Source organism: Grus americana, chromosome 1 (assembly GCF_028858705.1).
Source record: "Grus americana isolate bGruAme1 chromosome 1, bGruAme1.mat, whole genome shotgun sequence".
In the NCBI taxonomy this organism is placed as follows: Eukaryota; Metazoa; Chordata; class Aves; order Gruiformes; family Gruidae; genus Grus; species Grus americana.
The window spans coordinates 151,299,292-151,543,084 of record NC_072852.1 but is presented as its reverse complement, the minus strand read 5'-3'; the positions used below and the strand labels follow the sequence as shown (position 1 = coordinate 151,543,084).

Below are 243,793 nucleotides of genomic sequence, written 5' to 3'. Positions count from 1 at the left end.
GATGATATAGAGACCTTGATGCTAAGTAAACAAATGCTCCAAAAATTCAATGAACAAAATAAGTAAGAAAAAGGAGGGATTGTGATGAATTACAGAGGATTTGTTCATTGTCTGTAAAATAAATAATCAGCTAAGGAGATAAGGTTTTGCAATTTATGGCCTTGTCATGGAGGGAGGATTAAGCAAGTAGATAGTGGGGAAGGGGGTGTCGGGTAAACATCCTTGTTAAAACAAAAGACCCTTGTGAAATACCCCACCACAAGACATCCTGTTTCACGCTTCACTCCCCCCACCTGAACACGAGCACAACGCATGATCGCCAGAGGAAGTAACGACCCCCTCCTCAGCAACGGACTGCGCAGCCTCAGACGACTCGGCAAGTCCCAACAAGCCGGAACTTGAATGCTGTAAAACAGAGACTCTGGAAAGGGGAGATGCGGGCTGTGGTGGAGCGGAGACTCCCCAGCCGTCCAGCGCTGTTTTGCTTGTGCCTGCTTACTTGATTAATAAAATATTTTGCTAGACCAAGATATTTGTATGGTCTCGCTTATAACATTTTTTACTAAACTAAGTAATTTAGAAATATTCTACATATGTAAAAAAAACTTGGTGCACTTCTCTGGGAAAACATCACTCAAAAGATTTAAGAACTATTCTCTGTCTTTCAAATGCTGAAGTGCTATTCAGAGACTTCGGGCAGTGCAAACCAGCATCTACCTGCTAGCTCCCTCAGCTTGCTTCCTGCACACTCCAAAAGAGGAAGTTCCAAAGGCCTTCCAGTTTACTGACCAGCATTTAGCATCTACAATTTCCATATTCCAAATAGATGTATGACAGCAGGAAAACAAGGTATGCAAGTTTGGTTTTGGTTTTTTTTAAACAAATCACAGTGAGGGCAAGATATTTATTTTAACAAGACTAAGATTTAATATTTAAAATTTGACATTTAATACAAATATGTCAGGATAACACAAATACACCTTGAAATATGCCAGTGTCTGAACTTTTTAACATGCAAAAAATCAATTAGAACACATAAAAACCCAACTATAAGCTGTAATTTTACATTTATACATCAGAAGTGTCCATTTTAAGAAGTTGAAATAATTAGTCAACATCTAAATACTGATTTATACTGCTAGAACATCTGTATACTCAAAGCAATAATTCTATATTTGCCCACAGTCTGTAATGACAATTCTTCCATTTACTACCCCTTTAGGAGAACCGAAGGATTCAATCTTTTTCACAACATCCATTCCATCTTTTACAAACCCAAATACCACATGCTTGAAGTCCAAGTGTTCTGCCTTTTTAAGTGTTATGAAGAACTGAGAATTATTTGTATCCCTGCCCTTATTTGCCATTGACAACAATCCAGGACCAGTGTGTTTCACTTCAAAATTCTCGTCTTCAAATGCTGTTCCATAAATTGACTGTCCACCTGTTCCATCATGGTTAGTTATATCACCTCCCTTAAAAAAAAAAAAAAAAAGCACAGCATTAACTTACAAGTCCCAAAACATAAGCCGACAGCACAATTATATTCCCTTTCAATAATGAAAATTATGCTTTGGAAGAACTCAGTTTTCACAAGTAACATATTTACTTAGATAAAAGGCATCCCAGCTTCATTCATGGTAATGGAAGCAGTAGTGGAAAGTTTATCCTGTATTTATTCTGAACATGGCATTTTATCTTCCTGCTCCATATGGTGATCATTCCTCTAGGCCTGTCTTTCCCATGGTGTGCTTCCTGCACCACTTGGCCCCAATTACTGGGACCTCCCATTGAAGGCCTGTCCTTGCTTAGTCCCTGCAGACACAGAACTAATCACCTCAAAAAGCTTAAGGTACCAATGATCAGTAATTTCTCACTTCTGTGTGGGCAGCAGCTTCTGCCACGTCACTGTTTGTTTAGGAGAGCAGCTACTGCTAGCAAGCAGTGACTTTCTGTCTTTCTGCAAGGCAGCAAGCTTCTGGTTCCTGATTATTTGACTATACACATAAAGGTGACAGCATAGGTTCTCGTATCTTTAAAGGAAAGCCTTAATTCTTATTGAAAAGCTTCTCACTGTACCTGGAGAAAGTTTAGGCCAAGCAGAGCAGACTTAGAATATGCTAATTTCACATAGAATGGTTTGGGTTGGAAGGGACCTTGAAGATCATCTAGCTCCAACCCCCCTGCCATGGGCAGGGGCACCCTCCACTAGACCAGGTTACCCAAAGCCCCATCCAACCTGGCCTTGAACACTTCCAGGGAGGGGGCATCCACAGCTTCTCTGGGCAACCTGTTCCAGTGCCTCACCACCCTCATCCTCAAGTACTTCTTTATATCCAATCTAAACCTACCCTCCTTCAGTTTAAAATCATTTCCCCTTGTCCTATCACTACAGGCCCTGGTAAAAAGTCTTCCTCCATCTTTTCTGTAAGCCTCTTTTGTGTATTGAAAGGCAACAATTAGGTCTCCCCAGAGCCTTCTCTTCTCCAGGCTGAACAACCCCAACACATGCTAAAAGCTCACTTTTTGTCAGAGTATGCACGGTGCATGTTTTAAGAAAGTCTGCTCCTTACAGGATGCAGAATACCCTCAAACAAGCTTAAACCCTAAATGAACAATGCTGCTTTCCTTATTGGAAAGGCACGAAGTTTTAACACAAGAGCCATAAAGGGCATACTTCAGACACAGGCAATACCTAATCAAGAGACTGGATAATTTTTTATTCTGGTGACAAGTTGTTCATATAATACTGAGTTTGTAGTAAGTTATGCCTCATCTTCAGGGACATTAGTGACATGCAGGAGCATTAGTGTAGCGTAAGGAAGTTGGTTCACTCTGCCTGTTACGAGTCACTATGACTCACTGAATTATTGATGAGAATTTCAGGAAAGGAAAAGAATCTAAGCTATGATCAATCTTCTAAACCTTCAGCATTTATGAAGAACTTGCTAGTGTTACCGAACACACTCAGAGGTTTGAGACCAACACTGTCTACATGGGGGTCCAGATGGACTGCGGGCTGATGATACTCTTGGTGAAAAATTTTGTATTTTAAGGAACAGGACACTGCATGATAAGGAGACCTAGAAGATTTCTTTTAGTTGGAAACTTGAGCATCAAAAATACTTGGAATATCAGTTTTAAAGTGCACATTATCCAAAATACAAAGTGTACTTTAAAATGTAAAAGAAGCCTGGAAAGTGTTCTGCCTGGAAAGCAGGTGAGCATACGCAAGTTCCTCCCTGTAGAGAGAGAAGGCTTAAATGGTAGTTTTGGGAACCCCTACTTTCCTTGGCGTTCCTGTTCAGCAGCAGGCCCCTTGTCCATTGTAAGAGGAGATAGAGATCTCCATTTTTTTCTTTCACACTAACAACATGGCAGCACTAGGTAACAAGAAAGCATCAGGCAGCTGGCAAACAGGTAAAAAGCATTTGGCTTGGGGCAGCACATGCTGCTTGCATTTCTCATCTCCTTGTAGGGAAAGGGCACATGAGAGTATTTTGCATGTTGGATTCATGCTGCCAACAAGAACATGCTATCCTGTGTAAGTGGTTTTTTCAATATGCATCTCATTCTCTCAGTGAAGAGTCTTTCTGTTATGCTTACCTGACACACAAAGTCAGTGACTATTCTGTGAAAGCTGGAGTTCTTGAATCCAAATCCTTTCTCTCCTGTGCACAGGGCCCTGAAATTTTCAGCAGTTCGAGGGACAATATTTGAAAACAGCTCCATGGTTATGTGTCCTAGAGGTTCGTCATCAGCAGAAACCTCAAAATACACAACGGGGTTGGTGTCCTTTGACAGTCCTGCTGCCAGAGATAAGTGTCCCTTCTGTAGTTCTGACAGGCTTAGCTGGCATTCTTCAAACCTCTTCTTGAAAGAATTAGCCAATTCTTGGCTTTTAAATCTGACTGCAAGTTGTTCTACTTTTACTTCACCATCTGAAAATAAATCCGAGAACAGGTTTCTTTAGCTGTATTCAGTATGGTCAAAAATGAATAGCTTTTGTCTTATATAATCTCCAGGGAAAAACCATGCCACATAAGCTACAGATGACCTAGAAAAAAACACCTGAAAAAACCAAACTCACCAGCATAATCTGTGGCTGTCCAAATTAAAGCATTGTTTGATGCATCAGAGGGCACTAAGTTCATTTCTTTGGTGATGACATGGTTTGCACAGACTTTCAGAACTTGGTCCCTTCTCATGAGGACTCTATAGTATTTCTTCTGTGTATGGAAGAGGATCTTTATCTCTCCAACACCACGCTCCTTCCACTGAGTAGCACCTCTGTCCCATCTGTAAAGTTTTGCCCTCTCTTTGAAGAGAATTTCTTCATCTTCTTCTCCAGATTTTACTTCCACCTAAAAAACCAGTACAGTAGAGTACCTGTGATTTCCCAGAGAGGTACTATCACCAACAATATTAAATATTACATACAATTATGATGATCCTGACATATTACAATGGAAAATTATTCAGTACGTTTTTCTCCAGCATCATATTCTTCACACACCAAAATGAGTAAAACATCTAGCCTTTTCAGAATTTGAGAGCCCAAATTCCACTGTTCGAGATTAATTATAGAACTGCAGTACTACTCTGCCATGCTGAATATGGGTTTTGGTGGGTGGGTGTGGGTTTTTGCTTTGGGGGGTGTTTTTTGTTTGTTTGGTGAGGTTTTTCTGTTTGGGTTGGTTTTTTTTATTCTGTTCTGGCAAGTTTCCCAGTAAGGTTTCAGATTTGCTGAATGATGTGCAGACTGAGAAGTGAAGATCTAGTACTATAACCATTGCAGGTGTTACCTTTTCAACATTGTTAAAGAACTTGGTATGTGCATTTGAACCAAATAAACACCAAGTATAACAATTTGAGGCCTGACAGCTGTATCTCCTCCTTGCTTTATGTATGCATATTACTGGCCTCTAACCTCCTTTAGTAAACACATCTTCCCAAGATAAGAAACATTTGATAGAACTGGAAAAATACACAACAACTATTTGTAGAGGGAGAAATAAAACTGAAGAGAATAGAAGAAAGCAAGCCATAGATGTCATAATATGACACACAGATGAGCAAAGGCATACAAAATTTTGAAGGTGGCTGAAGGCACATTATGATCTACATAGATTTGCTGTTCAAATTAAAGGACACTGCATACTGTTTATTTGCCGTCTATATGCCTTGCTTAATTATACTAAGCAATAATTGTATTATTTATACGAAAGCCAGACAATACGACTATAACATCAGAAAAGTTTGAAATGGTTATTAGGCACACTAAGGCTAAATACCAAATCAAGACATGAACAACTATGTGAAGCCTCACTCAGTAAGGTTCTCCTACTTCTTGCAAAACAATTTATTTTCAAACTAACAAAATTAGTTCCCTTTGCCTTCAGGTGAGATTAATTGTACATCTTTATTGCTTAGTGATTCTAGAAATCTCTTGCCTAGCACTGCATGTTGCCTAGCATGTTGGCATGGCTTTCACAGAACTGAATCTACAAGTTATTGATACAAAGCCACAGCCGAGTTGTACCAGCACTCTTAGTTATTCAGTTCCCCCCCTTGTTTTTCAACTGTACTATGATGTTTTAGATTTTACAGGTTATGTGTACAAATTTGCATACCGATCAACACTCAGTCAAGGTATAATGAAATTAACTTTGAAGATTTTAACTGATGCACCAGACACTTCCCTAGTGTTAAGCTGTACTAGGATTTAAAACAGCAGGTGTTTCTACATAGGCAGTGCAAGAAATACAGAACAAAGCACACAACACAGAAAGCAAAGTTAGTTAAGCAAAGCGTTTTTTAAAAACTTGCTGTGTTAACAGACATGTTTATCTTAATGTTGGTTTAGATTCCAGAAGTCCCCTTACCTCTGGTAAGGACACAATTGGCTCAAAGTGGATATCATCACTATGTACCACCTCATCATCACTACCACCTTCATCTTCATCTGCTTTATGGGCTGTCTCTCCAAACACAGCTGCTCCAGTATTTGCCCATTTGAAGTTTTTATCTACAAATAAGAGTGTTACATTTTGAACTTTGTCAGGAAGAAAAAAGCTACACAAAACCTTGCAAAAAATCTGTTGTTAACTGATCAACGAATAGAAATGTTGCGCACGAAAGTTGCATTGTATGAAGCAGAAGTCCAGCGGAGTGTCTGCCTCAGACTAGTTTAACTCACCTTTTGAGCCAAAAGCAAAGTCTCCAGAGTTTTTGGAAGCCAGATCTGCAAACGACAAGCCTGCAGTATTGCCGAAACCAAAGGAGATGATTCTGTTTTCTATCAGATAGAAGGGGAAAGTGAAAGTTTTTTCTCTGCCTTTCTTAAAGAAAAGGCCTTTAAAGTTACATAGTCACAAGAATAAACTGGAGAAGTCTCTACAGTATTTTTACCTTCCAATAAATTTGAAGTTTGCATAACACTTGTCATAATGACGGTGGTTAAAAAAAGGGCTCAAGACTGTTAGTTTCAGCATGCTACTTCTGTGCAGATCCACAGAGCTCTAGTAAGTGTTCATGCAGTATTTAACAGTAAACTAATGAGAAAAAGTACATCGTATATAAATTATACGGACACTAGCATTGCTCTGTAGTAGTGCCATTTGAACATACCAGAATTTGATGTATATAATTATTTTAATGCCCCATCACATTTTTATTAGATTGGTATTCATGCTTCTAATTCAGTATTGGTAGTACTTCTCTCCAAGGCAACTACATTAGATAAACTAATCTACAGAAAAGCAGACTTACTTTCCTACAAAAAAAACCCAGAACATACCCCTGACCTTACCTTGTGTTGATTCTGTACAGTCCAAATCACTTTTTTTAGTTGACAAGTCTACAGGTTTGTCATCAGCTCCTGATAAAGGCTGAGATACATGCACAGTTTCCGTGGTGGAATCTGGTTCTTCATTTTCGGTAGCTGACTGGACAAATACTGTCGCCTCACTGGTTGATGGAGTAGGTACTTCTTCCTTACTGGTACAGACTAAGTCAGTAGAACTTGTAACCTCATTTTCCTGAGATTAATAAAAAAAGTAAAGTAATAAGCAAATAAGCTAGAAGAGCCTAGTATCCAAACCACCTCCCTCAGGAAACTAGTAGTCATTGGGGGGGGGGGGGGGGAACAGAGAAAAATTGTTGTTGTAAGCTTTCTTAAGTTTTTTATTACACTTAACACGCATAGGATAGGACATTAACTTGACAAGGGACTGAAGTATCTTTAATATAGTATGCTTTCAAGAATACTATTACTTTCTGAAATCAATTAGTCCTTTATATATACATACACATTAGGAGTGATATTACTAGCCAAAGCAATTTATGAGAACAGCTGTACCTCCTTTCTCTTCCCAAGGAATTAAGCTTCCATTTCAGTGTTGACAAAGACTTGAGGCACAGCCACAAAAGAGTCAAATAGTTTTTCTCCACTGGATGTTTTAGTTCTCACAAGGTGAAAACAATGTAAAGTCTCACATGTATAGGAAGTAATTGTACAAGTTTAATGACAAAAAGTTTACTAAAGATTTAGTTCTTACTTTAGTTTCTTGAATTTTAACTTCTGTCTGAAGGTCTTCTGGACTGTCATCCTCAGTATCACTGCTGCCACCACAGACAGATGTAGAAGGAACCTGCGGAATTTCTGCTTTAGCCTTCTCAGGAGTTGTTTTCTTTTCCCAAGCAGTAACACATTCTCTTTCATTGTTGCATTGACTTTTTCCTGTGGTGCCTACTGCAAAGAAAAAAAAAAATGAGTTATGCCACACTGTGGTCCGAGGCACAGCCAAAGTAGACCTAAACATAAGCAGCAAATTCAATCTTTTACACCTGTATTTTTAGTATACAGATCAAATATCTTTTTTAATTGAACAATATTAACTCGTAAGCTTAATTTAAATTGATTATCTGCAGAAGTAACAAGTATTCACAAATACAGATAACTTTTGTCTTGTACAGTATCATGCCAAGCTGAATTCTTCGTATTCAGAAGAAGGGGCTCAAGGTAGGAAGACACTTTGATGTTCTTTTTTTAAAAGCTACCTGAAATGCACATTTCTCATTCAGGTACCACTTCACTGCTAACTAACATTTCAACATACTGAGCTTAAAACTGTATTTTGAGATGCAGCTTTTCTACTCACAGCATCAGTGCTTCTAAAAACTCTCTCAGGAAACAAAGTTAATCTCAGTGCCCAAGTGTCCTTCAGATTTAGAGCTTATGTTTCATTATATAAGAAAGTTTAAGTATTGTGTTTTAAGACATACCTTTTACAGGATCTTGCAATTTCTTTTTCTCTTCTGAATCACTGGGATACAGTCTTCCATTAAGTTTCTTAACAGCTGTTTCATAGTCTTCATCTTAAATACAGGAAACAAGCATAAGTTCTCAGGCATCCTCTAAGAACAGAGGAGTCTGCTAAGCCTTTCAGACTCATGAGCCTGACAAGCGTGCATAGTTTTTGCTTCTGTTTTAAGAGTTCCACTGGTCAGCGAGTAAGCTCTCAATTCCTATTTTGCATACAGTGGGCTATTGACACTTTTCTCAGCCTAGATTGTTACAGACTTATGGCACAGGCTTTGTTTTCAGAAAACGCATTGCTTATTGAATGATTTTATTAAAAATACCACTAAACAGAATTGGAAAGGGAGACTGAAGATCTTTTATAAAAAAACCTAGCAAGCTCAGATATTTGTAGGAGGGGGCTTGTCTCATTTTCTGCTGAATACAATGCTTCAGAATTTCCATTTAACATATTTGCTGATGAATAAGTTAAGAGTAATTTAGTTGCATGCAATAAGGTTTGATATCAAATATTTCCAGGTTTAGTGTTCGGAATTTGCTTTAGAAAGAAAAATAAGCCATTAGTCCAGCATTTAGAGAACCTAAGCATGTTCCCTTTTGATAAAGGCTGCCTTGTATTTGTCTCTAAAAATAGTTTGAGCAAGAAATAAGACTAAGCTCAAATATCCAATTATTTAGTCTTACCTAACCAACTGCATCAGTAATAATGGGTGTCAACACCCATAAGACACCAACACAAATTCCCTTTAGTCATTCTTGGGCTTTCATTGCACTATTCTGTTTTGAAGATCTGAGTGTACCTCTTTGTCCATAAGGAAGATGATAGGATTATTTCCCATCAGTCCAAACAAAAACATTCAAGTGTCTAATGGTTCTGATAGTACCTGTAGTATACCTTGAGTTGGAAGGGACCCATAAGGATCATCGAGTCCAACTCCCTGGTCCTCACAGGACTGCCTAAAACTGAACCATATGACCAAGAGCATTGCCCAGATGCTCCTTGAACTCTGACAGGCTTGGTGCCATGACCGCTGCCCTGGGGAGCCTGTTCCAGTGACCGACCACTCTCTCTGTGAGGAACCTTTTCCTAAGTGTCCAACCTGAACTTCCCCTGATGCAGATTCACTCCATTTCATTGTGTCCTATTGCTGTTCACCAGAGAGAGGAGATGAGCACCCCTCTCCGCTGCCCACCTTGAGGAGGGCGTAGACTGTGATGAGGTCACCCCTCAGCTTTCTCTTCTCCAAGCTGAACAAACCAAGTGACCTCAGCAGCTCCTCATAAGTCTGGCCCTCGAGGCTTTTCACCATATCTTAGTCACCCTCCACTGGACACACTCTAACAGTTTGATGTCCTTCTTATACTGAGGTGCCCAAAACTGCACACAGTGCTCCAGGTGGGGCCACACCAGTACGGTGTATTACACCCCTTCCCCACAGAAAGTGAACACAAAGATCAACTTTGGCACTCCTTACCATCATCCTCGTCACTCACATATCCAGGCTTATTCTTGTAACAGAAGAATGTTGAAGGTAGCTTCAGAAATCCAGCGAGAGCTCTCTGTTCAGGGGTAGGTGTTAACTCATAAACTATTATAACATCATCAGATTGAAGATCTTCTGACGTTGTCTTCTCAGCTTTTTGAGCAGAAATTGAACAAACAATTAAAATAATTTCAGAACAGGGAACAACATTAAGCCCTCACTGCCATTATTACAGAACTGAATTAATTCTAAGGCAGTTAGAAAATGAGTAGACTTCAGATGTATTTCTATTGATCCCCAGGAAACAACAAATCAAAGTTAGCGTATACTAGGACAGAGCATCCAGTTAAAATTCAAGAAATTTTAACCTGCATGTCCAACTACATCCTGTTGTATTGGCTTTGGAATTCAAGTATCAGAACAGAAACAAGCCTGCATCTTTATATTGTTATAAAGATTATTTAAGTCCTCATGTCTAACAAAATACTACTATGGAGAAGAGGGATATAGGTGTTATCTAGAGGTAGAAGGGCAAACTTCAGGCCTGAAGAAAGTGAAGTTGTCTACAGCAACATGTCCTATTGCATTGCTTAAAAGTGCTTTAAGTTCTAGAAAATATTGGAAATAATTTCTATTCAGTTGCTGTTAGATTACCTATGGTAAATCTGAGCTTTTTATTACCTAATCTCAATTTACCATAATAGCTGTTCCTGCAACTTTTATTGTTATGAAAGTAAAGTAATTTTTAGTTCCATCTTGTTGAACAATAAAAAAATATTGCTGTCAGCCTGTTTAACGAAGGACAAATGCCACTATCAGTTTTATTATATAGTTTTTTCTCCTCTCTCCTTCAACATTAAGTTGTCCATTCCACTTGTATTAAAAAAAAACAGTGCATAATTAAAGGTTAAAGCTGAAAGCACAGCCTAGAGCAAACTGCAGAAAAACATACAACAAGCAGACAGATTTGGAAACAAAGATTTGAGTTGATTATGAGAGAATGGAAGTAAAGAGGGAGGATGTACCAGTTTAAGTATCATGTATTGCTTGTTTGGGGTTTTGTTTGTTTGTGTTGTGCTTTAGTGTTGTTTCGAGAGAAGGAATTTGGGGGTAAAGGTGTGAGAAACAAATTTCTTAACTATTTGTAAGAATTGCCCCATGAGCACATCAATATCCATACACTCTCTTTTTCTAAGAACAGTTTGATTGCTTTAGTAAGTCAACCTATTTGTTAACATTCTCCAGGTTTGAGTTAAACTAGTCAGCAGAATTTGAAGGGTGCTCTCAAAAGCTCACTGTTCTTTTCATTAGAAATTATTTGGTAAGTTTGTAGCACAGCGTAGTCAGTGGGAACATAAATCTTTAGCTAGGAACCAGACTACTACTCAGTTCCTGAGGAACACTGATTTTCCTACTCATGCTTTAGTCTTAGAGCCATTAAAGGTTACAGCAAAAACCAGCTTTCCTTAGGATTAGAGAATTTTCAAAAACGTATCTTAAAAAATTCTTCCAAAGTCAGTCAGGTAGATGGTAAAAGTGAGAGCTTCCTTTAATCTGAGCAGTATAAAGCCAGCACAGAAGACCCTGGTCACAGATTATATAGTCCATCATATTCGACAGACGGCATTCCCAAAGAACTATCATGCAATCTCTTTCAGCAGCCTTTGCGCAAAGTAGCTCAGTAAGAGAAATACATTAAAAAGTCATTTTGGATTGATCCATAGGTGAAGTTCTCCATTAAGCTGATCTATCAAACACTGGATTAAGATTCTAGTGTTTCAAACATCCACTCAAAGTAACAAAAGGGTTCAACAACAAAGATTAAGATTACAATGTGTATTTGCGCTCAGAATATTAAGACTGAGAAAGATGTTCACTGGTTTAGTTAAGTCAGTTTCTACTCACCCTCCCCACTTATTCAGCTTAAATATATCTTCACAGGCAGCTATGAAAACCAAGAGCCATGCATACATACAATATATTCTTAAAAGACTGCTGTTTTTTTGATAATAGAACTTTCTACTGGGGGGGAGGGAAATCCACACAGAACATTGTTAGTATATGGAAAGAAGAAAATAAAGAACAATTCCATGCACAAGAGTTCTTTTCACTGGTGCGTTACATTTTTGCTTTTGTTTCAACTGACATTAAGACCAGGTATGCCTAAATATCTAGCTAGTCACAATACTGATTTTTTTTTCCTCATGCATATGTCAGTGACTATCTTCCAGATAAGAGAAAAGCACCAGAGTTTAAACCTTAATGCACATAACTGATGCAGTAACATGCAATTGACATAACTGATTCAGACTTGTAAAGCACTAATAAAAAGCTCACGACCTAACCTGAGAAAAACTTAAGTACGTTTGCATGGAGGTGCAGAACTACTATGAGGTTAAATTGCTTTTAGAATGTCGCTCTAGCACAACTCAGAAGCTGCTCCCCAAAAGATGTTCCCCATGAGAAAGCCTCAAATTATATTTTCATTGGGTAGGCTTGAAAATGTAATTTAAAAAGGACTTCTCAAAGTCATTTGCTGTTAAGTCAGAGCTCAAAACAAAGCCACCAAAAAGCTACACTAAGGACAATTATAAACTGTAAATAAATCATTAAGTATATAATCATATCCTAGTTATCAGAAAAGTAGAAGTGAAGAACAGTCTGAAGTACTAGAAAGGCATAGTTTGGTTGGTTGGTTTTTTTTTTAAACCACATTCACACCCTCACACACCCCCAATATAAGAACAAGATCAATTTGAGGTAGTAAAAATTCTTGCATGTATGCATTGGCACAGAATGCTTAATCACTTCACATTATGGACATCAAATGATGAAAATAAAACTGAATTGTTAATAAAGTCCATGCACAGGGATGCCTAAAAACACAGAACAGTTGACTTTAGATTATATATACAAAATGTGAGTTCAGCATTTAAATAAGAGCAGCTTCTCTAGAAATGTAATTTTGGGGAAATGGTGTTTGTTTAAAAATGTCAAAATATCATTCCAATGTAAGACACTGACATTAGAAGACTGTCTTGTGCAGACTAGAATAAAAAATTGCTTTTTAAAATTAAAACACTGTCAAACTGTGTAAGTTGAGTATGCTTACAGCAAGCATACTTGCAAAGAAGCACTGTTAGTAACATCATATAATGACATATAATCAAACTATAAGCTGTAAGTTTTGGTTACAGGTTCTGAATGTAAACAAACTGGTTACTCAGCAAAAGTCTTCTGACCAGCCAAAGTGGACTTCATATTATATATGAAATATATACACATAAGCAATAGCTAAGGAGTTGGTGCTCTCATTTCTGTGTGCTCCTTGTTTTTAGAAGTGTAATAGTTAACAAGTTTAATTCAGTTTCCTCATTATCAATATTTCCAACGGAGAGGCTAAATACATTCGAGCATTTTACTGGATAACCTGTCTTGAGATATTCAAGCATATTTCATTAAAGTGGAAGACCTCAGGTACTAAAAGATGTATTCCCTAAAAACAACAGAACAACTGAATTTCTTCAGAAAAGGGGAATTTTAGAGATCCAGTGTGCATGTTCAGTAAAACTGACAGAGGAGTGCAAGGCAGATGCCCTCAGAAAACAAGGCAAACAGAAGCCAAAAGCTTAGAGAGGGCCATCCATTGTGCTAGCTTATATTAACATACTAAGGGCTAGAGACATTCTCCAATAGGACAAATACAGTAGTCAGACACGCAATTTTAAGTACTGTTCTTCAGCATGCATGTTAATCATAAGGATTATTGAGCCAACTGCTTTGCTGCAGTTGAGTTACTGTTCATGCCTCCTAAAGTGTTTTTATCACACATTCAGTGCAGTATGTAAATACCTTTACTATCAGGTTGCAAGGAAGATGTGCTTGTCCAAAAGGCCATTGGATTAGATTTAAAAAGGCTAAAATTAAATCCTAAAAAAATAAATTGTTTGGATATAAGTGTTTACCTGGAATTTTAAAAGGGTAAAACAGACTTATCTATGTCGTGGAAGCATTTCATAGTCATATTTCACAGTAGGAAATTTCATCTGTTAATTCTACACAAGCTTATTCAACCCATGTGAATAGACTGCAGCTATCATCATCTGCCACGCCACTTTATATACTTTAGTTAATAAACAGACAGTATGTCTTCATAATTCTGAGACTAGTATGTAAATTAAAAAACTATTATCTGATTAAACAGTCTTGCACTGATGGGAAGCAGCACATGAAGCCTTCAAAGAGAAGTACTCTACCATTAAAATACTAGTAAATCCCATTCTTCTCACAAAGACACTCCAGCACATTATAGTGGTCATGTCGCAGCCACAACTTTTGCAAGCACATCTTTTTCAGTGTCAGAAACTGTGAAACTGAGGATGTAATCACATGAACTCTTTTCAGGCTAACATCTGGTGTTATTTAAGCTACACATCTGAAATTGCAGAGGCAAATAATTAAGACTTCAAACAAACATACAGAGAGTAGTTTTAGAATACCCATCCGTTCAGTCATGGGGATAATTTGAATTTTAGCTGAAGCATACATTTGCTGTTCTCACGCTTCACCACTCAGAGCAAAGGTCCAGGTGTATACACTACCAATCCAGCCACCTATTTAAGTCTCAAAAAATGCATCCACAGCTCCTTGGCTTAAGTGTTTAAAGAAGATTCAGGTACAGCATTTCAGAGTTACAGCTCCTACCTGAAATCCCTTTTCTCACTAATCAACAAAACTCCATCCTGCATCACACACTTTCATTTTTATGTGAAAATAATTATGACTTAAAATTCACTCCTTTAGTTGAAACTCTCAAGAACTTGTGAAGATGTGGGTATCCCCATTAGAACTGGAAGAAACTACATACTATTGAGACAACACAGAGTAATGAAGAGCATAGAGATGACTGCTTAATAAGTTGCCTAGTTGAATAAATTACTAGTTCAATTGACACTCACCTTTTTCCAGAATTCTAAATGAGAAGTTAGAGGGTCCATCTTGTGTTGAAGTAGGCAAGTTGTCTACTTTGCTGTCTAGAGGCTTCTGAGGAGCACTAGAGCTTTTTGGTGGTTCAGAGACTTCCAGATCTTTCTGTGCTGTGTTCTGAGACATTGGAATATGGTCTTCACTCTTTCTTGGAGGATTAAAGCTGAAGCCAAAGAGAGAACTAGTGGCTGAAGTATTTCCAAATGCGAAGGTCTTTGACTTTCCATTGCTGAAAATGCTCTTGACAGATTCAGATCCAAATACAAACTTTGGAGGAGAAACCACCGTTTTTGTTGGTGTTTCAGAAGTGTTTGACACCTCCGTGACTTCTACAGTTACATCAGAAGTATCATCACCATGGCTGAGGTCAGTTCTTTCTCTGGTAGTTTCTTCTAGTACAGCTACAGCGTTTTTACCACATGGAGATTCCTTCGGCGTATTGGCCCGAGAAGAAAGAGGTGTTATCAGTGTGTTTCTCTCTTGAGCATGCTTTGCTTCATCAAAAATCTGCTTAAATGAGTCTGCAACATCCTGCAGCTTGAATCGCACAGCTAGAAGTTCTACTTTTCTTTCCCCATCTGCAAAGTCACATGCAGTCCATACCCACGCTCTATCGGATCCTTTCATTTGTTGTATATTCATATCTGGTGTTATTCTATGATTGGCACAGAGTTTTAGTACCTGATCCCTTCTCATTACTATACGCACTTGTTTGTTGTCGTAGTTCTGCAATATCTTGATATCCCCAATACCTCTCTCCTTCCACTGATTAGCATCTTTGTCATATCTGTACAGCTTAGCTCTGTGACTGAAGACAACTTGCTCATTTTCCTCACCACTGGTCACTTCCACAAGGTCAGGCAGAGGCACCACAGGTTCAAAGTACTGCCCATCTCTCTCTTCTTCCTGAGTAATGTCAGAGTCTTCATCTGTGCCTACTGATGTTCTACTCTGGTTCTGTTTGGAAGGAGATTTGGATGGGCTCAAGGCAGATTTAAAGCTGAAACTAAAGCCTGTGGTAGACTCTCCAAACCTAAACAGATTTTTTCTTACAGGACTACTTGCAAGAGGTGATGCATACACAGAACTACTTACACTATCATCCAATGCTTCTTCACGCAAGTCATAGTTATCCCACTCCAGAGTAGGCCCAGTACTTTCAGCATGTGGCTTTATAACCAGATCAGAAGTACTGCTGGCACAAACAGAGTTTACATTTTCCTCTTCTGAGAGTTTAGTTTTGTCATCTGTCAGAAATGTTTTGAGATCTTTTAAGCCACACTTCATTTCTTCTGCTTTCTGTATAAGTTGAGCAGTCCTACCTGTATCAACAAGCTTATGAGGTGTCTGCAGTGGTATATCTAGTAGTAGTCTCTGACATTCTTCAAACTTCTGTTTGAACTCCTCAGCCTGCTCTGGTGTCTTGAATTTTGCTGCCAGTTGTTCCAACTTTGCCTCATCATCAGAGAAGTCATTGGCCATCCACATCCATGCTTTGTCTGAGCCAGACAGCGGTTTCAAGTTCATCGTTGTTGTTATCCAGTGATTCGCACACACCTTCAGTACCTGCTCACGCCGCATTAATATTCTTACTTTGCCATTAACTTCATTTTTAAGAATCTTCAGGTTGCCCACTCCACGTTCTTTCCACTGGCTTGTTTCTGGATCAAACCTGAACAGCTTTACTCTTTGGGAGTATAACACTTTCTCATCTTCCTCTCCTGTAAATGGTTCTACTTTTTCAGGCATCTGAACTATAGGTTCAAAATGGATATCATCACTATCCTCTGTCTTATACACATCATCATCCTTCTCACCAAGGTCAGCAGAAGTGTTTGCTTTGTGATCCATTTTAGAAGCCTGCGAAGAAAACAGCTTTTTATCTGCATCTGAAAAGCCTTTGAAGTTAGGGTCTTTTTTGCCAAACTGAAAGCTTTCCCTCTGAGCATTTTTTGCAAGCTCAGCAAAAGTAAAAGTGCTGCTATTTTGTCCAAAAACAAAGTCACCTTTCTCCTTGTTTGCTGTTTCTTGAAATTGGAATGTAATTCCACTATCTGAAGGAAGTTCCTTTTTGTCTTTTTCATCAATGCTTTTTAAGAAGCCAGTTGTACACTCTTTGGATGGCTCATCTTTCTTTGTGGTATTTTTACTAGACTCCTGTATCCCAAATTTAAATCCATCTGGAGGCACTGGCATTGAAAAGCTAAATCCTTCCTTTGCAGGCTTAGCTTCAGTATCAAAAGGAATCTGAAACGTAAATGATCGTGTCTTGCTTTGCTCACCATGACCAAACTCACACTTAAAGCCTGTTCTTAACTGTCCTCCATCACGTTCAGATAATTGACTTTTCAAGCCAAAAGCAGGAGTTGATGAAGCATCACCAGCAGCCTTACTAGATGGATTTGGTGTTTGGCAGGCTACGCAGGCTGGTGAAGAACCTTCATTCCTCACAAAACAAGTATTACAATCCCACTGCCCTTCCTTTTTAGTAAAAAGCCCTTCAAATCCATTTTTCTGTGGCTTATTTGCGTCAGCAGTGGAACCAAACCTGGGAGCAGGGGATGTCTGAACAGTAGGTACAGGCACACTTGGTTGACTTTGCGAGTTAGGATTCTGACAAGAACGACAGTTCGCATCTTTTGCTTCATTTTGGATTAGGTGTACAGAGCAGTCCCACTGACCTTCTTTTTTAGAAAAAGCAGTTCCCAAGTCATTTTGACTAGCCTTTGGAGCAATCGCTTGGCCAGTTTTCAAGGAAGTTTGTTGACCAGATACCTCTGTATTAGTTTTGTTTGGTTGCTGGCAGGCACCGCACTTGGAGGCAGAGGGTTCGTTTCTTACTAAACAGACGCTGCAGTCCCATTGACCTTCCTTTTTAGCAAAAGCAGATCCAAAGTCGTCCTGCACAGTGTTACCAATGGCTTTGCAACTTGCAGCAGACTCAGTTAATGGGGTGCCATGTGTTTCCCACATATCTGGATTTGGACTTTGACACGATACACAGTTCTTTGCAGTTGCTTCATTTGGAACTAAACATACTTTACACTCCCATTTATCCTTCTTCAAGAGATGCTGCCCAAACCCATCAGAAGAATAGGTTTGCGGGGCCTGCTTTCCAAATGAAAAAGATGTAGGCTCAGATGCAGTTGATTGAGCTGTAAGGCTGCCTTTACTATCAGGTTCACTGCTCACCCCATCTTTTGGAAACTGAAATCCAAAGTTCAGGGTCCCAGAACTGGATCTGCTAGGCTCCTTGATGTCCTGATTTGTTGTTTCTCTTGCAGTCCCACTATTCTGAGTCACAGATGTGTCAACATTTGATCCCAAGGTTTTCAAAATATTCTGACACTCCTCAAATTTACTTTTGAAAAGCATTGCTTCCTCAGGTGTTTTAAATCTAATTGCAAGCTGTTCTGGTTTTGGCAACTCGTCTGCATAATCTAAAGCATGCCATACAAATGACTTATCTGATCCAGCATTTGGAGTTAATTTCATATCAGTATTTATGTAGTGATTTGCACAGATTTTCAGCACTTGGTCTCGTCTCATCAAAAGACGAAATTTGCCAGATACTTTATGTTTCAGTATTTTCACATTTCCAACACCCCTTTCTTTCCATTCTTTAGATTCTGCATCAAAACGAAAGAGCTTGGCTCTGTTGCAGAAGAATTCTTCCTCATCTTCCTCACCAGTCTTTACTTCAATCTTGTCAGGGAGCGGCACCACAGGATCAAAATGAGGACCGTCATCGTCCTCATCTCCACCATGGGTGCTTCCTCCCTCTGTTTCATGACTTTTATTGGCCAAATCCGAATTTGAAGTCATAAAAACAGACTTGCTTGGTTCTTGGACACTAAACATATCGCTCTTCTCAAAACCCAGGTTTTTGTGTGCATTTTGTTCCATGGTTTCTCTAAAAGAGATGCCTGGAAGATGTTTATTGCTAAAATTTAAGACATTTTTTTGACTATTTGTGTGATCATTAACTGTTCTTTGTTCGACGTATCTATCATCCTGTAAAGATTTATCAGATGTCAGAAGACCCAAGAGGCTTTCGCTACTATTAAAAGCTGCATTAGCTGGCTGCGTTGCAACTTGAAGAGAAGAAAAGGTGAAGTCTCCATCATTAGACTTGAAGTTAGTGTTGAATTTAAAAGTTGTTGGCTGACTTGACTGTGCTGGTGTTGGCAGAGATGGTTTTGATCCTTCTACTGTTCCTGACTGTCCGAATTTAGATTTCGAAGATTCTATTGCTTTTGATTCTGCTACGAAATAGCCTGGTCCAGGCAATGGTGGATTTGTGCTTGCCTGTGGAACACTGTAATTGCAGTAATCATCACCCCTATGAGGAGAAATGAGTCTAGTAGCAGGAGAATCAAAACGCAGAGATGTGCTATATATTTCTTGGGAAAACATACAAGCGGAAGTGTTTTGCAGAGGTGGTGTATGCATTGGTTGTTGATAAGCATATATATGTTGCTGAGGTGTAAGTCGGTTCATGCCATAGAGAGGAGCCTAAAGCAAAAGCAGAAAACAATTGCTTTGCTTATTATAGTAACTGACAACAAAGTCTCACTGTGCTGAAGCCCACATAACAGGTACTCTTAAAAGCAGGGCATGCTTTCATACGAGTTTAAATCTATACTAATTTTAACTTAAACTGATTACTTTAAATCTTGAAGGGCATCTGAAAACAAGGATTGAAAAGGGGCCACAAGATAAGTGGGCTGGATGTTTTTTAATGAAAAAAGCCTTGAAAGCCCCATTCTCTTTTGGGATACTACTTTGGGGGAAAAAAAGTGCTATCACACATACACTGTAGCAGCCATATACTAACTATTACAGACATATTATGGAATCATAGAATGGTTTGGGTTGGAAGGGACCTCAAAGACCATCTAGTTCCAACCCCCCTGCCATGGGCAGGGACACCCTCCACTAGACCACGTTGCCCAAAGCCCCATCCAACCTGGCCTTGAACACTTCCAGGGAGGGGGCATCCACAGCTTCTCTGGGCAACCTGTGCCAGTGCCTCACCACCCTCACAGTAAAGAATTTCTTCTTAACATCTAATCTAAATCGACCCTCCTTCAGCTTAAAACCATTACCCCTTCTCCTATCACTACATGCCCTTGTAAAGATTTCTGGACTGCGAGTGTGTATTGCCAGCTCATGTTGAGCTTATCAACCAACAATTATGGTGGCTTTTCCTCCCAAACCCCGCATCCCAAAAGTTAGGCAGAAAGATAAATTATCAGTTTATCCCTAGCAGTCTAAATTTACCAAATACTATATAAGGAACTGCAGTTACATCCAACTACATATAGAATCAAAAGCACTGATTCATTTTCAGCAGATCATTGGAAGTAGCTTACGTGGATAGATTTGTTCTCACCTTCGTTGGTGTTACATTGGTTGCAGCAGTTCTGAGAAGATACTGAGAGTTATAGGCAGGTGACTGGCTGTAGTAAACAGACGGGCCAGTGGTAGCAACTAAAAACGAACATCAGAAAAAACAGTTTATACTCGAATTTTTTTGTTGTTTTGAACGGACTCTCCCCAGCAATCGGGTTTTAATTGTGAATCATTAAAACATTTCTGCAGCATTTTCAAAAGTCTTACTTGGTTTAGCAAAGCATTTAGATAAAAATTCTGCAACTTACCTGTTAACGGAGCTTCATGAAGATTTTGTGCTCTCTGATAACCTTCTGACATTGTATTTGTTCCATAGCTTTCAGTAGGCCATCGATGAGATGATGCATTTGAGTTGGAATTATTAAGTTTCATTTCTTGCATTTCATTCTGTCAAGACAGCGTGCCAATCAAGAGCATAAGTATGTATTACGTAGGTGTTTGTAGAAGAATAATGCCTACCCTTCTTCTATTTAAAAGCACGTTCAACCTCATTAAAAACAAAAAGTTAAATAAAGCAAGAGGTCCCTGCCAGAATCATCCAAGATCTGCCCAGTCAGTACAAAGTACTAAGATAGTGTTTTAAATCCAGAAGTAAAAGAAAACAACCAAACAAAAAAACACCACAGAGCCAAGTGGATAAGAACCAAGCTGACAAAAGCAGAACTCTTCCTGCATACAGTCCATAGACGGGTTGACTCTGTACCCCTGCTCAAGTCCCAAATAAGAGTTGAGCAAAAAGATTTACTCTTGCAATCAGTTTAGACAAATGCTTACAGAAGGTCATTCCACTGATTTAAATAGTAGTATAGGAAGTGTAAGTTAGCCCATGCTACTATCACTAAGTCCTTCCCATAAATAAAAGGCCAACTGTTTTTCACTGAATATGGTGACAAAATTGTTTACCTTTAAAGCTTCCACTTGCTGACAGATCATTTGAAGTATAGATCTGTGATCTTCTGCCCACTGAGGAGGAGTTTTAGGAGAAAACTAGAAAAAGAGAAGTTATTTGGATCTTGTGAATTTTTATTCAAGCATAACAATTCCCTGAAATAACAACTGGCTAACATACCTTGTAGCTCTTCGTTGGTGAAAGAGAGAACTTAGGTGGTGATGGAGTGGAATGTTTCATCTCTGAATCTACAGCTTGTGATAGACCATTCCTGAAGGCAGGACTTCCCTCTTCACCATTCTCGCCAAGTTCCTGGATCACTGTATCTAGCATTTCCCTCACAGTTTCAATAGACACTGGCAGCTGGAAAGTTATTTGAAGCAGGAGTCATGATTGCAATTCTCCCTCAGAGCAAGACAGACTACATTCAGAATTCTGGCTGAACAATTCACAAGGCTTTCGTTACACAAATACTGTTTTTTCAGCAAAGCTCTAAGTCTGTTAAGGTTAATGTAAGAAAACAATTCACACAAATATTTTTATTTTTTCAAACTATCGACCTCTACAAAAAGATAAGTGACAAAACCTGTTTGTTTACATTTTTCATCCACAGAGTACTCAATATTGCGTGATCTAGTAGGTTACAGAAGTTACCCAGACCTTATCAACCCATTAGCGTTAAGCACGTTATTTGGCTTGAGTGAAGAAATAAGTTTAACTTGCCTTAATGCAATGCCTGGTCTAACAAAAGCTAACAAGTGCAAACTGTTTCATTTTGAAACCGTAGCCAAAAGGCACTGCATCTCTTGAAACAAGTTTTTAAAGCAATTACTTACTTTCTCACTTACTGACATATCCGAGGAGCTTTCCTCAATGATCTTCATTAGATAATGCTTGCTTTTAAGAAGATAGGTTTTGTGTTCTTCTTGTTCTTCTGGCAGCATGGCATCATTTTCAATCTCTTCTGCCTTTCTTTGGAAGATCTAAAGAACAGGACGCAGATTAATTAGGATCAGACAGAATAAAGCAAAGCATTTTGGGATAATGCAATTTATAAACTTACCACAGCAAGATTCCAGTATGAAACCACATTCTTAATAGCTTCAAATGCTAACAAAGCATCATCAGTTTTGCCATCAACTGCATCCAACATTGCAAATGCTATACGCGCCTCTTCTTCATATGCTGCAACCTGAAAGACCTACAAAGAAAGTGAAAGACAACTCATATCTAACAATGAAATGACACATCCATTATCATCTTTCTTCCTATAATACAGGGAATATAAAGCTTTACAGAAAGTGGGTACTAAGGGCGTTCAATGCCTTCCAATCATACACACAGTTTTAAAGGTAAGAAAGTTGTAAGGAGAGATTTTCTTCCCCCTTTATTGGGCACTAATACTACAAAATCTCAGCATTAACAGTTTTATAGTAATAACGTTAAGTCATACAATGCAGAGAAAAAAAAAAACAACTATGTAAGTTTCTGACATAGACCCTCTCTTACTTCAACCTTGCCTTATCAAGCTGTACCTGAATGTCTACACTATGGAAGTGTCTGAAGAGAGGATCAGTAGGTTCAGGAATATTCCTCTTCTTTTTGATAGTTTCCAGCATAGGCAAAACTTTCTTCCAGTAATAGACACTTCGTCCAATGTATTCCTTCTGGTCATAGAAGGAGTTAAGGCTAGTGCCCTGGTGAAGAAAAGGGGATAGAAACACATGTCAACAGATTCAAGTCAAGATGTTATTCATACATATCCTTCTCCTGTTTTACTGAAAAGTTCCAAAAGTGCTTCTCTGACACTTGAGATAAACCTCAGGGGGTTTATCTCAAGAGCTAAAGTAACACACATGTAGCAAACACCACTACAGTTTAAGACAAAATACTTTATGGGGTGACTAGAGCAACTAATTTGCCTGACAATAAACAACAGTTCTCAGTAATATATTCTCATCTGATTTATCCCCCCCGCCCCGCGCCATCTGTTCATAGTTTGGAAAATAAGAAAGAAAAACACCTCGGGTTCTACATATTTAAAAAAATAATCTCAGCTTACTGTTTTTTGCAGGCTTTTTGCCCAGTGTATAATTAAGGCAGGTTGAAGGCCATGCTTCTCCAGTGTTCGCAAAGTACTTATTCCATGCTGTACAATAAGCCTCAGTTTTGCTGCTGTTCCTGGTCTGAATATCAGAAGAAAGAAACATTCCTTGATTAGCGTTCTCTATTTTTCATCTGTTCACATGTCATTTGCTTGATGAATATAGCTCACAGTTTTAGTCCTAACCTGCCTCTAGTTTAGAAATGCATTGTTAGAAGTGAAAACTCCATTTTTAGAATTTTTTCAAGCATATCAAGTCCCTACTACAACAAAAGTTTCAACATCCAAAATATGCGAAAAAAGAAGTTTACTTTTACAAGAACCTATTGGGACCAATCCAAGCTGCTGTAGCAGAGGCTGCCTAAAGGCTTGGTCAAACATTTCCAAACTGAAAAAACCTTACATTGTTTTTCTCTGAATAAGAGTACGAACGGCATCCCACCAGCATCTTTGCTTTTCAGTATAGAGCTGTTTGCACACTGGCAACGGTAAGAATTGAGGCTGATGTGCGCCGTAGTGAGAATTAAACTTCTCTTGCAATTGTAAGTTGCTAGTGAATACCACCCCGAGTAGAAACACCTGGTTTTGTAAAAAGAAAGAAAAAATAAAAGGTATTAAATACCAAAAAACTTAAATTGTATAGTACATTTAAGAACCTGGCAAGTTTACTTACTTCAAGGTCCAATAGGCAAATGGATTCAGGAGCATCTGTCTCAATTCTCGATGTTTCTTGGGGCAAGTGAAAAAGCTGTTTTAGCCATTTGCGCATTGGGGGTAAGACTGACATGGAGTTCCACTGCAAGCCAAGCCACACAAGGTGCTGGAGACTGCCATTGTGCATTCGAACAGCACCTATGCAAGAACAGAGTTGGATGCAGACGTCAAATTCCTACAGGCGAGCAAGACTTGTACCTGATCAAAGCTGTGTTTCACATTTCACTCTGTCAGAGCAGCCAAGGATACTTTGCAGACCAACGAGCATCAAGATTCCAACTTTCACTTATGAAAGATTATGAACTTCAAAAAGCCAAACACATCAAGTAGACAGTTCATCTGAGTCTTTAAGCCATCAACCCCTTAAGCTTCTGAGGGGGTGACTCTCAGATTTCCTTTCACTTCCATCCTCACCATATTCAGTCCAACAGGTGACTATTTTTAGCAAACCTATTTACTACTTCAAAATCTTTAAGGAATTATTTAAGAAACACTTCTTTACTTTGCAATGAAGTTTAAGTCTTGCCTAGGACATTAGGGTAACTTTGGACAGCTATTCCAGGTATCTCTTCTGTTGCAATATGAAGTATTTGTAGAACAGTTCTGGTACAGGAAGCTGTGTCGTGTTTGAGAAAATAACACCTCTTACCAATGTCATATTTATTAAGTTCCACTTGCACTGGTGCTTGTGTACTGACATTTCCAATATCATCCGTGCCAATAAAAGATCTCTCTCTAGAAGCTCCACTCTCAAACAGGCTATCAAACAATGTAAATGAACCACTCTTGTTTGCAAAAGATTCCACAATCTCTTTAAAGAAGTCTTGCTTGCCGTGGCTTAAGTTCAGCAACATATGACCTAGGAAACAGAAATACCACTCCACATAAATCAGTGAACATAAGGAAAGTAATACTTGATGTATTGGACTGTTCTTGCTACCGAAGGCTGGGTGGGAATCAGGATTTCTCCTTATGAAACCTACAGATTGTTATGTTCTCCCTGTAATTAAGGCCACTGTTTCAGCACATAGGCTTCCCAAGCTTTTAGTGACAACAGTCCCGAGGTATTTGTAAATCCAGTTCTTTGGTAAAACAAAGACATCTTATTATTACTGTTCTAGGGGCACTGCAACTGTCTTTAAAATAAGTAACTAATACAAGAGTAGTCTGTCTTATCAAAATCTATTCTGAAACAATTGAACCCAGTGCCTAGTGGGTTGGTTTGTTTTCATCTAGGCCTTGCAAGAGTTTGTAGACTGCAAAACTGTCTATACTTAGCAGCAAAACCAACAAAGCTGATTAACAAGAAAGAGAATGTAAAGGACAGGGTAACAGTAATATTTTCCTTTCCTCTTGGGTTTAACAATACTTGCAAAATAGCATCAGCAAGCAGAAGCCATTTCCAGTAGATAAGAGACCATGTAAGTTAAATTCTAGCTTAGTGTGCTGGAGAGGCAAAAAGGAGGAAGACACACACACTTGGAAGAAAAAAACAAATCAGAATGCACTCTACTAGCACACTAAAGAGGAGGAAAAAAACTTCAGGTGTCAGGATCAAACTACTGTTTTATTTTACATATGTAGTCAGAATCTAGAAAGTTTTATTGCATATTGAAGTGTTAACATTACATTTCAAGATAACGAATGTGTTCTTTAACAAACTACTTAGTTACTTTAAGAGCCATCTGCAACAATAAAATGGAACTATGTAGCTATTTTTATTACCAGACTGGCTTTTCCGATCACAGGCCAACACTTCTAGCACATCTTGTCCAGTTTGATCCCCCTTTATTAATTTTGACTTTGGTTTAGGAACCTGGTGAAGTAAGCAGAAAAACGTTACAGATTTTCACACGAGTGGATCTTTTAGTCTTAAGAATGCTTCTTTTTAGCATTAGAAAACTGTAGAAAAAAATACATAATTCGTTCTGAAGGTACTATGTCACACATCCCCAGGGAGGGGTGAGGAACCCACCCAAAACACAAAACCCCAGGGTGGGCAATTATAGCTATTGCAAGTAACATTAAGCACACACAAGAGCAAGTAATACCTGGAATGCAAGCAGTGGTATGAAAAGGACAATCAATTTTACTTTTAAGCTTAGTTTTAGTTCTGCTGTCCATGCAACAAGTATATGGGAACCATTCAGTTCATCCCCTTCCCTCCCTATAGGAGGGAAGCCTAACACTTAACATATGTGTTCAGCTGTATTATAGAAAAGGGAATATACTGTAGGGAAAACTTGCTGGCCTTTAAGAATCAGGTTACTCTAACACAGGAAACAGCTGAAGTTGCACTTATACCTTATTCATGTTATTTGAAACCTTTCAAAGAATCGTGAAAGAGTAGGGTTTGGTGAACAAGGAGGAAGTCTTTCCTTAGGCACACAAACACTAGTTCATCTCAGGAATACGGGAGTCCAATGCATGTACAGCAAGAACATTTCAAGAACTGCATCAACTGAAAAATAACTTACCTGGAAACTTATCAGATAACACAACGCTGCTAGTTCACACACAGCTCTCCACTGTGCCTCATTGTGTTGGGCCATTTTCAGTAGCAACGTTCCAGCATGCATGTATAGCTGTCCTTTCATTTCCACGTAGGTACGAGACAACTCATCAACCCCACTCACATATGGTTTCACTGACTGAAGCACACGATCAAAACTAAAATGTAGAGAAGACTCATTCTAAACAGAGTCCTGGTAAAAGCTATAGCAGGTGGTTTCAGTTGATGTTATTTAACTGTGAATCAAGTAACTTCATGAGTCAATGGTTAGTACCGTCTCTGTTAAACTCAGGTTTAAGTACAGTGATGATCTCAAACTCCCAAAACTCTCAACTTAGTTTACTGAAGTAAAACATATTTAATATTACCTAGGTATTTACAGTCTTTTTCAGCACATCTTTGCACAGCTGGTTTCAAAACTACTCTCCTAAACCAGGTGGTTAAACTTCTTCACTACTGCAGATTTAGAGACATGCAGGAGATGCTAGTCACTCTGCTCTTCCCTGTCCTTCATTTATCAGAAAGGCCCAAGATACAGCTAGACAGGGTCTTCAAAACTAGAAGGTACTGTACAAATCTGAGTAGCTGTAGGCTAGTGCACAGCCCCCACTCAGGAGAGGCTTTCCAGAAAACAGTTAAAACACTCTTTCAATTACCTGACAAAATTATAATGACTGTTAGCATTGTCATGATCTGGAAGTGCTCCAGATATAATCACCTTGAAAGGCTCTAATAAAATGGCAGCAGAAAACCCAAGATAGTTTTGGTCAGTGTTAGAAGAGAAAAAAGAAGATAAAACAGTACAAGAAAGACATGGAGCTGTTGGAGAGAGTCCAAAGGAGGGCCACGAAGCTGATCAGAGGGCTGGAGCACCTCTCCTGTGAGGACAGGCTGAGAGAGTTGGGGTTGTTCAGCCTAGAGAAGAGAAGGCTCCAGGGAGACCTTATAGCAGCCTTCCAGTACCTGAGGGGGCCTACAGGAAAGCTGGAGAGGGACTGTTTATGAGGGAGTGCAGTGACAGGACAAGGGGTAATGGGTTCAAGCTGAAGGAGGGTCGATTTAGATTAGATGTTAGAAAGAAATTCTTCACTGTGAGGGTGGTGAGGCACTGGCACAGGTTGCCCAGAGAAGCTGTGGAGGCCCCATCCCTGGAAGTGGTCAAGGCCAGGTTGGATGGGACTCTGGGCAACGTGGTCTGGTGGAGGGTGTCCCTGCCCATGGCAGGGGGGTTGGAACTAGATGATCTTTAAGGTCCCTTCCAACCCACACTGTTCTATGATTCTATGAAATATGCTTGGGCATTAAGTATTCCTCATCCATTGCCTGTATTACTTCAAATACGCATTCAAGATTAACAGACGGAAGAACATTGTTTTACAAAAGACAATGTAATAGCCTGTCATGTTAATTAGTTAATTTTTTGTGTTTCTCTCACCTGAAACAGGACACAGACATTGCATAATTGAGGAACAAAGGTAAGTCAATAATAATCATTAAGAAAGGGAAGATAACGGAAAGAAAGAAACGCAGATCTTAATCTATTGACTACAAACATTGTTTTGTACTACTCTAGGTGTGCCACAGGTGATATGCCTTGAAGTCAGCTGGCTCTGTAACACCACCAGTTTTCCCTGACGGAGACTGTTCTTACTGCAAGTGGCTTCCTCCCTCCCAGTTATACTACATATCTAAAGCTCCTAATTATTCTAGTATGTGTAGCATTAATTTAGAACAAAATGAGCAGGACAAAGCTGAAACACAAGAGGTGGGTTTAGTTTTCTTTGGTTTTGTTGTTATTTTTGGGTGGGTTTTCTCTAACTGTCTGGGAAAACTGGATTAGTCAATTGCTGAAGTACAGAACAACATTCTCTTACTGAAGGGAAAGTACAAAGTTAATTGACCCAGGATATCAATATGCCTTCTCCATGGCTCTGTGCTGCCTATTCAAACAAGGCTTGCATCTCATTCAATCTTGGGGTTCAAACTCAAGTAAGAGCCATTCTTAGTGGCTAGTACAGAGAATCTCCTTGCCCATCCACAAACAAGTTAAGCAGTGAAATCAAAGCTTGATAGATGTTGTGTGACCCAGGGGGAAAAAAAAAAGCTTAGAGATTTTTTTTTACTACAGGAAAGTTAAAGCAGTACCTTTCAAGTGCCTCTCTGCATTCCTGAACATCTCTAGAAGAAAGTGTCATTTTGACAAAGCTAGAGTAGGCCAGCAGATGATCTTTCTTGATAGCTCTCCAGTTATTTTTATCAGACTCCAAGTCTTGTAAAGATTCCAGATATTCCTAAAGAAGAAAGTTCATCACAGGATAAGGAACAGTCATCCTTCTATGAAGGCAAGGGCAGTATTTGTCCAAAACATATTAGTAGCATTTACTGCATAATCCAGTTTCACAGGTGAGACCTTAACATATTCTTCAGCAGCAAAGTTCCAGGGAACTATTTGCCTGAGCAATTTTATCCCTAATGGAACTGCTGTTATCTAACTCAGCTTTTGAAGTTAGAAACTCAATAGCTCTATAAGGCTTAATTTTAGGGAGAAAACTCCAATTAAAAAAAACCCCACTAATTCCACTGGTTTCAGCAGATTTGCATTTGAAGGAGTTAAATCACTTGAGAAACAGCTGTCAGAGCAATGACACTATGAAAAATAGACCAGTGAAAAAGACATGGAAGACTATCACAGGATCGAAATATGATTAAACACCTCAAATGTCTCTACAACACAGGAACACCATTCCAAGCTTGACTGCAAAGGGATTTTCTTCTCTGCCTCCTGACAATGGAGCACAGCATCTCTTAGTCTATTATTTGAACGGTAGAGTGCAACTAGTCTGATGTTTATGTAGACATCATCTGGTCTTGCATAAAGTTCTGCTTGAATCAAGTCAAAAAGCTGATTCCATCCATCTTCACCTTTACAATCCAATAACTGCTCCTATTAAACACGAAGGCAACATGTTAACATTTCATTTCCCACACGAGTCTTTTCAGCAACTACAATACAGACAGTTTTCTCTCCTCCACTATGTAGACCACGCTACTCAAACTACACTACTCTTTATAGCTTTCAGGTATTACACAAAGTTTGATGAAATACTCAAATATTTTAAAAAATTGAGATAACTATCTAGAAAAAATTCCTCAGAATTTGCCTCTTACCAATGGTAAGTAATGCTTGTCAAACCATTTGGTTCAATGACAGCATACCCTGCCATAGACTATCTTGCTTAAAAACCTACATCTTAAGTCTTCAATGTGGTTGCTGCCTAGCTACATAAAATTAATATATCTGTGCAAAAGTGAGATCGCACAACTGAAAGCATTTACACAGTATTTGAGAATTATGGCATTTGCCACATTCTGCAGAGTTGATCATAATATAGATTTAAAAACAAAGAAGTAGCATAGAATAAGAAAGCCTGAGTTCACAGGCCTGCTACCTTTCTGTCAGTCACACAACAGAAAGATCAAGTAATGCCTAGCTAGTCTTAACTTCTCAGATGTGACAACTTAACAGTTTCTCAGCATTTCTGAAGACGATTAACCTTGAAACATTAAAAAAGGGTATGAATGCCTGTAGCTGCAGATTTCTTGAAAGCTAGACAAAAACATCAGACTGCAAAGAAAGTAATGTCTAATAGATTTAATATTAAAGATTCTAAAATAGTTTAGCCAGGAAGAGTTTTGTGTGAGATGACATGCAAAAAGCACTCCAGTCAGATGCTGAAAGTTTTTTTTAAGCCACAGAACAGAGGTAATTTGGAATTTACCTTCAACCTGTAAACAGCAGGACTCCCAGGGAAAAGCTTAGCAGCTCGCTCAACCCAGTATTTTGCTCTTCCATCAGTAATGTCATTGTTGCATAGTAACTCTGCAATCTTCAAGACAAGATCTTTCTGTGTTGGGTTCAACTCCACAGAACGCTAGTTTTTCCGATGCACGCACAGGAAGGAAAAAAAAACAAACAAAACAAACCAACTTGATCTTACGATCCATATAGCACAGGAAAGAAAGTTATCTCCCCCCAGACTCAGCTATTCAGATTAGTTAGATCTATCAATACAGAATACGTTAAAAAAAGCCTTTCTAAATGCCACTACTAGTTCACAGCACCCAGGCACAACTGCTGGAATTCAGAAGAGCATAAGAGAAACAATACAAAAGCCAGCTCCTCTGCATCTGCCACTAGTTACTGCTATACACAGGCAGTAGGACTGTAAGGACATCTAGCCAGATGCAGGCATTTAAAATAAAAAAAAAAAATTAGTTAAGACACACAGTTTAATAAGTGTGATAGCACTTCACGGAGTTGTGTTGGCAACCAGGCTTCTGAGCACATCATCTCCCTCCCCAAAACCAGAACAAACGCATTCCGATTCAGAATTTGACATTTACATACTTGCCTAATCAAAATTAGATTTGGCCACCCCTTCTGCCCCCGCTCCCTCCAAAAGCAACCAAACAAAAAACACACTAGGCCTACAGTTTTCTAGTAGCAACTAGATTCCTCTTGTCATCACGGTCCACATTAAGGAATTCTATAACAGTCACAGATCCTTAGTCCAAAAGCCAATGTATGACATGGGAAGAATTTAACAGCAGGTAGCACAAAGATCAAGTCCAGAACAAAAAACCCAAACAATGAATTTAAAAATATACTACTGAAGCAAGTGATATCAAGTGAAGAATCTCCTGTGTGGCGCTTCATATGCTTTCCATCGTCAAATGTGTATAAATAATACGGTATTTCCAGGAACAAGTTTTCTTCTATGGGTTTGAGAATGTCCAGTACAGAAGGATTTTAAAAGTCCATTTACAAAGGAATAAAGCAAGACATTAGGAGTCAGTGCAGTACTTACCTTGTAACACCCAAAAGCTTTTTCTATGTTATCCTCAGCTTCGTAAATTTGTCCAAGAAATCTGTGTGCTTTGGGATCTCTCTCTTGTACATTGAGGTAAGTAGATATATACCTATGGAGGGGAAAAAAAGTCAGTTACTTGACCAATATTTTTCAATAATACTCCTCCCTCCCGAGCTATAACAACTTAAACTGCCATACAGGAAGTATAGACATATTTTGTTCTAGATAACTTGTCTGAACCTTACAGTAAGAAGCAACATTGTTTTACATATACAGATGTCACTTACTTGCCAGCAATTATTTGTTTATTAAAAACAAACAAAACCAGAAACCAACAGCAGTTTGCAGAAACAGTAAGAGGAAAAAAAAGCCATTTCAACCAGTTAAGTTTTTTGGTACCACATAACTAATCTTTTAAGTTGTTATTTTATAAAGATTTAAATGGCACTCAATATCCACATTTACTGCTATCTTAAAACAGCACGATATTGATCTTGGCTTCTCTGGTCTACCTCATATTCATGTAGCTTTTCTCTTATACTTTAGAAAAACATACATTAATGCATGTTACCTTTTAGCAAGTTCATATTCTTTTATTTCAAAATACAGCTTAGCAAAGAGGAATCCTTTCATCGATTTCTGAAGGAGAAAAAAAAAACATGACAGACACTTTAGATGTACAGTACTTTTAAAGTAATTCAATAGGGTAACTCTTCAGCAATGCATAATACTTTTAAATGACTGAATTTGACAACTAGTTAACAGCTCAAATCCACTCCTCATATTTAAGGCTTTGTTTTTTCATTCTTAAACCTACATGTTTCAAAGAGTTAAGAGTTTTTCCTATAATTGGCAAAGGCTACTAGGCAAAATAGAGATTACAAGTGAACCAAGCAACAAGCTCTTACACATGTAGCATTTCATAAACACTTGTGGTTAAAGAGAGAAGAAGAATGGGTCAGCTACATTTAATCTCGTGTTGCAATGTAGCAAAGAAAAAAAAATCCTACAAACCAAGAGAGATCTGTCATTCAGCCTTGCTGTAAGTATGCTGTTATCAGACACTACTGTTTAAATATAATTGAGGAAAAAACAATTTCTACCTAAGTTATTCTCAGTTTGGGTAAGAAATGTATTTATGCAGTAGTTTATTTCTGATGTTGTCAGCCTAAGATCACTTGAACATACACACTCTATAGGCAAAAAGTGAAACATCTACCCCCTGCCAAAAATACCTTTGGAGAACAAGGAAGCAACAAAGGCAAAACAAGATGAAATGCACAGAGGCAGGCAGAGAGCAAGATGGCAGAAGCATGGACAGGAGGAAAGGAGTGAAAAGACTGAGCTAAAAAACAAGCGAAGACCTCGAGGTAGAAGTAAACCAGACAAAAATTTAAAGCTTGAGCTCCAGGTAAAAAGCAGATTTTGCTTGTGAACAAAAAGATACTAGAACTACGACTCCGAACAAGCACATACATTTTGAATACACTTGAATTACCAGTCTCCCTCCTTCTCCCACCTCCGCTACTTGTGCAAAATTTTAAAGAATGGTTTAGAATGAAAGCAGGCCTCTAAGATACTTCAAGTTTTCAGTCTGTACTTTTGAAGTATGTTATAAAAAGGAAACAATACGTCAGAGTAGAGTCACACTTGGCATCTTTTAAACACAGATGAAATGAAACCTCAAAATAAGTGCTTAGTAGCCTTATAAACATCCCCTCTTAAAATCAACACAAGAACACCAGCAACTATTTCTACCATTAACTGCGCTATACAATTAGTTGTAAGCATTACTTCAACCAACCAACCTCTAAATATGCACCAGTTGGCCTTAAGCAGAACAGAAAGAGTTCAATAGGAATATCAAAACAATTAAAGAGCATCTCTGATTCTGGCAGTGATGTACTTGACACTGTCTGGTCTAAATAGCTCCCAAGTCAATTAAACAAAGTCACAAGACAACTTTGATGTCATTGGGAAAGGTACAAATGATGATGACGATGTACACAGGCCCTGCATAAAGACCCTACTGCATAATGGTGAACATGGATGCATTCACACTATACAACGCACTGAATATTCTACCTCTGCAATAAAATCAATTCCGAGCAGCAGAACAGGATCTTTCGAGATTAAGTAGCTCCCATAAATTGTATCAGACTGCTCACTGTGACCTGTATACCATTTTCCAGATATAATGGAAAATGGTAACCAATCTTGCAGAGTTCCTCATCCTTCTGTCCAGTTACTAAAACACAGTAGGAAAATTATTTTCTCCCCATTCCCATCCTCTCTTAATACTGTTATTTCACAAAGCAGTCATGCAGACAAGAACATTAATCACAGGGCACATAAAAGAAAACTGAAAGCGTCTCACATGTTCCTTATTCAGGTTCTTTACTCTTCTAAGAAAACGAAACTCTGGAAACTTAGGAACTACACTCACAAAACCAAAAAACTCTGTACTTAGAGAGCCAGCGGGCTCTTTAAAGCTACCCTAGGGCTTACCAGACATAAAAGGCAGGTGCACAGCTTTGGTAAGCCACTGCTCCTGGTTAGGAAAAGCACCTCCAGTAAGCAAAGCCCCCACACCCTTCATCACAGCAGCTCCCCTACCTCACTCTGCTTAAATAAACCCTGAGTAAACACGGACTCCAGAAAGACTCCTAGAGACACCATAACCGGCTTCTCCTCTTACCGCCAGGGATGAGGAAGGGCAAAGCAGACCAAGCCCTAGCACCGCTGCGCCCGACACGGCGCGGAGAGCCGCAGCACACGCAGAAAGCAGCCGCTCCCCTCCCCCCAAGGCCTTTTCCCTGTGGGCAGGAGGGAGCACACAGGCCTCCCGGCTGCGCGGGAGGCGGCCGCCCCTCGGAAAGCGACAGGGGGTACGCCGCTGCCGCCCCACGCGAGCCGCCCCTCAGGCCTGGCGCCACGCGAGGCGGGAAGGGGCCCCACCACGGGCCGCAGCGAGCCTAACCGGGACAGGCGGCCGCCAACAGCCGCAGCGCCCCCCGGTACCGACGCAGGGGGGAAACGAAAGGCCGCGGAAGATCAGCTGGCGGGCCCCGGCCGGGGCCCACCGCTGGCAGCACTCACCTCTCTGGGGGAAGGGGCGGCGGCCTGCACAGAGGCGACATACCGCTCCACTTCGGGCTTCGTACGCCTCATCATGGCGCCGCGGCAGGGGCCGCGCCCGGCTTCGCTCCAGGCGGAACACCTTCTCCACCGGCCTTCCGTGCGGCGCCTTCAGAGGGGAAAGGAAAGAGGAAACGACGGAGGGACGCGGCGGCGGCGGCACGTTACGCAAGTTCCCGCGCAACCGTACAGGGCGGTCGGCTCCAGCGAGTGCGCAAGAGCCGCCCCACACCCTCCCCCTTCGCTCGGCGCTTCCCATCATCAACGGCCGCAGGCGAGGGCGGGGCATCGGCGGGTACCGCTCTCTGCGCGTGCGCCGGTTCTGCGCACGCGCCCCTGGGGATGAGGGAAGGAGCGCGCAGCCGCAGCGGGGTGGGGGTGTAGGTGCTCACGTTGCTGCGGGGTAATCCCGGCGCTGGGGGGTGGTGGTGGTGGTGCAGGCTTCTCTCCTCCCCTCCCCCGGCTGAAGGGGCCGGCCCGGTGAGGCGATGGTAGATCCTCTCCTCGCCCCCCGCGAGGCCGTTGGCCGGAGCCAGCCTCGGGTGAGGGCTGCGGGGCTCCCGAGCGGCCTGGCATGGCCGAGCGAGGCCGGAGTAAGGGCACGGCTTAACGGCTGCCAGGCCCCTTGGAAGCCAGGCTGCCTCGTATCCCGCTAAATTTTAACAGGCAACTGATCTTTACTCCGTTGTTACTAGACCAGCTTCCATTCGTGCATGGGCCTTAGCTGTCAGAGCAAGTCTTCGTGTGTGTGGAGCCATGCTTTAGTAATTTCTTACCTAAAACTGTATCTTGTGGCTCACAACAACTATAGATTTAATCCATGAGCATGGGCCTTGTTGCTGAGACCCAGTGCTCTAGAAAATGAGTTTCCAAATATTGTAGCAGCTTTGTTGAGAAACCTTATTTTACAGGTACTGTGAATAGTATAATTAAACTCTTTGTTATCATCCTAAAGTACAGCTGGGAACATGGATCAGAAGATTATGAGATCAGCAGCCTTCAAGACAGGAGAAATTTGTAAGTTGCAGCTCTAAGACTTTGGTGATGCTGAGCACCGGCAGGTGTGTCCCATGGTGTAATTCCCAGCTGGCAGCCTCTGATTCTGCTCACTGGAATTGCCCATCTCGTGTCTCTTCTGCCAGTTCAGGCACCGTGGTCAAAATGAGGTCACTGGGCTCTGTCTCTAGAGCAGTGTCATTAAAAATTTGTCCCATTCTCATCTGAAGCAACCCATTGACAGCCATACGATTCCTGCTACACCCGACATCCCTAAAGCTCTTCCCATCTTTGCCAGAAAAATAAAACATAACCTGACTTGTTCCTGTAAGGAGACTGGCACCATCCATGTAACACCCTGGCTGAAAGAATTAACCCTCTTCTATTATTTGCTCTGTCCATGGTGATTATTATTTAGATGTTGGGTTTAATTCCCTAAGAAAGAGGATTCTTTTTTCTCTGTACTTTTTTGAATGGCGTGTCTACAACTCGAGTTACCAAATAATTTGTCAGCACCTGCCAGACTCAGTAATGTGTTTGTGCTAGTGCAGAGGAGAACACTAAGAGTTGGCTCAGTTGGGTCACAGGAGGAAATTTCTTCAGCTGATGAGGAGGCATGGGAAATTGCCTTCATACAGACAAGGTCCAGTGCCTTGACACTGGTCACCGTCTCTTGTCCATCCCTGTGGAAGAGGCACCCACCAGTGGTCACAGCACCAGGAAGGCAGCTCACCCGGCAGGACAATCCCTGCAACCTGACTGCGCAGCTTGGCTCACTACCTATCCATTGGAACAGAGCACAGGGCTTGCCACTGCCAGCGGCAGAAACGCTCTAGGCTCATCTTCTTTTCCCTACAGCTATGGCTGTTGGGATTTCTGAAGTGTTCCCTGCTGTTAGTCTAAGGAGGGGCTTCACAGGGAATCTCTTGCCTACACGTGGTTGATCCCACGCAGCAGAAAGGGGCAAAGCTTCCGAGTCATCCATTCCCACATCCCAGGCTCACAGCCTTCTTGGAGAGACCTAGTAGGGGTCATGGGTAGAAAAACAATAATAAACTCTGCCTCTTTCAGGAAAGTATGTCCAGCTATGAAAAATATTTGTAATACTGGCAAGCCAGGAAGTGAGCCTCAACACCAGACCTGTAATTGTCTGGGCTGTCTAATTGCTAGCTTGCTCCCTGGCTCTGTTTTGCAACTGCTTTTAATTAGTCTTCATAACAATGTCCAGGGGTATTAGTTCAATGACGGTTCACTCCAAAGACAGGTCCCCAAAGAGCAGTGTGGATTTGAGGATCCTGGCACTTGAGATAGGACTGCAATAATAATAATAAAAAAATCACCATGAGGGTGACTAAGTACTGGAACATAGTGCCCACAAAAGTCTGTGAAATGTCCTTCCGTGGAGATACAGCTTGGCTGAGCAAGACCCTCGGTACTGATCCAACTTTGAAGTTAGACCTGCTTTGAGCAGATGGTTGGGCTAGCTGACCTCTAGCAGTCCCTTCTAATGAACATTATTCCATGATTCATCAGGCTTTGAACCCTCAAGTACCCTCAGATGCTCTAGGCGCTACATCGCGGTGTCTCAGATACGCACGCTCGTGTTCATGAAATAGAAACCTGAACTGTAGCATGGCGTTCCCCATCAGGAACTTGGAAACAGAAAAAACTAAACAGCCCGTGTTAGGGTCACTGGGTTACAGCAGAGTCAAGAGGAGACCCGTGGCCACACAGTGCAAACAAGGCCACTGTGTCGTGGATGGATGTAACCCCAAGCAATGTGGATGTGAGCCAGCTCTTGCCGTTTAGCCTCAGGGTTAGGGACCCTTCCCGACTCCTCAGGCGGTAAGGCTGTGCATATATAGGCTGAAGGAACAGGTCAGTGTAATGTGAAAAACCTAGAACCAGAAGTGAGTCACAATTTAAAGGAAGCATTGCTGAGTATGGTCTACTGAATCCATGGCACAGTCTAAAATCCCAACAGGGCTACCATGCTAGTTATGTAAATGGTTCTTGGGGACATTTTAAGCTTTTCTAGTCTTGAACACAGGACTGCATTCAGTTACTGAACTGTTATGGCATTCAATAACTAGCATAAAACAGTCAAAAATACCCTACTAAACTGGAAGTTTGGGGTGACAGTTTCATTACAGTGAAAGGAGGAGAGAAAAGATTGATCAGAAGGTGTACATTTTCAACTCAAACAAGCTATTTTCTTTAGGAAAACCCAGTGACTGTGCCAATTCAGAAAATATCCAAACTGTGGTTTCTTTCATGAACCTAAGAGCTACAGTGGGATATTTAGGAAAGGCATATCTCCTTCAAATCAGGATAATACGGAAGTATTGACATACAGCCACAGGTAAAAGCACAGGGATCCAAGAGAGCGTACTTGCTTTCCCGCACTTCTCAAGCAGTCATTTAAGAGAGGTGATACAAGGTTTAATAACATAGCCTTTATTGATGACACCGTAAAGCAGATGTTTTAAAGCAACTAATTTTTCATAAACAGGAAAGAAAATTTTACTTCCTATGATGTAATTACCTAAAATCTGTTTAAGTCACTAATATAAAAAAAAGTTAAAAAATGTTTGCATACTTCATAATGTAGTACCATCAAGAAGTCCTAAGTAACTGTATTTTCTATAAGAAAGGGAAAAATAAAACAGATTTGCATTGTCAGAAGTATAAACCATATAAGGAATTATGGTGATATAACAAATTGTGATGATTTGTTAGCTCAGTTCTTGAGGATGGCTAAAGAAATAGATCCTAGCAGGATCAAACCTTGTGTATTTACACTCATAGGTGTAAAAGTAATATTGCCAGTTAATTGAAATACACATTTTCAGTATTGTTCTGAAAATTAACAAAGTCTAGAAGCTAAATTTTCTCAGGTGTTCACATCTGAAATAAAATACTTCTCACATCCTGTATAATTAAGGCAAAGTATGTTATCTTTTGAAAATACCTTGTATATAGTTTCTGCATAAAAATATGAAATAAAAAATAAAACTATATCTATTTAATGGAACACTGTTATGTATGGTCCAGCAGAATAAGGCACAAAAAGTAAATAGAATGCAAAAGCATATATAAAAGTTAATGTGTTATTTTGAGTGGAATATAGCAAAATTCAAGTAGTTTTGAGTATGCTCATTTCTTGCAATAGGAATATATATTTTAGATAGGTATTTCATGCTAAGCCCAATGTACAAAGATTCATCATGTAAGCATAATCTATCAGAAGTAGGTCATTTGTACAGTGACTGTATTTCAAAACAAGATACTTTTCAAACCATCTGAAACAAGGCTCCTTTAATGAGAGGACTTCGCTTGAAATCCAAGCGTGTATTTTTCCATGAGGTGAAGTATGGTGGTTTCTTGCTCAAGTCACTTGACTTGGGCAAGTTTTGTGTGCATGCTTTATTTGAAGGTTAATACTTTCATTAATATAAATGATAATACATGCCCCTAAAGTTGGACACATTTGCACAGTTGTTTTTGCAGGTATTCACAAGCAAATTTCCGCAGAGATCGCTGTGCAGAATGGGCCATTTGCATCAGTTCAACTCATTATCAGGATTGGAAACCTTTCAGGTGAGCTGGTATTTAATTTAGTCTGTAATTATGGTCTGTTTATCAATAAATAAGCATACATGTACATGTATAAAGACCAGAGAATCTTAAGATATTTCAATTTGATAGAAGGCATACATCATAATTTGTCTGACTGCAGCCTCAAAGCAGCCCTCCCCCCCCGCCCCCAAGTAATACATAGAAGATTTTCACAAAGGAAGGGCAGATGAAATCTTTACTTCCTTCCCAAAGTTTCAGCTAGTTTCTTCAGTCTTTTCTTCAACTCTAGAGGAAACTTTTCGTAACATTTTTTGCAGACAGGCTTCATATCAAACTCAACAAATTTATTCCTAAAACGACAAAGCAAAAACCAGACAAAGTTTTAGCAGCAGGGATAGTGAAAAAAACAAATTTAAAAAGTATACTAATAAACATGCACAGGCAAAAAATTAGAGCTGCAATTTATTTATATATATATGAAGTTACTTTCACAAGGTTATACACTGTAGGCAGTAATTACAGTACTCCGTTGAGTGAGTTATGCAGTTTTTACCCCAATGTCCATATTTGTTAACCATATCATTTAAAAAGCCTTTCAAACCTAACTGCAGAGCTAGAGAGACTAAACATAAGATAACAGAATAAGAAATTAATATTTCAAGTTGCAGTTCTGTGAAAAATATTTTGGTTTTGATTGCCATAAATTCATGCAAAAACTTAAAATACAAGCATCCTTAGCACTGACCAAAGAAGAAAGGAGCAGAGGTGGTGGTGAGAAGGAAAAAAAAGTTTACAAACAGATTGGCTTTTTCTTTTTCTGCTTCTCTTTATCCTTTGCTTCACGTTCCCGTTTGGCAAGTCGTCGCTTAAATTCATCTGGCATTTTCTCATAACAGTGTTTGCAGACAGGTTTTAGATCAATTTCAACAAACTTATCCCTTTAGAGTTAAACACAGAAAAAATAAAGGACAGAAAAGGAGAAGAGTTAAGAAGACTAACCGAAGGAAGACCTGAACAGACAGCTGGAACAGATGTAAATTAGTAAGTGGAGCAAAAGGAAGAAAGATGCACAGATTTTCTCAATGCTGCTTATATGTTTTTCATACTGTAACAGTTACACGACAGCAACATCTACACTTTGAAGATAACTGCTGATAGGTTTTGAAGGCATCAGACTTATCGATAAACTTACTTGAGTGTTAACTTCGTGTTGCAAGTTGAACAAGCGAAACAGTTCACGCACCATGCCTTATTCAATGCAGACACAACTAAGGCGATGGGAAAAAAAAAAAGAAATCATTAGCATTATAGGGGAAAAAAAAGTATTAGGAAAATTTGAAGCTCACACGTTCACGAGGCATGAAGAACAGTCATTTGATTCTTGTATCAAGCATTAAGGACAGTAACAATAACGTGGCAAGACTAGGAAGGCACATGTGAGTGTAGTGTAGCAGGACTGTGAAGCATCGATAGAGCTGTCTGTGAGGGTACGTACAAATGTCTTCATCAGTTTAACCTATTTCTGCCTCCTGTTGCCTGCTTCCACCTCATCTCATAGCATGCTGAGCTCAGGCAACTGTTTTATGAGGCTGTGTTTCCAACTTTATCATGAGACTTTTTCTGCTGAAAAGCAATCCAGCAAGAAGTTTATGTTTTCATTCGGTTTCATTTCTCAGCTCCTGCTCAGGCTGCAATGCCATCAACAGTAGCGCTTGCCCGGCCAAAGAAAGTAACGTGAAGCCAGCAGTCAGGACACTGCTAGTAAATCAGCACTACCAAGGTGAAAAAACTGATGGACTCATGGGATACATTACTTGATCAAGACAAACTTGGATATATTTTTATTCTTTGCTTTGGAGAGAAAGTAACTATTTTCTCTTTGTTCTGTATCTCAATCTGTTTTCTGTTCTTCCTCTCTTTCAATATACTTTCCTTTTTCGCTTTGCCAAAATTCGCTTCTCTTCTTAATCTAAGTTGGAGGATGCAGGGCAATGGTTTTCTCATAAAACAGCATTTTGTCAGCAACAAACAGGACCAGAGCATTGTTATGCAGAACTTTTTTTCCTGTACTGTGGGGCAAGCACATCCACAGAAGCATAGTTATTCCACCGTTTGCCAAAATAATACAAGTCAGATGAAAGTCTTCACTCCCAAGCAACCTCTGGAATACAGTCATAGACACTCTTGTGAAAAACTGCTGCCACAGATGTTTGCTTTGCCAGAGAGACAGACAGAGAGAGAACAATATTGGATACTCAATCTGTCACAGCAGCATCAAATTTGTGTGCAGAAATGAAAGGAGAAATGTAATTGAAGACGCACACTGAAAATAAAGAAATTACTGTATTACGCTATATTCCGTTCAGTTCAGAGACCAAAATATGGGTGTCAGATTCTATGGTGAAAGGTTAGAAACGTGCGGAGATGTAGTTATCAGACAAGGCTGAATTTATTCATTCACCTCAAGTTCTAGTTCTGCTCATTCTAGTACGATTTTACTGAAGGACACTGTTTACTCCAAAGTGTTTTGGATTGTTGTTCTGCAGGTATAGTCCAGTCCTGAAAACACGGGGAAAGCACCCCTCTGGAATGTAGGTCTCACCCTATAGTTACATGACTATAAACTAATTTATGTATCTTTTTACATACTAGAGGCTTCCTCCCACTTTGCTAATGGCTTTGGCTTAGGTGAGGCTAACACTGGTATTATAGAATTTACTTCAGGCAGGGGTAAATAGGCACATAATAATGTTGCATTATTTCAAGTAGAATAATTTGCTTTTTGGCATATTATCATAGCTGGTTGTCCAAAACATTTCCCCCCCCCCCCAAAAAAAAACCCCAAACTTAAAACATTTGCTTCCAGTTCTGCCTTTATAGGACACATTTTTCCAAATACTATCTTTCCTGGCTTTGTGACATTATCATCAGCCTAGATTTTCAAAAGACAGGTGCCTGTGATAGATAGGCAAGTATCTCTAGGAACCAACTGAAATAATGGAAACTAGGCACTTAAAAAAATCCCTTAGAGTACCCACCCACATCTTTCAATATCTAAATACTTTTTCAAATTTGGCTCATGATCCCTAAATGTGTTTGAGGAGATGCCTGTGTGGTCATCCTCGCCCTTGCATGTGTTCTTTGCATGTTACTAAAGGGTATCCGCTTGATCACAGTTCTCTTCAGTCACTGGGGGATCTTCCACACCATCATGAAATACTTGCTGTAAGGTTTTCTTACCATTTATTCTCTGACTAATCAGCTCTAACCTAATTTCTGGCTGGTTTTGTTTTAATGAGAACAATCAAAGATTCAACGGGGGGCTGCTTTCCCCTTACTTCCACTTTTAAAGAGAACTTCCATCAGAAAGGAACATTAAGGAAACAGAAAAGCGCTTACCGTCTCCTTCAATCACACGGTTGCAATGGAAACAAACATCACCGAATAGCTGAAGAGGAAAGAGAAGTAACGAATTTTTAATGTAATGATTTTATTGAGGGTAACTTCTCAAACTAACAAAATAACTATATTTCAGCTGATGGGCACAATAGCTTTCCTATTTATTTCAGTAAAATAAAGAGAATGCTAGCAAGTCTGGTCTGGTTTTCCAAGTATGTTTTGCATCATGTCATCACAAAAAGTCTATTATTATAAAAATATAATTAAATCTATAAATATAAAAGTTAATATTATAACTTAAAAATATATAATTTATAATAAATTATTTAGAATATTTTTATATAAATATATAAATATAAAAGTCTAATATTATAAAGATGAAAACATTTGTTTACATCTGTTTGATCCTCTGTAAATAAGATTTTGTCTTGTTTTAACATTTCTCTAATCCTGAACATTTGAAATACAGCAGTTGGTGTCATATACACGTAGTTACTAATCAGCCAATTTAACATTTGGACTTACATGCATCACTAGAACAACATATGGCTGTTTCTGGCAAAAACTGTAAGGAAATGTTATTTTTATTAAAAAAAAAAAAAACAGGAAAAATTTAGGCCAAAAATTCTTCATGCTATTTCCAGGCTTAACATTTGTCCATAATATAACAATCAAGAAATGCCCCCAAATAAACATATTTTTTCCAACTGTAGTTAACCTAGTAAAAGACATCCACGCTACATACAGCTCCTGTCTGGTGGATGTACGTGCCCATCATGGCTGCAACACTATTACTACTAATGTCATGGCATTTATTGTCCTCAAGTACGCCAGCAACATTTCCATCATCTGCCCTTCATTGCTGACAAATTAAGAATCAATCTGTAATTAGCAGATGCCTTACAACTCCCAAACGTAACCCCTACTCTTGTACTTATACAAGCGAAGAGGTGGACGTGACATAACGCAGATGGCTGCCAAATAAAAAAGGTCCGTCTATACATTGTGGTGCTGGACTACACAATCAAGGGAGTGTGGAGACAGATGGTACCATGGTATATAACTCCTATATAAATGCAAATGGTCACTAGGTGGTGTCCTCTAACAAATTTAGTCTTCGCAGTCTTCAGCAACCTCATGAATGAGCTGAGTGATGCGGTGTATGTTAACACAGTCATCTTAGAGTAGCAGCTGTAGGGAAAACCACGCTACTCACTAAGGCCTTGTCTTAAACCGCAGCTACCGAGTGGCAAATCTTCTTTAACTTCTTGGAAAAGATTGGGTGTCATTAGGTGCTCTGATCTCACAGACATATAAAAACTTATAACAGCTCTACCTAAGTACCACTAAGCTTGAAGAACAACTGGATACTCATTGCCCCAGCTAGACTTTGTGAAATACCTGCAGTTTTCTTTCTCAATACAAGACCGATGTATAGAGAAACCCGTATAAATGAACTGCAACAAAACATCTGCTACTTGGCATTACACCCACAGGTGCCAAAAAGAAACCAGAAGAATGTCCATGCTTTTCCATCTCTAGCTAATAAAACTGATTTGTGAGTTTACCAATTAACACCATTGTTAAATATATGCAGCCTTACCTGGTTGTAGTGGGTTTCACAATATGCTAAGCCTTTTCTCTCGTAATGACGATGACCCAGGAATGGCTTTTCACATTTTGCACAAACAAAATGCTACAAAGAAAAAGACATTTTTATTTTTATTTTTTTTTATTACTTGGAAGTAATGGTATTTTTTCTGGAAAGCAAACCAACTAAGCTCAGTACTGAACATAACTTAAGTCTACTGAGCTAGCTGTGCCATCTTGAAAAGGAGAGTTAAAACTTTTTTGTTTCTACATTTAGACCACTAAAATAAAGTTCCTTTCAATATCTTCAACATTTCGATCCAAAAGTTTAAAAAAAAAATGAAGCAAAGAGATTCTGATATGTTATCAATGAACAGAATGAAGAGATATTAAATAATGTGCACCATCATTACACTTTTGCGAAGAAAGCATTTGCTTGGGATTTTGAAAACAACAAAAGGAATAAACTGTTTATCTTCCTAACTTAAATGGAAAATGTGGAACTAAATCTTGTACATGACCTTGAAATATGAACTCTACGTGGAAGGTAACTATGGGAGACATAAGGGTATTGTGATGCTCAGTAATATTATGGATGCCACAGAATTTTACTGCCTTTCCACATGTACCACTTTGCACTCTGACATTTTCTTTTGTAAGGACCTCACAGTGCTTCCTTTGATTACTGATTTTAGTTTCACAGTCATAGCTCTCTATAAGGTAGGAAGTAACTCCTATTTCACAGTGGAAGACCAGCCACAAGAAGGTTGAAGATGGGATTAGGAGAATGCATTTACTAATCATTGCTGCATACTTTGCTAATCCTTTCATTGAAATTGATCAGCAAAATCCCAGATAAGTATGTTAATGTTTACATTTGTAAAAGACAATGTGTCATCTGATGTTTACCTCCACATGCCATTGTTTGCCCATAGCATTCACCACACGGCCTTCAATTGGTCTTCTACATGCCCCACAGATGGGGACACCCATTTTGTCATGGCAGGGTAAGCAGTATAATTCTCCCTTCAACTCACGAGCATCAGCTGTAAGTTCCTTCCTGTTCAAAAGTGAATGAATTGAGAGCATGAATAAAGGCACTGAACAATGTCAACTCGTGAGAGTTTCTGAAAAGAAAAAAATAATTTTTAGCATTTGTTTTAGAACTTGTTTTCGTACTACTGTAATGCAGCAGTATCAAATACGACATAGTTTAACATAGTTCAAGACTAATCACAGTAAACTGAGAACAAGCTGCTAAGCGAGATGATATACTAAGTCCCTCTGAAAGCAGCCACTGAGCTATTGTCTTTCTGCTTTCTGGCTATGTAGCACAAATGTGTGTGTGCAAGCTGTACACAGGTTTGGTTTATATTCTGGCATTCTTATCACCAGTTTATTTTAGATTTGCGTAACTGAAAGTAAAATGTGGTCTCCTGTTGTATCAAACTTCGGAGAAAGAAAACTACGGACCCACAGGAGCTAGCGAAGTTTATTCATTGCCAACTGCAGAATCTCATATACTCTACTTTTTAGTAATTTGCATGGTTAGAGTACCGACAACAGCTAAACTTTAAATGTGACTGTACTCACTAATGCTCTCAACTGGTTGCCACTGACACAATACTACATGTTGTTATTCAAATCAGCCTTTGCTATGGCACTGAAACGATAGTTTCCTTTGCACCAGAAATAAACAACAAATAATCCATGCTCTATCCTGCAATGCCCTCTAATCTCTGCATCAGTGCAGGATGTAGAAGTGTGCAGCTACGGGTACTACAATCACAAAAGCTGGTAAGATGAGGTGGGAGAAAGCTTCTAAGAAAAAGATAGTCTTTGGAAGGAGTGAACAAAGTTTGCATGCCACTCAACCAAAAAGAAATAACATAGGCCAGATGGTAATACAAGCAGCCAACACGACCACTTTTCTTCCTCTCGGTAGCAGAATAACAAGCTATCATATCACTGCTACAGGAACCGTTATCTGTGTCCACACGTCATATTTTGTAAGGTACCACCTTGTCCCGCAGAGTCCAACCTTTCTTTACTCCCCGACACGTCAGCTGTTGTTTGAACTCAAGGTCCAACTCCACCATCCCAGAAGCAGTAACACACATCTGGCCGCAAGGTGCCCAAACCCCACCCCTCTTGCCAGTTGTACAGGACAGGTTTTCACTTTAAGATATAAATCGATGAAGCAAATAAAGCCAGCATTTTCCAGTTGTCCTTTACAGAACTCAAGTTACCCGCAGTTTGCACAGTTGAAATGATCAGGGTGATAAGGATCATTTTTGAATATGAGCGGTTGTTCATCGATAATGGCATGACACTTCTGGCAGACGTATTTTCCCAGGCCTCTGGCTTTTTCCCTGTTATGGCAAGGACGGCAGAGATGTCTGAAACCGTTAAAAAAAGAAGTAAGTACTGGTACCAGGTACTACAGTGCAAAATATAAACCAAAAGTGTATTAGAACCTCATTTCAATCAGCCTTTTTTGGAGAGAAGGCAGTCTTTAAAACAATTCCCTGGTTAGGCAAACCAAGTTCAGAAGAGGGAGGGCTATCATTTTTTTCTGTCACCACAGGGATATAATTTCTTCAGCTCATTTGAGTTTAAGCTGTCTTGAAATACAGAAAACAACGTTTGTGATAGATTCTCATTGCTGAATGCGTTACTCTCAAAATCTTAAAAATTTAGATTGGAAGCTGCATGACCACACAGGTCCTAATTCTGTAAATAACTGTGTATATCATATTATACATATGAAGCCAATGGCCCTCGTATCCACTTGTAAAACATTCTTCTGATCACAGCTGGTAAAAATATCTTACTCTGTGAAGTGTCCCACTGAACTTAAAGCAATTAATAAATAAGGTGCTAAACTAGACCAAAATTGGAAACCCAAGTTGGAAAAAGAAAGTAAAAACTGGTATTAAAAAAAAATAAAGAAAATGCTTCTGTATCTGCATGTTTTCTCTTATTATGTATCACAATGGCCCCAAAAGGTTACCAGGTAGAGAACATGTTTGCTGAGAAATCTGGTGTTGAATAAGGTAAACTGTTAATATTTTAAGTGTATATTTTAAGATACCCATTGTGATGCACTCCTAGGCCTTTTCCCCCCAAAGATGCTTCAGTTACTCCACCTCAGCTGGAAAGTTTCAGGAACCAAAACCTCTCAGTTCATTTTATTCATGATCAGTAACAGAAGGAAGGGTGAAGATCTACCTGCCAGCATTCTTGACAAATCCAATATCAGCCAATACTTGTTGGCAGATATCACAGCAGAAGCACTCTGGATGCCAGCTATTGTTCATAGCTTTAATAACACGACCAATAATGAACTCACCTGTAAGAAACACAACACCAGGATGTAAAATACCATGCTAGACAAAGTTAAAAGCAACCCACCACCGAATTGCTACAATGTCATCATCCTCTTCCTCCCTCCCCCCATCTGGTAGGACACATTGCTTTCAGTATCACAGTTTCGATTCTAAACTCTGGAATTTTGGGTTGTTTGGAGTTCTTTGCTATGGGTCAAAAGAAAACATCCTTGCTGATGGAGGACCTTCTGTTCTTTACATACAAGCCTTTATACATGCACGCTTCACCTCTCTGCAATCATTCATTTTCAGTCCCTTCCTTGTTTTTACTTATCTGTTCTCAAGCTGTTAAGAAATATATGGAGTTCTTTATATAATAAAGCTTTCTTGTGTCCTAATCATCTTTCTCCTTCTTTTCTTTTAGAAGATGACAGTTTTAACTTGCCATGTACATAGTAGTGATTTCTACTCCACTAGAACCAAGCCTCGAAGGGGCTCTATACTCAAAGCACAACAGAACTGAGCTTGGGTGGCTGCGGACCTCCTGCAAAAAAACCCCCATGGAGTCAAAAAGCAAAGCCGCAGTGATGCTGCAGAACAGTCAATCCAACACACAAAACCTTTGACCCACCATGAGGAGTCCTGTCCTGCGAGGCATTAAAAAATTAGTGTAAGAACTACTGTTCTGCATGCACAGTGTGACTGTACTGCATGGGCAGCAGAGCCATGTCCACCACACACGTGATTTAGTTGTTCTCTACGCGGATGTTGTAGCCAAGGCCCCTGAACAGTGCAAAGGCTCTGCCTAAAATGCGTTGAGCGCTCAGCTTCCCAGTGCTGCAGGAGACCGAGCCTTTTGCTTTGGAGGATGCACAACTCAAACGTATGCCAAAGGGGAGTGATCGGGCAGGTGACTGATGTGGATGACAACATCCAGCATGCGATTCTGTGGTGTTCCCATGAAGTCATAGCTTTTCAAGAACAAAACCTGATGGACTCTAGAAGTGTCAGGAATGCTTGAGGCCTCATCTCTGACAACAGCCCCATCGATTTTGGCTATGCTTACTAAATCCAAGCAGTGGCAAAGCCCAGCTCTGCGCAGGACCTTGATGAGGTTTTAAGGGAGCCAGCGCAGGAGCAGTGGGAGCTGTGCCAGCTGGGCAGGAGAAATCATAGAGATAGGCAGCATAGCTCCTCAGAAATCACCACCAACCCATTTCTTCCTCTTCCCCTGCTTGTTCACATCTGCAGCTTTAAATTCAAAGGTCCATAACATCTGCTTCCCTCTCCCTCAGTGTTCAACCCCTCCCTCCGCATGGGGAAAGGCCTCACTGAGATAAGTGAAAGCCATAGTGCCTTGCCAAGGTGCCGCAAAAACACAACAGCTCCCAGACCAGTTTAAGCAACACTCAAATAATGACTTCCCAGCCCTGCCCCAGCACGATGTGTCACACATGGGGAAAAAACCAAACATGCAAATGATTACAGCGCAGCAGACACGCAAGCTTTACATCAACAATGGCAAATAAAAAGCAGCCCTCGGTGTTAGGTAGAGTGGACATTAGAGTCTGAAACCTTAAAGGTATTTGTTGCAAAAATATGAGGGATCAGCTGACGATCATTTGATTATAACACTAGATGATGATGATTGTCCCCGCTTCTGTGGAGTAGGACAACATGGGTGGGTTACAGTAATCAAAGCAGATGACAAAGACTTGTTGCAGGGTTTCAGCTGCATGAGAAGGGCCAATTATGAGCACATGCAGATGTATAGATATACATCATCAGGAGTCATGAACGGTATATATAATCAAGAGTTCATGAATGGTCTGTTCATTGGATCACTGGATCAACACCTAAACTACTCAAAAAATGCAAACTTTTTTTTTAATCCTACTGTTTGAGGCCCTTTAGGAAAAGCAGCTCCCCAAAATCTCTGAAGTCTAGTTCACTCTGGAAGTTCAGATGCTCAGCCGCATGGGGCCACCTCCCAGAGAAGATATACAAGGGTTGCACATCTTCCCCCAACAACGTATGTTGACTTCCCATTTATGATCGGTGTGCAGTGTTTCACCTCAATGTAAAACTTACCGCATTGATGGCAGCAAGGGGCAAAAAGCATTTGAAAATCATGTTCACAGTACTTCCTCCCTTCAAACTGCAAATGGAAAACAAGCCGAGCGTTAGAGGGATGAGGAGCATGCCCTTAACATAAATTCTGTAACACACCAGTTTGTTACCAGATGCAACTGGGTAGTAAAAGATGAGGGGCTGCACAAAAACAGTCAGACCATGTGCTAGGCATTAAATCTACCCACCTTAATTCAGCTACTTGTTAGCATGTAGTGTTAATAGCACAACATTCCTCTAACACTGCTGAGAATGTAAGGCATTTTCCATCAGCCATTTACATCGTGAGAGACGTCTGAATTTTGACAGACTGCTGAAACTGATGCAACTGAGTGAATTCTGGGCAGGAAATTAGCTAACAAAAACCTTTCCTGGGAGGAAGCATTTTCCCTGAACTCATTTGATCTCTTCCCCACTCTACATTTCCTGCAAGAATGACCCAGGAAGCTGGAGGAAGTAAGTACGGAGGAGAAGGAACACCCAGGGCCAGAATTCTTTGCCGTTTATGGAGCAGTACAGCCAAAACATGAAGGGAAATAAGATTTTTCCTTCATGATGCTTATTTCGCAAAATCATAGACTCATTTAGGTTGGAAAAGACCCTTAAGCTCATTGAGTCCAAATTTTAAGTTCACTTAAAAGTTCAGTACATCGACCAGATGAAATAGAGAACTGATCTTAAGGGATCTGGATTTGGATCTGAATTTTCTCACAGCTTAGAGAAGTTCAGCTGCAGTTCAAGCTTGCATAGAAAAAAAAATATGAAAAAAAAAAAGTTCTGCAGCACTGCATTAGCAACTTAGCTGGGGAATATGTAAAAACATGTAGGCAAGTATGTCCTGAAATGAAGGGAAATGTTTAGATACCTTCGGGCACATCATTACTAGACACGCATGCCAACTAGCATGTCAAAACCAGACAGACAGTATTAGGTATGCTATGAAATGTTTGGATTTGAATGTCTCAGTTTAAAACACTGGAAAAAGGGGGATAGAGGGAAACCCCACTCCTTTCTTTTTACTGGGTCTCACACAAAACATAGTGAAATAGCGTAAAATATTATCCACAAGTTAACTTCTGGTGCATAGACAGAAAATATGGCAATGTGCTTCAGGATTACCTGTTTTATACTATGAAATTCCAAGGATCAAATACAATATAAGTAGTAAGTAATAGTAATTACTTGTGCAATACACAGAGCCACTGGCCGGATGGGGATCTAATGAAACACTCTAGAAGTCACTGGATACTTCAGATTAGAAACTTATTTCCTGTGCCCAACCTGAATTGCACCTACTAGGAACAGAAAGACACGTGCTCGATATAGGCTCTTTCAGAAGTCTCTGCTAGCAATTTATCAAGTGTTTTTCCAGTGTAATACTCTAAAACAGATGACCTTTTTAATTGCAGCTTTTTTTAAAAAAATTGAGAGACAGAAGGCTATTACTGTCTCAAAGAGTAATAGAAATCATTGGTTCATTGAGAATTCTGCTTGTTTTCTGCTGGCTAAAATCCTTTCTAAACTGAAAAAATCTGAAAGCTCCCTGTTCTGTGTAAGAAGGTGGTGCAATGAGAGATGCACAGGTTTGCTTGGATTTCAGAGCCATAACGTGTTGGTCTGGGTGGACCAAACAGGTTTTCTTCCCCTCTGGTTTGTGTCAGGCACGTTGGTTACCATTCAGTCTTGTTTGTGTTTTCAACCTTCTCGGCTCATTTGTGCTGCCTTTTGTGGATGACCCAGCAGTTCACCCATCAGATAATGCCTTGAGCTTCTACAACAAATCATCATAGACTCATAGAATCATAGAATGGTTTGGGTTGGAAGGGACCTCAAAGATCATCTGGTTCCAACCCCCCTGCCATGGGCAGGGACACCCTCCACTAGACCACGTTGCCCAGAGTCCCATCCAGCCTGGTCTTAAACACTTCCAGGGATGGGGCCTCCACAGCTTCTCTGGGCAACCTGTGCCAGTGCCTCACCACTCTCACAGTAAAGAATTTCTTTCTAACATCTAATCTAAATCGACCCTCCTTCAGCTTGAACCCATTACCCCTTGTCCTGTCACTACACTCCCTGATAAACAGTCCCTCCCCAGCTTTCCTGTAGGCCCCTTCAGGTACTGGAAGGCTGCAATTAGATCTCCCCGGAGCCGCCTTTCCTCCAGGCTGAACAACCCCAACTCTCTCAGCCTGTCCTCACAGGAGAGGTGCTCCAGCCCTCTGATCAGCTTCATGGCCTCCTCTGGACTCACTCCAACAGCTCCATGTCTGTCTTGTACTGGGGCCCCCAGAGCTGGACACAGTACTCCAGGTGGGGTCTCACAAGAGCGGAGTAGAGGGGCAGGATCACCTCCCTCGACCTGCTGGTCACACCTCTTTTGATGCAGCCCAGGACACGGTTGGCTTTCTGGGCTGCAAGCGCACACTGCCGGCTCATGTTGAGCTTCTTATCAATCAATACCCCCAAGTCCTTCTCCTCGGGGCTGCTTTCAATCCATTCCTCGCCCAGCCTATAGTCGTGCTTGGGATTGCGCCGACCCACGTGCAGGACCTTGCACTTGGCCTTGTTGAACTTCATGCGGTTCGCACGGGCCCACCTCTCCAGCCTGTCAAGGTCCCTCTGGATGGCATCCCTTCCCTCCAGTGTGTCGACCGCACCACACAGCTTGGTGTCGTCGGCAAACTTGCTGAGGGTGCACTCGATCCCACTGTCCATGTTGCTGACAAAGGTGTTAAACAGTGCCCGTCCCAGTACCGACCCCTGAGGAACACCACTCGTCACTGTTCTCCACTTGGACATTGAGCCGTTGACCACAACTCTTTGAGTGCGACCATCCAGCCAATTCCTTATCCACCGAGTGGTCCATCCATCGAATCCGTGTCTCTCCAATGTAGAGACAAGGATGTCATGTGGGACAGTGTCAAATGCCTTGCACAAGTCCAGGTAGATGACATCAGTTGCCCTTCCCTTATCCACCAACACTGTAACTCCATCATAGAATGCCACCAAATTTGTCAGGCACGATTTGCCCTCAGTGAAGCCGTGTTGGCTGTCACCAATCACCTCCTTATTTTCCATGTGCCTGAGCACAGTCTCCAGGAGGGTCTGCTCCATAATCTTGCCAGGCACGGAGGTGAGACTGACCGGCCTGTAGTTCCCTGGGTCTTCCTTTTTACCCTTCTTAAAAATGGGGGTTATGTTTCCCCTTTTCCAGTCGGTGGGAACTTCGCCAGACTGCCAGGACTTCTCAAATATGACGGAGAGTGGCCTGGCCACTTCATCCGCCAGTTCCCTCAAGACCCGTGGATGCATCTCATCAGGTCCCATGGACTTGTGCACCTTCAGGTTCCTTAGATATTCTCGAACCTGATCTTCTCCTAGAGTGGGCGGTTCTGCATTCTCCCAGTCCCTGCCTTCTGTGACCTGGGCAGTGTGGCTCAATCCCACAACACATTATTTTAAAAGAAAGGTCATTTGATCATTGTATGCTGGAGGTCCATGCGTTAAATGGCTCTGCATAGAACATTTCGCCATGACATAACCTTCAGCTGATCGCAGCGGTTTTAGCTAACCTAGTGGGAAGACATACACAAAAACTGAGTCTTTGAAGACCCTTATTCTAAGACTCAGTTTCTGGTAAAGCCCATTTTAAGAAAACACTCCAGGTGCAACTGGAATAGAAACAAATCTGACAAGCGCATTGCAGCTGCACCTTCCTTTAATCTTCCTGTAGGTTACGGCAAACATCTTAGAAAAAACCCAAAACTGAAAGGAACTCCCTCTCATTTAGGAGACAAAAGTCATGTGCCATTCGATTTCATTTATTATTATTATTCTATAAAAGCAACAACAGTAATAGTAATAATAATAGTGATACAGATTCCCCAATTATAGCTCTTGTGAGTGCTCCATAAGGATTTTGCTGTATTTCTTCAGTTGTGGGAAGCCCTTCCATCTCCCCCACCTCAGCACAGTGCAGAGCAGGTTGGGAACCTAAAAGTACCCAGCAAGAGGCTCTTAACAAACAGCAGTGCCAGAGGTAGGATTCATCTCTCCTAATCTCCCCTGTCTGAAGGTGAGGTACCCACAGTCCCCAGTGGGAGAGACAGGCAACCTGTAGCAGGGAGGAGCCATTCTTGGACCTGAGGGTAATGTGGGTTGGAGGAAGGCTTTGGGCAACCTGGTCTAGTGGAGGGTGTCCCTGCCCATGGCAGGGGTGGTTGGAACTAGATGATCTTTAAGGTCCCTACCAACCCAAACCATTCTATGATTCTATGATTCTATGAAATGCCTGCTGACTGATTACAGTAGGGCCAACCTGTCCCTCTGGGCGCACCACCGCCAAAGCTCTCCGTTTAAGCCATCTGTTCTGCTATTTCTACAAGACTCTGCTGCTATTTGTACAAGACCTGTCGTAAGACTCTGCAACAGCAGCTCCACAGAATGCACGGCTTCTAGGCAGTGAAGTAAAAGCGGGCCAGAATTGCTACCACTTCATATCTGATGGCCAAGTGTGGTGAGTTTGGAAACTGCTGGCCTGTGCTCGTGCTAATTTCTGTTTATGTTGAGTGCATAAGAAAACATCAGAAAGATGTGGAAAATCTTAGAAAAAATACCCTGGAAGTCCTTCTCTTTCCAGAATTGCTTCTTTTTAGACCTGCACAGTTGATCCCTACTGTCTCCCATAACATCCTCACAGGCAAGCTTAGGAAGTGTGGGTTGAATGGGTGGACAGTGAGGTGGGCTGAGAACTGGCTGCATGGCAGGGCCCAGAGGGTTGTGATAAGCGGCACAGAGTCTAGTTGGAGTTAGTTGTGTAGCCTAAGGACGTTAGCTCTGGCGCAGGGAGGGGACTGCTAATAGGAGTGGTCTCTGGGTGCAGGGTTGGTTTCTGCCATGGCTTGAGAGAAGAGGAACAGCACTGGGTTTGTCCTTGGGAGCCGGAGGCATCAGGGACGCTCAGCAGCTGTGCCCAGTGCACTGCCACCAAGGGCAGGGACGGCCCCCCGGGCCTCCTGGGCACAGGGACTGCCTCAGGGCCAGCACCCCAAAGGCCTGCCTTCCTCTGACAGATGCTGGGGGGGGGGGGGGCCAGTGGGCAGGGCCACACATAAGGGGCCCCATCACCCCCACATCACAGTGCCACCACCCGGCAACGCAGCAGTCACAATGCCCTGGGGCAGGAGACAAGGGGACATTCTCCCGTCTCCCGCTGCCAGCCTGCCCGGCTTGGCCATTGGGACAGACCTGGCCTGGGGCCAGCACCAAGACATTTCAGAGCAACTCCTCGAGGAGCCTGTGGAGTGACTTGGAGGGGGCTGCAGGAGGAAGAGTGGAGGCTGGATGAGGCTGCTGGAGCTTCTCCACTGCAAGGCCAGCTTCCGCTGGGGCCACCATGTTCAGAGCTCATCGGATGGACGGAAATCCTTTTTTCAGCTGGCCAGAGCAAGGGAATGCCGCCTTGAGGAGTGCTGCAGAGCTCGCCATCCTCATCCCCTGCGGAGCCAGGGGCAGCAGCTGTAAGAAATGGGATGCACAGATGTGGCCAGGGGGCCAGTGCTTTGGAGCACCCACTGGTGTCCTGCCCGGCATGGGAAGGATTCTTGCCCCCACGGTGGATCAGGCCGGGGGCCTTTTGCCACTCTGGCAAGCCCCAGAGATGACGGCTCCACGCTAAGGGAGAACAGGGCTTGGGCATCTCCTGGGAGGTGTGAGCAGCCCGTGGGATGAGGAGGCCGGTCTTGCTCACATGCTCAGGGAACAGCTGATCGTCAGTTCTGGGGTCAGGAAGGAATTTTCCCCCAGGGCAGATTGGCACTGGTCCCTGGGGGTTTTTTGCCTTCCTCTGCAGCACTGAGCAGGACCATTTGTCAGTCAGGGCTCCTCTACTCCCTTTTGGCTCGGTTACTGCCTGCTGCTCATGTACCACGAGATGGCCTCTTGTGCCCTGGGGGGAGGAAGGCTTTTTTTTCCCACAGGGTGGGCTAGCAAGTGTCCCTGGGGGCTTTTTGCCTTCCTCTGCGGCTTTGAGCACAGCCCCTTGCCAGGGCTCCATTCTGGCCAGCTGCCTGCTGCTCATGCTCCACGAAGGCAGCCCTTGTGCCCCGCATCCCAGGGGGAGGAAGCCGTCGAGACTCCCAGTGTGGGCCTAAGGGTGGCCCCCAGGGGTTGCTGCCTGTCCTCTGGAGCATCAAGCACAGCCCCTTGTCAGGGCTCCTCTGGGCCCTTTCAGCGAGCTTCTTGCCTGCTGCTCTTGCACCTCCAAGGTGCCCCTTGTGCCCTGGCTCTCTCGGGCTCTCTTTCCCACTGCAAGTTTGTAGCGGGAGTGAGCTCTGCTCTTCCCTCAGCTCCATTTCCCCAGGGGTTCTTCCTTGAGCAAAACAGCTGGTGCTTGCAAGGGCTCCAGGCTTGCTGCACCATCCGGAGCTGCTGCTTCATTTTCAGCTCACCCTGCAGGCAAGACACGCGCAGGGCAGGCACGAGAGCGCTTGTCAGGCGTCCCTGGCCAAGCAGCACAGTACAGCAAGTTTTGGAAGGCAGAAAGTGTGCCTGTCATCGATAGGTCTCATACTTTGGGAAAGACCCCATGGTACTACACACCACATCATCATCTTCTTCCTCTTCTTTGTCTTTTTTTGCGTGTGGTTGGTCCTGACCCTCATTCTTCACGTTCTCCCTCTTCCGGAGACAGGGACTGCTTAGCCTGTATTCCTGTGGCTCCGTGGCTTTCCTTTGCCAGAGTGCAAGGGATCTTTTCTCAAGCTAAACTGCAGGACATGTCAGCCTCCTCCAGGCTACACATGTGCATTGTGTTCATGGTTGTGAGCACTGGCTCTGAAAATGATTCCAAAAAGTCAAATAAAAATAAAATCCTATTGCCACTTGTAACCTTTCTGATTTGTCTCCTTGAAAGTGTTTTTGGAGCTGACAACACCCCAGCTATTCAGGCATGTAACAGTCTCATCGTTACTTGCCACATGGTGAGCGCAGAGAAGAGTTGAGTTCTGCTACATCACGCCTAGAGTTGTGCATGACAAGGTATGACCTAGGCTTGAGGGCTCCACGCAGAAGAGCAGCTCTCTGCAGCACAGGTGCCAGGCCCATCCAGGAGAGAGGGGCAGAGATGGGCACAGCTACAAGATGGCTCAGGCAGGGCCTGAAGGCCCCAGGCTGAGCTGAGACACGTCCCCGGGGCCCTTGGCAGGAGACAGTGTGGGTGAGGGTCCTGGGGGAGGCTGGTGCCAGCCATTGAGGCCTATGAGCACCCCCAGGACCCTGACAGAAGGAGACCTGCCCTGCTCATATGCTCTCCTGTAGACATTGAGGGTTGGCCACTTTGGAGACTGCGCATTGGGCCAGATGGACCTTCACTCTGAGGGAGCGAGGGAGGGACGGAGTACTCTTCTTCTCAGGCTCTTTTGTTTTGTTCTGTTTTGGAAAGGGAAACAGCTCAGACATTTCTAAAAATGAGTATGAGGAGAAAAGAAAAGACCACAGGGAAATGAGCAGGTCTTGCTCACCTCAGCAAGATTTGAGACCATTTACTGAGGAGTACGGTTCCAATGGCAGGACCAGCTGGGTGGATGAAGAAGGAGCAGTGGATGTTGTCTCCCTTGACTTCAGCAAGGCTTCTGACACCGTCTCCCATAACATCCTCACAGGCAAGCTTAGGATGTGTGGGTTGGATGGGTGGACAGTGAGGTGGGCTGAGAACTGGCTGCATGGCAGGGCCCAGAGGGTTGTGATAAGCGGCGCAGAGTCCACTTGGAGGCCTGTAACTGGCAGGGTGCCCCAGGGGTCAGTGCTGGGTCTGGTCTTGTTCAACATATTCATCAGTGACCTGGACAAAGGGACAGAGCGTACCCCCAGCAAGTTTGCTGATGACACTAAACTGGGAGGAGTGGCCGACACAGCAGAAGGGCAAGTATAGGGTCCTGCACCTAGGGAGGACTAACCCCAAGCACCAGTACAGGTTAGGGGTTGACCCGCTGGGAAGCAACGCTGCGGAGAAGGACCTGGGAGTCCTGGTGGACAACAAGCTCTCCATGAGCCAGCAGTGTGCCCTCACGGACAAGAAGGCCAATGGTATCCTGGGGTGCATTCAGAAGAACGTGGCCAGCAGGTCGAGGGAGGTTATCCTCCCCCTCTGCTCTGCCCTGGTGAGGCCACACCTGGAGTCCTGTGTCCAGTTTTGGGCTCCCCAGTTCAAGAGAGACAGGGAACTACTGGAGAGAGACCAGCGGAGGGCTACAAAGGTGTTGAGAGGACTTGAACATCTCTTGTATGAGGAAAGGCTGAGAGAGCTGGGTCTGTTTAGCCTAGAGAAGAGAAGACTGAGAGGGGATCTGATCAACATTTATAAATATCTAAAGGGCAGGTGTCAAGAGGATGGGGCCAGACTCTTTCTCAGTGGTGCTCAGGGAGAGGACAAGGGGCAACAGACACAAACTGGGAGACAGGACGTTCCATCTCAACATGAGGAACAACCTCTTCACTCTGAGGATGACAGAGCACTGGAACAGGCTGCCCAGGTGGAGTCTCCTTCTCTGGAGATATTCAAAACTCGCCTGGATGCGATCCTGTACAACTTGCTCTGGGTGATCCTGCTCTAGCAGGGGGGTGGGACAAGATGATCTCCAGAGGTCCCTATGAACCCCTACCACTCTGTGATTCTGTGATTCTGTGATTGCTATGCTGTGCAAACTCCCAGCTGCAGAGGGGCACTGCTCTGCCATGGCACCGCTTGTGTCTGCAAGCAGCTCAGCTCCAGTGCCAGACCACGGTGAGCTGTGCTGACTGGGGTCCCTGCAGGCAGCCCAGAGACATGTGCCACAGTGCAGAGGAGCTGCATCAGCATTTCTTCCTGCATGGCCAAACCAGTTTAGCCCCACCCCCACCCAGTGGAGCAGAGCGTGAAAGCTTATCACAGCAGTGTTTGACAGCAAATGTGATAAGCAGTTTAATAACTAACTGGGGGAACTCAGCAAGGCTTGTGATAGGCAGGGAAAGAATATTTGACTTCCCGATTGCTAAGAGCTGGAAATCATTTCCAAGAAACACTAGCTTAGCAAACCAGGCACAGAATAAGCACAAACTCGTGCTGGGTGAACAACAATGCCTGTGTTTACGTACAGGGAACCTGCTCGGAAAAACACATTACATGGCCACACCTCCAAACGCATCCATCTTCTTAAAGAGTGCATTAAATGAGTCAGAGGAAGATATCCTTTCTGCCCGTCTTCTCTAGTCACTTTTTCTTGACAATGATACAGATCATTTCAAGTCATCAGAGCACTGTCAGCCATCTCCCGAGCACTGGCCAACCTAAGCCCATCCTCTACCTGCTTAGCGCTGTTCCCCCCTCTCCCCCCAAATGCTGTCACCCAGTACGTTCCCAACGCTTGTGCCAAGGTGCCTAATGAAAGAAGAGTAAGCTGTGCCCTTGTCCACCCTTCTTCCCGACCAGCACCACTAAGAAATGTGCGGAGGTTTCCACTGCAATCATCTCATTGACCACTTCAGTGCTAAGTGAGAGCCATTCTGGCAGCATGGGAAACACGTGGACACCCTAAAGGGTGCAGAGACAGAGGAGAAGGCCCTACCAAAGATTTCCCAGCTGAAACAGCCCCAAAGGTACAAGGGCTGGGACAGCATGGATATCTACTGACCTCTCCACTGTCTAGAAGATTCCCAGGACAGGACAGTATAGATGGGGGAAGAAGGCTGGGTAAGATTTATGAGCCATCACCTGAAGGCTGTCAGAGGCCTTAAACAGACCCCAAAGTACCTCTGTTCAACAGCAGCACACAGACTTGCGGGTGTGCAGAGAAACTGCAAGGACACTGTAATAGCTAGAGGCAGAAGGGTGACCTGAAGTTCAAACCACACACAAGTCTTCAGGTATTCCTTTAATCCTCATCACAATTATTTTGCCTCTATAGTAGCTGTGGCAAAAAAGCGTCTATTCTTAATTGAAACTTTCCATTTTCCATGTCATATTTCTCAAGAACAAAGCATCTACCCAGCCTGAAAAAAAACCCCTACCAACATTAACCAAAACATGTTTAGCACGTGGGGATAGTTTCATTCCCAGGACACTCTATTGACACTCACTTCTGACTCACTGTCTTTAACGGGGAGCATTGCTTTGCAGTAAGACAGTGCTCAAACACCAACCATAACTAATATGAATGAATGCTGGAGAGGGACTGTTTACAAGGGCGTGTAGTGACAGGACAAGGGGTAATGGATTCAAACTGAAGGAGGGTAGACTTAGATTTGATATTAGGAAGAAATTCTCTACTGTGAGGGTGGTGAGGCACTAGAACAGGTTGCCCAGAGAAGCTGTGGATACCCCCTCCCTGGAAGTGGTCAAGGCCAGGCTGGATGGGGCTTTGGGCAGCCTGGTCTAGTGGAGGGTGTCCCTGCCCATGGCAGGGGGGTTGGAACTAGATGGTCTTTGAGGTTCCTTCCAACCCAAACCATTCTGTGATTCTATGAATGTTATCAAGGTAGCAATAGGAAACAAAATGCCTACATCCAGTATATCTAAACACCACCAGGATACTTGCCCCTGTCAAGGACATTCAGATATGGCCATCCTGTGAGCAACAGAGATGTTGTAATATTCCTGAACTAGGTGCAAATGTAAGACTCCCTTTCCATTGGGCTCCTCCTCCATCCCCTAGGAGATGCAGCTGTCTAGAACAGGTTTTCTCAAACAAAGGACCATTCCACTTTCAGAAAGAGTCCCTGGATTGTCCCACTGTTTTTTGAGTCAGAAAAAGGATGAATAAAGTACTCATTAGTTAGAGAAAATACTTTATTATCACAATTACAAATATTTTAGTTTTGAAACATTCATATTACTTTACATTTGCCTCAGGTCTTAACACGTCACAATGGACTCCCTACCATGCCTGCAAGCAGGCAGCAGCTCAGTGTCTATTAAGAATTGCAACGTGTAAGTATCTAGGGGGTGTTTTGGTTTGGTTTTTCTAATTGCTACTGCCTTGCAGCTCACCTTTTGATGTCTTATGGAACACTATTGGCTCATTTACCACAATTTGTGCAACAGTATCCCTACAGCACTGAAAAGTCTTTTGATCCTGAAACAAGGTGAGAGAAAGCAAACCCCATGAATCCCCTTTGCCAGCCTCTTTTCCAATCCACGCTCCTCCCACAGCCTCTCCTCATCAACATGGTTCTGTAAAATTAGAAATACTACTGTGGAAGATAAACTGCTGTGCTCTTGCCACAAGGATGGCACACTGCATGTGAGAGCACAGCATTGTGCTTTTAACACACTGCTTACTTTCCTTTTCAGATCACAGTATGACATAAACCCTTTAACTGCTACAGTCAGTTGGACTACAAGCTACTTGAGCGGGATCTTATCTCTCAGACAATAATTCTCTGTCTCACATCATCTACCCTTCCTTATACCAGTCACTTCATATTTTATGAACTAGTCTAAAGGTTTTGCTAAAGCCACTTTGTACTTGAGATAGCTAAGCCACATCCTGAATCCCCATGATAGGGGAAGGCAAAAGAAAATGACACCGATATCAGAATACCCATCCAAGCTGAGGGCAATCTACCTGGGGCTGAGAAATATGACTGAGAGCAGGTTTTAACCCTTGAAAGCATATAAGAACTACTAATTTTGAACGCTCCAGTTCGTTACACCTAGAGTTGACCCTACATAGGCCCTGTCTGATTTGGGCTGCCAGCACACCCTGACCTCAGCATGCTGACTTACAGGTCATCTCTACAAGCAACTTTTTACATGCTGTGCTGGTCTCGCTCAACTCAGCAATAAACCTCCTACAGACTGCAGGATGCGGGGGTTCCCTTCTATTTGATTGTTCTCCTCTAAGAAGTATGCTTTCTCTGTATTCTGGTATGATATATAGACTGTCTTCACATATTTCAGGGAGAAAAGTCTGCACTCAGAGAGAAATCTCCAGCAGTTCTCTTCTCAGCTCTGAAAACGTGAGACTTTACATTTAAACAAGGTTGCACACACTGATGTCCTCCACATTGGCACAGAAACATTTCTTCTTTTTTCTCCCTCTATTGGGCATATCCTTTTGGAGCCCAGTTCTTGCCACGGAACTTTCTAAGGTACCGATCTGCCTGTAGTTACTTCTCGTATGAGAAGGAAGGCAAAAAGCAAAGGCTGGAGGTGAGATGGGGGCTTACCTCGTAAAAGAGCCCTTCGGGGAACTGCTGAAAGCACTGGGCGCAGACAAAGCACTGCTCGTGGTACAGCTCACCGTTGCTGTTAACTATTTTCTCAGCAGGGGCAAAGCCACCTCTGCAGCGCTCGCAGATGGCATTTGCAAGTGCATTCGCCATGTTGCTGTCATAAAAAACAAAAGAAACAGAAAGAAAATCAGCCCAAACAGGCAACACCACTGGTAGGGGTCTTTTTTTTTTCCCCCCAAGCCAACAGCATCAACCTAATGCTAGGCTGCTCAGCACAAGTTTTTCAATGGACTTAATGACCTGTGGCATCCCCTCAGACATAAAACTGCCATTTCCCCCTGCTCCCAAACTCTTTAGGAACAAAAACCCTGCAACGCATTCTAATAACTCTTAATTCAAAAAACCAAACAGAAATGTCGTTACTACAGATACATTTACAGGCTTTTTATCATGAGAAAAGGCAGGTAATTCAAAGAAGTACTATAAAAATGATGAAATACATTAGAATTACGGAAAACAAGGGCAAATATTAACAGTGATTGAGGACTGGCATCACAGAGGAAAACATAAATGATAATTTCAAAATAATTCCTCATTCTAAAATATATGTAACAGCATCGGTTCAAAAGCTCTAAATAAGCAATGTGAAAGAGTGTATGGTATCTAGTCTGGTAGATATAACTGAAAACCAGAGCAGGTAAATAATTATTCCTTATATAAGCTTCACATAGCTTGAAATAATTTTACAAATTTAGTTTGATGTCATGGGATTTTTGGTTGGTTTGTTACAGTTCATCTTGGGGAGATCAGCTCATGGTGTGCCGGTGTCGGTCCAGGGCCAAGGAGGAAGATGGGAATGCTCTGCCTGCCGACCCACACATAGGCCATTGCAAGCTTGCAAACCCATGCCAGGGATGAAAAAAAACCCAAACCAACAAAACAAAACAAAAAAACCCCTCAAACAGCAACCTTGGTTGCTTCTCAAAGGCACATGACCATAAAATGACAGTGTGGTAGCTGCAAAATATCAGTGGAATTACCTACTTCACTAGGATCATGTCCACACTGTACAGCTGTGTTTCAGTTAATTAAGGCCAGAGAAAAGTTCATTTGATTTTTCCTTTGCAAGCATTTTCTTACTCATATCTAGACTCTCAAAGCTATGCCTTTCAGGATCACCTCTCTAATACCATTTGATAGCAGAGAGCAAACACAGGGCAACGGTCTAGTTTCATTACAATCTGACCACAGCTGAAAAAACCACTGACTCAAACATCTATCTGGAAGCTTATCAAACAACTGACATTATTTTAAACACACGTGCAGGCATGCACACATTTTAATACAGCTATCATGCTGCGCCTCTAAGTGCAGAGCCCTTAGTCCTCTGCAAGATGCCAAGCCTTTCCCTCCAAGGGGTAAAACCCTTTGGCTCCCACCAGGTCCAACAGGAACTGAATTCATTCCTTGCACAGCATCCGAGGGAACAAGCAAACACCTAGCACGTGGTTCAAAAAGGAATGTGCTTTATCTATTTCTTACACTGTCTCACAGAAGAGCCCTACACAAGGTCACATCTGACCAGCTATTATTAGCTGGCTTTTATTTTTTTTCCCTCTCTAGAGATCTTTGCAGAAGAGGAAACCAGGAACTGCTACCCAAATATTCACCGCCCTCCCAGTGAAACAACGAGTGGGCAAACGTCACAAAGAGATCAGATGGAGAATGGTCTATCGTATACATCCCATACATAACAGACAAGCCTACAGATGAACTGCAGCGATTATAGGTATAAACTGTGGTGAACTATAAAACTTGCTGCTGGTCTCCATGGATTGTGTATGCTTTCTGTGTGGGAAAACCTCAGTCACTTCACCCATCCTCCTTATCAATCTAAATGAAGAATAATCACAACAGAAACCAGGATGTTCATCATCACCTCAACAGTTCTCGAGCATTAAGGATGTTAAACTTAAAAAATTATTTAAGTGCTGTCAGACACAAAGTATAATCCAAGCAAAAACATGAAACAAAGTTCAAAAACAACTGAAAGCATAAAGCTTTCATCCTTAGTATGCAAAACTACTTCACTTTGAAGCACATATATGTAAAACCAGAGATGTACGTAATACTTCTGCATTAGTGAAGCAGCTTATCCGTTTGCCCAAAATAACAGTCAAACAACCTAAAGTCAGAGAGACTACTTAACAAATTACAACCCCATTTCGAATGCTAATAGACCTTTCTCACACAGTTATTGATGAAGTTTAAAGCAACAGCTCAAATTTTAGTTGATGATTATAACTGGCAATGTATCAAGCAGAACAGTGGCAAAGGTTGCATTAGAGAATGGCTTGCACAGCCTGCCCGGAGCTCAAATAATAAAATACATATGTACAGTACGCCTATAATGTCACTGTAGTTACACCCCGAAGCCGAACAGAACAAACTTACAATTTTGCATAAAAGTCACAAAATTCTTTGTAGAGTTTTATGTCACTGTGTCTACGTTGCAATTTTGACACCGGTTTCTCGCCTTCGTTTCCTGCAGAGTTGTGAGCATCAGGAGCGACCTTGTGTGCAACCTCTTCATCCTCTGGGATGGGGTAAGGGTGAGCTCTGCGCTGGAAGTCCATCTCTCTCCAAGGGTTTTCCTGGGTGTATATATTCTACGCTTACACTGCAAAGAAGCTGTAGGCAAAGTCTGCGAAACAATATGCTGGACTTCCCCTCGTTCCCAGCAAAGTGATTTACTTTCACAGCTCCCTGTCATGTAGCCGGAGCTGCTCAGCGCCCTGCTAGAGCTTCAAGTTAAAAGTTCAGCGGTGGGGCGGCGAGCCCGTCACGCTGTGATTTACTGACGCTGGCTGCAAGTGGAGGAGTGCATTCCCCTGCCAGGCCCTTATGCAAACTTGGATGCTAGAAAGGGGCTTCGCTGTTGGCTGCTGATAGAAGCCACCCAAGAAAGCTGTGGTGTGAGTAACCTATGGGAGCAAATATGTTCACCACCAAACTTGTCTGCAGCTACTTTCTATTGGGGTGGGTGGGTGGGGGGTGGAGGTGGAGTCCGATAATATTTTATCATGGGCAAACCAGCAGTGGAAAGCACGAAGAGAAGACTTCTCTCATTAGGTAAATATTGCTTTAATGCTATGGAATATTAATTACATTGTAAAAATGGTCTTTAATGTTCCACTTGTTTCTTCTAAGTCTTATGTGCTGAATTTATCTATAGCATCTTTCTTGTTGTCAGTACTTCAGAGAAAGGGTAGGTACAGATGGATAGTTGGGTTTCTGTTGTGCTTCACAGGCCATTAACTGAACTGCCAGGTATGCCATAACAGGCAATATATGAAGGAAGAAAAATGAAGCTTCATTTCCAGTGATGTGCTGCGTTTAGAACAATTATCTAACATAAGAACACTTCATAGGTTTGAAAGCTGAAGTAATTTACTGGGGATATTAGGGAACTGAGAGAGCAAGACCAGGAAGAAAGAATAAAAATTAATTATTCCTTCACCACAGAATGCTCTCCTAATGTTGCAATTATTTCATGGTTACATTCTATTTTTAAAAAGTGTTGTGCACTGCTTTCTAGGGAAGGCAGGGTTGATTAGCTGCAGATCTGCAGCTAATAATTGCATCCCTGCAAGCTCTCCTTGCTTGAAGTGCAGCGGCAGACGTTGGATACTCGGCTTCCAGTCCTCATAACTGCAGACAAAACAGGGTTTTGGAAAGCTGTCCCAAATAACTCTCTCTTGCGTTGAACTGACTCAGCCTTGTTAGCAATCGATTGAACTGCAGAACTGCATGCACTTTGTGCTCGTGACACACGGCATCTTGGTATCCAAAGAATCTGCTGGTCTGCGCGGGGGCATGAGAAAGCAGAGGACAGGAAGAAGAACAGAGGGAACAAGCAGAGAAATTAGGACTAGAAGACGACAAAGGATATGACCAAAAGTCCAGTCAAGGCCATTACTTCATAATATGCCTTCACCTTCTTAGGATCTACTGCAGAGCGTCTGGTTTATGATGGTTTTGGGCCATATCTCTCACCACTCCCTTGCTTGATCAGCGTACAGCAGCGCACACGCCACTCTCCCCGCAGGCCTGGGCTTGCGCGTAGCCATCTTCCCACAACCTGGCCAATACAGCACTACGTTTCTGCTGCTGCCAAATTTGTGGGATTGTTTGGTCAGGCGTCTTCCCTTCACCTCCCCTTGGCAGGAAGCAACCTCTGGGCAAGCTATTCCCCTGCACCACAAAACATCATGGTAGATGGGACCCAGGCAGCAAGACCCTGCTCATTTACTTGTCCGTAGGTGTGATTATCCATCTTGCACCAGAGCTACTGGGAGTCACAAGCTGTAACAGGCTAAGGAGGCTGCACCCTCACCACTTACACAGCTTGGCTGGAGCTCAAGCCCTATTTTTATCTGTCATGGAGCAAGCTCCAGATCAAGCAATGCTCAGGTTGTAGCCCTAGGACATGATGAACTTGCCAGAGCACCGTTGCAGGAAACAGTGCTGGAAGAAAAGGTTTCTGCATCCGCTGGAACACTAGTGATGAAAACGAGCACTGCTTGCCAATGGAGATGCAGGCATAGTGATGCCAGCTCTTCTTCTACGTGCTGCTTCTCAACATTTCCCGCACAGATCAATGCTGAGTTTTTGTGGGTATCAAAAACTCCAGGGAGACTGACTGCAATGGACTAACCATACTGATTCATCCAGGATTAGTGCAGGTGCACCAAGTCACTAAGATAAGAAACAGCGAGTCAGTCTGTCTCCTCCCCTTATCACTGACCATCTCCTCAATTGTTTTCTTCTATTTTGTCCCAGACCACAGGCAATTCTCCTGGGAGGCTGCTGCTGTGATTCAGACAGCCCTGAAGAGTTTCCTTCTCCTGGTGAACTACTTCAGTCCTTGCAGTAACCTGAAATCCACTGCCTACTAAGGCGGCTGGAAGCCACTTCTGCTGGCTTGTGTCTTCTGTGGTCAACAGGAAAATAAATATTTGCTTGTGTTTTCAGCTTGCTACTGCACAGTCTTCTGCATGGCCGCAGCAAAGCAAGTAGTGCAGCAAGTCTGTGCAATAAGATATCCGTCCAAAAAGCCTGTTTTAATCTTCCTAGCTTTCTTCAAGAAACAGTCCTACAAGGCAACAGGACTTCATATGTGCAATAAGTAGAAGCTGCCTGGTTCTCAAGGCCTACTACCATTGCTGCTGGTGGAATTACTCCCAATTTGTTTCCCATTAAACAAGAAAGGAGCTTGCCAGAAGTTTAAAAAGGGCCTTTCTGTTAACTGAAACAAAACATAGTTTCTACTGTGAAGGTTTGGTAGTCCACAAATCCATAGCAGCTGACCATCCTTCTCTTTTCTGTCATTTCGCCGGAGGCATGCTGCCAAGATCTGAAATATGCTGTTAAAAATACACGGCATTTTCATTAGGGAATTCTAGGTTACTCTGAGGTGAAGCTGTCCATGGGGAGCAAGAAGCGTGTAGGGGGGTTGCTGGTTTGCAGCAGCACCTTCCCAAGGGCATTCCCTGGGATCTGGGACAAAACCTACCAGCCTGCTGTCAAGGAAGCAGTGATAAGGAGAGGAGTAAAGGGAGAAGTTCAGTATTTAATTGGAAAAGGTACGTAGGAAGGAAGAAGACAGGCTTCTCCTGGCACACTGAGGATCTTACCAGAAGCCAAAACTGACGACGGGGAAGGTGCTAAAGGAAAGGACAGAAGAGGGGAGGGGAACTGTCCCACTGTGGCTACGGAGAAGGGCTTCGGAAAACAACAGCAAAAATAGCCACGCTGCTTTATCATCGCTGATGGACAACTGCTGCCCCGCTCACACGCTGCTTTCTCTGGAGAGCTTTCAAACCCGGCCGCCCATGCCAGGGGCTGCCGGAGGCGGACGGGGACTCTTACAGAGAAGGCTCAGTGGCCGGCCTGCCCCGCTGAGCATTTCGCTCCATGCCACAAATAGACGTGCCGAGCAGTCACGGCTCCAAACAAGGTGCTTGGCAAAAGCAGCTGCTGCTTGGCAACCTACTCGTGCCACTGTGAAATATCACTGCGTCACCAGCGCCGTCGGGAGGCCACATGCCCCGTCGGGTTACGTGGGGAAGGGATAAGTAATCACAGTGCATCCCTCCCCTTCCCACATAGGTGTGGGTGATTTAATTTTAATTGTATTTAACACAAATGCTATGCAACGGCCCTCACACGCACAATACAGAACAACTAGAACAGAAGTTTTGCTGCAAAATGGGTGGACTTGCAGTGCACTGTGCTGGTTTCTGCACCAACTTTTTAAAGCACTAATTGACCTTTTGCATCTTTTTTTATTGAAATCAAATACACTCTTGGGTTCTGGTTGCTGCAATTGTTTATCCCTTAAGCAATAAAATACTTTCCATGTTAAGCTGGTCTCCTAAGGCAATTTGAAAGAAAGTATAAATCTTTTCTGTAATAAAAATGCACATTACAGGTAGGATTTTCACATGAGCCCAGCACTGCTCTTAACTTATTTTTCTATTAAAAAGGATGGCTAACCATCTTGAAACCACTGCAATAAAAAACAGGTGCATTCTCCTAAAAGTTTCATCCTTCAGTCTTCACCACAAAATCATGGTTAAGCTTATGTGGTCGGAGTTTAAACAGGGCAAACAAAAAGGCAACTCTAGCTGTTTCATATATTTCAATATAAATTTATTCTAGTATAAACATGTCCAAAAAATGCTTTGGTCTCCGCAAACAGAGAAGGTTCACATTCCATCTCTCCATAAGGAAATGAATATAACTGGAATAAACAGGTAAGCAGCACCTTCCCACACAACGTTTTATCAGCCATAGAAGCACAGTGAAAAATCAGTCTCTGACAGAATTCGTAGAAAGGGAGAACAATATTTAACTTGTAGCACTTTCCTGTTGTAAGTAATATTTCAAAAAACTATTGTATTTTCTTCTTGCTGGTTACAAACATTACCAAATGAAGCCATGCTTTGTGTAAAACAAGAATTACTTCTTCTGTGTATGGAGTTTTGATACTTTTTAAACCAGTCATCTCTTCCTCCCCCACTACTATTTTTTGAATCCTATGCATACAGGAAAAATAAAGCAACAAAAAGACGCAGTATCACATATGAGAAGCTCACGAGAGCTCTAATAAATCTGCGTTACTATTGGTTATTCTTAAAATCCGCACCCTGTGTAGCTGACTGCATGTATACTTCATTACAGTAAATATACTGTGTCCAAACTTCCAACTCAATACATTTTAAAGATGTATTTGCACTAATGCATTTCACATAACAACATTTATATCCCCATCTCAAATTTAACAATAATAAAAAAGTTAGCTACTCAGTACTAGGGGCTGCACATCAAATGTGTTTGAGACACTCGCTCTGAAAAGAACCATCTTTTCAAGACCAATGAGACAAGATCAGGCCCACCAAGCTCAAAAGTGTCCTTCTGTTTGGACATAGACACAGTGAACTTCACAACACCAAGGCCATTCAGTTCTAAAATCTGAAAGTGCTTGGGCAGAATAATATTTATACTGGTGGAAATCAAACCACTGGAAAGTCAAGGGATGCACAATAGAGTGTGATCCGGCAATTGTGCACAAATTACAACTCAGTGTACGTGTGCTCCTCCTCCATTGCAGATTTAAAGTTCAAATATGTAAAAATGTATGAGGTTGATCTTTGCATTTTATGACATTTCAGGAAAATAGCATCCTGGCTTGCGTCAGAAATAGCGTGGCCAGCAGGACTAGGGAAGTGATCATCCCCCTGTACTCAGCACTGGTGAGGCTGCACCTCGAGTGCTGTGTTCAGTTTTGGGCCCCTCACTACAAGAAGGACACTGAGGTGCTGGAGCGTGTCCAGAGAAGGGCAACAAAGCTGGGGAAGGGTCCAGAGCACAAGTCTTGTGAGGAGCAGCTGGGGGAGCTGGGGTTGTTTAGCCTGGGGAAAAGGAGGCTGAGGGGAGACCTTATTGCTCTCTACAACTGCCTGAAAGGAGGCTGTAGCCATGTGGGTGTTGGTCTCTTCTCCCAAGTAACAAGCCATAGGACAAAAGGAAATGGCCTCAAGTTGCGCCAGGGGAGGTTTAGATTGGATATTCGGAGAAATTTCTTCACCGAAAGGGTTGTCAAGCACTGGATGAGACTGCCCAGGGAAGTGACTGAGTCACCATCCCTGGAGCGGTTTAAAAGACGCGTAGATGTGGTGCTTAGGGACGTGGTTTAGTGCTGGACTTGGCAGTGATAGGTTAATGGTTGGACTCAATGATCTTAAAGGTCTTTTCCAATCTAAATGATTCTATGATTCTAAAATGCTGCGCTACTATATTTGTCTTCAGAGTTAACAGCTTCCTAGTGCCAATATTCAGTTCATGTCATCTGCCAGTGAAATCCACCAAAAATCCTTCACCAAATCCTTAGTGTAAAGGCAAACACCAGCCTTTGCTCCTGCCCCAGCCATCTGCCCACAGTAGCTGGAACTGACGCTGTCACAAGCCGAACACCATGACCTGAGCAGTTCACCCAGGAGCTATAATTAATACCATGACTCAACATAACAGCCCAGCTACCAGGAAAGACTTCCAGTACGTCCTCGCCATTCCTTGTAGGGCAGAGATAACAGCCTATGCCAGGCTCGCAGCAACATCCTTATTATAGTAACGTCTCCACTGGAGACACCACGCTGAGGACTGACCTTCAGCTTTACTAACCAGCACATCACTTCCACACATGTCTCCTCTTGAATATTACTATTAATCTACAGCTCCAGCAACACAGACTCTCTAAATACTTTTTACCTTCATTAAGTTTGTTTTTTCTATTCTATATGAGGAAGTGCAAACTTTTTCATTGCCTGAATTAATTTGTTTTGGGCAGAAGGTAGAATGTGGGAAAGAAAACATCGCCTCAGCTGTTGCTCCTCTCTCACTCACATATTAAATCGTAATTACTAGTCACTCTGAGTTTTAGTTTCCCATATTTTTCTTCCCACATTCACTGCAGCATCACTAAGCTTTAAAACCAGCAGAGGACAGCAGACAGCTCAGCCATCTGCAGTTAACACTGCGGAATTAAATAACAGCCCCAATATTCAACAGCCAAAAGAGAATAACCAGAAGCGATTTATGTTCCTAAGGGTCGAGCACAAGTAAAGTATGGACAAATAAAGATAATACAAAATAGCATTGCTTTCATACTTCACTATGATGGTCCATTAACATACTGGGTAACACAAACCTAAGATCTTTATCTTGTATTTTATATTTATTAGCTCTTCAATACTAGTAGCAGAACTTTCAAGTAAGCGTGAATGAATTTCAGTAGCAGTTACTGCAAAGCAAGATTCATGCATTTTCCAAACCAAAGGCTTAGCTAACTACGGCAAGATTTTTTTTAAAGTAACAGTTTCCACCCCAACAACCCACTACTCCTGCACGAGTAAAGCAGGACTGAATGGTTATAATATATATTGTAAGACTTGTGAGGGAAGATGTAGAAGTTACCCCTCGCAACAGCGTATCGCTGGGATTATCTGAAGGCGCAGCATGGGGCTTTGTGCTTTGGATCACAGGGGTTCAAGCCCTGCCTAAACTCCGTCCTGTTTGCTACGTACCACAGAGAAGTGGGTATAATTTGAGGATTAGCTTTAGAAATTAATGTAGGTTAAGCAATTATTTGTACACTTTGGGCAAAATTCATGACCTGCAACCTGGTCCTGACAGGATGTTACCATGTCCTTTAAAAAAAAAAAATAGAGAGAGAGCGAGCGTGCAGCTCTTTTAATATATCAGAAATATAGTGTATGCTTCAGTTTCTGAAGTCAGCAAGGATAAACGTACAAAACAATAACTGAAAAGCCCAACATCATGTAAGACAAACAGCCTTCAATGCAAACTTTCCATACCGGAACAAGAAGGGGACCAGCCAGGGCGGTTTTGACTCATGACTCCGAGTGGGTAACATTTTTCCAATAACTGCATAGAAACAGAGGTCAAAAGGTAGACTCAACTCAGGATCGAGAACTTTATGAAGAGTGCAGCATGCATGGATTTAACATGCTGGAAAAGACAAATACCATTTCATATCTGCTTCACCTTCATCTGTTCATTCCTTGTTGGGAACAGCTTCAATCTTTTGAATTTTTCATCTCAGGCACAGCTGAGAAATGCTGCCAGGTATTGCTAGCTGTGTCTGCCAATAGGTTACTTCCTTTGATGCTAGTAGCTAATAGTTTTTAATTAATTTTCTTCTAGCTCCATCATGGCCATTAGAGGAGATAGAAAAAGCAGAAAAGCTACAGTCACAAAAGTCATAAACCATATTTCTCTTGTTGGATAAAAGGCTCCAAAAGATCACAAAGCTTCATCTTCTTGATATATAAAGACACATCACAGGATGACTTACAATCTGCTGGCAAAGCTGAGCAGTGTCATCCAGAAACACTGCTCACAGAGCTCTATAGATATGAAACGATCATTTTGGAATGCTACCAGGAACTAGCTAAAATCAGAAAGTTTCTACAAAGCTGGCAGATACAAAGATGAAAACTGACCAATGTCTAAAGCTGCTACGACAAAACAAGCAAAGAAAAAATGAACACACAACCATGTGCACTACGGCATCAGATAATACACATGAAAACTCAGATCATCACTCATGTTTGGGAAATGCCCCGAGATTCCTGGGTGCGAGGTGAGACCGGAGGAGTTAACCGAAGGGAAAACCACTGAATGTCACAGACTCTGTAGGAAGTCCCTGAGCCGCAGCTGGCGGCAAACTGGGATTGCTACCAAGGGAAATCCCATAAAAGGCCCGCTCTTTCCTTACACGTCCCTCCACAGGCATCAGCTTTTGGTCACCCTCAGAGGCAACGTACTTGGCAAGCTGGAGCCCTTCCCAAGTCTGGAGAGCATCATGTAAAAGGCCCACGGTCCTCTCGAGGCTTTGCATTTCCTAGAACAGCTCAGAGACCACAGGAAAGCAAAATAAACAGAAAGGGAACCCAAATTTAACCACCTTTAGCTTGTTCTCCCCCATGCCTACAAGTTGGTAATATTTATGAAGTGGTAACATTGACATAACTTAGTTTTTCTCCCCTCTGCAGAATACCTCTGTGTGTAAATTCACTTCAGTGTGACAGACTGCATTCCAAGGCGAGCTTAATTATAACAAAGAATAATGAGCAATGACAGAATGTTTTCTGTAGAGAACACTTCTGATGAGGTGCTATCAAAACACATGAAAGCAAAAAAAAAAGAAAAAAAAAGAAAAAAAAGAAAGAAAAAAAAAAGAAACCTACAACTTATCTTTAGCCAGCTAATCCTGTAAGAAAGAGCAATGAAAATCCTAATTGCTATGATCATGAAGGCTTAACAATTTACTGAAATCATAGATTATTACAATGAGGCAAGCATAAGAGGAACAGTAGTAATTGCTTGGGTTTCTGTTATGCAAGCAGCTATCTCGGTCATTTGGAGTCACGGGAGGTGATAGTCAGGGTAAGCAAGTCCAATGAAATCGCTTAGGAGTTGTTATGCAATGCAGGAGACAAGGGGTGAGAGAGAAGGCAAGAAAAAAAGGGTGTGATCCTCAGTTATTTTAACCCCTGGAGCAGTGAAAAATATAGCATAAATGAAAAGTAAATCCTCTAGTCATTTGGATACCTCAGGCTAAGGCTCAACAGAAATATTAAGTATTGCAATATTAAAATACAACCATGAAGCATATTTTTGCTGGCTGGAAGTTACTATAATTAATAATAATAATTCAGTGTTACGTTTACACGAACAAATCCTCTCTTCAATTAGAGCAGCTAGCAGATGAGCCAAAGTGTGTTTTAATCAAGAGTTCCCAAGCATCTGATTCAAATGAGTATTTCTAGGTCTCAAGTCTCTACTATTCCAGCAGAGTTTCTAACCACAACAAATGAAGGAGTGTAATTTTTTTAGTGGCTTAACATTTATTTTCAAGCTCTTCCTGGTTTAATAAATTAGTCTCTTTGGGTTTTTACCAATGTATTGAGTAATTACTGCTTTACCTGCTGACACTGGCACTGTGAGCAAGTGAAACATCTGCTTACAGAAAGCAGCTATGTAAATATTAACATTTGTGATGCTATTAAAAAACGTTACCAGTGGAAATCAAATTTAAGAATGCTTCCCCGGACAGATCCTTTTTCTCTGCCTTCCCCTGCCCTCAGCACCCTAAGGCATCTGAAAGATGAACAAGGTGCCTGGTTCCCCAGACAGTCCCTGACCATCATCATCTTCTCTCTTCTCCTCCTAGGAAGAGCAGGAGGTCGTTAGGGGGAACGTGCAGCTGGAAACAGCTGCACACCTTGGCTGGCTGCTACACATGGGGTTTTTGATGGCAGGCTGAGGAGATTTGCGACCTCGCAGAACTCCCAAATGCCGTACCTCATAAAGAAAGGGAGGCATTCAGCCCTACCGCGTTGCCGATGTTTGGGGGATTTTATTCATTTGTTTCTTTTTATACTCACCTACGAGCTTGCTGTGCAGAGCCTATCCCCGCAAGGCTCAGTGGGACGTAAGAATGTGCTTATGTCTCCTATTTCATCTGCGAGGGAGTCTTTGTGCACGAAATTTTGGGGCACATCCACATGCCTTCCAGCCTGGAGTCAGTGTGCAGAGGCAGGCAGGAGCCTGAAGGGACCCAGCAGAAGATTGCCTGCACCTACTCACCCAGATGTACCCATCAGCTTCAGCAGCAGAGAGCAAAGGGAAGGCAGAGACTTCAAAGCTGTTAATGTGGAAAACATCTACGGTGCCTTCTGCACAAGAGAACAGAGCAGTGAACTAACTACCTGAGTAACTGAGAGCCACCAACAGAAGCTGCCCAATCATTATTTATTGCAAATGCTGAAATTTACTGTTTGGTAAAAACTTGAGACGAACCTATTCGAAAGTTGTTCACATTTTTAATTGCATTTGAACCAATATGAACTTAGAAAAAAGAGCTATGGACAACAATGATCAAATTCACTTTAAGTGTAATTGTCAAAAAAAGAGAGAATTGCCCTTGCTTTTCCCAGTACCTTGTATTGAGCTTTGGAAATTAATAGGATCAAATTTTGTAGGGGAATCATTCTATTTTTACAGAAGCCAGGGGATGAGATGGAGAAAGAGCAAAAATAGCAAGCATACTGCTACTGTTAAGTGACTCCTAATGATTAATCATAAATGTATGCGTACAATTTCCTTTGCATCCTGTTTGCTGAGAAAAGCAAGAAAGAATAGCTGAGCATAGAGTTGGAATTTTTAACATGCCATTTCTAAAGACAAGGCAAGACGAGATTTATCAGAGATGTCATTTTTTTTTCCCACCAAATCAATATAGCTGGAAAAGAGTAAGTCTTCCCCTCGGTTCTGAAAAGGGAATTTCTCAGGTTGCATTCAGTTCAATGACCATCGCATCTGTTGCGGACAGGGGAGAGATGAAGGTGCTGGGCAGCCCCCTGCACTTAGAGCTCTGCACCTGGGGAGCATCTTGTGTAGTTAAGGTCTATGCATTGGTGAGCCTAGCTCAAGCAGGGGAAGAGAGGACTGCATTCAGCATCCCTACCCCAGCACAGGTCTAAACCAAGCACATTTTTGTGCTGTGCAAGTTCAAGAAAAGGATGAGCTATCCAGACCACCTTTTATGTGAGGCAGGCAGGCTCCAGCTCCCTGTAAGGTCAGTAAAGCACCAGCAACATCTATAGCAGCAGATTAAAATGTTCCCAGAGAGGTTATGGGGTTTGTTAAGTGGAGTCTGCTGGGTTACTTACTGCTGCTTTGTGCCTTACCAGAGGAACACTCCAGCCTGGATCCCGGGAAACTACTACCAAAGGAGACACAGACCTCAAAAAGGGCAGAAGAGAGAAATCTCATACTGGGGTACGATGTAAAAGGCTGCAAAATGAAAACTGGTAGATACCATGTATGACTTTAAGAAAGGGTGATTTTCATTTTTATTTTTTCTAAATACAGAAATTCTCACAGGATACCCTAAGGACATTGGCATCTCAAGTACATTTTGGCCCAGAATTAGAAAAATACGGTATTTGAATGGAGAAAGCAGCTTTCAGTGAACTGTTCCTCCGGGGCTGATATTTTTTAACACATGTGGATTAATATGTAGGTAAAATGAAATACAAAGGCAATAGAACAAAGAACTGGAGAGAGAAATTATGGGAGGGCATTGCAAAGCCATGGAGGATGGCAGGCTATATTTAGCAGACATGAAAGAAACCTCTTGTCTTTCTTGGGGACTCTAGATACTCTGAAAGTATTTGCTAACGACAGGCATCTAAGTGTCACCAGGGAGAGCACATGAAAAAAGCTAGAGGTTTCCAGTTTTAGAAAACTAATTACTTTTTCTTTTCATTCCTGATTGCTCTTCGCCCTGTTGTTATATCATTATTTTGTATTTACAATGCTATAGCCTTTTAACATGGAGAATGCGGTGAAAGCGACAAATAAGGCTGCCTGGCAACACAACTGAAATATCACAAAATGGGTTAGGAAGGAGCAAGGTTTAGTTTGAATAAGAACCAGCTTAAGCTATTAGCAAATATAAGAAAAGCTCCATCTTTAGGTACGGGTTGTCCCTCCGCTCTAGGAGCAACATCTGACCATGCTCTACGCACCTTCTTGTGTCTCCAATACCCTGCTCTGAGCTGACTCATAAATCCTCTGATTTGGTATTTCCTCCACTTGGATTCTATTTCTCAAGACCTATCCCTGTCTCACATACTTCTCGTCTTTAACTGGAAGAGGCTCAGGAAAGGATCAAAACACCCAGACTCGTACTGGTACAGGCAACCCTTCCCCCCACCCAGCCCACAAAGGGCCTCATCCCCATCTTGGATGTGCACATAAATAAGAGAAACACCACCACAACCCTGGAGAGCTAGCACTCATTTTTATTCATATGCTTTAAAAAGCAGCTTTCTCTTCCCTAACAAGATCCATTCTTCCTCATTGCTAGTTTTACATAAAAGAAACTAAACACAAAAAAGTCAAGAATCTCTGCACATCTCTACTAAGTCTGATTATTCTTCCATCTATAGTCATATGAGTATAATATATACTGTAACGCTGTTAGAAGTCCATCTAGAAAATCAATTCAGAATTAATACTATAAATAGATACCAAGCACACATATCAGACCTGCAAGTTAACCCATTCCTAGAACTGATCTGATATTTCTGGTATCTCATGGCAAATAATCTCAGTAGGTTACAATCACACAATTTTCCACAATAATTTTTAATTAAGCTGCTTAGTTATAACAAAAAGGGTAAATCCCCCAAATCTGAATACCCATCTTTCTGAAATTGCTAACTCAGGTAATGAAAGTGCAGTAACAAAACCCCTTTAAATTATACAGCACTCCAATCTGATGCACAACCACCAACACTGAAAAATAATCTAAAAATACAACCAGAGAATAGGCATTAGGAGATAGGAAGTGCTTCCTCTCCACCGAGGCTTTTGTTAGCGTTTACACCAGGATCCTTTTCTGAGGAGCTTGAAGTGGGAACAGATTGCTTTCACACCGAGCACACTTGAAAAAAAAAACCAACTTTGCATTTTTACTTTTTTTTTTTTGATGTCTGCGCTTACTCGGGTTACAGACAATTCTTTAATCTCCCTGCTCCAAACAAAGGCTTTTTGAAAATTCACTGTTACTCTTTCAAAAGGCACGTAGTAGCATCAGGAAGATAACCCCGGACATTAAATGGCTTTCTGATTTCTGGTCACCCTTCCTGGGTAAGGTCAGGCTAAGCAATCCTGCTGCATTCTTTTGTCTAAAGCCCTTTCCACAACAAAGAACCCCCCCCCCCATGAAGAAAGCCAGAGCCTAGGAGCCACCCCAGCCCCTCTGCAACCAAACCAGCCCGGCAGAGGGGCTGCACCGAGACCCCCGAGAAGCAGCACAACCCACAGCACCTGGGTGACCCTAAACTGACTTCAAACCAGACGGAGCAAAGTTGTCAGGTTGCGGAAAGTTATTTACTTGCAAGTCCTGGCTGTCAGATGGGATCCAGAAGCAACCACGGGCTAACATTTGCCCTTCCCACAGCCAGGGAAGGGAGACACACCATCGCCAAAACCCACAAGGTCACCATATGGCTCCCGTTATCCCTCCTTTGGGGGTTTTTCCGTAGTGCTTCAGGACTGCTTCTTGATGCATGTGTTTTGCAGCGACTTTCCAAAGCTGTGTTTGCATTTTGTCTGCTGAAACCACCAAAGCAAGCAGGCTGCCGAGAAGGGCTCCGTGCCCCGCCGGTACCCGTTGATTCGCACTCACCTCAGCTTCTCTTCGTGTGACCCGGGCAGTCCCACGCTATCAGGGCGATCCCGTCTCCTCCTGTACAGACCTGAATGTGACAACTCTTTCAGCTGCAAGGCCGTCATATTTCTCTACCTGAAGGGTTGGTGTGGTTTTTTTTTTAAAGGTGTGGGGGGGATATTTTGGCTTTGGGTTGGGTTTCTCCCCCCACACACACCCCGCCTCTTCCAGATGTTGCTGCCGAGGAGCGTGCCTGCCAAGATGCCTGGAGAGAAGAGGCTCGGCGGCGTGTCGGCACACCTGCGCCCGCCCGAGCTACCAACCTCTGCAGGCAGGCAGGCAGGGCAGGCAGGGCAGGCAGGGCAGGCAGGGCAGGCAGGCGGCCGCTGCTCTCGGCTTCCTGTTTCTCACAGGTACACACCCTCCCGAAGGGCACCACATTTCCTTTTTATCACTTGATCACACCTAAGGGATGTCTGCGACAAGTTCACCGGCTTCCCTCCAGCTTTCTTCAAAGTCCAGCTGCCCCGACAGCAGCCACCCTGCCCCGTCTGCGCTCTCCCAGCGCCTGCTCCAAGGAGCTAAAAATCTCCGGGGCTGCAATGAGCTGTTAACTCTTTCTCGTTATAATTTATGACAAAAAAGAAAGTCATTGGCACTATGAAAATTCAGAGTTACTCAGGCACATAAGCAAACTGTGATAGGGAGATTAATGCAGCAAAGTAACTTCAGTTTGGGAGCGCAATAGCTCTGTGCTTGTCAGAAACTGCTCTTCTCCACGCATCTTGAAAATCAGAAGAAAACCACAACGTATTTTTCTTCCTACTCTCAGCTATCAAAACATAACCACCCCAACTATTTGTCACATTTTGTAGTGATGGAGTGTCCTGTGTAATTGTAAAACGGGAAAGAAAGCGCTTAAGGTTTCCTGTAAGACAGGAAGGTGACTAGCAGGGATTTGCAAGCTCTGCGTCTCATCTCACTTAGTAATTTTTTAGTAATGAAACTCTTCCTTTCAGCTTAAAAGGAGGCTTCAAAAAAAGCAATTTTTTGAAATATTTTTATGACTTCTTTGACACTATCCTTTGCACATATAAACAAAAACTTTGAATTCAGAGTTTTTACTTCTATGCTGAGAGTTGGAGAGGGTGTGTTTTTTAAATGAACTTGCATTTAATAAAAGCCAAGAAATCTAACAATTTGCAAGGACTGTTTTGACTAGGATAGGAAAAAAGTTCTATGAGGTATGAATTTCATAGTTCATTAGTAAAGTGTTTATTTTGTAGCAGAATGCACATTAGAGTATTTTTGAACTCTTGTAATGGACAAAAGCGTAACATATACAATACTGGCTATGTCACTCGACGCCAATTTTGTCAGGATTACCAGACTGAACACAAGCACAGTCATTTTATATAATACTAGCAATGTACTTCAGCCTGGAATGTCATCAACATATAATATAAAACATCACACAATGGAAAAATAACAGAAATTATTTTGGAAAAGGAATCACATAACATGCCAAATAGATTATGGTTGGAGAAATTCAAAGTGATTTATATGATGTTAGAAGGTTGCACACACTGAAACGTCAACAAGAGCTATACATCTAAGCTCCTGTCCTCAGAAAATAAAAGAGAGAACAGTCACGATATATGCCTAAACACGCTGCATTCCAGTTTCAAGCAAAGTATTTAAAATTGTTTCTCAATACGCAGTAGGATAATCTTAAACATAATTAAATGCCAATTCCCTGCAGTCAGTCACTCAGTGATTCAATGAAAAGTTAATGCTGTTACGAGTGGAGGTTAAGAGTGGCAGATGACAGATGCCTGTGGCACAGCAGCTTTTGTATGTTACCAACAGTTTTCACTGGGCTTTAAATATCACCTTACCAATGACTTATCTTGGTCCAAACAACCATTTTTAGATAATAATAATAATCTAAAAAGTAAAGACAGAGTATATTGTTTTGCCATGAAAAAGCTCTTTGTAAACCAATGAAATTGAACTATTACCTACAAAATTGTTCATGAGATTTCATTCACTACAGTAGCAGTCTCTTCAGTGTATACTGAATATTTTTGTATTAATCATGACACAAGTCTATTAAAAATTAAAGGACAACTCTTTGCCAATGTGTTGGTGTGAAGTCCATAGCATTAGAATTCATGTTTATCTGCATGAACAGCTGCTGTGCTTAGAACAGCTTTTACTAAAACGTATTTAGAAACCACAGCTGCACCAAAGTGGTATTATTAAAATTTAAAATCAACACCAGCAGACAGAGCATGTAAATTGAAAGAATAAAAATGAGTTGTTATAGAGAACAAATCCACCTCAGTATAAAGGAGGGCAAGATGGTTAGTTTTTTAAAGTAGACCTGGGACTCAGCTCCACAGCATCATTATTTCACAGGCTTCTTCAGCAAACTCCAACAGGGGCCTAAGCTGATTTAGGAAAGACTTTCTTGGAGCACTTGAGAACAAGCTAAAAGCTTTCTACAAGAAGAAATCCAAACCAGACTCTTTCCCTGCCCTGTGGGATCCTCCACCAATCCTCACAAGAGATGAGGTTTCAAATCTGAAATTACTCAAACAGCCAAACCTTAAGTTCTGAGTATCAAATACACCTTGTAAGGGTGGTTTGGGCAGAGATGCTGGAGAACGCAAATGATATTTCTCCACTAACTCACTTAAAGGTTGCCAGAAAGCAACCTGGATGGACCTAGCTCAGCAGGAAGAAGAACTTCCCCAGTGAGTGCCTCCTGCTGCCCACACCCTCTCCTACCTTCCAGCCCCTATCTGCTGTTTGTAATTCCTTTTTTTGAGAGATTACATTCTCCTCGCGTGGGACGGGACCACGTGGACCTTTCACTTTCTGTCAGAATTTCTGAGCACTGGCCAAGTTACCACGGCTTTTCTTGGTACCAGTAACATGCAGCCTCTGTTTATGTCCTGTACTTTGAAGGTTCGCTCTTCATTTTCCAGTGTGTGCCTCTTCACTCATGCAACCGACCTTCCTCTCCCCTCCAGAGAAAGCTAACATTGCTACTGCAATCTGATGGATAAGCATGGTATTATCAGTATTTTATGAGAGGAAAATATTCACCTATGTCTAAGCAGCAAAAGGTGGAACCTAGACAGAAACTATGCAGTCCATCTCAAGCAATAAATAACTTTCTATTATGTAGGACAAAGCTCATGCCTGAGTTTTCATTGCAGTCCTGCAAAACATTTATCTCGATATTGCAGGCCTGAAGTGCTCTCTCTTAAATTTCTGTTGTATTGTTGTTCTGGTGACTGTAGGTATTCAGCAGAATTTTGCAATTTAAAAATCTTTTAAGACAGGTTATGTCTGGTTACTTTTCACTATGCTCAAAGGAATGTGAACAGTAATCCATGATGCTGGAAACCATGTCATTGAATTTAGGAATAACAAAAAATGCCAAGTACTTCAAATTCAGTACATTTCTTCATGAGTCTGTATTTATGGAGAAGGTACATTAACTATAGAAACCAGAAAAGACGAAGTTTTAGCTCTCTCATTTCACACAGAGAAGCCTTTATCGATGTGATTGATCTTTTTTCCACTTCAGTGACACATTCTTGTTATGTTTGGTTTTTTTAAACTTTGAACAAACCACCAAATTTCAATTAAATCTAGTTGAAGATTTTCAAAGCAATAGAAGAACCTGTTTCTAGGGCAGCATAAGCAGTCAAAAAAAAAAAAAAATCAGAAGAGTGTTATAAGAACAGTATAGGAGTGCCGGTAGACCACACAGTTAAAAGGAGGCTGTGGTGGGGGGAGCATGTTTCTCCATCCCCCATCGCTCACCCAGCTTATCACTGGGATGAGTCTCCAGAGGAACGTGTCCAAGAACATTGGGTTTTTACTATTTCTCACAAAGTCTGGAAGAAAAAACACTCTTTAAAGCCAAGGAAAAGGCTTGTACATCAGCGGGAATGCATGGGACTTGCTGGAGCAAGCAAAGGAAGGTGGAAATAACCCTTCCAGCAGTTTTGCAAGAACCCCTGAAGCACCCGACTGATGTGCCAACCGCAAAAGAAGCTTTACGCCTCTCTCCATTAGGCTGCTGAGGCGAGTCCCCACAGATGGGTTTGGGTGTCAGGGAATAGAGTACCGTGCCTTGGGTCCCTGCTAGGGCAGGCAGTGATAAAAGGAAATGAGCAGAGAGAAATCAAGCCACAAATCTAAGGGCACGAACCTTGAAAAAAAAATTTTCAAAGCTTCAGGGGAGCCTGAACTGTTGACTCAATAATTTAAATAATTAATGAATTACACGTTTCCTTCCTTGTCTAAAGTGACTCCAACATGTGTTTTGATGTTTCTTTCCCTGTTCCACTTAGTGATCAATCAATCCCGAAGCATGAATATTTAATCTGTGGATTAGGCTAAGTACTGAGGCACTTGAACCATCTACGTGGACACTGCAAAGCTGCACTATGGATTTACGTCCACAGTCCAGCTGACCAAGCACGTATGCTGCAATTTAACAGTAGTTGCTGGGGTTTTTTTAAACCTCTTCTGTGGATGCATATCCCTGCCATACAATGTAAAGTAAAAAACCTACACAGAAGCATAGAATCTTTAAGGCTGGAAAAGACCTCTAGGATCATCAAGTCCAACCATCAACCCAACACCACCGTGTCTACCAGACCATGTCCCGAAGTGCCATGTCTACACACTTTTTGAACACCTCCAGGGATGGTGACTCCACCACCTCTCTGGGGAGCCTGTTCCAATGTCTGAGCACCCAATGATGGTGGGCTCAATACCCTTCAGAGGAGCGATGCGCTCACCTCACCAAAGTCCTCTGGGATTTGAGGGAGCAGAGGGAAGGCAGGGCTGCTGCGGTGAGCATGGGGGTCCCTCCTCGCCCTGGTGGTACCAAAGGCCTCTCCACCTCCACTGCAGGTGGTCCATGAGGTTTCAGTGAGGCAAGGCAGAGGTCCCTGCTCTCATTCCAACTATTTCATTCTAATAATAATTAAAAAAATATAAAAGCAAGCATGGAAGAAATCTTCTGTCTAACTGAATGTGGAGCAAGGTCTTGCGGCTGCCTCCTCCGAGCTCTCTGCACACGCTGCCCCATGAATTCCTAAAATTCAGTAAAAAAAGCCTGCAAAAGGCACATTTGTCTCCAGGAAGTGGCATTCTACTTTGGCTGAGCTTTACAATACCTCCCTCTAGTGGGAAAATGCTGCCTTATTTCTCAGCACCAGTATTTCTCTCTGCAGCCAGAGAGAGGTAATGGATTAACTCACATATGCTTTAGTAATTCAGACTGGGGCCAAGCTGAGAGCAGAGGGGAATGACAGACCAGCGGCTGAAGATGTAGGTTAGCATTAGAGATGGAAATTAACGCTGTTAATCAGTGGATGATGAATGCATGAGTAGGTGTGCAAAGAAGAAACCGTGTGACGACAGCATGATTCAGTTTTGTCCTGCTGTTTGTAAACAAGCCTTTTTTAAAAAAAAGAGTGATAAAGAAGCTGGCAAGCAATTGAAACTTTAAGATGGGTACAATTACTCATACGGACCCTGAACTCGATGTGACAAACATCTTAAAAAAAGAGAAAAGAAAAGAAAAAAAACCACACCAAAAAGATGGGGGAAGGGAGGGTTTAAAGCCAGGATATTCAGAGTTTAGATTAATGTTCATAGCCTAGAATACATGGAAAAACACAAATAAGGCACACAAACAATTCCTGACCTGCATTTCTAGATACAGGACCTTCCCTTTAGAATATTTTTTGCTGTCTTGGAATTAAAAGCCTCTTCCCAAAAGAGATTTTCAAACCCAGTCAGAAATATACTTGTTACATTTAAACACTTTGGTTTATGATGCATGAAGGTCCTAAGTCTGAAAAAGAAGACTGAAAAGTCTTATTTTTAAACAAGTTGATTTCTACCTGCACCCTACTACTGTAGATATATCCAGAATGTTTATTTTACTCTACTGTAATGGGATAAAATGCCTTTGGAAATGGGGGTAAAAAGCCCCTGGTGTCAGCTGGCTTACTGGGTGATTAGAAGTTCCCCAGTAGATGCCACAAAAGACTGAAGAAGCCTCCAAAAAAAAAAAAAAAAAAAAGACAAAAGCAGAACCTGAAAATCTGTGGCAAAAAAAGAAAACTGCCCGGAGAGCTGCTGCCCCAGACAGCCCCGGGAATTACCTGCTCTGACGGCCGGGTTTGTGCCCCGACAGCCAGCGAGCCCGCCAGGGCTGCAGAAAGGCTGACTGAGCCGGTCCAGACGGGCAACCGCTGAGACCTGGTTTTGCCGGAGAGCTGGTGGGAGATCCCAAAACAGGCCTCAGGCTGACTTTGCCCTTTCACTGAACGAATGGGAGTATTAGGAGGTCTCCATTTTTCTCCAAAACACCACTCATCGGGGTTAAATAAATATAAACAAAACCACAGCAGCCTATAAACTGCTTCCTCTGCTGACTGCCCAATAATTATTCTCCTGACCCCTTTGTTTTCCACATCACAAATAATTTTCAAATTACTAACTCCACATGACAAGTACAGAAAGAAAAGCCTCGCATCAAGGTTTTGTGTTCTTCACTTCTAAATGAAATTATACTGCCAAGGACAGAAGATGTCACGCTCCCCTTGCAAAGGATGGAAGAGGTGCCGGTGACCCTGACGACGTGCACATGCTTGAAGGCACCACCACCTCAGGGCACACAACCAAGTATGACCGCCAAAGCAGTAGGTGACACTACTTTACGCTTGCAAGTGCTGGGATTTTAGAAGGATAACCCACCTCTGAACTCTTGAGAGGGTACTGGAGCCTTTGAATGCCGCTGGCTGTAAGAAGAACAATGAGCCGAATGGCAAGGGACGGTCAATTGAGCAGCTCAGAAGAAGCAACGATCCTGGCTGTACGTCTGTGAACGTACCATACAGCCACCCCACACAGCCCCCACTTCCCAAAAAACAAGGCAGGGGAAACACATTAGAAAGGAAAGGGGGGGAGGCAGTGGGCACACAGAGAAAACACTTGAGAGAGCACAGGAGACTAGATAGACTGAAAAGTGGTCCTATACTCTGACCAGCATTTCCAGGAAAGGTAGAAATCAGTGGTTCCCTAGAGATTATCACCTTTAAAAGGTCAGAGACTCTAGCATGATGGTTTCTAGTGTAAGAACTAATGTACTCTCTAAAGCAGAATATACAAAGTAGCTCATGTGTTGAGAAAAATAAAGCTGAATACATGTAAACACTTAAGAAACACAGGCTAGGTGCAATTTTCAGTCACTCAAAAAAACCCTTAATTTTTAAGTATATAGATTTTGGTTTCAAAGTTATTAAAACTTGTAATCTGTATCCATGCAGAAAAATCCATACTGAGAAAGAAATTCATAGTGTAAAAGAAACTAATTCATTCTGAAAATTCAGAATAATGTAAAACAGAAACACCCACCCCTCCACCCCTCCTCTTAATGCCGCAAAAATTACTTTTGGATTCAGCACAAAATATAAAACTATAACCTCATATGGATTTTTCATAATATTTTAAAGCACATTAAAAACACACTTAAGATTCTTAAATGAGAGCAAAATCCTTAAACTGGAAAAGCACAGCTGCCCTACCGTAAAAGGTTTGCTTCGCTGGAAAAGTGGCTGACTCCTGAACATAAAGACTCCCTCAAATCATACCAGAAGCGATACAGTTTCTGTAACAGGTGGGACAAAAATATTCTTCCACTGGAATTACACTTTCGGGTTCAATTACTCCGTCGCAGTCTCCTCTTCCTCAGCCACTGCCAAGTATCCCATTGCTCAAAAAAACCCGTCAGCGACGGGGTATCTTCAAACAGACCACGAATCCTCTGTTCTGGGTGGGGACAAAATAGTGTCCCTAAAAACACCCCAGATGAGCAATGGATAAAAAAACTACTGGGAATACCAGGACACCTCTACACATTTCAAGAATGACGAAGGGCTTTGTTCAAAGCTCTATACCGGTGCCACTTGCTTTTAGTAGTAATAAAACCCAGCAAGCAAAACTATTATCCATCCTCTTCCTAACTCCATTTATCATTGTTCCCATGCGTGGCTCCCGCCCGTAAAAATTTCCCCGTGAACGACTCAAAGACGGTACAATTTGTTGCCAGGCTGTCGGCTTGGAAAGCAGCACGACACACTCCGGCAGACACGACAGGCAGACAGACAGACAGTCAGACCCTCAGCCCAAGCAGCCGGGTGGACACTTACTGGCAGGGTGTAGCTTTGCTGGCAGCAGGTTCGCAATGAGCAGCCTTTTCCATATATAGCTTTACATTGAATACTCACAGTTTGCATTTTTTTCCCTGTGGTTGTTACTGGTAGCTGCGATAAAATGTAAATTGAAAAAAAAAAAAAAAAAAAGACTCGGCAAACCACTTCCTTCTTTTAACCTGTAAAAATTTGATGCTGTAAAGAAGACGACAAAACCATCAAAGTCCGCAGTTTGGCTCCACAAATTGTGTGATGCCAGTTCTCCATCTCAAAACCACCAAGGAGAAGGAAGCAAATCCTCTACCCCACACGAAAGCGTATAGCTTTAGATATGCCATTGGTATTTTTAACACGACAAAAGTACAAAAACCTGGAGAGGGAACAGCCAACAGCTGTAGATCCACTTCTTGGGATCATTCGGGTGTTTTCATCTTACAAATTTTCTGATATTCCAGGGACTGAAGCTGACTGTGACAATTCCAGTCCCTCAGGAGCTGTACCTTAACTTGTGGCTTTTTACGCTGTTATTTTGGGGACAAAGAGAGAGGGAACAGGCAACAACTCTGTGTGCATAACCTCAGACATCTCAATGAGTGTGACAGGGTCCCAGGTCCCTACCTGGGAAGAGCAACCATCCCCTGGAGCCACCAGCGAGCAGTAAAGAGCCGTGCGGGGCCACCCTACCCCACCGCAAGTACCTCTGTCAATGCGATGGGGAGGGAGAAGACCCTCTCTCCCCACCCTCCCACCTGCTGAAAAAGGAGGAATACCCTCTGATTTTCTTCTTTTCTGAGATGAAGGCAGCCAGTTTCACTCCCCATCTCCTGGATGACTACTGCTGTCTCTGGCAACCTCAGCACAGGGCAAGGACTAACTGGGAAGAGAAAATCACACCACCTTCTAGAGCAGGTTAAGGTGACCACACAAGAGTTGAGCTGCATTTCTCTTGTGTGGACAGAGGCCCAAACTCAGTCTCCCTAAAGCAATCTGAATCCCTTGCACGCCTCTTCAAAGGCCCCAGGCAATCCTTTGCAGGTCAAGGCAGCAATATCCTCAAGACCAACAGTGTGTTCCCCTGACACTACACAATCAGAGCTGTATCAAGCGGAGCCTAAAACCTTGCTCACCGCCAGTGACAGGGACGAAGAAATGGTGCAAACCTACCCACCAGCATTTGCTATTGTACGCTCTCAATAACATGTCTTTTGGCCTGCTACTGGTTACAGAGAAAAAATTATGAAGATGTAGTTTTCAGATATTGTGCAATTCATTTAAAGGTAGCTTTCTTCCGCTGAAGACTGAGGCAAACAATTTTTAAAGGTTTAATATTTTCTAATCACAAATCAAACCTTCCTAACACTATTTTACCACTCACTGACAATAATGGTTACAAAGTATGCTTGTAGCATTTATAAAGGAATTCAAGAAAATGCATTTTTTCTTGGTCACTCAGAAGGGTATTTATTAATTTGTCTGTTTATGGACAGACATAACTTAAAAACAAATACATCATGTGAAAACATTACTACTTGCCCTCCAAGCTCCCAAGCTGTGAAACTTGAGTAGGACCAGCCCCAGATCTACAGCAGCATTTAATGGAGAAACTGATGTGCTGCTTTCAGACATCACATTTGTGCTGGCATTTGACAGTGACCCTAAAGGCAATGCCGAAATCTTCTCTATTCAGACATTTAAAACTGTACTTAGTGCACTGTAGTGTATTTATCTGCAATATTCAATGCATCTTGGTGAAGTCTGGTGCACAATACCTCGCCTTCTTCCAAGATTTTTGGCAGACAATGCACACGCATGTCTTTTTAATCCTTCTTACCTGCTTTCACCATAGGCACCAAATAATGCTATGCCATACCAACAGAGCCTCATTTTGCTTTCCCTTCTCCACCATGTCTCTCTACATCCTGCTTTCAACGTCCTGCTTCTTCCCCCTTCTATTTCGGTCTTCAGGCCACTTAACATTATCGCTAACCCTGTTTGTGGACAAATTAACAATGTAAGTTATCTTTCCAAGCTGCTGTTTCCTATACTGCCGCATAGTGCTTCCTCATTTGAACTTATCTCTTTCTGAGAAGGCCCTTCAAGTACAAGAACAGCAGCAAAGTTGTATTAAACTTATCACTGGACAGTTACTAATCTAGGATGAAGAATGCACTGCAGCTTTGTGTCTCAAAATAATGTGGGAAATGTCAAGGTAAGAGCAGTTTGCTCTCAAGGATGAAGAAAATCACAATAAACCAGTTGCCGTACAGAATGAAGAGAGGCCTCACGTGGTATTGTAATGCATGTTATTTCATATAGTGCTCATATGCTGGCAGTTCCATTTTTATAGGAAGGCAAGGACAGTTTGTTGATTCATGATGACTGTAAAAGCTGCAAGACTTCAAGGAGAATGCCAATAAGCATCTGTTAAAGGGGAACTAGGAAAACAAGCATTAACTCTTCAATTAACACTTTTTAAAGCACATTTGAGTCATTTATTAATTGGTTTGGCCTGGCCAAACTATGTTTTTCAATTTTGTTCACTTTGCGGTAGCTGGCCTTATTGTATCACCAACCCATTTTCCAAAAGAGCTGTGCTAAAAGAAAACTTGTCAACAAAATTACGGCTGAGGAGAGCAGGACAAGGCCAGTCCCACAGAGACCATGCTCAGAAGCACTGCCAGGTCGCTGCCGTCTGCACTCACCCCGAGTGGGCGTTTGGGGAGGGGCAGTGCCAAGCCACAAGAACAGCTCTAGCGAAAGTCACACAGTCCAGCCAAGCCCATCAGCTTGGTCCTGGTGCCAGGGCTTCCAGCACCAGCAGATGATGGGATCAGCAGTCATGGCTCTGCAGTGATGATGAAGCTCCTGAGGCAGAGGAGAGGGGCTGGACCTGAGCTTGGCATGAAATTAGACCAGTGTTGTCAAGCAAGGGTTGACTACAGGTGGGAACCATTGCTTCAGACCCACATTTCCTACAGTATTTCTCCTTGCTCCTCTAGCAGGCCACCATGATCCAGAACAGCAGCACACGGGTGGAGACAGATCCCCAAGGTTGCTCCAGGATGCTCAACGCTCTGCAGCTCCTGGCCAGGACTGTATCGTTCTCCCCGATTCGGGCAGACTGGGTAACCCTCCGAGAGGAGACCTTTGAGGTGCCCGCATTGCCAGGAGCTGGTGGAGAAGCCAGTCACACCCTGCAGCTGTCTGCCCCGCCACCCCGTGAGATCACCATTCCTGGAGCAAAATAACCAGAAGGAAACACGTACTCATGCCTCAGCTGTTCCAGTTTGCTGAGGGTGTATACATGAGACAACTGAGTTGATCTAGAGGCTCACAGCCACCTAAAGGGCAAAGTCTAGTTCCTTTTCTTTCCTTCCGCCGCTCTTCCTTCCCCCACCACCACACTCCTTCCTCCTCTCACCTCCACCCCAGCTGCAAGGAGCAGCACCCTCTTTTGGGCCACCTCTTGCTCTCATGAGAGCCCTCTCCCAGCTGACACAGCCTGCCAGCAGACTGCTTTTTGAGGGGTGGGTGAGCGAACACAGCTGGTGCAGAGCGAGGGACCAGTGAGCCCCGTACCCAGCACAAGGGAGCAAGATGCAAGGAGCATCTCTCCATTTCAGCGTGGGCGTCCTGCGCTGGGACGACCGGCACGGGACGGGCAGAGGCGTCCCCTCCTGCCAGGCTGGGAGCAGGAGGTAACACTGCGGGCTGGGGAGGAGGAAGGGGAGCAGGGGGTGGGCAGCAGGCCGCAGCCACGGCTGCACTGGAACGGAGGGGAACTTTGCGAAAACTGTATTTACTGTCTTTTCAGGATGTTGGGATCCCAGCCCTCTCGAGGTTTGCAATCACCTCTCCCAATGAATCGGAATCAGTAAAGCACTTGTAATTAGAATATGGCTCTCGTACACTTCAGGAGTCATCTGCATGGGAACTGCGTGCTTCCCCCTGCAAACACCAAGTTAATTACAACCCCTGACTCATGCTGTGGTGCAGAGAGATAGGCCACAGATCTGAACCACCACTTCTCACCTCCCTCACTTTCCTTCTTCACACCAAACGCCCCCAACAACTTTTGCAGCTGCCGTCCTCAAAGCGATCCCCTCCCGACAAGCCTGACAGCATCGGTTTGCAGGCGGAGCCCCTTCCTGCAGCCACCCGCGGACCCACGGGCCGTGCCCGGGACCCACGCCGGGTAGCCGGCCTCGCCCCCGCCCACCCGACCCGGCCCGGCCCGGCCGCGCTGTTACCGGCAGGCGGAGCCGGAGAGCCGCGACCCGCCGCCAGCAGCCGCCCCCTCACACCCCCCCTCCCGAGAAGTGCTGCCTGCCCGCACCGCCCTCCTGCCGGGCCGAGCCCTGCCCGCCGCTCTCCTCACAGATCCCCACCAGTTGTGAAGGCTCAACCTGTTCAAAAGAAGGAAAGGGTTTTAAAAAAACCCAACAACCAACAACAACAACAACAAAAAGAAGCTCCTGGGGCTTCCCTTTCAGTTCCTTCCTTTCAGTGTCATCGAAGCCGCCGTTCAAAGCAGCTAAGTCCAGGTCACCAAAGGCTCACAGCAAATTCACTTAAATCAATGCTGGAACTCCGAACCAGCCTCATTCAGGTTCAGGCAACAAGTCAAAATTGCAGCCGTTCAAATAAGGAAGTTTTTTATGATGAGGGTGGTGAAACACTGGAGCAGGTTGCCCAGAGAGGTGGTAGATGCCCCATCCCTGGGAACATTCTAGGTCAGGTTTGATGGGGCTCTGAGCAACCTGATGTATTTGAAGATGTCCCTGCTCATTGCAAGGGCTTGGGCTAGATGACCTTTAAAGGTCCCTTCCAACCCAAACCATTCCGTGATTCTATGAAATGGCACCAATAAAACCATCTCCTGTTCTCAACTGACAACAGGACAGATAATAATTTCTCTCCTCTTGATTTCACTGTGATATTTAAATACAACTTTTGAAAAAGTGCTACTGCTACACTTGAGACAGGCCTGGAGTGATGCTCTGGGATAAGCTGCGCTGCTTGGCTGAGGGCCCCTCACCAAGAAGTGATGGGAAACATCAGCTCCACAGCCAGACCCGCTCTCGCCCACTGTCCTCTCCTGGCCCCAGCAGCACCTGCAGGCTGAGCGCAGCAGGAGCACACGGCGGGGACTCGGGTGCCAGGCACGAGCAGACGGCACACCGACAGCGCTGGGGGACTGGAGTCGCAGCAGCTGATCGGAGGAAGTATTTGGTATTGGGAGCTGTCAAAAACATGCTTAGGAATAACAGCACAAAGACTCGACCTTTCCACGGGCATACTGCTGGAAGAAGTGAAGTGGCATTTCTCTTGTTTAGCAGTTAAACAATGGAATTTGCTCCAGAAACAATAAACACTACTTGCCTGTTACTTTTCGAATCCCAAAGAGATTAATGTTCATCTACTTTGAATCTGCCCATGGTCCTGGTTACGACAGAGTCCAGAGCCGCATTGACCAGATCCTAACCCCAGGATCCTCATGGCCACAAAGGGAGGACATCACCCAGCCATTCTCCTCAGCCTCCTCCTCTGCAATTCCCGTGATGGGGGAGGACAAACAGGGGGGCTACAGATTGCCTGGCTTGGCTGGATGGTTCCTTGCAGTCTGCATCCTGGCACGCGGGGAGATGCGCATATACTGTTGCGTGGAGACAGCACAGCTGTGGGCGCTTCTTATCCCAAACTGACACACACTCATCAAGGATATGTCAGGGCATGGGTCCCATTTTGGGACCTCTGACTTCACCTACCTACCCCGCTGTACCCATCTCCTTTCTGGCAGAAGAGCACACGGAAGGAGGAAATGCTGTTTCGGAGAAAAAAGTGATCCTAATTCCTGGGTAGGGCTATCGTATTCCTCCTATTTCACTTACAGAGACTACAGACGCATTAACTCACAACCAAAATAGATTTGCCATCCATGGACGCAACCATGTTCCTAGATTTCAGCAAAGCAGCACGCACCAGCCAGCGGCTGCTGCACTCTTTCCAATCTTCAAGTACTTTGGCTTTAACAAGGCCTCTCTGTTCCCCTCCTCTGGCAGGACGATGTCTCTCAGGCTTTTTCAGTAATGAATGCACAGTCTCTTCAAAAAAATCTAGGTTGACCCTCATTTATATTTTACATACAACGTTTCCAAAACAAGATTTATTTTTCTGTGCAAGCACATCGTAAGACATGCCAAGTCTTTTCAATACATCCTCCAAATGGCCCAGCCCATAGCCATTTGAATTCTCCTTCAGGAGTACAACTCTTAGCACTTCTCTTTGTGAAACTTAAACTTCTTCATTGTGGACCCTCTCTCCAGCCTGACAAGACCATTTTGCATCCATCTTCTGTGCCTCCCGAGGTTCCTCCAAGTCAAGAACACCTGCAAACTTCATAAGCATCCAGGTCACCAATCAAGTTATTCAATGCAAGTGGGAAAGAAGGAACTACTGCAAGGGGCTGTCAGGAATGTCCTGGTAGGAGGGGGTCCTGTTGGTGGCTCTGTGCCAAAACAAGAATTCCTGTCCAAATGCTTCTTTTCAAGCAGCTGCACACCTCCCTTCTGGCGATTTCACCTAGACTATTCTTTCCAGACTGTTATGTGCTTCTCTTGAACAAGGCCAACAGCAGTGAAACCCAGCACTGAGTCCAAACTAATACATCTTGCAAGAGGAGGAGGAAGGAACGGGAGGAGGTAGCAGCAGCACTTCTGTGAATGCTCCAGGACAGCAACAAACCAGTGGCAAGAGAGCAGGGGCAGACACACAAAGGAAGAGAAGCCACAAGGCTTGTGTCCAACAAAGTAAACCACAATGGCTCTAATTCTAGAGCCTCTTTCTCTTGTTTGCTTATGAAATTTTGCTTATGAAATTACTTTTCTCTTGTTTGCTTATGAAATTTTGTGCAAGACAGCATCAGCCGATATACTTTGTTTATTCTCTTCCTTCTGTTTACGAGGCACGCTCATCTGTCAGTTGGAAAACAGGCTGCTTTGAAATGATCTGTTCTTAGAAATCCACATTGCCTTTTTAGTGCTGTACTACTCAGTAAATGTTTATATATTGACTATTAGCTACATTCGGGGATCAAAGTTAAGCTGACTGAGCTTTAATTCTCCAGCAGCCTATTTTTGCCACCTTTTTCAAATATAATTACTGCATTCGCTCTTCTGCACGCCTTCTGGGGCCTCTTACATGAGCTCTGAAAAAGCATCCCTAATGCTTTGACCATTACAGCAGTCTCTGAATCATTCAGTACTACCGCTGGCACCGTGCGTACAGTATTAGGCCAAAATATTACAGAAATTGTATCACACTGTGTTTGACATTAAAGTTGAGAAAAGCATTCTTCCTCACCATTATTACTGCAGATAATTATCTTTAAGGATTGAACAGGAACAGTGACAGCCAGGGGAAAATAAACATAAACGCAAGCTGGAAGGTTATGCCTGTGGAATGGTACAAAAGGACCAAAAGATAAAACTCCTGTGAGAAATTATTTACGCTTTTCAGCCTGGTTCTCACTCTGTTCGCCACCAGGGTTTCATTAATGGTGTCTCCTGTCCCCAGGGTTATGTGAAAGGGGAAATGAGATAACGCCCAACCGGTCATTCCTACAGCGAGCCAGCCCTTTGAACAGCACTCAGCAGTCGCTCTCTGACTAACACCATCGGTAGCCGTCTTCCTCCCAAACTCGCTGGCAGCGGAGCAGGGATCTCCCTCCCAGGCGCGCTGCCGCAGACCCGGGGCCAGCTGGCCACCGCTGGCCGCCTTGCCTGCCTCTCAGCCCCTGCCTCGCCTCCCTCCCTTTTGCTCCCCGCTGTCTCACCCATCAGGAGTCAGGGATATAAAATATTCCTTCCCCCCCTCTCTTCCAAGTGCTACCAACAAACTTTTGCTTGCCAGTGTCTCAGCCCGGCACTGCAGGGGCTTGTCCTGCTCCCCAGCCTTTGCCAGACGATGGCGGCGGCTCGGCTTGTGAAGAAAGGCATCAGGTAACATTTACTTTGTCTTCCAATCTCACAGCCACCTTGGGGTTCTCTGGCTGAAGGGTCAGCTGAGATAACGCCTGCCCAGACTTGCCAACCCAGTCAGGGCCGGACCACGGAGCAGAACAGAGAGTTGGGGCATAAACGCCTGCCCCAACCTGAGTGAAAACTCAGAAAAACCTACTCGTTGCAAAGACTGGATTTCTTTCAAGAGCGATTTTCTCGATGCCCAGATTGAGAAGCTGCACAGACTACATTATTTGTGCCGATCTTCCATGCAGCTATGAACTTCTGGGTTACTGATCAACTGTAGCATTAAAAAAAAAGTCATTTAAAAAGTTCACATTTAACAACGCTACTAGAGGAATAAATTTAGGCAGCAGCAGAGGGAAAAACAAGTTATTACATATCAGACCAGTGAAGATGAGGTCAGTGAAACAGCTTAATTGTTTGGAGGGGAAAATACAGTGAGTCACCTTTTAAAATTTCAAGCGTTCTCAATACGGTCTCTCACAAGACTGCAAGTACTTGAAAGACTCAGAAAGGGACTGCAGGCTCTCTGGTTCAAATGTCCGACCTATGAACAACTGTTTTGATTATTGGACTTCATTCATGTTATCAGCTGGGTCCCTGGTTTGAATAAATCTGTGTTTCTACATGAAACTGCCTTTCAGTTTTTTGTTACGTACTGGTAGGCATATTTGCATACTGCAGAAGCAACAGCAACAGAAATTATTACCACATACGTGTAACACAGATGACTTCTGTGCTTACCGTTTGCCCTCCCACCTCACCCACCACGCTGCTTTCCTCTCTTTTGCCTTTCCCACTCCATTTTGGGAGACAGAGAAAATGAAGAGTTCAAAGACGTATATAAGAATCCATCTCCTCCAACTAGAGGAACTTTCTAACCAACTGGAAACACGTGCAACTTTGCTTTCTGAAGACCATTAAGTGCCTGAAATGTTTCTCTTCACAGGACAGCCCTTTCTAATCCGTGTGTCTGTCTGGCATGTCAGTGCAGCAACCCTCAAGAACTCCTCCACCCCTTCAGGTCAACAGCACTGGAGTCATGCATCTGCAGAAATCATCCCAGCATCTCATCCAGCTCCTTTTCCGTCACCCAGGCGGGTTGCTGGTCCCTGCCCACCATCCTCCTTCCTCAGCACCCTCCTCCTCTCACCCACTGGCTTATCCAGGGACTTATTTGCCGTGCCAGTGCTTTGACAGTAGTGCAGCAGGAAGGTGCAGCAACACGTGCGGCACCAGGGAGGCAGGAGCGTGTGCTGCATGTTTAAGCCAGTAAGAAGCAAAAGGACACCCTTCAGAGGATAAAACCAAAAAAGCTGATCTGTAATCGCTCACCATTAAAGTCTTGTGTTTGACTTTACAAGCATAAAGCTTTGGCATAATTGCTACCAGCAATTGCTAAGAGTGCCAGTTTGTAGGAAGTCAGTACACATATTGCACATGCTTCAAAGCTCTTGCAATTAATTCTGTTTTATGTGACAGTACCTATGCAATAACTTTCCAAGCTGGCATCATCATTTGATTCTTTTTTTTTTTTTTTCCCTGAAAAATGGGGACACCTTACAGCAAAGCAGAGCAGTCATAATCTGCAGGGTAGCCTAAGGTACTGCTCTGTTTTGCTGGCTGTAACAAAAGCAATCATTAAGGGGAAACAAAAATGCTTTCATTATAAATCAAGTTCAATCACCCTGCTGCTTAGTACTGAATAATAAATTATAATGAACTAATTTAGCATCAATGCTTTTTCTTTTTTTTTTTTCCCAAATCCACCTGTGGAATATTAAACACATCATAACCCCAGAACTGTATTCCTCTTCCAGTTTTACCTGATTTTGCTTATTTTAGGTAGGAAGAAGGTGGTCCCAAAGCAAGGACCCATTCCCCAGATGACTAACCTCTTTACATATCAGTCCTCCACTGGCTGCTTCCCTCTACTGTGTACAGATCTGACTCTAGTCTTTGAGAACTCGTGGTCCTTAAACTATTTGCCCTTAAGCACTCCTCTAAGACAGGGAAGTGGTGCAGGGCTCAGCTGGCAGCCATGGAGCTGGGACAGAGGCAACACCACTTATCAAAAGTCCAGGAGCTGGAGAGGGTGCGGCACAGGGGACCAAATCCCGCTCTGGGCTTGCATCCTCACCTCAGACGACCCAGAGCCTGGACGTGGGCTCCAGCAGAAAGGCTGTTTAGTTAAAAAGAAAGGAAAAAAACCCCAAACACCAGAATAGTTTAAGTTGAGCAAAAGGGGTCTCAACCTCATGAGCAAAGCGTGCATTAGTGGTGCATCCCCACCTCAGCCAGATCCGCAGCCTGTCTGCTGGCCGGCCCGGGGGGCTCTGGCATTTAAGTCCCAGCTCCGTAAGTTCTGCCTGGGGACACAGCCAGACAGGGGATGTCCACCTGTCCCTCCATCCCGCTCCCTTTTCCCTGCTCCTTTGGCTGACTTTATGCCAGGCAGTGCAAAGCGGAGTGAATCACTCCCCCTGTGCCAGCCGCCCATTTGGGTGGCCACTACCACAAACCCACATTTGTAACTCCAAATGGGGTGAAGTTGTGGGGTCACCCGAAGCTCATCCGGCCGCCGGTGGGAGCAGGACCCCGCTGCTGCTGTGCCCCGGCGGAGGCCATCCTCCAAAGCACCTTGGCAGGCTCCTGCTTCTTCATTTTTGGAGAGGGCGGGGAAGCACTCCTCCAAGAGAAAAGGAGCGGCGGGATGGGAGGAATCCGGGCCCAGAGGCACAGCGGGGCGGACCGGTAGGGATGCCACCCAAGTCACCTCGCCTCTGCATTTGCTGCTCCCTGCCAGCCCCGCAAATTTTGGCACCATGCTTACTCCCCCCTACACTTTGCCTCAGTCACCCTGCTGCCCAGCTGTGCCCCTCTGCCTTTCCTTCCCTTAACCGGCCTCGCTAAATAGAGCATCGGAAACCAGGCATTTCACTTTAGGAGAAGAAAACATCCTTTTTGCCTGCACTAGGAAACCAACCAGCTCCCACTCAAATCAAAAGGAGGAGATCATGTGGATGCATTTCAATTAATTGCATTGGAGAGGCAGGCTGCAAGCATGCTTCCCTTTCGGCCAGACCCTTTCGTTTAGGTCTCCTGTTGGAGAAGGGGTGGTATTCAGCCAAATTACCTGGGGGACTCATTTCATTACACGGTGTCTAAAAGCTAAGAGGAGGCTGTATTTGCAGAGGGCTGAATTTAGCAGAGCCACAATCAGGAGCCAAGTAAGGGGAAAAAAAAGAAAGAACTGCTTTTCCATCTGCTAGGGCAGTGGTTTCCAAACTATTTTGATCATGTATGCCATCAGTAAAAACTTTTGAGCATGCACCCACAATATATATATTTATTTATTTATTTATAAATTATGTGTGTGTACTACCAAAGTCCTATTATTTTCTTCCTGTACCCCAATGCATCATCCTGTGCACGCACCCCCTTTGGAGACTGCTGTGCCAGATGACACGGTGACACTGGCTGCTTGGTGCCAGAAACAGGACGCATATCAACAATTAGCAGACAACAGCTAAAAACCAAGCACTCAGTCTGATGCCAGATGAAGAGATGTGCACACAAATGATGAAGCAGATGAAGACTAGAGTGGGGTAGCAGGAGGTCGTACCTTTGCATGTCCTCTATTCCATTTTTTGTTTCACCCAGCCTTTTCCAAAATGCTCATCCAAGGAAAGTTGTACATCCTGCTCTCTTTGACAGGGACTAAAATAAGGATCACATCAAGTTTTACGCTTCTGCAATTATACCTCCTCAGGAAGCCACCACAAGCACAAATGCTGCTTGTGGGCTTTGCTGGAGAAAAGTTAATGATAAAAACGAAGGGCACATGAACAGCCAGAGAGCAAGTGCGTTTGTTCACACATGAAGACTGCAGTGATTTAAGAGCTGTTTCAAAATTATCTGAATAAACTGGGATAACCATCCTTGTTTGGATTTAAAGGAGATGATTTTTTAGGCTAACTTTAAGGATGATTCCATGCACAACTCACCACTGATTCAAGAGGGATAGGGGTACACAGACTGTTATCTGCTCCCTGGTACCAGCCCATCATGCAAGCTCTTATGCCAGTACCACCATCAAATATTCCAGGGCAACTTTCGGGTAGCGTGCATCTCAGGAAGGAAAAAGAAAACAAAAAGAAATATAACCAAAAGCAAAACGGCACAAGGTTTCTTTGGAGTAAGAGGGTGTGGTATTTCTCAGAATATTTTTCCCTTAAAAGTAATTTTTAAAGCCTCTCCGCACACACACCCTTCATGAAAGAATGTGAAGAAGGAGCATTCACAGGGATCCTAAAAGCAATCTAAATATGGATCGCACATGAACTGTGTTACACATATAAATTATCATGTTCTGATAAAGAATTACTGTCACAGCATACCCTTAACAAGCAGTTAAAAACTGAAATCTCAAGTCAGTACTGATCTGCAGTTGTTTTTTGGTATGTCATTTGTGCTTCCTCTGACAACAGGCATTCCCACTTCTACTTCCATTTACTTCTAACTGCTATAAAAATAGCAAGCCTTGAAGTTCAGTAGCATCTTAAGTACTCTGAACAGCATATAAATAAATATAAATATTAACTTAGGATCAGGTGTGAGGTAAGGTAAAGGTCAGTTTTATTTGTGTGGAAAACAGGGCAAATATAGAAGATTAAGGGCAGTACCAGAATTCATATTAGAATTACATGCTTCCCTCAATTCATTCCCTTAGAGCAAATTGCATGTTTATAATAACGATAGGAATAGATGAGGAAAACATAAGCCCTAGAAGGAAATGTGCTTTAACCTGGGACTTCCATAAATCCTCAAAACTTATAAAGAACCAATTTGAAACCACTGCTGCCACACAGCTCCAAAAAAACCCCTGATGTACTTCTTTCAGAATAACTATCACCACCCTAATTTGAACACAAGATTTAGCAGAAGACGCTAAAATCCCTAGATGTTGTGAGTATAACAAAAAGTAAACACTAATTTTGTGTACTAGATATTCCAATAATAGAAGTTACTTCCAAAATTTACCTTCTTGCTTTCTAAGTAACACAGAGCTGCAAGGACGCCAAGCTATTTTCAACACAGCGCATAACAGAATTCATTCAGGACAGCAAAGAAGTGCCAGCTCAAAGCCTCTCTATTTTGCTCCCATTTTTAGATCAATGCAATGCCAATAACATGCAACTATCAATCTTAATGTATGAAAAGGGTACCAAATTAATTTTTAAAAAGTTACTTTGTTTGTCTAGCAGACACCTTTTTTCGGTAGCTCTGATCTGCTACTGAAAAACGAGGCATCAGTCCAAAGTAAAGAGTAAGCCCAGAGAAAAAAAAATAAAGGTCTGTGAATAATACTCAAAAAATTTTCCACTAGTTCTTTTGACAGAAAGAAAAAGAGAAAGAAAAGCATTTTCATCTGAAACCACACATGGAAAAACGATTTGTGTTCCCTCAACTTAAGGGAAAAAAAATTGCAGAGGAAGTTTTTATTTAAAAAAAACCCCCACAACCCAAGACAAACCCGCACTCGGCAGCAGAGAGCTCGGCTGTGGGAGTCCACCTCCCCGCAGCATCTCCCGCTCCCCACCTCGGGTACCACCCCATCTCTGCGGGGGGTTACAGCTCTGCCACGCTGTGACCCGTGAGCAGGGGCAATTGGGAGAAAAGCGGAAGCTTTTTGTCATCTTTTGTTCCCACGTGACCGAGAACATAAAACCAGGGAAGAGACAGTCGGCCAGACTGCGGCTGACGAAGCCCGCTACTCCATGCTGGCATCTGCTACAACTAGATATTTAAGAGACACGTTTTTGACTACTTTTTGATAATGTAAGAGCTTCAAAACATGCTAGGCAGTTACAGACATGTGAAAAGACACTTCCCATCCTAAATGCTTAAAATGAAAACAAAGATGGGTGAAAAAGAGAATTGAGTAAAAGATGTGATTTTGGGCATGTACTCTTGATTTCTTTCAAATGTTATCTTTCATGCTGGACCCCTGGCTCCTCTTCTGAGTCACTGCAAGTTACTTAAACTCCTTGCAGTCACTGCAGATGAAACGTCTGAGATGGGATTTGGGCAAGCCTGTGCCAGAAGCCTTCTGCCTCCCACGCAGGAGCAACTGCGGGCACGTTTTCCAGCAGGACCACCCTGGGAAGAGACACCCGCAGGAAGGGGGGACAAAGGCAGCAGCGAGCAGGGACAGCTTGGGTAGAAAAAGCTGGTGCAGTAAGAGAGGACTTGAGACCTCTCAAGGGTGGGAGGGAGGGGAAGGCAATTGCCAGCCACAGCTTGTAATGGGAAACAATGAAGTTTCATCCTGGAAAGCCCAACATCCCACCAAGTCCCAATATGTTCCAGATTTATTAGTGGTTAGCAGTAAATGCTTGAAAAGAAAGCACAAGAATTCCAGTAAATGGATTCAAGACGGTAATACAGCCAGAGAAGATGATATACACCACTATTATATGAAATATATTACGTGAAATGGAAGCGAGACCAAGGGGAGCACCTTCAAAAAGATGGTTGGGGAAATATATCTGAACTTCTGCTGAAATGAATGAGAACAGCTGCAGATGCTCAGCAGTTCCAAAAATGGGACCTGTAACCCAGTGCCTTTTCTTCCTGTAATCATTACAGAAAAGTAGCTTTTAAATTATCCAGATTTAAATTATCTTAAACTAACCTGTACCTGAAACTTCAAATTAAGTCTGATTTCCACAAAGAACATGCTCAAAGTGGCCCAAAGTTCCTTTAAATTCTCGTATCTCCATGTCCTGACTTTCAGCCTATAGATGCCAAAAGACAGTAAAAATGACAATAATAAAGAAATCAGCCCTCAGCTTTAACCACCAGTGCCAGGAACCATGGAACAGCAATTAGATACTGGAACTAAGATGCAAAAGGGAAGAAAGAAAATGAAGATAAAACTTTCCTTGTGGTTAGACCAGTCACAGGATTTTCCGCTGAATTCCTTTCAGTTATGGAGACCTTCATTAATACATTATTTGTACTTGGATAAAATACAAGAGAAACGTATATTTTTAATAAAATCTTAAATAAAGTATATAGGCCAACCATGCCAAATAGTACATAGCTACCCAAAGGGAGGGATGAATGTCACGGTGGGGACCGAGCTATGCCACCGTCACCCTCCCAACGGGGAGCCGGAGAATGCCACGCTTTTAGGTTCAGAGCAACATCCTCTACTCTAGGGGGAGGAGGTTGCTTTATCCTCAGACCAACATTAATGTACGCTTAGATCGCTCAAAGGCATCTTCCCAAATACAGAATAATCGGTCCAATCAACCTATAACTGAGGGTATAAAAACAAAGGGTTTGAAAAACAGACACCACTAAGGAACAACAGAGACTGTTTCTCCCCCTAAGGCAGGAGATGGATGCCAGCTCAAGAGCATCTCATTGCTGATGTTCTTAGGAGCAAGACATTTGGCAAAGCAAAGGCTTCCTTTGTTTGTTGCTTGTGTTTGTTTGCTTTTAAGCTCTCTTTTCCCCAAACAACAACAACAAAATATCTGTATACCATTCCTGGCCCTGCTCTCTGACCTTCAGCAAGCGGCAATCTCCTTGAAATTACAGTTCAGAGACACAGTTTATGCATAGCCCTTTTCACAGCTTCTCAGGCGGGATCAAAAATGCAGCAGCAGTGTGGTGCTGAGTCCCAATCCACTATAAACTCCCCTACTCAGATCAGGTATTTTAAAAAAATATTAGCAGGTGACCTGTCCTGGTATAACACCTATGAACATGAAGTTATCTTCAGTCTTCCCACAGCTGGCATAAACTCTGTGCTGTGTGGTCTGCCCAATTAAACAGAGATATCATTAGCGCCTGTGCCTGACCGCATTTGTCCTACTGAGCGGCATCATACATGGGTGCAAGCCCAGCCCTAGGCTACTCTTAACTTACACACAATGCGTGTCCCTGGACATCACCAGCAACTTTTTCTTTCAGAAACTGGGATAGGAAGCAGTGTTGCTTATAGCATAAATGAAATCTGCCAATACTGTTAACTGGAATAAAATATATCTAAAAATGCTAGCCTGTACTTTTATGACAGTATTTCAAATGTCAAGGCCATGCACAACATGCTCCAGAAATTTAAAAGTCTCGATTCCCACCTGGATGACGCATCAGAGAACATCACCATTATAACCATCCCTCAGAAAAAGATTTAGAGGATAGATAATTTGTAATATGCATGAAACTAGGCATTTTATGGGCATTTTTTCCAATTACTGGGCAAACCCCAAGTTTTAAAACCTCTCAAGTAGACACCACTTTTTTGTGGTGAGTCATCTTTCACTCTTTGGGAGTGCCTGGATGCCGAGTGAGATCTGGCATCCCTCCAGAAGAGCAACAAGAAGCTCCTGGATTTCCACCCAACCCTCTGACCAGCGATGCAGGTGAAACAATGGCCAGCATATGGACTTGAAGGTGGTCAAGTCACATTTCAGAAGATCCTTTCCTCCTCTGCTCCCACAGCTAAACCTTGCCCCCACCACACCTGCAAGGCTGGACCGCAAGGGCAGCCACGTGTGGAGGCCGGACCCACCACTGCCGCTTTCGAGGCAGCAGGACCGAGCTGAGAGCAGAGACCAGGACTGACCAAGGCACTCCACCGCCCTCCTCCTACTGAAGACTGCATGGCCACAAAACAAGTCTGGGGGAAGGAGACCTTTCTAAACATCCCCTTGCAGCAGAGACATCCTCCTCATTTTATTGGCTTTTAGCGATCCTTGTAATCAAAGCACTCCCTCTTCTACACCCTCAACTTTGGGGATGCTACAATGGGAACAGAATCACACACTCATAGAATCGTTTAGGTTGGAAAGACCTTTAAGATCATCGAGTTCAACTGTAAACCTAATACTGCCAAGTCCACCACTAAACCGCGTCCCTAAGCACCACATCTACGCGTCTTTTGAATACCTCCAGGGATGGTGACTCAACCACTTCCCTGGGCAGCCTGTTCCAGTGCTTGTCGAGCCTTTCAGTGAAGACATTTTTCCTAGTATCCAATCTAAACCTCCCCTGGCACAACTTGAGGCCATTTCTTCTCATCCTAAATACTGCAGAGAGGAAGCAAAAGTAGTGCAAGCATCTGTTTAATACCACACTTGGTTGCCACCGTTGCTGCCAGGGTGGCGAATCTTCTGATCTGACATGGCCTGGCAAATATGCCCTTCAGAAATTGGCTTTTCCAGGCGTATTTATAAAGGAGATAATAACGGGCAGCTCTGAGCAGCCCGACCTGGTGCTCAGCATTCAGCAGAAATCACCAGCATAAATTAATCAGGAACACAAATGTAACACAACACACACACAGATTATGGTTTCAGCAACTTAATGGATAAATCATTACAGTCGTCCAGAATCAAATCTGGTACACAGGGGAGCGGGGGATGATATCAAATGAACAGAAATCCTGTTTTTACCATTAAATCCCAATGTGCTGTTCCTAATGTCATTGAAAAGTATTGGTATAATGCCAAGTAAGACAAGAAACATTGAGCAAGCAGTACAGATAAATCAGGCACCTTTGAAACCACGGTGACTTAGACATTGTAAGTGTCATCATCTCTCTCTTTGCTTTCCTTTCTTCCCTTCCTTCCTTCCTTCCTTCCTCCCTCCCTCCCTCCTTTCCTCTCTCCTGTCCCCTTTCCAGCCCCAAAGTGCTCTGCCACAGGCGTTTCAGAGCCCTGCAGCCTGTGGGATGCACCATAAGTGATTAAAATCTCCTTGGACAAGCTGATGTATTAACGCCACCTTCCCCGCTGCTGTTTTATCCGTGCACATCGCATCACCTGGACCTCAGCTCTGCCGGAGGTCAGCAGGAGCCCCACAGCCCCACGGGCTCCCACCCACTCGCAGCTGTAACTCCACCGCCAACCCAAACCTCGGCTCCCTTTCACGAACACAACATGCCCACTGTAAAATTCACTCCTCAGAGCTCGTCTGAGGATCCGTGAAGGCCCCCGTGAACAGGCACCTCCTTCTCGCTTACCCATCCGTAACCGTTTCCTTCGCACCGAAGCCGAAAGGACGACGCGCGGGTCATCAGTCAAGCGGCTACTGGACTAAAAATGTAAATTAAATCATACCAATTAGTACACAACTTTGTAATGCTCTGCTGTGTAAGAGTGAAACCGAACTGTCATCTGGGTGCCAACCTTCTGAGCAAGCAGACCTGCGCTGACTCGCTTTTCGTAGCCTGCGGATCCGGACTTTCGTTTTCTTTCTCACATTTACATTTGCATGACAGTTTGCCAAGCTATGCGAAGCCAATTATGGCAACGAAAGGGCGTTGCCAAGATCTGCTGAAAAACGCTGTAAGTAAAACTTTAGGGTCATATAGTACAACGATCACTTTTTAATTTAATTCAGGTCTTTGATAGGAAAAAACAGCTGAAACAGCCTTAGTTACTACTTCTAAGCAAGACAGAAATTGCACAAAATATATTTTGCTACGTGTAAAATCCAACCTACGACAACTTCAACTGAAGGCATTTATCTGTGGGCACAGGGATGTGCCACCGGGCAGGCATGCTGTACCCTTTTATCTAACAAGCAGCTGCCCTTCTTTAAATACGAAAAATAATAGATTAGGAAAATACTCCCCCCCCGAGCTGTAACTGTTGCAAGACTGACCTTACTGTACCATCCAGACAAAACTAACTCAAACCAGCGATAGTTTCGTCCTATACCTCAGACGCAAAAGCAAGGTTTCAAAGCTGACAATTATTTCCCACATATTAACAAGTATTTTGTCTTATTTGGCCATTGGTATTCCACTTAGGGACCCCTGAGTCTAAACCAACCCCCATTAAACAGAACAACGGAATTTCAGTTGGCTTCAAGGAGAATTGGGAAAGACTCGCTGTAATCCATCAGCACCGAATCAGTTAATCGCGCTAACCTCTAGCATTTGCACGTTATCAGAAACGTTAAATGAATGATCAAACATACAGCTTGAGGTATTTCTGTGTTCCTAATGACATGTATTACCTTAAACTGGTGCAGAATTCTCTACTTACATGCATGCAGTCTTGTGGAATTGTCACAGAGCTCCAGTAACCTGTTTTTATTGAAGTTAATGATACACTCCCTGCAGATTTGAAAGGAACTTAATTCTGAGTAAGGAAAAATCACCTATATTTCTGATGGGTAATCATTTCAGCCTTTATTACAGAAGCTGGCAATAAAAGATAAACCAGGACAACAACCTGATTTGTTAATCAAAACGTCTTTTTTTTTCTTTTTGGGGAGTTTATTTTCTCCATTAGAAATTCAGTTCTTGTCTAGGCTACAAAACTCTCATCTGAGTGAAAAGCTATTAACATGACAACAGCAACAGCAAACGGGATGTCACAGTAACACCTTAGGGCTTGTTCACAGATGATTTTGTACTGGGACAAATTGCTATCTGTTCCCCACAAGCATGCCCCAAATCTTCCAGATATAGGAGCCATGGAAGACAAAACTGTCATTTTTAGAGTTAAAAATAAAAAAGAAATTAAAAAAAGGGGGGAGTGGGGGGGAATGTTCTTAAAACCTGTTCCTCAGGTATTTTCATATTGCTATCAAGCAGCAAAAAAGGAAGTAACCCCCACATTTAAAAATACCTCTGCAAAAGCTGCTCTATTAAAAAAAAAAACCTAAATACAGCTGGTGGTCCATCTTATTTCCCTCTTGACATGGAAATGCAGAAAAACCCTTTTTGAATCACACTCCCCCAATTTTGAGAGGTGGACACATTTCTTCCCCTGTAGAAGATACTTCTGTATTCTTAGAAAACACTCCTGTATTCCTGGAAAAAAAATTGTGAGGCAATTTTGTCTTCATTTTCCCTGGGTTGCTGGCCTCACCTCCCAAAAGATACAGACAGAGGGGTGATGCAGAAAGCAATTCTGCAGAGAGAGCTCAAGAGGAGCAAACAGTAGAATCACAGAACGGTTTGGGTTGGAAGGGACCTTTAATGGTCATCCAGTTCCAACCCCCCTGCCATGGGCAGGGACACCCTCCACTAGACCAGGCTGCCCAAAGCCCCATCCAACCTGGTCTTAAACACTTCCAGGGATGGGGCATCCACAGCTTCTCTGGGCAACCTGTTCCAGTGCCTCACCACCCTCACAGTGAAGAATTTCTTCCTAACATCTAATCTAAATCTACACTCCTTCAACTTAAACCCATTACCTCTTGTCCTACCACTACATACACATTGGCCCACTAGCTAAAAATGACTTCAATTTGGCTCTTCATAACTAATTGTATTGGGTTTGCGTGGCAGGGTTTTGGTAGCGGGGGGGGCTACAGGGGTGGCTTCTGTGAGAAGCTGCTAGAAGCTTCCCCTGTGTCTGACAGAGCCAATGCCAGCCGGCTCCAAGACGGACCCGCCGCTGGCCAAGGCCGAGCCCATCAGCCATGGTGGCAGTGCCTCTGTGATAACATATTTAAGAAGTTGTCCTGGCTCTGCCTAGGATAGAGTTAATTTTCACAAAGAGCCAGGACAGGTGAGCCAAGCTGGCCAGGGGGCTATTCCATACCATGTGACGTCATGCTCACCATAAAATGGGGCCAGTCAGGGAGGGGCGGGTTCGGCGCGGCTCCAGAACTGTCCGAGCATCTGGTCGGTGGGTCGGATCGGTAAATTGCTTTCTGTTATCACCCATTATGAACATTCTGTTATCAGTACTGTTGTTGATTGTTTGCCTCTCCCTCACTGTCCCAGTAAACTGCCCTTATCCCAACCCATAAGGCTTTGCCGTTGTTTTCCCCTTCTCCTCCCCATCCCACCAGGGGAGGGGTGAGCCAGCAGCTGCACGGCGCTCAGCTGGGGCTGGGGCTGAACCATGTCAGAAAGGAAAAAACCAACCCGGGGAGTTTTTGCAGCCAGAGAGAGGAGTGAGAAGATGTGAGAAACTCTGCAGACACCCAGGTCAGTGCAGAAGGAGGGGCAGGAGGTGCTCCAGGAGCTGGAGCAGAGATCCCCCTGCAGCCCATGGTGAAGACCATGGTGAAGGCCATGGTGAAGCAGGCTGTCCCCCTGCAGCCCATGGAGGAAGGATGAGGGGATGTGGAGATTCCCTCTGCAGCCCGTGGAGGACCCCACGCGGGAACAGGTGGAGGCACCTGAAGGAGGCTGTGGCCCATGGGAAGCCCACGCTGGAGCAGTCTGCTCCTGAAGGTCTGCACCCCGTGGAAGGGACCCACGCTGCAGCAGTTCATGAAGGACTGTAGCCCATGGGAAGGACTCATGTTGGAGAAGTTCATGGAGGACTTCCCCCATGCTGGAGCAGGGGCAGAGTGTGAGGAATCCTCCACCTGAGAAGGAAGGAACGGCAGAAAAAACGTGTGATGAATTGACCGTAACCCCCATTCCCTGTCCCCCTGTGCCACTGGGGGGAAAGAGGGAGAGAAACTGGGAGTGAAGTTGAGCCCAGGAAGATGGGAGGGGTGGGGGGAGGTGTTTTTAAGATTTGGGTTTATTTCTCATTCCTCTACTCTGTTTTGCTTGGTAATAAATTAGATGAATTTCCTCTCTAAGTTCAGTCTGTTTTGCTCTTTACAACAATTAGTGAGTGATCTGTCCTTATCTCGACCCACAAGCGTTTCATCATACCTTTTCTCCCGTCTAGTGAATGAGGGGAGTGATAGAGTGGCTCTGGTGGGCACCTGGCCCAAGCCAGGGTCAACCCACCACACTGATGAATAAGCAAATAATTCCTGACTTCAGCTGCAGTTTTCTCTCTTCTCCCCCCCTGTATATAAGTTATTAGTGCAACCACTTCTTAGAATCATAGAATCGTTTAGGTTGGAAAAGACCTTTAAGATCATTGAGTTCAACCGTAAACCTAACACTGCCAAGTCCAATACTAAGCCATGTCCCTAAGCACCACATCTACATCTACATAGCATGGCCTCATGCCCTCCATGCTGAAGAGGAAGAGAAAGCCACTGCTGTGGTTCGGGCTGAAGAAGCATTGAAGACATCCTCTGTAAAAGCACACATTTGTTAGCATAGAAAAAGCGTATTTACTGAAGCAAAGGAACAAGATACACCTGAGCTGTTAGAAAAATAAACATCCTAGCATACCACGATAAGGTAATAAAAGATTATAAGGTATATGAGAAAAAAAAATTCTTCTGGTGTTGAGAGCAAACAGGAGAGGTGGTATCACCACCTGGCGAGGTTGCCAGAGGGTACCCACACCCACACCCACACCACCATGCTGCCTGTCGACTGCTGCCTTACGTTTGGGCATCCCCAGATGCACCCACTGTTTTTCTCAATTCCTTTCCTTCTCATACAGAGCAAACTTTGCATTTCAGTGCATGCAGCCCGTTCGGATAAGCCTGGAGGGAAGGTCTGGAGGTCACAGCTGTAACTTCTATCGCTCACCGAGCAGGCATTTCGCACGCTGTGCCGTGCTGTGTCACACCACCAGCTCCTCCTCGGGTACGGGCAGCATCATCCTGCCGAGGGGCAGCTGCAACTTTCCAGCATCCAAGGAGAAAAGTGGCAGCAATGGCAATTTGTGAAGGCGACAGACAGAACCGAAGCACCCCGTGTCAGAGTGCTTTTGATGCCGTACCATCATCTACTGCGGTTTTAAAATGTCAGCAATTCTTGTTGATGGATTTCTTGCTTCAGAAGGAAGACTCCAGTAGAGGCATCCTGTGTTTGTTTACATACCTGACCAGGCAATTGCTAGTGATGTTTTGGAGACAACATCCTATTGCAACACCTGCTTGTACACAATGAACAGAGTTATGGAACAATTTATGGCAGAATCATTTTAGACAAGAAAAGAATCAACATTTTCTTCTGCCACTCTTTTACCTGGTTGGTTGGTTTAAAGGTATCTCATAAGAAACCTTATGAAGAGAACACAGTAGCACAGATGCAGTTTCACACTCGTGTGAGCCACGGACAACGAGGGTGAACCCAGGTGCTGTAACAGGGGACATGCAACGCCCCAGCTCCATGCACTTCAGCTCTTGGCTCCAGGGAAACAAAAATTTAAACTCGTAACTTAACCCAAGTGAACTCAGGAATTTAACTGTACGATTTGGATTATATTGTCTTCAAAATAAAAAAAAAAAAATCCAATTATTTTGACTTAGATATATTGTACTGTTTATGAATTTCCAAAAAACAAGTATGTCCTTTCTGTAGATTTTTGATGCTCACTTTAAGATAAGAATATTTGAGGCAAATATTATGAGCTCCTTGTCCTCCCTGATTTCTGTTAATATCATATGGAAAAAAGCATATGAAAAAGTTTTCAGTGAATGCAATTATGTTCATATCCTTGCAACATTTCCACTCAGCACTAATTCAGCACTACAATCTGAAATATTGGATATTGACAGCACAAACACTTCTGGCTTATTAAACTTTAGATAAACACAAACTTTAGATGAACTTTAGGTATTTCCATGGTATGCAGATAAATGTATTTTTAGTGTGACAAACTATGAATTTCCTTCTAATTAATTCAGGTAGACCCCACCTCTCTTGCATCCCCAAGATCAGCTACAAGAACATCATTATTTAAACCATGAGCACAGAGTGGATAACTCAGTTTTTCCAAGTTTGATGGAAAACCTTTTGATCTGGAACTAAGGCCCTGCTCATTCTGCACACGCTTTCATGACAAGGGATTAGTGATGTGTTAGAAAACCTGGACTCAGCAGTTTTTCATGACATTCCCCCCACACTGCGGCAGGGAGAATGAGTAAATATCTGTAACGCAAACCAAACAAGGAGCATTACTCAAACTTTGGGAGAAAAATCCTCCGCTTGACGTTAGTACCAGCCAGATCCTTCATGCTTACACGGGTGGGATGCCAGAAGATGGCGTTCAGTGGTGCGGTTCCCCCTCTGGGGGGATGGAGCCCTTCTCCCCTCAGAAGATCCCCCGACGCCACGTTGCCATCACCCAAACGGTCCAAGTGATGCTGCGATGGCCGCAGCGGCTCTGCCGGGCACGCGGTGATGTACAACCCAGCACCTGCCCCTTCCGCAGGCTCCGGTGCTTATTTTTGTATGTGCGTGGAAGTAACACCCGCTGCACGTTTTAAACTGTGTGTTTATGGAACTAAGATAAAATCCATTACGTCAATCAAACCACTACACAGCTACTCAGCCACATGTTGTCAAAATCCATCAGGTAAAAATGACTGAACTAATTTTACCTCAAATGACACAAAATGCTCGTTTTGTAATTCTGCCTACCTTAGAAATCTGTCCATGCTTAAACAGCTCTGAAAAGACATTGATACCATGCAACAGCATTAAACTCCTTGAATGTCTCTCTTAAATACAGGTTCACAAAGCTATTTATAAATGAATAAATAGTCCAAGGTGAGCAGAAAGCTTTCTCATGAAACCTGAGCAATAATGCAATATTACTGTTCCTGGATCCTCTGCCATTTTATCATGTTCTAGTAATTTTCCCAAGGGTAATGTAAGGATCCTCCTAACTGCACTGTTTACCCATCTCTGTATGGTAATAATAAAAATATTGATTTTCACATTTGTGACTCAGACTCAATTCGACACAAGAAATCCAAATTATTTCCCCCTTGCAGTGTATCAGCTAAGCAATCATAAGCACAAAGAGCTTCACCCACGTCAAAACGAAGCAGCGTCGTTAATACGTGACACTTAAACCAGCACTTCATTTTCTCTGGACTTTTCAAAATGAATCCCTGGTCCTGCAGTAGATTTAAGGCAGGCTAGGGAAGGGACGGGTCTGAAGAGCAGCGTCCGCTGGGTGAGGTTTGCCTGGGATGCGAGCCGACACCGAGGAGCATCCTGCCTTCCCTGGAGAACGGTGCTGGGATCTGTACCAACCCAGCCAGAGCATCCAACACCCGCCACCGCCGGAAACCCTTGGACCCTCTCCATGTCCCACTGGAGAGGTCAGGGCGATCGTTCCCATCCCGCATGCGACAATCAGGGAAGCGCAGCTTTCAGTCGTAGACAAAGATTGGAAACTCCGACCGTTGGGCTTACACCGTAGGTAGCCACCGGCAATATTTTATCCCTCCTCCCTCACTTCGTCTGACTGCAAAGCTATGGCACAGCTCATCCCCCCGCTGCACTCCAAAACTAAATTCAGCCTGGTGACTGGACGGTGTTGTGCCACCGCCTGAAGACATCCAGCTCCCAGCGTGGCATCAAGCAGGGCTGAGCCATTTTGTGGGGGACGTCGCGTGAGCGGGATGCCCGGGGAGAAGGGGAGCCTTTTCTCCTTGAAAAAAAGAGAAATTGGAACTGCTGGAGATTTCAACAGAGGGGGATTCATCCCAGGGCTGCGAGCCCATCAGTTTCCCCCAGAGACTGTGCTGGCTCTACAGGTTTCTTTTATTTTTTTTTTTGAAATGTGAACCTGAAACAGTCCTTCAGTGTTTGAATGAGCAGGAAATCAGCCAAAAGAGTGAGCCCCACCGGCTTTCAGATTATTTCAAACAATTAACAATAAGCTGCTATTCTTTGATATAATTATAGAAATCGCACTTCTTTGACGCACGATGGCAAACGAGCACGCTCAAGGGGCAAAAGGAGGTAGATTTTTTTCCGGGAGATAAGTACTTTTCTAAATAACACCTACCCTGGCGACCATATTTATACAACTATTTCAACAAGCAAGACTTTTGAAAGTCCACTATAATCCACTGATGAGAAAAGATCAAAGAAACTAACAGGAAGGCAATCAAAATATTTGATCACTGAGAGGTTTCTTATCCGAGCCATAAACTCGAGGGCATTTCATCGGGAGCTGTGGGAGAAGAAGCCACCGTGAACACCCGGAGGCTGTGTGGCCATGGCGCATGGAGCCCCTCGGGGGCATCTTCCCCTCGTGTCCCGCTGCCATCCCGCCATCCCTCCCCGCACGGGACACCGCCGGCGCCCACCATCCCTGGTCTCCCATCACTTTCCGTGCAGCTACGTTAAACAACCAAGGGTGGAAATTTTATTCGTTCTCCTAAATCCCACCACCTCCCCCACCAAAGTTAAATATTTGGCCTTCGGTTAAACTAAATGGATTTTTTTTTTTTTTTCCCTTTTAAAGCAAAGTCTCACGATCCCCGTGTGACCCCGGTGGGAGGACAGATGTAGGCAGGGAGACCCCGCCGTGCACACAGAGCGCTGCCAGAGCCCAGCCAGTGTCAGCTCGCTGAATGGCAGAGATGGGTGTAATGAGCTTTTAATTACTTCCTTTTCCTTTTTTTTTTTTTTTTAAAGAACAAGAAAAGAGCTACTGGGATTTTCCAATTTTCCTCCTCACACTTTTTTTTTTTAAAAGTATACTTGGCAAACATTAAACAGCTACATATTTGGATGCAACTCACATTAAACAACCTCTTCAATAGTTTAATTTTTGGAGGGAAAAAAAAAAAAAAGCAAATTCTCGCTTTCTTTAAAGGCTTTACTTCTACTTGTTTGTATATTCCCTATGTTATCAGCACATTTCCCTAAGGCCTTTCTGACAGCAATATACATATCCTTGTAACCAGAGAAGCATGGGAAACTCTGGAAACATCCAACTGTGTACAAACATTTAAAGCTCAGATACCCTAATAGAAAACAAGTACCTCTCTGAGACAAACATCTCCAGATGTTTAAACATATTTTTATATAGAGGCAGAGATATATATATATATAAGATGTGACTCAGGCACGGAAAGCCAAAAGAATGTTCTCATTTCCTGAGGCTAGCTAACAGAAAGGAAAAAAATGTGAATGAAGGAACAAAGATTTCGGAAGTCAGCTTTTTCTTAACAGCAGCAGCTTTAAAATGATCCGCTTAGACTCCTTTCTCATGTAATCAGAATATTGCCTCTCTCTTGCAATACACTCACAGAAGGAAACACAGAAGGGAGAAAAAAACGTTGTTTTCTGGGATGTTTAAAGTCCTACAGAAACGTCGCATTCACGAGGTTCCAGCCCATCTCCTCTGAGCCCTGGTGAAGCTCACCGACAGCTCTTCCCACGGCAGCTTGCCTTCTCTCCACGGTGCAGTGCCTGAGGAAAAGCAGCAGGCAGGCGTGCGTGCCGTGGCTGCCCCGCGTTGTGCCTCTGCACGGTGGGACTCAGCCTGCAACACCTCACGGGCACAGCTCTTGCTCCTTTTTTTTCTTCTCGACAGTACAAGCGGGTATAAACAGCATCCAGTTCCTCTGGGACCCGAAAGCAACGGGTGAAGAAAGCCCCTGGGCACCTTCAGATCATGAAGTCGTGTGATGCCAATAAAGCTCAGGTAGATTTAAACTGGCATCGATGTGTCACTATTCTCCGGGCCCTTTCTAACCATAACCTACGTGTCACGAGGATGGGACACGGAGTCTCCTTTTTCCAAATCCTCTGACGGTGAACTTCTGCAAACTCGTTCTGTGCCAACCATGACAAAACCACTGCCGGGGTGGTTTCCCTTCAGGCAGGGCTGTAGGAGGGCACAACAAGCTGCAAAGAGAATGTACTCAAGCGTGCATTCAACGGCAGCGAGCAAAATCGCCCAGGCGATCCTCCTTCGACAACCTGCAGGCGGGTGATCCCTCCTCCAGCGCACGGAGCGTGGACGTGCCCCTTCCCGACTCCGCACCTGGGACGGCCGCAAGCAGTGCCCAGCCCCGGCCCAGACCACCAACAAACACTGCTCCCTCCTTCTTTAGATCCCCAGCACCTCCTCGCAGGACACCACCTTTAGCACGGCTCTCCGGGCCAGGCACAAATCCACGCCTCTGCCAAAACGGGCATTTCCACCTTTCCCATGTCCTTTCCCCCCACCCCCCGACACCACCGCCACTCACAAGATCAAGGAATCGATCCAGATTGAGACAAACTCAGTTTTAAATCTATATATCTCGCCATGGGTTTTCAGCTGGCTCAGGCCCCCGGTGCCGGCATGAGAGATGTTGGAGGATGGGAGCGTGTGGGTCGCCCCGGTCAGCTGCAGCGCAACTGCATGCTTAATTAAAATGTCTCTGTAATCGCTGCCGGCGGGAAGAGCAGCTGCCCTGGCACGGCCCAGAGACGGTCTGTCCTGCTTCATGACACCGGCCAGAGCCACGTCTGGGAGACAATCGCTGCCGGGTGGATCTCAGTCCACTTACCAGCAAACCCTGGCAAAAAATAAATGACTTAATCCAGCACAAATATTTGTCTCTGCCACAAAACACGAGTCTGCCCTGCTACCAACGCAGTTTGGAAGAGCACAGTGTTCATCTGCAAAGCTACAAACCGAAATACGTGCCTATTTGCAAGCGTTTCCTCACGGCGGAGGATTCACCAAAACCAGAGGGTTTTGCAAGCGGAGGCTGCTGTGCTGCTGATTCAGCCCTGAATCTGCAGGAGCTGCCTTCCCCCGACAGCTCCGGCTGGCAGGCCGTGCCGCCCTGCCTGCCAAGCCGTATTTTTCATTCCCAAATCAGAGGTGGAGCACGCCAGGAGACACTGAGGGAGGACTCGGGGATGCTGCGTCTCCGGAAGGCGAGAGGCTGACAGCCCCGTCACCCAGCCCCAGCGGGGATGGCCGAGCCCCCGCAAAGAGTCCTTGCAAAGCATCGAGGCCCCCTTTCCCCCTCCCAGGGTGGCTCTGAAGCTATTTCTCTGCGCGGTTTTCTCTCCCCACATCAAGCCTACAGCTGTTGCACGTCAGCGCGGGGTCTGGATGGGAGCCACTCTGCCATGTTGTTGCCTCCCAAATATTTGCTGGCATTACTGCATCGCTTTGCTGTGGTCTTTCCCAGTGCCCCCAACCACACTGAAACAATAGATTAATACAGAAAACTCTTATAACTCTGAGCGCGGCAGCTGCCCCGTGCTGCTCAGGCCACCCAGGACACATTCATAAAATCATTACGTTGCCTTAGTTTCTCCGATTATCCACACTGACTCCCCATCTATGATGTGAGCAATAAACCCCAAGGTTTTAACTCTACTGTTCCCACCAGTTTAGCTTTTACTCAATCAAAAGACCATCCACCAGTGTGTTCTCAGTTCTTCAAACTATTTAATGCAAGCAGTGATTGAAACCATCCTAAATGCACCAGCTGAGTTAGGAATCACCTCCTTATCAAATTCTGTAGATGTGGTAGGTGGCTTTTTTTAATGAGTTAAAAAGTGATGAAAAAAAGGATGGTCAGAGGTGTAATTCAAGGATTTCTTATTTTAAATATAAGGAAAAGCAAATAATATGAAAAATACAGGGCACAAAACCTCATCCTGGATGCTGGCCTTGTTGCAACGCTAGTTTTCATGTGCCCTAGGATATTCCAGACTATGCCATTTCTGCACAGGAACATGGTTTCAGACTGCAGACAAGAGGTCCTCTCTGCCCATAGTTTGTCACTGGGCTCACCATCAGCTTATGCTCCCTGGACCTCACCAACGGTCTCCAGGCACTGAGACAAATTCATCAAACTGTTGCGTATAAAGGGTTATTAGGGTACACAAAAGAAGCCAAGGAAATTACACTATCTTGACTTCTTTGGGGTTTCTTTCCTTCTATCTACTTAAAAAATATAAGTAAGCATTTTCATAAAGACTTAGACACTAGAGGAAGGGAAATGCTGAAGTAATTGCAAAGGAGTGTCCTAATTTGACAGAAATTATTAACCCCAGGGCACAGTCCCCTGCTGTGTTTTCTCTAATTGTCACATTGAATTAGGACATTCCCATCCTTTCACCCTCTCTGCCTCGACACCAGCGCTCCTGCGCAAGCTGTAAGGCTGACGTGCACTGTAACACATCGCTACAACAACGCCAGCGGACCACGTACGCGGCTGCTTGATTCATGCTATGGATGGCCTATAGAAGGGAAGGCTTTGGCTATCAAAACGTGACTGTCAGTTTGATTTTCCTTGTCATTAGCACCTGCCGTCATGGAAAGACCTGACGTGATCTACTCTACCCACCAACTATCAAGCTGCTTGTAGCACAGCTAATAGTTAAAGCGACCCTATATTGAAAAGTAATAAAAGATTGCATTATGCTACGGAGTAAAAAAAACCAAACCTTTAAACCGGGCTTTGGAGGAGAATAAAACACAGATGAATCAGGATGTCTAACCTAACGCACTTAGCACAAAGCCACAATTCCAGGAGCTGAAAAGCCTGCCTTAAGTGCTTTGACAATAAATATTTTATTGTGACTTGAAAAAGAATTTGTTAACTATGCAAACCATCCTCTGTATATTATGGGCCATTAACAGTTCCCCCTGCAGTAACGGTATGGAGCCTGTTCTAAGAAAAAGACCTGTGGGTTGCAACTGAGATTTAACTGCAGCATCACATTTAGCTTCTTATTTACGGCATCCCTTATCAAAGCCAGTAACCCTAGGAAATGCCCACAGTTCTGAGCTTCGCAGGCTACAGCAGAACAAGAGCTGTAAATCCAAGGAGTCTATGCTAGTTTTTCAAATGCAGTTATGCTTTGAATAAAGAGAAGCTTGCTTTGTTCAGTATTTTACTGCATGCTGGCCTGTATTTATTGCTACAAAGAAAAACTTAGTTTGCGCTAAGAAACTACAAAAGCTTAAGATAACCATGGTTCTGAACTGCAAGCTCATGTTTTTCTCTGAACTGCATAAGAAACTTATTCCAAAGATAACACATCGAATTCAGCACAACCAGCTGGAAAAGCTGCCCACAAAACCCAGTCTGTGATCCCCTCTGCCCCCCCCTAAAAAAACCCCCCACTCACGCCCTCTCAACCCAAACGTTGAAACCCAAACTGCTCCCCAGCATCGTCCCAGCTATCGGGCGAGCCACACATCCCTCCCTGGCCAAACCCTTCTCCTCCGGGGCAGAGTCTGATCTCCCAGCCTGGTGCGGAGCGCGATGGCGGTGCCCCAGCTGACAGGCGTTCAGGTTACAGCGCCAGCTCCTTTCGTTGCAAAACAAAAGCCACGGCAGCAACCGGAGTTCAAAAAGCCTCCATAAAGTGGAAAAGAAAGAAAGAAAGTTAAAAAAAAGAGTATTTCAGAGAACAATAACAAACCCCGTGTGCGTACCTGCTGATCAAATGTCTGCTCTTCTTCCACGTACCAAGTCTGGAGAGAGACCTCAAGTCATTCTTTACTTTTTTGTTTTCTTCCCCAAAACTTAGATTATTTTTACTCCCTAAATCAGAGCAAAAAGTCAAGATCCAAGATCCCTTAGGAGTTTCAGCCTGTGGAACCTTTTGAGACCACCTTATATTGCATTACAAAGTGGTTTTGAATGAAACGTTTGCATTTTTAGTGGTTTTTTTCCCCCCAAAGAACCAAAACAAGGAAACACACCAATTTTTAATCTCCTCCCCTCGCCTTTTACCGAATGGAAATGTACCTTACACAAACCTTGCCCACTTGATTTATTTTGCCTTCAACGAACTGGCACTGTCTAAAGAAAAGCCCCTTAGCCAGAAGTCCTGCAACCAGCTCCCCCGACGGAGCTGACCCCGCAGGCTGTCCCCGCCGTGCCGCCCCACCAGGCGAGCAGTGCCCCACTCCCCACCCCGGCCGGCAGCTCCCTCCAGCCAGATCCTCCAGATCCAGCCAGATCCTCCCTTCTGCTAGGATCAACTGCACGGCACCTTCACCTCCTCAACCACAGCACAGCCCCTTGTCCTCGACATGATGATTCACCCCCCCAAAAAATGGGGAGAAGAGAGGCACACAGGGGAGCAGACAATTTAGACAAGGGACCCCACGGCCAGCCCTTGCTGGGTGAGCAGCCCGTGTTCAGAGCGCAGCAGCAGCGGGACGCCGGGTTGACTCTCTCAGCCGCGTGAGGATTTGCTCGGCTGGGAGGTGGCAGGGCTTGTCCCTGCTGCCTGGAGAAGGATGCTCCAGCCGCCGGCCGTACCCCGGGATGGGTGGTCTGCCGCTGCCGCTCCCCTGGACGTGCCGGCCACCCGCTTGCCCGCTGCGGGATGCACTGCCTGTGCTTCGCGCTGAAGAAGCTTCCCCCCAGAGAGCTCTGAGTGAGGTGGGCTCCCACCAGAGTGCTCTGCCTACTTCCATCTCAGCAAGTTTCTGCAAGCGTAGGCTCTAGCCTGACTTTGTCCCAAAATTTCTCGCTGTGCCAGGGGTGTAGCCTAGTTCATATCCTGGGAAGCGTGTACCAGCAGGGCAGCTGGCCTGCACCCTGACAACTTCAGCAGAATAGATGCCAAATATGTAATTGCTCTATTTACTCAGAGAAGCAGGCTCCACACTGGAGCCGAAGCACCTGCGCGGGGCTGAACAACGCGCAAATCCTCACGGTTGTGAGACTCGCAGCATGAATACTGACAACTCAGCCACTTTTGGGGATGCAGAAAGGAGCGTGGCCTGGAAGCACCCATCACCCGCTGAGAAAGCAAGCAGCTTTTGGAACGACTGAAGAAAAACCAGTTACCTTAATACATATGGACATCTCAATCATGTTATCATATTTTTCTCAGCAGGTGGCTGCACGGCAGCTAGAGCTAAAGCTGGTCAAGGCTGGCGAGATCCTGCCGCCTTCCCGCACCTTGTCCCAGGGGCGTCGGGGGGCTGACCACGGGGCCGGCTCAGCAGCCCACCCTGCCGCACGCCGGCACAGGGTGCCATCGCGGTAGCCCCGACTTAGCTTGACTTTGCTGCTGCCACAGCTTTGCTCCACAGGCATGGTGCGGAGCTGGAGGAATTCGCGGGAAAGATAAGGCAGTCTTTAGCCAGGCTAAAGTCTGTGTGTGCCAGCAGCCATCCTGAACCTGCAGCCCAAGCCAGGTACAAAATCACTCTTTTCCTTTCCCTCAGCCCCGAGTTTTGACGTATTTGTACAATGCTTGCCAAGTGCTTTAATTTGGGACATTTCTTCCCAAGCAACAACTTTGAAACGCTGGGCGATTAGTAGAACGGCCTTTGCTCTCCATGACCCACCCCCATTAACCTTTCCCTAAGATACAACTACTTGGTAATTTTAGGATATGCAGAAAACTACACAAATCTTACCACGTAAATACCCGAGGTTATTTAGTACCACACTTTTAAAACAATAACCTCCCCCAGGAAAGGACGCCTTTTAACGCAAAGGGCATTAAACCATGCTCACGCTCCATTCGGTATGCGTTATACTTGAGTTTTGCATAATATTTCCAGTTTGCTGCAACAAGGACACCCCACCGCTCCCCGTGTGAACGTAACCCCGAAGGGACGGCACAAGAGAGAAGGAATCTCTGCCGTGCCCGTTGCCGCCGTCCGGGGCTCTGCATGCCGGCGGTGCTGCCGGAGGGAAGGCGAAAGTTCCCCCGTGAAGCGGAAACTTCACGGGGCGAGGCGGAGGCACACCTGCACGGCTGCAAACCCCCAGCCTCCTCGGAGGGCCCCCAGCCCCTACGCCAGCCCGCCCAAGGGACCATCCCAGCGCCTCTCCCACCCGCCAGACCCCGCCGGAGCCCGGAGGCGCCGCCGCAGCCGCCCCGCACGGCGCGGCCCCACCGCCGCCCGCTTCCCGACCGGCGCCCGGCCGAGCAGGAGGGGGCACCTTCTCCGGGGCACCGCGGGGGGGTTCCAGCGAGCGAGCAACGAGCCGGTGACAGCGGCCCGGCCGCACCGCGCCGAGACAAAGCGCCGCCCTCAGCAGCCGCCCGCCGGGGGAGGCGGGACGGGGCGGGCGGCCCCCGCGCCTCTCCTACCTGTTACAGGTCATCCCCGCCGCCGCCGCCGCCACCCCCAGCATCCCGCCGACGCCCGCTGCCCCGCCGCTCCCGCGGAGCTCCCGCCGCCGCCGCCGCCGGAGGAGCCACGCCGGGAGGCGGTAATGGCGCTGGGCGGCCGCGCCGCCGGCACCTGCCCGCCGCCGCCGCCGGGGGGCGCGCTCCGCCCGCGCCCGGCACCGCCAGCCGCAGGCAGGCCCCGCCCCGGGCAGCGCGGGCAGCGCGGGCAGCCCCCTCCGCGCCTGACCGTGTGCACGGGCTTGGCCTGGGAGCCGCTCGGCTCCCTCCTCGCCCGCACCCCCCCCCGGTAAAGGAAGGAAAGTGCCCGCCAAACGTTGGGGATCCAGGTCCCGCTGCCGAGCCCGGTTGCTTCCCAACGGGCCCGGGGGAAGTTAAATCGGGGCGAGTCAAAGGGATCCGGTTATTTGCACCTTGCATCAGCCCTGCAGGAAATGCACGCGGCTGGAGGAGCGGTCACAGTCAGTCAAAGCGCGAAGTAGATGCTGGAGAGAGCGTCTAGTACTGGGTTTTTTCCCAGAACAGAAAGTTACTGTCAAAACAATTGCAGATATTTTTACTGTATCTTGCATGTGGTTGCATAATATGGTATTATTTCTAGCAAGAGAGCTTTCACCTCACCTTAAGGTGCCAAATACATTTGGGTGAGTATTTACCGGAATGAGATTCCATTTTTAATCAACATATTTAAAAATTTAACAGTACTAGTAAGGAAAGGCCAGCACCTCACTCAGGTTCAGCTACCTCCTTTGGAACGTAAATACAAAGAAGTAACCTTCAACGCCAGAGCTGCCAAACTTGAAGGTAGAGGCCCCTGCTTTACTTCAAGAGAAGCAATCTCATTCCAAACTGTACAAGTTTCAGAGACTTATGGATGAATGAGAAGAGCATTACAGAAAACGCAGGATTGTTAAGCAATCCCTATCACCGCCCATCGCCGTTCTTAGTATCAGAACAAGGAAGTGGGGTGGTGAAATGAAAAATGCAGATACTTGACTGCCAGGACCAAGGAGGTCTCTGTATGGCTCCAAGAAAACAATACGTTTAGGGAATATGTTAAATCAGTGCAAATCAGCATAGGCAGGTACAGGTGAATACACACCAGAAAGTAATTCACAGGACAGGTACATGGATTACATCTACTTCAGCATCCATCAGGACCAGGAAAAGAATGTAAACATTCAGGAGTATAATTCACAGAAGATATTTGACCAATATGCCCCAAGCATGGTTCTGGACAGAACTACAACTGTAAAAACATAGACACATGAGACTGTCGGCTGTTTGTTTCTTTGCTCCTTGGCACAGTTTGGTTTTGCTTGCCAAGTTCAGGAATCCAAACATAGCAAAATTTTAGCATCACAGGGAATATTTCTGTACAAAGAGGGAAATAAAGTAAATGGCTGGAAAAGGGGAGAGATGGTATACCAGAAGAGGGGGAGGTGATCCTTCCCCTCTATTCAGCACTGGTGAGGCCACACCTGAAGTGCTGGGTGCAGGTTCAGGCTCCCCAGTACAAGAAACATGGCCATACTGGAGAGAGTCCAAGGAATGGCCACTAAGACAACTAAAGAACTAGAGCAACTCTGCTATGAGACAGGCTGAGAGAGCTGGGACCATTCAGCCCAGAGAAGAGAAGGCTCAGAGGGATCTTATCAATTAATATAATACCTGAAAAGGGAGGGTGCAAAGAAGATATAGCCAAGCTCTTTTCAGCGGTGCCCAGTGACATGGCCACAGGCAGTGGGCACAACCTGAAACACAGGAGGGTCCATCTGAACCTCAGGAAACACTTTTTTACTGTAAGGGTGACCCAGCACTGGCACAGGTTCTGGAGTCTCCAACCTTGGAGATATTCAAAAGCCATCTGGACATGGTCCTGGGCAACTGGCTCAAGGTGGCCCTGCTTGAGCAGGGGGTTGGACCAGATGACCTCCAGAGGTGCCTGCCAACCTCAACCAATCTGTGATACTGTTAAAAAGTGAAACAAAACAGACACCCATCCCCTCCCCCCCCAAACCAAAACACCCATTCATTTTAATGAGTCCGTCAGCAGAGCTTCTTTATATCATCTAAATAAGCAAGTACTCAGTCTGTGCCAGTTGAAGGTAATAGTACCCTTTTGGTTTTTTTCTAATCAACTTTGGGCAGTCTGCCATTACTCATAGGCAGCTTCATGGCTGTCTTTAATTAACCTCAGTTTGTTGCAAGGATTTCAGGGTCTCTCCCATTGCCCATCCTCCTGGGGAGCTGTACGAGGCAGCTGCCCCTGTCTGCTGAGCCCAGCCAGAAACTGGGGGAGGTGGCTGGGCATACGTGCGACTACCAGGGCAGCAAACTCTGAAACAGTAAACTCTGGAAATAATTAACAGGCAGGGCCTGCCAACGAGCGCAGCCGTTACAATCCTTCCTTTGGAGAGCACATTAATAGATTTAATGGCAAGTGAATTGCACCACACGCAGTTTTCCAGTGCTTTTAAAGATGACATCCCTAGAGCCTAGCTAGCAACATAATCTCCAAGTAGCAAAGGCGTTCACAATGAGCGGGAAAGCCTCCACCAAACACATACGTATGCCAAACGTTAAGTACTAGCAGCTTTTGGAAGCGCCGTAACAAGAAAAGCCAGGAATTCAGTTTCAGAGATTGCCTCCCCAGGCTCTGTGTGCTTTGCAGCAAGTTTGCACCTTGGCTTTGGGGTCTGATTTAAATTTTTGTTGTGTCTTGCTGTACAACAGAAATAACAATTTTTAATTGTTCTTAATTGTCCATTACATAGTATTAGAGCATGCTGACATTCCAATTAACGTGTAAAATTCAGTCCAGAATACTTAGGCAAATAATTTAATAGGATTCACAAACACACACTACAAACTCATAAGAAAAAAAGGTCACTCCTTCCAGTCCAGTATAATGAAAAGCTATGACGATTTTCTTCCTATGCAGTTTTGAAAAAAATATGGTAATCTGCCTACTTATTTCTGCTTACAAACCCATCAGGAAGTTAAGCATTCTACTGCTAATGTACTTGGCATCAGGAGAAGTGCCATTATCCCCAGCAGACAAGTGAGGAAACAGAGACAGAGAAATTGAAATTAAATTCTCAAAGGAAGCATATGGCAAAGCAGGGACTTTGGACTCCATGTCTCCAGACCAGCATATTAATCACAAAATTAATGTCTTTTTTTTTTTTCTTCCCATCTCTCCCTGCTAGACTAGAGTGAAAAGCAGTTTTAGGTAGATACATGCTTTTAAGTCTTCCATCACTGTTGAAATGCCAACATATAGAACCATGGCTGGCTGGCAGTGGTAGAAGTGACAGCACAGAACCTTTACTTTTCAGAGCTATACACATTAACAGCTTTGCTGACACCACACAAGACCATTATTGTAGGCCTGGGGAAGGAGTGAGAAAGGAAGGGTTACTGAGGAGAGAGATGAGAAAAAGGCTGCTTGGAGAAAGAATTTGCCTGCCTGTCTCTGCGATCACAAATATCAGCATCTCTACACCAAGTTCTTTTTCATTTCCAGAAAAAGTGTTTTACAGTTTTGCCGTGTGATAGGAAGAGACTCAAGTAAGTGACTTTCACCTGTAGTATTTGCTCTAGCTTTTGCTTTCTTCCAGAACTTAATGCAACTGCCGATGGTATATTCTTCCTCGGGTTGTTACTGACTCTGAGTGCCTGTTAACACAGCAGCCCCATGGTTGTTTATCTTAATATAGTCAATGGATTTCAAATGTAAACTCTGTCAGTGTTCTTCATGTCAAACCTTCAAAGCTAAGAAGTTAAAGCAACAGAAAAGGAAACTTTGACCATTTAAGTATGAATAATTTTTGAACACAGGGTGTCCAGCTAAAGAGTCCTAGCAAAACTGTTAATGAATTAACAAGCAACAACTTAGGCTTCATATTCTTGCTCAACATTAACGACTTCACAACTCAATAACAGAAATAAGTTTTGACCACTATTTGATCTCCATAAAAACCTTTGCTATTTTAAAAAATAGTATATAGTTTACTCAGAATACTAACAGACTTGTTTCAGTGATCATTCTGATGTTCTTATAAAAGCCAAGTCAAATTTCAGTTTTGTGTATTTTAGACATGCCTTCATTTGGCTTCACCTTTTCTTGGAAGATGGAAGAAGACTGATCTACAAAAGTTATACCTCTCTTCTTGCACAATTTCAAAAGCCTGCAGAATTGATCACTAAAGTTCCATATTTAGCAGCATAAATTTCTGCTTCATGACAAGGTCACTAGTTAGACACACTAAGGGCTAAAGAAAAAGCTTATGGCAGCATCACAAAACAGGTACTTTAAAAAATAACTTAATGACACTTGGCAATCGTGGTATTATGCTCACATTTTTATTTCAGCTTGTGTGCCACTTGCATATAACAGAGGAATATGGAGATTAGTCCACAGCAATGTTTATTGTTAGCAATGCTTTAAAAAAAAGTTCAAAACTGAAAGCTTAGTCTAGATCGATAGATAAAGCTATATAAAGAGCTAATTTAATAGAGTCATCCTTTCTGTTTATCGGACTATTCTTGTTATGCTTCACTTACTTACAAAAAATAAACCATTCCCTGAGCCACCCCAAATTCCTAACGCACCTGTCAGAAATAGTTTGAATTTCAAAGTGATCACTGTTCAACTACAGAACGTAAGGAACAAACCTGATGGCAAATCCTGTTGACAGACCCCATCTTCCTCTACTGCATATGGACCACATTTTAGCACAAGCATCCCCAGCTATTGCAAGATCAGAGGTATCACCACTGGTTAAAAAAAAGTCACTGCTCGATGACAACAATTTGATGCCGTCAGAATTACCTGTTCCTTATTTTGCATGTTATTTGGATGTTTCTGCTAATGCCAGTATTCTGAGGTCCTCCAAAGACAGGAAATACAGCTCAAGAGCGAAGCCGCACAGAAGTCAGTCAAATACCTTGGCATAACTACAGGGGAAACAAACAAGTTCCAATCTGAAGTAGTTTAAGTCCGTCATTTTTCTATTTTAAGCCTTTTGTCACTGCAATTTCCATCCTTCACAGAATGTTGCAAAACTGATCGTTAGCTTTTCTGCCTTTTCTGAAAATCTTCCTCCTGCAAAAAAAAGTATGATAGATCCACTGCCGCTCTGCAAACAACTGGTTTTTAACCAGTTTCGAAGAGAAAGGCTGGTGGGGAAGGTTAGGGCAGGGACTGAACCACCACCACATCAACAAGAGGAACCATTTAAGTTTTTATTGCCTCCAGCTGCTTCTCTCCCCACTCTTCCAGAGGCTGTAGCTCTCTGCCCATGGAGTGCAGTGACCCCTTGTCTCTCCTGCAAAGGTTGGCAGCTTCACCTGGGTTACTGCAGCTTTAAGTAAGTGCCGTGACTACTTGCAAGAAGAACATTAACTAGTCTGTATAAATATTTGGATGCTAAAAGCCCGAATGATACAATTGGCCTTCTCCCTTGGCAAAAGTTATGCTGAGCATCAGCAACTTAACTCTCCAAAAGGGAATAACGACAGTAAAACAGTACTTAGGTAAAAACCTTTTTCTGGAGTTCTGTAATGGTTTCCATGGGTTGTACTTTGGAGATGTTCTGCGTGCTGCAAAAGGCAAGAGATCCAAGAACTAATGCGTACCTCCACTCCAGAAACGGTCTGAGTGTTCTCAGAACAAACTTTGATTTTCAAGCAATTAAGCTTCCAGATGAAACAATAAAACCCCCCTTATATCCTTTACTCATATACAGCTGTTATCCAATGTCTATCAATTTAAAACACTTTCCAAGTATGAGAGGATTGGGACTGTGCCCAAAGCCCAAAATACCACATTGCTTTTTAAGCTGATTACCGTTACCTTGGATTCTGAAGAAGCCTACAGGCATTCGACCAACAGCCAAAAGGATAAATGATTCATTAATACCAAAGTGGATTTAGTTGTTGGAGCAGTAACTGATGTGCATTCTCCCATTTTGTTTTGTTGTCCTCGCTCTTTATTATTAAGCCCAGCCTTGATCCTCAGGGTGAGCCCAAGGAACACAGGATAGGAAGGAAGCTGTTGAACCTAAGACACACCTTCTTATCCTTGCAAGACAACATGATAAATTTTAGATCAAATTCAGTTTGAAAAGTAGTCAAATTGTTATTTCTCTTCCCCTCGGCATATATACATTTACGTGAAAGCTGTTAGAAATTGTCTTTAAATATCAGGCTTTCTTTTTTAACTGTTTTATATCTGTTATGTCGACTTCTTTTTGCACCTTATGATCCCCTCCCTGACCTCACAGGTGTACAGTAAAGCGTAGGCTAACAACAACACGGATGGCAAGAAGATAAACACCCTAAGCTCTCACTTCAACCAACCAACCATCTCTTCATCTACAGAGCATCTGATCTTTGCACTGGGACAGCCATGCAGATACAGAAAAATTATCACGAGGAATTAGGAAAGAGGTCATTATGTCCTCTTCAAAGCTGAGTGCAATTCAGAAGGATGCTGGTTTATAAGGTGGCTAGTACTTAAAAATACTAAATGCAATCTTTCTAACAAGCACGTCAATACCTTCTGCATCTCTCCTCCTCTTCTTCCTGTCAGATATTGTCAGATTGCTGGTGACAATCTAGTAACACATTTTGAAAACTTGATTTTAATTTTTTTCTAAAAACAGCCCACAACAAACCAAATTCTTTCCCTCTTCAATTCACCCAGAAGTATCCATCACTGCTATTGTGTTCCAAAATAAAGAATGCAGCTACTAAAGCAGATCCATAAAATCTTCACTTTAATACTACAGTAAACATCCGCTTGTTTTTTACCTTGCATCTGAGTAGCATTTTCAGGTAGGAACAGGCATTTGGGGAAAAAGAAAGGCACTCTGTTGGGTAAAGGTGAATTTTATTGAAGTGATGGCCATATGAAAAGGCCATCAAAGACATATTTCCAACCAAAACATTTCTCTATTCAGACTAGCAATTCTGAAATGACTACAATAAATATATTTTTACCTCTTCATACATTTGGTTTCTCAGCTTGTGGGTGGTTACTGCTATTTGCAAGGCTCCTAAGGGAGATATTTTCACAGTACCAGTAATAGGATAACTATCAGGTAGTTGAGAAAGTATTGGTGCAGCAGGTGAAGCCAAGACATAAGCCAAATGAAGCATAGGTGGTTAAGCTGCCTTCAAAGCTACTTAGTACAAACTAAGGAGAGTTTTTAAGTATTCTTCCACAATTCTAGGATATAATGTCTGTTATCAAAGCAAAAGGATGGAGGGTGATAGCCCAAGGAAGATTTAAATTTAGAAAATAATCCAACAATGTATTCTCTCAATTATGCTTTGGGGCTGGAGGGTCACGAAAGAAAAAAAAAAAAAAAAAAAAAGCAACTCTACTCTCCCATCTATCACTTCTAACCTGGGTTCCTTTTGGCCATCCTGAACCCCAAATCATCTACATCTACACTACAGCCAGACAAGTTCTGGTCTTCCTGTCTTTCAAGCATGTTTCACTTGCACAGGTGAGTTTCCCTTCTGCATAAAAGGAACGTGAAAGGCATATAACCCATTTCTAAGTCAGCATAGGTAGTTAAAAATTCAGCCACAGTGCAGATGCAGGCCTGGGAACTCTGAATCATTCCCACTTTTGGTTTTTAATTAATATATAGTCTACATAGTGACAGTAGAGTCTTTTTTTTTTATTATTATTTTATTATGCCCTCCTTAGGCTTGGCCTGAGGGCAGGCTGATAGAAGAGTAAAATTTGGTCCTAAGCTTGTAAACTCTTTGGGCAGGGGTTATATTTTCTGGGAAACATCCTAACACATATGGCACTGTAAAGAAAACAAGAGAACCAGAAAGCAAAGTCAGCACAGTGCTCCTCCAAAAGAGAGCACCACCGTATATCAAGAAGCAGCAACACCAGTTCAAACTTTAAATTACTTTTTGAAAGCAAATCACAGCTACAATGCTGTACATTACAAATGCAAATATGACATATAAAAAGTTTTCTATGCAAAATAATCCTGCTTCCAGTCTACATTCTTCTATACCATTTACTGCAAGTGTGTATTAAACTTTGATATACTTGCTTACAGTTTATTGCCATAAAGATAAGTTCTAGCAACCTCAGCAACAGAACACAGTTTAGTAGCAGTTCTTAAAATATTTTTACATTAAGATCTTAATTTTTTTTTTTTTTTTTTTTTTTACAATGGAAGAGTAATCCAAGTTGTCCACTACTACATTCATAAGTACAATACTTGAGTTTTACTAAGAACAGTGAGCATGCAACTCAGATTTGGAACAAGTCAATAAGCAGCTGGTATTTAATAGACCCAGTGATACTGTTACTTGCATACATTTATTCACAGCTTACAATGTTAAATAATCTACAGTTCTGAAATATGTGCATTTTATAAGGAACTTGTCACAGCTCTTTAGCGATAGTTGAGCAGACATCATGCAGTAGAGACTAAATCAGGTCAGCTGCTGAGTTTGACCTAAGTAAGACAAAGTCTTACCCTTCCACTCATGTGCTTCCATTGTTAAAAGCACAGCAGGAGAGTGACTTGCACTTATTTTTATGCATATTTCAAATCTCTCCTGTCGCTCTGTTTTAGCATTCTTTTGAGTGATGTTAACCAAATCCAGCTGTGAATAAGAAGTTAGAATTCAATATCCGAGATCTGGAGCAAATCATAAATGTTGAAGATATGGCAATCATTTCAAAAGCAAAAGCAAGAAAGCCTAAACATAGCCTCATGTTTGCTATCTACACTTCCAAGCTACAGACAACTAAAAGACTCATCCCCACACTACCGTTTCTCAGTTCTGTGATCTGAAAGTCCACACAGAATGTTTTCATTGGTAGCACAAACCATAAAGATTCCAGTTAAAACACATATTTGAAGGGGGAAAAGGAAGGAAAGGAAGGAAGAAAGAAAAACAAAAGGTGCTTAAGACTGTGGAAAGGAATTAAAATATTTAAATAAACCCTGTTGGCTTTATTGACTGGGTACTGCAACATATACAAAAAGCAAAAAATTAAACCAAAAAAGCACAGTTACTGAACAGTTTATTTTCAACATGTGCTGCCTTCCTGCTGTTCTTATGTCCAGATTAATCTCAGCCCCGAATAAGGCAATATTAAAGGAATGAGCATCATTTCCTCAGGGCCTTAAGTAAGACAAGAAGGGAAGAATACTATTAGTATGTACACCAGGGAATAATCCTTTGCAAAACAGCACAGAAAGCATGAAAACATGCATGAAAAAGATGGTAAAACTCTGGTTAAAAGGTAAGCAGAGTTTAAAACCATGTGTAGGCATTTTAATAACTTACAAATAAATTAAGATGGTGAAAGGGGAAAAGAAGACTGAAACTACAAAAAGGTGCTGTGTTGATAACACAAGTAACTCTATGGCTGAGATTTATTTTTCTTGAAGAAAACCAAACATTCTGTTGAGTTAATCTCTGTTTCAGATTATTCATCTGTGCAAAAGATTTGTGCAAGTGACATGTGCAAACACAGAGAAGTGAGAGAAGGGTCTAACATCTTCAATCATTAGAACATTTAAAAGATGCGTCTATTGACAGAAGCTCTGTCCTTTTCTCTCAGAAGTAACTGCTAGTCTGACCTACAGACTCTGATTCTTCCTTTAGTGTCTTCAGCATGACTAACTCAGCATGAGTAGTCTTTTAATCTAAGTACAGACATCACTACAGTAATGAAACATTTCTTGCTGGTCTTGAACGCAAACTTCCAACCTCAGGTTAAAAAGCCATAGCTTAAGCCCTTTCTCCCAAAGCTTCAGCTCACTCATGACTTCTGATTCTTGGAGTACTGTCCCAAGACTTGCATAGATGCCGTTATCTCTTCTACAGTACTGCCCCAGATGTGCCAAGCATTCTATTTCATATCGTTTTAGGCACTCTCTACAATTTGTGGACTATTGCCTTCATATTTTCAATCCAGCTTTTGCAAAAAAAACCCACCAAAAACAAACAAACAAGGAAACCAACAAAAAAAATCCCAAGCAAACAAAGTACCCACGACTAAAAATTTAGTCAAGTCAAAGCAGAAAATGTCATTTCTGTTTCTTAATGATCTTACATTTTGTAAGCATCACCAGAGAGGAAATAACTCCTTTTTAATTCCTTCAATGTGCAGACAACACCGCTAACCGTATAGATTAGCGAGCAGACAAAAATATGTGAATGAATCTGTAAACACTTCAAAATGCTTTAAGTCTAAAGTCTAGTTATTCCAGTTACTATATTAGATCAAGTTTTAAATCAATATCAAAAGAGCAATCACAGATTTGTCAAATTCTGTTTCCAAGCAATTTGCAATTAATTCGTCACTTCTCATTATACTTCTGATCATCAGCTTTAACATTTACAAGAGGAATAGTGCGCTGCTGTCAGAGCATAACACAGGACAGTCTTTCAGAGCTACTGAGGGCTTCTTTCTTAGAAGAGCCTAAAAAGCTGAAAACAACGCACAGAAATAAAAACCTGTAGTTCAATGCTACAATACCAACAGATTGTTCTCCTATTCTAAGATTTCTCTTTTTGCAACTGTGGAATGTGTTTAAAGATTCAGTGTTTCCACTGTCTCATCGAAGTCCTGACCAGCTGTGGAGGTATGAAGCCCACCCAGAGGGCCGTGAGGTACTCTCTTCCTCACCTGAAGGAGGAAGAAAAACATACTTCAGACTTATTATGTAAGACATTGCATCATTTGGTTACATGACCTTGTTTTCCCCCGCCTCTGTCCTTTTTCAAATGCTGTCCTCGTAAACTTGAGGAAGTAACATTCAATACTCACTCTTGGACTGCCATATATATGTTCATGGATTTTTATCACCAGCTCCACTTTACTTGGGTACTTAAGGATGTTTTAAAGAGGCCATTTATCACCCTTCTCCAGAAAAATCCAGTCATTGTTCATTAGTGCCAGGACAACATCAAAATGCTACGGACTTAATTTATATCTCACCTTTCCAAATCCAAGGCCTATCATGGAATGCTGTACTTTGCCACTTTCCTTATTCATGTGATTTTGTTGAGAAATTTTAAGTGCTTATATATACACACACATGGTACTTACTCTTAATTTTAAAATAAAGCATAGGTGACTTGCTAATGAAATACAAGCAGCTACAGGTTATTACTGAGAAGTGATAAACAATACCTTAAAAAGTGTTTTTAAGGGGAGAAACGCTCAAACGGAGTATTTGAAGTGGAGCCAGAACATTATCATATGGTCAGCTCTTGGGTTAATTTCTTGGAAAGGCTTAACTCTGTTTTTCCTTCCCTAGTTCCTTTATTTCTTAAACAAAAAGCATATTTTCTAGAAGAGATTTTTGAAGTTAATATATTGAAACTAGTATTAGATCTGCAGTACTGCCTTGGGAGGACCACTTTAATTGCATTTTTAGAACATCTGCCAAGAAAGTAATTCATTTATAGTAACCTCTGTTTTAAGATCACTTTGACAGAAATCTTTAACTCTACTCAAAACACAAACACATTACATTTTTACAACTTACTATCATCTTCCTAAAATGTGTATGTTCCAGAAGAAATTCTATTTTACCTTAATTTTATTTATATTTTTTGGGTATTTGTTCTGTTTTCTGAAAACTGACTAGTAACTTCTCAACAGAGCAGAACGGTTTTATTGCTAGCTCACTGGCATTACACTGCTAAGCTTTGTTTGTCCTCAAAGGCCTACATAAAAGAAAGCACAGAACTTCAGTTGCCTTTATTTCCACTTTTGGGGGTTTTTTTTGTGACAAAGTTTTGAACGCCACCTACCTTGGGCAATTGCAACTAGCTTCCCCTTCTCTTCAGGGCTGAGCTGCAGCATGGTGTCTATCACTGGGAGCAGCCTTTCTTTCTCGCTTCCTGATTTTAGAAATATGAACTGCAATAGAACATTCTTCAAGTATTCTAGATTAGCCACAGACTTTTCTCTCTCTTGATTTCTTTCCAATCTTCTTACTTCATTCTTAAGAAGCTGCAGATAAGGGGAAAAAATATGCAATATTGTTTGCTTCATATAACAAGCAACTGAACAAAGGCCTTTTGAAGAGCTAAAAAGTGAATTATGTAGCTTGCTTCAAAAAGAGCTATGTGTGCATAGCAACATATTCCGGACAAAAATCCAGTGAAACTTGAACACATGATAATGTTGTCCAGAAATAACTTTTTACTGATCAAAAATAACCTTTTTTGATAAAATCTGTGCAGTAGTTATAATGATACACAGCACTAACTGTTCGATTTCAGTCATGAAGAGTAAGAGTTGAACAGTTAAATAAGCAACATGGATCAAAGATTTAGTATTTTATAAAAGAAAGATTAGCATGTTTAAGAGAATATGCTAACTTCAGAAATGTTTTCCGAAAACTCAGGGCGGTACAATCAAATCAAACCAAACTCTATTAGTACATGTATCTCTAAACATGTATCTTCTTTTAACTTAAGACAGCTAAAAGGGGTGCAGGAAGAGAAACCAGAGAATGCTTGGGATCTACAGCTTTTATCTAAGTGAAAACAGTAAAGACACTTTATTAAACATTAAAATTACAAACTCTTGAGGGTTTTGGGTTTTTTTTAAAAGTTTAAAAGTTTTTTTGGCTTTTACTGCCCCCCCTTCCCCCAACTAGAAACTGTGGGGAAAAAATCCCCAAAAAACTAAGTCAACTCTGGAAGCACTAATTAGTCTTGTGGAATAAAAGCCCTTCCAGAATTAAGTTTTGCATCATCATATTTTTATAGACTAGGATTTTCTGAAACATGTTTGGTGTTAAACATTCGGTCTAAGCAGCAGACCGTAGAAATTAGAGCTGTCCCCACATTTCCTGCATGTCTGCTAACCTTTATTTGTTCCATTAGGATGGCATTGGTTGCTTCTGATTCACGAAGTAATTCATTCAAATGATCAGCACTCTTCGCTGTTGTGTTTAGTTTCTGAATCAGTTCATCCTTGGTGAGTTCTGTTTGCCACTGAGATGGTTCTGCAATTAATTGGAAAAGAAAACTGAAAGAAGGAAAAAGCACTCGAATCTACTTTATACTAACTTAACATTAGGACTTGATTAATGTAGTTTCTTAGAAACAAAATCCATGCAGTCAGACTGCAAAATTAACAGGCATCATTGCTGCTGCTGCATGCTTGTTTTGTGATCTATTTTTGTATATATAAATATATTAGAAGGGGATTGGCAAACCAGTTCTAAATACGTCAAAATACATGTTTTTAATTTACCCCTTGTTTCCTACCCATAGGTGGAGATTTTGAACAGTTCTCCACAAAGTGTTCAGTAGACTTTTAAAAAGATGATTAGGTCCTACCATATGTTTTTCTATTTTTTTTAGGGACTCTTAGGACATTGTTGTTCATGCTGGCTTTCATTTTCCTAGAAAAAACTATGAATAAATACCTGTTCTAATAAGCCACATTAAGATGAACAGACATTTTATCCTTTCATTAATGAGAGTTAAATCAGCACTAGTAGAGACTAGTCCAGAATACAAAAAGTTCTGTAACTATTCACTGACTTGCTCATCCAGTCTTTTCCCTTTAGAAAGTCACAAATACAACACCTTGAAATCACTAAAACCTGTACCAATGTTTTATTGTTAGTCCTTACTCAAGGACAAAACTCCTACAGAGATTCAGGATAGTGTGAACTCAGCAGCACATAAGTAGATTTGTGTCTTGCATCTAACAGCATGAAAACACAATGTTCTCAGATATTTTGAGGGTACCACTTATGTAGCAAAAAGCCACATGTTCTACCTACCAAATTTTGCTTCCGGGGAGTTCAGAAGTTGTTCCAAGGATGGTACATAGGTGCTGGCTGAAGAGACAGACTCTGTGTCCGTTGTTTCCATACCTTCTCCCTCTTCCCTAGCTACAGCGTGCACATCGAGAACAGGAAGGTCAGTGTTTCGCCGTTCTCTTAAGTTCTTCGTTGCTGGATTTGAAACAGCTGGACCTGAAAGATAATTACTGATGTTTGTCATCAGAATGAAATTGGTAGAGCTATTTCATAGGTTTGATTGTCTCAGATTGGAGAGCAGTACATAAAATAGTCTTCAAAAAAGCACAGGGAGGAAGGGTGAAGAAAAGGGAGAAAGCCGGATACACACATAACATTTATAATTGAGAATACAGCCTTTCACCTCCAAAAGACCATTCCAATCAAAGTCTGTTTCTAAATCCAAACTTGACTGGCAATTTTTATTTCAGTGACTATGAAACCTCCATGCAACTCTCCCTACAGATGTGTTGTAGCTATGACAAGAGAGTCAAATGCTTTTAATGCAGAACAGAGTTAGTTTTACTTTCAACCGGTCCTGTGGGAGGTGTAAATTGTTTTGTTTTAATACTGTGTGCACTATCCTGCTGCTTCAGTAACATATGGAAAAAGTAACTTCTTAAACCATTACTGCTGCTTGGCAAACATCCAACTACATTCTAATTAGTAACTTTACAGATATAAAAATAGTACTTGAGCTTGAACACAGTAAAATCTTAAATTAGAAGAGGGATCAAATAGCAAGTATACCAATAACAAATGTTGTTAAATGGCTTTCAATACACTTTTCTTTAGCTTTACCCCTCATACTGGAGGCAGAGGTCCAGTATGCTCCAAACTCTAAGACAAACTTACAGGAAGAGCATCAAATATTTACAATATTTGCTCCGCTGGTGCGGTTTTGAGCCATTCCCACACATTCTATCACTGGATCACAGGGAGAAGAGATCAGCACCTCCCTCTCCACTTCCCCTCCTCAGGAAACCAAGAAAGCAATGAGGTCACCCCTCAGCCTCCTCTTCTCCAAACCAGACAAACCCAAAGTCCTTAGCCACTCCTCACAGGACATGTCTTCTATCCCTTTCACCAGCTTTGATGCGCTCCTCTGGACGCATTCAAGCATCTTAAGATTCTGAAGGGACAGTAATAATGACACATTCCTTACTTGGTATCAGTGGATTGATACGGCATGCTGCAAATTCTCCAGAAAAAGTTTCTGGTGTATTACAGAACCACACACTATAAGCATGTTATAGATTCAAGCTCAGGTATACAAATTTGTATCTAACCCAAGAAAAAACTAGTATTATGACTGAAAGTTACCTCTAGTGCTTGGTTCACTCTTGAGTTGGAAGAGCTGAGCTTCTACTCTGGACAATTGCTGCTGAAGTGTCTCTACCGTCTTCCTGTGCTCTTCTTGCAGGTTCCTGACTTGATCTCTGAAATTGTTCCGTAGAGCTTCGTTCTGGGCTGTCAGCTGACTCAAAGTCTGGGCATGCTCCGTTTTCATGACCATGTTCTCAGATTGTATCGTGCAGAGCCTGAAAACAGTGTATACACAAAACATAAGAAACGAACAGCAAAACACTGTCACTTTTACATTTCAAAATTTTTAGAGTTTAAAGTAGTTTTCAGTTTTCATGTGTATGATTATCTTAGAATGACTGTGCAACGTTTCTCCATTTAAATTCCTCTTTCCCTACAGGGAAAATCTAAGACTAAGAAAGTTACGCTCATTACATATCATATGAATGCACTGTGGTAGATAAACTCTTGCTTTCTATTTCAGAACACAAAATTCAGACATCTTTGGTAAAAAATGAAACTAATAGAGACACTGTGGTCTAAACATTCTTAAATTCTAAAATTGCAACATGATTGTTTATAGTGCCCTGTTTATGTCAGGGCATGTCACTTACCTTATACTCTACTTCCTTTAACATTTATTTACCAAGTACTTATGCAGAACTTCTAAAAACAGAAGTTTCTGAGAAGTTTAATTTTTTTAAGCTTCAACTTTCAGTGCAGAAGAGGGGAGAAGAGTGTGGTTGTTAGCAAGAAAAACATCAGCAATGCATCAATTGTACTTGGTTTGGAGGCACTTCAGAAGCAAGGCACAATTGTCACAAGCAATTAAACAAGTGCATGTATGGAAAAACTAAGCTTAGGACTTGCCCTTATAAGCATACAAACTTAAATATAGCAAGGAGCTAGCGTCTCTGTGTACACAGGGAGCCTACTGCAATACAGCCTGTTTCCAGAAAAATGCAGGAGGACACAATTTAGTTGATTACAGTGAATCACCATGTGGCTATCAGGAACAGATAAAACAGTACAAAGAGAGACAGGAAGTCAACAGTTCCTAATACTGAGCTGTAATTTCTAGTGAATATTTCACGTGAACTCCTTTGTACCCTAAATAGAGAAGAAAAAGGAAAGACCCTTTTTGAAGAGCTCAAGTATTAGGTACTCATGATTTTTCAAGAAGTGATACGGATTAAACAGATTGCTTTCATTCTGAAAGAAATAGCAAATTAACATTGTGGCAAGCATAGACTTCAAAAACAGTACTTTCTGGGAGAAAGGCACTTGGTGGATGCATGACTGGGTATTTTGTCAGTGAAATTGGTCTGCATTTAACTACCTTATTTTTGTAATTAGAAACATGCATAAAATTTAGTTGAGCAGTCCAACACAAATACAGTGCTGAGCATTGTCAACATGCTTAAGAAATGTTAATTTTAAAGTCTGATAGTTAACATGTAGAAAGCTTGCAGAAATCTCAAATTCCCTGATCAGCTACTACTTCGTTTTCATTGCAGAAACTTCTGAAGGCTGATGAAAAATAGCAAACAATCATTTTGAAAATTCCTTTAACCTTCTCAACAGTTATGCCCTTTCTTGGGGAAGTACAGTTATAGGCCACTGCACAACCAGCCCTCAAAGTTCACACACTATAAAGTATCTATATCTATTTATCATCAGACCATACTTTTCACGGAGTTCTGCCTCTTTTGCAACAGTCTCTTGCAGCATCTTATTGTGCCTTTCCAGCAGGGTGTCGTGTTCAGACTGCAATGTCTGGAGTTCAGACGCATTCATCTGTAAATTATGCTGAGCATCTTGCAGCTTAACTTTAAGTTGATCTATCACCATTTCCAACTGTTCTCTACAAGGGGAAAAAAGAAATAAGCAACATACAATTTAAAAGAACTCTATTATTTCAGAACCAATATGATATCCACAACATTTTGGATAGCTGATCCAAATTGCCTATTTATTAATTATATCAATACAGCACAATGACCAAAAGAATCTTAGAATGAGACTGCAGCAGAAACAATTAGGAAAGTTCCGATCATTTTTCAATATAGGTACAAATAGATTTATCACATCCCATCTGAACTGCTAGGAACATAACTATTGGGGTAGAAAGTGCAATTGCTACCACTTTCTACTTCAAGCTGGTTGGAGAAACAAGACAGAAGGAGAATAATATGTGGGATGCAGATGGGAGAAACAATTTCTTCTTAAAAGTGGTGGAGGTTTTTTTTGTGTAGTAAATGCACATCAGTTCAATGAGACTGAATACAGGAGACAAATGGACGGAGGAGATTTTGAACAAAGGAGTAGGAAGCAACATCAATCCATAAAACTACATAAACTCTGTTGGTCAGAAATAAATCAAAATCAGATATACAAGGGGGAAAAGGTCTTAAGTCACACACATTCTCCTTTTATGCTTTCTGTATTTACATATACAGACATCTCCTTTATCTCATTAACTGTATATCTTGTTAACCCTTCGAGTTGAGACTTGTAAATAACTTCTTTGAAAACTATGTCATCTGTTTATTACTTGAGTACTTGTCCACTTTGTTTCCAAAGTGACCCTCTTCCACAAAAAACTAACAATACCAGAACTTCTTAAAATTCAGCAAACAGGAGAGACAAAGAAATGGAACTCTTGCAGTTTGCTTCAAAGAAAAGAAGAGGTAGATGCATTTAAAAATGCCCAAACCAACCATAAACCCAAAGTCGTCTAACAAAGCATAAGTCTCCCTCTTGTGGATTCTCAGCAGCAATTGCATGCGCTGTTTTAAGGTCGGCATCGGAAATTACTTTTGACATCTCACACATAAACACCTGGTCTGTCACCAAGGACAGCTATCAGAAACTTATACAAATAACTACAAGAACTGATCTACTTTTGCAGTGGGTTCAGACATTTTCTGAAGTGAATCTGAATTTACCTGGCTTACAACTATACTTAAATGATTTTCAAGGAACATTTGGCAGTGTAACTTTTCTTCCCTGAGTCTTTCCTCATGTAACAGCTGTTAACAATATTTCGTGAATCTGCTGGAACTGATGACTGAATTGGCAGCCAGAGCTTTACCTACACTAAACCATTCCTTCCTGAAAAAGTTCAAAGTGAGCTCAGCTGAACAGTACCAATCTGCTCTTTTCCTCTTAGTTGGAAATGGCACTTTGCTGCAATACTTTACATCAGAAAAAGTGACATGACAAGTCTACACAGAAGGTGCTGGCTAATTTCTGCTCATGAGAATCATAAGAATCTTCATAACACCTTACTTCTCCCTCTCACTGTAATAACAGGTAACCTACACAAAAATAAATGCTAAAAAAGACAAATCAAGGAATTAGAAACTAACATAGTACCACCATGGTACAAACTGATGATCTTTCTTCTGTTCAGATAGGTAGAGCCACAGTTAGATTACAGCTCTGATTAAAAAAAAAAATCCCTCTTTATTTCTAGAAACTTTGTCTTGTTTTTTAAACCAAAGTAAGTGGGGAAACAAACTGCCTCCCCTTCTGGTATTTTCCTTATTGAAGCAAAGAGTTAAATAGTGGAACTCCCTTGCTGGTCAGCAATTAGCAAAGGCAAACTCAATAACTCAAGTATCAGTATTTTTCTGTACGCATACAAAAATTTTACTTTTACCTTTCTTGTTTGGCTCCCTCAGATTCTGTCTGAGAAGCAGATTTATTCTTTTGCTGTTTTAGAACATTATGAACACGGACTTTGTAGCTCTCGAATTCAGATGTAACAGATGCTTGTTCAGCCTATTACACAGAAAACAAACCCTTAATAAGTTATGCTATTAACTATTGCTCCCTTATTTCTCTAAAATTAAATGCATCTTACATTGAAAAAAACCGACCTGTTGCACTTTCTTCTTTTAAATGGACAATTAAACTAGTGACTCCCATGACAGATCATGTTTCTTTAGACTTCAATTGAATATCACAAAATATGAAACTTGAGACACACTGATTTTCAACATAGCAGTATTAAAGAAAAGAAAGACTACTTGCAAATTCAAAAATTGCATTCGACAGAGATTCACAAGCAAGGGGTTCTATCAAACAGCTTTAACTGAAGGCAAAGGTGAAGAAAAAAAAGGGATAATACTGTTTTTCTTTTATGCTACCCAGGTGCCAAAAATCTAATACGCCTTAAAGTTATGCGTAATTTTGAGGAGTTAAATCAGTCTTGTAATGGTAATACACAGCACAAGATACAATATTCCTGTTTAATTGTAAGGGTGTTTGGTCTGTCGTCTCTTCTAAATTCAGCTGATACATGAGTGTCTGTGAACATACAGAAAATTACCTCACAACGTAGTAGCATCATTCTTGACTGTACACTACACACAGCAAGAATTATTCCCATCCTTCAAGTACTCATGTTGTATATTCCTCTAAGAAAAACACAGATGCGGGTTTACATTCTTGGATCTTAGGAGAAGCTCATGGATTCATTAGTCATCCTTCAGATGATTAAAATGCTCTCATTTCCAACAGGAGGATTTTGGAAAGTTTCCCTTCAGCTGAACTGGTGAGTGAAATTCCACAGTGCTGACCCTGATTAGCCACTGCTCCAGCTTTCCTGGAGTCTGTAAGGTTTGTGGGCATTTTCTTTAAATTAATCCTTCTCTTTTCTTCCTGTCAAACTATGTGAGCTAAATATTCCTAAGCCCTCAGGTACACAGCTTTAAATGTCAGCGTGACTTTTGCCATCTAACCTACTATTTGCTTTGGTGTCCACCTTTCCTTTAGTCAGAATTTTCCTTTGTTAATATCCTTGTAATGGTATTTTTCACAGTTGTTTTTTCTTTAAGTGGTACCTGTGTTAACTGTTTTTTATATGGAGAAAATTATATTCCTTTTATGTTTGTTCTTCCCTCCTTCTCTTTATAGACTTTTTTCCCCTCACTATATTTGCTGATCATCTTAAACTCCGACTGCCCACTACCACCACAAGGTTTTTCCTACTGGAAATACAAGGGTGCAGTCCAGATGTTCCACCACAAGTGATACGTGACAACTAGGACAGAGCCTGGCTTGTCCTACCACTCAAATACATTAAGCACTGCGATAATTCCCAATTCTTGACAGAAAAAGAGTGAAAGATCCAAAAAACATTTTTAGAGAAGCAGACAGAATGCAGTATATCTCCCTTCTAAACTCTCTGACATTACTTCTTCCACTAGAGTACCTGGGCTGCTCTGCACTCTTCTTGCAAGGTTACGATTTTTTGCTGGTAAGCACTCAATGTACGCTGGTGTTGCTCTGAAGAAGTTCTCAGGTGTTCTTGAACTTTATGCTTTTCTGATGTTAGTCCAGCCACTTGAATCTGAAAAAGTCAGTTGAACACTATGACAAATTTTTTTCTTTCCTCTCCACAGGGAAACAGAGCGCAGAGGATTCTACTATAGTAACTCCTGCAGAGAACTGGTGAATATAAAATTAAAATCCAAAAAAAACCAGACATGGGTTACAATGTATTTAATAAAAAAAAAAAATAATCTTTTTTTTTAAAGTAAGAATTGAAGAGAAAATTACAGTGGTCGTGTGGCAGCATTTAGGAAAGCCAATCCCTCTCCCTTCCCCTCTCTGCTACCTTTTATTACATTCAATTCCTATTCTGTCCAGCCAACAAAATTTATACAGATGGACAACACTTGAGATTTCTGATGATGATGTTGCATTTTTTTTAATCTGAGGAACTTCCATTTTAAACAAATTATTCTAGAACGTATCCCAGTTACAAGCTTCAAATTTCACCGTCCTCTTTTGGTGGAAAGGGAAAGGAAAGAGGAGCAAAAAAGAGCAAAGCTATTTAAACAACATCACAAGGGAAGTATTTGGGGAAAGTGGTAAACAGGCAAAACTCATTCAAGAAAAAGAACAAGTACTAAAGTAATAAAAATAACACCTTTTCATTCTTCAGCCTGTATTCCATCCACCCAGTACAAATCACACCCTTATTACTTAAATAAGAAACCTTATACTAACAAAAAAGTGAAGTTTCTTGCCTTGTAGGCTTCCACTTGTTGTTGACTGGCTTCCAGTTCCCCTTTTAATGATGCCTGCAACATTAGATGGTCATTTTCCTGCATGATAAAATCATCTGGTTATTAAAGAACCCCAAACCTCAGCAACTTAATAGTTTGGCTATCAGCTGATCAGTTTTTTAAAAGTCATGTTAAAGATGGAATATATAGTCACTGACATCTGGACTTACAGCTTGTTTTGAATCAGCCAGTTCTTTTTTGGTTTTCACCAGAAGTTGTTTTATCTTGGCATTTCTTTCCTCATCCTGTTGCAGAGTTGACTGAAGTGACTCTAATGCAAAAAACAGCAGTTATACGCAAAGGAAACTTCCTCTCCTGTATTTCCTTAAAAGTACTGGAAAATATTTAAGCAAGTTCTGATAGACTTCTTAAGAGCTGCAAACAAGTAGTTTATAGTAAGTTTAGTATCTGATTTCCAAGTATCACAAAGATACTCTAATAAATGAAATTGTTTAAGATGTACACTTAAGGATCAGAAGAAATGACATTTTTAACCACATGCTAACTAATAAAGTTTTATAAGCGTGGGATGTCAGACTGAAAACCTGTCAGATACTGACTTTCAGAACTTAGGATTAACTAAATCAGGTAAAAACCACAGTTTATCAGGCAGACAATTTGGCTTTTATTTGCTGAATATGAGATCAAGCAACTGGAAAACTAGTAAAGTTTCCTTTACGGAAAAGTAATTTTGACTATGTAACTGTTTAATATTCCCTGTAAACCTTACTCTCATTCATCGACTTGTTTGTGAATCATATTTGTTACCATTACTAACTATACCATACAGACTCTTGCTGTTAATAGTTTACTCACTTATTTCTTCCTGTAGGGTCTCTTGCTTCTGTTTCTGAATCCCTGTCTCTTGCTCGAGATCTTCTATTCTGCTGTCTTTATCAGTAATCTTCTGATTAAGTTCTTTTACTAACCTTTCATAATCAGCTATTTCCATATCCATCAGTGTACTCTTTTGAGCATCCTGCAAATTGCACACAATGAAGTTACAGCTTACAATCTGCCTTGGCTGCTAAAACTATTTTTTTTTTAAATTATATTGAAAAACTAAATTGCCCATCTAACAAAAAATTTAAAACTATCCATATCCCCAAGTAACACCCCATTCATCAGGTTTTCATATCCTCCGTAAATAATCTGTTGTCAAACAAGAACCAGAAGCTTTGAAAAACCTGTTGCTAGTTTTAACAGTTTTACCAGTAGGTATTTTGCAGATATCAGTTCTACCCTCTTCAGTCCTTTCAACAAGGACAACTTCTGAATAGTGTACTATACAAGTACTCCACACATTTGAATTCTATCCCTATTTCTACTCATGACAGGCCACATAACCCAAGCTAAAACAAAAAAAACCAAAAATCCCAACCCAAAAGCACACATCAGCTCTCCAGCCACAAAACCAGGGGTAAAAATCCTTGTGTTTTCCCTTTTGCAAATCATGGGCTTTAAAATCCTCAGAACAGAAAGGGAGGCATTCAACACAGCAAGATGGGCCAAAATCTTTGGTAGTCCGTTAAGCACTGAAATTCTACCTTTCTGGCCAGCTCTAGTTCTTGCATAGTTTTCTGTAGCTGTTTCTTTTCCTTCTGAAGTTGCAACTGAAGCTCTTCCATTTCTCGGAGAGCACTGCTATGTTCCTGAAATTTAAATACCTCTCAGTTATGCAGCCCGATTTCAAAATAGGTATTAGCATCTATTTAAACTCAGACACACAATTAGGTACAAAGATAAGATTTTTTTTTTTTTTTTAAGGAAATCACTGGGAACCAAAGAAAACCCCAGAAGATTATTAAGAGTTTTTCACATTCTGTAACCATCCCCAGCCTACTTGTAAGCGACAGTCTTGCAAAGTTCTTTCAATGAACTGCCCAAGCCTTCAAAAAAGACCAAGTAACAAGAGAAAGTACAGAACTTGTTCCATAAAAACACAGTTTACAAAGGTCTAATAGAAGTCACATCCAGTGAAAGTAATGCTTCAGCCCGTTCACCGTCTCTGCAGAATATTACCTTTGTTTTCTGTTCTTTTAGAAGCTTTTCAGCTTCTAGTTCTTTGTCAGCCTTTGCCTTGGCTCTTTGTATCTCCAGTATCTGAGTTTCCAGCAGCTTAGCATTGTATTGCAGTGTTTCAACACGAGCCAGGAGGTCTTCATTAGCAGAGTGTAACTGATCATGCTGAAATCATAAAAATGGAAAGATAAAAACATAAGCTTAATTTTCGTGTGACCGATAGATAAGATATTGTCTCTATTTTAAAACAAAACAAACACCGATTTCTATCCAACTCCATTAAACCAGCACTCCTATAGATGAGCCTTGTCCATATTAATTGTTTTAAACTAGATTAAGAAATAAGCTAAAGTCCCTAGCAGGATTTGATTATTTTGTTCAGAGTTCATTTGCCCATCTTTCCGTAAGATGGCTAGAATTACAAGAAATCTGAAAAAAACCCCCAGCATTTATGCTTCCTACAAGAATCACCTTCCTCCCACAATAATACACAAAGTTCAAGGACTTATTGCCCCACTTTGAATACGGCTGCTGTATTTGTAAATACATGATCGTACTATTAATTCCTAGAAAAGATTTAACTGCAGCACCACCAAGCCTTCAATGAGATCATATCAACACATAGGAAGAACTCCTCCTATATCTGGGCTATTTTTGCAATGATTTTAACACATTTAATTTTGACATCATCAGTGTTTTATCTCAGTCTCTATTACGCCAATTAAGAATGAAGTATAAGTGAAAGAAGCTGCCAGTTACCTAAACAGTGTTTTTATTTACAAAATACTTTGTAACAAACTTGAAAAACTCAATGCCTGCATAGTCAGCAGAATACATGCTACTATTTGTCATTTACTTCCTATGCTATTCACTGCTAGCTTCTGTTTATAAGGAAATGATGGCCTAGGTGGATCTTCAGTGTTATTATGTATGGGGCCTGGGAGTTTAAATCCTAAATCCCAAATCCCTTTCAGTTGGCTTTGCAAAAAACGTGTCTCTCAGCTGCTTAATTACCATCTTAGACTCTTCTGAATGCCATTACAGCAGTCCACAATGCATCCAAAACTCTTTGTGAAAGATGCAAAAACCATAATTAATTTAGTATGTTTAAACACTGTTGATTAAATAACAAAACCACATTTTGTCTAAGAAAGAAGAAAAGAAATGTAACACTTAAAGGTTACTGCACTTTGTGAGAAGTGTAGGTGTGAAATCAGAAAAACAGGGCAAGTTTAATATTTTGGTTTTGTATCTGGTACATGCAGCAGAGTTGGATGCCCAACCGAAGCCAGAGTTGATCACCCACTCTTTTCTGTGAGTTGACCTGGGGTAAGTTAAATCCCTTCCACTGAAAGGGCCAGACATTCTGGATATATTTACCTTTGTCATAGCCCAGATAAGATACTAGATGTTGAAAAAAAAAAAACCCAACCCTGAATTGCAAGTCACTATACAAAATGCACTTGGTTATGAAACTATATATAGTAACTATCACATGAGTAAGACTCACACTCAATAGGTAAAATAATTTTTACTGTAATTATCAATAGACCAGACACACATACAGAACTGACCTGCTGGGATGACACCTGTAGCTGTCTTGTGAGGTCATCTATCTGACGTTCAAGATTATTTGCTCTGCCTTTTTCAGAATCCAGCTGTTCTCCTTGCTTATCGTATTCCATCAAAAGATTCTTAACACATACAAACACAAACCCATCATTTTTTACAATATACACTGCAAAAGCACATTCTATATCTCAGACACTTATCTTCCTAATCTTTCAGCATATGAGTTGTCTTACTGCAACATCGGAAATATCAGAATTAAAACTATAATTCTGTAACAGTGTCTGGAAGAAATCCTTTTCAGTTCATGAAATTCTAGAATAATCAAGGTTGGAAGAGACCCTAGGAGGTCTACATTTAACCTCCTGCTTCGAGGAGGATCAGCAGTGAGTTCAGATCAGGTTGCTGAGAGCTTTGTCCAGTCAGGTCTTTCCAAGGACCTACCTCCAAGGATGGAGATGACACTACACCTCTGGGCAACCTGTTCCAAAGCTTGACCATCTTCATAGGTTAAAAATATTTATCCATGTATCCAGCTGGAATCTCTCATTTCAATTCAATTCCTGCGCAACCTGCACTAGGTGATCCTGCTTTAGCAGGGGGGTTGGACTAATGATCTCCAGAGCTCCCTTCCAACCACTACCCTTCTGAGATTCTGTAATTTAGGACTACCATCTCTCATCTTGCACCACCATTAATAACCAGACTATTTCCTTGATAACGCCTTTGTAGGTACTGGAAGGCTGCTATTAGGTCCTTTTGAAGTCTCCTCCAGGACGAGCAATTTCTCAGCCTTGTACATCAAATATTCCAGTCCCTTGACCATTCTGGTCATGCTCCATTGAAATCACTTCAGGTTATCAATGTCATTCTTGTATTTGGCGGAGGAGTGATAAGACTGGCTGCAGTACTCCCAATGATATCATAGAATCATTTAGGTTGGAAAGGATCATGAGTCCTGCTGTAAACCTATCACTGCCAAGTCCACCACTAAACCATGTCCCTAAGCACCACATCTACGCGTCTTTTAAATACCTCCAGGGATGGTAACTCAACCACTTCCCTGGGCAGCCTCATCCAGTGCTTGACAACACTTTCGGTTAAGAAATTTTTCTAATATCCAATCTAAACCTCCTCTGGCACAACTTGAGGCTGTTTCCTCTAGTCCTATCACTTGTTATTTGGGAAAGAGACCAACACCCACCATGCTACAACCCCCTTTCAGGTAGTTGTAGAGAGCTCTAAGGTCTCCCCTCAGCCTTTTTTTCCTCCAGGCTAAACAACCTCAGTTCCCTCAGCTGCTCCTCATAAGACTCGTGCTCTAGACCCTTCACCAACTTCGGTACCCAAATGCAGCTTTCTCATTCTCAGTGCACTGCCTACAAAGACCTTGAAATTCTTTTCAGCAGCCATGCAGTTCCCAGCTTGTATCCTCTCTCCCACATGGAGAAATTTCCATCTATCTTTGTCGAACTTAAAAAAATTTCTGTCTGCCCATTCCTGACGCCTGTCTAGGTCTCTCTGAATGGAATCCTCACCCTCAAGTGTATTGACTGTTCCCAATTAGGAATAAACCGAGAAATTGATGAATGTGTACTCCATCACCTCCTCCAGGTCACTGTTAAACAGGACAGGTCCCAGCACAGACCCCTTTCGTATCCCATTTGTTACTGGCATCTAGTACAAGCCATTAATTGCTACTCTCTGAGCCAAACCATGCAACTATTATCTTTTTTTAAAGTACTCAGATACAAGAGTACTATGAGAGAGGATCAAAAGCCTTCCTAAAGTCAAGGTAAGTGACATCCACTGTTCTCTCATCCACAACTCCAACTGTTTTATCATGGCAGGCAATCAGACTGATTGGACACAATTTACTCTTGGTGAACCAATGCTTACTGTCTCCAGTCACGTGCTTCTGCTTCATCTGCCCAGAGACATGCTCCAAGAGGACTCACTCCCAGGGAATTGTTAGCTTATGTCTTTGTCACTTAAGGACTTTCTAACCGATTCCCAATTTAATTTATGTTGAAGAACTCATAAGGATTTATGTTTTGTCTCAACAACACATTGTTTGATACATATGATGTAATCTAAAAGGTTTAAAAATACCATCCAGTAGAAAGCAAGTGCCTTATGTTCTTATGACAGCAGGCACGGAACTAGAACCTTCCATTTCTTGATTTGGGTACTCAACTGCACTGACACAATTTCTTTTGTCAAACACACTTATGCAAGTAAACAGCAATATATATCCAGGCTAGGCTTCAAAAGCAAAGTATTTTCTGACAGTTAGCTGTCTTCTATAAATACAGTACTATTCTTACCTTATAGCTTTCAGCTCCTTGAATGACATCTTTCATTGAAGCAGACAACTGATCTTTTTCTGATCGAACCAACTCCAATTCTTCCCTCAGAGCCTGCATCTTATTTAAAAAAAGGGGAAAAAAAAAGTGTGTCATTAAAACAGAACCCCAAATGAAGAATGTTCTTCATATAAAGAAGCAGTCAAGTTACCTCTTTTCGGCTGGCATCTAATTCTTTCTTTGCTTTCACAGCAACAACCTTAATTTTATTTAGCTTCTCTCCTTTTTCTGCAGATTCTCTTTCCAGCCTTCCTAAAATAAATAAGAAAGTAAAAAAAATACACCTCTCCTCTCCCCCAAAAAATGAAATTAAATGAAGTTCAATTAGAACACAAATACCAGCATGACTTTAAAACAAAACAAGATATAAAGCGGGGAAGAGATGTTCAAATGTTGTGTTAAGCATTTAAATTTAATTTGAAGCTAAAACAGCTAATACTGTAGGGCGTTGCATTGATTTCTACTTCCCCACCTTCCTTGGCTTGTAGGAAATACAGGACAATTATGCAGAGAAAGAAAAACTAACAATCCAAAACCCCCAAACTGTTTACAAAGCAAATAGCAAGAAAGATACCAATTTGTTCTTGAAGCTCTGCTACTGAAGACTGTTGATCAGTTTTCTCAGTCACTGCCTCCATTAAGTTCTGCATTATAAACAAAGATATAAGAAGTATTACAAAAAATTCTTTGTGGTATCTGTTTTTCCCCTAACAAGCCACCAGAAGTTTCAGCTACAGCTGGACTGTGTCTGTGTTGTTACTACCAAGCAAGTCTTTATGTGCAATTTCACATCAGCTTGGTAACTGAAAAACATACTTATGTTGAAAGGAAAACATTCCAACCTTTTAACAGCTGCTTTCCATCCTGTCCGAGGACAAAAAAAAAAAAAAAAAAGGGGAGACCATTAATTCTGCAGCTGTCAGTTTCACATAACCATCAATTCCCAGGACCTGAAGTTAGGAGTAGCTAGTAGATCAAGCAGGAGTTTTGTTTGAGATGGAGCCATAGAAAGTTAGAAGTGAAAGATTATGAGGTCAGTTAGTCCATCTAGTTAAATGATCACTTTGAGGGGTATTGATAGGAAAAGAGGTTCAAGTACAAGCAACTTTTGTCAAAATAGCATTATGATTGGTTTTGTTTTGTTATTTTTTCCTGGGGGGAGGAAGGGAATTTTGAGGTGCTAGGAAACTCAGAAACATGTGCTTTCTAGAAGGGAAACTCACTTTCAGGCCAAGGGAAAAAAAAAAAAAAAAAGAGAATTGAAAGTATTTTTTGAACCTTAATTCTGAAGACTTTAGAGGTTTAGTCTGTATACTTCAATAACAAAATATAACCTTTAGAGAACTCAGTTCGTCTTTCACATTTCTAAGTTCAGTTTCCTTTTGTTCCAGAATGAAACTTAAGTCGTCTTGCTTTTCTGATCCTTTTTGCTGTTCTTGTATTTGACTTTCATAAAAAGCAAGTTTTTGAGTGATCTCTTCAACATTAGCTAAAAGATCTTGATTTTCAGTCCTTGTTTTTTCACTGGCATTCTTCAGCTCCTGGATATCATGTTGAAGTGCTTCTTTTTCAGACAACACTGCTTCCAATTCTTCTCTCAAGTGATCCTTTTCTTTTTCAAAATCCTGAATCAGGGATCTATGTTCTGTATATTGAGCTGCATTTTCTTCCTGTAGTCTCTCAACTTCCCGCTGCAAATGCAGAACTTCCTCCTTATTCTGTAGAGCAAGGCATTGCTCTTCTTTCATTTTTAACAAGCATTCATTTGCAATTTCTAACAAGTTAAGAGAATCACATTCTTCATTAGAATCTGAAACACTGGACCCCACTTGCTCAAGTAAGTGGCAGAGCTGCATTCTTACAAGGGACCTGTGTGCTTGTTCACTTTCAAGTAATGTTGAAATATGGTTTTTTTCTGCAGTTGTCATTTGTAGTTTCTTTTCTAAGTTTTCAGACTGCTCTTTCAACACTAACCAACCATCTTTTTCAGATGTAATTTTTTCCAGCTTTTCACTTAATTCACCTTTTTCCTGAATGATTTTCTTATTTTCCTCACGTAGAATATATGCTTCAGAGGAAAGGTGCTCTTTTTCACGCATCAGAGATTCAATCTGGTTTTCCAGTTGTTCTAGCGTTTGAGCATTTTCACTCTTGCTAGTTAAAGCTTCGTTCAGTTTCTCTGTTAATTCCTCCACCTTTTTCCTCAGGTCACTATTGTACTGGTTGGCAACACCTACTTCTTGCTGAAGGTCCTGAATTTTTCCTTGATCTTGCTTACACCTTTCCTGAAGGGTTTCTCTCTCTTCACCCAAGCATTTTACTTCATTTAAAATATCCTTGTTTTGATCAGTAAGAGCAACAATCTTATCTTCCAGTTCATTTATAGCAGTCTCTTTTTGGTCCATGGAGCTTGTTATTGCATTATTCTCCTCCTGAAGACTAACAATTTTACATTTAAGTTCTTCTATCTCTAGCTGATTAGATGACAATTTTTCTGTTTCTTCCTGGAGACGATTCACAGTTTCAAGAAGAACATCCTTTTCATTGAAAGCAGCCCGGAGTTTCTGTTGCAGTTCACTGACATCAGAGGCTTGCTGTTGTCTCATTGATTCAAACTCCTGGCTGATCTTCCCAGCTGATTCCCCTAGCTCAGTCTGTAGAGTTTCCATTGTTTCTCTCAGGCTATTGTAATTGGACACTGCTTCTTCTTTCTCCTGGGTTAGCTTTTCAAGTTGCTCTCTAAGTTCCTGCATTTCAAAAATTAATGCCATCTTCTCTTTTTCAGAATCAGATAATAAAGTTTCATTTAGTTCAGAAATTTCTCTTTTATGTTGCTCTTTCAGAGTTTGAGTCTCTAACTTATGCTGTTTTACAGTGGTTTCAGAGTCCTGTCTTGCTGCTTGAAGCTCCAATTTTAGTTTTTCAATTACACAACAGTAATCTTCTTTAGTAAGCTGTAATTCATTTATCTTAAAGTCCAAGTCTTCCCGCTCATGAAAGTACTCATCCTTTATGCGATGGATTTCCTCCTCCAGTTTTAGTTTAACATTACTCATGTAAGTTAACTCATCTTTTAATATACTATGTTGTGACTGGAGCTCTTCTAAACTATGCTCCAGGTGCCTAACTTTTTCTTCCATTTTTGCTTCTACACAAGGTTCCTCTGGTGTAGCTACAACATCTATGTTGTTTCCTACATTTTTATTTAAGACTTCTCTCAGCTGCTCCAAGTCATATCCATGGTGGTCAGTACGAGCGCACATGTCATCCTTCGCATTTTTCTCTTTTATTAAGCTCTCCTCTGCCAAATTATGCTGTAACTGATGTATCTGATTTTGCTTTTCTTCATTTTCTTTAGATGATATTTCAATTCGATGCATCAACTCTGACACCTCTTCCTGATGGGCAATTTTTAATTTTTTAAGCTCTTCATTCAGATTTTTGATTTCATTATGGTAACACTGTGAGTTGCTTCTAATAGTTTCTTGCAGATTTGTTACTTCTTTGTTTTTGTCTTCATTTAGAGTTTCCAACTGCTTGCTCAGACACAAAATTTGCTCCTCATAAGTAGATTTAATCCTTTGGACATCTTCTTGCAATCTTTCAACTTCTTTTTGACTATCGCTAAGACATTCAATCTGTTCTACCAGCCCCATTTCTTTCTTCACTTGTTCCTCTAATTCCATTTTCAGCTTTGTTAAGTCCTCATCATGTTTGCATTGGGCATTTGCTAATTCACTCTTCAAAGCTTTTATTTCTTTCAGAGAGTCAATATTCGATTCCTCCAGTTGCTTCTGCAATTCTTCTGTCTTAGCCACTGCAGCCTAAACAAACATGCAAGTTATTAAACACTGGTAATTTAGCACACAGAATTTCCAAATAAACTGTTTAAAATAATGAATTAGAAGATTTAGAAGTCCTTAGTTTTTAAAATTGCCATAGTTTTAAAGTATTTATCTATATTAGGACAACTCAATTCAGAAGACACTGCAAGAGTACAAAAATGTTTGCAGAATAAGAAAGGAAAACTAAGTCCTAAATCATGTTTACCAGCATAATTTCACAAAACGGTCATGAAAGACTTCAGCTTTAGCAATTATTCTGATAATGTATTAAAGACCAAATTACTTTTAGTGTATTGAATTCAAGTATCTGGAATATTACAGCATTCATTATTTGCAAGCAATTCACTCTTCACTTTTTTATTAATTGAGATTACTGACATAACATAGATGCCTTGGCTGACGGGCTCCTTCCTATGAATACCTGAATGTAAACCTCGTATTTTCTATGGAAGGACAGAGCTGACTGACTGAAGCCATCACATATGTAGGCTACTAATGCACAGACTGAATTTTTTTTGAACAGCTGTGGATCTAGCTGGTGCATGCAAGAATTTTATATTTATTGTCAGTCCTATAGAAACTATAAATTATGGGGTACAGAGAAAATATGATTTAATATATGAAGCCTTTAGATATTTTTAAAAGGTAAAACAGAACACAGTGAAGATTAAAATGAAAGTGAAATACACAACAAGCAAAACTAGAAAATAAAGATAAACATAAGTCTGTAGTATTTTATTAACATTCTACTGCTTCAGTACCTCTACTTCTTGCTTTCTTTGAATATTTTCTTTTTTCAGAGCTACGCACTGCTGCTGACTTTCAGCTTTTTCCAGAAGTACAACATCCAGTCTTTCTGTGAGAGCCTAATTTTAAGGGAGAAAGATCACTGAAAAAGGGTTTCTTAACAATGGAAGCCTGAACAATTTTTGCAAACCATAGGAATTCACATACTGGTCATGACATTTTTTATCAATTAAACAGATCAGTCTGATTTTAAAAGTTACTTTCAGCCCAAATATGACAGATATGGAATATGTAGACTAAAACAATGATGATGAGTAATAGGTTCTGTTCAAAATCACATTTCCGATCAGCTAATTTTATTACCACATGGTGGTGGTGCTGGGGGAGCTCCCCTTCTGTAGAAAAGAAATCTCCATCCAAATTATTAAAAATAATGTTGATAAATTTCTACCAATTTTCCCTTTCGTATCCTGTCTATGACCCTTACTTTGAGAAAGACAGATGTTCTTGCCACTTAAAAAAAATAATTCCAGTTACTTTCCTATAAGTATTTCTTGTGACATGCAACTTATAATTATATGTTTTTGATCTCGTCAAATGACTGTCTCAGAAGTTTTCTAAATGGCTGAAGTCTTTCCACAGTGATCATTCTAAAAACAGAAGCCTGTCTAACCAGCTATACAAGGAAAAATTCTTGCTGACGGAATTGTACTATTCCTCACAGAACTAATAGTGTTTTCTGAGAAGTGGAGTAAGGATGTGGGGAGAGGAAGAAAAAAAGGTTTTAGGAAGTGTCTTGAATTCCTGAAAACTGATTACATTCAATTTGAATAGCAGTTTTAAAGCTATTTACAATTTACCAAATTCTTTCTGTAGACTTATTTCCACTAAAATTATGTAATACATTAGAAACTCATTATGGAATCCTACCTGAATAATATCATCAGCTCCGCCAGCAGCTGCTTTAGATCTGAGTTCTTCAATCTCTTTCTCTAGTTCTTAAAAAAAGTATAGAAATTTCACAGCACAAATTGATGCTCCATCACAGTAGCAAATTACTAGTAAATCCAGTGCCTAACAACATTCCTATTCAAATCAGAGATGTCTGTCTTCATCAATTTTTGTTTGTTACTGAGCAATAAAGGGCTAATGGAAAGGGTACAAATATTCATTACTATTCTCCGGTCCTGACATTTAGCATGGTTTTCAGAGTAAGCAAAGCTTCCTTGTTTGGGTACCGAGACAACAGATAGGAATTCTTTTGATGATTGTCTTACTTTGTTTCATGATCAATTTAAGTCAGAGGAAAGATATTAATTTCCTGCTGGTTCTCTAACAGTAGGCAGCAGATAGAAGAACAAGATCATATGAATAACCCCAGTGAGGAAAAGCCTAGTACAGCCCACCCCTATCCTTATTGTTTTGCTGGGCAGCTACCAGGGGTCAGCATAACTGTAACACCAAACAAGGGGAAGTGACACCAGTCCAAGCAGTGGGCCGCTGGAGGAAAAGGGACAGCAGAGAATAGAGGGACAGCACATGAGAGCACAGATTTACACAGGATACTTTTAAGTGGTTAACACAAAATTTTGTTTGGTATATTTTACAATTTCCTGTTAAAGAAGCAAATGATCAAATATAAAGTAGCTAATTATTTTAAAGAAGCCATTGTACTCTACAACCACGCTAATTATGCAAAAAAAAAAAAAAAAATATCTATCAGACACATTCTCTCTCCCATCTGCTTCCTGAAAAGCAACAGGTATCCCTGCAACTGATATGGGGAACAGAAAATAACAAGTCCCACTTCAACTCTTGCACAACCTACATTGTTCCATCATGCCATACTGCCAGATCAAATTTAATTTAATACCTGACAAAAGCAATGCTTCTTTTTCTTCCTTTCCTTGCTCCAAGGACTTCAGTCCCTATCCTCCCACAAAAAATAGTGAAACTGCAGGAAAAAAATCTAGGATATTTGCCTAGGAATTGATCTACCCAGCAAAAATATGCAGTGATATTAGGAAAGGTCAGATAGTAACAATCATTAAGGCAGAAATTGTTCTCTTTCCAGTAAGGTACCTGTGCATCTTGACTTCACTTTCTGTATAAGCATCACTTGCTTTTTTGCAAACTTGATGAGATCTTCTTTGGGCAATGTGTCCAGCTGCAAAAAAAGTACATATCAGAGAAACTAGCTTCCTCTAACCCGGAGGTAAACAGAAAACAGGGAATTTTAGCATCCAACTTCCAAGTTATATTTTAGGGCAAGAAACTGTCTTACCACACATTTGCAAGAACAGTAACAGTCCAAGTTACTGCTGTTCGGTTATCCAATTCTGTTATTTCAAGTGCAGTAATACAAACTACTCCTAATTCTGTACTTTTCCAAAATCATTCTAGAGCGCACAACTGGGCAGCATCAGTTAGACAGGAAAACTTAGTTGGAAGGGTTACAATTCAGTAATATAATGTGAACAACGTTTTGAAAATAGCATGTTCATCTAAAATTGGCATTGCTTAAATTTACTTCCAACATACGCAAAGAAGCCTGTGTACATTATGAAACAGACTACTGCCAAAACTGGATGCTACTGATATTTTATCAAATATTATAACAGGAAGTGAGCATATCAATAAGAGATTTTTCCCCCCATGTTTTTGAGAACACTGTAGCCTAGTGTTTATAAATCATTTTTTCAAGAAGTCTAGAATACAGGAAACTGTTTAAAAATACTTTTATGTCTTCCTATTAGTCACAGCTTGCATGCTAAGCTGTAACCCTTTCAAATACTGCTATCCAAATAAATTAAATTTGTGAGGACTGATTACCTTTGATTTGCCTGATCCTGGTGTGACAGAAGACGCCACCATCTCTTGCCCAGCATCTTGAACCTACAACAGAATAAAGCATAATCTCTGGTAACTGGACTTTTTAATGCAAGACTACCACAGGAACTAACTGAAAGTCTGCAAACATTGAGAATAACTGAATATAGTGAGAACTCAAGAAGAAAACCAACAATATATTTTTAGGACTAGTCAGAAGGATAATGGAAAAAACAAGATCTGTCGTGATTAGTACAATTAAGCAACAGAACAGAAAAATCCCAATTTCTAAACCAGTATGATCTTATGATTCCATCACTCGACATCTACAGTTGATACACTACTAAAAAAATAATTTTATTTACAAGAGGTTACAAAGGCGTGACTCACTATCTTGTTCTTCAAATACTCATTAAAAAAAGGCATGAACAAAAAACTTGTAGAGGAGTAGCAGTTAAATCAAACTTTGGGAACTTTTGAACCACGTATACCTCTCAACTTTTTTTTTTTCCTTTCTTTCTTAAACACACAGGTTATTGCTAAAATTGTTGGCCTAATAAACATATTTGAAAAGACACTGCAAAGTCAAGGCTCTTTTGAACAAAATATAATCCTCCCTTACCTCTGTGCTTTTTTTTTTATTATTTTTTAAACACACTGGTTAGCACTAGAAGTGTTGGCCTGAGAAACATATTTGAAAAGGCTCTGCAAATGCTAGGTTCCTTACTCCTAACATACATGCATAATGCCTTCTACTGTAAACTGCCACAGATCTAATCTGGGAGACTCTATGTTACTTTGCAGTGGTTTATGAAAGATATGCTTACCTATACTCAAGAACATAAAGAAATATACATAACTAAGATGGAGCAAAGGAAAACAGAACAGAGAGTTCCAATATATTAGGGGTATCATTTCCAAGCTTTGACCTCTACTCTGCTTTTTCCTTCATACTATCATATGTGTATGCATATATAGAAGTGAAGGGGTATATATACAAATATTTGTATTTTTATATATCTACATGTTTGTTTGTGTGTGTATATATATATACACACACACAGAGCCCTTCACTTTTATTTTGTTACTCTCTTTATTCTGGCAAAAATCCCTTATAATGGAAACTAAGAAAAAAACCAAACTGGATCTAAACACTACTAGAACAGAGAATCACTAACAATTTAGAGAGAACAGCTGATACAGATAATAAGAAAGGTCATCATTAGAAATATGAGTTCAAGTACTGACCAAGGACAAAGGCAGTTACAGTTATCTGTATCACATGGGCTAGAGGTTTTTTGAGATGGCCAAAGCAAACTTATTAAAAAATAATGTGTCTGTAAAACAAAAATACAGCATTAAAGAAAAAAAAGAAGCTATAAAGTTTAAGTTTCATATTTTCTTGGTATGTAAAACTTTGTCAACATTTACATTCTTAGTATTTCAGCACTGCAATTAGCAAAACACTGTCACTACAAGCAGTATGCTTAAACAGTATAATTAAGTACAACAAATTGTATGTACTGTTTAGAAAATGATAGCACACGTCTTGCCACGCTACAGTAAGGTCAGATGAATCTACACATTACTTTTACTCTCCTTTAAGCTAATATGCACAGAGGCACAACCACATATCACGCAAGACAACGCGTCCAGTTTTGCTGTTCTGGTAAGAGAAACCAGAAGCAGCTCACGTAGAGAGCTTCACCCATTTGAATTAGAAGAACAATGAGGAAGTTGAGTTACTAAAAAACCCTACGCTTTTCACTGATTAGGTGCATCCAAGCTGTAAGCAAGCAGATAGTAAGTACAGTTCTAAGTACAACACTGAATCCTGCAAGGATTCTCAAGTTTCTATTCCACCACTCTGAAACCAGGGTATGCTTCTATACTTTACTATTTTTTTTCCACTTAAAGCCTACTTTATCTGCAGTAAGGTGTTTCCAAGTCATAGTTTAGCAAGTTCTGTGTATTTTAATTGCTACCTACCCCTTACTTTTGCAATAGCTTAACATAGTCTTAGAAAGCGTAACTGATATATAAATGTAATATATAAGACTTTAATGCAAACCGTGGCTGTAATGACCATTATGAATAGCGATTTTCCGAGCAGTGTGCAACTTTTGTACATCACTAACTCTAACCATACTATCACATCAAAAACACATTTTAAGTTGTGATCACTTCAACGGAGGCATTGAACCTCTATTAGAACTCAGAAAATACCAGGAGAGTTACCTTCATGTATGAATTTTAAACTCTTCAATGTTGCCTTTGGATTTGCCTTGGTGTTTATGAAAGCTACTTTAGATACATCAGTGATTTTGTTTGTTTGTGTTGGTAGGCGTTTCATAGTTGACATACTGTTAATACATCAGGTCATCTCAGTAGAAAAGGAATGTTTGCTCACCCGTGGGTACTTTTAAAGAGCAACCACTCAACACATTCATTGCATGTCATCTGAGCGTTTCTTCCCTTGAGTCAGCACCGGCTGATTCCCCCTTTGCCCGGGCAAACAGGATGACACCCCCACCTTCTACCAGGAGACCCTAAGCAACCTCTGAAGCCCGCAACGGCGCCCACGCTGCCGCAGGGCAGTACCAGAGCGCCCACCGCCGGCCCGGCCCGGCCCAGCCCAGGCGGAAGCGCGGCGGGCCACGCATCGCAGCCTCTCACAGCTGCCGCCCGGCGGGGCTGCACTGCCCCCGGGGGCAGGCGGGGAGGAGGCGAAGGGGCGCGCAGCGGCCCGCGGGCTACCCCGCCCGCCACGCTGGCCCCGGACAGCAGCCGGCAGCAGGCCCTGAGGCGAGTGGCGCCGCCCGACAGGCGCGGCAGCCCCGGGCGCTGCCAGCCGCCCGCCAACGGCCGCTGGCGACGCGCGGAGGGGGCTGCGCATGAGGGGGGAGGGGGCGCGCGACCCACTCGGGGGGGGGGGTAGGAGGGGGTTGACGCGCACCTCCCCCCACCCTGCGTGCTGCAGTTCAAGGTCACGCGCCCCACTCATCATCTCCCCCCCGCCCCCCAGCAACGGACACCCCCCCCCCCCCATCCCTCCGACGGCTCCCCTCTTCCTCAGCAGCGCCGCCCGCCCCGTTACCTCCATGGCGGGGCCGGCTGGCTGCAGGGGCGGGGAGATCGCGGCGCCACAGCCGCTGTCAGCGCCGCTACATCCTCCTCAAACCACTTCCGCCTCCGTCATCCCCGCACGCCGGTAACGCAAGGACTTCCCCAAGCCGCGCTGGCCGCGGGTTAGAGAACGTCCGTCACCTGGGGCCCGCCCCCTCCGGCCCTGTCCCGCCCCCTGGCACGCGGCGCCGGCGGTTGAACACCTCAGTTTCGCTGAGGGAGGCGGAGGTTGTGCAGGAAGGCTGCGAGGCGGCTGTACTTCGCCATTTCCTGCTCCTGGGGGGCTACTGAGGGGTACGCGCTGCTGCAAGGCTCTTTACGGTGCGGGGGGAGGCTCTTATTAGGCTAGCGTGTTTCTGTCGCCATAAGGAGACTATGAGGTGGAGAGGTATGTCCTCAGGCAGGTACTTAAGGGTTGAAGACCCTGTTTTTAATATCTTGATGGAAGTGCACAGTGATTCAGTTATTTATCAAACATTGGGTATGAAGGGCTGTACCAGAGCAAACAGCAGAAGCCAGGTGTTATGGCTTGTAGTTCTGTTTTTTTTAATTAAGGGACATTTTTATGGCCATTTGGGTAGGTGTTTGAGGGGAGCAATACCTGCTTTAAAGTACACACATTTTTTATTGCGATCATGCACTTTGATAGTGTCTGAATTATTTTTGACATTTAGTGAGAAGTAATTGATATTTAATGAGAAGTTGCCTGGGAGAAACAACTTAAGCATATTATTCTATTTACAGTTCACTGGATAAATTTTGTACATCACCAAATTAATTATGGCTTCATGAGAAAATAATAAAAAAAGAGTCATGTTAGTCAAAGTGCTGCTCTCGGAAGAATAATTTGCATTTTTCCAAGTTACTTATTGTTATTCCTCTTTTAAAATTAAAATGACAGTGACAAAAGGCAGAAAGGTTCTTCACATATATCTCAGAAATTATTTCCTTGTCTTTTTTTTTTTTCTCCAATGCCTTCACTGTACATTATTTATTGTATATTGTAATACATGCAGGTGCACAACTGCAGCAGGAGTATATGGTTCCACGTGCTCACAGAGGTTGCTGGCAAGGAACAGATGTCCCTAACCAAACCGCGAGTAGCTGGTTTTCCATTATTTCTATTATTATGCTTTTTGGAAGCCCCGCAGGGCGCTAAACAGATGAAATTTTCCTTTCCCCATCCACTTTGGGAGACTCTGAACTGGGTACCTATGTCTGCGCTGCTGTGGTCTAACGTGGGGGTTTCACACAACTTCAGGAAGAGCCTTTCTAGATACAGTCCTTCCGAAACCCTCCTGTGGAAAAAGCTTTTGACCCTAAATTACGCCATACTGCACTGCTCTGTCCTTCCAGGTCAATCTCCGATTGAAGTTGGACAACTAGAGAGAACACTATTGGAAAATTTACCTTCTTTTTTAGAAAACACCAGAGAAAACAATGTTTCATATAAATTTGTTCTTTCCTTCTATCCCTAGAAAATATATATTGTGATCCAACTCTTGGGTTATCTCATGACTTAGCCTATGAGGAAATTGATTTTGAAGCTCGTCCAAGGCAGACACACAAAGGGTTTTCAAATGTGTTTGTACTGAATACAATGAACTACCAACTCACTCATCGCAGGCTTTCTGAAACTAACTGATTCTGGCTAGGCAGCATACAGCCCCCATAGAGCTCCCTGCTTTGGTGAGATAGGTAGTTGACAGAGAGAGGCCAATTCTCCCCTCCCACCCCCCTCCATTTTGTGCAATGGAATTTAGGTATATTTTACAAATGAGATAAGTCTTGACAGTCTTTCATTCTGGTCTTGAATTGCAACAGCAACTGCAAAGCATCCTGATTAGGGAGTAGTTCCTAGAATAACTAGAAGAAAAAATATTGAGGATTTTGAGTGTTGATTGTTTCAACTTGTTACAGTAAAGTACAAGTTGCTCCATATTTTGTGGGAAAAAAATGTTGATTCATACCTGCAATAGTCTTACATAATTTTCTTAAAGTTTATGAATGGTACATCTTACCTATCTAGAAGGAGCCAGTAATATATATTGCATGCAGCTAATTTGGGACAAGATAAGTGAGAAAAACAAGAATAATTTATATGCCCCATATATTCTATAATTTTATTATCTTTGTAAAAGATAATTAGTTCATCTTTTTTAAATAGCATTGTTAATGTAAAACAAGATTGCCAAGACCTTTATGAGATGTGTTGGGACAGAGCATCACAAACTTTAAATTCCACTTTAACTGAGAAGCCAAGTCCCATAGGGCTGTGATTATCCCTTCCATCAAGGCAGGGTACAAATGCTTGTTCACTATCATTGGAATTATTAGACCTGCAGGAATTTTCTGAAGAGCACAAAATGAGAAAATTACTGTAATTTTGCAACTGAGGAATGTGTTTCCAGCATACAAGAGCTGATGCTTTAAATACTTGCCACTGTAGAATCTGCCTTTCCAACAGGTTCTGAAGATCACAAACCCTTTTGGTTGTGAACCATGCTGGGCCAGTCAGCATTCTTGCTTTGAACTGCTTTTATGGCTTTTCCACATGCGAAATTAGTATAAAGGAAGGCAGGGTATGAATTTACAGTATGTTAACTATTCTTCTTTGGAAAGTTTAAGTAATTCTCCCTGCCCTGTGCAAATGAACTGTAAATTCTTTGGCTGACTATGGCCATTTTATCGGGTGGGTTCAGGTTCACTAGGTTCCCACTGGAGTGGAATGGTAAAGGCTACAGGTACAGTGAAAAAGTTAAGAAAGTGTAGAAGGGGAGGCTAATCTGAATGTTTATATGAGTAAATAAGATGCAAGGGCAGTTCTGTCCCTTGTATTTATCTTAATACCACTTTGTGTGTGAAGGATTAGGTTAGATATTAAAAAAAGAAATTGTATATGTAGTCCTTAATTCTGGTCTTAAATTGCAATAGGAAACTTAGAGGTGAGAAATTTGGTGTTCTGTTACTCATCTGCAAAGCCCACCAAGTCTGTTGAAAGATTAGCATGAAACTGAAACAAGGAAACTAACATTTTGTTTGAGCTCTTAGGGTTGGGTCTGGCTAACAGAACATGAAAGCCCTTTTAACTGCACGCAGAGATAGTAGCAACTATTGATCAGTGAGGGTTATTGGTACTGTTCATCAAGAGGCCCAATTTTAACAATTACAAAAAAAATTAGTTGCCTTCCTTTTTAGGTGCCTAACCTAAGAATCTACCTACATCTATATTGCCTGAACCAGAGCAGAACCCAGTGTGGCTTACTTTTGACATAATCCCTCTGTCTCCATGGTCATGGTAAATGGCTATAGCCCAACTGTGAGCCTTCACAGTCCTAAAGGCAGTCTGAGCTCACACTGCTGGTAAATACCAGCTGTCCCTGCAGCAGGCTATGTTGAAGCCCTTCTAGAAGATAATCCATGACTAATTTGCCTCTTCAACATTAACCATGGGACACTGCTGCATGACAACATTCCTGGTCCACCTACACAGTGCCTAAGTCTGTGCTTGGTCTTCAGGGCAGGCAGAGCCTTGTTATCCAGCCGAAGCCCATGGCTTTAGGTCTGGCAGCACAGTTTGGTTGCATCCTATGAATATGAAGGGCTTAACTTTCTCTCTCAATGTGCCTCTAGGCTCACCTATGGTCTACACTGAGACGGCTTGCATCGCTCATTGAAGATGTAAGGGAAATGGAAGCTTCAGTCCAGGCTTAAAATATATTGTTAATGCACCTCTGGAAAACTCTGGAATTAATAATTAACCTTATTGTAAAGATAAGGCTCTTTGTGAACATATTGACATAAATATTAAAAAAACATATAATGTATATATTATAAGGTAGAATATCCATATCCTGTATGGATAGGACAAATTAAATAAAAATTACGTCCCATCTACGGTCTGTTTCCTAACTGGAGAAACAGTGACTTTCAATCCAAGCATGAAGCAGATCATCTACAGTAAAGGTTAAAATTTCTGTCTTTGAATATATATAAGAATAATATCAATAGGATAAGAAAAGCCAGTTTTTATGTAACCACACATCCAGTGCTTTCTCCTCCCCCTTTTTTTTTTTTTTCTAGGACTGCACTCTGATCTGTGTTACTTTTTATCTGTTTTCCAGAGCAGCTGAATTGCAGCTGGGTGAAGGGTTACCTAAGGAAGTGAGAGCAAAGGTGACTTTCCTGAGGTGATATGAGCCCCTTATTATATGGTGCCTCTATCCTTGCAGTGGCTATGCAACTCCCTTTCAGACCAGGTTTCAGCCATCATCAGCATTTTGCACTTCTGATAGATTGAGAGATTTCAAAGGAGAAACAAATAGGTCGTCTCTGCGACCTTTTGTACAGCACTGCTCATAGAATGTCACCAAACTACTGAGTTAAGCATGTTTTCCATTTACTGATGGCTCTTATGACACTGAATAAGGATTAGATTGACAAACTGAGCTGACTCACATGGTTTCATGGAGTGACCCAAGAGCATGGAAATATGTCAGAGAGCAGGCAACGCCTTTTCCTCATACTGGTGATAGTAAGATAGCAAATCAAGTTAACAAAAAACCAAAAAAAACAGTAGCGGAAAGCTCCTCAGGCTGATAGTTAGCCTTGCTGTGCTGAACAGCAGCACTTCTGCCAGATGCTTTTTTCTCAGGTAGTCAATTTACTGAGACATCCTTTATTTGTGGGCAGGAATCTCTGTTGACCTAGAGCTCTTCAAATACCTACGTTTGTATGAGTGTAGTAAATGTGTGATTCTAGTTCCAGTGTTTCCTGCATTTTGAGGGGAAACTCGATGGGCCAGGATCTGACAAAGTAACTCCTACATTTAACAGGAAGCCTTTTGTTTGTTTCCAAACTTGATTCAAGATATTGCTGCCCTTTAGAGAACTGCATTCACTTTAGATATTTGGAGTAAATTGGTATCCTGAAATGGACTGTGCATGTTGACAGCTGCTCCTATTATTAAATCCTTGGAACCTTCCACACGCCAAAGAGAAAATACCCCCAGCAAACATTTTCTGTGTTAAAGTAGACTGAACTAAATGAGACTTAAGGCAGTATTTTCCTCCAGTTGCTGTAGTCTATGTTGTTTTCTCTCTGACATTCAGAGTGCAAACCCAGTTCCGCAGGAACTCTTTTGGGGCCTTTTTTGTGTGCCAAGCTCAATGGTGGCACTTTAAAACTAAAAGTGGTTTGGTAACAGTTGTCTATAATTAAGTGGACTACAAATCGCTTTAGTTAATTTCCCACAAGCTCAATGCATGGCTATAGTGCTGGTACTAATGCTAAAGCAGAACTGGTCTTTATTTGATAATATTGACTAGGCTCTATTGTAACTAAGAGCCCTCAATGGGATGTTTGTATGTTTGGTTAACAAGAGAAAAGTGAAGAAAAGGAGGAGTGATGTGTCTGATGAGAACTTTTACAATGGTGAAGAGGGAGACAGTATATGCAGCACGGACTCTTGATCTGGTTCATACCAACTATCAGAATTCTCCAAACGTTAACAGAAGATTACGTTATCTGTTTCAACAGGCAACAGTGAGAAAAGCTTCTTGTCTCAATCCAGTAGGGACTACTGCCTCCACAGCTGGCTTGTAGATAAATGCCTCTATGTAGCCCTTCAGCAAGTTTTATCAAAGGAAGTAATGGGTGTTCAGTGTTTTTGGGAATGTTGTTTTCATCTCAACGGCATTTATGCTGTCCAGCTTAAAACAACAGAAGAAGAAAATTATTCTACTTTGTGCACTTCTGTTGTTCTGTTTATACTTGACCACTTTTAAGTTTGTTTATTGTTATTTATTGATTTATGTTGGTACAACCTGTGAATAACACACCCACACCTATTCCACTCATTTAACACAGTTTTTTTCCTATTGGTTCCTAATTTCTGTTAGAGGTTGATTTGACAATGCCAGCAATATCAACTGCCATTTTACAAAGACAAAAACGCAAAGCGTGTCTGAAATATTTTTATTAATGCTGAAAGTTACTGTGGGAGAGATAAATGAGAAGTATCCAGTGGGATTCTTTTCTTCAGGGAGACCAACCTAAACTTCCGCATAATTTGGACACTCTCACAATAATGAAAAATCAGTGGTGTGTGAAAGAGAGATATTGAAGTCTTGGGGATGCAGGCATTTTATAAAGGAAAAGCAAAATATATAAAATGGAAAAGGGTGAAGATCATAGAGAATAATTCCCATTGCTAATAATCACAATTCCATGCGAAAAACAAGAGAGGTATCAGCCATTTTCTTCTTATAATCTTCATCAAATTTCTTATTCTGTGCCACAGTGAAATAATTCTTCCAGTCCCCAACAACGCCTAAGAAACAGCAAAGCAAAAAAAAAAAAAGATTAATTTACCAGTATTTCCTGAAGCCCATTACCCATGACTCACTAGATGCTTGTACTTCCAAGGCTGATTTCAAAACAGAATGGCAACCAGGAAGACAGAGTTGCTGCCAGTAACAAACCTCAGTACCTTTTCTCATGAATGGGGAAACTGAGTGATCCATTATTCCCTGAAACTCGTTAGTGTAGTTTGCCATGGGATTTTCCTTCATTATCTCAAATGAGGTGTTATGGAGTATCTTGTTTAGAACCTCCTGATTCACATCCTTCTCCAGGAACTTCAGAATCTTCTCAATTTCTTGCTTTGGATTCTGCAGAGAGAATAACATGGGATAAGACACAGTGCCAGGATAAGCAAAGAAATCAAACATAGTGTTCAAGTTGCAATTGTTTTCAGGGTGAGAAGATCCAGTTATCTGAAAATTTACTGATACAGCTGGCATTATAATAGAAAACTGTTGATCATAGGTAGTATCTACTGGACTTGCAGATTTCAGAGCTCTATAAACACACATTCAGCCTTTTACCTCCTTCATATCTTCATAGAAGAGGTAGAGAATACGGTGCTTATCTTTTGCCTTCCACCATCCTTTTACATGGTCATACCAGGAACCCCAGAGCACTGAAAAAGGAATAACATTACCAGCAGCTATAAATGCCCAAACTGTCTTTAGGTATCTGTGGCACTCATGTTTCCTTCATAACCAGTGTCTGGGCATTTCCCAGCTGGTTTTGAATCACTGTGGCCATGACTGCTGTGCTCTATGCTTATCACAGCATTCATGCTATTAATCTTTCAGACATGTGGATGCTCAGAGCAAGAGTCATGTGAAACTTTAGAGGGCAGCAAATGCAGATACTTACCCCTGAATGAAAAATCCAGGCTACCTTTATGGTTGACAGAGAGAAACAGACGTTTCCAGAGTGATTCATCTGATCAGCTGGACAAGACCAGTCTTAATTGGACTGGCTTTGAGCAGGGGTTTAGACCAGATGGACACCAAAGGTCCCTTCCAACTTGCATTATTCTGGGATTCTAACTGGTTTAAATATTTGCAATACTATGAGAAGTGCCTGTTTCTCTCCAGTAAGTATCAAGATGACTAGCTTGGACAGAGGTAGCTATGTTCTAGATGTCTGCACTGAGACAGATGGCTCCCAGCTGAGCTGTTCAGACACAAGACACAAGACACAAATTCTCCTTTAGACATGAGACTCTCCAGGTGGTTCAGACAGTGGTGTTTCTAGGCTTACATAGTGGCAAAAATATTAAGGACCTATGGAAGCTTTACTGACCAAAGCTGCAGACTGCCATCCACCTGAGCAGGTTTTCTTGGATATGAACACCTCTTTTAGAAAGGGAGGAATCAGCTCCTGGGGTTGCCTGTCTTTAGCTAGATAACTGGCTTTTTATACAGATGAATTTAGGTAAAAAGACTCCCTTAACTCAAATTCACACCACACATTTCTACACAAAATTCAACCTTGGTTTCTTGTATATCAGGCTAGAGTAAAACCAATTAAACCACCATTCCTTCCTGTCTGGCTTCCAAGCAGGTTTCTTTTAACCTCAGAAAGAAGAGATTAAGCCTGAAAATTGTCACATATATTTCTGAATGATAATAGAATAAAAAGCAGCATTTTTTTTTTTCAAAATAGGAATGTAAAGATACAATTAATCCTTTAGGTACAAATAAAACCACATGAATGAAGATAAATTACTACTGAAAGACAGTAGATACCCTTCCATAGAGTGTCAGCACTGGATTTCAAACCATAGCTGAAATAAATAAATCAATGGTGTCATGCATTTTTTAAATGAACAAAATCTTTTATACAACTGATTGCAGTTCTTCACCTTTTCCAGTCATGAATTTCTCCATGAACTCCTCCCAGGTTCCTGGATCAGGCATTGCTTTATTCATTCTGTGGAAATGGTAGTATGACACCAGGTTGTCTTTTGCATTTCTTGCCACATAGATCATCTTTATCAATATGAAAAAGAGAGAGACAGAGAGAAATTAACTTACACATGCTTATATAGATATTGAGTATCTCCTAGAGTTTTCTCTTGGAGCCTGATGGCAGAGGCTTAAGAGATTTTGCTTTGAAGCTGCCATTTTCTGAAATCCAACTCGGCTAACTTAGTCATGACTTCTTTAGTTTTGCACAGGCTTTGCACATTAAAGGGAAAAATATCTGGGGAGACTTTTAGGTTTCACAAAGACTCTGGAAACCATACTCAGTCCTGGTTTATGTCACTTTCTTTCCAAGTGAAGTAGAATTGAGTCCTACCTCTTCAGCCTTACCTTACAGTTTTGTTCCCAGAAGGAGGGAGGCACCAGCTGCGCAGGGAGATGAGTTTTTATTGTTCGTGGAGAAGGCATAGCTTCAGCTAACTCCAGGCCTGTGGGATGTTTCATTATGAGATGTGACTTGTCCTCTAAATTGCACTAGCATTTCTTTGCTTTTATCATATGTGGGATTTTGACTGTGACTTTTCAGCAGTTCACCTTGCAACGATCATTCATCTCCAAAGCAATTACACAGCAGTGCAACATATACAACATTGCATAAGCACCTTCAGTGTTTCTAGAGAAATTTTTACCTATGTATTCAAGGAGGAAAGAGGGAACACTGACTCATATCTTCTTCTTGCTTTCTTGGGCCCATGTCTGACCCCTGCATTCCAAGGGATAATGGTGAATACTAATTTATATTCACCCAACCAATGTTTTTCCTTCACAGTATTTAGTGATCTCCTTTCACTTTGCAAGGAAGAAATTTTTGTTTCTTTCTAGGATATGAAAAGAATAGACTGGCCAACTAGACTTTCTGGATAGCACATAAAGAGAAACTAGGAGACTAATGGACAGTGGATTTTGAGTAGTTATGGATATATGGGAATACTTAGGAAAATCTGGTGATATGTGGAGATGTGTTATCCCGTCCCCCCCCCCCCTTTTAAACATCTATCATGACCTCTATCATTTTTTTTCCTATCATCATCTGTCATTCTCTGTTATCCTCTATCATTTTTTTGTCTCTGTCTGTGTCAACACAGTCTGGCTTAGAACATAAAAAGTAGCACTTCTGCTGCAGAGTTTCTCAAGCTTTTTAGCATTAAATGTGAAGAGAGTTTGACTTAAAGATTTGTGTGGAACAGGAGCCCTTGCTGGCAGAGGACTCTAGTAGGAAACTGTCTTTGCAAAACAGTCAGGCCTGCTGGTTGCCTGAATGCCCATAGCTTATTTAGATGACTAAACCCTAGAATTTAACAGCAGTTACTCAAAACAGTAGCAAAATCACTGAAAACATTATTCACCTTTTGGGAATACATCTACGACATAGGTTTCTCTTCCATACAGCTCCTAATCTGAGAATGGGATTCAGTTGCCCCCACATTGCCATTTTATGCATATCTGCTGCTGTTTTAGGTACTGTGGACTATCACACGCAGCTTTCAGATGCCGCTCCAGGACAGCATGATCTTCAGTAGCACCTGACTCACATCTGCCAGCCTTGCATCAGCTTGAGTAGCACTAGATATTTCTGTTAAAGCAACTGAACTGATGCCTAATACCCAACGCGGTGCATAGTTCAGTGACAAAGTAAGTGGGACTTTTCCCAGGAAACCTGTGGCATCAGCACCGGGTGCTTGTTTTGTTTCATTTTGTCTAAAATACAAACCTATTTGTGTAATATTCACCTGAGTAACTCACAGCTAGAGACTCTTGGATAGACCATTCAAGGAAAGGATGGCGTCTGTAAGTAGTGGCACGTCTACACTTCTCAACATCTCCATTTTGTTGAATCATATCCACTATCTCCTGTGTCCATGTGGTACCTGAAAATGTCAGTGTTTAGAGGTTTCCCTCAGGGATAGCGACAAGTTTCTTCTGCTAGGAAACTGAGAGCCGGAAGGATGGACTCTGTATTAAAGGAGGAAGGAACAGCACAGAAGATGATGGACAAAGTGGAAAGAGAGGATAATGGAGGAAAAATGCATAATTAGGAATACAAAGGTAGTTCCCAAAGCACAATTTCAGGGAGTCCATTTTAGACAGGGTTCTTCTTGCCAATAGAAACAGCCTCCACCCCCATGCCAGTAATCAAAAAAGCTCTGGGATAAACTAACTATTATTAGTTGGAGATTGTATTATTTGCAGAGAGGAATGAAATTCCCTCCTTCAAATTTTCATACCTCACAAAATTTCAGGTATTTCCAACATTTGTTTTCATCCTGACTTTGAATGAAAAAATGAAATACCTAACCTTTGAGTGAGTAAAAATTTCAAACAGTTTGAAGAAATAATAAAAAAGTTGCAGTATTTTCAACATTCCCATTTGAAATGCTCTAATGAAGGTCAGTACAACATTTCATCTGCCTGAGCTACTGCAGCATCTCCTAAGAGTATTGTGTCTCTCATGTGCCTCTTTTCCCTTATAGCCATGATCACTGGGTTAACCACATCTCCTCCAAGATACTGTGGCAGGTCAGCTAGAGAACAAGCTAAGGGATAACTTGGAAAGCAGTGTGGGTGGGAAACTCAGCCCTTCTTAAGATGCTTGAACTGTGCATCTCTGGCAGGTACAACATAATGTCAAATGGACTCCTAACTATTTCTTTTCAGTTCAATGACTGAGAGGTTTTAATCCAAAGTGGGTAAAATAAATACAGGAAATAAATAAAAAGCTTTCAGGATTTAAAAAAAATAGTGTTGGGTTTTTTTTTTTTGTAATAATGTTTTTTTTCCTACTGAAAAAAACCCCCTTCAAAATTCTTGCTAATTCAAGTCATTATATTTTTATGATCATCAAATGTTCCTGAATCTGTTCCTGGATCCCCTAATCTGTACGTGTTTTTATTCATCCAGGAGTAATATTGATGCTTGTTATTCATTGTTTTCCTGTGCAGTGAGTATAAAGGGTCTGATCAAGAGGAGAAATAGTAATGAGCTAAGTGGCCAATCACTGAATAAAATACCAGATAGCTAATATTAATGGTGGGTATTTTATTTTGTTGGCTGAAATTATTAAGTGAATGTGGTTATTGCATTGAAATAATTAACCCATTTTCAGAAATCAGTACTGGCGTACACACCAAGTCATTCCTTAAATACATAATACAATCCATAGTTGTTAGTTTCTATTATTTCTTAGTAATGATGACTTTTACTAGGCTTTGTTAAATCATTACCTATTGTGGAAAACTTCTATTGTTGCCATTAATATATATGTATATAGTCTAAATGAAAGGAAACATTAACTAATGTTAAGTGATTTGACCATTTGAAATTCACTAATAACAGATGGTTGTAACTTCTGCCAAAGAAGTCAGAAGTTATTAGTCACAGCTGACAGAGCTTCACGTCTTTAAAATATATCTGGTTTGGGATTAAACAAATATCAGTCACAGTAGAAAAGCAGAATTTTCAATGCCAACAATCAGCACCATCCCAAACTTTTCTATTCTGTTCCCTACCCATACTAACCTGCTTTTGCATAGGTTGCGATGAGCAGATCGTCAGGTCTGGCTTTGAATTTCCACACTTGGTCCCATGTGCTACACATTGATTTTATGAAGGGAATACCTTCCACTTCACCTATCTCAGCTCGGGGCACCGTCTCTGTCAGACTCAAATCTTCCATTTTGTCCAGGGCCATTGAGCACTGCATGAAGAAAGAAAGGTTTGGAGTTAACATGGTTGCTCTGAAAAAAAATCTAAATGTACTCATCCATATTTGAGGTCTTTTTCATTGACTGAATTCCATGTCCTCTCATTTCTTTGGCTATGATTTGGCCTATCTAGATCCATACATAGACTCCTTAAAGCTGGATCTAATTTTCAGAATGCTTGGTATATCAGAATAGAATCATAGAATGGTTTGGGTTGGAAGGGACCTTAAAGATCATCTAGTTCCAGCCCCCCTGCCATGGGCAGGGACACCCTCCACTAGACTAGGTTGCCCAAAGCCCCCTCCAACCTGGTCTTAAACACTTCCAGGGAGGGGGCATCCACAACCTCTCTGGGCAACCTGTTCCAGTGCCTCACCACCCTCACAGTAAAGAATTTCTTTCTAACATCTAATCTAAATCGACCCTCCTTCAGCTTAAACCCATTACCCCTTGTCCTGTCACTACGCTCCCTCATAAACAGTCCCTCCCCAGCTTTCCTGTAGGCCCCTTCAGGTACTGGAAGGCCGCAATTAGATCTCCCTGGAGCCTTCTTTTCTCCAGGCTGAACAAGCCCAACTCTCTCAGCCTGTCCTCATAGGAGAGGTGCTCCAGCCCTCTGATCAGCTTCATGGCCTCCTCTGGACTCGCTTCAACAGCTCCATGTCTGTCTTGTACTGGGGCCCCCAGAGCTGGATGCAGTACTCCAGGTGGGGTCTCACAAGTGCAGAGTAGAGGGGCAGGATCACCTCCCTCGACCTGCTGGTCACAACCACATTGCTGGTGGTGGTTCTCAGCATCTCTAAAAAATCACACTGTTTACTTAGATACAAAAAGAGAAAAAAAAAGCCATTATTCCCATTTTTAAGCATTTTACCAAACATATTTATGTGAAATTCTGACTTTAAGTATGTGGCCTTTGAAAGGCAAGAGAAAGTAATCAGAGGTGTGACTCAAAAGAGGGCAGAGCATAAGAGCTCCCGCTGAAGTTGGCATACAGGACCCAACCCTTCTTAAAGAACATAAACAGAAATGCCTGGTAACACCCTTTGGGCCTCATACTCACAAAAATATTTGCAAAGCTTTTCTCTCTTTCGTTCCTGGAGCTTTTCACTCTTAGAGCTCTTTGCTGTATATTGAAATTTATTGCAGATATATAACCTGAACTAGATAGATCATTAACTAAAGGTTGTTAGACTTTAATGATTTAAATCGATCTAGTTAAGTCTAGTGCCTATTGTACAGTTTTACAGTAACTAGTTATTGATTTCTGGATTTCTCTCGAGGCTGCTTCTTAGCCATAACCTTCAGAGCTCCAGAATCTGGTCAGAGGAAAGTTCTGCTTAAAGGGAGGCTACAGAAATAATCTTAATTAAAAATATCAGCCAGAAAAGAGAAAAGACCTTTCAATCCCAACAGCAAACATTGCCTAAAATCTCCTTTTGTTTCTTTGTTTACTCACACCAGATTTCACACAGATTCAGTCAGAGCGAGAGGTTGGGTTGGTGGTTGGGCAGTGACCCAAGAAATTTTTTTAAAAAAAAGAAGTAAAAAGAAACTTGCCAGAGAATTTTTCCTGCTTGAATGTCTTCAGTCCTTGGCTGTATTGATGACTGTATGCCCACTTAGATCTTCAGGCAGAAGTAGAATGAAAGCTTGGGTGGAGTTTCTAGTCCTCCTATGAATGTGAGGAGAGCAAGGGAGGAGGTACAGCAGCAGCCAACAGCTGAACATTTTTTCTGGCTTGGTTTATGAACACCTTTCTAATCCTGTGAAGGAAAAGTACTTTGAATTTTCATCTAGCGGAAGGTGTCCCTGCCCGTGGTAGGGGGTTGAAACTAGATGATCTTCAAGGTCCCTTCCAACCCAAACCGTTCTCTGATCTATTCCATGATCTATCATCTGAAGTATGTTCCTCTACTACAACATTAAATGTCAGTCAGTAGCTCCAGCAAGATCAGTTTAACTTGTCTCTGTCATTGTCAACAATCTTGGAACAATTCATTTTCTTACTAATATTTAATCTAAACTGCATAATAGTTATTATTTGTTAATACCTAAGATCAATGGGACTGAATAAATTCAAAGTAACTTGGTTCCATTTTTACCACGTACTGCACCATGCTCATTTAATAGATGTCTAAGGGTCTGTTTCATTGCTGGGCCCAGCCAGTTACGTTCTATAGCACTTTCTAGACAGGTTCACTTCTTAACTACCCTGGCATTACAGGGTTAGGGATCACTCCGTGAGGTAATGTTTCTTGATACGATTTAGGTCCCTATCTATCTTTAAATCTATATGAGATACTGGGACAGGTAATGACATGCCCTGGACTAGCTACAAACAGCATAGTAACACTGGCTGCTAAAAATACCCAATAACACTTTTATATCTGGTTCCCAGCTGTTGCAGTGACACTGAAATGTTTGGTTGCATCAGGAAAAGCTGTTCTTGGGCAAAAGGTAGGTCACTGTGGCTGAACTCAAGCAAGCTTGAATGGATTGTGCTCATAAAGGAAAATTATTTTGAAACAGCATTGCTATTGGGCATTGCGTCTGTCTTCTGCTGAAGGCGTGCAAGCACTGTGAGTACTCAAGGTCCTTTTTGGTCATCCTTTGGATGGTCTGGCAATGTTTGTATCTAAAATGGCTTTCTGGTACCTCAATTTTTTAAAGACATTTCATGCATACTAATCAAATGAGGATGTGGCCATCCTTGCAGTAATCCTGCCCTCTTATGGAGGGCTATTCAGCATGGCCAGTGCAGTCTAAAGAGTGATTCAGCTGACCAAACATGAGCTGGCTTGCTCTGCAGAGTCCATGAACCGTGTGGATTAGCTCTCCATTGACTGTAGGAGGAGTGCAGATATCTAGGCTGCAAAGACTCACTTATATTTTAAGGCACAGGTGGGAAGTGAGGATGTTCTGCCCTGGAGGTGGGAGTGAGGTGAGAGTGAGCTGCTGCAGGGCTCTTCTGGATATCAGTAAGAAAGGCTTGACAACAAATGACTTAATAAGATAACTGCTTTAATAAGACAAAATGAGAAGAGGAGTATAGATAGCGAGTAAATCTTACATCCCTTCAGATGCTGGGAACCCTGTGTTTGTGCAGCATCAGATGGAGCCCGGGTGGATTTTTCCCAGGGCACGCTGAGCAGGTCCTGTCCATGGAGAGAAGGTCATTCAAGTTATTATATCATTTTCTTACAAGAAGACAACTCTGTTCATGAAGGACGTTCACAGGAGAACTTCTTGTTGCCCTTTTAGACAAAGGCAAGGCCAGGCAGGAGGCGTGACCATCAGTACCGAGTGGGAGCTGCATGCAGGCTCCTGTTAGAGGCTGAGTTTGTCCTGCAGCCACGGATCTGTGCAGCACAGCACAGGCTGCGCCTGCTCAGGTTAACTGTGATGTGGATCTCTGACTCCTCAACATACAGTGGTCTCCGGGTCAGGTTCACCACCTTCCACCCCTTGATCCACACACAGGTGATGACTTCACTCACACAACTCACAGCATAGAGGTAGTGGGTCCCAGCTGAAGGGCTGTGGGGGTCAGTGAACTGGTTCAGCATTCCCTGTGTTGTTTCAGGAAAAGTTTCCAAAGAATTGGGAAACAAACCAAGAAAACGAGGTTTCTGCTTGGTTGGCTTTAAGCCAACCACTTGATCTTTCTCTGGTTCTGACACCAAGTTTTTCTTCTGAAGGCTGTCAAGAACTAACAACACAGAAAAAGCAGAGAATATATGGTTAAGGTATAATATTTCTGTTTGTGGGTTTTGGTTTTTTTTTTTTTAATGTGACCATTACTTTCCAGTTCCGTCATGGGAGGATTTGCCATTTTCCCCTCTGTGTTAAGCCCGTGCTGATTCTGTTTGCCCTTCTTACACCTGTACCTGGCAGTTCACTTGCTGGTTTGGAATGGTATTCACCCCCCTTTCACTTACGCAACCTTCCTGATAATGCAGTAATCCCCAAAGCACATCAGCTGGTGTGTCTCAACAAAGAAAATCCCAAGAGCTGCTTATTGAATGGCTTTTATTGCAGCTGTGAATCTGAGTAGCCTGTGAACAGTGCACTGTGCCAGATAAGCTGGAGTGGGGTCAAAAACCACTGCCCGCAGCTTTAAAACTGCTTTTAAAGTAGACAACAGGTGATGGATTTCTCCTGTTGGGAAACAGGGAGGTGAGGGGTGACCTGGTCAGCCCAGGGACTGGGTTTCTGGGCTGGGATCATGGTTTACTGGGCCGCTCAAAAAAAGACCAGCAAAGACTCTGCAAAGAGCTTGCTCCAGGTTTCCATTGGCCTTTTCCTGAGTGCAAACTGCTGGCAGGTGTTTCCTCGTGTAAAACAGATTTTACTTTACTTTACTTTACTTTACTTTGGCTTTGCTGAAAACACTTAGATCTTTACCTGGAATGGAAAGCTACAGGCCACTCAGCAGAAATAATAATGGGAAGAGACTGCTGGGTGATCCCTGCAGGGAGACAAGTGACTGCAAATCAGGAATACGTTTATCTGTCCTTGGAAGTATCCTTGCTTTATTCTATGAATAAAGGCATAGTTTTCATAGAATCATAGAATCATAGAATGGTTTGGGTTGGAAGGGACCTCAAAGACCATCCAGTTCCAACCCCCCTGCCATGGGCAGGGACACCCTCCACTAGACCACGTTGCCCAAAGCCTCATCCAACCTGGCCTTGAACACTTCCAGGGAGGGGGCATCCACAACGTCTCTGGGCAACCTGTTCCAGTGCCTCACCACCCTCACAGTGAAGAATTTCTTTCTAACATCTAATCTAAATCGACCCTCCTTCAGCTTAAACCCATTACCCCTTGTCCTGTCACTACGCTCCCTCATAAACAGTCCCCCTCCAGCTTTCCTGTAGGCCCCTTCAGGTACTGGAAGGCTGCTATAAGGTCTCCCTGGAGCCTTCTCTTCTCCAGGCTGAACAACCCCAACTCTCTCAGCCTGTCCTCACAGGAGAGGTGCTCCAGCCCTCTGATCAGCTTCGTGGCCCTCCTCTGGACTCACTCCAACAGCTCCATGTCTGTCTTGTACTGGGGCCCCCAGAGCTGGATGCAGTACTCCAGGTGGGGTCTCACAAGAGCGGAGTAGAGGGGCAGGATCACCTCCCTCGACCTGCTGGTCACACCTCTTTTGATGCAGCCCAGGACACGGTTGGCTTTCTGGGCTGCAAGCGCACACTGCCGGCTCATGTTGAGCTTCTTACCAATCAATACCCCCAAGTCCTTCTCCTCGGGGCTGCTTTCAATCCATTCCTCGCCCAGCCTATAGTCGTGCTTGGGATTGCGCCGACCCACATGCAGGACCTTGCACTTGGCCTTGTTGAACTTCATGCGGTTCGCACGGGCCCACCTCTCCAGCCTGTCAAGGTCCCTCTGGATGGCACCCCTTCCCTCCAGCATGTCGATCACACCACACAGCTTGGTGTCGTCGGCAAACTTGCTGAGGGTGCACTCGATCCCACTGTCCATGTTGCTGACAAAGGTGTTAAACAGTGCCTGTCCCAGTACCGACCCCTGAGGAACACCACTCGTCACTGTTCTCCACTTGGACATTGAGCCGTTGACCACAACTCTTTGAGTGCGACCATCCAGCCAATTCCTTATCCACCGAGTGGTCCATCCATCGAATCCGTGTCTCTCCAATGTAGAGACAAGGATGTCATGTGGGGCACTGTCAAATGCCTTGCACAAGTCCAGGTAGATGACGTCAGTTGCCCTTCCCTTATCCACCAACACTGTAACCCCATCATAGAAGGCCACCAAATTTGTCAGGCACGATTTGCCCTCAGTGAAGCCGTGTTGGCTGTCACCAATCACCTCCTTATTTTCCATGTGCCTGAGCATAGTCTCCAGGAGGGTCTGCTCCATAATCTTGCCAGGCACAGAGGTGAGACTGACCGGCCTGTAGTTCCCTGGGTCTTCCTTTTTACCCTTCTTAAAAATGGGGGTTATGTTTCCCCTTTTCCAGTCAGTGGGAACTTCGCCAGACTGCCAGGACTTCTCAAATATGATGGACTGGCCACTTCATCTGCCAGTTCCCTCAAGACCCACAGACGCAAGTCATCAGGTCCCATGGACTTGTGCACCTTCAGGTTCCTTAGATATTCTCGAACCTGATCTTCTCCTAGAGTGAGTGGTTCTGCATTCTCCCAGTCCCTGCCTTCTATGACCTGGGCAGTGTGGCTCAAGCATTTGCCAGTGAAGACTGAGGCAAAGAAGTCATTGAGTACCTCAGCCTTCTCCATACCCTGGGTAACCAGGTCACCCGTTTCATTCCAGAGGGGACCCACGTTTTCCCTCGTCCTCCTTTTCTCACTGACATACCTATAGAAGCTTTTCTGTTTGCCCTTGACATCCCTGGCCAGAGGGCTTTGGCTTTCCTAACCTGCTCCCTGGCTGCTTGGACAGTTTCTCTGTATTCTTCCCAGGCTACCTGCCCTTGCTTCCACCCTCTGTAGGCTTCCTTGTTTTGTTTGACTTTGCCCAGGAGCTCCTTGTTCATCCATGGGGGCCTCTTGGTGGTTTTGCTTGACTTCCTCTTTGTTGGGATGCAACAGTCTGTTAGCCCTTCAGACTCTGGAGTTAGCTCTATGTTGACTTTTTGCTGTTCTTCAAGTGAGATCTCCTTTAAAACCTCTTCTTTCATTCCTATTAAATATATCAGGTTTAGGTTTTCTAGCTTGAAAAAAAATGCAAGGGGATTATCTAAGAAATGAAATATGTTGCCAGTTACTATCTGAAGCTTTTTTTTAAGTCATTAGTAGAACATTTCTTATTGAAGATAATTCTGCAAAGAGATCTCTGGCAAAAGGTTCTATTTTATTAACTAATGAGCAACCCTAACATTTCTGTATTAGCTCATTTTACTCTCCTTGCAATGAGTGTTTCAAGGATCATTTGTATATAGAGAAAGAACATTTGAAAAAATGCAGGTAACTCAAAAACTCCCTGAATGTATTACATCGGATTTTAAAAACATCTGACAGAAATGTGTCTTGGACAATAAATATGTCTCAGGCTAGTGGACATGAATAATATGCACTCTATAGGCAGAGAAGGCTGCTTTTATTCTGATTTTTATGTTTGATTAGAATATTTATGCATTTAAAATTTAATCAAGAATCATATTTAGGACTTTCAAGTCGTGTTAGAAAAAGTGTGTTTTCTTTTGTTATTTGTACAGGGTCAGACTTGAAGTGGGATGAAGGCAACAAATCCTACATCAGTATCAAGCACTATAATATGAATTTAAATATGATTTTCATCAGATTTTGCCTGTATTTAGCTGTCTATATGATCTAGGGTACTATGTCTTATAAATTAAAATCTATAACTGATACATTTGACCTAAAGGATTTTTGTTCCTTGTTATGCTTAGCGTTTGTATTACTTTTATGTAAAACTCTAGTCTCCCTCTGCTGGACAAACCAGTTTTTATTCCAAAAGATATTAAAATCTTTTTAACTTAACATTACATTTGAAAGCTATTGACATCCTTAGCTACTAACCTGTATTCCTCATTCAGAAAAATGTGTACTCTAGAGAAACAAAAGAGCACTCTGGACAGGTCAAGGTTTCACTTTCAGGTTTCTTGAATTTTAAAGCCATTTGCATTTGTCTCTTGGTGACTGAATTAAACTGACCTGACTATCAGTCAGTGGGCAACTGTAGTCAGTGAAAGCTTTTGGTATTGTGGGATGCATCACCAATATGTCCTGTCATAGACTCCGGGCTGTCACAGCCCATATATTGTCAAGAACAATCCTGCAGGTATCTGTAAAATAGGAACAGTACTTGTGATGGTTATTTAATGAATGTCTGGATTGCAGATAATTGAGATAATCATCACAGATATATTTATGTAATAGCAAAATAAATACTAAGGGAAATGTTAAGTGTACACATGGAATGAAAAGTCCTATGGCTTTAATTAAGCAACACATTTAAGCACAATACCTAAGTGCAGTCCCTATCAGTAAAGCACTTATGTTCCATCACCATCGCACTCCAGAAATTTCTTTGCTTCAAGTATCCTCTCTCCAGGAGTTTCCTGCTAGAGGAAATGTTGGAGCCCACAGTTTGTATAACTCTGACCGGCTCTGCAGGTGTTGGGGTCACAGTCATATTAATATACAATCTTGTTATTGTGGGCATGCATAGTCAGGTGATAAAGTTTAATTGGACTCCTACAGCTTTTTCCGAATACTTTTCCCCAAGAAAATATGCATATGAAACACTGCAGTGTCACCCTGTCAGTGGCACTACATGCTTTTGGCATTGTTTCTGGAAATTACTTTGCAGAAATAAAAGGTCAAGTATTCACTATGCAGCATAACACGGTCCCACTTGTAAATGAGATTTGGTTTAGAGCCACAGGGGGAAAGGAGAAACTTGTAATAAGCAGTTACAGAGTTTGGTGCCCTTTATATATAAGAAATGATGGAATTTACTTGCAAACATTACTTAGCATGTTAATACATGATTTCCAGTTGTCTACAGACTCCAGTTTGCTAGCAAGCTCAGTGTGGATGATGTTAATGCAGGCAGCATTGCTTGACATAGACAGAATAGAAGCTGTTCACATATCTCAGGCTTAAACTTAAACATGGGTGTAGCAAACGTCTGCGTTAGAGAACTTGGGAGCGCTGCTTAGTTTTAGGTGCCCGACACAGCTGCGTCCTTGTTTCTTCTCAAAGGAAGCCCCAGAATTTGTGCTAGATTCTATGGGGGACTGGTGTGCCAAGACCCCAGATAGGCAACCAGATGTGAAGATAGATGCAGCTCAAGAGCAAATGTAACTGAAGAGCCTATGGATCACAGGTGAAGGGTATGTGCCCAAGCTTCCAGGCAGTAGGCATGCATGGCTTGATGAGCAAGTCCTTCTGAACACTTATGGTCCTTTTCAACTACCAAATTATAGTATGAAAGAAACGCTTTTCAAAATATGCACTCCAAAAATTAATATAAGTTGTCCGCACCTCTCTGTTGATTCCTTTGTGTGAACAGATGAATCTTGTTCTTAAAGCTGGACCCAGGTTTCTAGTTCTCTTAAATAGAATAAGTTGTCATGTATTGCATTTATGGATCCAAATAGAAGCTTCATGTCACAGTAATAGCGGGGGCTCTTTTAGCAGCTGTCTTGATGAACTGATGTGAAAATATTTCCATTCAAGCCAAACATTTGCTTTGTAGCACAGCTCCTTGGGAACACCTCTACTTGCATTAAGTTATTCAACAAGCTATTTGCGTGGTCACTTTATAGAGCCTTCTTTATGGATGTAAGCAAACCTTCTTTGAAGGGGACTTTGTGAAATGACATCATTTCATATCTGTCCTCTTCCAACTGGCATTTCTTTCTGAGGCGTCAATTTGACCATTTATTAACTCTTTGTACCACAGCAGCAGAAGAAAACAGCCTGCGAGCCAGGGAAAATGCATTTGTTCTTAAACCCCTGTATACACCTATATATCTTCTATACTCCTTTACGCGGGATGTGATTGAGACAAAATAGCTTCACTGCTTTGGATTCACTACTGTCATATGGATCCCCAGGGGCTACTGGTAACTGCAGCCTCGCCCCTGAGGCTATGTGAAACTGGGAAGCTAGATCAGAGCAAAACACAATCAGACTTGCACAATTATTTTTACAATTATTTCCTGAGAAGAAACATGAACTTCTTCATTACAGCTGTGGAGACTGAAAATTTAATTGTTGGCTCTACTGGTGCTATAGCAGGGTGCTCAAGTGCTACCCTGTGCTACTCTAGACACTAAAACATCTTGACCTTTCATCTGGAACAATTAAATGGAATTTTGCTTAAGTGGCACATCTGCTGTTCAAGCTGGGACTTTGTTGCATGAAGACAGCCGTTCCCAGTTCAGAAGACATTTGCTTACTCAACCAAATTATAACTCCAGTTTCCTTTTTACAAACATCTGTTTGGAGATGGGAAAATCTCTCTGGATGTGAAGCATCAGAAAGCAGCTTCAGAAATTTTCATTGTTGAACTTGTGATCATCAGCCAAATTTCCCTCCAAAATTCTACAAGCCCAACAATATTACTTCTTCAGCCTAGTGCTGCTTGTTTGTGGGAAGTCCTTAGATGACTATTTCATAACTTAAAGAGAGGAATCCAGATGCTACAAACAAGCAAAATTTGAACATATATGCTATCATTTTTTCAGCACAATAGGTCCATGTGTCACAATTCTTATTAGGTAGCAGAAAGAACATTATATGTGAAATACCTGAGCAATAAGAAACTCCTGCTAATCAGGCTTATAAAAATTTCTCTCTTGGCAGCGGCTGTCTTTATGCATGGTTGTAAAAAGACCTTACTCAGTTAAACACAGTGCAGTGAGAGAAACCAAAGCTGTAAAAAATTTTAGTAGGTTTTCTTGTGAGTATAAAAATTAAATTATTACCACCAACATTTTGTCAGGAACATTCATTAACAGCGTAAAATCTGACACTCTTCAGAAGTAAAGAAGTCTATGTGTTTCGCTTGCCTGCGTGTTCTGATACAGGAAGCCGGCTTTACTTTACAATGGTGGATCCTTAGTAGTAGACATTTTTAAGGTATTTTATGTATTTATTTTGAAAAAATCTGTTCACATTTTCAATCACAAAGACATTTTGAGTGGCTGAAAATTCCCAGAGCTTTGGTTGAAACGTATTGAAATCTGCACCCCTTCCCAGCCCTATAACAAAAGAGCACTTGAACAGCTGGACGAGTACCAGGATGAGGTTACCTGGTGTTAGCAACAGCTGGCGTCCAGATGCCTCACTGTCCTACTGAGCTTGCCTGTTGCGATGTTAGTGGAACTGATGCAGGTGGGAATATTTAAGTGGGAAATTTGTCCTCTCCCTTTTTAAATATTCTTTTAGATTTTTTTATCTTATTGATAAAAACCTACTCAGAGTTTAGTGGATGTGTTTCTCCTCTCATTTTGGCAGTCTTTTGGGGACAATGCCATTCACATCAACAGAATTGCACTGGTATGTAACTAGGAGCAGAGGAGTTGATCTACGATTCATAAAGTCTGTTGACGTTGTCATGTTTTTTTCTTTCAATAGGCCAATAAATCAGTTAACCTGTTTCCTTCAGGCCACTGGCATAAAAACTAATAGCAGTGTTCACATTTTCTGAAGAATTAACACCGTTCTGAAATGAATAACCTGTGTTTCAGTGTTGCATGGCAGGCTGGGGACTCTGCTATTCCTTGTGGCAGTTTTAAAGGGGAAGAAGCTCTCATGCTTTAAGACATAGCTTTTAGGCTTCAAAATACAACACCAACAAAACCAAATCCTGAGGCGTTGAAGGCTGTATTTATACGGTGGCAGCCCGAAGGGCCTCCATAGTGCAAGTCACCAGCCTGTGGGTGCATTTCTTCTGTTCTTGTGTAACCCTTGTGTAAGTGAAAAGATTATTAGAAAAACTTTTTCTGAACAGCCAATTTGTATTGGTCAAGTCTGACAAGTTGTCTTCTCACCTCAGGGTACTACAGATGTGAGATACTTATCAGGGACTAGTATGATTGAGTATCACACAGTTAAAGTTTGTATTAATTGATCAAGATGTGTTGGGCAGGACTTTCTCCATATTTTAGTAGCAACTGGTTGTTTTGCCAGATGCCAGGTCTCCCTTTCCCTGTATAAAACTGCGTATGCATGGTATCAGCAGTTTTAGATGCAGCTGAATTTCCTTGGTGGATGTCTACCTCTCTTCACTGACAACTGGGACAGCTAAAGCAACTAGACTGCTAAATGTAGGCAACTTTTTAAGCAACTCGATTCCTAATGTAGGTGACTTTTTAAGTTCCTGAAGTTAGGCAAGCTAGATCCAGATTCTATTATGCCTACCAAAATGGGTTCAGAACTGTACACAGATTCACAGAATGGCTAGAGGTTGGAAGGGACCTCTGGAGATCATCTGGTCCAATTCCCCTGCTAGAGCAGGATCACCCAAAGAATGTTGCACAGGATTGCATCTGGGTGGGTTTTGAATATCTTCAGAGAAGGAGACTCCACAACCTCTCTGGGCAGCCTGTTCCAGTGCTCAGTCACCCTCAGAGTGCGGAAGTTTTTCCTCATATTGAGATGGAACTTCCTGTGTTCCAGTTTGTGCCCATTGCCCCTTGTCCTGTCACTGAGCACCACTGAAAAGAGTCTGGCCCCTTCCTCTAGACATCCACCCTTTAGATATTTATATGCATTGATCAGACCCCCTCTCAGTCTTCTCTTCTCCAGACTAAACAGACCCAGCTCTCTCAGCCTTTCCTCATACAAGAGATGTTCAAGTCCCCTCATCATCTTTGTAGCCCTCCGCTGGGCTCTCTCCAGTAGTTCCCTGTCCTTCTTGAACTGGGGAGCCCAGAACTGGACACAGGACTCCAGATGTGGCCTCGCCAGGGCAGAGCAGAGGGGGAGGATAACCTCCCTCGACCTGCTGGCCACGTTCTTCTCAATGCACCCCAGGATACCATTGGCCTTCTCGGCCATGAGGGCACGCTGCTGGCTCATGGAGAGCTTGTTGTCCACCAGGACTCCCAGGTCCTTCTCCGCAGCGCTGCTCCCCTGCAGGTCAACCGCTAACCTGCACTGGTGCTTGGGGTTATTCCTCCCTAGGTGCAGGACCCTACACTTGCCTTTGTTGAATTTCATTTGGTTCCTCTCTGCCCAACTCTCTAGCCTGTCCAGGTCTCACTGAATGGCAGTGCAGCCTTCTGCTGTGTCGGCCACTCCTCCCGGTTTTGTAGCATCAGCAAACTTGCTGGGGTACGCTCTGTCCCTTCGTCCAGGTCATTGATGAATATGTTGAACAAGACCGGACCCAGCACTGACCCCTGGGGCACCCTGCCAGCTACAGGCCTCCAACTGGACTCTGCGCCGCTTATCACAACCCTGTGGGCCCTGCCATGCAGCCAGTTCTCAGCCCACCTCACTGTCCACCCATCCAACCCACACTTCCTAAGCTTGCCTGTGAGGATGTTATGGGAGACGGTGTCAGAAGCCTTGCTGAAGTCAAGGGAGACAACATCCACTGTTCTCCCCTTATCTACCCAGCCAGTCATGCCATCATAGAAGGCTATGAGTTTGTTCAGGCATGACTTCCCCTTGGTGAATCTATGCTGACTACTCCCAATAACCTTATTTTTAAGTAATCTCATCCAGAAGTCCACATATGAGGAATAGTGACCTATATATGAAGAAGCATATGTATATTTAGAAACAAATTTCTTTAGTCTAAATCTTTGTTGTCTATCCAAATGTTGAATGAAAGGTTTGAAAAAAAACTCTGCATAAATAGCCTCCTCTCTGAAGTGTGTGGCTAATCCTGCTTCCATAAAAATGTAGGATAATGAATCTGTTAGTTTAATGGCAGAAGAGCTAAATTGTTACGGTGAAGTATTTAAAAGTATTGTAATAGAAATGTAATGTGTAAGGCTTTAAAAAAATCTTACAAGCATCTGAAAATCCTACGCTAGAGAGATCCTTTTTCCACTCTGCTTAACAGCATATCTCGGAGAGTGCCATCCTCGTGTCCAGAGATTGTAAAGGAGGCACGTGTTGTTCTGGTTGTCTGTGCACTTTGTGTCGTACTTTCTGTTCCTGTAGCTCCAGCCTTGTTCCTTGGGATACTAAGGTACACGATTGTACATGTCACCTGCAAGACAGAAGGACAGGATCTTGCTGTCAGTTTTTCCCAACAAGAAAAGTAGAGTTTAAAGTCAAAACAGATATGAAGTGAGAATGCTACAGGAATAAACAAAAATCACCAGTCAGGTGTTTCTGCTTTGACCTAAACTATATGAGTGACAAAAGTAGGACAGCATGGTTTCTGAGTTATTAGAAATTTCTTACCTTTTAAGAAAGCTCATTCTTTACTCTTCTAATTGTCTTGAACAAAGTCTCTTAGAAAGTCACTACTGCCCATTAAATCTCAGTTAAAATCTTTTTTTTGTGTACCTTCAGCACAGAATTAAGAAAATTAGGGTCACTTATGCTTTTATCATTTTGGATAGATGTCTTTCCTTAGGTTACTTATGTCTGATCTAAAACTCTTCTGTTGAATTTGGTGGGAGTTGTTTATAAACTCTCTGCTGTTTGCAGCTTTCCAAATGGTGAAAAGTTCAGCAAAATATTAATAATCCAAATTTATGTGATCTTTCTTTTTCAACAAGAATGATGTGACACGTCAGGATGCCTAATGAAATTAAAGAACAGAAGATTGCAAATTAAAAGCAAATGTCTTACAAAGTGATGTTCTTATAACAACTACGGCTGAATTTGAAGGATTGGGGTAATTATGACCATTAATATAATACGTTTCATTTTACATGTTGAGAAAAATTCCTCCTGTCACAACAAATGTCAGTTCTAATACAGGATGAACATACTTTATATTTGTATACTTAAAAGACAGCTATTTTTTTCAGTTAATGTATGCTGTTCATCAGCGTCATTAAAGTATTAACATACTTTTGTACCGTATTGCTACCCAATATAAGAAAAGTAGTTTATTTTTGTTTGCTTTAATGAAGATGTTTCTTCTATAGAACATCCAAGAGAGGGAGACCTACATAAGAGAGATGTGTGAATTATTTAAAGATAATATACCAGATTAGGGATTTTTAATGTCAAGGAAACATTCTGGATGCTTTGTCTGCATTCATCAGACTCACTTTTGCATGCAGTGAATATGGAAGCTGTCAAAAGTGTTGAAAGTCTGACAGATACTTTGAGCTAAGTATTTTATTTTTTGACAGAACAGTTTGGTTTCCGAGTCCTGCATCCTTGCTTCACTGAGCAAAGGATACTGTTATGTTTGGCTTAGTTCATTTTGAAGTCTCCAGTGGTCATAACCCATAAACCAGAGTGACACAGGGCCATCAATCAACACGCAATGACTCTTGTCTAAGCTTTGAATCCTTGAGGCTGTCTTTGCACATGATGTTCAGAGAGCAACTTGTGGAATATCAATCATTTTTATAATGTGATAGTGGAGCACTGAGATTGGAGTTCCTGCCCACGTCTCCAGGTTCTGAACAGTTAACTGCTGGGTGACCTACCTGACAGCACTGTTTCTTCAGGCATGGTGTTTTCACATGTAAGAATGCCTCTAAACATTTTTGAGTTGCACTTTAATGACATGGCATTCAACCAATGAGCCATGGCCATTCCTGGTTTTGGTGGCTAAATGGTCGCACTCCAAAGGTGATTTTCTTCAGGCACAACATTAATTTTATTCTTTCTACTGTACTACTAGCTAGTTGTTACAAGGTGGGCACTGGCATATATGCCAAACTTAAAATTTGGCTAATTAAAATAGTGATATAATCTGCTTGCTGTTTACATGTATCTGTGCTCATTTCCAGGTTTTACATAAGACTGAGTATGTCTTTTGCACCCTTCCCGTACAGTTAGCTACACAGATTTTCTAAGTTAATTGAAGGAAAATGGAATCTCTTAGCTCAAATAAACCATTAAAAAAACCCCCTAACCTAAACAATACAGGTAATGCTGTTCTACTCCAAAAACTGGACCTGGAGTTTGCTAACATGCTGAATTGTGATTTTATCATACCAGAAGGTTTGTGACTTTTACTGACCAGTCAGTTTAGGAAATTCTGCAAATCCATATTTTACATGATGGCTGATTCCAGAAATTTGTTCAGAAATACAAAAGCAGTTAAAAACTCTCCCCCCATGACCTTACTATTTTATGATGAAATGTAATTGGAATAATGGTTGAAGTCAAGCATTTGTGTAAGTGCCTTGTTGTTTCGGGGCCAAAAGTTTTAGTATAAAACTCATTTTTTTTCCTCTAAAGAAGCTATTAATTTTTTTTCCTTTCATGCATAGCCTAACTGTGAGTTTTAATTAATCTTTCATTGTAAGTAGCCTGCTGAACATGACCAATAAACACACCTTTCTATTAAAAAGTGTTGTATTTTTAAACCACAAAGACATACCTCTACATAACCGCAGCTACTCCTTTAGTTTGTCTTTCATCACTTGATTTTTTTTAGCTGTGCTCACTGAACTCTCCTAGTCCTGGCTGTGCTGTAAACCTTGTAATGAATGGGTCTCTAACAAATTCTGGGACTAATTTACTCGGATTTCCAGTGACTCACTAAGGCTGGCATGGCTGTTCAAAGGTGGCAGCTTCTGCTGGCTCCAGGGAGTTTTGTGGTTGGCGGTGAAGCTGTGGAGGGGCTGTACAACACCCAGCTGTTCCTGTGGTGTAGGGATGGGCTATCTGGAACCAGCATAGCATAAAGGTTATGTGGATGTAGTTGCCTAAGCATAGGAGGCTAACCACCTTAGACACCCCAATCTGGCTGCCAGCTGCCTCTCCAGAAGGGCAGAAACCTCCTGAGCATCCGACTCATTTGAAGGACTGTGTATGTAAATCAGCCATCCCTTAGTGTGCGAAGAAAGTGAATACATCACAACGCATGTAGGTAATAGCTCTGACAACTTAATGCAATTATGTGTGATAGTTATAGATACAAAATGTATTAAAAATCCTCCATTGTCTTCAACCGTGGCAGGGAACCGATCTCAAGACTTAGCACCCAAAGCTGCTGTCCCAGAACAGCGTATGGAGGAACTGATGACTGGTTTCACTTCTCATTTACCAGCTGGCAGCCAACACTTAGCAAATCTAATTTAGAAAGTAAGGTCAGGAAACACTTATATGAGGAGCCTTCTCACACTTTGTCAGAAGTGTGAGCACTTTGTGATACGAGTGGAGAAGTGGGTCAGAAATGAAGATTTTTTTTCTATGTTAACACCCCCTCAAAATTCGAAGCAAATGATCTCTATTTAAGTTACTGGTGTTGGCAGGGCTTCCAGCAGCATTTTTGTAGGGGTGAATACTTGGAAATGGTTCCTGTATTGTGTACTATATACTACTTGTTTCATTTTTCAGCACGTGAAGGCAGTCAGCACTGCGTTACAAAGATTGCCAGTGTGTCTCTAGCATCTACCACACGTCAGCAAGCGGATAGCAGTGGTTTGGAGCACTCTCAAGAGGGCTGACCCAGGAGGAAGCATTCTGGCTACATCAAATCAAAGGGGTCCAGCTCTTGCCTGATGCTGTCTCAGTGACCTGGGCACCCACCAGCTCCCTTCTCCTATCCCTGGTGTCTGCAAGAAGCAAACCCAGCTGTGGGCTGCTGAAAGGACCAGAACTCTGTGGTATATCACAGTGGATACGTGAGGCTAAATCCATAAGTGGATTTTATTGCCACATTTATGTTGTATTTTGATTGTAGGCCCATGCAAAATCCAGTGCAGAGGGAGTAAGAGGAGCAATATATTTTTAAGTGAAAAAGAACCAGAGAGTGATTCCTGGTGCAGCAAATACAAGCCTGCACTCAGGACATGGGCTATACTCCTGGAGGAAGCCGGGTCTGCAGAACCCTAGCAAGCTCCGCGTGCCCTGGCTGCCATCCTGCATCCTGCCTCCCTGCCAGAGGTGGACCTGCAAGGCTGGGACAGGGAGTACATCAGGCTTGTGCTTGCTCCTTGGTTAGGCTCCCTAAGATCCGTTCAGCCTGACTGTCCGCCAGCATCGGACTGGAGATTGTTCAGTATTCTCTTGAGCCTGGGGATCTGAAAATGATCGTTAGCATTACAGTCCTCTGCCCTGGGAGTGGAGTGGCTGAGAGCTGATGGTGAGCTAACCAGGCATTGCGTTCAAAAAGCTTTAGGACATCAGTGACAGACCCACTTGTCTTTAAAGACATAATAACACATTTGATTCCCACTTGTGGGAGACTCCCAGTAATAATCCTATCTATTTTTGACAGGCATAAAAATGCATGGGATTAAATTTAGCTGGGAGAGTGTAACTGTACAGTAGTGTGATTTTCCTCACATTAAAAAGTCAGTTGCAGCTGTGTTGCACATTGCAAGAACTAATCCCACAAAAAAATTAAAATCTTGTCCCTTTGCTCCAGAGACAATCCATTAATGCTAAGGGGTACTGTCAGATGTACTTACTGGGCTCAAAATATAGGCATATGCGTATGTGTATATAGGCATATACATGAATGCATACATGTATATGCGTATGTTTTGTAAGATTGAAGCATGCCTCAGGACTCCCCCTCATGTTTACTTTCCAGAAAAAGGTATTCTGTCAGTTCCATGGTTTAGTTCAGAATGAGATAAAGTACAATATCATGCACTTTATGTGTACAATACAAAATAAAATTAAATTAATCATAATCCTGTTTTTCCCTCTAAATTCAACTTATTTCTTGCCACTTTCTCAGCTGGACTTGGTTTTCTCTTCCTAGGGAAAAAGACACCATACTTCAGCAACTAAAGGATTCAAACCTGTGCAGTTTGCTTGGGGAACAAGCAGCTGAAATGTCCTCTGAGTAGCGTCCTGTGAGCACTCAGAAATATTCTGGTTAGTGGGCCACTATTCTCACTGCATGTTCACTTATTCTCACAGTAAAATCTAACTTTATATTACCTCCCACATCAGCCGCTCACTCTCCAGCTATCTTAATGTCACACAACAGTGGTAGCAAACCACAGGAGCAATCACGTTCTTCAAGGCTGAAATGCGATTTATTTTTTTTTCCCCAGTAAGAGATACTGGCTGGTCTCCAAAGCTTGTCTGTACCTGCTTTCCTGCCAGAGTCTTCTCGTGCTTACAGTCCTGCTATGCTTTTAGAAGATCAGTGCAGATACCTTCATAACCATGGAGCTGCTTTTCATGCCCTATTATTTCTTTATTAAATTCAGCCTTTTGTGTTACGTCCCTACTGCTTTCCTCCTTAACAAACTCTTAAATCACTGATGTAGAATGCTGGGAGAATTGACGACGGAACTTGATTACGAAATGAAAGCATCTGATCTCAGAAATGGCAATGCTGCACCACGGCCCACTGGGTCTGGTACAGATAACAAGCGCTGCCAGATGGTTCTCGTGGTGTGGCTGGAAATAGGTGTTTGTGGGCTCGCTGCCAGCCGGGGCGGATATTAGATGCTCCTTATCTCGCTCACTTTGTGCAGTTTCCCATGACAGCTGTAGCCACTCATCAGGTCCTGCGTCCACTGACCCTAAGGCTATTTAGTTTTAGATTTTATCTTTTTTTCTTCTTTCTCCAAAGCAATAGTTTCCCTTTGAAGCATGAAGCTTCTCTGAGAAGCATGCTCCGTTACTCTGTGTTGGACTAGATGTTTGCGGGATCACCAGCGTTTAAGGAAATCCTATCCTAGTGGAGTTTAGGCAAATGTGCTGGCAAAAACTGGATACCAGGGATTTAAGTAATTTCCACTGCTCTGAAGGAGCTGACTGGCTCTTCTGAGACTCCCCAGCTGCCTACAGGGGCGATCACACTGCACATGGGTGCTCAAAACCTTGCTGTAGATGTGGCAGTAAGCTGCAAGACAAAATGATCACAGTTGGGCACTAATGATGTGTATCAAATTGCCTGGAGAACAGTGTGAAAGACCTAGGGATAGATTTGTGGTGGTGCTGAGCACTCAAAACTGACGCGGGAGCTGATTGAAAATGTGCTTTGAATATACATAAGAATATAAAAAGGCAGTTCTGAAAAACAAGAATATAGCACTATAGCCCTTTGATGGAGTTATCATCCATAAATTAGATAATCCTTTTGGAACATATTTTTATACTTTTGGTATCACTAACAAAATGTAGCACGGAAGTCCACAATTTAATTACAAGTTGTTCAGAAAATATATTTCTTTAAAAAACCTCAGCATGATTATTTCACTAGAGTTTGGTTTGTTGGGGTTTTTTTCTAAAATTATTCCCTCTTCAGCTTCTTTGTACAGTCCATAAAGTGATAAGGCAAACATCTTTTATATCTGAGACAGACTCCATAGGTAGCTCAGGTTGGTCACCCAAGATTGATAAGCAAAGCTTAAATTCTAGCTTTAGGCACTCTCTGTGTCTGAGTTTCCCAAGTGTAAAACTAGAGCTGGTATAAAGGTTGTAAAATTAGCATTATTATTACTATTACTCTTGATGCTTTTAGATGCACAGGTAGAGAAAGATTTTTAGTATATTAAACAGTCCAGGAAGGGTTTGAGGTTATAAGCATCGGTTCTATAAATAATTTAAAAAGATAATATAAGAATTTATGAACTGAGTATTAACTTGCTAATGATTTTAAATGATCCATTTTCTATTAGTTCTAATTCAAGGAGTGATTTTACAATATATATTCTTCACATAAAAACTAAATTTTTGCTTCATATACTCTTCTCATTGCTTTTTTATGTCCAATTATGAATCTAGAATACATCTGGGTGATTCCTTGGTAAATAAGAGACAGATACTTTGATAAACATATTCTTTTTCTTTTTTACCCTGATCTCACATCTTGCTCTACAGGACTTGAGGAAATGCAATTATTTCCGCCACCATCAGAGAAGCCACTTAGATGCTTAAAGGTGAGCATTTGCTTAAGTGCTTCACTGATTGAGCTTTTATTGCACTGGAGAGTATCAATTAAAAGAAAAAAAAAAAAATCCCTTGTCTCCCTCATGATTCAAAAAATCCAAAGAAACCGAGCGCCATACGGAGCAGTTTGACCTTTAGAAAACATTTTGTAAGACATTTTAATGAAATGCAAAGGGTACTTCCAAACTCTTCAGCACTCATCAGCCGTTGCCTCGTCTATCAAAACACCCAAGTTAATTACGCATAGGAACAAACCCCAAACCCCAGACCTGTGGGAGAGGCTCCATCCCGCAGCCGGCCCCAGCAGATGGCACTCTTTTGAACAGTTTGAGCCAGAGCCAGCGATGTCCGCAGCCTGCTCCCGCCCCGGCCCCGGCCCCGGCCCCGGCCCCGGCCCCGGCCCCGGCCCCGGCCCCGGCCCCGGCCCCGGCCCCGGCCCCGGCCCCGGCCCCGGCCCCGGCCCCGCCCCGGCCCGGCCCGGCCCGTAGCGGTGCGGCGCGATCGGGACTGGTACCGCACCCGTCCTCAGCCGGGCGGGAGGCAGCGTTTGCATTCTCCCAAGTTAGAAACGAGTTCGTCTCGACATTTTCGCTCTCTTTTGTTGAAGCAATCGAGAGTTTGTGGCTAGCAAGGAAAAATAATCGGTACCCCAAGTGCTGTAATTGTGACTTTCTGTCTGCCGGCTTGTACCTGTTGCTTCATTTCATAGTAAGTCCCGTCGTTCCCCCCCTCCTCCCCATCCCCTTCCTTTTCCATTGTGGTTTTCAGCAAATTCAGCATTTGTTTACAAAGTCACCGACAAATCTGCTGCTGGCATGGGCAATAAGAAATATCCCTTCCTGGTACCTTGTGAGGTGCTTTGGAGAGACTGTGTCTCTGCTGAGGGGTGAATTCACCCTGAAAATCTACATGTCTGCTGATTTGCTTCCACAGAGGGAAGCAGGGACCTAAACACTTGATCTACAAAGGAACTCAAGGACTGGTAAACTTAACTTTCAGGTACCCTATTGCCTAGTAAAATTCTCTGTCCTGATTTAGAAGCTCAGGCTTCCTTGAATGGCAGGAGTTTGGTGTCAAACTGGACTGGGTGTTCACATTTGGGGTAGATAAAGCCCCTTTTCAATCTTTACTTGCTATTTGTGAATTCTATTCTGAAATTTGCTGGTTAAATCATGCCACTCTTCTGGTGGAAAAAAAAAAAAAAGGATATTTTTTAGATCCGGGAGGACTTTTTGGCTATGGGTATAGACCTGGCCTTACTCTGATTCCTGGGAGGGAAACGTGGGTGCCCTCCTTGCCTCTGAGCTGTAGGGAAAGTAGACATGAGCATGGGGAACAGCTTTGATATGAAGTACTGAAGGGAGTACACAGCTTCCTTCCTAGGATTCTGGGATTTGGGAGACCTGTCTTTTAGTTTATGCCTGTTATCAAGCAGATGGGAACTCTGAAAATAGATCTTTTCCCTCTTGTACCACTGGGCATAGCAAACTACAAAGTTTCTGCATCCTTGTGCTGGAAGAACCTGCAACTTTTCTGCAAGTTGCCACAATCATGGAGGATGAGCTGTCTCTGTAGGGTAGATCCTTCTCTCTAGTCTGAGGACAGCATGAGGAATTCTTGGTTTCAGTCCTTTCTTTGGACCCAGTCCTCTTCAGCTAAGAAACAAGTGCTGTTTTAAAATTTTTATTTGTTTGTTTTCTGATGTATTCATTGGCCTGTGGACTAGAAACTGGAGCTGGGTGACTGATGTAATCACTAGCCTATTGCACAGATTACTCTCTCCAATGCTTGGGCCAACATCTATTAAGATAATTTATTTAAAGTGGAACAAGTAGGCTGGAAGGATCACAACGATACAGCCTTGTGGAAATTTCCATTGCATGGTTGGAGAGGCTGGAAGAAATCTCCCCAGACAACCATGGAACTGGATTTGGTGCTCCTAGCAAGTGGGAAGACCGTTTGTTTGGAGGTGGGGCAGGAGAGAGTAAGACTGCTGGCAGTGAAGTAGGCTTCAGCCCTACCTTTCTCCTTTGAGCCCCTTTTGTGCAGTTCAGGCAGCTCCCTGCTCAGCATGCAGGTTTTCATAGCTCCTACTTTTAGCCCTGTGCAAGATCCAACCCTCTTTCCTTCTGCAGGTCCCAGCCTCAATGTATTCTTTTCCCTCCAAGCACTGATTTTGCCTCTTCCATTTTGTTTCTCTTCTTGGGTGGAAGGCCCAGAGAGATCATCTGTCTTCAGAAATCCGAGTTGCCCCATTTTTTTCCTTTTTGTCCTTTGCTGTGAGCAAAGCCCAGGGGCAACTTGCCAGCAGTGTGCTGTGCAAGTGGGCAGACTCTGGAAGGAAACAGCATTTCTTCTCCTGATCAGTTCAGGTGCTAAGGAAACCAAAGTGGAGGGAAATAATTCCTCTTTTATAGAAGACCAAGGGAAAAATACTCTTTGAAGGATTCATCCCCTGACTGTGAGGTCCTGGGGATTATATCCATAACAGGAGAAATCTGGTAACCACATCTGTTATTTCTTTGATACAACCCTACTTAGTTATTTGTGAATTATGCTCCATCTTGTTGGTGCTGGCCAGACATGGAGGGGGGGAGGGCTGCCTTCATCAACTGCGCTCAGGGCAGCTACATGGCCTAAATGAGGTAAAGCATGGCCTTTAGCAGAGGAAAAGGATAACTTAGACACTGTTTTCTTAAAGCTTTCTAAAGGCTCAAGAAAAATAGCCTGCACTGAGCAGTCTTAGCTCCTGCAACATTTCTATCTTTAAAACTTTCAGTGGGAATTTGAGTTGGTGTTTTCTGAATACATACTGGCTCACTGTGCTGTGTGTCACTCTTGAAAAACCCCAAACCAAGGCCAGCCAGTGACCAGGAAACGCTGGATTCTCCCCCACCTCTTTCCCCAAGCAAACAATTCCCTAAACACAGAATTTCCAACAAGTAAACCTGAATATTGTTCATTGCCATTTCCTACTGTGATAAGTAGTTTAAGGTCATCTTTTCTGTATTTACAATGTATGGCTTAAAATACAAACACCCTTTGTTTGTGCTTTGTTATTGTCTGCACCACTGAATGCTTTCATAGATATACACTGCAATAAAGGATGGCTTAGAAATTCAATGTAAAAAGACAGCCAGTGCCACTGGGGAATAGAGTACTCTACCAATCAAGACACATAGCCTCAATGTAATGCTCTTTTTAAAATGTATTTAATGCAGGGCTGAAATTTATGCATCATAAAGGGACAAGACAAAAGCCACCTTCCAGTCCGTTTCAGCCTTTGGTAGACACTTTGATCAGCAATTTAATTAAGTATTTAGTTGCCTAAGTTTGTAAGGTCTGCTGCAATTTTGCCTGAAAGTGAAAACAGAGACCTTTCTGGATGTCCTGTTCTTACTTTTTTTTCTGTACAAGAATGTCATGACATTTTAAAACCTATGGGCACTTTCTTTTCTTCTACTCCTTAATTGAACACCATGATATGCTTTGAACTGCTCCTTCACTGTGGTTCCCAAGCCCAAAACATGCCCAACACAGATGTCTTGCTTTTGTCATTCTTCTTCCTTCCCCTTTAAAAATTTGATCTCCAAGACAAACAAGTGAAGCTGGAAAAGGTTTTTCTTCAAAGCAGATTTTAATTCTTGTGTCTGTGATTGCCAGTTGCAAAGCATAATAAACGTGATTGCCTCTGAGCTTGAGAATAAGCCTCAGATATCCATTCTGGAACAAGCACTTTCAGAGCTACTAAGCTGCAATTATAGTTGTCTTAGCAGGTGTGAATTATTTAGTTAAGGTCAGGAACCAGTCTCCTTTAGAATAAGCAGGTTTCAGATGCAGTTTGACCATTTAAAATGTGTTAATTGCTTGACAGAGTAGGTTATCTCATTATGGGTTGGATTAAATTTTGTTGAAATGAGTAGATCCTTCATTTAAGATAGTTTTATGAAGTACTGGGGCACGCATTTCTGCCCCAAGCTGGGGCAGCACAAGGCAATTTGGAAATGTAAATGATATGTGTGGGTGAGGTCGGTCTGTGTATTATTTTGGCAAGATAAGGTATGTGGATGAGAGAATAACACTAAATGATAAAGGAAAAAAATCACAATGCATATCGTATAGCACCTGTGTGCGATCATGGCAAGAGTGTACAGTGTTGAGGTACCAGATTGAAAGAGCTGCAAAACCCCCTTCAGTGTTCAGTCTACCTGACTTTCAGGAAAGTAGGATGTTGTACATCACTGTGAACATACAAAAGTACCTCAAAGTTCCCTGATTCAATCACTGAGTGTTGCACGAAATAGAACATCACATCTGTTCAATAGGATCCTGGTGGCCTTGGGCCTTTTTGTCCAGGGTTCAAATGCCTTTTCATAGCCCGTATACTTTTTGTAGTTCAGTTTTTCATGCATATAATGCCCGTATTTGTGTTCATATTCAGTGTGTCTTCAAACTGTCCTGGTGCCGCAAAGAGCACAAAATAACCCAGTGATGGAGTTTGAGGGTACGGAGCACCAGACATGAGATGAACAGGCTGAAGCTTTGTGGCTGATTGAACTTATTTTCCACAGCTCTCCCTTGCTTTAGAAAAAGTCTCCTCACCCATGATCATATCCCTTTCACCTGGGTGTTTGGTACATGTCTGCCAGATGGGTTTGCTGAGAGAAGCCTATTGAAGGGCAAGTGAAGGGAGGGAAAATAGCAAGGAGTTATGGACACCTGTGTTGGGTTTGCGTGGCAAGGTTTTGGTAGTGGGGGGGCTACAGGGGTGGCTTCTGTGAGAAGCTGCTAGAAGCTCCCCCTGTGTCTGACAGAGCCAATGCCAGCCGGCTCTAAGACAGGCCCGCCGCTGGCCAAGGCCAAGCCAATCAGCGCCTCTGTGATAACATATTTAAGAAGAAGAAAAACAGTTAGAGAGAGCTTTTGCAGCCGGAGAGAGGAGTGAGAAGATGTAAGAAACTCTGCAGACACCCAGGTCAGTGCAGAAGGAGGGGGAGGAGGAGCTCCAGGCGCCAGAGCAGAGATCCCCCTGCAGCCCGTGGTGAAGGCCATGGTGAAGCAGGCTGTCCCCCTGCAGCCCATGGAGGAAGGATGAAGGGGTGTAGAGATTCCACCTGCAGCCCATGGAGGACCCCACGCCGGAGCAGGTGGAGGCACCTGAAGGAGGCTGTGGCCCATGGGAAGCCCATGCTGGAGCAAGCTCCTGGCAGGACTGGTGGACCTGTGGAGAGAGGAGCCCACGCCAGGGCAGGTTTGCTGGCAGGACTTGTGACCCCGTGGGGGACCCCACACTGGAGCAGTTTGCTCCTGAAGGTCTGCACCCCGTGAGAGGGACTCCATGCTGGAGCAGGGGAACGATGAGAGGAGTCCTCCCCCTGAGGATGAAGAAGCGGCAGAAACACCATGAGATGAACTGACCGTAACCCCCACTCCCCGTCCCCCCTGTGCCGCTGAGGGGGGGAAGGTTGAAGCCGGGAGTGAAGTTGAGCCCGGGAAGATGGGAGGGGTGGGGGGAGGTGTTTTGAGATTTGGTTTTATTTTCTCATTCCTCTACTCTGTTTTGCTTGGTAATAAATTAGATGAATTCCCTCTCTAAGTTTGGTCTGTTTTGCTCGTGACAACAATTAGTGAGTGATCTCTCCCTGTCCTTATCTCGACCTACAAGCGTTTTGTTATGCCTTTTCTCCCCTGTTTGGTGAATGAGGGGAGTGAGAGAGCGGCTCTGGTGGGCACCTGGCCTTCAGCCAGGGTCAACCCACCACAACACCGAACAGGTAAATGTTGGAATTTGAACCTAAAACCTCAGTAGAAGAAGTTGCCCTGGCTACAGCATCCTGAAGTGCAGGGGCAGAGAGGGAAAGAGAGACCCCATCCTGGGGCTGCATCAGCAAGCTGCTGAAGCTTAGGGAGGTGCCTAATCAGGGCTGATCAGCATCAGGGAAGCTGCTTGGTGATGGACTGCTCCGCTGAAGCTGCTGATGAGCAGCCTGACTGTCACACATTATTCACTGCTAAACTGTTTGGTGAATAATTTTCAGTAGCCCAAGAGGGGCTGTAATCAGGTATGACTGAAGTCTTTCCCCTGACTGGCGTCTCTGCAAGGATAAGGTCCTTGAATCATGCACTGCTGGCAGGCAATTCTCAGAAGAAGGAAGAAGCTGGATTGGTTACTATTTTCCTGGTTCTTGCAGCCAGCAGAGTGGACGCATTGTGTGACGTCTGCTTCGGACCTGGAATGGGAAAATTAAAATAAGTGAGCTGGACAGGATGCAAGTAGCAGTATAAGGGAAGAGTATCTAGAGTGTAGTATAGTCAGCTCCATGTTACTTATGTAAGGCAGAAAAGATGAAACCAGAAACCTAAACAAATTTTTTCTTTCTGTTTGGGCATTCCTGTAAATAAAAACTTATACCGATGATGGCTAACCACTTCATTGACTTCTCCTTACTGAATCACTTACAAAACCCCAGGTCTTGGCTTGTCCGTGAAGAGGCCAGACGAAGTAACAGCATAAAGCGGGGGGGGGGAAAGGTCAAATGCAAAAGCTGGAACAGGAATGAAATGTTTCTGTGGTGGAGCTAACTTGGTATCTCTATTCTGTCCTCTCTAACATATCCAGACCCATGCCAGCTTTGTGCAGTGCTACAGCATGGTCCCTGCCTGACTGTATTGCTCCAAAACCAAGTTCACCAGGCTCATAAGGTCTGCATGAACACCAACCATGTCCAGCACTCTGTATCCCAGTAGATAATCCACCAACAGCCAGTGGCTATATGGTAAACTCTTTCAGCAGTTTACCACTTACTTGGCTGAGATACTCTAAAAACTGCTGGTAGGGGAGTTTGGTTTGCCTCAGTAGACCAAAACACTTTGCAACTTTGTTGGTAGAGCCTGCTGAGGCAGACTATTCATGATGCTGATAGAAGAGCATCTCCAGAAAATAAACAAAAAACCTAAACATTAAAACTGAGACAGCTACATACTCAGAGCTTCTTGGATATGATGCAGGGATTATTGCAAAATTATATCGGAACTGGAGGAGCTAAGGAAATTTGTGCTTTAAAATTCAGCCCTAGTCAGCACTAATGACCAGAAATTTGTTACCAGCTGGTGGCTGTTCCAGTTTGTTCCTATGAAAGACTCATTTATGAGTGTGAGATGAAAGAGGGGAAACACTTTCCTATTGCCATTTCTAATAGAGCAGTAAACATCACTGAATGCCAGAATAAAGAGTACGAATTTGATTTTTCCTGCTGGAGCTTTCTGATGCAGAATCGAATCTGCCTGCTGGCTAAATTATTGATGAAAGTTGCTGGTTTTAACCCTACTGTATTGCCTGTGATATGGTAAACATAACTTCTCCACAGGTTCTCATCCTGACTGCTGGCCAAATTTTATTCTTGATTCTCCTTCTGTGGCTGCTATTAACTTAGATAAGAGGCACAGCCATAGCTCTGCAGGTAGTAATTAGGCACAATTTATTTTTGTCCTAGATCCATCCAGAGTGGTGAATATGAAAATTTGCATAGAATAATTTTTCATCCTTAAATGTCAATTCTTCTCATAGTTTCTAATGAATAGATTGTGACTTGCATACAGTACATGCACACTGAAACAACAAAGGATCAAAGTAAGTCTTCCCCACTTCCCGCCTTCCTTGTCTTCTTACCCTTTGACATAGTTATTTCTTGTACAGATGCATCAGAAGCATGTCTTGTGTCTGTCTTCCTTAGTCCTCGCCTATACAACTGAGTAAGTATGGCAATAGTGATTGCAAAGGTATGGATTTATTGCACATAGGACAGCAATAATCTAAATAGAATTATGCCATTACCAAGCCTTGAGAGACAAGCAGGATGGAGCTGTCATTGCTTGAGACACATTTCTTAGGTGCTTAGCTGCACCCTCAGATCAGAGATCCATTCTTCCCTATTCAGCATGTTAGAGACGAGCTGTTTCTCTCACTGTTGCATTTCTCAGCGCTTTATTGCAAAGTTGTACAAAGTCTGTATTTGTTTTTTGACCTACCACAGTACATTTAACAAAATAATTTGTAATGATGATGCCAAAAGGGAGTTTTTTGCAACTAAGTCTTTGCCACAGAAGCCTTTGGACACATTCATAAGAAGAGGAAACCCAAGTGTATGCAGCCATATGAGAGCGTAGGGTACAAGATGAAATGAATGTGGGTGTAGAGATCACTAACCGTAAAAATCACAGCATTTTTTTCCAGAAAAGATTTCTATTCTGGTAAGAAAAGCTGCATCCTCTGTAGCAGAAAGCACTTAACATTATCATTCTACTTCTGAATACAGGTTTGCAGCAGCTTTCTGATCCAGTGGCTGCACTGACTTCCATGAAGATGCTCTTGTTTTACTCCAGGCCAAAGTCTGCTCCAGAGCTACAGTTTATAGAGCAAATGACTGACATAAAGGCTCTTTTGGCTGTTTTAAACAGCAGGGAAGAATTTTTTTTTTTTTTAAAGTCAGGCTTGTGGTTGATGAATAAAACATGGCTCAATGTGATGCCATCGAGCAAGGGGAGCTGTGGAATAATTTAAATTTTCTCACACATGGGTTTTGTACACTGGTAAGGACTCGTGGTTGCATTGCTGTAAGTGTTGAAATCTATTATAAAATTGTGACAATAACAGGGCATATAAGAAGTAACTATCATTAAAATTGAGAATGAATTGTTCCTGTTAGAGGAACACTAGCACACTTATTAGGTATACTTGCTGTCTGTGGGAGATATTTCTTTCTCTTTTTCCCCTCCCCAAGCTCATCAAAAGACAAAAGCAGGAAAAATGAGTGTAATGGGTTTAGTCTTTCTTTGTGCAGTGTTTGTGGAAGCTAACAGAACCCATTGTATGTTAACAGTTCTTTAGAAAGCTTTTGAAGAGAGATATGTTGGCAGTATCAGAAAAAAACAGAAGGCTGCATGTCATTTATAGACTGGTTGGGTTTCAGTGGGCTCCCAGTGCGTTTCTGAAACACATTTCAGCTGGCGCACACCCTCAACTGATAGGAAGATAGTCTTTATTAGAGTAGCTTTTTCAGCAGGAAATGCCTTAGAGATTCCTCAGAGCCATGTTTTTTGCTTTTGTTTTTAATTTTACAGAAGTCATGGCTAGTATCTCATTGTCCTGGAATACAGTCTTCGTTGTGCCACTACTTCAATGAGCTGTTAATTCATCCACAGCTGCTAAAAGTACCTTGTAAACCATTTTTTTTTTTGACAAAATCAAGCCGATTGTAGCAACACATTGAACGGACTGAGGGGTGATGTCAGCATATGCTTAAAACCAGTGATGGCCTTGGGTGGTTAGCTCAGCGTGCTCATTCAGGCATAGTTAAAATAATTGATGTTAAATAATGATGTCTTCTTCTCCTCCTTCCTTTTCTTCTCTTTTATGAGTACCTCTGCATAAAACTTGCTCATTCTGCTTTTTAAATATAGCTTTGGAGTTCTCTGTATGCTCCTAGCAACTCAGTTACTGGGGACATTCAGTATGCTTATTATTTAGTTGAGGTGGTTTGTGATCTTTTCTGGACACTAGTATATACTGGCAAAGTATTTATGAATTTATCTAGAGTCCACCTATGCAATGAATGGTCAGTGATGCAAAGTTCCTCACAGCTATTCCAAAGTATGCTAATAAAAAAATTAAGTGTATTGGTAACCCCAAGATCAAATAATAAAGAATAAAGGGAAGAATTCAATATTGCCATTTTTAAAGAGCTGTGTATCTTTATCACAGTTGTGAGGTAGAAAAAGATGCAGCCCCACAGAGTGTTCATTGCTTTGTGAGCATTGGGTGAAGCTGAGGACAGTGCGATTGGTTTTAACTTGTGTAATTTATTCCGGTTAAAGTGATTGCAAGATGGGACCTGAGGGATCATTTTCTGTAAGCAAAAGAAGACTCTTCCTAGGTAATGTCAAGTTGTGTCTGGTCTTTCTAAAACAGTAGCATATATGGTGACTTCAAAGAGTCCTGACAATTGCCTTTGGCTCTACAAAAGCTTTTTTTGCCTATTTGATCTCTGAATCCTTGTCTGGTCTCAGAATACTCATCACATTGAAATTTAATATTTACCATCTAATTTAAATGGTCAGAAGCATTAAGTAGATTTATATTATCTTTAAGTTTCAGTCCAGAGTAGTTTGCCCCAAGTTCAGTATTACTTTGCCCCTAAATAGTGTCAGAGGTGGTACAGAACAAATGTAGTTGAATCTAGCACAAGCCCTGCTTTTGAAAGTATTTTTAATGTGACTAGTGACTGTGAGCAAAAATACTTGTTATTCCTCTAACAGAAAAATAACTTTTGAAGTGATATATTACTTGTGCTAGAAAGCCAGATGTTAAATATTTGTTAGTTTCTTGTTGGATTCAAAATATGGAGATGTGCAGATCTCTTTTGTTGCCAACAACTAGTGGTGGCCATTAAGAAAAGCGGTATCAGTCCCACGCATCACCTGAAAAGGACTTGAAGGGCAAGTTACTTCACAAGCCTTGCCAACACACATTCCTGAAACACAGGGGCGTTTATCTGCAGGAGCTTGCAAGCTACTTCATTCCCTTTTACATGAACACTCATTGGACCTCAAGGTTTGAGACTTATAAAACCCTCCCCTCCCTGCAGCCCACAAAGATATGTATGTATATATTTGCCAAGCACACACACACAGATATGGACACATTTATATGTGGAATGTTTTCCTCCCAGTAACATTAAAACTTGATTTTAGCTAATATTTCTTAATCCCAGGAAGGAAGAAGTAGATGTATAAAAAGGAACATGATTATCATGGCAAAGACCAAGTGGAGTCATTGATGACAAAACTTGCCAAAATGGTAGAAAAATTAATGAAGGAAAAAAATATTTTCAGTTTGATGTCTTTATTGAATTTACATCTCTTTCACTCTCCCCAAGACATTACCTATGACCAGTTAGTAGTGAAAGATATGCTAACTTTACCCTGATTTTGATTTGCAATATGTCAATTAAAGAGTCAGTGAAATACATGGTGACTGAGAAAGCAAAGCAAAAAGAAACTGCAACAGGTCTGCAGTGATGCATCTCATGCTGTTTTCCCAGCAGATTGGTAAGATCATTTGTTCTGTCATAGCTGTAGCCCATGATAAGATTGTTGCATATGGCATTCCAGTTTATCTTTATTAAAGGTGCCTTCCCCGCTGTCCTGGATAATTCTCATTCCTCACTCTTTTCTGCAGAGAAGCTTGTAACACTCCCCAATTACTCCCATTTTTTTTTTCTCCCTTGGCTCAGTAAACACACTGAATATAAGTGCAATCTCCAGTTCTTCTTCTGTCCCGTCTTTGGTCCCCTCCAATTCACTTTCTGTTTCTCACATATTGCTGAAACAGGTCCTGACAAAAAATCTCTCTTGAATAACTCTTTTTAGCCAAAGCCCAGACCTGCAGCTTCTCAGTAACTGACTCCCAAGTATCCCACAGTCCCTGCATCAGCTCAGCGCTGGGAGGGAGCATGAATAGTTCAAAATTACCTGCAGCCCTTTCTCCCCTTAGAGTGTCTGCATGAAGCCTCACCCAAGATAATTGTAGGTTGCCAACTTAAACTGTAGGTCTACACAGCTCTGTTCATTCGTTGCTGCTTTGGTGTGTGGAAATTTAAGGGCAAGTGGATTTATGGGGAGCTGAGAAACATCTCGTTACTTCATGAGAAATGCATGGACTTTGTCAAACCCTTGGTCTTCATCAGGCTGTGGGTTTATTTTTATTTGACAGAAGGAAAGTCATATATGTTATATGAGAGTTTGGCCAGAGTTAGTGCCTGGATGTTGGTTTGGTTTTGAAAGCTGGGGAAGAAAAACAAAATAGGTGAGAAAGTCAGGATATCTGGGTGTTTGGAGAAGAGAAATTCAGGAGCAGTAATTTACTTCTGCATTGACTGACTGTACATGAGAGGGCTCTCAAGGAGACACAAATAGTGAACTGCCTAGCACTGTGGCTTTTGTATTTAAGTGGTTTCATTTTGGCATACAGCAATGAGAACATGGCTGGGCAAAGAGAAAGAGAATCAACTGTCACTAAGAAAGAAAATTAGACTGAAGACTGAAAAATATTAACCCAGTGAGAATATGATTGTAACAGACCAACCCCCCTGAGAGGCAACTAATTCATGGCCGTAGCCTCCCACAAGATGCTATTCTTTGCACAGAGTTTAATTTGCAAATCATCTTTCTTCCTCTGCTGATGTCCTGCAGTGTAACCCCCAGCCCCATCAATAAAAGATGCGGTAATGAGTCACACATTCATTGCAGTCATCACATCTGCAATAAAATATCAGTCCTCTGACAGTTTACAAGATACAAATCATATCAGCATGCAGTTATGGTTGAGACTACATAGGAGTAATTTAGAGAAAAAAAGACATTAGATGGTCTAATTGTCTCTAAACCAACTATTAGTCACTGATAAAATTCAGATTTCAGTTTCTAAGTAAAAGACATCTGGGCACGCGAAGACTGGGAATGTTGGCCCCGCAATGCCGCAACAAGAAGCCGCAGATGCATTGAGTGTAAACGGAGGAGTTAATGACGCTGCATTCAGGTACAGGTCCTCTAGGCTTGAAATGAAACAGCTGGGCTTTCATTCAGCGGATTTCCAAGAAGCAGGTTACTGTTCAGATCTGAAGCAAACTAATAATGACTTTTAATAAACCTTTCATCTGTCCTACTTGTTACCTTGTTATTTTAGTAGGCACGGTGGTGTTGGGTCGACAGTTGGACTTGATGATCTTAGAGGACTTTTCCAACCTTAAGATTCTACGATTCTAAGAAACCTTTGACATGCAAAGATTAAACTCTCATTTGTAAACTGATAGGCAAACAGAGCTCTGAAAGCACTTTCCCCATGGACATCTTAAACATGATTTATGCCATTTTTGCCTGTGTGTCATGCAGTAGAGAGAGACAACTTTGCTATTTATTTTATTTATGCCATTTTGTTTCTGAGAGGAGAATGGCAAAATACATTAATCATAACTTCTTATGCAAGCTCCCTGCAGGCCTCAAAGTATTCTGAGAGGAATCAGTACGCAAAATGAGATAATTATTTCAGTTTTGTATATTAAAAGGCTTTGTATTTCTTCTGCCTATAGAAATGCTGTTAGACTGGTCAAACCTTTTAAAATGCTAGGTATTGAAAAATAAAAGTATGTGTTTGTCAAGAGATGAGTAGCTTGCATACACATTGTGGATACCTGTTAAAGTATCTTCTGGTGTGGTGGGCTGACCCTGGCTGGAGGCCAGGTGCCCACCAGAGCCGCTCTGTCACTCCCCTCATTCACTAGACAGGGGAGAAAAGGTATAACGAAATGCTTGTGGGTCCAGATAAGGACAGGGAGAGATCACTCACTAATTACTGTCACAGGCAAAACAGACTGAACTTAAAGAAAAATTCATCTAATTTATTACTAGGCAAAACAGAGTAGAGGAATGAGAAATAAAACCAAATCTTAAAACACTTCCCCCCACCCCTCCCATCTTCCCGGGCTCAACTTCACTCCTGGCTTCAACCTCCTCCCCCACAGTGGCACAGGGGGACGGGGAGTGGGGGTTACGGTCAGTTCATCTCACGGTGTTTCTGCCGCTTCTTCATCCTCAGGGGGAGGACTCCTCACACTCTGCCCCTGCTCCAGCATGGGGTTCCTCTCACAGGAGACAGTCCTCCACCAACTTCTCCAATGTGAGTCCTTCCCACAGGCTACAGTCCTTCACAAACTGCTCAAATGTGGATCCCCCACAAGGTCACAAGTCCTGCCAGCAAACCTGCTCCAGCGTGGGCTCCCCTCTCCACGGGTCCACAGGTCCTGCCAGGAGCTTGCTCCAGCGTGGGCTTCCCACGGGCCACAGCCTCCTTCAGGTGCCTCCACCTGCTCCGGCGTGGGGTCCTCCACGGGCTGCAGGTGGAATCTCTACACCCCTTCATCCTTCCTCCATGGGCTGCAGGGGGACAGCCTGCTTCACCATGGTCTTCACCATGGGCTGCAGGGCGATCTCTGCTCCGGCGCCTGGAGCACCTCCTGCCCCTCCATCTTCACTGACCTTGGTGTCTGCAGGGTTTCTTACATCTTCTCACTCCTCTCTCCGGCTGCAAAAGCGCTCTCCCTAACTTGTTTTTTCCTTCTTAAATATGTTATCACAGAGGCGCTGATTGGCTTGGCCTTGGCCAGCAGTGGGTCCGTCTTGAAGCCGGCTGGCATTGGCTCTATCAGACACACGGGAAGCTTCTGGCAGCTTCTTGCAGAAGCCACCCCTGTAGCCCCCCCCCTACCAAAACCTTGCCATGCAAACCCATTACATCTGGAAAAAAAGAAGTGGTATGTTCGTGGAAGAGCTTGTCATTATTATTAGGTTTCCTGAATTAAGACTGTTGTTTATTCTGCCCAAATTTAGTATTCCTGTGAATGCTAAAGCAGTGACAGAGACGTGTCATACCACCTGTACAGAGGTCAGTACTTGTGGACTCAGAAACAGTTTTGTTTTTCATTTCTTGTGTCTCACATGCACGCAGGAGAAGGAACGGCAGGAGTGTACCTCCAGTGCAGAGGCACCATGGGTAGGTCTTAATCAGCACCAGACTAAACCACCCACATTTAGGTACAGACACGCAGTTTTTTACACGTGAACTAGGGGCATGGTTCCGTTGCCTAAAGCGTCAGTGAGATGCCCTAATTATCCTGCTGGCCTCCAGTGGCTGCACCGGAGGAGATGGGGTCTCTGGTGGGTCCAGTGCCTGCTGTATTTACCAGCCCCCCTAGGAGATCTCAATAGCAAGGCTTTGCAAAAGGGATGGTGCTTGGGCAGCTAAATTGAGCTCCAGGTCGCCACCAACTCAAATAGCTGCTTCAAATCCTTGCTCGTATGAATAGATTTGCCTGAAAATGCCTAAATTTAAGTGGCTTTAGGTCAGCTAACTTGAGCAGGCTGTTTGGGTAGCCAGTCACAGCGATTGCTGTATCGCAGTATGCTCAGTGATACACACACATGCTTGGAAACATTTGTCTTCATCTTTTCCAGGATCACATTTGACTTTCTTCCTAGTGTTAGGCAGCTCCCTGCTCTGCAAATACTCCCCCTGAAATCAGTAAGTTTTCTTGTAGGATGAGGTACCCCTCCAGGTTCAGAAAAATTTCTTACCTGCTTCATGGGAAATACCATCTGTGTGAGGGAATTCGGCTAGTTTGGAAAGAGCAGTAGTTGTTAAAGAAAGGTAAATATTTACCAAGCATTTCCACATATTCATGTTGTACTCATCTTCATTGATGAATTAAGAGCCACCGTGAGCCCCGGCAGCCTGTGCCACTGGTTCCCAGCCAAGGCAGGGACTCTTCTGGTTCTGAGCTTATGCATGGGTTCAAACAAGTTTCATAAGCAGGTTCAGGATGACCTTTTCAAGTAAAGCCCTCATCCCTGTTTTGAGGGAATCTATGCTGAACTAAATTTGAAAACAGAATAACGTAAAAGTAGTAGGTTTCTTGGTTTGCTGAAAACCTGTGATTCAATTCAAAGGTAACCTTAGTTGGAAAAGCATTGGATTCCAACTTCATAAAATGCAGTTGTAATATTTCATATACCCTATTTGATTGATAACAGTAACAACATGGCATGAAATAATCTGAGATTATTAGACAGTCTTTTTCTTTCATGAGATTGCAGCCATTTTATTTCTGTTGTTATCTCTGTTAATAATTTCATTAGAAACAGGAGAAAGCCTAACCTACTGGGCAGTACTGGTGCTCTCTGGTTTTACTTTCTATTGAACCAGGTTATGTTTCAGACTGTACGGAATTTAGCTTGTCATGGGAGAGCCTTATATTTGCTTCCAGACATGTAGCAGTAAGGAGTTTATCCACTTCTGAAAGGAGGTAGGCAGCGAGTTGCCTATATACTCTGCTCTTCAGTTAGAATCACAAATGGAAGAGCTGGATTAGTAATTCCTTGTAAGATGGAAATAGCTATCTGTCTTTTGGAAAGTAAATATCCGTCTCAGGGAGGAAAATAAGGCGGTTATTGTATTTCCATGACTTATGAATTAGAGTATCCCTGGAGGTTTCATTCAGTCTGGAGTAGTTTGTGCACCGTCTCTCGCACACAGCTGCACATGATGCCAAACCCTGGCTCAGCTGGGGGGATGAAACTGAGCCAGTCACTTTCTCGCAGTATGTAGTAGTAGTGCAGGCAAATTTCTAATTCTTAAACACCAATGTGATTCAGACCTAACTGTGTTTCTGTTATGGGTGCAAAATATTAGCTAATAAAAATATAAACTGCTTCTTGCTGTCACCAAATGATGACCACATTTATTTTTAAATAAGGCTTTGTAATCCATCCTCACTGCACTCACCTAATCAGTTTTCCAATAGGAATATTTGTACTCCAGTTGACCGGTACTCTTATTTTCATGCCTTATTATTGTATTATTTCTTTACTGGGAAACTTTGTAAAAGCAACACAGCTTTTGCTACTGACTTCAGTGGAGCCAGGTCTTTACTCTTTATTTACAGGCTGATACAAGACTTCAGCTTTCATGGCCACTGTGAAAAACAATGGTTAGTATGAATGACTGTGCATCAGTTGTGGGAGCTGATAGTATGGTGGTAGGAGAACATGCTTCCTGCTGTGTGGGACAATCTTATTTTACCTCAGACACCTATGCATTTCTGAACTGACTCTTATTCAATCATTGTAAGAATGCAAAATTGTCAGATCAGCTATGAATATTTTCCACTATCCTATCTATCTGTTGCGGCTCTTCACAATTTCCTGGACAGAGCACAGATCAAGGCTCAACAAGTACCTGAGCAACCTGGGAGGAACAATGCATTGATCCTACACTAAACATATGCTTTTGCTATTTAGTTTCTCAATATTCAGTTTTTTGGATTACATTTACTTCAAATCAAACTAGAGAAGGCAGATCTGCTTGTATATGGGGTTGTGTATCCTGCACAATGCTTGGTTTGAAGCATAATTATAGGAAGGTTTCAAATTCCCTTTTCAAGTCCGTCTAAAGTGTCAAAGTTCTGGTAACTCACAAATCTGAGGAATACTTTTTCTTACTAATGAGTGGACCTAAGGAATTTATGGTATGTAGGAGCCTTGGAAAGTTCAAATACTCATCACATAATGTCTGGAGACTGCTCATCTTTTCTCATTCTTTGCTTTCAGTATGGAGAAAGCACATATTGAACTTTCCCCATCCACATCAAAACCATGAGTCAAACCCCTCATAGTATCTCCATGCCAGAGTCTCTGTACAGCACTGTACAGCTAACTGGCCATCAGCAGTAACAGTTTCGTTGTGCCATTTTAAAGTTTTCCTCAGCTAATTAAATGAAACAAATAACTATCCTGTTTCTACAGATGTACTTCAGTACCAACTCCTACTGACATTCATACTGTGTCTCCCACTAAAACCAGTGGTGAGATTCGGCAGCTGTAGTTGACAGGTAAACACTGGCATTTACTGATAAATACACATTTGTTAGAAGGTCTCTGTATCATCCCATGTGGGCACATTGAAAGCCAAAGGTAAGTATCTTACTGGCATGCTGGGTTTTTTTTCAGGCTTGAATAACCTCATCTAATATATTGAAATTAGTTTTCTTGAAGCATATTTATTACTTGCGCTTTTTTTCCGAATATTTTGCCTGGCAAATATTCAAATCTTTTTGTGTGCATACATTGTGAAGCCAAATTTGCCATATTTTCATATTCACGTGATTTTGTTCTAGTAGCTCAAATTCATTGGTGCTTTTTGGTAGCAGACTGCGTAGGAAATACAATTCAAATTCCTAGACAAAATTCAACATGCTAAAAAAAGCTAACAAATTGCCTGTTATAATTCATCATAATTTACATTTTTACCTAGGACAAAGCAAGGAGGTTGCAGATTGTCCTAGTCAGTGTGTTACTGTACTGAAGGAAGGATTTGCTGGTAGCTTTCGCTATCAGGAGGTCACAGCTTGGACTGGGGACCATGCGCTGGGAGAGCATTAGGTGCTGAGCTCCTAAAATGGTCACCAACACTCAGTCTGAATGGTGGTGACCTCCGTGCAGAGGACGGGGATCCTGAACAACCCCACACAGAGGAGACTGGCAAACAGCCTGCTGAGCCAGACTGTCCTCTGCCTCAAAACGGTGCCCTTCTCCTCTGGGGACTCCTTGAACAAAACTCCTGAAAGTAAGTGCCCGTGCTCATTTTCATTCTAAGTAGAGCAAGGGGTCATGTCATGGTTGTATAATGCCACCAGAGGAAGCATCTTTCCTTCTCCCCAGTGGTAAACTCAGCATTCATGCAGTCATCTGTGACGTGATGGACAAAAGTTCAATCCCCCCTCCTGTCTGGTGGGAATTCAGAGTCGCATCTTCAATTTTAAAGGAAAGTCCCCGCATAGCCCTCTGGCTGTACCGGTCCCTGCTGCAAAAAACATTTTATACCTCTTGTACACAGACTGTTCATTATAATATCAAATTGTGCCTAAACAAACCTCAGAGTTGGATGTGTGCTCTATTTAGCGTGATGCTTGCTTCATTTCTTTGTGCTGGTGTTTCCAAAGGAGGAGCAGGTAAAATTGTCTGTCTTCTGGAATGGCTTCTACATTAGTGATGAGTAAGGAGTGGGAAATGGATGTTTGAACCCCTTTGAATGATTGAATAAATGATTTTTTTCCCATATCCTAGATGAATGCTTTGGTTACTGTAGTTAAACTGGAGGGAATGTGTACCATCTGCACCAAGCATCATGAAATAGGCATTTTTGGTGCATTACTATTAGCTCAAATCCATCTGGGGAGAAGAACCCAAAGACCATAGGAGATGCCCTACAAGGTTTGACAGGGGTCATGGGGCCCAGGGTTTGGGCTGGGAGCCTGGTATCCCACTGTCCCCTCTCCTCAGGGTCCTGGCCAGCCGGGGCAGCTGTGTTAGGGATGTTACAGCATACCCCTGCTTTCAAGGTCCATTTCTAGATCTAGTTTCTTTTGCACATGCCGATACTGTCTGCCCCCACCACCCCGTGTGGCAGCACCTTGCAGAAGTCCCCTACCAGCTGTGTTACGTGGGTTCCTTGAATTCAGGCTGGGGCTACGTGCTGCTTTGGTGGAGCCCTGCCCTGCTGTGCCAAGTGGCTGTGTCTGTGAGCCCATGTGGACATGGAGGTGGTGGGCTCCTGGGGGCATTGATCTCAGCAGGTGAAGCATGGACACAGAGTCACTGTCTGTAAGGTGAGGTGACAGCCGTGAGATAGCAACTGGGGTTGCAATTTTATGAATCTGATTTCCACCTCAGGACTTGATCTCTTTCTCAGTTTGTCCCCACTCCCTTTCCTCTCTTGAACGTGATGCCATGTTTCCAAGTCTTCTTTCAGCAGGGAGACAATTAAAGACTCCAAATGCAGCTGATGAATAAAGCCTTGAGTTTTTCTAGTATGGACCATCATGTGAGGGAGAGAGGAGAAGAAGTAGCTGTAATCAATACATTGCTAATTAGGCCTTGCTCCCTGTTTAGCCTCATGCGTTCGTCTCATACTGCTCTGTGTGCTTATGGGCAGCGGGAACCAGGAGGGAGAATTTAACTTAAACATTTGGTTAACTCACTATTCCTTTCTTTCTGACTGAAATGGAATCAGCATGCAAATGCCGTTCCCTATTTTATTTTTTGCACTGACATCGTAGCTACACAAAAAATATTATGACCCACTGCTGCCAAATGCAACAGAATGAATTATTCTGAAGCACTCCTGAGCCTGTCTTTGTCACAGTCTCCTATTTCAGTCCCTGTCATGCACTGTGCCTATCATTCATTATAGTTGATGGGTTGAGGGCAGAAAGGTGTCTCTTGTCTTGTTCTCTGGAGAATTTCATCTTGGCTGTCTCACCTTCAATCACTGCTAATAGCTCTGCTGGCACAAATTCAGAAAGGGGCTGTGAGGAGACAATGAAAATATTTCACAGGGTGTTTTATATTTTAATAGCTACTTTTAAAAAATGAATTTGCTGGAGCAGACCAAGATGAAGATTGCTTAGAGAGATTTCTCTTACAAGCCTTTTAATTCAATTTTTTATTGTTATTAATCTTTAAGCCCTTTGCATTTTTGTTACTTTTTTTTTTCTATGAACTGCTGTAAGGATTGGGCTGTACTTTGATTAACTAATGACCATTTATCTGATGAATTCATTAGGATAATTTACTGTTCAGTGAGTACTGTGTTGGAGGAAAGAGCAAAATAGCACTGGAGCTTTAGTGTTGTATTTCTGTAGGATGCTTACACAGGTTTTCAGCTGCTGCCTCTACCTGAATTTTTAAGCACATTGTGGCTGTGCTTGTGGCAGGTATTCTGTCACTGCTCTGATGTCCTGCAAAGATCATAGTAGAAGAGTGCAACACAGCTCACCGTCTTGGCAGGAGCACTGTGGATAACCCAAGTGAGGGTGGAATTGGTGTACTGTTCTTAAGGTTTTCAGATTTTATTTACTGTCATTTTCTTGTGTAAAAGAGGATTCTTTCTGACCTCTCTGTGCCACTGAAATATCTATCTGAAAAGACAAAAGTGATGATATAGTCCAGCTATTTGAGAAATACAAGAGTGTGGAAATATTCTTAAGTATTTCAGTGAGTATTTTTTCAAACAACTGTAATTAAGTACATGAGGTAACAGATGCATTAAGGCATCCTTAGGCAAATATATTCTTTTGTTTCTTTTGTTTATTTTTATCCTTGTTAAGTTACAGTCAACTATACAAATAAATATCAAATGATCAAGTATCAATAAATGGAGAGAGCATATCAGTGGTTTGAATTACTATTTGCTTTTATGTTGCTCTCATTTCTCATTTCTCTAAGCACGCAGGAAATGTGCTTTGGGATAACACGTGAAGAGGAGGTCATAACACATTGCTGGAACAAAGGCAGACATCTCTGTTGTTGTCAGTATAACCTGTGATTTGGTTTGATTTTTGGATCTACATGCCGTTGTTTTTTCAGAAGTAGTAAATTGTAATTGTGCAAAAACTGGATGAGAGGGACGCTATTAAAATACTAGAGCGAGAATGAGAGCTCCTGGCTCTATTGCAGGCACTCTTTGGCAAGGTGGGCAAAGCCTCTTGCAAGACACTTGCAAGATACATCTTTCAGGTCCATGGGACAGCCAACAGGTTGAAGAGTGTCATTCCTCCTGCCCCTCTCTGTTCATAATCTCAACTCTGGATGTCTGTGGCTCAGTGTGATTGTCTTCTCAATATCAGAAGGCACAATGAAAATACAACATGGATCTGTGCATACTTTCCAGAATGGTATGCAAAAGTTAAATCTGGTTTGAAGAAAGTTTTGGTAAATAATTAGATGCTAAAGATGATTTTTAAGATGATGTCAATGACTTAAATAACAATCTCTATTTTATTATTTGTTGTTTTTTCTTACAATTTAATTCATTTGAATCAGATTAGACACTGTATGTTGAAGCCTTTTTTAAATTCCCTGATTGAAGTGTTACCTTTTCACACTTCGTTTTTTTCCCTGGATTACAAGATTAGGATTCGTTTGGGAAGAAAATAGGGCATTTTAATGCTAGACTTGATGAAATCATTGTCTGCAACTGTCAAGACAAAAATGACTTGAAGACAGATCATCTTGTTATAGGAGGCTTGCTTCAGCAGTCTGGAACTTACAACCAATTTAGTTATGTCAAGGCATTAAACCTCCTTTTCAGTCAAGACAAGGTGCGAAGTAGTACATGAAATATGTTTTATCCAATTTTAATGATCACCATTTTTTAATTAGTTGCAGAAACAAGCAGTAAAGAAATTATATTAAATGTTGCAATTGAGGAGTTTAGAGATTAAAATAGTCGCTTCATGACTAATGGAAGTTCTAACTGAACCTTTGTCTCTCATGTCATTACTTTCCAAGGGGACTACTAATACTGCGGTTATTTTGCTGGCACGTCACCGAAAGCCGTGCTCCAGGAGCACACCCGGTGAGCTCTGGCTGCTCACAGGCTTTTGGTTCCTGGGGCTGCAGCAGCCCAAAGCAACCCCCTGACACACACAAGGTGCTGCTCAGCACCCTTTCTACAGCCCTGGTGCTGTGCTGTGCTGCTTGCTGATGGAGGTGGAGCAGAGCTCCTGCCGTATGTGCCAGCCTGTCCGACTTGCTGCTCTGCATGTGTCATCCTAGCCAAGGGGTGGGTTTTACTGAGGTTTTACCCACATGCGGTGTATACTGTGTTGAGGGCATTTGTTATGGTTTCTTTGGGGTACTCATGAGTGAAAACAAAAGGGAAGGGGTGCAGAATTAAATTTGCCTGTGATACATGAAACTCAAGAGCCCCAGAATACAGGTTAGGTGATTAAAAAATATGCAGATCAATTAACCTCCTATTTGGGCCATAGTAGAAATGCTAGCAAAAGTCTTTGGAAAGCTATATTTATTTTGACTTCAAAAAATACCAATCTCTGAATACCTGTTTAGACAAAGTCTTCACGAAACCATGAAAATATGAGGCAGCTCTTCTAAAATTGCATTTTAGCAGGGCATAGAACACAATTCCTTCCTTGCTTACGTTGTGTGAGTACAACCTCATCTCTGTTACATCCAGCCGACACAGAAAACAAGCCCACTCTTTGATTAATACAGGAAAATGTGAATGCTGTCTGTATGAATAATGGAAATGGTGCCTGAACCTATGTTTATCTAGACTTAGCAGTCACTAAACTGTTTTATCTTGTCATGTGAACTTATCTAAGAGAATTTCTCTCAGAGAGAGATCAGCAGAGCTTACAGTCTCTGGAAAGTGCCAGACCGTCACTTCTAGCATCTTCTACACCCCTCACCCCATGTTTCTAATCTCACTAATGATATCGTGACCATTCCAGCGCTTACGGAGCTTGTAACTGGCTCCAGGCTGCACAGAGACAAATTCATACATTCAGGCATGGGCAATGCTACTTCTGTTCTGGTTCCATTGGAAGGGGCTCAAAATGAGTTATTCTTGTCCTCTTCCATTAAGCATTCCTCTGCTTAGTAGCATAAATGTAATTAAGATTGTGGGCCTCATGACTCTTTTTAATGGAATTAGATCTCATGACTCACTTGGGCATTATCTGAAGAAAGTCTCCCTGTACAAAATCACTCAATCACTACGATTGCTATCTGGCCGCATGCCAAGATATTAAGACCCAAAGAGCTAGCACTTAATCTGATTCAGGGACATCTTCAATATTTTCTGAACATGCATACAAGCCTATTCCAAACCTCTTTTGCTCCAAAAAAAGAAGTTAAGGATTTGTTTTAGGCACACTCTGCACTCTGAAATGTCTTGCAACATTATTGATCCTTTTAAATTAATTGCATTTAATTCTGAAACATTGTGCAAAATTTCAGATGAAAAAATTGTGCATATAAATCAGGACAAAGTTCAGGGCCGTGAGGAGGTCACTGAGCACTGGAGGCTGAGACTTCTGGCAGTTTCATTGGTTTAGTCATTTTTTCTTTTTGTCCTCTCTTGATCTCAAGATTGAGTAAAAGAACTGGGTCAGACTAAATATCCATTATTCAATCTCCACCATCATATTCAGTCTCTAATGCTTAGGAAAATGTGATGGGAACCAGCAAGCTTTCTTGTAGTATGCTCTTCCAGATTCTGAGCATAGGTAGTAGTGGGACTTCTTATCCTGAAGGTTGTTTATATTTAAAATCTCCCAGTGGATTAATCTTCCCTGAATTGATTCCACTATTTTTGATCCCACTTTAAGCTTCCTTGGTATTCAAAATACGTTTATGTACTGTGCCGAAAGGTAACCAATCTCTTGGTTTAAAACCTCGTGTCTGAACATTTAATGAGTATTTCATAGTCCTTTTGTTGCAAGAAATAGGAAATAAATACTTTTTATTCATTTTTCCATGTTTTTCATGGGCCCACCTGACTGCTCCTCCCAGTGATCGATGTTCCAGTCTGAAGAATTGCAGCATGACTAGCCCATCACCCAAGGGTGAACAACCAACATGTCATCCAAGACTCTGAAGACCTGCAGCCTATAGATGCTGCAGACACCTTGACATGGTCCAGACATGAGCTTGTCTTCCAGTGACGGAAGAAGAAAAACCTGATAATGCTCTCTATGACTAAATTCCTAAAATCGGCCATTTATATCTGTCCTGAGATGATACTTGCATACAAAAGGCCTAATTTTCAAGCATGTTGATTTGTTACCAAAAGCCAATGGAATAAAGGGGAAGTGCAGGTTCTTTTTGTACCTCTGCAGAGGTGTCTGATGTGACTTTGTCTGTCCAGTTGTAGATATCCGGGCTTAGAAATGCTGGCCGAGATTTTAAGTGTGTTCTTTCTGTTAGAATTACTGCCACAATTTATTATTTCTCTGCTGATTGCCAGAAAGCTGATATTTCCTCCCTGTAAAAGGAAGAAGAAATAATTAATAATTAAATTAACACAATGAATCATTATCAAAATAGTTTCTGTCGAGTATAAAATTTCTTATCGTGATAATGCTGAGCAATGTCATTCTTTGTATTTGTTCTAGCCTGACAGTGGCAAACTCATCTTCATTTACAATAAATCACTAAATGCCATACATCATTGTTTAAATCAGAACAGTGAACTTTCATTTGTCTAAAACACAGTTGCGTGACATGGCACAGAAATTTATGGAACCTCAGTGTATATAAAAGAATATAATAATATCTATTCAGTGATTATGCAATATCCTTTAATTGCTGAAAGAGCTTTGCCATGCCCTGGTGCTGAAACTACATCATAATCTAGAAATATATTAAATATTTGGCAAAACTTTCTAGAAAAGCTGTTTTCTTATGGTTTAATGTAAGCAACAACTGAATGCGTGTGACTTTAATACGTCAGTTCAAGAAAACATTGACTGCTGCCCGTTACAGCTACTCTAGAATATATGTGTGATGGATATGCTGCACCAACAGATACTCAACTACCTGGAAACAGACCCACCTGAAGTAATACACTCTGCCAATGAGCTCAGATGTTAGATCTGTGCTTATCCACTGCTGAAACAGAACCAACACGACAAGTGGCTTTGTGCTTGAAGTAAATACCGAGAAAGTTTAAAATAATAATAATTGTTAAATCCTGTTTTAACAACAGGGCCTGATCCGTTGTTTAAATCAATGAGAGAAAAATCTGCCCTCTCTGAAATAAACAGGCACTTTGCCATTGACCTCAGTGGGGGCAGGGTAGAATATGTGGCCTGTGGTATTACTTGCTGTGGATAAGGCCCATAATATTCAAATGTTTCAGAAAAAATTGTGGCATTATTATTTCTGATTTATGTGGTGGGTTGACCTTGGCTGGATGCCAGGTGCTCACCAAGCCGCTCTATCACTCCCCTCCTCAGCAGGACAGGGGGGAGAGAAAATAAGATGGAAAAAAACTTGTGGGTCAAAATAAAGGCAGTTTAATAAAGCAAAAGCAAAGGCTGCGCACAGAAGCAAAGGAAAAGATTTAATCTCTACTTCCCATCAGCAAGTGATGTCCAACCACCTCCTGGGAGGCAGGGCTTCAGTACGCATAGCAGTTGCTCCTGAAGACAAATTTCATAATTATCGATTGCCCCCTCTTCATCCTCCTTTCTCTCAGCTTTTATTACTGAGCAGACGTCATATGGTATGGAATATCCCTTCGGTCAGTTTGGGTCAGCTGTCCTGGCTGTGTCCCCTCCCAAGACCTTACCCACCCCCAGCCTGCTGCTGAGGGGGGTAGAAATATTGGAAAGACAGCCCTGGTGCTGTGCCAGCCCTGCTCAGCAGTAGCCAAAACACCGGTGTGTTACCAACACCTGGCTGGCTACCAATACACAGCACAGCACTGTGAGGGCTGCTGTGGGGAAAATTAACTCCATCTCAGCCAGACCCAATACAACACTCAAATGTTTCAGAAAAAAAATTGTGGCATTATTATTTCTGATTTATAAAGAAGAAAACTAGAGGCACCGAGGTATAAGACCAATAATTCCCAGACTCTGATCCTTGAGCTTTCCTGGCTCCCCGGTTGGAGAGGCACAGGCGTGGTTGTTCGGAAAAGTGTGTAAGGCAAAATGCAAGTATAAAATATTTGGAAACTTCACCACCTGGCACTGAAAATACGAGGAGTCAGTTGCCTAACACAGTGTAATTTGTTTTTCACCTTCATGAATCTACAAAATACTTTAGATAACTCTGGATAAGCAGCCCAATCAATCAGTTGAAACTTTTGATTGCTTTAAATGCAGCAGTCATCTCAGCACACTGAAAGGATTGCACCGAGTGGTTTAAAAGATTACTAGTGCATTTACAATGCCTTTGCTCACAAGCTATGGTTAGTTTTGTTTCCAACCCCTATTTTGACTTAAATGCTTTCTCTTTGCAGGGCCCGTAATAACAGCGTTAATATGGACATTTTTTAGAGTGTTTAGTTTTCTGAACTAATGGGGTTAACATAATGAAACCAGAATCCTTATTAACCAGGAAGCAGCTGCGCATGTGAGCAGGCATCGTTCCATAGACCTTTGACAAAATTCTCTGTATTGTTCCTTACCAAAGGGGTGGAAGGTGGGAAAGGTCAAAATCCTTCTATTGGAATGCTGGGCCTCCAAGTTATGACTCTGTCCTTGGGCCAGTCTTGATGTAGCAAAGCTTGCTATGAACTATGCCAAGTGCTAGTGCAGCTGTTCCATCTATCCTCTTTTCCACTCTGCTGCCGGTAAAGCAATACAAAGAAAATACTGTGTGCTTTCAGGTAAGTGGAAGAGAGAGATCAAAAAAAAAAAAAAAAAAAAGAGGAAATATATCTTTCAATTACCAGGACTGCTTCCTTTTTAAAGAAATGGAATACAAAATAAACTTCCCTCACAGTAACGCCCTCTCAAATCTTTTCTCTAATTTTGACTTCCCGAAATATTTATGAATTTTAATTTTTTTTTTTCCTGTGCAACATGTGGTCTTTGCTGGAGCAATTAGTCTGGTGTCTCTTCAAAAGCTGAACTTTCCTTATCTGAACAATGTCGATTCAATCTGACAGATATACTGCTTTATTAAATTACTTAAAGACACTGACAAAGCCCATAACTATGAATCTTAATCTTAAGCAGCTCCATTCTAATTTGTACAATGGCTTCCACTAGATTAGCACAGAGAAAAGATAAAGTGAAAAGCTGCTTCTGTGTGCAAGCTAGACAGTGCACAGCAAAGCCCAAAATCAATAAAAGCAGCAGAAAGTCTGCTGTTCTCCTTTAGGCATTTACTCATGGAGTGAAGGCATTTTTATCATCAAGTTAAGTGGGTTCCAGAACAGGCTTTATTTTATACTGTATTTTCCCTTTCATTGTGGAAGCAATAGTTTCTTCTTCCTCTTAGCAGAAAAAAGACATAACATGTTTAAAAATATAATAATAAATTCTTGTGACTAATTTTTGATCCTTCATAAGAGCAATTCTACTAACAGAGAAGGGGAATACATGGTTTTCAGCTATTGGTCAGCAGAAAACTCCTCTACCTGTGTGGGAATTACAAGACATATTTTTCATCAGGGCATTCATACATTGCAGTCTGTGGAGATCAAAAACTAGAAATGTCATTGTAGCTGGTTGGGGTCTCATATAAATGAGTATATTTTTTGAAATGTGATGGAAAGTGTGTGACTGTGGAGTCACAGAATCATTGTGGTTGGAGGAGACCTCAGGAAGTCTCCAGGACAACCTCCTGCTCAAAACAGGATCAACACTAAATTCAGATGAGGTTGCTCAGAACTTTGTCTAAGGTTGGATCTCAGAAGCTGCCAAAGCTGGAAAATCCACAGTCTCTCTGGGTAGCCTGTACCAGTGCTAATTTTCCTCATAATGAAAGATTTTATTCCCTTGTATCCAGTTTGATCCTCCCCTGTTTTTATTTGTGTCTATTGTCTATTGTTGTCCCACCATGCACCTCATTAAAGAGCCTGGCTCTGTCTTCTCTGTTATCTCCTCTTAGCTATTGGAAGGTTGCTATTAGGTTTCCCCAGGACTTCTGTTCTCCAGCCAAGAAAGTCACAGGGGTAAAATGTATTTGCATTTGAGACACAATTCACATTTGTAACTCAAGTCCAAAATCAAATTATTTGTTTGTTTGTTTCATTGCCATCCTTACAGACAGATATTAGTGAAAATGAAGTGTCATTTTGCTGGAAAGTCAAAGTGCCAACACAGAAAGTCAAAGCAGCATTGCTATAAAAAGAATCCTTTTCTTTATATAAACAAGCTCTGGGGAACAACTTGATAAGCATTGCTAAGCTGAGGCATAAACATGCAGACACCTAGTTTCTAGTAAAAATTGTGGGGTTTTGTTTTTTTTTTTTTTTAAATAACAGTTATCTTATTCTTTTCATACCTGGATGCAGAACTACTAGCTAAAACAGAAGTAAAAAAATACTATGTTCATATTAGCCTTAAGAGGGAATTTGTCTTTTTTGTAATAGCCTTCACAATAAAAGAACTTACTTCTATAGTTACTGCATCTGCTAGGTTGGTTAGTGTGCACAGGACACCTTCGGGCTCATCAGCTGGGGTTCCTTCCTACTAGTTTTAGATGCATAAGGTTTTTCTTTATCCCTTCACTACCTGAGGAAGCTCTTACTATTGTAAATGGAAAGAAATAAGCATCTTCAGAGAACACTCCTTTTCATACAGGGCAAGTAACTGAATTATGTGTGATAAGCCACCGTTTCCTGTTGTCTCTGTCTTGTTACTTAAAGCATAAGGAGCTGAAGATGACTCCTTAAGACTTACATCGGTAAGGTGTAAGTGAGATAAATCATGTCTCTTAGATATCAGAAGATTACATCAGGCAGATGTTAACCTTATGCAGTTCTAGTTCAAATCAACAGGCTTAATTATTACAGCTCCTATTAAGGAAAAAAAGATCAGTCACTTCCAAAGAACGTCCTGTTTGGGATGCTTAGCAAAATAGCTGGCATGTGCACATAATTTCGACCTTCCTCTCTTTCCCCTGGCTCCTTCTTAAATGTGCAGTCTAGAAGAGTGTTGCCACCATATTTAAAGCCTTGTGCAGAACTAGGTGGTTTTGTGTGTGATGTCCCAAAATAGATGGAGCAATTCAGCTCTTGACTGCTGTGGGAGACTTAATGCCTGATGATATATTGCCTCCTACTAGCAGGGGAAAAAAAAAATTAATCTTATTTTCTTATCAGGACATCACACCATTCATTAGTGCTGGGTGTAGAGTTGCAGTAGTTCACTATGCATTTCTGGAGCAAAATGGTCGGTGGTGAGAAATAGGCACTTTGGTCTTTGATGGAATCATAGAAAAAATTTATGTTGGAAGGGACTTCCGGAAGTCATCTAGTACAACCTCTTCCTGGGCACTGCTCACCACTGAGAAAAGCCCGAGGAGACGTCTCTAAGATGAGATGAGCCCTGAGCTTCTGTTTCTTTCCACTGCCTGTGGAAGGACAGGAACTTAGATGTAGATAGTGATGCTTCATACATACATTTCTGATATTGAGGAGAGTAGAAAGCCAGAGCAGTTTCTTAGACCCCTGCTATAGAGAGCATTTCATTTTTATCATGTCAGTGTCTTGTGCAAGTGGATCACACAGTCCATAATGCAGTCTTCAAAGAACTTGAATCATAGAATCATAGAATGGTTTGAGTTGGAAAGGACCTTAAAGACCAGGTTGCCCAAAGCCCCATCCAACCTGGCCTTGAACATTTCCAGGGATGGGGCATCCACAACTCCTGTGGGAAACCTGTTCTGGTGCCTCACCACCCTCACAGTAAAGAATTTCTTTCTAACATCTAATCTAAATCGACCCTCCTTCAGCTTAAACCCATTACCCCTTGTCCTGTCACTACACTCCCTGATCAAGAGTCCCTCCCCAGCTTTCCTGTAGGCCCCTTCAGGTACTGGAAGGCTTCTGTAAGGTCTCCCCAGAGCCTTCTCTTCTCCAGGCTGAACAACCCCAACTCTCTCAGCCCATCTTCATAGGAGGGGTGCTCCAGCCCTCTGATCAGCTTCGTGGCCCTCCTCTGGACTTGCTCCAACAGGTTCTTGAAAACTCACTGTGACTTGTTTAGACTGGATGTGAAGCATAATCAATGTGTTCAACTGCTGTAAGTGTAGTCTTCTGCAGTGAGCAGTGCCTTGAATAGCATACAGCATCATCAGCAGGTGGTAGGAAAGGACATCTAAATAGCTTAGCCTGAATCTAAAAATTGTGTGCTAAATGGTCTAATAGTTATCTGTGGTATGGCAATTCCTATGTTTGCACCATGAAAAACAAGGAATTTTAGGAGGTTGAAGATACTTAGCACTGAATTACCTCTTTGTAAAAAAATTCCCAGCCACTGTGTATTTTCTGCCTTTATACACCTGCATATGTATTAATATGACAGGCATTAGCCATTTCTTATTTAATTTACAAGTCAGTGTGAGTTTCCTTTTTTCCTTTTTAACATCAAGACAGTAGCTTAAAGTCACAGGCAGGTTCAGAAGATACTCTGTGTACTTGGATACTCTTGTAGCACAGAAGCTGTTATGGAACTTGGCTTGTGGTAAATTACATTAAAGAATAAGCTTAATTTATTTGATTACATTTGCCATTGTGGGGCAAGCATGAACAATTTAGAGGATTAAACTGGAGCTGCACAGAAATGTGAGAAGTCCATTTAGGGCTCTCAAATTTTGATTCTTCTGATAAGAGAGTGTCTTGTGCCAAATGAACATTGGAGTGACCTGATTACTTTTCAACTATACACTATAATTTCATTATGGTGACCTTGAATGTGGAGTTGTATCACTTCCGTACAGGCTGACTCATCTCCACTACTCTCCATTACTCCATAAAGGGTCAAATCTTGCACTTCTTACTTATTCCTCCCCTACACAAAATTCCCATGGACACCTAAACCAGATATGGTTTTGATTCATAATAGATTTTGGGGAATATGTCCATGGAGTATTCAAGTGAGTGACCGACATTGCCAAATTGAAGGATGCAATGGCCCTAAGTTTGTGCATTTTTGATTGACCTCTGCATACAACAGCTTGGGGGGCAATGCTATTTTGGAAGACTCCCTTCTGCTACCCCGAGTGAGAAGAGAATACAGCTGCTGTTACAGGCACTCCACAGCACTCCTGTTTGGCTGCAAACTCTATGACATTGCTGCTGCACTGTGCACCGTGACTGTGGGAGCTTTCTGAGCACAAGGGAATGCATTTAAGCATTTCTCTTATGTCTACAAGCCATGACTCCATTGTGAGTCATATCTTGAAGTTTTATGTTACCAGAAAGATGCCATTGTGCGTGCCATTTATAGATGAATCTGCAGTTTGCTGTGAGCATATAAATGATGCAGTAATATACTATACAGTTTGAATAACAGTAACTTCTTTCCTTCACTTTTTGTTTTAAATTAAATTGAAAAAACACTTTATTAAATGCTTAACCATTAAGTAGAAAGAGAAGAGGGAGAGTGGCTACAGAGTTGTAATCTGTCACCAGTATATAGGTAATTCTGGAGCAATTATATAAAGCATTTTAGACAATGAGGATGTAATAGGCAGAGGACTACCTATTGTCTATATGCTATAAGGAAAGGACTACAGTTTAATAAGCACTTCTCTCTGGGAAGGTTTGATAAGTCAGTCACAGTAGTGACCACTTTATTGTCTGCTTGACTAAGGCAAGAGCTGGGGTCATTACCCCCTTTCCCACCTAAACATGAGTTTGAGACTGAACACTTCCTGTTATTAGTGTAATGAAATTTACTGCATCAAAGCATGTCACACAGGGAACTTGTGAGACAATGTGATGCCCAGAGCTCTCACAGTGTCCCTAGAGCAATCAGTGACTTCTTCAGGGGTTTCCACCTTTCAGTAATAGCGGAGAGATAGTCTGTGCTTAAACACTCAAATCAGTGCCACCACCTCTCTTTTCTGCCCTGCAGTCTTTACCTGCGCATATGATGATCTGTCTCAGTTCTTTGGGAAGAGCCACTGTTACCTCTCCTGGCATGGAAGTCAGAGGGTTTACATTTGCTCTCAAAGAGCTGCCTTAGTGATGTGTTATTATGAGGCAGCACAATTGTGCTGTGAATGTTATGTTCATCACATTTACTGGTTTACTTGATGACTCTTTTGGCTTAGATGGTACAAATTATGCTGGGGAGTGGCTGTCACTTTGCACTAGGGAAAAGTATCATAGAATCATAGAATGGTTTGGGTTGGAAGGGACCTTAAAGACCATCTAGTTCCAACCCCCCTGCTGTGGGCAGGGACACCCTCCACTAGACCACATTGTCCAAAGCCCCATCCAACCTGGCCTTGAACATTTCCAGGGATGGGGCATCCACAGCTTCTCTGGGCAACCTGTGCCAGTGCCTCACCACCCTCACAGTGAGGAATTTCTTCCTAACATCTAATCTAAATATACTGTCCTTCAGTTTAAACCCATTACCCCCTGTCCTGTCACTCCATGCCCTTGTAAACAGTCCCTCACCAGCTTTCCTGTAAGCCCCTTCAGGTACTGGAAGGCTGCTGTAATTTCTTCCTGGAGCCTTCTCTTCTCCAGGCTGAACAACCCCAACTCTCTCAGCCTGTCCTCATAGGAGAGGTGCTCCAGCCCTCTGATCAGCTTCGTGGCCCTCCTCTGGACTCGCTCCAACAGCTCCATGTCCTTCTCATGTTGGGGCCCCCAGAGCTGGACGCAGTACTCCAGGTGGGGTCTCATGAGAGTGGAGCAGAGGGGGAGAATCACCTCCCTCAACCTGCTGGTCATGATTCTTTGGATGAAGCCCAGGATACTGTTGCCTTTCTGGACTGCAAGCACACATTGCTGGGTCATGTTGAGCTTCTCGTCCACCAACACCCCCAAGTCTTTCTCCTCAGGGCTGATCTCAATCCATTCTCTGCCCAGCCTGTATCTATGTTTGGGATTGCCCTGACCATGTGCAGGACCTTGCATTTGGCCTTGTTGATTTTCATGAGGTTTCACCAGCCCCCTCTCTCAAGCCCTCCCTCTGGATGGAAAGTTCCCAGGCTCCTTGTCCTTGCTTCCACCCTCTGTAGGCTTCCTTTTTGCATTTGAGTTTGTCCAGGAGCTCCTTGTTCATCCATGTGGGCATCTGGGCATTTTTGCTTGACTTCCTCTTTGTTGGGATGCATCGCTCCTGAGCTTGGAGGAGGTGATCCTTGGATACTAACCAGCTTTTTGGGCCCCTCTTCCCTCCAGGGCTTTGTCCCATGGTCCTCTACCAAGCAGGTCCCTGAAGAGGCCAAAGTCTGCTCTCCTGAAGCCCAGGGTAACGAGCTCGCTGTGTGCCCTCCTTGCTGCCCTGAGGATCTTGAACTCCACCATTTCATGGTCACTGCAGCCAAGGCTGCCCTTGAGCTTCACATTCCCCACCAGCCCCTCCTTGTTGGTAAGCACAAGGTCCAGCATTGCACCTCTCCTTGTTGGCTCCTCTGTCACCTGGAGAAGGAAGTTATCATCAATCCATTCCAGGAACGTCCTGGATTGGTTATGCCCTGCTGTGTTGTCCCTCCAACAAATGTCAGGGTGGTTGAAGTTCCCCATGAGAGGACCAGTGCTTGTGAATGTAAGGCTGCTCCTATCTGTCTATAGAGGGCCTCATCTGCTTGGTCTTCCTGGTTAGGTGGCCTGTAGCAGACACCCACTATAGCGTCACCTGTCCCTGCCCTCCCTTTAATTGTCCTTGTCTCCTCTGCCTGTCCTTCCTAAAAAGCCTGTATCCATCCATTCCAACACTCCAGTCATAGGTGCCATCCCACCATGTCTCCTTGATGCCAACAAGATCATAGCCCTGCAGGTGTGCGCATGTCTCTAACTCCGCTTGTTTATTCCCTATGCTACATGTGTTTGCATAGAGGCGTTTCAGCTGGGCCTCTGATGAAGCTGGCTTACTGGCTGGAGTGGCTGGAATTCCTTTGAGCTGCACTTCAGGTGCTCTTCTGCTGGCCTGTGATCCTTCTCCAGGCTCTGGGCATCTATTGCTGGCACTGGCATCAAACTGGTAAGAGTGGGATGGATTAGGGCTCCCCTCCCACAGCAGCTTTAGTTTGAAGCCATCTTCACCAGCTTGGCAAGCCTATGACCAAAGATGCTCTTCCCCTTCTCCAACAGATGGACCCCATCAGCCCCCAGCAGACCAGGTTTCTCAAAGCGAGTGCCATGTTCACCTAAGTAGCCGAACCCTTGGCTGTGGCACTAGTCCCATCACCATTTGTTGATGCGCCAGATTCCACTGGCCCTTTCAAACCCCTTCCCTTTGACCGGGAGGATTGGTGAAAAAACTCCCTGTGCTCCAGAGTCCTTTACTGCTGCTCCCAGGGCTCTGTGATCCTCTTGATATTCCTCAGACTGCTCCTGGCTGTATCGCTGGTGCCCATGTGAAACAACAGCAGCGGATAAAAGTAAACGATTTACTTGACTTTTCTAATCATCCTAGAGAATTATTTTTAAGTCTGTGCTCTTTTTAGTAAGCCACCCCTCAGTTATTTTTTTACTTTCAGAGAACAAATTTCAAGGAGAGAATCTCATTCATCTTGTCCTGAATCTGCCAGAATACTGCAGACGGCTGTGCTACCTGGTGTTCATAGGGCCAGATCGAACCATTGATTTTTTACACAGAACTCCCCACTGCCCTGAACAAACTGTACGGAGGAAAAGCTAATGGCATAACTATGGACCTTGTAGATGAACAAGACCTGTTTTTTCTGGCATTTTGTTTTGTTTTACAATCTCTGATCAAAACAATTCTCTGTTAGTATGCATTACTTTCTTTACCTTGCTTTCAACATTTTTGTAGTAAAGTAGTTGAGAGAAGAATGTCTCAGCTTTATTTTATGCAAAGAATGGATTACTGCTGTTCTCATCTATGACAGATTAATAAATGGAAAAAATTACTTAATGATTTTTTTTTAATGTGTCAGCTCAAACCTTTGACACTTGCAATTACCACAGCACCTTTGAAAAAGAAACTTATGCTGGTACCTGGTTCGTTTTGGAGGGAGATCGTAAACAGCTACTCCCATATCTTTGTGCGAAAAAGATGCAGTGTACTCTCAACCACTGGTGACTTCTCAAAGTTAAGCAAGGAAGGTAATGTTGGCTGGCTGAATCCTATGCTTGATGTACAAAAGGGCTTCCCACAATGCCCACTCTGATTTGTTAAAAAAAGACCTCTGGAAGAAATGGAGGGATGTGTGCCAAGGGTGAAGCTATGGGCTTTAACTTTAGAACGGCTAGTGGTCCTAGCAACTGGACTGCACTCCAGATGATAAATTTCATCTCCTGCTCTGTAGGGTGATGGGTAGATTTAACCCTCTTTCTCATATGCAACACGGCAATTTTCTAGCACTGTCTGTCTGGAGGCATGATAGCAACATAAGACTACTGAAGACCAGAGCTATCATGTATCAGGGAGAAAAGACTGTGCAAAATGACAAAATAATCATAAAAATATGCAACCTCTCTTTTCACTCCAAATACAAATCTATAATAAATGCCAGGAGGGCAGAAATACACGACATCATAGAAAATTTATATTAATGATTTACTTTAAATATAGGGTTTCAAAATAGAGAGTTACCAATCATGAATGAACTGTTCTTTCTCTTGGAAAAGAGAAAGCTTGCAATGTGTTTTCTGCTTTCCCAGCAGCTTATTAGAAGAACACATGGTAGTTTGACACCTCATTCAACTAGAAAGAGATTGAACTCTGCCTCCTTAAGGTTTTGCTGCAAAGATTCCAAATTTTGCACCCACAAAATGATAGATGCCTAAAGCTAAGGTCAGGGAATGTTTTCTTAGCACTCTATACATGGTTTCATTACTATGTGTGCTACTGGGAGTCCTTTTTACTGTTTAATAGTAAGCATTTTCTTCTATTCGTCAGTATTCTAATAATTTCTGTGTCCCATCTTTATTCTAACCTCCCTGCCACTCATTGGAAGGACTCATTTCACTATTTTGTTTACTTAAAACATTTCTATAACTTTTCATATTTTTCCTCAGGTCATTTGTGAATATTTATGCAAAACTTGGGCAAGGGGGAAAGAAAATGTTTTGAATACTTTCAGCTCAGGGAAGGGGAATAAAATGCAGATCCATGCTGGTTTTTGATGGACTGGCTGATTTCATTCCATGATTAAGAGTACTGTACTGTGATTCTGCTATACTGTACACAGTATATTCTTCTAGCAGAAAAAAAAGGGTTTCATAATTTATCTCTTAGTAGCACTGAACATCTACTGAGCTTTCTTTTGCTCCCCCTCTTTCTCTTTTGCAAGCCCATGAGAGAAGTAGCTTGCTTGCTTTACAAGCTTGGAGTCTGTTTTCTCCCTTTGGGAAAGAACCATGTGTTTCTGCATCAGCATGCCTGAATCATTGCTATGTTTGTTGTAGATGCTCCTGTTCTACTTCCAGGATAACCCAACAGAGGCTGGCTTGCCCATGGACAAATGTGCGGGGCGGTAGACTGAAAGAGCAGTTTTTCAAGGGCTCATCACTTTTGGGGGTCTTCGATGGGCAGCATGGTTAGCTATGTGAGTCTGGGACTGGACTGAAAGGTGGCAATCTCTTGTCACCTCTAGATCTGAACTATTTGAACTACTCAACTAGTTTTCAAGCTCCCTGTGTACTACCTGAATACAACAGTAAAAATGACAAAGAGACATTAGTTGACTTTGACTTTGCCTATATACACTTCCTGCTTTAGACTTGTGAAAGTCTCATCAGGACCTATGCCTGGGACCAGAGACATTAAAATTGTCCTGCAAGAACAATCAATTTTGAAATTAAGTACACACTTTATAAATATATGTTTGAAAAAATACAATAAAGAATAAGGTATCTCAGGAATCTCATCCTGTATCCATTGTGCTACCTAGAAGGTTTCCATAGTTTTGGAAGAAGATCAAATTGAGTTGCTGCTTTGAAACTGGCATTTTCTCCTTTAAACAACGAAGAAGAAGAAGATTATACATTGTGAAGATAAAAAGCTATTTCTGAATGAGAGACTGCTGTAGAGTAGTTATGTGTGTGGGATGGAGTGTCTGGGAATTTAAAGGTTTCTGTTGTCAGACGTGTCTCAATGGGATGGTCTGTGCAGAGTAAAAGCAAAAGGGTGTGCTTTCTCCTGTGTCAATATTTTCTCTTGCACACTGAACATCATGCAACTGGTTTGAACTGTAAGTAGACTTCAGTCTCCCTTCCTGCAAATCCTCTTTGTAAATGCACTTTGTCTTATCAAATGAAAACTCAGCAGTGATAGAAAAATGCCCTGACTAGACTGCAAGGTGAACAACATTGTTAATCCATCTATTTCAGAGTCCGTTCCCAAACTACCAAATTTTGCAGGTGAGTTCTGTTGCAATTTGGGCTCAAGGTAAGATGTCTGGTAAGAATAACTGGAAAAGACATTCTTAATGAGGAAAGAGGAAACACCAGTAATTTCTATGTTTCTCCTTTCTCTAAGATCCAGTACCTTTAACTCACAGGAAAATACATATATATTGTGAGTAAATTAAAGCCATTCCTACTCAATAACTATATCAGTCAACTGGGAGAAAGCAGAAAATCATTGCTTGCAAAATTTGCAGATGACTTCAAGCTACTGGATAAGTAAAGACAGGGACAGGTTAGTCATACAGAGTAAGCTGGATTATTTTGTAAAGTGGGTTGATTTGAGTTGTGGGCCTTTAAAGACAAGTGACAGTGGATTTTGAAAAAAAGAATCACAGAATCATAGAAGGGTAGGAGTTGGAAGGGACCTCTGGAGATCACCTGCTAAAGCAGGTTCACCTAGAGCAGGATCATGTCCAGGTGGGTTTTGAATATCTCTAGAGAAGGAGACTCCACAACCTCTCTGGGCAGCCTGTTCCTGTGCTCAGTCACCCTCAGAGTGAATAAGTTTTTCCTCACATTGAGATGGAACTTCCTGTGTTCCAGTTTGTGCCCATTGCCCCTTGTCCTGTCACTGGGCACCACTGAAAACAGTCTGGCCCCTTCCTCTAGACATCCACCCTTTAGATATTTGTAAGCATTGATCAGATCCCCTCTCAGTCTTCTCCAGACTAAACAGACCCAACTCTCTCAGTCTTCTCCTCATACAAGAGAAGTTCAAGTCCCCTCATCATCTTTGTAGCCCTCCGCTGGACTCTCTCCACTAGTTCCCTGTCTCTCTTGAACTGGGGAGCCCAGAACTGGACACAGGACTCCAGATGTGGCCTCGCCAGGGCAGAGCAGAGGGGGAGGATAACCTCCCTCGACCAGCTGGCCACGTTCTTCTCAATGCACCCCAGGATACCATTGGCCTTCTTGGCCATGAGGGCACGCTGCTGGCTCATGGAGAGCTTGTTGTCCACCAGGACTCCCAGGTCCTTCTCCGCAGTGCTGCTCCCCTGCATGTCAGCCCCTAACCTGTACTGGTGCTTGGAGTTATTCCTCCCTAGGTGCAGGACCCTATACTTGCCTTTGTTGAATTTCATTTGGTTCCTCTCTGCCCAACTCTCTAGCCTGTCCAGGTCTCACTGAATGGCAGTGCAGCCTCCTGGTGTGTCAGGCACTCCTCCCAGTTTTGTATCATCAGCAAACTTGCTGGGGGAACACTCTGTCCCCTTGTCCAGGTCATTGATGAATATGTTGAACAAGACCGGACCCAGCACTGACCCCTGGGGCACCCTGCCAGCTACAGGCCTCCAACTGGACTCTGCGCCGCTTATCACAACCCTCTGGGCCCTGCCATGCAGCCAGTTCTCAGCCCACCTCACTGTCCGCTCATCCAACTCACACTTCCTAAGCTTGCCTGTGAGGATGTTACGGGAGATGGTGTCAAAAGCCTTGCTGAAGTTGAGGTGTACAACATCCACTGTTCTCCCCTTATCTACCCAGCCAGTCATGCCATCATAGAAGGCTATCAGATTGGTCAGGCATGATTTTCCCTCGGTGAATCCATGTTGACCACTCCTGATAACCTTCTTTTCCTCCACATGCTTAGAGATGACATCCAGTATGAGCTGTTCCATCACCTTTCCAGGGATGGAGATGAGGCTGACTGGCCTGTAGTTCCCTGTGTCCTCCTCCTTGCCTTTTTTGAAGACTGGAGTGACATTGGCTTTCCTCCAGTCCTCAGGCACCTCTGCTGTTCTCTGGAGAGAGGCTTAGCAATAACATCTGCTGGTTCCCTGAACACTCATGGGTGCATCCCATTGGGGTCCATGGATTTGTGGGTGTCGAGTTTGCCTAAATGATCTCTAACGCTATCCTCCTTGACCAAGGGAAAGTCTTCCTTTCTCAAGACTTTCTCTCCTGCCTCCAGGGTCTGGGATTCCTGAGGGCCAGCCTTAGCAGTACAGACTGAAGCAAAGGCGGCATTCAGTGACTCTGCCTTCTCTGTATCCTCTGTCACCAGGGCACCCACCTCATTCAGCAGTGGGCCCACATTTTCCCTAGTCTTCCTTTTGCTGCTGATGTACTTGAACAAGCCCTTCTTGCTGCCCTTGACATGCCCTGCCAGTTTTAATTCCAAGTGGGCCTTAGCCTTCCTTGCTGCATTTCTACATTCTCTAACTACACCCCTATATTCCTCCCAAGTGGCCACTCCCTTTTTCCACATTCTGTAAACAGTGGGTCCCACTTTTGAGACAGGACACTATAATGTTGTGACATTGAAAAGATCTTAAGAAAAAGCTATACAACTAGCAGGATAGGCATTTCCATTGAGATAGTTGGCCAAAGAGCTAATGTGACTTGTGGAGGTATAAGCAAAGGCACTGGTAGGAGGAGAGGCAGGGCTGTCTGTGTAACCATCAGCAAGGCCATCACTGGAACGCTTCAGCTCAAGGGTCCTCATTTTGAGAATTCTGCTGAAAAATTGTAAAGATTTTAAATGAGTCTAAACTGTAGTCTGGAAAACAGGTAGAAACCTGAACGCAATTACCTTAAACTATTCAAGTTGCAGATGTGATTTCCTCATTGCCTACAGATACCTACATATAGGAAAAGCTTCAGAAAACCAACAGCTCTTTAATGCAACAACAGAAGATAAAATGAAAACTCAAGACAGGGATCTTTGCTAGGCAAATCAAGATTTTAAACAAGGTGCAGACATTTTAAATGGTGAATATGGCCTATCTCCTGGAGCAATTAAAAGTAAATGTGGTGTATTACCATTGCTAGAAGTTCAAGAAACTTGGCTGGATGTATTTCTGAAATACTTGATTCAGACTCAACCAAAGTTCAGAGCTAATACGGAAAATATTAGGTGAAGTTCTAGTTCCAGTGGCTAGACTAAAAGATTAATGGCTCCTTCTGGCTCAAAGACTGATGAGCCTTTAAGAAAGTCCTATGTTAGTGAAGAGGGATACTGTCAGCATCATCGACTGTGGTATTATCACAAGGCTGGTTAGTATTTCAGTACTATTAGGCCTTTTAGCCAAGGAAGCTGTACAGCTTCAGATGCATGACTGGGGACAGGAACTTCTCCCCTTTTTCAGTCCCAGCCACCCCTCTATTTGATTTGAATGGCGAGAGGGACCATAAGAGCTTCCTGACGGGAACTTCAACTCACACTGGAACAGGATGACCGCAGGACACCATCCATCTCCATCAGTGGCCTTAAGCATGGGACTTCCTGCATCAGCGTAGCTGTCCCCCTCACCCACTCGTACATTCCCCACATGACCCTGCTTGTTCACCAGCTCTGCTCTGACAGCTTGCTGTTGAGAAGCAAGATTGCTGTCATGTGAGGCTGGGAAGGGCTAAAGGAGCAAACTGATCTGAACTGGGCCAGGAACCTAGGATCTCAGCTATGGGAATAGCTGTGGGAGTAGCTTTACCAGCACTAATGTGGAAGGCTTGTAAGCAGACTGACAGTAGTCCCAAGCTTATCTGTGCTCAGAAAATAGTCTCCCATTCCAATTGTGCCTATTAGCAGAGTTACAGGAACGTCTTGTTCCTACCTGGCACTGGATTTCATCTCAGAGTGAAAGCCAGTGTCCATTGCCCGTGAGCGGGGAGGGTTGCCTCCGTACTATGCAGTTACCTTGCAAGGGCTCTTTCCTAAGTTTTATAGAGTCCAGTAAACACATGGACAAGCTTTTCTGAACTTAGTCAAAGATCCGTAAACATAAAACCTCACTCAAGGTTGTAAATATATCTCAATATAGAGTCTGGATGCCTTGATTCAAAGAGCTTCCCAGTAAAGCAGAACATAGCAATTATGTCCATATCCAGAAACAAATTATGTTCACCTTGTAATTTGATTTGTATGTTATGTTTTGCAGTTATCTTCTTTGGCTCTGATTCATTATTTGTAGTAGAAATACTGACACATATAATGGCTCATAACAGTATATGGAAAGCAGTACAAAATTTTCCACTCTTCCTTCTGCCTCTGGTCACCAGAACTCATTCACTCATTGTCTCTTAGCAGCAGAAATACGTTAGACCGCATATAACCACAGCATATTTGTGTGCACATGGGAAATGTTGAACAAACTTCTTTCCATATAAGTGATGGTGATTTTTAGCCAGGCTGAACCTCATACATGTGGATCATCTGACAGGATAAAAGACTTCTGAACACTAAGGTTTACCAGGGGTGTTTTTCTGATGCCCTTAGAGGTTTTGTGTAACTTATTCCACCCTTTCTGTGAATTCCCTCTCTGACTTCTACGCAGTTAATGCAGACTGGTTCCGGAGATGACTCTAGGGATCTCATTGGAGCTGTATATATATTTTTTTCTCTGCAATCTGAAAACCTGGAAGAAAGGATAACTTTTCTTAGTACTTTCTTGTAAAGCAGATAAGGGGAAAAGAAATGAATTCCATTGAAAAGCCCATGGACTGTCTTTAAAAAAGATCCTGCTACAAATTAAGCCAGAGACATTCTACTACTTCTGTAGGCAGCACCAACTTAAAAATGGATGAAAATGCAACAAACGGCAACTAAGTACTGCTTTGTTCCAAATTCAGAGAAGCTGCCTTCCTTCACTTCCAAGTTGGCAGACACACAGTTAAAACAATGGCTTCTTTCATTTTTTATTGACAGATTTCAAGGTAAAGTTATCTATGTCAAAAATATAAATCCATATATTGTCAGTAATATAATAAGTTCCCATTATTGAATTATAATAGTCTATACTAGTTATGCATTTCATTATTCTCACTTTCTGAAATCAGAACATGCTCACTTTCAGACAGCTGATTTTAATCTGTATGTTGCTTTTCAGCATCAAACATAATTAGACTACACTAAAGGCTGAGCCTATTTATCAGCAACCTACTAAGAAACAGAAAACAAAATCCTTGTCTAAACTTACATAAGCTCCAAAAAGCAATGGTGTTTTCCAAGGTTTTGTTGCTGTGACTCCATGTGAAATGTAGTCCTCTGTGTTGAGATTTATGTCGGTAGAGTTCTGTAAAAACAAGGAAAATATTGACTCCTGAAAACATTCTAATTATATGTATTAGCATTTAAAATTCTATTTATGTCACTGACAGCTAGGAGCAACACTTGACACTATATCCATAAAAATACTCCTGACTCTTTGCCAAGAAAGACTGTTGCAGTGCAGCATACTTCTTTTTTGAGTGGAGTGAGACTGAGAAGGCATTTAGATCCTGAAAATCCTGCTCCACTACCTAGCATGTGGGTGTTGTGAGCTGCCATGGCTGCTGTGCTGCCTGGCAATTTTCCTTCTGCACATCTGCATGACTGCCTGGGCTCAGCAGGACAGAGACTTCACAGGAGACCAGCTGGGAGCTGAAAAAGAGTAATTCTTCTGCCTACATTCCTCCAAAGGGCTTGATCTGATAAGCCTTTTTATTAAACTCTTAGCACCTTCCCACAGACTTTTTGTAAAATGCAGTCATGACTGCCATTTATTTTTTTTTAATATACAAGAAGTAGGTATGATGTTCCTTTTTAATTAACTTGCCAGTAATTGGACCATTTGCCAAAAAATGGGAGGATTTCTGCAATTTGAGCAATTCCTATATTTTGGTTTGATTCAGCAGGAACCAAAACTTTTCTTTCGCTTGTTTACTTGATAATTTTTTACATGTCAATAGATTCAATACATAACATTTATACTTTGCAGTACAGAAGGAACTGTCTCACTTAATAGCTGGGGAAGAGAGTAAATCCTTAGGACTTTACAAGTACCTTTGCAAAAGAGGTCAAAAGGCCCAAAGAGGAAAATGGCAGACTTTTGAGTCTACATACCAATAATCATTGCAGCCAACAACTGTGCAAAGGCATAGGAGTTTACAGAAGTTCTCCTTTTGTCTGGTGATGGGAAAAATAGTTATGAAAAACGATAGATATTTGGTCAACTAATAAGCTGAGGTGCATAGGGGAGAGTTCAGGCCTCCAGTTTCAAGGTACTTGGCTATCTCTGGACTAATATACAGATGTGCCTGATGCTGTTCTCTGCACTGAGGCCAGCTGGCAAAGCAATACTTGAATTACACTGTTAAGTTCTCTCATTCTCTAAAACAAGGTATTTGAGTGAAGATTGGACGATATCAACCTCAAAGAAGTTTGAAAGACTGCTGTCATTATTATCTTATGTGACAGAAAAAGGGAAGTCTGCAGAGGATTGTACAGATGCTGAACTGGGCGACAGTCAAGATCAGAAGAAAAAAGTTGTTCCAGTGATGTGACTCTGTACGGAAATTTTAGCAGTGAGAGTACACAGAAAAAGCTATTGTGCATAACTGGTCATCTACAGTTCAGTTTGTGTCTGAGGATAAAGTTATTGAGCAAAATGTTGGAGAGGGAGAAAAAGTGCAAGGCCAAAGGTTATGGGATCCTCATAAAAAGATGAAGAGGGAAGAGGAACATCTTCTAAAGAACATGCTGAAAAATGATTGCCAGGGAAGGAAGAGAGGGAAGAGAGAGAGCAGAGCACTTTACAGGTCATACTGGAGGCATCTGAAGGGATGAGGGAGGATGGAGATGGATCCAGGAGGGGAACTGCCAGAGGCACTGGTCATAGTCAGCTCAGTGGAAAGCCACTGTGGGGGGGTCAGGCTGAAGACAGTAGAGGAGCACCAAGATGATTATTATAGGCTGTGCCCCCATTGAGTTTAGGACCAAAAGGAAAAGGGGAAGATAACGAGAAAGGGACAAGCTGGTAGCTTAATGGATGGGTGTGACTGAGGTATGTTTACTCTCTAAGTAGGAGAAACCAGAGATGACTGAGAAATCAGAGAGACTGGTAAGGAGTGAGACAGGGTTAAGTTCAAGGGAGGTCAGATGGGAGAAATTTGGGACCGTGTCTATATAGAGAGGGAAATGGTAGGAAGGGGATGAAAGGACCTGAAGATCAGTCCAAAGGTAGAGATCTGTACCACTGAAAGTGTCGGTCCAGCTTCAACAAAACCAGGGCCATAGATTCATTTAGCTGTGACGATGGCAGAACTGAATTTACAGCAGAGGACTGGGTTTTCTACAGGAAGGTGTAATGCATAAGCGTTTGCTAGAGACACATTTGTTGGGTTTGATGGGTAAGGCCTAACAAGGAAGGAATGGGTCAAGAAGTTTGAGAATGGAGGCTAATGAAGCATGAAGAGCATCAATCCCAGTATTGATATAAAGAGGGAAAAAGGGCACAGGAAAACAGGGAGCTGGCTCTGCCCCTTGATGGGAAATCATGAAGGAGCCAATGGCTGATGCTGAAGGGATGACCAAGAGGAGAAGTTTAGCCACAGTGAATTTACGGAAGCAGCAGCATCGCAGGGAGACCAACTCCAGTGGATAGCTTTCAGCTGGAGCACTGAATCTTGATGAAGTAAAGATCTGGGGAAACATTCAGGGGAGGGGAATTAGATGGGGGCGTTGGAAATGCTGAGGATTTATATGAGAAACTGGAAAGACAGAAAGAAGGAGAGAGTGAGGGGGGTGGCTGATCCCTGATAGATAGGCTGATGGTGCAGACTTCCTTTTGGAAAGGCTTCTTTAATTGTTGAGGCTGTAGCAAGCATCTTATTTTATCCTCTAGGAACTTTACCCTAGAAGTCTTATTTAACACCATAATTATATCATTTTGTGCTCAGTTAGCTTTATAAGCCTCAGAGGAGGATCATGCGCATCCCTTCCACACAACCCTGCATTTCTCTTGCTGTTAATTTAATGCTTATGAAGAGCCCATAAATTTGTATTGATCTTTTTTTTTTTTTCTTCTCTCCTTGCAAGCTTCAACCACATTAGTATATGGAACAGATGGGAGTCTTTAACTCATTAGAGGGAGCCAGTTTAATACCGACCCCATCAATCTGTTCTATTTTTACCTTGGAGACAGAAGTTTTTTCTGTAAAGGGTGTAGTTATATGCATCTGCTGTTGTGCGTGTACCTAGACAGCAAGTTCTGAAGTTACTGAGGCAGAACAAAAGGAAACGGGAACGTTGCAGGGTGGATGAGGAGGAGACCTTTTGGCATGCTACCAAGCGGAAAGCATAACTGGAGTGAATTTATAACTGTGCTGCACTTACTTAAGGAAGAACAAGAATACACAAGCACAGCTTGGTATGCTGCAGAGTTTGACCTGTTTGTGTTTTTTAAAAAAAAATTAACTCGGCTGATGCATACACCACCTCTTCTAAATTTAATCACTCTGGGACAATTAGAGTATTTTTGTGTTTTCTACTTTAGTGCTTCTCTGAAACTACAGCATCTGGATAGCTTTAAGGACTGACTTGGCTCAGTAAAACAGAAAAGAAAAATGTGTACTTCTGTGACCAACAGCTTCCTTTCATGAGGACTGCCTTCTCTTTCTTTTGTTTTTCAGTGCTGAATCTTGCTTTCTGAAAGGTTAGTGTATTAACTAACAGTGAAAGCTTCACTTAAAAGATTATCACACATAAGGCACAAATAAAACACAGAAGAATGAGACACAGAAAACAATATGGCATTCATTTATTAAACAAATTAAGTTTCTGCAGTGAGAGTAGCTTTATTTCTAGTAATTAGCACAGTGTAAAATATAGCAATATTTGGTTTTGCTTAATTTAGGAAATTCTCTTGGAAAGATGGCTGAAATATGGGGCAACTGCATATACTGAGCAAAATAATTACTGGCTTTTACAACTTTATTTCAAATCAAGGCCATGGACTTCAAAACACTGAAAACACATCCTATGACTGCTCATTTGAGCAGCAAGTAAAACTTGAATTGCACTAATGTTATTAGAAGTGCATAGGAAAGTGTAATGAAAACAAAACCATGACTGCCAAATACATTTTGTTTTAAGAGTTTATATTGTCTCATAAAAACAGTAAAAAGAAAATGTAGATATCCAAGATAGAAACTTTTATAAACTGGACAAGAGGTACATTGTGTGGTTTTCTTTCCATATTTCTAGTTAGTAGGAATAGTTTTAAACTAGATCTTCATTCTCTGAGAGATTTTTGCCTTCTCCTATTACTTATCACATAATGTGACACCAACATAATGTCTGTAGCAGCCAATTGTCATATCCCAGCCAGATGTTCCAGCCAGAGAACTGGCTTTTTAGTGACAAGCCATTAATTCCATTCCAGTAACTAATTACGGTGCCTTAAGCTGCATCTCCAAAATTGATTCTTTTTACTTTTGCCCTCACAAAGAACTGTCATACCATTTCCTGAAAGTTCAGTTTGTTTCCTTTTAAGTAAACTTCCAAAGAAGATAAATGAATGTAATTCCAGATTATAGACTGAAGTAAAGAATAAACTGCAAGATCAGATACATTCCTATTGCAGTTTTCATAAAATGAATAAATGATGTAAGAAATTGCTGCAAACATTTTCTAAATGCATCGTTGATTAAAAAATATCTCTAAATCAGTGGCTTCAGATTTTCTAATTGCTTAGTACAAAGGCCTTACAGAACATAAATAAGCATTCTACATATATGAGTTCCGGCTTCTTTCAAATTTGAATTTATTAGTAACACATTTGTTATTAATATTGTTTTCTTTAAATAAAATAAAGCAACAGGTGAAATATGAAAGTATTACTGATTTTAATAATGGGTTTTGTAACTGGCCATTCTGAATCATATGTTTATGTCCCCATAGCGGAAAAAAACACAACCCAAAATTTAGTCAAGGATTGAAGTAACTTACAGACAGCCTAATTTTTCTTTTTGCATCTGTCAGTAAGCAAATAGTGAATAAAACACAGTAGTCTCAATGAATATTGATAACAGCATTAAGTTTTCTTGCTCTGATGTTTTTAAAGGGAAAGTGTGATTAACAGTGACACTTGAAAATAATTACAGATTTCTTAAAACCTAGTATCATCAATCCAGACATACACTGTGCAGCTCAGACCACAAGCCCGAACCTCAGCTAACCTGCATCCCAGTACCTAAATAACATTTGCCATGGCAGTCCTCAGGTTATGGTGAAATAGCAGAAATGTTCTGGGACTTGTCGCAACTGTAAGATGTGGGCCAGGACCAAAGCCCTTGCCTACAAACACAGCTGAGCCTGGTAGAAAATGAAAACTGCTTTCCAGAAGTGCTATGTCCACAGCTAGGAGGTTATTCTGGGTGAGGATGTGGAAACGGAATTTCTGTGGAAATTTCTGTTCTTCAACAGTCAGCCGAGGGCAGAACGAGCTTAGGAGAAACAAATTACTCATTAGTATGCAGACTTGTGCCACAGGTTGGTAAGAAAAGCAGGAGTCCAGTCCTTGCTACAGAGGTCGTTTATGTTTTTTAGCAGATGGCTATATGATGTAAAATCCTGATGCAGTCGTTGGCGTGCGGCCGGTGCCCAGCATTTCCCCATTTCTGAACAAGTGTCCTAGGGCAGCCCTGGCTAGTGCAGAGTCAGAGTCTGGCCAGAGCACTGAGGCACAGCTTCAACACAACACCCTCATTGATAGTAACCCTCCTGAGAGGTGATTTTGAACCACTTCAGGTGAATAAAGGGCTAGAACGCAGGTCCCACAAGTCAGGCTTCAGTGAGTGAGCTGTGTTTAAAAAAAATTATCAAACAAACAAGGAAAAATTTGTGGATTTTGGAGAAACCAGGACCATTCCCAAAGAAAAAGTGGTCTTAACTCCATTGACCTCCAGAAAAATCTGAACCTGCCAGTGTCTGTAAGGCACGTTTTGAACTGATGGGATAACAGGAGGAAGGTGTGGGAATGCTTCAAATCTGGGTCTTGGTGGGACATAAGTCTGGGGACTGAATCAGTCTGCCAAAGCGGGGTTAAGCCTGGTCATCTCTGGGACTCTGGAAATCAGGGCCTCTATGATACAGGACAAATGCGCGTACACAGTTGTGACAACTGCACAGTTAAGCAGTTTTGAATGCTGCCAAGCGGAGGTCTCTGGACTGCATTTCTAGATGCTGGTGAAGATGCTGAAGCAGAGCTCTTGGCTGCATTTGGCTTTGAGCAGCCTGACCAAATCATGTAGGACAGAACCAGAAACTGAGTTTAAGGCCTTAGTTAACATTTTAGTCTCCAAAAGCAAATAAAATTCAGTCAAATACATGATAGTTAGAGTAAACATAACTTTTCTTCAAAAAAAAAAAAAAAAAGAGAGAAGTGAAACTTTGAGCTGAGAAAGGACTGTAGAAGTTGATCTGCACAGCTAAAATGTACCTGAATCAAAATCAAGGGCAAACTTCCCACTAACTTCACCTGAGAGAGGAATCCAGCTTTTTTTTTTTTTTACTATGCTTAATGTTTTGTCTGGAAGACTGAATTCTCTTTGAGGTGTTTTCAAACTTGTTTTTAGAGACAGATTGCTTATTTAAAATACAAAGTAGTATTATAAGATTGATAAACTAACAAATGTAATTTTAAATGTTCATAATGTAAATAATTTTTTAATTGTCTTCCTAAAAATATCTTACAAATGAGAAATCTCAGACTTTCCTCCAGGTAGTCTTTGAGGCCTGATATCAAAGGGTGAATATTATACCACTCCATACATATTATTCTGTTTTGGGTTACCTTGCAGCAATGATTCTTTTATGATTTTAGATGCATATAGCCCCACTTAAAGTCTACATAATGCAATGACACCATGACGATTATAATATCTTTACTAATAAGATAGTATTTTATTATTTGTTTTTTAGAAAATGCTGCCTGATTGTAGCTTTGGAGATTTACTTGATTTAGAAATTAAACCAAGGCCCAGATTCTTATATATTAAGATCCAAGAACTTGATGAATTGCTGCTGTCAGCTACATGCAAATTATGTCTAGAAGCAGAGCTTTTGCCTTCACATCCCAGACAGCATAAAGTTAATGAGCCAAACGCATGAGGTCCTCCTATACAATCAAAATAGAAGGGAAAAGAAAACTGGACTGGCAGTTGTTCGGAAATCTTGAGACTGCTCGTAAGTATGACCCCAAAATGAACAAAAGCCAGGGGCTATTAACAAATGAGGATTTGTTATCAGTGGGAAGACTTTATGATGGTAGCAGGTTAAAGGTCACATTTGTGAAAGGTGGTGGGGTATGAATTTAATTTGCCATCTCTCAGTTTATGTGGCAAAAGTTTCCTGTAGGAACTCAAGCTACTTTGAAGGCACAAGAGAAATGGAGAAGTTGCTGAAATTGGTTTAAGTTGGTTAGAAATTTGGATATTTCTATGTGTATCTGCTCTGTGACTATGTCCTCCCAGGAGCCCTACCTTGATTGCTTTGCTGAATGAGGCTGGAATGTCTTTCTCACTTGTTTTGGTATGTTTGGGAGACAGAGTCATGTTCTCTGTTTTCAGATGTGATCCTTTCACACTGGGGTTGTGGGCAGCTGTGTGTGAAGGGGGAAATGGTTTATTGCTCGTGGTGTTTTCCATGCTGTCCATGGTCCAGGAATAAATAACTCTGTTGTTGAGGCTGACGGTTTGTTACCTGTCACAAAAAATACATTACACTTGCTTGTTTGTTAATTCTATGTAAGTCTAGCTTCTGGAGTCACCCTCCTAAAACATACAGTCTTCCCTCAGGCTATGTTGTCCTTATAAATGATACAGCTAGAGCCTTAATGGTTTTTACATCCTTCTTCTGTAAGTTCCACACGTCACGTCTTATTTCCCTTGCTGAGTTTGGCAGTTCTAGTTATTGAATTAAAACTTTATATAACTATACTTCCACCCCCTCAAAAAAAACCCAAAACAAAACCAAACCAAAAAAACCCAACAAAAGAAACCCCCAGCAACCCCCAAACCCCCATCTTTGTTAATATCTCTTAAGATGAGGGCCAATTTAAATCAGCCTGGAGCCCTTCTGCTTCAACATTAATCATGAACTCAAGAAAGCCATGTGTATTAGCACTTTTTGCCATTTGAGAGCTTATATTTTGTTGGTGGTAAAACTCAGTGTTTTAGTAATTTCTTATCCTGGAACTAAGCCCTGAGCAATAAAAAGAATTGTGTGCCCTTTGCAATTTGTTGTTCTTTACTAAAAAGACTAGCATCTAGTGTACAAATACACATTTTCTAATCTGTAGCCATTGTAGATCAGACTTGTGCTGCTGAAGATTCCTGTGTATCATTATGGTGTGGGGAAGACAGGCACAATTTCATCAGAACAAAGAGATGGCATCTAGCTCTCCTCCCAGAATGGTCCAAAAGCACTCTATCAAATAGGAAAATAACCATCCTGCATGCCTGATCTTGACTAAGGAAAAAGGTGGAGAACGAGCACAGTGAGAATTGCATGTAAGCATCCCTCTATAATGATTTTGGTGGAACTCTTCCAGGATATACCAAGGACAGAAAGGCCTTTGTTCATGTGGAACAAAGTTTTTTGCTATGTTTGCAAAAGCATACTGAAGTGCTCGGCACTATGGGTGGGATGCACTCTGCCTAACTTCAGGCATAGATAGCATGGGAATCTGCATCCTAGGACAGGATGTCATCTGACATCCAAAGGTCAGCTGAATCTCAGATAGGAGGTCTACTCCACATCTGTAAAGCAGCTGAGGTCACCACAAAGCAGCTCAGCTTTGTGGTGACCTTGGCGAAATAGACCTTTTTAACTCACCAGGCATCCCTTAGGGAACTTGGCCCATGCTCTGGTTTAGCATCCCCTTCCAAGAGCAAAAACACAAGGGGCTGTCTCAGCTTCACGGATGTCTCACTAACATCTGAGTTCCAGTGCACTCCTCTGCTCGTTATTCCCATCTCATTTCCCTTTCCAGTGAAAAAAAGCCAAAACAAGGGAAAAGAGCCTGGACCTTCTACATTTTCCAGTCCCTGAAGTGACTTCATGATCGCTTTTGTTTTGGTTACAACAGACACTTGTTAGATGACCTTGTCATCAAGACAACCTTCCCTGCCAGCAAAATACTCACTTCAGAGGAGGTAGCTAGTTGTCCAGGTCCATTACTTTCAAATAGTGCAGGATTTCAGCCAAGATCCTACAATAAGACAATTTATACTAAGGCGCCTGGGAAGATGCAGCAGAGAAGACCATGCTTTCAGTAAAAGTAGTAAAAGCTGGGCATCCAAAACACATTTGATGGCTAGGGGGAAGTCCAAACAAAGAGTTTCTAATTGTCATAGGGTTTATAAATCAGAGACAGATTCCCCAGTGGTCTGTGCTTTGATATATGTAGAGCCTTTGTTTACCTACTGTGGACATGATTTTAGTCTTTTGAGTGAAGAACTAAGAGTATATCTGCTATGTGGTGTTTTTATGTGGTCTTCAAGCAGAAGAGAATGAGCTCTGCACATATCCTGACCCAACCAGACACTGTACGTCCATGTCAGCTCAGCATCAAGGCTAAGTTATTTACCATTTCCCTTAGTAAGGGCTATGATTGCTTCTTACACTATCTATCTTCTTGCTCTACGAATATTCCAGGACCTCACATGGCTCAAATGCTGAGTTCAAATGGTTGTGGAAGGAGAGAATCTTGGGAAGGTAAGAAAAGGAACAGCAAATTTTATTTTTAAATAAAAACTCTGGGAAATAAATAATTTAAAATAAGAATGTAATGTTCTTATCGTTATGCTAGGGCTACTAAGGGATACATTATTCTGCCATAGCCATGTTCTAGAAAGGAACTATTGGGATGATGTCATATTTACTACCCCTACCTTTAACTGGACTTTCTAAGCTGTGGAAGATATTATGACAGTGTCCTGCACATACTGAACTGATACTATCTTTTTAAACACCTTTCTAATAAAGCCTTCTTTTGAGTCCCAAACTAATTGCAGCTCTTCTTAATTGACATGAGGCACAAATCATAACCATGGTATCAATATGCACTAAGGATGCCACTAATGATAGGAGTAAGACATCAGTCAAGCAGCTAAAAAACTGGAGCCATGTGAAAACATTTACCATTGATTAAAACATCCAAGTCAGATCTTGTATAGAATAATGCTTATCTAGTGTTTGCTACCAGAAATACAGATGGTAATCACCAGTTAAAGTTACAAGACTGTATTTCTAGTTTGGATAAAAGCAGATGTATCCATAATATGGAGCAGCTACAAATTAAAGATATCTGTCAAAGATATTCACATTGAAACTTAATTAAAAAATAAATCAGAATGTTTATTGGCAGGTACACTGAGACCTTTCGCTGGCATAAATTGGCATAGTTCTGTTGACTTTGGGGGTGATTTATACCAGCTGAAGGTCTGATCCAGTATTTTTTAAAAATCATTCCCTGACTAGCCAGTCTTGTCAGGACATGTAGTCATGTGTCACACAGTCTCACATGTGTGACATTTTTACTAGTCTTTTTAAAGGTAAACTTTGTGCACTGCCTAAGCTCAGTTTCCCTTGTGTGTTCGTAGTTGACTAGTCATCGAGGAGATTAAGATTTTCTGCAACAGCTGAGATTACCTCTCATTTGCCCTACACATTGGCCTTTCTGGGACAGTAAGTGTTGCTGCACAAAGTGCCCTCCATCTGGCTCAAAAGGGAGGAAACTGCTGTGGATGTGGAGGTCCTGGGTTAGGTTCACATCACAGCCCGCTGTGACAGAAAATCGTTCAAAACCTGTTTCAAAAGCAGAATGCACTTCATGGGCTGCCTAGGAATGCAGCTCCCTGACTCTGGAGCTGCTTACTGCTTTGTGTTGGGTTTGCGTCCCGACTGCCCGCTGTGTTGGACACTGGAGAGATGAGGGGAGGGCAAACGGGCCAGCGACGAACCAGATTTCCATGGGAATCATCCTCAAGTCTGTTGGATGTTTTGTCAACATATTCCATAGAACATTTCAGTTCTGACACGTCTGGCATTTTCTGTCAGAAAAATGCCAAGTCCAGAAAAACTTCTGCCGTGTCAGCTGTATTTTTGACTACATGCCTATTTACGTTAAAGCTTTTTCTTTGACGCACTGTTGCTTTTCAGTTGGAATTAATTGAGATAATTGAAAAAGCCACTTAGAACAAGAAGCCCTGAAAGGCACACGTGTTTACGTTAACCATAAGAGAAATACTTGGGGTGGTGGTGGGGCAAGGCTGTCGCTGAACTGGTAC

The 243,793-nt window shown here is 42.2% G+C and overlaps 4 protein-coding genes and 1 long non-coding RNA gene across 19 annotated transcripts; 1 reads left to right on the top strand and 4 right to left on the bottom strand.

Moving 5' to 3' along the window:
• Positions 1 to 903: 903 nt before the first annotated feature.
• RGPD4 (RANBP2 like and GRIP domain containing 4) lies at positions 904 to 34,694 on the bottom strand. 2 transcript variants are annotated; one of them, XM_054817592.1, is made up of 30 exons: positions 34,398 to 34,694; positions 31,870 to 31,937; positions 31,296 to 31,407; positions 30,207 to 30,359; positions 29,141 to 29,371; positions 28,573 to 28,718; positions 26,393 to 26,585; positions 25,641 to 25,731; positions 24,565 to 24,774; positions 23,875 to 24,053; positions 23,605 to 23,780; positions 23,160 to 23,283; positions 22,633 to 22,794; positions 22,161 to 22,298; positions 21,934 to 22,080; positions 21,278 to 21,460; positions 21,112 to 21,195; positions 20,457 to 20,595; positions 20,189 to 20,286; positions 14,766 to 19,308; positions 13,660 to 13,737; positions 9,799 to 9,960; positions 8,287 to 8,379; positions 7,560 to 7,753; positions 6,812 to 7,040; positions 6,200 to 6,298; positions 5,886 to 6,028; positions 4,091 to 4,364; positions 3,607 to 3,941; positions 904 to 1,475 (listed from the first exon to the last, which is right to left on the bottom strand). In XM_054817592.1, exons 1-30 carry the CDS (start codon positions 34,470 to 34,472, stop codon positions 1,170 to 1,172), a joined length of 9,165 nt encoding a protein of 3,054 aa, XP_054673567.1. In that variant the 5' UTR covers positions 34,473 to 34,694; the 3' UTR covers positions 904 to 1,169. The 2 variants fall into 2 exon arrangements, with proteins under 2 accessions (XP_054673567.1, XP_054673575.1); XM_054817600.1 differs by lacking the exon at positions 13,660 to 13,737.
• Positions 34,695 to 37,868: 3,174 nt separating this feature from the next.
• LIMS1 (LIM zinc finger domain containing 1) lies at positions 37,869 to 120,104 on the bottom strand. Of its 13 annotated transcripts, XM_054806445.1 has the most exons (11): positions 64,124 to 64,511; positions 61,664 to 61,823; positions 49,421 to 49,487; positions 47,232 to 47,352; positions 46,250 to 46,399; positions 44,910 to 45,060; positions 44,014 to 44,106; positions 42,411 to 42,459; positions 40,204 to 40,279; positions 39,757 to 39,949; positions 39,232 to 39,361 (listed from the first exon to the last, which is right to left on the bottom strand). In XM_054806445.1, exons 1-10 carry the CDS (start codon positions 64,303 to 64,305, stop codon positions 39,802 to 39,804), a joined length of 1,197 nt encoding a protein of 398 aa, XP_054662420.1. In that variant the 5' UTR covers positions 64,306 to 64,511; the 3' UTR covers positions 39,232 to 39,361; positions 39,757 to 39,801. The 13 variants fall into 13 exon arrangements, with proteins under 13 accessions (XP_054668018.1, XP_054668671.1, XP_054664872.1 ...); XM_054812043.1 differs by lacking the exons at positions 39,757 to 39,949; positions 64,124 to 64,511 and adding an exon at positions 119,966 to 120,104 and having other exon boundaries at positions 37,869 to 39,361; XM_054812696.1 differs by lacking the exons at positions 39,757 to 39,949; positions 64,124 to 64,511 and adding an exon at positions 84,798 to 84,913 and having other exon boundaries at positions 37,869 to 39,361.
• On the top strand, positions 64,735 to 68,096 carry LOC129201490 (uncharacterized). Its single transcript, XR_008575431.1, has 2 exons — positions 64,735 to 64,801; positions 66,512 to 68,096. It is a non-coding gene; the product is annotated as an uncharacterized LOC129201490 (long non-coding RNA).
• Positions 120,105 to 126,870: 6,766 nt separating the features above from the next.
• On the bottom strand, positions 126,871 to 157,840 carry GCC2 (GRIP and coiled-coil domain containing 2). The gene is made up of 23 exons (XM_054804395.1): positions 157,700 to 157,840; positions 154,606 to 154,668; positions 153,856 to 153,940; positions 152,704 to 152,771; positions 151,788 to 151,892; positions 148,516 to 151,005; positions 147,756 to 147,825; positions 147,333 to 147,433; positions 147,143 to 147,241; positions 144,821 to 144,940; positions 143,247 to 143,411; positions 142,772 to 142,876; positions 142,041 to 142,203; positions 141,395 to 141,495; positions 141,186 to 141,263; positions 140,366 to 140,503; positions 138,809 to 138,930; positions 136,832 to 137,008; positions 135,163 to 135,380; positions 133,822 to 134,016; positions 132,893 to 133,032; positions 131,828 to 132,029; positions 126,871 to 130,694 (listed from the first exon to the last, which is right to left on the bottom strand). Exons 1-23 carry the CDS (start codon positions 157,703 to 157,705, stop codon positions 130,624 to 130,626), a joined length of 5,082 nt encoding a protein of 1,693 aa, XP_054660370.1. The 5' UTR covers positions 157,706 to 157,840; the 3' UTR covers positions 126,871 to 130,623.
• Positions 157,841 to 163,690: 5,850 nt separating this feature from the next.
• On the bottom strand, positions 163,691 to 171,400 carry SULT1C4 (sulfotransferase family 1C member 4). 2 transcript variants are annotated; one of them, XM_054813153.1, is made up of 8 exons: positions 171,329 to 171,400; positions 169,584 to 169,761; positions 167,798 to 167,935; positions 166,398 to 166,495; positions 165,947 to 166,073; positions 164,616 to 164,710; positions 164,219 to 164,399; positions 163,691 to 164,059 (listed from the first exon to the last, which is right to left on the bottom strand). In XM_054813153.1, exons 2-8 carry the CDS (start codon positions 169,753 to 169,755, stop codon positions 163,947 to 163,949), a joined length of 924 nt encoding a protein of 307 aa, XP_054669128.1. In that variant the 5' UTR covers positions 169,756 to 169,761; positions 171,329 to 171,400; the 3' UTR covers positions 163,691 to 163,946. The 2 variants fall into 2 exon arrangements, with proteins under 2 accessions (XP_054669128.1, XP_054669127.1); XM_054813152.1 differs by lacking the exon at positions 171,329 to 171,400 and adding an exon at positions 170,832 to 170,884.
• Between the last annotated feature and the right edge of the window lie 72,393 nt (positions 171,401 to 243,793).

Bases quoted from the DNA above. Each gene is read 5' to 3' on its own strand.
- SULT1C4 (XM_054813153.1), bottom strand. From the start codon at position 169,755: ATGGCCCTGGACAAAATGGAAGATTTGAGTCTGACAGAGACGGTGCCC. The intron at 166,074-166,397 runs GTAAGGCTGAAG...ATATTGATAAAG, and splicing joins TCTGGGAACAAAACTGTAAG to ATGATCTATGTGGCAAGAAA. The intron at 164,400-164,615 runs GTAAAAGGCTGA...TTCTCTCTGCAG, and splicing joins TCTATGAAGATATGAAGGAG to AATCCAAAGCAAGAAATTGA.
- LIMS1 (XM_054806445.1), bottom strand. From the start codon at position 64,305: ATGGACTTCCAGCGCAGAGCTCACCCTTACCCCATCCCAGAGGATGAA. The intron at 61,824-64,123 runs GTAAGTTTGTTC...TTTTTATGACAG, and splicing joins TGTGACTTTTATGCAAAATT to CAACATGGCGAATGCACTTG. The intron at 47,353-49,420 runs GTAAGTTTTACA...TGTTTCTTACAG, and splicing joins CCCTTGCTGCCATCAATGCG to GTGAGTTCATTATTGGTCGT.
- RGPD4 (XM_054817592.1), bottom strand. From the start codon at position 34,472: ATGATGAGGCGTACGAAGCCCGAAGTGGAGCGGTATGTCGCCTCTGTG. The intron at 6,029-6,199 runs GTGAGTTAAACT...TCTTATTTGTAG, and splicing joins CTTTGCTTTTGGCTCAAAAG to ATAAAAACTTCAAATGGGCA. The intron at 1,476-3,606 runs GTAAGCATAACA...TTTTTTTTTAAG, and splicing joins TCACTGACTTTGTGTGTCAG to GGAGGTGATATAACTAACCA.
- GCC2 (XM_054804395.1), bottom strand. The intron at 147,434-147,755 runs GTATCTTTCTTG...TATTTATTTTAG, and splicing joins AGAGCTTCAAGAACAAATTG to GAAGGCTGGAAAGAGAATCT. The intron at 138,931-140,365 runs GTACTCTAGTGG...TCTGTGTAATAG, and splicing joins AAGAGTGCAGAGCAGCCCAG to GCTGAACAAGCATCTGTTAC.